This window comes from Zonotrichia leucophrys, chromosome 19, assembly GCF_028769735.1.
Source record: "Zonotrichia leucophrys gambelii isolate GWCS_2022_RI chromosome 19, RI_Zleu_2.0, whole genome shotgun sequence".
Classification (NCBI taxonomy): domain Eukaryota; kingdom Metazoa; phylum Chordata; class Aves; order Passeriformes; family Passerellidae; genus Zonotrichia; species Zonotrichia leucophrys.
Window position 1 is genome coordinate 5,934,982 of NC_088188.1, and position 274,973 is coordinate 6,209,954.

At 47.7% G+C, this 274,973-nt stretch overlaps 19 protein-coding genes and 3 non-coding genes across 35 annotated transcripts in view; 14 read left to right on the top strand and 8 right to left on the bottom strand.

The window, feature by feature from the left end:
- Positions 1 to 2,861: 2,861 nt before the first annotated feature.
- Positions 2,862 to 30,673, bottom strand: TMEM132E (transmembrane protein 132E). 2 transcript variants are annotated; one of them, XM_064729393.1, is made up of 11 exons: positions 30,647 to 30,673; positions 30,456 to 30,509; positions 28,192 to 28,246; positions 16,142 to 17,027; positions 14,731 to 14,871; positions 11,394 to 11,586; positions 10,948 to 11,091; positions 6,759 to 6,964; positions 5,878 to 6,157; positions 5,609 to 5,800; positions 2,862 to 4,959 (listed from the first exon to the last, which is right to left on the bottom strand). In XM_064729393.1, the coding sequence occupies exons 3-11, from the start codon at positions 28,244 to 28,246 to the stop codon at positions 3,931 to 3,933; spliced, it is 3,126 nt and encodes a 1,041-aa protein (XP_064585463.1). In that variant the 5' UTR covers positions 30,456 to 30,509; positions 30,647 to 30,673; the 3' UTR covers positions 2,862 to 3,930. The 2 variants fall into 2 exon arrangements, with proteins under 2 accessions (XP_064585463.1, XP_064585462.1); XM_064729392.1 differs by lacking the exons at positions 30,456 to 30,509; positions 30,647 to 30,673 and having other exon boundaries at positions 28,192 to 28,292.
- A 10,655-nt stretch (positions 30,674 to 41,328) lies between these two features.
- LOC135455992 (uncharacterized) lies at positions 41,329 to 43,497 on the top strand. Its single transcript, XM_064729572.1, has 3 exons — positions 41,329 to 41,340; positions 43,036 to 43,196; positions 43,389 to 43,497. Exons 1-3 carry the CDS (start codon positions 41,329 to 41,331, stop codon positions 43,495 to 43,497), a joined length of 282 nt encoding a protein of 93 aa, XP_064585642.1.
- Positions 43,498 to 49,938: 6,441 nt separating this feature from the next.
- Positions 49,939 to 50,933, top strand: LOC135455609 (C-C motif chemokine 4-like). The gene is made up of 3 exons (XM_064728955.1): positions 49,939 to 50,016; positions 50,583 to 50,697; positions 50,828 to 50,933. Exons 1-3 carry the CDS (start codon positions 49,944 to 49,946, stop codon positions 50,931 to 50,933), a joined length of 294 nt encoding a protein of 97 aa, XP_064585025.1. The 5' UTR covers positions 49,939 to 49,943.
- A 1,357-nt stretch (positions 50,934 to 52,290) lies between these two features.
- LOC135455661 (C-C motif chemokine 7-like) lies at positions 52,291 to 54,092 on the top strand. The gene is made up of 3 exons (XM_064729041.1): positions 52,291 to 52,424; positions 53,055 to 53,172; positions 53,868 to 54,092. Exons 1-3 carry the CDS (start codon positions 52,355 to 52,357, stop codon positions 53,965 to 53,967), a joined length of 288 nt encoding a protein of 95 aa, XP_064585111.1. The 5' UTR covers positions 52,291 to 52,354; the 3' UTR covers positions 53,968 to 54,092.
- A 5,861-nt stretch (positions 54,093 to 59,953) lies between these two features.
- On the top strand, positions 59,954 to 60,960 carry LOC135455993 (C-C motif chemokine 13-like). The gene is made up of 3 exons (XM_064729573.1): positions 59,954 to 60,082; positions 60,271 to 60,402; positions 60,705 to 60,960. The coding sequence occupies exons 1-3, from the start codon at positions 60,010 to 60,012 to the stop codon at positions 60,824 to 60,826; spliced, it is 327 nt and encodes a 108-aa protein (XP_064585643.1). The 5' UTR covers positions 59,954 to 60,009; the 3' UTR covers positions 60,827 to 60,960.
- Positions 60,961 to 69,552: 8,592 nt separating this feature from the next.
- Positions 69,553 to 92,537, bottom strand: LOC135455740 (merlin-like). 8 transcript variants are annotated; one of them, XM_064729189.1, is made up of 19 exons: positions 92,523 to 92,537; positions 88,592 to 88,815; positions 87,272 to 87,389; positions 85,558 to 85,683; positions 85,082 to 85,204; positions 82,946 to 83,029; positions 82,496 to 82,564; positions 80,998 to 81,080; positions 80,254 to 80,329; positions 79,706 to 79,843; positions 77,996 to 78,070; positions 77,556 to 77,669; positions 76,206 to 76,328; positions 75,119 to 75,336; positions 74,144 to 74,246; positions 73,403 to 73,530; positions 72,739 to 72,889; positions 71,528 to 71,737; positions 69,553 to 70,594 (listed from the first exon to the last, which is right to left on the bottom strand). In XM_064729189.1, the coding sequence occupies exons 2-19, from the start codon at positions 88,597 to 88,599 to the stop codon at positions 70,559 to 70,561; spliced, it is 1,983 nt and encodes a 660-aa protein (XP_064585259.1). In that variant the 5' UTR covers positions 88,600 to 88,815; positions 92,523 to 92,537; the 3' UTR covers positions 69,553 to 70,558. The 8 variants fall into 8 exon arrangements, with proteins under 8 accessions (XP_064585259.1, XP_064585257.1, XP_064585258.1 ...); XM_064729187.1 differs by lacking the exon at positions 92,523 to 92,537 and adding an exon at positions 91,497 to 91,720; XM_064729188.1 differs by lacking the exon at positions 92,523 to 92,537 and adding an exon at positions 90,682 to 90,900.
- Positions 92,538 to 93,342: 805 nt separating this feature from the next.
- Positions 93,343 to 96,523, top strand: MRPS17 (mitochondrial ribosomal protein S17). Of its 2 annotated transcripts, none has more exons than XM_064729194.1 (3): positions 93,343 to 93,431; positions 94,651 to 94,797; positions 95,775 to 96,523. In XM_064729194.1, the coding sequence occupies exons 2-3, from the start codon at positions 94,675 to 94,677 to the stop codon at positions 96,063 to 96,065; spliced, it is 414 nt and encodes a 137-aa protein (XP_064585264.1). In that variant the 5' UTR covers positions 93,343 to 93,431; positions 94,651 to 94,674; the 3' UTR covers positions 96,066 to 96,523. The 2 variants fall into 2 exon arrangements, with proteins under 2 accessions (XP_064585264.1, XP_064585265.1); XM_064729195.1 differs by lacking the exon at positions 93,343 to 93,431 and adding an exon at positions 93,628 to 94,061.
- Positions 96,524 to 98,943: 2,420 nt separating this feature from the next.
- On the top strand, positions 98,944 to 114,298 carry NIPSNAP2 (nipsnap homolog 2). The gene is made up of 10 exons (XM_064729234.1): positions 98,944 to 99,067; positions 103,655 to 103,794; positions 104,424 to 104,469; positions 107,054 to 107,148; positions 108,952 to 109,022; positions 109,340 to 109,480; positions 109,862 to 109,893; positions 111,589 to 111,683; positions 112,476 to 112,559; positions 113,250 to 114,298. The coding sequence occupies exons 1-10, from the start codon at positions 98,982 to 98,984 to the stop codon at positions 113,312 to 113,314; spliced, it is 855 nt and encodes a 284-aa protein (XP_064585304.1). The 5' UTR covers positions 98,944 to 98,981; the 3' UTR covers positions 113,315 to 114,298.
- Positions 114,299 to 119,099: 4,801 nt separating this feature from the next.
- On the bottom strand, positions 119,100 to 130,368 carry PSPH (phosphoserine phosphatase). The gene is made up of 6 exons (XM_064729176.1): positions 130,104 to 130,368; positions 124,470 to 124,628; positions 122,421 to 122,555; positions 120,849 to 120,994; positions 120,015 to 120,163; positions 119,100 to 119,286 (listed from the first exon to the last, which is right to left on the bottom strand). The coding sequence occupies exons 2-6, from the start codon at positions 124,607 to 124,609 to the stop codon at positions 119,176 to 119,178; spliced, it is 681 nt and encodes a 226-aa protein (XP_064585246.1). The 5' UTR covers positions 124,610 to 124,628; positions 130,104 to 130,368; the 3' UTR covers positions 119,100 to 119,175.
- A 4,265-nt stretch (positions 130,369 to 134,633) lies between these two features.
- On the top strand, positions 134,634 to 140,903 carry CCT6A (chaperonin containing TCP1 subunit 6A). The gene is made up of 14 exons (XM_064729327.1): positions 134,634 to 134,814; positions 135,094 to 135,157; positions 135,495 to 135,629; positions 136,181 to 136,354; positions 136,500 to 136,603; positions 137,272 to 137,382; positions 137,866 to 138,025; positions 138,215 to 138,297; positions 138,628 to 138,724; positions 138,983 to 139,130; positions 139,746 to 139,879; positions 139,993 to 140,095; positions 140,368 to 140,440; positions 140,597 to 140,903. Exons 1-14 carry the CDS (start codon positions 134,681 to 134,683, stop codon positions 140,667 to 140,669), a joined length of 1,593 nt encoding a protein of 530 aa, XP_064585397.1. The 5' UTR covers positions 134,634 to 134,680; the 3' UTR covers positions 140,670 to 140,903.
- LOC135456021 (small nucleolar RNA SNORA22) lies at positions 135,927 to 136,057 on the top strand. The gene has a single exon (XR_010442451.1). It is a non-coding gene; the product is annotated as a small nucleolar RNA SNORA22 (small nucleolar RNA).
- LOC135456019 (small nucleolar RNA SNORA15) lies at positions 137,032 to 137,166 on the top strand. The gene has a single exon (XR_010442450.1). It is a non-coding gene; the product is annotated as a small nucleolar RNA SNORA15 (small nucleolar RNA).
- A 970-nt stretch (positions 140,904 to 141,873) lies between the features above and the next one.
- Positions 141,874 to 147,939, top strand: SUMF2 (sulfatase modifying factor 2). Its single transcript, XM_064729121.1, has 9 exons — positions 141,874 to 142,029; positions 142,294 to 142,444; positions 143,350 to 143,464; positions 143,895 to 143,939; positions 144,790 to 144,940; positions 145,763 to 145,818; positions 146,720 to 146,804; positions 147,224 to 147,383; positions 147,716 to 147,939. Exons 1-9 carry the CDS (start codon positions 141,975 to 141,977, stop codon positions 147,819 to 147,821), a joined length of 924 nt encoding a protein of 307 aa, XP_064585191.1. The 5' UTR covers positions 141,874 to 141,974; the 3' UTR covers positions 147,822 to 147,939.
- A 707-nt stretch (positions 147,940 to 148,646) lies between these two features.
- PHKG1 (phosphorylase kinase catalytic subunit gamma 1) lies at positions 148,647 to 157,888 on the bottom strand. The gene is made up of 10 exons (XM_064729120.1): positions 157,659 to 157,888; positions 155,987 to 156,121; positions 155,530 to 155,705; positions 154,608 to 154,662; positions 153,924 to 153,989; positions 153,612 to 153,775; positions 153,001 to 153,091; positions 150,379 to 150,532; positions 150,168 to 150,293; positions 148,647 to 148,955 (listed from the first exon to the last, which is right to left on the bottom strand). The coding sequence occupies exons 2-10, from the start codon at positions 156,067 to 156,069 to the stop codon at positions 148,704 to 148,706; spliced, it is 1,167 nt and encodes a 388-aa protein (XP_064585190.1). The 5' UTR covers positions 156,070 to 156,121; positions 157,659 to 157,888; the 3' UTR covers positions 148,647 to 148,703.
- Positions 157,889 to 158,867: 979 nt separating this feature from the next.
- CHCHD2 (coiled-coil-helix-coiled-coil-helix domain containing 2) lies at positions 158,868 to 161,381 on the bottom strand. The gene is made up of 4 exons (XM_064729509.1): positions 161,216 to 161,381; positions 160,415 to 160,661; positions 159,702 to 159,846; positions 158,868 to 159,191 (listed from the first exon to the last, which is right to left on the bottom strand). Exons 1-4 carry the CDS (start codon positions 161,263 to 161,265, stop codon positions 159,181 to 159,183), a joined length of 453 nt encoding a protein of 150 aa, XP_064585579.1. The 5' UTR covers positions 161,266 to 161,381; the 3' UTR covers positions 158,868 to 159,180.
- A 3,730-nt stretch (positions 161,382 to 165,111) lies between these two features.
- Positions 165,112 to 179,909, top strand: VKORC1L1 (vitamin K epoxide reductase complex subunit 1 like 1). The gene is made up of 3 exons (XM_064729038.1): positions 165,112 to 165,338; positions 177,858 to 177,967; positions 179,542 to 179,909. The coding sequence occupies exons 1-3, from the start codon at positions 165,145 to 165,147 to the stop codon at positions 179,766 to 179,768; spliced, it is 531 nt and encodes a 176-aa protein (XP_064585108.1). The 5' UTR covers positions 165,112 to 165,144; the 3' UTR covers positions 179,769 to 179,909.
- A 5,597-nt stretch (positions 179,910 to 185,506) lies between these two features.
- On the bottom strand, positions 185,507 to 197,256 carry GUSB (glucuronidase beta). Its single transcript, XM_064729037.1, has 12 exons — positions 197,012 to 197,256; positions 195,320 to 195,508; positions 193,912 to 194,093; positions 193,356 to 193,498; positions 193,007 to 193,194; positions 191,951 to 192,103; positions 191,341 to 191,519; positions 190,535 to 190,681; positions 188,977 to 189,061; positions 187,341 to 187,517; positions 186,825 to 186,960; positions 185,507 to 185,788 (listed from the first exon to the last, which is right to left on the bottom strand). Exons 1-12 carry the CDS (start codon positions 197,246 to 197,248, stop codon positions 185,631 to 185,633), a joined length of 1,974 nt encoding a protein of 657 aa, XP_064585107.1. The 5' UTR covers positions 197,249 to 197,256; the 3' UTR covers positions 185,507 to 185,630.
- Positions 197,257 to 198,104: 848 nt separating this feature from the next.
- On the bottom strand, positions 198,105 to 206,477 carry LOC135455875 (argininosuccinate lyase-like). The gene is made up of 17 exons (XM_064729415.1): positions 206,316 to 206,477; positions 205,814 to 205,989; positions 203,947 to 204,141; positions 203,765 to 203,848; positions 203,406 to 203,462; positions 202,772 to 202,869; positions 202,138 to 202,215; positions 201,427 to 201,504; positions 200,986 to 201,038; positions 200,701 to 200,763; positions 200,417 to 200,531; positions 199,717 to 199,801; positions 199,503 to 199,562; positions 199,285 to 199,368; positions 198,970 to 199,050; positions 198,771 to 198,877; positions 198,105 to 198,344 (listed from the first exon to the last, which is right to left on the bottom strand). The coding sequence occupies exons 2-17, from the start codon at positions 205,826 to 205,828 to the stop codon at positions 198,194 to 198,196; spliced, it is 1,404 nt and encodes a 467-aa protein (XP_064585485.1). The 5' UTR covers positions 205,829 to 205,989; positions 206,316 to 206,477; the 3' UTR covers positions 198,105 to 198,193.
- Positions 206,478 to 208,231: 1,754 nt separating this feature from the next.
- On the bottom strand, positions 208,232 to 216,231 carry LOC135455889 (argininosuccinate lyase). The gene is made up of 17 exons (XM_064729428.1): positions 216,173 to 216,231; positions 215,379 to 215,441; positions 213,980 to 214,174; positions 213,307 to 213,390; positions 212,948 to 213,004; positions 212,616 to 212,713; positions 211,941 to 212,018; positions 211,656 to 211,733; positions 211,460 to 211,512; positions 211,072 to 211,134; positions 210,794 to 210,908; positions 210,086 to 210,170; positions 209,878 to 209,937; positions 209,576 to 209,659; positions 209,297 to 209,377; positions 208,850 to 208,956; positions 208,232 to 208,472 (listed from the first exon to the last, which is right to left on the bottom strand). The coding sequence occupies exons 2-17, from the start codon at positions 215,388 to 215,390 to the stop codon at positions 208,322 to 208,324; spliced, it is 1,401 nt and encodes a 466-aa protein (XP_064585498.1). The 5' UTR covers positions 215,391 to 215,441; positions 216,173 to 216,231; the 3' UTR covers positions 208,232 to 208,321.
- A 5,704-nt stretch (positions 216,232 to 221,935) lies between these two features.
- TRNAG-GCC (transfer RNA glycine (anticodon GCC)) lies at positions 221,936 to 222,006 on the top strand. Its single transcript has one exon. It is a non-coding gene; the product is annotated as a tRNA-Gly (tRNA).
- A 47-nt stretch (positions 222,007 to 222,053) lies between these two features.
- CRCP (CGRP receptor component) lies at positions 222,054 to 255,783 on the top strand. Of its 2 annotated transcripts, none has more exons than XM_064729471.1 (6): positions 222,054 to 222,215; positions 225,131 to 225,167; positions 227,046 to 227,144; positions 229,261 to 229,355; positions 244,750 to 244,807; positions 254,845 to 255,783. In XM_064729471.1, the coding sequence occupies exons 1-6, from the start codon at positions 222,208 to 222,210 to the stop codon at positions 254,986 to 254,988; spliced, it is 441 nt and encodes a 146-aa protein (XP_064585541.1). In that variant the 5' UTR covers positions 222,054 to 222,207; the 3' UTR covers positions 254,989 to 255,783. The 2 variants fall into 2 exon arrangements, with proteins under 2 accessions (XP_064585541.1, XP_064585542.1); XM_064729472.1 differs by having other exon boundaries at positions 222,061 to 222,309; positions 254,845 to 255,087.
- A 13,677-nt stretch (positions 255,784 to 269,460) lies between these two features.
- The window catches only part of TPST1 (tyrosylprotein sulfotransferase 1), a 29,290-nt gene continuing 23,777 nt past the window's right edge, over positions 269,461 to 274,973 (top strand). For 3 of the 4 annotated variants that reach the window (XM_064729452.1, XM_064729453.1, XM_064729455.1), the window contains exon 1: positions 269,461 to 269,683. The gene's annotated coding sequence lies outside the window, so the exon portion shown is untranslated. Of the gene's footprint in view, positions 269,684 to 270,240; positions 270,259 to 274,973 lie in introns of those variants that run through there. The other variant, XM_064729454.1, reaches the window with a different exon arrangement.

The following is a 274,973-nucleotide window of genomic DNA, read 5'->3' on the forward strand; positions in this document are numbered from 1 at the left end:
ACAGCCTCGAGCCCCCAGAAATAACAGCGCAATTAGCAAAGTAATTAAATCGCAAATCCTGCCCCGCTAATGTCAACAGCGGGGAGGGGGGACAGAGACCTTGATTAAACTCGCCCTGGACAGTCAGGGATGGCTTTTCTGATCCCGGGAAATGAATCTGCCTGGCTGTGGGGAATATCCCTCCATCCCCTGGGATATGGGGCAGCTCGGGATGCAGCATCTCCTCCTGCCCCACAAATTTTGGGGTCCCCATTCCTGGACAAATCCCACACGGCTGGGAGTGGCTGGAGGCATCCCAAGAGGGGGAATTGTCGCAGACATCTTTTTGTGAAAATCTTATTCTTTAGGATTTTTTCCCTTCTGAGAAGCTGAGGCCTCAGAAACAAAACGTAAACAATGGTTATCTGCTGCTGTGGAATGCAACAGGCGGATTTTTGATTGGGCCATCTTGAATGTTTACAATTAATGGCCAACCACAGAGCAGATGGCTTGGACTCTCTGTCCGAGCCACAGATCTTTGTTATTCATTCTTCTCTATTCTTAGCTGGCCTTCTGAGGAAACCTTTCCTTCCATTCTTTTGAGTATAGTTATAATGTAATATATATATCATAAAATAATAAATCAAGCCTTCTGAACATGGAGTCAACATTCCCTCGTCCAAGAACCCTCGTGACCACTGTCACAGGGAATTGGGGAAAAAAGGCTCTGAGTGAGGCTGGAGGGTGAGGAAATGATGGAGGGAAAGGGAGGGGGCTGAGCTCAGCACAGGATAATCCCCATTTTTCACTCTGCTTTGATCCCTCCTCTCTCTGAGCCCGGAGACATCGATGCTCTGTGGGGTTTGTGGGGTTTTGTGAGGGTTTAAGGGATTTGTAAGGCACGGCTGGGGGCACAAGAACCCCATAGGGAGCAGGGGGACATCAGGGTGCAGGTCCCCAGCTCTGCCTGCTGCTCCTCACAGGTGGCTCCTGCAGCATCACAAGGCCAAATTAAAATGCAAATATGTCCCTGCCTGCTGGGAACAGATAGTGAACCACCGAGCAGGGAAAAGGCAGCAGGAATAAACACAGGGAGCACTCAGAGAGCTGCTCTTTCATTATTTTACACGGGTTTTTTCTTTCGATGGCACCTGGCTGTTTGGTGAGGGATTATTTAATGGGGTCTGGGGCGGTCAGAGGGGAAGGTGCTGCATTTGGGGTTGCACAGGTGGGTTTGGGGCTTGTCCCTGTGGGTGCCACCAGCCCCAAGCTGCAGCCTCCATCTCCCCATCTCCAACAGCACTCTGGGGTCTTTTTTTTTTATCAATAATTATGTCCCAGCTGGATCATTCCTATGGAAAAAATATAAATTGGCAGTGGTAGGAGTGAAGAGGACCATCAGAGCCTTCAGAGAATTCCCATTTTCCTGGAGTTTGTCCCTGGGTATTTTGCATTTGCTGACGGACTTCCAGAGCATCAGGACTTTTGAAAAATTGGTGGGGAGCTGCTTTGCTGATATTCTGAATTCCCAGGATGGGTGAGACTCAGGGGAATTTGTATTTAGGGGTGTCTGTAAGTGCACCCCTGCCCCTGAGCAAAGCCTTTCTATATTATACAGCATTTATAGATATATATAAATATATATATATAGACATTAGAGATTCATATATATGTATGAAGCCTAAATACATCCATATGTATGAATTATAAATATCTGCATCTAAAGGTACCAATAAATAGATGGAGCCACACAGAAGGGTTTGCTCTCTTCACCCTGAGCAGGAGCAAACACAAAACCCTGAGCAGGGATTTTTCCCTGGTTCCTCACCCAGGAATGATTCCCAGGGATGCTGGGAATGGCCTGGGGGAGGTGCCAGGGGGTGCAGGGATGCTGCAGGGACACAAAATGGGGGTACAAACACCGTGGGGCTGTGGGCGCTGGATTCCCAGTGCTAGGCTGGATCCATCAGCTGGGATGGGAAGTGACGGGCTGGAAAACCTCTGCTGGTGCTTGGTGTCAGACCTTGGGCTTGGCTACAGCTGGGAGAGCAGCCAGGAGAGGTGGGAGAGCCTGGCAGTGGGGACAGCCCCTGCCAAGCTCCCTGATTCCCACAGCTCTGTCCCTGCTGTCCCCATCGTCTCCCACCTCCACATGGACCAGAGTCAGGCACTGCCAGCTCTTATTACAGCTACAAAATTTTATTCCATCCTTTTCTGACCTTCCCCCCCACTTTGTAAATTTTTTTCCCCCCACAAATATTCATTTATGTTAATTCAGCCAGGAGGTTTGGTGGTTGCAGGCAGGGGAGGCAGCTGTGTTAATTTTCCTGCTCAGAGCCACAATCAGCTCTGTGGCTGGTTCAGACAAAAACCAACTCCCTGCATGCCCTGCCTGCACTCTGAGCACGTCTCAACTCCCTTGTATTTATATTTATATGTACATATTTGTGTATAGAAAAACAGCATAGAGCTCTCAGGTAAATTTTAAGGCCACCCAGGGGAGAAACTTTCATAGACCCAAAATTGATAAACTCCTTAAAGAGGCTTTTGAGACACCACACACCACCCCAGACCACGGCTTACCTGCCAGGGAAACTGAGGCACAGGATGAGCTCTGTGCCCATCCAGGAAGAGGAGAGGATTTTGGAGGGGAAACCCTCCAAACCACAAAATGCTCAGTCAAAGCTGAGCCATCCCTCAGCAGACCCCAAAAGCCACCCCCAAACCCACCCCAGGCACCACAGCAGAGACAGGGCCCATGACAGTGCTGCCACTTTTGCTTTTTGTTTCATTTTTTTCCTTTTCTGGTCTTTTATTTAAGAAAAAAAAAAAAAGAAAAAAAAGGAAAAAAAAAAAAAAAAAAAAAAAGAGACACAGTGGTGGGTAACTTTCGATCCAGAAATAATCCGCTGCCAACTTCCACCAGGTGATGCTGGGGGGGGTCCCTGTCCCCACATGCTCGGTGCCCATGGGGACAATTGCACAGCCCAGGGGGGTACCCTGGATGCTCCACACTGGGCTGGGAGATGGGGTGGCCCTGGGCTGGGTGAGCCAGAGGGGCTGGGAGGTGCCACCAGCACGGAGGGGACCAGGAGGCATCGGGTTATGGCAGTCAGAAGGCACCACACAGGCTGAGCCTGGCCCCTGGGCTGGCACTGGGGGAGCTGGGCTGGCCCTGGCACACACAGGCCAGGTCCCATTGAGGGTGTCCCCACACCACATTCCCATCCCAGAGCCACATTCCAGCACTGGGAGCGGCCACAAAGCAGTGGCTGCCCCTGGAGGCCCCAGCAGGGCTGTGGGGTGGAGGGGTCCCAGCACTGGGACAGAGGGACAGGCAGGGTGGGCAGCAAATGGCCCCACTGGCCACCCCCAAACTGCCCAAGCAGCCAGGGAGCAGGGCACAGCAGGAATTTGGGGCTGTGGTGGGGACAGCAGTGCCCTGGACCTGTGGTCATTGTGCCCCCCACTCCTGCCTCCCCAAGCATCACCCAGAGTGGGCCAACACCCCAAAAACCATGGGGTGACCCAGCCCTCACCTCCAAAATTGTGCAACTGAGCGCAGCAAAGGCTGGAGGAGGCCCTTGGGGAGCCCTCACCCACCACCTCCCTGCTGGGCTCCGGGGGGAATTCGGGATCTCTCCCTTCTCCCAGCCCTTCCCAGCAGGACTCCCAGCCTCCCCCTGCACACCCTGAGCTGTGACCCCATCCCCTGTGGGCAGCTGGGGGGCCACGCTGTGCTGCTGCTCCCCTGGGACACCCGCTGAGGAAAACTGAAACAAGGCCCCGCCAGAGGCGCCTTTGGAGGGGGTGAGGACGTGAGATGTGCGGAAGAAGGAGCCAAACATGGGTGCCCGGCCCCGGGGAAGTGTGGTGGCGGCGTGGCACGGCGTGGTGTGGCGTGGCACAGCGTGGCAGCCCCTCCCTCCCGCCCCTGCTGCTGCCCCTGCGTTAAGCGATCTCCTTGATCCTGCGGATGTAGTTGTGGAGCTCCTCGGGGTCCTGCAGCCCCATGTCCTGGCACACCCACTCCAAGTCCTCCTCGTCGGCGATGGGGATGGAGTTGTAGGCCAGCTCGTCCGAGGGCATGGTGGCGAAGGTGGTGAACTTGACCCGCTTCCGTTTGGAGGTGGGCGAGTTGAGCGGGTCCTCGCTCTGGTCCCGCGTGGAGCCCCCCGAGGAGCCGTCCCCGCGCCCGTGCACCTGGCTCTGCACGCTGGTCTGCGAGCTCCCGCTGCTGTGGTGGTCCCCGTGGCAGCAGGTCTGCACGTTCTCCAGCGGGTTCCCCGGGCTCTCGGGCTGCGGGGAGAGGTCATTGTGAGCCCTCAAGGGCTGCCCGTTGCCCAGGAAGACCCAGTGGTGGGAATGGTCCATGTTGGTCTGGCCTTCCGGCGGGATGCGCTTGTGCCGGTACTTCAGCACAAAGACGATGCAGTTGATGAGGAAGACCAAGATGGCCAGGCAGAAGACGCCCAGCAGGGCGTACATGCCGATCTCCAGGTCCGTCAGCCCCCGCGTCACCTGCACGAAGCCGGTGGGGATGGTGGGGAAGTCCTCGGTGGGGTGGGACGCGCTGGACATCCGGCTGTCCTGGCTCGGCTCCGCCTTCCTGTCCACCTCTGCCCGCAGGGTGGTGCTGGCCCCGGCCTCCCCCAGCCCCGGCCTGCTGGACACGTGGTCATAGTCGTAGGTGGGGTCCTCCTCGGAGCCAAAGTGGACACGGACAGTGGCCAAGGCCGTGGAGAGGACGCTCTTGCGCTTGGTCTTCTGGCAGCTCTCGCAGATGACCAGCTCGGCCCGCAGCAGCTCCCCCGCGCCCTCGCTCTCGGCCACCACCAAGGGGAACGCCCGGTCCTGGGTCACCGACACCACCTTCTCATCCAGGCTGCTCACCACCAGGTTGTAGTCCTTGGGGTCGTACAGGGACAGGGGCGCCGTGGTGCCGTCGCTGTAGGAAATCCACAGGCTCAGCAGCGCTTCCTGCGGGACCAACACACGCACCGGTTGCCCAGCAGGAGGCCAGTCCCACCCCTTTGTCCATTCCCCATCCACCCTTTATCCCTCCACAACCCATCTTGTTCCAACCATTCCCTGGTTTTTCTCCTCAGCCTATTCTTCTCTCCATGTTCCCCATGCTTGCCCAGGCTCAACCCAAATCCCAGGTGTGGCTCCCAGAGCTGAGCCAGGAGCTGTACAGGATTCCATCCCTCCCCATTGCCCAGCAGGAGGCCAGTCCCACCTGCACCCCTTGCTCATCCTCCATCCACTTCTGCATCCAACCCACCCTTTATCCCTCCATAATCCACCTTGTTCCTGGTTTTTCTCCTCAGCCTATTCTTCTCTCCACATTTCCCATGCTTGCCCAGGCTCAACCCAAATCCCAGGTGCGTCCTGTACCAGCTCCTGACCTGGGCCAGGAGCTGGACAGGATTCCATCCCCCTTTGTCCCCACAGTTGTGTCCTGTCTCCAGGCTTGGATCACAGGTCTCTGTGAAGGTTTCTGGGGTGTTTTGGGGCCACCACAGTGTCATGAGGACAGTGGGTGCTGTGAGGGCTAGAGTGTGGGCAGGATTTGGGAGGAGGCTGCACCCCATGTTCCCCCTTAACCTGGATGCACCCCTGGCCTCACCTGCTTGAAGAAGCTCAGAGTTTGCTGCACGGACGTGCGGGCGATGATGGTGTGGCTGTTGCCAGGGCTGGGGTGGAGGGACAGCGAGAGGCTGGAGACCACCTGGGCCTTCAGGTCCGTGATGCTGACCTTCTCCTCCGCCACTGTCACCAGTGTCTCACCCAGCACCGCCTCCACCAGCGGGGACACCACCTGCAGGGGACGAGGTTCCTGTCACCCCCTACCAGCCCAGCCAGGTTGGAAGAAGGGGAAAAGGTGGCCAGGGGTACCTTGAAGAGGGTGGTCCCTGGCTCCCGCCCGGCCAGTGTGGAGCTGTCCACCATGTGGGCCACCCTTGGGTCATCCACGCGCATGAAGTCGCTGACCAGGTCAGTGACCTCCACCAGCCAGTCCGGCCCCAGCATGGTGACCACCTGGCCCGTGCCCTCGGCCGCCGTGGTGTGGAACTGGGTGAAGACCTGCAGCGTGGAGTGCTGGTACTGCAGGGCACAGCCCCGGCTCTGCTTCCGCTCATCCTCATCCTCCTCGTGCTCGCTGTCCCGCACCGACCTGCGGGACAGATGGACGATGGATGGATGGATGGATGGATGGATGGATGGATGGATGGATGGATGAACAGGGCAGTGAGTGGGCAGTGCTGCCCAGCTCCCCACACCATGGCTCCTCAGCCTCCCCTCAGGAAAGGTGGCCAATCAAGGAAAAAACAAGATGTCACCAAAAATGGTGGCTCCTGCCAACAGATGCCTGTTGACCATGAGGGATTCCAGGGATTTAGCAGGACGTGGTAACAGCAGGGTCACCAGCATCTCTGCCCACTCAACAAATGAGAAGACAAGGTATCTCTGCTTGGGATGGACACCTGGATGTCTCCAGACCTCAAAAAAGGGACTTGGGAGCTTGGCTGTTCCCAGTTTCATCTAGGGAACTTTTGACCACTGCCAAGGAGGGACGTTCTCCACCAGCCTCACTGTGAAATTTATTCCTTCCCCATAACCTGTGTCCATGACCTCTCCCCATTCCACCAAAGACCCCTGAGACACCTCCTTCCCCATCACCTTTAACAACTCCTCATGAAGTAGCTGAGCAAGACAATTAACCCATGACCACCACCTCCACTTTGCCTTCTCCAGGCTGGCTCCTCAGCACCCACCTCCTGTCCGGCAGGATGGGCACCCTCCAGCCCTTGACCTGGCTCAGCCGTGCGTCCGAGAGCTCGATGTGCAGGGGCAGTTTGGGCACCCACACCGTCATCTCCAGCGGGGCCGACAGGTGCTCGTAGGTGAAGGTGACCCGGGCGCTCATGGAGCCCCGCGACTCCTTCCCGCTGACGAAGACGTAGTCGCAGCTGCTGGAAACCTGTGGGACAAAAGAGAGGGTGGGAATGGTCCTGTAGGCACGGCAGAGATCATGGCAGGAAGAGCAGAATGTCACCTGGCATGAATCCAGTTCATGCCCCTGGAGCAGGGATGCTCCCTCCTCCTAGAGATCCTACTCAGAGGGAGATGCACACCTCATGTCCACCCTTCAAAATGTCCCTTGACCCAGGTCCTCCTGGGGCACAGATCCACAGATTCCTGTGGTGACCACCTGGCAAAGTGTGCCCCAACCCACATCCTCCTGAGGCACAGATCCACTTCCCCTGTCCACCATGCAAAGGTGGATCCACAGATCTGTGTCCACCTTGACATAGGTCCTCCAGTCAGCCCTGACTCTCTCTCACCTCACCAAGAACCTCCACTTGGTGCCTCAGTTTCTCTTTGGCCTCCACGCTGAATTGTCCCTGAGCTAGAGGCACCCAAGGGTGCTTCACAGAGGTTGCAAATTGCTCAACCTGGAAATTTGCCCCAAAATCTCTTCTAGAAGAGGCAGCAAGCACAGACCCCTCTCATTCCTGTTCCCGACAGTGCCTTGTTCCTGTCCCTCCTGCTCACCCCATAGCAAGATTCCTGTGGTCTGAATGAATCCCCTTGTTCCTTTTCTCGCTCTTCCTTTTTTAATTCCCACTTTTTCAAATGCCATTCATTAAATTTGCTATAAAACAAACCCATCCTGCAGGGGGTCACTCATTACTGCCCACCTGAGCCAGTTAAGGAGCTCAGGGGACACCAGGCCAGCATCTCCTGGGGTTTGAGCTCAGCTCACCAGCCAACAGCTCCTTCCCAGCCAGAGTGACAGAAGACAACCTGAAGGGGACTCCAACCTCCCATCTGCAGCAGCCCCATGGCCCAACCCCGATCCCCTGTCAGGAATTGCATCTGATTTGTTGGATACTGGGGAAGAACAGAACCCCTTTGCTCAGCCAGCAGCACTGAGCACCTCAACAGCACAGAAGAGCTGATTTCCAGCAGCTGGGAATCCCTGGATTCTCTGGTGGCTGATAAAGGGCCGAGGCCAGGCTGCAGGTGGCTGACAGTGGTGGTGACAGCATCCCTATTTCCCAGCCTGTTCCAGGAGCATCTCTGGGCAACCAGTGCAGGAACCTTGCTTTTCTGAGCCCACAGCAGGGTTTGACTTCTACAACAGCTCCAGGAGCTCAATGCACAGTGTCCACAGTCCCCTGGGGCTGGTGGAGGAGCAGAGCCCTGGATCTGAGTTCCTGGGGACATCCCTGAGCCCAGGAGGGAAGGGTGATGCAGGAGGGTTTGTTCCTTGTCTTCCTATCAGAGGTACCAGCTCAGCAAGTCTGACAAGACAATCTCATCCGTGGCGAGGCAGCGCCTGAATAAAGATGAGCTCCCAGGTGAACCCTGCAGCAGAGGATCTCTGGATATTGTGCCATTTATCACAATAAACACGATGGGCTCTGCTTGCGTTGCCTCGGCTAATAAACCCCCCGGCACCTCCTTCTGGGCACCACTTGCTCTGCAGCCACGAGGGGCTTGAAACTATGACAACAAAAGGTCCCTGCACACCAGGCCTGTCCCGAAGATGGAGTGAGTGCAGATTAGCTTGGAAATGAAGCTTGTTCAGGGAAACTTCCCGGATTTACGGCGAGCTGTCAGGAACACAGAGGCTGAGGGCTGCCTGGGCTCCCAGCCAAACACCACTGCCTCCACTGCTGTGGCCAGGAGTTCCCAGCTTGGCACGGGGACAGGCCTGGGATCAAGGGGACACACATGTTCTCCAAGGCCCCCAGGAGTGGGGAGAGCCAGCACGGTCCTGGTGGTGGCTGTGGGTGAGCAGGGTCCCTGAGGATTGGTCCCGTTGAGCTCCTGGGGGGTTCTCCAGGGGATGTGGGGTGTGAGGTTCTCAGAAGGGTCACACACAGGTGAGGTTGAGCATCTCCCGCTCCCTGTGTGACTCTCCACAGCCCACAAGGTCACCACCCATTTTAAAAATAGGGGGTGATTTCCACACTACCCTGAGCAGTGATGTCCTCCTGTACACCTTTGTCACCACAGAAGGGGATGAGCATGACAACTCCCACTCATTCTCTCCCACCACCTCCTTCAGAGCCACGTCCACACCGATCCCAGGACAAATCCCACGTTACACAAGAGAGCAACCACCAGGGAGCCACCCCAGAGCGGGGAGAGGCAGCTCCCCAGCCCGCCCTCACGTTAAATTATTTACAGTAACAGATAGCACATCCCACTCCGTGAGCTGTGATTTATGGAGCAGGTTTAGAGCCCTGACACCGCAATCATACTCCCCGATCTCAGCAGGTAACTGAGAGCTCCCTCGGAAATGAAGCTCCAACACAAACACCAAATAACTCAGCAAGAAATGGCACAGGGCTCCGAGCAGGACGAGAGCCGGGGCCGGAGGGCTGCTCCCTGCATCATTCATCCCAGCTCCTGGGCATGTGCCTGCTCCCCCCAGGGCTGGGGACAGAGTGCCAATAGATTTATGAGCAGAAAGGCAGCACATTAAACAGTTTAAGTGTCTTGGAGTCCATCCTGAAGTGTATTATTGCTCCAGTGTTTTATCACGCTGGGGAGGACCGGGCTCCATAAATTAGAGCCGGTCCTGTAAATCCCACGGGTGTGAGTTTTAGTCAAGAACTTGGGTAAGCACTTTGGGGCACTGGATGTCCCCCATGGAGAGCAAATGCCAGCAGGGACAGAGCTCTGCCATCACCCCTGTGGCAAAGAGGACAAGGGGCTACAGCCCCCTGGAGAATCCAGACGCCTTCCCTGCCTCTGCCCAGCCCAGCAGAACATGGAAAGGGAGAGCTGGGTGCATCCAGACCCCTTCCCTGAGAATCCAGACCCCTTCCCTGCCTCTGCCCAGCCCAGCAGAACATGGAAAGGGAGAGCTGGCTGGGTGCATGCAGGGAGAGGGGTGGGAGGTGTTCAGGAGAAGGGAATGATGTCTGGGGGCGGATGGATGGATGGAAATGGTGGCAGAGTGACACGGGCAAGTGGGCAGATGGATTTATTCAGGGATGGAAAAATGTATATGGATGAACAGGGCTGGTGATGGAAAATTGGAGGGTACGAGGATCAGGGGCTGCCTCAGGGCAGGGGCAGGGAGACTTTGGCATTGGCCTCATCAGCACCTCTCCCACCTGGATCTTCCCCCTCAGCTCCCCTTTTCCCTCCATCATTCCCATTTCACCAGTCCCCTGATCCCATCAGGACATCAATGTCACTCAAGGCCTGAGTGCCAGTGCTGATGGGAGCATGCAGCCCACAGTGACAATATTTCCCCTTATCAGCACCAAGTGTTGCGATAACCCACAGTTACTGCTGCTGCCAGTGTGGGAGCATCCCATGGCCTCTCTGGGGACAGTGACAAAATGTCTTGTCCTTCTCCCAACAGACCCCAGGGAGAAGCTTGCACAGACTTGTCACAGACATCTTTTATGAAAAATCTTTTCTTTAGGATTTTTCCTCTTGAGAAGCTGGGAGGCCTCAGGAACAAAATGTAAACATTGATTATCTGTTGCTGTGAAATGCAACAGGTGGATCTTTGATTGGCCCATGTTGGTTGTTTCTAATTAATGGCCAATCACAGCCCAGCTGGCTTGGACAGAGAGTCCGAGACACAAGCCTTTGTTATCATTCTTCGCTATTCTATTCTTAGCCAGCCTTCTGATGAAATCCTTTCTTCTATTCTTATAGTATAGTTTTAATGTAATACATATCATAAAATAATAAATCAAGCCTTCTGAAACATGGAGTCAGATCCTCATCTCTTCATTCCACCTACGACCCCTGTGAACACCATCACACAGACTGGAGCCACCAAGGGGCTGACACTTGGTTTGGGTGGTGTTGTGAGCCACATCAGCTCAGTCACCAGCCCCAGCCCAGGGTGCTGTGGGGGCCAGCACTCCTGCAAGAACCCCAGCCACTCATGAGGGTCACAAGACCCCCCCCATTCCTCACACCCACCTTGATAATGTCCTCGTTGTTGGACTTGCACTCCACCATGGCCGAGACATCCACGATGGCGCCGCTGAGCTCGATGGCAATGACCTTCACGGGAATGGCCACCGTGCGCCCCGTCAGGATGGCTGTGTTGATGATCTCCGTGTCCTGGGGGCGGCATGGGGAGGGCACCATCGTGTTAGAGGGCAGAGGAGGAGCTGGGTGGGAGTGGGAGGGATGGGGGATGGATGGATGGATGGATGGATGGATGGATGGATGGATGGATGGATGGATGGATGGATGGAGGGATGGATGATGAATGGATGGATGGACGGATGGATGGACATACAGATGGATGGATGGATGGATGGACATACAAATGGATGGATGCTATAGGGCAGGTGGTCCATCCCTCAGGGGGTGCCAACCCCTCAAAAGCAGGTAACGACAGAGGGCAGGAACCTGCTCACCATGGCCAGGGGCACGATGGCCCTGATGTCCCTCTGGATGACCGTCAGCTCCGTGACCACCTTCTCCAGGTCGGGCGGGGGGTTGCGGCCCCGGTAGTCGATGTGCCACATGATGCGGCGCGTCACCGACTGGCTCGTGAAGTTCTCCATCTCGAAATCCAGCTGCATGATCTCAGATGAGGAGTCCCCATCCCTGGGCAGGGACAGGAGGAGGGGACACGGTGAGGTGGCTGTCCCAGGTCCCACAGACGCCCTGGGATAAGCACCAGGCCATCAGAGTCCCCAGCAGGCATCCTTGGTGTCCCCAGGCTGCCAAGGGGAACTGGCAGTGGGTGCCACCCAAACCCAGCAGCCCTGACACCACCTCTGCAGAGGCTGCTCCAATGGGATCCTGCAGATTCCCATGGGAATCTCCCCAGTGGGAGAGAGAAATGTTTATCACCACCTTCCCCAGCAGGACAAAAAAGCCTCATCAGCTCTGCCAGGGCTGCTGGGTGACATCACAAGGTGGACAGGGGGTGGCTGCAGGTGCTGGCCTTGTCTCCCTGACTCCATCTTCCCAGCAGTGTGGATGGATTTACTGCTCCTGCCTGGACACTCAGGTCAGATCCCACACCCAGAGCACTCAGGAATGACAAATGAGTGCCAACACATGAGCTCGGCCCAAGCTGGTGACTTTACAGGCCTTTCCAAGGGGATTCCACAGGGAAACTGAGTCATGGGAGAGTTCCAAGCCCTGACAGCAGGTGGGACAGCACTGAGCGGGGACATGGGACAGGGCTGTCCCCAGCCTGTGAGGGAGGATGGGCAGGGGGCAGGGGAGAACAGCCCAGGACCATCAGCTCAGCAAACACACACAAATTAATGTCAGGGCTGAGGACAGCAGGACATGGAGCTAAAGGACAGGGCGTCCCCAGGGCAGGACATCATGGCTTGGACACAACCTCACAGCCACAGCAAGAATTATTCCTACACCCCATCCCTACAACCAAACCTCCCCAGACTTGATCCTGCCCTCCCAGCTCTGCAAATCCTTGGAGTAACACAGGGTTCAGCCCTACCCCAAGTCAAACTTCACTGCTCCCCAAAAGCTGAACACCCCCAGAGGAAATACCAGAAACCACAGCACTGGTAAAAGCCCCCCAGAACCAGCAAGGAGGGGAGGAAAAGTGAAATTCCAGTGGGAGGGAAGCCAGGACTGGCTCCAGTTTCATCTCAGTGCAGCAGCAATTGAGAAGGTCCCATCGATCTGGGGATGCAGGGCACAGCTGGGTTTCTCTCTGATCAATATCTAATGAGTGACAGGGAGCAGGGAGAGAGGAGAGCAAGAAGCTGGAGCTGCTCCAGGCCACGGCAAGCCCTGATCCCTTCTCCCTCATCCCACAGCAGCTGTGATGGGCTCTGCAGTGGAGCTGATCCACAGGGGCTGCTGGGGTCTTGCTCTGCCCTAAGGCAGCTCTGGGCTTCAAGAGGAATCACTAAAGGGCACAAGGTTTAAAAAGAAGATTTGGCTGCTCTTCCAAAGCCAAGGGGGAAGAGGCAGGTCCAAAGGCAAAGCAGAGCCAGAGGTGGTGTGGCAATGGGACTCCTTGCTGTGGGGTGCCCTGAGGTGTCCCAGAAATGCTGCCAGGCCCCACCACCATCCCCTGCTCAGAACAGGCAGGAGCCAGGCTGCCAGCATTGGGGGAACAATTGAGGATGCAACTCCAGGGGTGTAAAACACCCCAAACTGGCCATTCTGACCCCAAAAATCAGGATGCACAGCCCCTCCCTGCACAGCCAGCACTGCCAAAAGCCCCCAGGGCTCCAGTGAAGCAACTCCTCTGTTTGCACAGCCTGGAGGGCAACACGGCTTGGAGTCATTCATCCTCTCCATTCCGTTAATATTTGATGGAGTTGTTTGTCTAAAAGGTGATTGTAATCACTTTAAATTCCTCCCCCGTCTCTAACCTTTGCAGGCTGATTGGAAGCAGTGCTGGCAGCGGGAGAGGGGGAAGGGGGACAGGATCCTGCTGCTGGCAGCTCTGCTCTCTGTGCTGTGGGGTGGCCGTGCAAGGCACAGGAGGCTGGTGGCCCTGGGGACACTCCAGGATCAGCCATGAGGCCAAGGCTGATTTACCTGCCTATGGTTAGGGTTACACCTAGAGTTTAGGGTTTTTAAATCAGAAAGCCCAGAGCTCCAGGCACACTGCAGCTGCCAAAGGCATCACTAAAAAAGGATCACAAAACTGCCACAACATTGGCTGCCTCCATGGCTTTTTCCTTGGAACCAGCCCTGGCCCAGGGCTTCTTTTACTGCCTGAGGTTAGGGTTAGGATTACACCAAGGTTTAGGGCTATGCCTAGGATTAGGGTTTTGAAACCACAAAGCCCAGAGCTCCAGGCACACTGCAGCTGCAAAAGCCATCCCAAGGAGAACTCAAAATTGCCACAGCATCCCTTCCTCTACAGCTTTTTCCTTGGAGACAGCCTTAGCTGGTGTTGATTTTTTGGGTGCATTTTGGAAGCAGCGGGATGGAGAAGGAAATTCTGCTCTACTGGTAAGAAATTGGTTCTGCAGGGCTTTGGAGGTCACACCAGGGCAGGCAGAGCTGAGGAGATCTTTTTCCAAGAGATTGGCCCCAGATTTGCTCAGTTTTTGGGTGGAGGACAGAGATGTGGGCAGATTTCCATGGCAGAGGACAGGAATGGCTTGAGCACATTCCATTGCTTTAACCCATCTCCTGGAGACCCTTGTGTCCCTTTCTCCAAGGCACAGTGACAGAGACATTTCTGTTGTTTTCCAGCACTTCAGAATCTTTCCTGCTGCTGTTTTTGACCCCACGCCATGCCCTGCCAGTTTCACATCTCCCCTTCAGGCTGAGAACCCTCTGAGGTCTCCGCTTGGCTTTGTTGTTCCTTTCTCCTTCAGATCATTCTCAATTCCATCTCCAGGGCTCTCCTCAGCTGCTCTTTCCCAGCATCTCAGGAATGTGTGAGCAGGGCAGAACTGCCTGTCTCAGGTGCTGACTGGGATCCTGCTCTCCATCCAACGCTCATCCATCATTTTAGAGCTCAGATGGGACCTTGCCTTTCTCCCCTTCCTTCCCAGAGGAGACACCAGGATAGACATCAAAGAGTTGCTGCTTTTCACAGCATTAAAACCTAATAAAAAAAATTAAAATTCTTCCACCCCAGACTAAGGAATCTCCATAGCTTCACTACTCAGCCGTGAAACCTTCAGTTTAAATCCTCAGTTTCCCTTGTGAGCACTCAGGTAGCACTGCAGCCACCCAGGGAGAACTGCTCCAGACCCAATCCCAGCACTGCCCTGGCATTCCGAGAGGAGCACCCCTTACCTGGGCCCGGCCCCATCCACCCTGGACACGTCCACGGTGGCAGTGGAGTGTTTGCCACCCGTCAGCAGCTCCGAGCTCACCAGCCACTGCCCGCTCCTGGACTTGGTGCTGAGCAGGTTCACACCTTTCTTGGCCTTCACCCTGCAGAGAGTAAGTCAGGGATGGATCCTCACCCTCAGGCACTCCTGGATCCCCTGCCATAGCACAGGTGGAGTTTTTCCCCTGATCCCTTCAGGCTGTGGGAAGCATTACCCAGGCTGGCAGCAAGGGCCCATTCCAGCTCCTCTTTCATGGCATTTTGGAGCCATGAAAGTACCCCTGGCACTGGGCACCCCGGGGGTGAAGGACAGGGGAGCCTGAAGCACCACATCCCCCATTCCAGGGGCTCCCTGCTGGTCCAAAGGCCACAGGGACACTCGCAAGTGCCCTTTGAAGAGGTGCGGCCCAGGGCGTGTGTCCCCATCTTTAGGGACACACAGTGATGTGGGTCCCCCCTGCACACCTGCCCACACTGGGGTTCTCAGCACCTCCTGCCCACCACCCCATTCTGCTCCCACCTGGTTCTGGGGCAGGAGGAGGGGATATGGGGGACCTCCCTCACTCCACAGCATCCCCAAGGCCGTACCACACCTTGTCCCCAAAATGGCTGGGAATAAACCCAGAGCTGCTGGCAGGATCCCAGTGCAACTGGGAGCACTGGGAGAGCAAAGGCAGCAGTGCACAGTGGCAGTGCAGAGATGTCCTACATGGACAGCCTTCTCCTGCAGGAAGCTCCCACTGCAAAGCCACATTCCACTGCATTCAGAGGCCTGTGCTGCATTCAGAGGCCTGTGGGCCAGGAATAAAGCTGTGGATCGAAACCCTCCAGCAGAACTCGACTCCTTTCCTTCACCTCATCTTGAAGCCTCTCCATCAGAGGTAAACCTGAGCTCCTGCATGCCTGGAATTGTCCCAAGTGCCCAGCTGCAGCATCCAGCCAGCCAAAGGTGTCTCTGGGGTGAAACCACCACAGCTGCCCCCTTTGGTCAAGCAGTAAGGGCCAGACGAGCCCCAGGCATGTTCCATCTGGCTATATTGGTATTTAATTCCAATATATTGGCGCCCAACATAGGGTAGCTCGATCCTGGGGGATGGATCAGTCAGGGAAGAGACTCCTGAGGTGGCACTCTCACTTTTGCTGCAATATCCAGCCAGCCAAAGGTGTCTCTAAAGTGAGACCACCACAGATCCACCTTTGGTCAAGCAGCAAGGGCCAGACGAGCCCAGGCATGTCCCATCTGGCTATATTGGTATTTAATTCAAATAATTCCAGATATTCCAGACCCAGCCTCCAGCAGATTCTACAAACACCACACCCTCCCACAGCTGCTTTTCCTTGTCAAAAGCAGTGGGGACAGCCCCAGGGCCTCACCTGAGGGTGAAGTGCTCCACCGTGGAGTTGGACATCAGGTAGAGGAGGATGCTCAGCACCTCCCCGGGTTTCAGGGGCTTGTCGGGCAGGCGGATGAAGACGTTCCCGTCCAGGTGATGCTCCTGCAGGGCGGGCCCTGGCGGGGGCTGCAGGAGGCTGACGCTGCCGATGCGCAGCAACGGGTGCTGCGTGGGACCCTCGGTGCGGGCACCCCCAACCCCGCGGCGAGCATCCCCCAGGCACTGCCCGGCGCCGTCGGGGGCGTGCAGGGTGTAGTACAGCTCTGCCTGCTGGCTCTCCCCCTCCAGGCTCTCGGCGCTCTTCCTCCTGCCCAGCGGCACGGCCGAGGGGCCGAACCAGGCGTGGGGCAGCTCGGCCTGCACCAGGCACATGGCCAGGCTGCCCCGCAGCCGGCACGAGCTCTTGAGCTCGCGGGCGTCGCGGAAGGCGTGGAGCCGCACGCACGGCAGCCGGTCCGTCACGTCAAAGTCGTCCCAGTCACGACCAGCCACATAAAAGAGCACTTGGACCACGGGCTGGCTGGCCACCAGCCGGGGCTGCACGATGAAGGCGCGCACCTTCCAGTTGACGGTGAGGCGGTCGGGCACCTCCAGGGTGCTGGAGGGCTGCAGGTGCTCCTTGGGCAGCACCAGGCCCGTGCTGAAGGGCCCCAGGGTGACGTTGAGGACGGGCAGCTCCTTGGTCTGGAAGACGACGAAAGGCTCGGAGCGCTGCAGAGGGGCGCTGCCGTTGCCCGCAGGGCTGGCTCCCAGCTCCTTGAGGAAGAAGGCCAGGCGGGTGTTGGACAGGCGGTAGCTGACGGGCAGCAGGATGGCGCCAGGGGGCTCGGCGGGCTCGGGGCTGGGGGCTGGGCCCTTGGCGTGGGCTGCAGAAGGGAGGGAGAGTTCAGGTTAGCATGGGCATCCCCTCTGGAACAGCTCCTGGGCAGGGAATGCTGAGCCAGGCAAGAGCAGAGCAAGGAGGAGTTGGAGTTTCAGCCCTCCAAACCACTGAGAAGGGCAGCAAGAGCCTGGCTGGGTTTCTGTGCCACAAACCAAAAATGCAGAAGATCCCAGGAGCTCAAGCAGAGCCAAAGCCACCCTCATGGGATGGGGTGTCCAGGGTGTGCTGAAGCCACATCCAGCCTCAGGTGGGGAGCCCAAAGCATTGTCATCTCATCTCCCATGCCTTCTCAGTGATTTCTCACAGGCATCTCCTCACAGCACTGACTCCTTCTTCTTCACAGCCCAGCCAACAAACTCCAGCTCTCTCCTCACCCAGCTAACCCACTCTTTTTAGCACTCATCCTCATGGGACATGGCTGGTCTGTTAAGGGCAGGCCTGTTCCTAATCTTTGGTGATTAGTACAACTCCTGCAACTCCTCAGGAATGAGATTACCTTCTGCACGATCTTTATTTTCTTACATTCTATCCCCCCACACTGAAGCACTGGTCACCCACCCCAGCACTGCCTGAACCAGCACAAACCCTTCCACAGAAACAAGACTGGCTTCATCCCAGCTCCATCCCTGCTTCCCAAGGCATGGATGCTGAGTTTCTCCAGAGGCTCATGACCAAAAGTTACACCCAGTTTAACTTTTGGCTGGCAGATCCCACCACGTATTTATTATTACCATCAAGGCTTTCCTTCTGCTTCCAGCTCCTAGATCACCCAGAGAAGGTGGTTAAATCAGCCCTCAGACCTGCTCTGTCCCCACAGCTGCCGTAAGGGTGGTGTCACAGCCAGTCTGTCATCTGCCACCCATCCAGGGATGTCACCCACATTCTACTGTCCCCATATGATAAACCTGTCCCAGCCCAAATTATTCCAGACCTGGTGGAAAGGTGATTCAGGTGATGTTGGTGCCTCTTTGTGCAAACCCCAGCAGCGCCCAGGACCCTTCAAAACTCCCCTTTTGTCCTTCATTTTGATCAATTTTGCCTTAAAAAAGAATAACTCCAGGGCTTGCAGAGCAGGGAACCCCTGCCAGCCAAGGGGCAGAGCTGCCCGAGCCCCTCGGAAGGATCCAATTACAGCACTGCAAGCAGAGGGAAAACCCACAGAAATCTTCCTGGGAAAAGCGTTGTGCTGGCAGCTGCGGGAGCCTGGAAGACATCTCAAGGTCTTTGCCTTCTCCAGCGGCTGCCAGGAATTCCCAGGAGGGCTGGATCCCCCCCGCTCCCCTCAGCCCCCGTTCCCAGCACTGATTGCAGCCGCTCCCAAGCGGCTCCCGAGCGGCGGAGCCCAAATTACCGGTGTCAAACCACGGCGAGGAAAGGTGTGGATGTGACGGCTCCTCTCCCAGCAATCACTCAGTCCCCCTTCCCCACTGGGGCTTTGCAGCGTGCCAGGACCCGGAGGAATTTTCCAGCCCTAAAATGTGGCCCCAGCCGCTTTCCTTGGGGCTCAAGGGATGCAGGAACCCCCGGCCCAGCCGCTTTCCTGGGGCTCAAGGGATGCAGGAACCCCCGGCCCAGCCACTTTCCTGGAGGCTCAAGGGATGCAGGAACCCCCGGCCCAGCCAATTTCCTCGGGTTCCAGGGATGCAGGATGTTCCAGGAACCCCCGGCCCAGCCAGGGAGGTCTCTGCTGCGGGGCACAGGGAAGTTAAGCAGCTTAGAAGGTTCATAAAAGGATTAGCACTGGACAGGGGACAGGCAGGATCTGCATCCCGGGATGGAAGGTGTCCCAGAGCCAGGCAGAGAATTCCCCAGGGCTGTGGGAATGATGGGGATGTGCTGCCTCAGCTCCAGCCCCTGCCACCCCAATCCTGCTTGCTCTGCCTGTTTTCCCATGTCCCAGAGAGCCAGGAACTGCAGGAGAGGCGCTAAACCCTGGAATGCACCCATGGGTGCCCCTCTGCTCAGTGACACCAGCACTGCTCCAGAACCAGCAGCTTTCTGCCCTCGTGGTTCATGGAAGTTGTGTTCTGCTGTGAAAGGTGAAGGTTTGCATCCTCCTGCCATCCTCAACCAGTGGAAAAGGCGATTTTTTTCCAAGGCATGAGATTATTTGAGGAAAAGGATCCGGCAGCTGGAGCGACGTGAATTGGACCCACTTGGGTGCAAGGAAAGGGCTTTGCTCAACCCACACTGAAACAGCATCAGATTTCAGCCCTCCAAAACCTCCAGGGTTTGCAGCAGCATCAGGACATTTCACAGGGAAAACCCACCCAAAACCCACCCAAAACCCACCCAACTCAATGCCCAGCACAGCCCCAAGCAAATCCAGCCTTGAGGTGCTGCAGAATTTCTGGTGTCACAGGAGAAGCTCTGTGCCACCCTGGTGAGCACCTGCAGTGAGGGGCACCCTGTGTCACCCACCCTCTGTCACAGGGTTTGGGTGCCATTTATCCCCTCCAGCACCCAGCTCCTCCCTCCGTGGGGATTCTCTGCTGGATAATCAGGGTTGGGTGCAGCAGGACAAGGAAAGCACCTCCCAAACTCATTTTGGTGCCACAATGGGGACAGGCAGGGTGGCCCTGTCACCAAGCCCTGCCAGCTGGGGCAGGGACAGGGACGGGGACAGGGCCAGGCTGCAGATTAATGGCATGGCCATGATTAGTCGAGCGCCGGCGGATTGGCGGCACCCAGGGAAGTGATTTCCTCCCCAGACAAAATGCATTTAAATGATGCTCTAATCTGCAGCCGGGAGGGGACGGGAGCGGCGCTTCCCTTCCCTGGCCCTAAACTGATCCCGACAGGAGCGGGTCTAACCCAGGCTGGAATTGCAGCAAGAGAGACGGAGAAGGGAGGCAGGAGGTGCGTGGGGGAAAGGGGGAATAGGGATAAATAAAACAGGAGGGAGAATAAAGGGATGGAGGTCAAAAGTGGCTGGACAGCAAGAGAATGGCTCCAGGATAAGGAAAAGGAAAAAGGAAAGGAAAAGGGGAAAAAAAGAAAAAAGGGGGAAAAAAAGGAAAAAGGAAAAAAAAGGAAAAGGGAAAAAAAAAGGAAAAGGGGGAAAAAGGAAAAAAGAAAAACGGAAAAAAGGAAAACGGAAAAAAGGAAAATGGAAAAAAGGAAAAAACGGGGGAAAAAGGAAAAAACGGGGGAAAAAGGAAAAAAAAAAAAGAAAAAAAGGAAAAAGGAAAAGACCCAATAAATAAGGGTGCCTGGAAGGAGACAGGAAGGATGGACAGACAGCACAGCTCAGGAGACTGCAGTCCCCACACCGCTGTCCCCTGCCCTATTTCCCTGTCACCCCCGGGAGGGGAGGCGGCCTCAGGTCCCGCTCTGGCCGGCTCTGGGGGACAGAAGGGTTAAGCCCTGCCGGCTGGCTCTGCCCTGCAGCCCCGCTGCCGCCGTGGTGAGCGGGATTTGCAGCACCTGACCTGCATTCCGGGTTTATTGGGCCGGCACTGAGGGGCCCATCTGGCCCTTCCACCCCGGCACGGGCAGCCAGAGCAGAGCTCTCCATCCGTGCCTGGCACATCCCCGCTGCCCCGGGGGCTCCCCGGGCTGAGCAGCCACCCCCAGCCCCGCAGTGGGACAGGGCAGGACTCCCCTGTGTCCCTCGGGAAGCTGGGGGGACCTGCCCAGATGTAAACACACACTGGTGACCCCTTTGTGGAGCCCCACATCTGCCCCGCCAGATGTGCCCCAGCCACGGGGCCAGATGTGCCGAGCTGCTCTGCCCGCCCGGGAGGGCACCTGGGGACAGGGGCAGCGCCCTCCTGCCCTGCCTGAAATCCCAGAGCTGGAAAAAACAGCCCCAAAACCCCTGCACATCCTCCCAGCATCAGGGTGCTCTGTGAAAATCAATTCATTCTCGTGTTCTGCCAGTCCTGGGGGAGAGCTCAGAGCAAACCCAAACTCCTGCAGGGGATGGGAGGTGACAGCACCACTGAGGTGGCAAAGCCCCCCCAGCAGCACCTAAAGCTTGGGCTTTTAGGGAAAATCCAAGATGACATCATCATCATCTTCATCATCATCTCCACTCCTGATGCAGGGGATGCTGGGCTCGGCCAGCCTGGTGGAGAGGAGGATGGACAGAGGATGGAGCCACCAGCTCCTCAATCACCTTCCTCTCCTGCCTTGAATCCCCAGAAAACAGAGCACAGGCAGAGCCTCTCCATCCTGCTGCCTCCATCGCTGCTCCCACCTGCTCTCCTGAGGCTGAAGACCCTCCTCCTCCTCCTCCTCCTCCTGTTCCCCAGCAGCTTAGCCCAGCCCAGCTGTCGGCCCCTGGGATCACTGCAGCCACGCTCCAGGGGGGAATCTTGATCCTGGCTTATCCCCTGGGCCACAGCGGGGGCTCCCGGGGCTATATCCCCACTTATGGGGGGAAAGCACACAGGGAAAGCCCTGGAGAGGAGGGAGGGGAGGTTTGAGGTCAGCCCAGAGGGGTTCAAAGCTCTCTGGACGTTAATGGGTGGCACTGTGGGCTCGGAGGATCGATGCATGAACGCAGCTCCAGGGAATGTGGGACTCCAGCCCCAGCTCTCACAGCTCCTGCCAGGCTCCCGTGGTGTCCCAGCTGGGAACAAGGCAGGAGAGCTGTCCCTAAAGCAGTGGCTTGAGCTGCCATAGTGACAAAGCCACCCCAAATGCCCAGGGAGGGATGGAGGGGGTGTCACTGTCCCTGCCAGAGAGCTCCACCCCAGCTCCTGTGGAGGGGTTTTGGTGCCCACCAGTGCTCCTCATCCCCAGCTCCAGTGCCATTCCAGGGTGACAAGGTGACAATTTTAGCCCTGAGCAGGGTGATGATGGCAGAACACTCCCAGAGGAGTCAGTGGGGTGATGGATCCCCCCCAAAACCCCAAGAAGCAGGAGCCCCCAAAGAGGACATCCAGCCTGGCTATTCCCCACGGAACAACTCTCACTTCCCTTTGCTTCCGCCCCATTCCCCTGAGGATCCTGTGGATCCCAGGCCCAGCCCCAAAATCTGCTGGTTCAGGCTTTGCCACCCCATCCATCAGGACCAAGCACAAAGGCAGCAGCCCCAAATATCTGGGATGTGCCACATCTGGAGCTCCCACAGCTGGAGGTGGTCCCAGGGAAGGGTCAGGCTCAGACATCTCCCTGCCTCTCCTGGGAATCCCTTCCCTCCTCATCCCACAGCAGAGACCCAGCCAACCTGCACTCCCACCCCAGTGGGGTCAGCGCCTCCAAACACCCTAAAAACCAAGAAAAAGGGAGAAAAGAATCATTCAAACCTCCACCAAAACTCAGCCAGCCCCAGCATGTGCCCCTCTCCACTCCACAGTCCCAGGGTACAAAAAGAAAAGAGCCAGGAATTAAATACAAACCAAAAGCAGAAAATACAGAGAGACCCCTCATGGAAACCTCCAAAACATCCCCTGCAGGCAGAGCCTTGGAAATTGGTTTTGGTGACATAAATGACAACAAGCTCCCCCTTCCCTCTTGATGCATCCAGAGCCTCCATCTCCAGTCCCAGCTAATTGGAACTCAATTAAGTGAATAATTGTTACAAATGTGGAATCACCTTCCCCTGGCACACAGCGTGGGAAGAGCAGGACGCAGGGATGCTCCTGGAGCTGTCCAGGAGCCGTGGCAGGGATGAGCTGGGAATTTCCATGGCTCTGAGAGGCCAAACTGCTTCCCAAAATCAGCCTGGGGTAGGAATTGAGTGGGAACTGGATGGGATGTGGAGTTCTGGGATTGGAATCCTGGTGTTGGAGCCTGGGAGCATCAAGAGTGGATTCTCTAACACAGGGCTGTGCCTGGTGGGCTTTTCTGGTAGATCCCTGAGAATTCTCCCTCTCCCAAAAGTCCAACCTGGCTTTTCCATCAGCAGGAGCAATAAAATCCAGTAACACTGATGGGACATATCCTGGGATATTTTGGGGGAAAGAAGCAGCATGGAGCAAAAGGGAACCATTCCAGCAGTGCTTCCCCCAGGAAATTAATAAAAGGGAATAAACAAAACAGGGGAAGAGAAAAAACCAACAGACCAGAGACCTAAAGGAATAAATAAATATGGCCTAAATGGGATGTGCCGTGCAGAGGCGCAGCCTGCCATAAATTCCTGGAGCCAGCAAGGCTTTTACACAGCAGCTACTTTAGAGCAATTTCCACAAATCACGCAAGGGACAGGCTGGGGGACAGGGAGGAGAAGGCCTTTCCAGAGGAGGGAGAAAAAAAAAAAAAAAAAGAAGAAATTAATTAAAAAGAGGGGATAAAAAAAGAACAGGGAAGTTTATGGCTGATTATGAATGTCCAGAAAGGAATGGGAGGGGAGATACCCAGGGATAAACGGGGCAGCCTTGAAGGTTCTGTGGGGCTGCTGGGCTGGGGGAGCCCCACAGTGGGAGCAGCCCAGGTGGCTTCTCCTAAAAACCACCCTGGGGAGGCAGAAATGGGGATCAGGGACAGGGACAGCAGCTCTCAAGGGACAAACCCCAATGTGGGGACGGAGGCAATGCAGGGACACCCCCAAGGCCACGTGTCCTGCTTGGATAACCTCATCCCCTCTCCATCCCTTGCCAGCAGGGCCAGGAGAAGGAACATCCCCCCCAGCACCCTCTGAGCACTGAATTTGTCCCCAAGCTGCCTCCCCAGCACTCCAGGCTGTGCCCACAACACCTTCCAGAAGGATTCCAGCTCATTCCTTTCCCTCTGGCGTCATGTGGTGGAGCCGGATTCGATTCCAGAGGATTTCCCAAGGGAAATCCAGCCCCAGATCTCAGGTTTGGGGTCCAACATCAGCCCCAGACCCCCAAAAGCAGGGGTGGGAAGTGGTAGGAGCTCAAACACAGCTGGAATTCCTCCCCTTTCCCTGGCTCCAGGAGCGGAGCTGATCCCGCAGCCGCGCCGGCAGCAGCAGGGATTGCAATTCCAACCTGATTTATCCTCCAGAGCAAAACCACAGCTTCTCCTTAAAGGAAAAAAAAAAATAAATGAAAAATTAATTCATTCTCATGTTTTGCCAGTCCTGGGGAAGAGCTCAGAGCAAACCCAAACTCCTGCAGGGGATGGGAGGTGACAGCACCACGTGAGGTGGCAAAGCCACCCCAGCAGCACCTGCTTGGGCTTTTAGGGAAAATCCAGGATGAGAAATATTATCCAGGTGGTGGGAAAATGCCCAGCAGAAGGTGACAGCGGCTTCACCAGAAGATTGAATTATCCTTGGTGGTGGTGTCCTCCAAAGGTGAGGGGGGACGAGGGACATGGGACAGGCCAGGAGCAGCAACAGGTCAGGGAGCAGCTCAAGGCAAAGGGAGAGGCACATCCTGACGAACAACCTCTGCTGGTGGCACAGGTGACAGCCCAGAAATGCCCCAGCCCAGCTGGGCCACCCCCAAACGCGGCTGAAGAATTCCCAAATTCCAATTAGGGGAGCTCCATCCTCCTTTTCCCTGGGGAATAGCAGCAGGACTGCCTCACTCCACCCCACTGAACCATTCCCCCTTCTGCCACCACAACTCCCAGGGGACATCTCATACCCTGGTGTCCCCAACCCCATCCCAGCCTGTCCCACTTCCCTGCCTGCCTGCCCGGGGGGCTGCTCGTTAGCAGAGCCACGTATTTAATAATAAAAGCTTCTGATTAGATTAGCAAGAGTGACCTTTTCCAGATGGATGGGACGCTCCTGCGGTGGCAGTGACAGGCGCCACGCGGGAGGGGACACCCAGCAGCTCGCACACACCCAACATTATTTTGGCCAGGCAATGCAGGAGCCAAAAAAATCAAAGTTGTGCTGTCTAAGCAGCCCTTTGCTCACCCACCATCCCCCAGGGTGATGCCACTTCCCCTGACTCCCTCCACAACAGGCTCTGGGGCTGGGATGTGCTGATGGAACACTGGGGATGCTCTGCAGGATCCTCAGTTTTCCCCTTTTTTTGTGTTTTTTAGGGTGCAGAGGAGCTGGGAGAGGGATCTCAGCAGCTGGAGTGGTTTAAATAGTAGCACTTAAAAAAGAAAATCTCAAGGAAATAGCCTTGAGATGAAACAGATTCTCAAGGAATAGGTTTCCAAAAATTCCTGAGCAATCCCCAGCCAGGGGGTGCTGCCACCCCATCCCCTGCCTCAGTTTCCCCCAAAAGGATAGGTCTGGTTGAGGACCAAACCCTGTGGCTGGTGCTTCCCAAAATCATTGTTCAATTATCTCCCTCAGCCTTTTCCCTTCCCTCAAAAACACCAAGAGGGCAAAAGGGGGAGAAGAAAAGAATTTCCCAGGGGGGAAATTCAACTTCATACCCCTAAATCCCAGCATTGGGCTGGGATTTCAGGTACTGGGGTTTGGGGGAGCTGGAGCGGGTTTTGGGGTCACACAGGGGCACTCCAGAGCCAAAATCCAAAAGGAACATCCCTGCACATCCCCCTTTTCTGTGGCACCAAGGTAAAACTTGTGCCAGGTTAACCCAGCTCTGAGGCCAGGTCTGCCCCCTTTATCCATATACCAAAAATCCCATTGCCCTTCCCTGCTCCTGGGAATGCTCATCCCAAAAGCCATCCTGGGGGGCTGCAAACCCCGGGAGGGGTTCCCGGGGCTCATTCCCGGTGTTCCCCGAGCAGAGGCGGGTGTAGATTCCCGGTTCCAAGTTATGGCACATCTCCACCTGCTGGTGTGAAAACCCCGGAGCTGGAGCTGCTCACAGGGATGGGCATGGGGCTTGTTTGGGGTGTGTTCCCCGCTGGGTTTGGGGTGTCCGGGATGGAGATCCTGGCAGGGATGGAGCCCTGGAGCAGCATCCTGCTCCTCCAGGATCCCACTGGTCTGGGATGGGATACATAGGATGGGATGGGAGATCCAGCACACAGGACCCCAAATCTGCCCAGAATGCTGGCACAGGATCACCCAGCAGAGTCTCCAGCTCGTTTGGGAGCAGGGAAACTGAGGCACAATCATCCATGAACCCTGGAGCACCATCCTGCTCCTCCAGGATCCCACTGGTCTGGAGTATGGAGGCAGTCAGGGATGGGATGGGATGGGGAATCCCACAGGACCCCAAACCTGCCCGGAATGGTGGCACAGGATCACTCCAGCAGAGTCTCCAGCTCGTTTGGGAGCAGGGAAACTGAGGCACGCTGCAGGGAGCTGAGGGAAGAGGCAGAGTCCAGGTTCAACCCTACAGACAGCTGAAATCACCCCACAAACCCACCAATCCCCCCGTGCTGCAGCCCAACAGGTCCCAGCACAACTGCACCGAGCACACACCACCAGCATCCATGCCCCACATGTCCGTCTGTCCATCCTGGGGCCATCCCACCCCACAAATGCCCAAAAAAAACCCAAAAATCCCAATTTCTGTGAGCAGCTGATCTGGGGCCTCAGCCAAGCAGCTCCGTGCAGCGAGGCTGGCACAGAGGGCTGCTCTTAAATAAAAAACAAGGGGAAAAGGGAAAAAGGGATGAAATTCTGCAAGCAGGAGAGGCAGGCACTGCTTCACCACGAGCTGACCCCAATGCCAGCCCGAGCCTTTTGGAAGGAGCTCTGGAGAGTCAGGAGCTCTCCGTGGCTTTTTCCTCCTCTCTCCGAGACCTTTATTTGTCCACGAAAGGCCAGAGAGGGCAGCTGAGCGTCCTGGAAGGGGAATAAAAACTCCTGGCAGAGGTTTCCCTTCCCGTGGGCACAGCCCTGGCACAGGCCACCCTCACCCTGCTCACGGTGGCACCGGGGACACATCCCCAGGGATGGGGACACAGCCCCAGGGATGGGGACATGGAGCCCCCAGCCCAGGGGACACATCCAGGCCTGACCCTGAGGGTTTGTGGGGTCCCAGCAGCAATGGGGGATCAGAAATACCCAGGAGGGGATGGGGAGCAGGGGGCACATCCAGCCCCTGCAGCAGAGGCCGTTCCCCATGGATCACATTCCCACAGCCCAGCCAGACAGCTGGATCTGCTCCAGGGCAATGGGGCAGGGGGGGATCCTGCTTCCCTCCCCAGGCTGGTGCTCCCAATGAGCTGTGCCAGCAAAGCCTGCCCAGGGAGCACCCCAAGAACAGTGTGGGGTGGGAACAGGGAGCTCTGCCCCCCCCGAGGATGGATGCTACAGAAAGTTGTGGCTCCACAGCCTGGAGCATCCCTGCTGCTCCACTGGGCTCTGAATTTCCAGGCTGGAAAACCCCTTCCAGCCCCCATCAATGCTCCCAGTATCCCCCCTCCTCATTATTTCACCCCTCCTCAAGCTCCTACAGGACCCTCAGGTGCTGCAGATGCCAGGAGAGCCCACAAAGTGCCTCGGCCGTGGGTTGTTGGTGTGACACAGAGCCAGGCACGGTCCAGGGATCCCTGCAGCTCCTGGAGGGGTCACTCGAGCTGGGCAGAGTCCCCAGGACACCCCGAACCCCAGGCCAGAGCCTGGTGCCCCCCCAGACTGCAAACAGCCCCCACTTTCTGCTTGGCCGGGCTGGGAAAAGCATCTGCGGCTGGGGCTCGATTTTAAATGGAAAGCATCCACAAAAACCATTCCTGGAAGCCAGCCCTGTGTCCCTGGGGCTGTGTGACCCCTCGCTGGCCCATCACAGCCCCCAGCAGCAGGTGCTGTCACCAGGACAGGCCGGGATGTCACCGCAGCGCTCGGGATGCGATCGGAGCCAGGGGCTGCAGGGCCCCCAAACCCACGGGTGGGAAAAGGAGAGAAGGGGGGGATGCCAGGGGCTGCGCCCCCACCCCAAAACGCTGCGAACCCAGGCAGAGCCTGCCCAGCAACTCAGCACAGAGCGGGGAAGTGTCTGGGTGGGGGTCTGGGGGATCAGCGAGTGGATAATAGCGGATAAACCCCTGATCCTGCCGCTAAAGCAGCTCTGCATTAAGGAGACAAGACTCGGGGAGGGAACGGGGGGGGTCAGGGGACACCCCCTCGGCTGGCGTGTCCCCCTGCCACCCTGCTGGCAGCCCAGGCTCAGCCCAGCCCGCTCACAAGCACAAGCTGTCATTTTATTAAGCCAGGAATAAACTCTATAATCTTCACCCATTCGGCTTTGGGGGGGCACGGGGAGGGGGTGGCCGTGGGAGGGGGGACACGGAGGGACACGGAGGTGTCCCGGGGGGGGGGGGGCAGATGGTGCAAAGCCCCGTATTGCAGGCACGGATAAAATAGAGATGTATTTGTAAATATTGCCCCCCCTGCCAGCACTTACCGGGGAGCAGCAGGGAGCACAGGCAGCAGAGCAGCGCGGCCGGTCCGGGCAGCATCTTCTCCAGAGAGGCCATTGCAAGGTGGGGGACAGCCAGAAAAAGCAGTGGGGGGGAGAAAAAAAAAAAAAAACAAAAAAAAAAACCGAGGCACCCCAGCGGCGAAAAAAAAAAATTTAAAAATATAATAATAGTAATAAAAGGAATCCAAACCAAGCACCGAAAAAAAAAAACCCGCAGAAATCCCCCTTAAATCCAACCACGTGCGAGCCGGGAGCAGCAGCCAATTCCACGGCGGAATTTTGGGGAGGGGTGGGGGGGAAGGAACCGGGTCAGGTTAGGGGGGGCTCGGCTTTGGGCCCCCCCCAGCTCAGCGAGCAGAGCGCCCCATCTCCGGCCCCCCACCCCTCCCCAGCCCTGCACCCCAAAGCTGCCGCAACCCCCCCCCCCCAGCGCCTGCAGGGCGGCCGGGGGAGCGCCCAGCCCGGCGGGGGAGGGTCCCCCTCCTCTTCCTCCTCCTCTTCCTCCTCGGGAGCCGCGGAGCACGTGGAACCCCCCCCTTTTCCCGGAGGGTAAAAGCAGAGCCCCGATGTGCCGATGGAGGAGGATGATGATGCTGCAGGGTGCGGGTCGCCAGCACACAGCACCCCCCCCCAAACCCTGCACGAGAAGGAAAATCAGAATTCCAAGCGCTGCTCTTCCAAAAGGGAAAAAAAAAAAAAAAATTATAATTGAGAAAAAAAAAATTAAAAAAAAAATAAAAGGCAGAATTAACGCGCTGTCCCCAAGGAAAAAGATAAACAGGCGGAAAAAAAAAAATCAGCCAGAAAACCAAGAAAACAAGAAGAACGTAACGCGAAAACCACAACCCAGAGCCGGGTGAATAATTAATCCCAGGCAGATGCGATTAATCGGCGGCAGGAGCAGCTCGGCGGCGGAGTCCCCGCATCCCAAGGCAAAGTTTGGGGGGCTCGGGGGTGGGGGGACACCCCGGGCTCAGCGCTGGCAGCGGGGGGACCCCGCCAGGAGCGCTCCAAAGAGGGGGTCCCCCGCGGTGAAGGCGGGGTGTCCCCCCCGCTGCAGGCAGGGGGAGGCAGGCAGGGGGTGCCGGGGGCTCGGGAGGTTCAGGGGGGCTCTGCCGGGGCCCCCCCAGCCTGTGCCGGGCCGGGCTGGGCGCTCCGGTGCCCGCTCGCCCGGCCCGAGCCGCATCGGGCTCCGCTGGGTGCCAGCGAGCGGCAGGGGGAGGCGCCTTCCTCCTCCTCCTCCTCCTCCTCCTCTTCCACTCCCTCCTCCTCCTCCTCCTCCTCCCTCTCCCCTGCCCTGCTCCGGCGTGGTGAAATTTGGGGGGTTCCGAGCCCTCCTGGGTAAGGGGAGTGCAGGGAGGAGCAGCCGCGTTTGGCCAACCTGGCGGTCCCTGTGCCACACCTGCAATGTGTACCCTGCAGATTGTCCCCCCTGTGCCACACCTGCAGATTGTCCCCTCCCTGCCACACCTGCAGCATGTACAGGGGGACAATCAAGGTGTGTTCTCCATGCCACACCTGCAGATTGTTCCCTCAGTGCCACACCTGCAGATTGTCCCCTCTGTGCCACACCTGCACCGTGTCCTCCCCTATGCCACACCTACACATTGTCCCCCCCCGTGCCACACCTGCGCATTGTCCCCTCTGTGTCACACGTGCAGATTTTCTCCCCTGTGCCACACCTGCACCGTGTCCCCCCCGTGCCACACCTGTGTGTCCTCCCCTATGCCACACCTGCACATTGTCCCCTCTGTGCCACCCCGGGGATCAGCCCTGTCACCCCCTCCTGGCTGTGCACACAGGCTGGGGGTATTGGGGACCCCCTGTGCCCCCCTGGTACCCTCCACACCTGGGCACATCCTGGGATTGTCTCCTGTAGGGCCTGGAGATGCTCCCAGCATGGCTGGGGAGGGATTCCCCTATCCTTATTCCCTTATCCCAGCTTGCTGGAGCCATGGGAGAGTTGGGTTTTTGGGAATGCCACACTCCCCTCAACTTCCCAACAGGAATGTGAGAGCATTTTGGGGTCTGAACCCCATTCCCACCAGGGCTGGCTGCGTTTTCCTGCCCACACCAAGGCCGGGTGCCTCCCCTCTCCCTGCTCTGCTTCCCTCCATTCCCTCCCATCTCCCTTTCCCAGGAAAGCTCGGCCAGCACGTTCCTCCTGGCAGGCTCGCTCAGCGGTGGAAGTGCACAAGACATCTCCATTAACGCCCAAATAATTCACGGCAATTAATGGGACTGACCTTGAGCGGTGACAGGAGCTGAGGATGCCCCCGGGAAGAGGCAGCCCCGCAGTGCTGAGGAAGATGAGGATGATGAGGATGGATCCCCCCCCGAGGGTCCCCAGCACCTTTGGGTGCTGCTGGGAGAGCTTTGGGAACAACACCAGGGTGAGGAGGAGGAGGAAGATGGGATGTTCCTCAATCCCCACCACCTGGAATCCTGCAGGAATTGTTTTGGAGCGGCCTCACCACCTCCCAGGCTTGTTTCCATAAAAATCCCATAATTTATAAACCAATCTCCCAATTGCTTCGGGAGGGGAGGGCTGACTCCCGAGCTGAGCACCACCCAGCCCTTGATCTCCTGCCCACCCTGCCCAGGTGGGACAAATTCTCAATTTCCCCACTCCAGAACGAGCCCTGGCAAACCGGGGATGGTGCCGTGTCCTTCCCCGCCTCGGGATGCTTTTCCCGCTGATGGATGAGGCTTTTAAAGAGGAATGTTTGGGTGCAATCCCTCCCGCGTTCCCGCCGTGCCTCTGGCAGGTTCTTGGCAGCACCGCTGGGAGATTTTTTTTTTTATTTTTTTTTCCAGCCGTTCCAGAAAGGAGTATTTTTACCCCAGCTGGATTTTATTTATGACTCCAGCATTGGAGGGGGCTGGAGTGGGCTGGGATCTCTCCCGAGTGAGGAGCAAAGCCAGGGGGAGATGCCAGAGATAAATCCCCTTATTTCAGCAGGAGCTGAGGCGGGGAAGGGCAAAACGTAACTCCAGAACAATTTCACACGTGTCCTTGTGGTGACCCACCTGAAAAGCTCCTGGATGGATTTTCCAAGGAATTATCCCAAAAAAAATCCCACTGAGGGATGTCCAGGTCTGGACAAATTCCCAAATGGTGATTCCCAAATGGTGATTCCCAAATGGTGTCCTTGTGGGGACCCACCAGAGCAACTTCTGGATGGCTTTTCCAAGGAATTATCCCAAAAAAAATTCAAACACAGAGGGATGTCCAGGCAGGATTGGGTTTGGACAAATTCCCAAATGGTGATTCCCAAATGGTGAAAAACTTCCGGATGGATTTTCCAAGGAGTTATCCCAAAAAAGCCACGGGGGGATGTCCAGGCATGATTTGGTCTGGACAAATTCCCAAATGGCGATTCCCAAATCGTGATTCCCAAATCGTGATTCCCAAATCCCCGCCAGGCCAGCAGCTCCATCCCACTCCCCCCATGGGCTCCACTCCCCAAAACCCCACTGTCACCCCATTGATGGTCACGGAGCAGGGTGGGACGGGCTGCAGGCGCTTCCCACGTGGATAAATCCCAATCCCACGGAGGATTCGGTGCCAGCTCGGGCAGGGAGCAGCGCCGGCCTCTCCATCCCGGCAATAATCCCCGGCCGGCGTTTCACCTGCCCTAATCCCACTAATCGCTGGGATAACAGGACGCTAATCACCCTAATCCCTGTGGGAGCCGCGCTGGAGGTGTCGCTGCTGCCAGGGGACCTCCGGGGGTGGCATCGGGAGGGAGACACGTCCCCATTCCTGGGGAAACTGAGGCACGGCCTCTCTCTCTCCAGCTCTGCTGTTTGCAAGGCTTTGCTGGGATGAATCCATGGAGAGCAAGGAGAGCTCCTGGTGTGCGAACCACTCCTCTGGATGCATGAAAACACATCCCAAAAACTATTTTTGGGAGGTTTTTCCAAAAAAAGCCAAGAGTCAGCGCTGAGCTTCACACTTGGAGTTGTTCTTTTTCACCCCCAGGACCCTCAAAGGAGATAAATCCCTCATAAACCAGAAAGAATTAATCCAAACCAGCCCTGGGGATGTGTCAGGTGAGTGAAAGCCTCACTCCAAGCCTCTGCTTTTCCCATTATTTTCCAATAATGCACGCAGGGAAATTCCTTGGTGGTGGCAGGAGCATCCCAGCCCTGCCCCAGAGCTGAATCCTGAGTGGCTGATCCTAAAACATGATTAAAAATACATCTCAATTCCCACCCTTCCAGAAATCCATTTGTATCCTCAGCCCTCCCTTCTATAGTTCTGATAATGACAGAAATAGAGGAATCCCGTAATTGCCATAAATTCATTTTATGTGATTATTTCTAAGGAGATGGAGGGGGGTGGGCGGAAAAGCCTTTTATTGGAATTAATTGTCCAGCTGGATTAATGATTTATTCCGTGGATCCATGGCTCTGTCACTGGTCCCAGAGGCCACCCCAAGGTTCTCCATCCTCCCAGAAAAAAATGGGTGGAAAAAGCAAAAAAAAAAGGGCTGAAATACTTCAATACTTCACTCCTGAGCACATCCCAGCAAATTGCTCTGACTTTTGGGTGCCCCAAAGAGTGCAAAGGCACATTAGGTATTGAATGCAATATTTATAATATTAAAATGAATATTTTAATAGCCCCATAAAAGGAGCGGAAGGAAGAAGCAAAGCAGTGGCGCCAAAGCCGCTCCTTCCTGCGAGATAAAAATGTTTCATTTCACTTTTACTGCTCGGCTCCATCCCTGCCTCCACTTTTATATTCTATTAAAATATTAATTTCGGGGTAGAACGGAGGGATTTAATATTTCAGCTGATTTAAAAAGTCAATATTATCAAAGTTGGGGGTTGGGGAGGGGGTCTCAGAGGAGAACATCTCAATAGACCAGCAGTGACATTATTTCCCTTTTCCTTCCAAAATTTTGTTTATCCCATGGGGAAACTTCTCCATTTCTACTTTTACGTCTATTTTTGAGAGGAAAAAACACCAAGGATGGGTTCCCCAATCTTTCAATCGCCGTTTTGTGTGCATCCTGTGAAATCCCTGATGGAAACAGAGCATCCCAACATCCTCCAAACCCAGGGAATTGATGAGCACCCCCTTCCTCCAGCACCGGGGAATCAAAGCACCTAATTACAGCAGCTCATTAGGAGGGTTGGTTATCTTGGCAGCCACAGAGGCCAACAAGAGACTTTCTTCTCTTGGCTGTTTGTTTTGGGGTTAAAATAAAAAAAAAAAAATTAAAATGTAAAGGTTTGGAGTTGGATTTAAGAACTGGATGAGTTTAAAAGCAGCTCCTCTGAAATCAGGGCTGGGCTGGCCATGGGAATTTGGGGTTGGGACCAGAACATCACTTTATCCTCATTTTGGAAGGGCTGAGGGGATTTATGGCATGGTGAGGACCAGCACCTCATTTTATCCTCATTTTGGAGGGGCTGAGGGGGGAATTTGCAGCACAGTGAGGACCAGCCCACCATTTTGTTTGGATCAGTTCGCTCCATCCCACAGCCTGGTTTGGTTTTTTAGGGTGCCTTGGGAACAATTTGCTCCATCCCAAATCCTGACACATTTTTTGGGGTCCCTTGGCATCAGTTTCCTCCGTCCCACAGCCTGATTCGTTTTTTGGGGTACCCTGAGATCAGTTTGCTCCATCCCACATCCTGATTTAGTTTTTGGGATGCCTTGGGATCAATTTTTTCTATCCCACAGCCTGATTTGATTTTTGGGGTGCCTTGAGATGAGGTTGCTCCATCCCACAGCCTGATTTGGGTTTTGGGGGTACCCTGGGACCAGTTTGATCCTGGCCATGGGGTGGTGGCAGCTCAGACGCCCCACCACCCCCATGAGTGCCCCTTGTGTCCCCAGCCGGGCACTCTGCTGCACCCCAAACCCACCCAAACACCCCCAAAAACCCCAAACCCACCCAAGCACCTCCAAAACCTCAAACACCTCCAAACCCCCAACCCTCCAAAGCCCCAAACCCCCCAAGCACCCCCAAACCCACCCAAGCACCTCCAAAACCTCAAACCCACCCAAGAACCTCCAAACCCCAAACCCCCCCAAGCACCTCCAACACCTCAAACCCACCCAAACACCTCCAAAACCCCCCAAGCACCCCAAAAACCCCAAACCCACCCAAGCACCCCCAAACCCCCCCAAGCATCTCCAAAACCCCAAACCCACCCAAATACCCCCAAAACTCCAAACCCACCCAAGTACCTTCAAACCGTCCCAAACACCTCCAAACCCCCAAACCCCCCCAAACACCCCCAAACCCACCCAAGCATCTCCAAAACCCCAAACCCACCCAAGTACCTTCAAACCCTCCCAAACACCTCCAAACCCCCAAACCCACCCAAACACTTCCAAAACCCCAAACACCCCCAAAACCCCAAACCCACACAAACACCCCCAAAACCCCAGCCCCCCTCAAGCACCTCCAAACCCCCAAACACCTCCAAAACCCCAAACCCCCTCAAGCACCCCAAACCCCAACACCAGCAGCAGGAGGGGGGTTCCCATTCTCCCTCCTTGCCTCCATTGGGGTATTTTAACCCCAACCCTTCCCCAGGGGAATCTCCCCGAGCAAGGAAGGACCAAACCCATCCCAAATCCCCAAATCCTGCCCATCCCGGAGCTCCCGGTGCCCTCCAGGCTCGGGGAAGCGGAGCCAGCCTGGCTCTGATCCCGGAGCTCCCTCCCGGCTGCCGTGTCCGGCGGGATAACGATGGAGCAGCTGCAGAACCAGCTGGGTCAGCCTAATGGGCATCCCATAATGGCCAGGGGGATGCGGGATCCCAGCTGGAACAGGAACAGGATCCAGGAAAATCCGTCCCTGGCTGCCATTAGCAATCCCAGCTGGGATTGGGGCTGCTCCCATCCCGCCTGGACCCCCCTGGAAAGAGCATTTAGGAACATGAATTTTTCAGGAGCTCGTTTAGCATCTTCCCAGCTGGTTCTGGGCAAAAAGGATTAACCCCTTGGGGTGGGGATGGAGGGGGCACATCCCCTGTGTGAACGGGGCCGCTGGGATTTGGAGGATGGAAAAAGCAGAATTAGGAGCAGGGGATGGGTTTGGCTCCTTGATTTCCTCTCCTGCACCAGGGAATGGCAGCAGGAATTGGGTATCACCCAAAATATCCCCGAAACAAGAAGGGAAAACCCTTCAGGAGAGGCAAAACCTGCCGGGAAATCCGTGCAGAGGGATTTGCAAACGCGGACCCGACGGGAAGGAGCCACCGGCAGGACTGGGAGGCGTCGGGGAAAATTGCATTTGAAGCACAGCCAGTGCTGGAGTCTGGAATAATTATAGCAGCAGGGTCAAAAGAGCCTCCTGCAACATCGTTTTTTGGGTTTTTTTTTTTTTCCCTGCTCAATAGGCAGCAGCTGTTTAAAATAAAATTTAAAAAGCCCCCAAAAATCCACACAAGGGAAGGGTGGAGAACAGCCAGGAGAGAGGGAGGATTCTCCAGTGGGATAATGGCTGGGCTGTCTTTGGGGAAAGAATCAGCATTTTCTGGCCAGCTCTGCTGTTGAAGGTTTCTAGCAATGATTTCTCTCGGGTTTTTCAGCAAAACTCCCCCTGCCCTCGGTGGTGTCTGGCCAAAAGTGATTCAGGGTTTGGCTACAGGTGGGCACAGCTCAATTAAAGCCCCCAGGGCCTCCGGGGAGCGTCTGATCGATCCTTTCCATCGACCTGATAATGGGGCTGGCTGTGGGGAGGGATTTGCTGATGTTTCCAACCCTTTCAGACCCTCTGGGAGCAGAGGGAGCAGCTGCTGGGTTATCCCATCCTTCCTCAGCCTCATCTTCCTCCCATGGAGCTGGGAGTGCAGAGTCCCCCTATCTGCATTCTGGGATTAGGGTTTGTAAAATCCAACAGCCTTGGAGGGCTCTGCAAAAGGACTGAGGTGCTGTCCTGGGTGTCCTTTGTCACCTCCTTTCACTCAAAAAAAAAATTTGAAGCCAAACACCCTGGGGTTTTTGACCAAAATCCCTCAAATTCAAAGCCAAACCCCCTGGAATGGCCGAACCATCAGATCCCGGAGCATCTGCCCGGTGGGGGATGGCAGAGAAGAGCCTGGATCCACACAGGGAGCAATTCCTGGCAGGAATATTGAATTTCACAACTGATGGATGGGAGTTTTACCAGCAGCTTTTGATAGCAAGAGATTTTGGTAATATCCCAGCTTTATTGCTGGGAAAAATGTGAGGATTCCAAGTGGCTTTTAGGGTCCTTAAAAACTTTTTTTTAGTCACTTCTCCCTTTTCCCATTGCTGCTGCTTCATGCAGGGATGCTGAAGGATCTGGGAAAAGGATGGGAAGGTGGAGAATCCCAGTAAAACCAGTGGGCATGCACTGGTGAGGATTTGTGGGCACAGGTTTGGGATGGGATGGATTAGGATGGATTGGGATGGGCTCATCCCACTGGGGCAGCTGCTGCAAGCACCAGGGATTATCCTGAGGAAAATCCCTGAATTCCCTTTCCTCAGGACAGAATTCCTGGTTCTGTGCCTGACAGGGGATATTTATTCCTCTTTTGGGAATAAAATAGGGAAAATTCCTGAGGGATCCTCAGCTCCTCCTCATCCTGGTGATGGAGGGAGGGAAGAAGATGGAGAGTGGGGAAATGGCCAAAATACTCGGGGAAAGGGTTGGAAAATCCAGGAGAAGGCTTGGAAAAGGGTTGGAAAATCCAGGAGAGGGCTGTGGAAATTGAGGACTGAGGGGTGGCAGCTCCTCCGTGACTGCAGCTGAATTCTGGCCCTGGCTTTGGGCAAAGACACGAAAGAAAATCCCCCTCTGGGACTGCGGGCTGGGATGCTGTGGATCACCAAAATGGGGTTGTTTTCCTGCTTTTTGGCCAAAGCTGCTGGATTTGACCTTGAACCGGTGTCTGGTTCCCTCCTGCCAGCCCTGAACTGCTGGGTTTCCAGCAAAGTGAAATCAGGAGCTGGGTGGGAGCTGCTCCTGCCCAGCCCTGGCTGGCCCCCCAAACACCCCAAATGACCTCAGGGTGCCTGCCAGCCTTCAGGGGGGCTTGCAGGTGAATTTTGGGGGGCTCCCAGCAGCAGTGAAAGGGGAGGGGAAGCAAACAGCCCCTCCCAGCCCCGAATCTCCCAATTAACGCTCCTAATTCCCCGTTTGCAGCCCAATGATGGTGCTGATGGAATCAAGGATGCCTCCGGAGGCTCCCTGCCCCACGGGCCGAGCCTGACTCCACCACAGCGGCGTCACACGGGGGATATTGAATTATTTCCCTGCCTTTTTCTGGGAATTGCCAGTTAAGGCTCTCAGGCAGGGCTCACTCCCAGCTCCTAATCTCATTCACCTGCCATTTACCCCAGGAGCAGAGCACGAGGCAGCCCTGCCTTCCCAGCACGCACAGATATGGGGGAGCGCGTTGCTAATTAGGGGGAATAATCAATGTTTATCAATGGGATGGCATTGCTTAGCAGAGGGAATAATCAATGTTTACCAGGGGTGCTGAAAATTGCAGAGCAGGGCAATTCCAGGTGTGTGGAGTTGGGGTGCAGCAAAGGGAAAAATGGGTCCTAGCACTCCAAAATTCCTCAAGAAAGGAAATGGAAAAGCAAAAACTAGTATTGTGCATGTGGATTAATCATATTAATAAAAAACCAAAATTAATAAAAAAGCAAAATAATTACCAAGTTATTTAAATTTTAAAAATATATTATAAATAGAATAGAAAAATATTATATTATATTATATTATATTATATTATATTATATTATATTATATTATATTATATTATATTATATTATATTATATTATATTATATTATATTATATTATATTATATTATATTATATTATATTATATTATATTATATTATATTATATATCATTTTTAAATTATTTTAATTTTTAAATTAAAATAATTCCCTAAGCATCCAAAACTCCAGCCTGGCACCTGGGAGTCTCCAGAGAATGTTCTCCCAATCCCCAGGATTTCTGGGCCCTAAAACCAGATTTGAGGACACCAAAAGCATCAAACTTGGCCCAGTTGTTCATGAAATAAAGAAAGAGGAAATCTGACAAGTTTGGGTTTCACACTGGCAGAGAGAGAAGCTTTGTCCTGAAATCCCTTCTCCACTTCCAAGTTGCCTTCAGGGATGCTGGAAATGCCCTGAAATCCAAGCAGCCCCCCTCAAATCCCTTCCTTCAGCCCTCAAAGTTATCATTTAATTAAATACAACCCAAAATGCTTTGATTAGGGCCCAAGACTGATATGCCTCTTTTTTCAAACCTATTAAAAAATTAAAAACCCCAAAAGCCATGGGGGTGGAAGTTCCCATCAGTTTTCGGCAGAACAGGGACAAAGCAGCACCAGGAATGGATGTGGTGCCACAGAGGCAGATGGAGCAGAGCTCTGGATGAGAAAATCCTCTTTACCCCACCTATACTTTGCTAAATTTTGATTATTTTTTGGCTGTAAAGTTTTTTAAAACCCTGTTTTTTAGCACCTTCCCAGAGGGCTGCATCTCCCTACCAAAAATAGGGAGGCTGCTGACACCCACTCCACGACTCCTCCCGTCCTCAGCTCCACATTTTTTTGTGCTATTGATATGATTTTTTTTTTCTTTCTCCTGGCTCATTTCAAGCCTGAGCTCCCCAGACTCCGGCTGACATCTGTTAATATCCCGAAACCCGAGCCCCAAGGCTCTGAAACCACGACTGCTGCTATTTCCAGGCCATGCTGGGATCAGGAGGGGTTTTCCCCACCCTGGGCTCTCTGTCAGCCCCAGGCCATCCAGGACATCAACCCGCTGAGTTTTCCACTGGATTTGCTCTCCAGGGACAGCCCAAGCTCCAGAGAAAGCAGAGAAGCTGCTGGGAGAGGGTGAAACCAAAAATTGTCCCCAATAGCAGGGACAGAGGTGAGAGGAATAGCGGATTTGTCTTTACAAACAAGCTGTGGGTCTGCTGGTAGATAAAAGCAGCACTGGGAGAGAAAAGAAACAGTGGGGATAATTTCAGTGATTGATGAATGGAAAAAGATATTTGCTTTTGCAAATAAACTTTAGGTTTGCTGATAAAAGAAATTAGACATTGAGAGATGAAAGAAACAATGGGGAAGAAAAACCCCTAAATTCAGTAAAAATTAAAAATTAAAAGGGAGGGTTATACATTAGAAAGAAATCTTTGGTATCAGGTGTTCTTGGAAGTTTGAACCTCTCAAGTACCTCAGCCAGTGGGGAAAGAGAGAAGGGAAATGTGGTTGGGAAATTGGGATAAAAAGGGGAGGCTGCATCCTCCAAAAATTGGAGAGATCCCAGGGGAATGCCCCATGGCCTCTCCCTTTATTGGAATAAAGTAAAAGGACTCCTCTGTCCCCTTTTTGGACATAAATCTCTGGTGTTTGTGGATTAATTTTCCTAACAGAGGGGACCAGCAGACCCCAGGAAAGACAAAGCACATCCCACCATGCCCAGCCACCTTCCAGCCTCGCCTCCTCATCCTGCTAACTCCAATGAGAGAAAACTCCATCTGAGGAGAAGAGAAAAACAATAATTTAATTTTTTTTTAATTTTTTTTTGTGCATATTGAGTGTGCCGCGCTCTCCGCCCGAGCCCAGCCTCTGTTTTACTGTACTAATGACTTTTTACACTCCAGGTAAAATCAGAACAAGACGAGGAGGCTTTTCGAAAGCTCGTTCTGACAAATTCCTCACTGTAATTACTGGAGCAGAAAGAACTCATCAGCAGAACACGCCGTTGCTCGGGGCGCTAAAAGTCTCGAGTGGTGGTGAATGGCCCAGATCTGGGAGCGGGGCAGGGCTCAGCAGGTCCTGCACGCCCAGCCCCGCTCCCCTCCCGACCCAGGAGAGATTTTATACCCCAGTGATCCCGAGAAATGCCCGTCCCCCCGGGGCACGGCGGGGAATGGGCTGGGTTTGGTGTTAAAGGAGATTTGGGGATGGCTGGATTCACTGTGAAGGGTGAGGGTCCCCCCCAGGATCGTTGCCGCTGCTCAGCCAGCTCTGCGTGCTGTGGTGGAGGGGAAAAAATAAATCAATTTCCATCAAAATCAAAATGAAATCCATGGAAAGCAGGAGTGGGGAATAAAGCCCAGCTTGGGCTGGTGGCAGTGGTTTCAGCAGCCAGCTGAATATCCCTTGGAACATCCTTGGAACATCCCTTGGAACATCCTTGGAATATCCTTGGAATATTCCTTGGAACCTCCCTTGGGATATCCCTTGCAAGATCCCTTGCAACATCCTTTGCAACATCCCTTAGAACACCCAGTGGAACATCCCTTGGAACATCCCTTGGAATATCCTAGGAATATGCCTCGGGACATCCTTGGAATATCCCTTGGAACATCCTTGAAATATCCCATGGAATATCCCTTGCATCATCCCTTGGAATATCCCTTGGAACATCCCTTGGAACATCCCTTGGAACACCCTTGGAATATCCCTCAGAACATCCCTTGGAACATCCTTGGAATATCCCTTGGAACACCCTTGAAATATCCCATGGAATATCCCTTGGAATATCCCTTGGAACATCCCTTGGAGATATCCCTGAGCATCCCTTGGTAACATTATCTTGGAATATCCCTTGGAACATCCTTTGCAATATCCCTTGGAATATTCCTTGGAACATCCCTGGAAGAAGAAAGAGTCAGTGCACTGAGGAGCTGCCCACAAGGAACACCAAGAAGGTTTGGAACTTTTGTGATAAGGAGACAACAGTGTGGAACCCCTGCAATCAGACGACAACATCCACCATCCCTCATGTCCTGGCCGCAGCACAGGGAAAACCCATCCCGGCTTGGCTCTCACTGCCCTCTCCAGCCCCTCCAGCCAAGGCAGCTCCCAAAGAGGGAAATCCCATTAAAAAATGGGCTCTAAATCCAGGCTGAGCGGGTGAGAGATGGGAACCCCTCCGGCTCTCAGACACTGGCATGGGGACAGGCCGGCACCTCCCTGTCCCCATGGCTGTGGCCGAGACCTGGAGGGGTCCCTGGGCACCGGGGCAAGAAGGAGATTTGAAGCCCAAAAAGGGACAAACATGGACCTGGATAGATCCAGAGCAAGATGGATCCAGAGCTGGGTGAACCCAGGATGGACCTGGATAGATTCAGAGCATGGAGGAATCCACGATGGACCTGGATGTATCCAGAGCAGGATGGATCCATGATGAACCTGGATGGATCCAGAGCACAATGGATCCAGAGCTGGGTGAACCCAGGATGGACCTGGATGGATCCATGATGGACCTGGACAGATCCAGAGCAGGATGGACCCAGGATGGACCTGAATGGATCCATGGGCCTAGATGGATCCAGAGCAGGATGGATCCATGGAACTGGATGGATCCATGATGGACCTGGACAGATCCAGAGCAGGAGGGACCCAGATGGACCAGGATGGATCCAGAGCAGAATCCATGGACCTGGATGGATCCATGATGGACCAGGAAGAATCCAAGATTGACCTGGATGGATCCAGGGCATGGATGGACCCAGGACGGACCTGTATGGATCCAGAGCATGGATGAATCCATGAACCTGGATGGATCTAGAGCAGGATGAACCTAGGATGGACCTGGATGGATCCAGAGGATGGATAGATCCATGCTAGACCTCGATGGATCTAGAGCAAGAGGAGAAGTCACCTCCAGCTCACCCCCACCGAGGCCAGCCCCACAGAGCGTCCCAAACTGAGCACCTCCAGCAGCACCACGATCCCACAAAGCTTTCCCTGCCCCCTGGAAAAGCTGGAGCTTGGATCCTGCCCCAGCCTCTGCACTCTCCAGCTGCGTTTGCTGCCCTCAGCAGCCAATCCATTGATGGGCAGTGATGCTTTTTTGGGTCCTGACTCTCCAAAAAGACTTTTAGCTGTTTCCTTGGCTGGCTGGTTTGGATTTACAACACCCAGGTCAAGAGTTCTCTCTGAGTGAGGCTTGGAAAACAAAACCTTCCCTTTTAGGGGCACTCTATCCCTTTCTTTGGGGTCCCTGCACCCCGATTTTGGCACAGAGTGTGACCCCAAGAGTCCCCCAGCACCCCGAGAGCGGGTCTGGAGCAAACAGGGAGAATGGATCCCTCTGCTCTTAATCTCCCTCTATCTGCTCATTAAATATTGATGGTAGTTAAATATTCATAGAACATTTGGCTCGGAGTTTTTATCTGTCTTCAGGCGGACGTGGGGTCTTTGATGTGTTATTTTCCTGGTCACACAAGGTCCCAGAAGCCTCCAGACTTGTCAACACTCTTTTGAGGGAGTTTTCCCCCCCCTTTTTGCCACGTGTTGCTGGGAGAGGGTTTGGGCTCTTTCATCCCCAGCTTCTTTTCCCTTTTTATCCTCTTTCCTCCTGGATCTCTCCCCAGATGATTCCCGTGGTTCTGGAGGTGTCTGGGAGCCTCCAAAGGGGAGGTTGAGCATCACCCGCTGTTCTAGGAACCTCTCCATCAGCAGGGAGAGGCCCCAGTGGGTCCCCACGGGTACATCCGGACCATGGGGTGCTGCACCCCGATTTAGGAACCCCAATGAGCACCGTGACCCGGCCAGGCCGTGCGGAGAACAGCACCGAGAGCCGTTCGTGGGGCAGCACTGACATCTTGTGCCAGACGCCGGGAAAACAGCATCCAGGGATGGCTGGATGGATTCAGGAGCTCCAGCGCCGCTGCTGCTGCTGCGCCCCAAACCCTGCCCGTGCCCAGCCGGGGCTGGCACCGCACCCAGGTCAGGGCTGGGCTGCTGCCATGAACGCCCTGAGGGGACAAAAATGACAGAGGGACACAGGGCTCACCCAGCCCTGCACAGCTGGTGCTCATCCCCTTCATCATCCCCTTCATCATCCCCAGCCTCATTCCCAGCTTCATCCCCATCTTCATCCCCATCTATCTTCATCCCCATCATTCCCATCTTCATCTCCATCTTCCTCTTCATCCTCTTCATCATCCCCATCTTCATCTCCATCATCATCCCCAGCTTCATCCCCTTCATCATCTCCATCTTCACCCCTGTCTTCATCCCCTTCATCATCCCCATCTTTATCCCCACCTTCGTGCTCTTCATCATCTTCATCCCCATCTTCATCCTCTTCAACATCCCCATCTTCATCCTCATTTTCATCCCCTTCATCATCTCCATCTTCATCCCCATTATCATTCCCATAATCTCCATCTTCATCCCTATCTTCATCCCCATCATGCCCATCTTCATCACCATCATACCCATCATCATCCCCATCTTCTCCATATCCTTCATCCCTTTCATCATCCCCATCATTATCCCCATCTTCACCCTCATTTTCAACCCCATAATCCCCTTCATCATCTCCATCTTCACCCCTTCATCATCCCCATCATCATCCCCATCATTTCCATCTTCATCCCCTTCATCATCTCCATCTTCACCCTCATCTTCATCCCCATCATCCCCATCTTCATCCCCTTCATCATCCCCTTCACCATCTCCATCATCATCCCCATCATCCCCATCTTCATCCCCATCTTCACCCCCACCATCTCCCTCATCCCCTTTGAGCTGTCCCATTCCAACCCTTCCCACCTGGAATGTTCCCTGCAGCAAACTCCTGGGGACATCAGGAAGGTCCTTCCCCACTCCCAGCCCAGGAGGTATTTCTGGAAGGATTTCGGGGGAATTTCCAGCCCGGGGGAAGGGGAGTCCCCACCGGGGCTCCACCCACCCCACCCCACCTGCTCGGAGCGATGCCAGGGGAAGATTCTCAAGGAAAACACCCCGGGGTGGGCCTGGAGGAAATGAATTCATCTCCCTCGGGGTGTCTTTTCCTCCCTGGTCAGGCGGTGGCAGAAAATACGTGTGAAAAAGGTCACCGAGGCCACAAAGGCAGATCGGAGCTGCTGATAGCTGGGAAAGCACCGCGGGGAGCCGGGGCCAGCTCGGGTGGGCTGACACTGAATTCCCCAAACCCTGGTGGTGCTGATCCCCCTGACCCATCCCCTGCATCCCATGGGCACTGCCCAGCCCTGGGGCTGGAGCCTGGAGAAAACCCAGAGAGCTGCCAGTGTGGATTGTTGGGATTTGTTTTGATCCCAGCACCTGGATGTGGAGGATTTTATGAGCATCTTCCTTGCTGGTTTGGGATTTATCCTTCTTTTTCTTGTTTTGCGCCTTTCAGGTTGCTGGGAAATCATGAGGAGAGTGGACTCAACTGTAGAATGGGGTGCAGGAATCTTTTCAGAATTGGTGTGTGCAGCAATCAGGAATTGTGGGAATCATGAGGATAGTGGACAGATCAGGAACTGGGATGCAGATCAGGAATTGGGGTGCAGATCAGGAATGGGGGTGCAGATCAGGAATAGGGGTACAGATCAGGAATGGGGGTTCAGACCAGGAAAGGAGCTGCAGATCAGGAGTCAGAGGAGGCTTTGGGTTTATCTGAGTTCTGAACTCCGGGTTTTCAAAGGCCAGGGCTGCTCAGCCCGAGCAGCCCAGCCCTGATGGCAATCTCAGGCAGAGGAGTTGGGTGTGAAATCAGCGTTGGAGGAGCCGGGGCCGTCCCTGCGGGGGCAGCCAGGATGCCGGGGCCAAAGGACACGGGAAATGAGTCAGCGAGCACCCGGAGAGGTGCGGGGAACGGGGAGAGTTCAGCTCGGGACAGCCGAGAGAGGGTGGAATGGCCAGGGACAAGGGGAGAACCCCAAAACCCCTTCCATGTGCCCAGGGATGAGGGGACAGCCCCAAAACCCCTGTCCTGTGCCCAGGGACAATGGGACAACCACCAAACCCCTCTCCTGTGCCCAGGGATAAGGGGACGACCACAAACCCCCATTTTGTGCCCAGGAATGAGGGAACAACCCTAAAACCCCTTCCCTGTGCCCAGGGACAATGGGACAACCACAAAACCCCTCTCCTGTGCCCAGGGACAATGGGACAACCACCAAACCCCTCTCCTGCACCCAGAGATAAGGGGGCAAATGTCAAATCCCTTCCCTGTGCCCAGGGACAACGAGATAGCCCCAAAACCCCCGTCCTGTGCCCAGGGACAATGGGACAACCCCAAAAACCCCTGCCCAGTGCTCAGGGACGAGGGGTCAACCCCAAAACCCCTTCCCTGTGTCCAGGGACAAGGGGACAACAACCAAACCCCTTCCCTCAGGAGATGGGGACAGAGTTTGTCATCCCAAATGGGAACTTTTCACCTCTCTGAGGTCCCCACCACTGTTTTGGGCTCAAACCCCTTCCCTTTGGGGCTGCTCTCCCTCTAGGCCAGCGGGATGTGGGGACACAGCTCCAAAATCAAGAGAGGAGCCCAAACCCCCAGAGATTCACACCAAAGCCGCACAATGCCATGTTTTTCACGGTGTTTCCACTTCCCACAGGTGGGAACATCACTCCCAACCTTTTCCTGAGCCTGAATTAGGGAGGTGAGGGTGACATGGGCCGGTCCAAGCCTGGACCAGCTTCTCCTTCCAGCAACACCTGTGGCATGCTCAGCATTCCTCCCACAGCATCAACATGTCTGAAATTGGATTTAGCTGTGATTTTCCTGGTGAAATCTCCCCTGGAAAAGGATGGCAGCACTCATTCCATCTCAATCCCATAGGAGGAAGGAGTCTCAGGCCAGCTGGGTGCCAGGCAATGCCTTGGACAAAAAAATACCCCAAAACATCTCCACTTTCTGCTTTCTGGGAGCAGAATCCAGCTGGGCTCTGCAGGGATGTGGGTGGTGTGAAAAATGCATGTATTTTATGATTGGCTTTTCGCAAATATTAAAATTAATATTATATGTGTTGTTTTAGAAAGTAATGCTGTATTAATTATCTTAAGTACTGTGTTAAATATGGTTTTAGGTTATAAAAATTGTTAAAATAGAAACTATGCTATGTAGGATGCTTTTTATAAAGAAAGGATTCGCTGCGAGATATCAACCACAGGACACCTAAATCTTTCAGAGAAAATGAATTTATTGCTCTTTTATCAGAAGAAATGAACTTCTTCCCACCTCAAAGGTGCTGTTAGGATTTGGAGGAAGAAGTTGATGATGACCAGACAGAATCCTGTATTTGAATGGAATTTATGCATTATGTATGAAGTGCATGAATATGCAACAGGCTGTTGCTTTTAAGGGTTAATCCTCTGTTAACGTGGGTCCGTTTTCGGGCTCGTGCTGTACTTGTTGTCTCATATTTGTCCTAATTCAAATTGTCAAAATTATTATTACTCTAATTGTATTACTATTTTTATAACCATTTTATTACTATTAAACTTTCAAAATTTTAAAAACAAATGACTGGCGTTTTTAACAAGTGGACAAAGGGGACACCTATTTTTGGGGACATTTTTTTGGTGACAGAAACCATCTCTGCAGCAGCTGGGGAAGTCCTGCGTGGCTGGGGCCGGACAAGGACTTTTAAAAAAGGAAATAGCACGAAGGGGGTGTGAATTCAGCGGTTACCTCAGCGTGAGATGGAAAAGCTGACCCGACCACGCTTGAAAAGGGAGAAGAAGAAATCAAAAAGAGAGAGAAGAAGAAATCAAACAATTCCTTGTTAGAAACAGCCCTGACCTGACAAAGCAGCTCTGCTCCCTTTGGCTGCCCCAGCTGCAGCAGCTGCCCCGGGGGTTATTGATCAGCTGAGAGGGAAATAAAGCATCGATAAAGCATCAGGGTGCAAAAGCAGCTCTGCCCTGGGGGGAGCGACATTCCCGGGCTGTCCCGGGTTGTCCCGGGCTCTCCCTTTGTGTCCCAGTCTCACACCCAGAGCTAGGAGTGCAAAAACAGAGCCCCCAAGAAACCATATTGTTTTGTTTTTTTCTTTAATTTTTTCTAAGCCTTCTGATGTTTTTTTGTACTTTGTAACGAACTTTTTTACGCACTGTACTTAAATAGCTTATTGTTTTGTATTTTTTTATGGAGGAAGAAAAATGTAATAATAATTTAATATAAATTTTAATAATATTAAAATTTTATAATAGTTTTAATAAGCTGTTAATTTATTTAGTGCCATTGGAGAGGTAGCACTGTCATGTCCTAATCCACTGTCACTTTTGGAAATCTGTAAATATTAAAGTTAGAAATTAAACTTTCTTCTTTTTTACTTTAGAGAGCTGCGTGTCGATGTTTTATTTTGTGTCCTATAGCAACAGAAACAGGGGAATAAAGGGAGGAAAAAGATGTTTTCCAGCCCAGATAATCTGTGGGATCAGAGGACTTTTGGGGCCACCCCAGAGCAGAGATTCTGCCCATGTCCCTGCCCTTCTCTGCATCAAATACCGATGAGCTGGGAATGTCATTCCCGGCCTTCTTTGCCTGCTGCATTCGGAATTTTACTTTGGAATCATCAAAAGGGGTTTTCCCAGGCCAATAAACCCTGTCTGTTCCCCTTCCTTTTGTTTTCCAGGGAACATTTTCTACCCTTAGAGGGCCTGTTTGCCCCAGCTGCAGCAGGAGCTCTGCGGTGCGTGGGGGTAGGAAAAGGGATGAGGGGAAAGATGGATCCAGTCGGGGAAAGGCGAGCCAAGGGCTGGGCCAGAGCAGAGCCAGAGACGTCTCTGCTCTCCCAGGAGAGATGAATTGGGAATTTGGGCGATGACAAAAGGTGCTCAGCTCTGCCAGACAAAGACAAACCCCAATTATCTGCTCCCACCACCCTTGGGGTGTCCCCTGGCACCTCACTGTCATCCCAAAAAAACTGAGGCTGATTTCTGGGAAGTGGCTTTGGAGAAGAGTGAATTCCCATTCCTGTCGCAGACATCTTTTATGAAAAATCCTTTCCTTAGGATTTTTCCTCCAGAGAAGCTCAGAGGCCTCAGGAAAAAAATGTCAGCATTGATTGTCTGCTGCTGTGGAATGCAACAGGTGCAGCTGTGATTGGTCTCATGTGGCTGTTTCTAATTAATGGCCAATCACAGCCCAGCTGGCTTGGACAGAGAGCCTGAGCCACAGACCTTTGTTATCATTCTTTCTTTTTCTATTCTTAGCCAGCCTTCTAATGAAAACCTTTCTTCTATTCTTTTAGTATAGTTTTAATGTAATATGTATCATAAAATAATAAATCAAGCCTTCTGAAACATGGAGTCGGATCCTCGTCTCTTCCCTCATCCTCTCACCCCTGTGAGATCCTCCTGGTCTGGAAGTTGAAGCAGCACTTGTCTGGCATGGCTGGAGCTCCTGGAGGGGCAGCACAAGCCTGGCTCAGCCTGGAGACCCCCAGCCCCTCCTCACCCTCCTGCCATGGCAGTGGCAGCTCTTTGGGGGGATCCCCATGTGCTCTGCGCATGAAGCAAACCTGACCCCACAGCCCTGGGTTCTGTCCTCATTTTCCATCCCTGAGTTCTGTCCCCATCTCCAGCCCTAGGTTCTATCCCTGTTCCTCTCATCCCTGGGTTCTGTCCCTGTCCCCCATCCCTGGGTTCTGTCCCCATTCCCCATTCCTGGTTTCTGTCCCCATTTCCCATCCCAGGGTTCTGTCCCCCCAGCCCAGGGTTCTGTCCCCATCCCCGGGTCCTGTCCCCATCCCCATCCCTGGGTTCTGTCCCCATCCCTGGGTTCTGTCCTTGTCCCCATCCCCGGGTCCTGTCCCCATCCCCAGCCCCTGGGCTGGGGGCAATGCTCACTCTGAGCCAGGCTGTGCCAGCACAGCGTGCAGAACCTCACACATTCCCCTTCCAGGAGCAGCACCCCAAGGCAGACCAGGACACAGTCTCAAGCTGCATGAAGGGAAATATAGGTTGGATATTAGGAAGAAGTTCATTACAGAAAGAGTGATAAAGTTCTGGAATGGCTGCCCAGGGAGGTGGTGGAGTCCCCATCCCTGGGGGTGTTTAACAAAGCCTGGATGTGGCACTGGGTGCCAGGGTTTAGCTGAGGGGTTTGGGTTGAGTTTAACTCGATCTTTAAGGTCTCCTCCAGCCTGGTGGATCTGTGGTTCTGTGCAGGGCTGTGTCCCCATCACCCCAGGATCTCTCAGCGTTCCCAGCACAGCCTCCGCCTCTCCCGCTGCTCCCCTTCCTGCGCCAGCTGCAGGCAGCTGGGAAGCGCCCTGGGATCTGCAGGGCTGGGGGGAGAAGGGGCTTTTCTGACAGCTGCAGCCAGGCCAAATCCACCAGGGATTCCCTCTCTGGCCTCTCTTTCCCAGCCCAGCACGGCCAAGAACATGAGCTGCTGCTTTGGCACCGAGAGCGGGGAAGTGCAGCCACCTGCCCGTCCTCCCCCTGGGCCCCAAACACCCCCAAAAATGCACAGAGGGGTTTGTGTGCCTGATGCAACCAGGCAGAAGCTGTTTCTCTATGATTTGTGGTTTCTCTATGGCTGTTTATTTTGTGGTGGAGGAGCAGAGGGATTTTTGGCTGGTGGTCCCAAGGGCCAGGGTACAAAACTGCAGGGCAGGGGGAGGACAGGCACCATGGGAGACCCTGCCTGTCCCTTGAGCCATCCAAAGGACATCCCCAAACCCTCTCAGCTCCCCTCCACGAGGCCTGGACACAGCCTGCCCAGGGGCTCAGGGTGCAGAGCCAAGCTTTGGGAACAGCCTGTCCGTCAGCCCCAGCACTCAGGACTGGAGCTCAGGAAAAATCCCAAGCACATCAGTGCCAGAAGCACGGCCTGGGAGCACATTCTTCCTTTCCCAGGGCTGGGGAGGGGATGAGGGGATGAAGTATCACTTTCCCTCTGTGCTTTGGGACGTGGCAGGGGCCAGGCCCTCCCCCATGGATCCCCCATAAAAGCAGCCGGGGCAGGCTGGCCCCAGCACAGGCGGCTCAGCCACTGCCACAGCCCGGCATGGGGACAGCATCCAGGGTGCTCTGTGCCCTCCTCATCCTCTGCACGCTGTGCTGGCACAGCCTGGCTCAGAGTGAGCATTGCCCCCAGCCCAGGGGCTGGGGATGGGGACAGAGACAGAACCCAGGGATGGGGATGGGGACAGAGACAGAACCCAGGGATGGGATGGGACAGAACCCAGGGATGGGGACAGAACCCAGGGATGGGGGACAGAACCTGGGGATGGGGACAGGGACAGAACTCAGGGAAGGGGGAACAGGGACAGAATCCAGGGATGGGGACAGGACCCAGGGATGGGGATGGGACAGAAACCCAGGGATGGGGACAGAACACTGGGCTGGGGGACAGAACCTGGATGGAATGGGACAGAAACCAGGAATGGGGAATGGGGACAGAACCCAGGGATGGGGGACAGGGACAGAACCCAGGGATGAGAGGAACAGGGATAGAACCTAGGGCTGGAGATGGGGACAGAACCCAGGGATGGGAAATGGGGACAGAGCCCAGGGCTGTGGGGTCAGGTTTGCTTCATGCGCAGAGCACATGGGGATCCCCCCAAAGAGCTGCCACTGCCATGGCAGGAGGGTGAGGAGGGCCTGGGGGTCTCCAGGCTGAGCCAGGCTTGTGCTGCCCCCCCAGGAGCTCCAGCCATGCCAGACAAGTGCTGCTTCAACTTCCAGACCAGGAGGATCAAGAGGGACAACGTGGTGGCCTGCTACCCCACCAGCCCCGAGTGCCCGCACCAGGCTGTGATGTGAGTACCCCAAACCCACCCTGCACCCTGCCCACCCCTGCCCTGCTCTTCTGGGTCCATCCTGACCCCCTGAGCCCCTCAGGAGCTCAGGGTTGGGGTCCCCACTGACCCCAGCCCCTCTGTGCCCCAGCTTCAGGGTGAGGAACGGGAAGGAGATCTGCACGCAGGCCAGCAGGCCGTGGGTCAAGAGGTACCAGCAGAGCTTCCAAGTCAGCTCCTTCTCCATCCCCAGCTAGGGGGGTGGCTGGGGACGACCCTGTGGGGGACACCACGCCGGCAGAGGGGACATTTCTGGATGGAGCAGCTCACGAGGGACATCCTCCCCACCACCATGACCCTCACCGCAGGAGGAGGCCTTTTCCAGCCTCTTCCAGCCTTTTCCAGCCCACCAGGATGGAGAGTCCAGACCCTCTGTGGTCCATGGAGAGGCTGCAGCAGTCTGGGGGTGAAGGGAGAGCAGCTCCTCTGTTGTGTTTTGTCGACTCTGACCAGAATTAAACGCGATTCCCACGTGCAAACATCTGTGTGTGCGAGTCTCTGGGGCCTGGGCAGGTCCTGCTGCCGCCTTTCCTGCCCAGGTGTTGGGACCAGCAAGGAGCCAGGAGCAGCTGGAGCCTCAGCCAGGTCTCCGTGAGGGTGTCCAGGGGGGAATGGGGCCAAACCAAACCCAGGAGGAACCAGAGGGACAGCATGGCCGGGCGGAGGGGGCCTCCTGTGCTCCTCATCCACCGTCCCAATTAACAGCCCAAATTCCCTCAGAGGGGGATCTCAGGCAGCCCAAAACGCCAGGAATGCCACCAGGAAATGTGATGGGTGCTGTGACAGTGGCAGAGCCACCCAGCAATGGGTGATGGATGTGACTGTATTCACAGGGGTCTGAGGATGAGGGAAGAGATGAGGATCTGACTCCATATTTCAGAAGGCTTGATTTATTATTTTATGATATATATTATACTAAAACTATATAAAAAAATGGAATAAAGGATTTCCTCAGAAGGTGAGCTAAGAATAGAAAAAGAAAGAATGATAACAAAGGCTTGTGGCTCAGGCTCTCTGTCCAAGCTAGTTCACTTTGATTGGCCATTAATTAGAAACAACCACATGAGACCAATCACAGATGCACCTGTTGCATTCCACAGCAGCAGATAATCAATGTTTACATTTTGTTCCTGAGGCCTCTCAGCTTCTCAGGAGGAAAAATCCTAAGGAAAGGATTTTTCATAAAAGATGTCTGTGACAGATGGAGAAACAACCCCGGCCACCACACCAGAGCAAGCAGAGGCCCCAGAGCCAATGGCAAGGAGTGGTTTTTGCACAGGAACTCACAAGGGTGAGCATCATCCTGTGCTCTTTGCTGGTGGCCACAACCCGACCCAAAATAGACTCCCAGCCCAGCATCACCAGCCTCTCCCACACCTCTCAGCAGCCCTGGGCTGTCACGGTGGCCAAAGTGGCTGCCAGGAGGAATTTCCCCTCCCCACTCGCCCCTCATGGAGAGATCCCAGCGGTTCTTTCCACGGGGACGGTCCAGAGCTGTCATGGAAAGCCTGGCAGGGGTTGGTATAAATCACCCAGGGCTGCATGCAGGAGGGCAGAAAGCTCCTGGCGGGCTGAGCAGAACCAGAGCTGCTGGTGCTGACAGAACCTCGGGGTGGACATGAGGATCTCCCTGGCCCTGCTCGTCCTGCTGCTGGCAGCTGCCTGGACTGGAAGCCAGGGCATGTCCTGTAAGTAGCAGCAGGGAGATTTTCCCTTCTGAGATTTCGCTCTGATGGGGTTTGGGGCTGGGGAAGGGGAGGAGAGCTCAGCTCCTGATGGGGTTGTGGGGTTTTGGGGTTGTGGGGGCATCACAGCTGCCTGAGCATGGGGATGACCTGGATTTGTTCAAAATCCAGGTAAAATTGGAGTAAAAATGGGTTAAAAATGGAGCAAAAATGGAGTAAAAATGGGGTTGGTTCAGCCCCAGAGTCCCAGCTGAGGAGCTCTAAGGGCAGGGTGCTCACACCCTGGGGCAGAGCATCACCCCTGGGGCGGCAAGATGCTCCAGCTGCCTGAGCATGGGGGTGGGCTGGATTTGTTCAAAATCCAGGTTAAAATGGGGTAAAAATTGACTAAAAATAGGGGAAAAATGGAATAAAAATGGAGTAAAAATGGAGTAAAAATGGAGTAAGAATGGGGTTGGTTCAGCCCCAGAGTCCCAGCTGGGGAGCTCTAAGGGCAGGGTGCTCACACCCTGGGGCAGAGCATCACCCCTGGGGCTGCAAGATGCTCCCTTTGTGGGATGAGGGAGCAGGAGCAGAGCCCACACCCCTCATGGCAGGACAGGGAGAGCACTGAACCCTCCCTCCTGCTCTCAGTCCGCAGCCTCAGAGCCAAGTGCTGCTCCAAGGAAATGTTCTACCACCGGAAAATCCCAGAGTCCAGGATCTTGGGCTACCTGGAAACAGCCTCCACCTGCACCCACAGGGCTGTCTTGTGAGTAACCCCAGCCCCCAGCCAGCCTTCCTCCCCTCCAGCCCATCCTCACCTCGCTCACCCTCCTTCCCCACCAATCCCCATTGTTGGGGACTCCCCAAAACGAGTCCCTTGTGTGACAGAGGTCACAGGATGAGGGAAGAGATGTAGATCTGACTCTATGTTTTAGAAGGCTTGATTTGTTATTTTATGATATATATTACATTATAACTACACATAAAAAAGAATAGAATGAAAAGTTTCATCTCAGAAGGTGAGCTAAGAATAGAAAGGAATGAAAAACAAAGGTTTGTGGCTCGGACAGAGAGAGAGAGCCAGCTCTGCCGTGAGTGGTCACTAATTCCAAACATTTACACGAGACCAATCACAGATCCACCTGTTGCATTCCATAGCAGCAGAAAACCATTGTTTACACTTTGTCCCTGAGGCCTCTCAGCTTCTCAGAAGGGAAAAAAATCTCAAGAAAGGATTTTCATAAAAAGATGTTTGTGACCCCCTTGCACAAGGTGCTGCGGGTCGGGCTGTCCTCACCTGGCTCTGCACACTCACCTCCCTCCCTGCTTGACCCAAACAGCCCCAAATGGCCCCATTTGTGCTGCCAGCAGGCCAAGAGTCAGCCCTGGCAGGGAAAAGGGGGACAGGATGCTGCAGGAACCCCCAGACTGACTCCCAGGACATTCTTTTTCCTCCCCAAGTGTGAAGCTGCTGAAAGGGATGGTGTGTGTGGACCCAGACAAGAAATGGTTCCAGGAGTACCTGAGGAAGCAGAAGAATCCAAACAGCACCTCCACGTGAAGCTGCCTTCCCCAAACCTCTATTTAATTGTACCCCATAGTTCTCTGTGTGTGTGTTTTTGTGTCATTAATTTACAGAGCTGGCTCTGTCCCCTTCCCCTGAACTCAATAAACCCTCTTGTAAATAAACCTGCAGCTGGAGTGAGACGTCAATGCTGGGCAGAAAATGGATCATATCCAGGCTCAATTTTCCCAGGAATAGTCCAGGAAACCCAAAGGGCCCAGCTCCCCTAGCCCTGCCCAGCTGTGGGGTTTAAGGATGCCCATGGGATGAGGATAAATGTGAGGAAAATTCCCTTTGGGGTGTTTGAGGGTGTTTAGGGGTTGGCTCAGTCCCTGGGGAGCAGCACTGGTGACAGCCCCAGCTCTGGGTGTCACTGCCCTCCCCAGCTTGTCACCAAACAGGGCACTGTCCCAGCCATGGGCAGGCAGTTTCTGCAGAAAAACGCTGCATTGTTCACTTTCCTGTTAGTTTGTGACTCACTTGAATCATCTTTTTGATGAGCTAGGACATGCCTCACTCTTAAAGATACCTTTATACACATTGCCAGATTTGTTGCCATTTATCTGCCCCATTTAGGGCATTTTTTGTATAAATCAATGGCCAATTTTGTACAATCAATGGCCAATGGACAATTATTCTGCCACAATGCCCACAGGACTACATCACCTGGAATTGGTCTGGAATTAGAAGGAATAGGACTAGGACTGTGTAACTGCAATTCTCATTTTTTGCAGAGAAAATGAGAGTTAACCAGACTTTTCTAGTTGCTCTTTGGTGGTGGAAATCCCAGGATCCAGCAGAATATTTGGGATGTGTGAAGGACAGGGCAGGAATTGGTTCTCTAAACCATAGAAGCATTAAAGAAAAGACCTTTAAGGTCAAGTCCAAGCACTAACCCAGCACCAAACCACATCCCCATGGGTGACACATCTTTGGAACACCCCCAGGGGTGGGGATCCCACCCACCCAAACGCCACATTCAGCCCGAGAACGTGACTCAGAGCTGGAGCCCACGCAGAGGTGCCAGATGATGAAGAACGGAACCCCTTGGAGATGAAAGATTGCCAAGGATGGGGCTGAGGGCACAGCTCGGTGTCCCTGTGCCTCTGGTGCTGCTGGGTGGCAGCAGGGTGGCAAACAGGACAGCTCAGGTTTAGCTTTTATATTTTTTATACTTTCCAGACTCTGTGCTGCTTTAGTGTGTAGTTCTGAGATTCATATCAGGGGATGGTGAGCTCTGTGCACAGAGCAGGGAGACAAAACAATTCCTTCTGTAGCTGGGGACCAAGGACAAATGATCCAGATCTCAGGCCCAAGAGCATAAATAATGCTCTTAAATAGTGGTCATTATAATGTAATGTAATGTAATGTAATGTAATGTAATATAATGTAATGTAATATAATATAATATAATATAGTAATGTAATGTAATGTAATGTAATGTAATTTTAATTAATGTAATGTAATGTAATTATGGCAATATAAACTAATTATATTAACACGATATATAATAAATATATTATATAATATAATATATTATAATTAATATATATAATATAATATAATATAATATATATTATATTATATTATATTATATTATATTATATTATATTATATTATATTATAATTATGCTATACTAAGACTATAATAAAGAATAGAGAAAGGATCCAGACAGAAGGCTAAAAGATAATAATGAAAAACTCGTGACTCTTCCAGAGTCCTGACACAGCTGGCTGTGATTGATTATTAAGTAAAAACAATTCACATGAAACCAATGAAACAATGACCAGTTGGATAAACAATCTCCAACCACATTCCAAAGCAGCAAAACACAGGAGAAGCAAATGAGAAGCAAAATTTCCTTTTTCTCTGAGGCTTCCCAGGAGAAGAATCCTGGGCAAGGGGATTTTTCAGAAAACATGAATGTGACAGGGGTCTTCCCACAGTATCCTCAGGGAGGGAAGGAACATTTGGAAATGTGAGCTACAAATCCATCAGCTGTAGGAGCTGTGCTTTGAAAGCAGAGCTATTCCCAGAAAAGCCCCACAGAGCAGGGTCAGGGCCAGCTCATGCGGCTGCCCCGTGCTCTCCCCGGAACCCCGAGCCACAGGAGCCCTTTGCAGCATTTTTATCAATGAGTGTCACTTCCAGGGGGATGTTGCATAAGCCCTGCGGCTTCCTCTGCCCTTGCACGGGATCGGGGTGCTGGCTGTGACTTTCATTTCTTCCTGCTGTGGGTTCCTGCCCTGGGGAAGGCAGAGGTTGCTTTGATCCCTTTGGTGCTCCCCAGAGCATCCCCCTGCCTCAGGGCCAGCAGCTGGACTTGATGATCCTTGTAGATCCCTTCTGCCGTCGACATCTTTTCACTAAAAATCCTTTCTTGGGATTTTTTTCCCTTCTGAGAAGCCTCAGAAACAAAATGCAAGCAATGGTTATCTGCTGCTGTGGAATGCATCAGGTGGATTTTTGATTGGCCCATCTTGGATGTTTATAATTAATGGCCAATCAAGGCCAAGCTATCTCAGAATTTGAGAGAGCTGCCTTTTGTTATCATTCCTTTAGATTCTATTCTTAGCTGGCCTTCTGAAAGGAAACCTTTCCTTCTATTCTTTTTAGTCAGTTATAATGTAATATATATATCATAAAATAATAAATCAAGCCTTCTGAACATGGAGTCAACATTCTCATCTCTTCCCTCACCTGAAGACCGCTGTGACCACTGTCACACCCTTCCAGCTCAAGAATATTCTGTGATTCTCCTCTTATCCCTTGTTTCTGGGATAAGAGCCCTAAGGGAGAGGTTCCTCACCCTGGGACAGAGTGAATTTGGGGTCTGCTCTGGCCCCACAGCTCCCCCTTGTCCTGCCCTCAGTCAGGGATGGTCCCTCTGCACATCCCAGGGGGTGAGGGGATCTCAGACCTAATTCTCTCATTTTCTTTGGGATACTCACGCAAGGCAGTGCCAAAATCATCAGATTTTGTGAGACCAGTGCTACATTTGCTCTCCCACCCAATGTGAGTTTGTCTGGTGGTGAGGTGGCCACAGCCTGGATCAGGAGCAATTTATGGGAATCTTTGTAGCCCTTTTGTTTTGGCTGCACCTGCCTCAACTGCCTCTTCCTTCCTTGCTTATTCCTTATTTATTATTCCTTATTTATTTTTTTTCTCTTTATTATTTGCCTCTTCCGTCCTTGTTTATTCCTTATTTATTATTTGTTCTTTTTTCTCTTTTCTCTCTTGGGTGCACAAAATTCTGGTGGCATTGAGATCTCAACCATAATCAAACAAGCCAAAACAGAATTGGCATCTTTGGCCCTTTACTCCCCCCATTAACTAATGGGCTTTTTCTTTCTTTAATTTTTCAAATTTGCATTTGCAAAGCTGAAGTTTCTCTTTCCCTGTGTTTCCTCCCCTCCAGATTCTTGTTCCTCTGTTGTCACCTGCTCACAGAGATCTTCCACGGCAAGAGAAATAAAACCACAAGTCATTGCTTTACTCTCCCTTTACATCAGTTCCTGATATCTAATTCCTTAAACAGAATTAAACACCAACTTCCTACTCATGCTGAGCTGCACTTTTGTGCAATTCTCTGTAATATCCTCGATTCCAGTCACAATGGAAAGTATTTCATCAGCATCCAGTAAGAAGTCCCATCCGGCCCTCAGCTGAATGGAGAACTGAAAGCTTGGCCAGTCACTTCTTCAGCAAAGAGGAAATTTTTTTTTTTGCTTTTTCCATCAGAAATAATCTATTAATTGTGAGATTTTCTGTGGTTCCTGCCGGATGAGAATTCATCCTGTGGAAACTGCAGTGCCCACAGAGCCCTGATCTCAGTTTCCAGGTTTTTCTGGCTGTGGGATATTTATTCCTCACCATGCTCCTGGTGTTTGTTGGTCCCCAGTGCTGCTCTCTTGTCCATCCTGCCCCTTTTCCCTCCATTTGGGCACCCAAGCTGAGCTCAGTTCATCCCTGGCTCCAGAAAAAATCTCATCCAGGCTTTGGATAGCTCAGGATCTCATTCCTGTGGTGGACCCAGACAGCAATTCTTGGTTTCCTTCCTCCTGTCAGTCCCTCTCCCACTTCTCCCCGATGCACAAACCCAGCTGGCCCTGGTGAGGCAGGAGAGGTGCCAGAATTCCAGAGTGGCTGGAGAGCTGTGGGGAAATCCCTGTGGATTTACAGGCAGAGAGGGTCATGAAAACACAAAAAACTTCCACTGGCTTGCCCTGAATTTGGGACTTCTCTGCACACAGAAGGTGCTTTGAGCTCTGGAGAAACCTCTTGGTGTCTTTGCAATCAGCAGGGCAGAAAAACAGAATAAATTCATGCAGATCTGCATTACTCTGGGGAATTGAGCCCCTTCTTTTTGCCTTTGTGCATCCAGGGACACATGACAAGCAGGAGCCTTTACAGCAGGTGAATTTTCCAAGCCTTCCTTCAACCACCACAAATGGTTATTGGCAAACCCAAAGGATTTATTAATTTATTTATTCATTTGTAGCTCCACGCACAGAGTGGCTGAAAGAGAAAGAGCTGAAAATTGGGAGTGGGAGAAAGAGCTGGAACAGCTGGAACAGCTGGACCTGTTCTTCCACCACCTCAAGGCCAGATCAGCTCCTCCTGAGCAGCTCCAGGAGATGATTTGCAGCCATTCCCTGTCCTGCTGACACCAGGCAGGACCTGATGGCTGGGGAAAGTTTTTCTGGACAAGAACAGGCATTGCCATGGCTCAGCATTTTGGGCACTTGGACTTTTCCCTTGAATCAGTCAGGAATTAGTCATAGCCCAGGCAAGGTCAGCAGCAAGGCCAGGGGAAGCTGGGCTTTGCATGGTAACTGCAAACTCTCTGTGGCAGCATCAAGAAAAGGCTGGAAAAGGCAAAAAAAATGGAGGAAGAAGTGATTTTGGCAGCTCACTTTGTTTGGGTGTGCAGCAGAGGGGGGTGTTTGGGGAATTACCCTCTGGAATTGCAAACGCTGCCCTTTTTCAGTCACTCTGCAGTTTCCTGGAGGTTTTATCTGTAACGAGCTGATCCCAGTGGGTACCAGCAGGATCCTCTCCTCCCTCAATGCTGTGTCCTGCCATGGGAGTCTCTCCTTTTTGGGACTAAATCAGGAGAGATTAAATTGGATTAAATTCTGCTTGGGAAGAAGTGGTCAAGCAGTTACTGCAAAAACTTCAGCCTTGAAAGGCTGCAGCAAAACTGAAACTCTTCAGTGTAAATTCAGTCAGAGGAAAGGGAGGAGAGGGTCAGCTGCAACCAAAAATGAAACCCTTAGAGAGGTGTAAATCCAGCCAGGGGACAAGGAGGGTGGAAGGGTTGGCTGCAGCCAAAAGTTAAACCCTTATAGAAGTATAAATTCAGCCAGGGGACAGGGAGGGTGGCAGGGTGAGCTGCTGGCCTGGAGCAGGGCACCAGAGTCCAGGCCCTGCACCTGCAGGGACTCCATGTCTCTGCAGCCTTTCCAGTAAGGAAATTGCTCTTTTGACCAACCACCAGCAAAAAGGGACAAACGTGAGGCCCACAGTGACTTCTAGCTCGACACAACCTCATTCCCTCATGATTTTCCCTGTCCAAGCAGGAGTTGTGTTATCAGTGGGGATGAATATGCGTGCAGTGGTTGTGGGCCTCGCTGTGGATCCCCGTGGTGGAGCAGGGTGAAAAGTGGCAAACCCAGGGAGAATTTGGCATCTTTCTCCTTGCAGGGCTTTTCTGCCAGCACCCCCAGAGCTGCTGCAGAGCCCTGACACAGTTTGGGAGCACCAGGCCCCCAAGGAGCACCTCGGAAGCTGCAGCCTCGTGGCCGGCGCTTCCCCTTCTGCGGTTTCGTTGCCTTTTCCAGCTCAGCAAAAATTAATGATCCCAACATAATTTTTAGGCACAATTTCCTAGTATGATGTCCTCACTTTCCTTCTGTGAAACCCTGCGCCCGCCCCTGGGATGGGGATAAAAGGGGAGCACGGCCCCAGGGCCACAGACAGAGTCCTGCAGCCTCCTCAGCTCCAGCTCCAGCTCCTCTCTCAGAGCCCACAGCACCATGAAGGTCCTGGCAGCCACCCTGGCCACTCTGCTGCTCCTGGCCACCTGCTCCCCAGCTGAAGGTCACCTTGGTGAGTGCCAGCCCTGGCAGGGTGGCTCTGGGGAGGGTTTGGGGGGTCTGTGTCACATTGAGGGATGCAGGTTTGGAGATGGGGGTTGGCTGGAGGGGTTTCTGCCAGGGGATGTGGAAATCCCTGGAGGGGGCAGAGGCCGTGCTGGGCTCTCACCAGAGCCATGTGTGTGTCCCCTGCCCTCACAGATGGTGTCCCCACCAAGTGCTGCTTCACCTACCAGATGAGGCCCATCCTCCCTCAGCCGCCGCCTTGGTTTACCCAGGTCCGGTGGTGCGTGCTGACACACGGTGAGCTGCCCTGCAGTGCCAGACACCGGGGTTGATGTGAGACAGCTCAGGCACCAGGGTGTAGTGAGAACCAGGGGTGCCAGGGACCTGGGGAACACATGGGGTGAGACAGGGGGACCTGGGGACACACCGGGGTGTGATGTGAGTGCCCAGCACTGCCAGAGGTGCCAGGGCTCACAATGGGTGTGATGTGAGCACCCAGCACTGCCAGGGGTGCCAGGGGACACAATGGGAGTGATGTGAGCACCCAGCAGTGCCAGGGGTGCCAGGGGACACACATGGGACACTCGGGGTGCTGCTGCTGGCACTCAGACCCCGCTGCCCCAGCCCAGCAGCTCAAGGCAGGTTTTGTCCTGGCAGTGTGGTCACCCTGAGGAAGAAGGAGCTGTGTGCAGATCCAAAGGAAAAATGGGTGCAGAATCTCCAGAAGCACTTCCAGAACGCAAAAAACTGAGCCTTCCCTGCTGACAGCCAGAATCCCAACCCTGCACAGCCTCCAGACTCGGGCACAACAGAGAGGATTTGACCCCCAGCCTTCTTCAGAGGAGAAAATTATTTTATTTAACTTATTTAAGTTAAACTAAATATTGTTTTTCTAAGCATTATTTTTAAAATAATTTCTAAAAATTATTTAAACTATGTCAGAATAATACACTAAAATAAAGAACATTTCAATCATATCCACGTGTCTGTTAATGAGGGGTCAGTTTTGATGCCTCCTTGCACCAAGGTGGGAGAAGGGACCATGGGGACCCCTGGGTTTGCTGTTGCCAGCTCTGGTGCCACCCAGTTTGTCCCCACAGGTGACAGCTGTCTCACCTGGGGCTGCCAGTGGTGGCTCTTGTTTGGGGAATGTTCTGGAAGCACCTGTGGTGCCACAGGAGAGCTGGGGTATGATTTTCTATGGGATGGAAAATCAGCTTGGATCACCTGGCCTGGCTCTGCCCCCTTTACAGCAGCTCCTGAGTCCTTGATGAAGGAAAACACCACTTAGGAACAGCTAAAACATCAACATTATTCTCATTTGCTGAATCCAACAGCAAATAGCTGAAAAAATAATAATAAAATTGAGCTGCAGATCCATTGTCCCACACCACTGGTAACAGGACACAGGACATGGGGACAGCAGACCCAAATTTCTGTGCCACCCAATTCTTCATCTACAGGCACATTGAAAAAATGGAAACTATTTTTGTGTGAACTTATTATCCTGACATATTTGAAATACCACACCTAATAGCTGCCTTTTGTAAGTTCAGAGGTATTTGTGCTGAAGGAAATGCAGTAGATTTCACTCATCTGGGCTCCAGGAAGACACTTGAATTAAGGCCAGATAGTAAATTATGAGCAAAGGCAGAGGAGATGTGACTGGCATGTGAAAAGTAAATTTGGTCAAGAGCTGCCTGAAAGGGGCATGGTAATTGCTTCAGCTGGAAGGGGCTGTGTCACACTCACAGGGGCTTACCCACACAGTTCCTTGAGTTTCTGCCTCAAAAAATATCCTGCTTGACATTTGCATTAATGACCTTGGCACACAAAGCAGGAGAAGGCAGGGAAATGTGCTGATGAGGCAAAACGAGATGGGATCATCAATCTGGAGCAGGCCAGGACATCACACACAGAGGGATTCCAACGACCTTGAGGGGTGGAGGAGGATCCAAGGCAGCAGTGCAGAGCAGGATCCTGCTGTGGGAACGGGGATAACAGGAATAGGAACTCCAGTTTGGGAATTGGGAGTGGCTGGGGCAGGGAAAAGCCTTTGGCACACAGCACAGGACTGATGTTACCATGAAAAAAGCTAAATGCAAAAGGTTTGGGTTGAAAAATGAAGGACTGGTCCATGTGAAGGTTGGAAGGAGGTGCTGCTGGTGTGAGGCCAGGCTGGAAATCAAGAGAGGGAACCAGGTTTGCACAGGGATGCTGTAAGGGTCTCATGCAGGTTTCTGAGCCAAGATAAAAACCAAGCACTGCTCCCATGGACACCACTCCCACTGATGGCTCAGGTTTAGCTTTTATATTTTCACATTCTGTGCTGCTTTAGTGTGTGGGTCTGGGTTCATATTATGGAATGGTGAGCTCTGTGCACAGAGCAGGGAGACAAAACAATTCCTGCTCCAGCTGGGCACCAAGGACAAATGATCCAAATCTCAGCCCAGGAGCACAAACAGCATGGGCTGAGAGAGAAAAATAAGCAGGGTGGGACTGCCTGGGCTAAAGCTGGAATGGGACAATGGACTGCAAGGTGCAAATGGAGCAGAACTGATCCAAGGGAGAGACCTTGTGAGCAAGTTGTGCATTTTGGGACCATTTTGGTTCATCTTGGGCTCATTTTGTGACCATTTTGGTTCATTTTGGGTTCATTTTGTGACCATTTTCGTTCATCTTGCTTTCACCTTGGGATCATTTTGAGTCCATCTTGGGTGCAGCCCTGGCTGGGCTCTTGTGCTGCCCAAGGTGGATCCATTCAGGAGATCCTTTTAATAAATCCCTGCTTTATTCTTTAGCTCTGTCTGGTCTCTGTCCTAGCTCAGCCTTCTCAGGGCATCACCACCAGCACATTGCACAGCCATCCTGCAGCTGAGATTCCTTCCCAGGGGAGCTGCCCTGTCTTCACAAGGGCCCATTCCCACAACTGCCTTTCAGAGCCCAAGGTGTCCCTCAAAGCAGCATTGCTGTGGAATCCAATGTTCTCCAAGGCTATCCAAGCACCTGGAGCAGCAGAATAGCAGCATTTCTGCCCAATTTCCTCCAGAATGTCCTTTTTGGACACTCCCACCTCCAACACCCCTGGTTCTGTGCCCTGAAGGAGCAGAGCTGAGGCAGCCTGGGTGCAGACACCCCCATTTCCTAAGCTCACCCCTTGCTGCTCCTCAGGGCTGGATTGATTTTGCGTTCCAACCTTTCACTCTCCACATTCCCTGTGTGTGCCGTCCCAGCTCACTGTCCTTGGGATGTGTCACAATCTCTGCAGTACTTCAGGACATCAAATCTCCTCTGGGATCATCGGGGTTTCTGTTTCTTTATTTCTCTCCTTTTGGTTTCCTCCACATCCTCATCTCTGACCAAATCCCTCAGAGCTTCCTGGGCCACCTCACTGCTGAGCTGAAAGATTTTTATAGCACTATTTGAAATTTTCAGGCTTTTTCTGTCGACTTCCTCTTTCTCTGGAATTTCTGTTTCGAATTAACTGGGACAGGACTAATCCTGGGCTCTGCTTGGATCCCTTTCCTTTTCAACCACAGGATGTGGGACTGAGTCACATTTTAGGGAGAATTACTTCTATCCCCCCTGATCTGTGAATCCCAGCACCCACAGCATCCCTCCACTCCCAAATGCCAGCCAAGCCTGTCACTCTGGACACTCTCTTGTCGCAGACATCTTTTATGAAAAATCCTTTCCTTAGGATTTTTCCTCCTGAGAAGCTCAGAGGCCTCAGGAACAAAATGTAAACATTGATTATCTGCTGCTGTGGAATGCAACAGGTGCATCTGTGATTGGTCTCATGTGGGGGTTGTTTCTAATTAATGGCCAATCACAGTCAGCTGGCTGGGACAGAGAGCCTGAGCCACAGACCTTTGTTATCATTCTTTCTTTTTCTATTCTTAGCTAGCCTTCTAATGAAATCCTTCTATTCTTTTAGTACAGTTTTAATGTAATATATATCATAAAATAATAAATCAAGCCTTCTGAAACATGGAGTCAGATCCTCGTCTCTTCCCTCATCCTCAGACCCCTGTGAACACCATCACACCCTCCTGAATTTTCCTTCTGTGACTTCCCCAGCTGTGAAACCTTTTCTTTGCTTTTACTCCAAGCCAGGAGTAATGGCACCCATCAGCCCTTTCCCATCCTTTTCAGAGCCACTTTTTTCCTGCAGCCTCCATGCCTGGACCCTGCTGGGTGTAATTCAGCATGACAAAGCCTCTTCCTCCTCCCAGAGAGGCATCACTCCCGATTCAAAGTGCTTTTTGGTGTGAAATCTGCTTTTTACCCTGGGCTCAATGCCTCAGAGCAGCCCCAGGGTGGGCTCCCCTGTGTGCCTCCAAAAAGCTGACCCTGCTACCCCCAAAAATGCCTTGCAGGAAGGTGGGGAAGAGCCAGAGAGTGCAAAGACCAGAAATAACAAAACACAGCCAGGTTTTGCATCTGGGCCTGCCTTTTGCCCATAGAGCTGAGTGAAAAAAGGTGATTTTGGAAGCAAGGACTCAGCACAGCAGGACTGTGAGTCACCAAGGGCAGCAGGCTGGGAGCTCAGGTGACAATGACAAAGGACAGGTGCCAGCCTGCAGCTCCATGCACAGCCCTGAGGTTGGGGCACAAGTGGCAGGGATGCTCTGGGAAGGACCCAGCAAACACCTTGGGGCACAGGAACCAGCAGAATTTGGTGGCTCAAAGGGCACAAGGACGACACAGGGATGTCTGCAAAGGGAAAGAGGAAGGAATTTGCTCTGGCTGTGATTCTGCAAGAGGCAAGATGTGAACTCATCCTGCTGCTGGGAAGTGGCTCCAGAGCAGCAGCACGGGCAGGAAAGGGTCAGGATGAGTCAGGGCTCAGCCACATCTCTGATGGTGCCCAAATTCCAGGGCCAGGTCAGCCCTGGATCATCCAGGAGGTGAAAATAAATTGGTTTTTGAGAGATAAGTCCCAGCAGACGATGTGCTTGCTGTCTCCAAGGATTGAACATTTGCTGCCCTCACAGCTTGGGGGCACAGTTCCCTGTGACCGTGTTCACAGGGGGCTCAGCTGGAGGGAAGAGATGAGGATCTGACTCCATGTTTCACAAGGCTTGATTTATTATTTTATTATATATATTACATTAAAACTATACTATAAGAATAGAAGAAAAGGTTTCATTAGAAGGCTGGCTAAGAATAGAATAGCAAAGAATGATAAAGCTTCTGTCTTGGACAGAGAGTCCGAGCCTGCTGGACTGTGATTGGCCATTAATTACAAACAAACCAACATGGGCCAATCACAGATGCACCTGTTGCATTCCACAGCAGCAGATAATCAATGTTTACATTTTGTTCCTGAGGCCTCTGAGCTTCTCAGGAGGAAAAATCCAAAGGAAAGGATTTTTTATGAAAGATGTCTGTGACAGTTCCCCATCCCCGGGCTTCTGAGGGAAGGGAGAGGCCCTTGGGGTTACAGCACGTGGTTTTTCAGAGAAGCAGAGCAAGCAGGGCTGAGGAAACACAACTTCCACTCGCTGTGTCACTCTAGGAACAGACTTCCCCTCTCCCCAGGTGATCTCCCAGCACCTCCTCACTGCTGCAGGAATTTTTCTCCCATTATTTTTTTGCTATTTGAGACCAGAATATCGTGTCCTTTCCAGCAGGAAAACAAAGGATGGAATTGTTCAGTGACCCCTGTGGCCCATTCTCAGGCCTCTCTCACCCTCCTTGCACTGCACACCACAATTCTTCCACGCTCTGCCAATTTAACAAATCCACGCTTGTTTCAAGCAGCATTAATAAAAATATCACATAGCAGCAGAGCTGTGGCAGCCAGGGGTGAAACCCACCCAGGCCATTTCCACAGGCTGACAATGACAATGAGGTGTCAGAAGCATTAGGGGATTTATTTTTTTGCAATTTGGGGAAGCTGCACAGCACCGAGCTGCTCCTGCAATAATCCCTTCCCAGAGCACAGCACTCGCAGATTTTGAATCCCTGTCAAAAATGACGTCAGGTTAAACTCCAGGAGAAGAACGGGAGCCTGCTGGTGTGGGAACACAGATTCCCAAGGATTTCCCAGGCAGCTCTTCCAGCAGAGCAGCATTGCAGCACCATCTGCTGCCTGCTGCTCCCCAGCTCCTCAGAGGCAGCTGAGAAATGCTCACTCACCCCTCAGGGTGACAAACCCTGCAGTCACCGATGAGAAAGTGGATCTGTGTTCTCTTCTTGGGGGAAATCAGGGCTCAGGCTCCTCAGAGCTCCCTCAGTCTCAGATCTTGTGGTCAGTGCTGCAGGTGAGTGTGAGCAGCACCAACTCACAGAGTTTTAATTGCTGCAAATATTTACTCAGGGTTTCAGCAAATCAACACCCTGCTGGCACTTCTGTTTGCAGCTGCCTCCCTGTGAGGGCACAGCACACCTGACTCCACGTGTGGCTGGGCATTGCTCAAGCTGATCCCAGCTCCTCCTGACACATATGAAAGGTTCACATGAGATTCCAGCTCCTCCTGGCCCATCTAAAAGGTTCACAGGAGGTCTCAGCTCCCCCTCACTCATCTGAAAGGCTCACAGCAAATTCCAGATCCTCCTGACACATCTAAAAGGCTCACAGCAGTTCCCAGCTCCTCTTTCTCCATCTAAAAAGCTCACAGCAGATCCCAGCTCCTCCTGACCCATCTGAAAGGTTCACATGAGATTCCAGCTCCTCCTGGCCCATCTGAAAGGTTCACATGAGATTCCAGCTCCTCCTGGCCCATCTGAAAGGTTCACATGAGATTCCAGCTCCTCCTGGCCCATCTAAAAGGCTCACAGAAGTTCCCAGCTCCCCTTTCTCCACCTAAAAAGCTCATAGGAGATCCCAGCTCCTCCTGGCATCTGAAAGGTTCACAGCAGATCCCAGCTCCTTTTTCTCCATCTAAAAGGTTCACAGAAGATTCCAGCTCCTCTTTATCCATCTAAAAGGCTCACAGCAGATCCCAGCTCCTCCTGACCCATCTAAAAGGTTCACAGGAGGTCTCAGCTCCCCCTCACTCATCTGAAAGGCTCACAGCAGTTCCCAGCTCCCCTTTCTTCATTTGAAAGGCTCACAGCAGTTCCCAGCTCCTCTTTCTCCATCTAAAAATCTCACAGCAGATCCCAGCTCCTCCTGACCCATCTGAAAGGTTCACAGCAAATTCCAGCTCCTCCTGGCCCATCTAAAAGGCTCACAGCAGATTCCAGCTCCTCCTGAGATGTCTAAAAGGCTCACACAAGTTCCCAGCTCCCCTTTCTCCACCTAAAAAGCTCATAGGAGATCCCAGCTTCTCCTTGCCCATCTAAAAGCTTCACAGCAGATCCCAGCTCCTTTTTCCCCATCTAAAAGGTTCACAGAAGATTCCAGCTCCTCTTTATCCATCTAAAAGGCTCAGAGCAGTTCCCAGCTCCTCCTGACCCATCTAAAAGGTTCACAGGAGGTCTCAGCTCCCCCTCACTCATCTGAAAGGCTCACAGCAAATTCCAGATCCTCCTGACTCATCTAAAAGGCTCACAGCAGATCCCAGCTCCCCTTTCTCCACCTAAAAAGTTCACAGCAGATCCCAGCTCCTCCTGACCCATCTGAAAGGCTCACAGCAGATCCCAGCTCCTCTTTCTCCATCTAAAAGGCTCACAGCAGATCCCAGCTCCTCCTGACCCATCTGAAAGGTTCACAGCAAATTCCAGCTCCTCCTGACATCTAAAAGGCTCACAGCAGATCTCAGCTACTCCTGACACATCTAAAAGGCTCACAGGAGATCCCAGCTCCTCTTTATCCATCTAAAAGGCTCAGAGCAGTTCCCAGCTCCTCCTTGCCCATCTAAAAGGCTCCTGACCCATCTGAAAGGCTCACAGCAAATTCCAGATCCTCTTGACACATCTAAAAAGGCTCACAGCAGTTCCCACCTCCCCTTTCTTCACCTGAAAGGCTCACAGAAGATACCACGTCCTCTTTCTCCACCCAAAAGGTTCACAGCACAACCCAGCTCCTCCTGACCCATCTGAAAGGCTCACAGAAGATTCCAGCTCCCCATTCTCCATCTAAAAGGCTCACAGCACATCCCAGCTCCTCCTTCTCCATCTAAAAGGTTCGAGAAGATTCCAGCTCCTCTTATCCATCTAAAAGGCTCAGGCAGTTCCAGCTCTCCTTGCCCATCTAAAAGGCTCACAGGAGATCCCAGCTCCTCTTTATCCATCTAAAAGGCTCACACAAGATTCCAGCTCCCCATTCTCCATCTAAAAGGCTCACAGCAGATCCCAGCTCCTCCTGGCCCACCTCAGAGCCCAAACACCCATCCCAGCCTGCAGGAGGGCGGTGCTGCACAGCAGCAATGCCCAGCAAGGCCACAGCAGGCTGAGAACAGCATGTGAAGGCAGGGTTTGTATTTGAGCTGGCAGGAGTGTGACCTTGCCCTTTTCTTCACTGGGATTTACAGGACTAAGTCCAAAGAAATAAATCACACATGGAGCAGGTCTCCTCCTCTGGGCCACAGCTCAGACCCAAGAGCAGAAGGAAGAATGAGCACGTGTGGAAGATGAGGCACAAGCTGCCTTGGTGTGGCAAAGCACATGCCAGAAAAAAGAGGGAACAGGAAAAGAAGAACAGGGGAATCCCAGTATTTCTCCTCACCCTCAAATCCGAGAATGCCACACTCAAAGCTGCTGCAGCATTTCCTGGCTAATACAAGAGATAGTTCACTGTCCCAAATCCTGGCCTGTCGCAGACATCTTTTTATGAAAATCATTTTCTTGGGATTTTTCTTCCTGAGAAGCTGGGAGGCCTCAGGAACAAAATGTAAACAATGATTATCTGCTGCTGTGGAATGCAACAGGTGCATCTGTGATTGGCCCATCTTAGATGTTTATAATTAATGGCCAATCCCAGCCCAGTTACCTTGGACTCTCTGTCTGAGACACAAACCTTTATTATTCATTCCTTTCTATTCTTAGCTTAGCTAGCCTTCTGAAATGAAACTTTTCTTTCTATTCTTTTTAGTATAGTTTTAGTGTAATGTATATCATAAAATATTAAATCAAGCCTTCTGAACATGGAGTCAACATTCTCGTCTCTTCCCTCACCTGAAAACCCCTGTGAACACCACCACACTGGCCCATGCCCCCTCCCCAGCCTTGGGACCATGACAGCATCTGCCTCATCATTCTGGCATTTCTGACAGCTTCGCACACCAGGTTTCTGCAGACAGCTCAGCAATTGCGTGTACCAGCCAATATTCTGCAAACATCTCGTGCCAGACTGAGCTGGCACAGAACGGACACAGCCCAAGGCAGCCAGGCAAGGCAGGGCAGCCCTGCAGAGCACTCCTGGCCCTCCACAGGCAGCTGCCATCCCCCTGTGTGCTCAGCCTGCTGCAGATGTGTACAGAGCAGATCTGGGTGTTTGTTCTCCAAAGCTGCCTTGTTAATGCTGGAGGAATATTGACACAGCGCTCCCTTCCAAGCAAGTGGAAATTGAAGCTTTTTGTTGAACCCTGGTTTATTCTTTAATCTCAGCTTTTAGAACAAGACATTTAACAACATTACCGTTCATTTTTAAGTCACACGTCACAAGTTCAGCTGGGCTCCTGCTTCAGCTGCAGTTGAATGTTGTCTGCTTCCCCAGAAGTCCTCAGAGTGAAGATTTATGGAGAAGCAGACACTTAAACACACACAAAGCCAGAAAATGCAAGTGGGCTTTACTAATGAGGCAGGCACTTTGCTGCATGCACCTCTCTCCACCAGAAACAAGTCCCACTCTAGCAGACACCAACAGCATCTTTTGTCCTTGTCTAATTTGGGAGCTGTGCTGCACACAAGTGGGAAGGCAGTTAATGTATGCACAGTTTGCTCGAGCAGAAAATGCTTGATCTGGTCAGGGACTGGAAGAACAGAAGCTCTGCATTCCAAACAAAGGATTCCCCCAGGAATGGGAGGTACTTGAAGATGTCCACTTGTGCATCTGGAATTAAAAGCTGAGATTTCTCACAGAGAAATGCAAATCAATTAAGTGAACCAAGAAATGTTTGGGGAGGAGAAGGAAAATACTTGGCAGGCAAACATTGAAACGTTAAGCAGCTCTGTGGGAGTCATGTCCCAGGGACTGGACCAAAACCATAATTAGTCTGTTGTGGAGATAAACACCAAGCCTGTGTTCTGTTTTCTCATCCCAAACACCTCCTGGGCACTTGCTGCCTCACATCCTTCCTCCAGCAGCAAAGCTGAAGCACCTGGGGGAGGAAGGGCTTTAGCAAAGTGTGAAGAGTCCTTTCCAAAGTGCACAGGCAATAAACAACATTTCCTCTGGCTTTGCACTGCTCCCAGCCACACTGGGGGCACCTGTGGCATTCCCAGCTGATGGCACCTGCCTGGGAGCTGGATGGCAGCTCTGGATCCACAGTGCCTTGTCCCTCACAGCTGGCAGCAGCCAGAGCTGCCCAAGTGTCCCCACAGAGGCAAAAAGGCCACCAGTCCCACCAGGCTGGCAAGGAAATGAGGGGCTTCAAATGTAGATCACATCTGAGTCATGCTGCTGAACCTGCAGGCAAATCAAAGAGGGAGAATTAGTGTTGGCTGAAAGTAATTCCCTTTGCTCTGGGTCTTCCTCTCCTCCCACTCTGGAGCCTTTTGCAAGATGCTCTGCAATAGTTTTTTCTTCCTTCTTTAAACAAATGTGCCTCACCCCTGAGTTTAATCTTAAAAGTTGTTTCTGTTGCTGCTCCCTCAGCTGCTGCTGCACTCAGCTGTGTCCTTTAACTCTAAACACACCAACCCTGAAGGAGGTATTGAATGTTATATTCAGGAGCTTTTAATTGATCCTAAACCCCTCCAGTTTTGTTCAGCTAAACCACAACAAATCCATCAGGCTTTCCCCATTGCCAACACCTTGCCCAATTAGCATTGCCCACAGACAGCTGATTTCCTTCCCACTGCTCCAGAGCACATTTCCTTCCAGCTCTTCCTCATTCCCCAGCCCAGTGACATTTCAAAGCAGGTTGTTTTCTCCTGCCACCCAGCTCATTGCTCTTCATGCCTCTTTGACAGGGAGCACATGGAAGAGAACTGAGCTGTTGGGAGCCTGGGGATTTATTGGTCTCTCCCTCCCTGCCTTTTAAAAGCAGCAGACAGGCACAGTATGTTTTAAGCTCTCTATACCTGGGAGCACATTTCTCATTTCCAAGTCTGGCTGGTACAAATAAAATTTAACACAGATCCTCCTACTGTGTACAGACATCTCTGCTTCATTTACCAAGGCTTACAGCTTTGCACTCCAGCTTAGATCAGAAGTGAGAAAAAACAGGCGGCCTCGAGTTATAAACATTCCCAAATGATGTGCCAGCACCAGGGGCTCCAAAATCCTGCAAAATCCTTGTCAGCTGTGGGGCTGGGACAGAGCAGGACAAACCAGCCACCCTTGCTGAACTCCCAACTTTTAGGCAACATTTAGGAATTTATTTATGAATCTGATTACCTTTATGATCTGTTTTCTGGTTCCTGTGCCCACACTGTTGGCAGCCAGGGAATTGGCTTGGGAAGATGACTTTTCCACTGGCACCATGTGCTGAATTTTGTTGGTGCAGGGCCAGCTGCTTGCAGTGTTTAACAAGTAAGCAGGGAAAGGTCTTTGAAGATTTACATCCACTGCATCTCCAGTTTCCAAGGTTTTCATCCATGATGGGGCCTTTAAAAGAACAGAGCACATGGAAATTTAATGCCCTCTCTATATCAACACTCATCAAGCCAAAAAGAACATCAGATGAGTAGTCAGAAAATAAAGACCATCTTTCCTCATCATTTTTCAAGCCTCCCTTCTGTCTCTAAAAAACCATTGACTCAGAGCCATTTTTGCTACATGAGGAACAACCTGCAGACAAAGCCAGCCCTATTCCTGCCCTGCTGCAGGAAGAAGCCAAAGAGTTTATTTAAATAAAAAGCAACTTATGACAAAAATCTGGGTCTAGTTCCTCATTGCCTTCAAAAAAAAAAAAAATACACCAAGGCTTTTATGACTTTCAGCAACCACAAAGCACATGAATGAGAATGTGAAGCAAACTGTAAGAAACCACATTTAAATGTGTTAGTCACAACAATTTCATTTGCTCCAAGACCTTAAACCCTGATTGTGATTTCATAATCATAAAATGATTATTTTTTGCTGATGCTCCTGGTATTCAGTGCAGAAAAAAAGGCCCTAAGATTTTGTTTTGACATTAATTTTTCTCTAAAAGTGTTCATGATTCTAATATTTTATCACCAAGGGTAGTGAAGCTTGGACTGGAATAGAGCAGCTCCCTTTGGCACACCCACACTGTTCCATTTTGGGGTTCATGCTGGAGACAGGGACAGGGATTTGGGGTTCTTACACTTCCCAAGGAGTGATCCAAGGAGCCCAGGACTTCATTCCAGTGAAGACCTTAAACCAAGACCTTAAACCCTGATTGTGATTTCATAATCATAAAATGATTATTTTTTGCTGATGCTCCTGGTATTCAGTGCAGAAAAAAAAGGCCCTAAGATTTTGTTTTGACATTAATTTTTCTCTAAAAGTGTTCATGATTCTAATATTTTATCACCAAGGGTAGTGAAGCTTGGACTGGAATAGAGCAGCTCCCTCTGGCACACCCACACTGTTCCATTTTGGGGTTCATGCTGGAGACAGGGACAGGGATTTGGGGTTCTTACACTTCCCAAGGAGCGATCCAAGGAGCCCAGGACTTCATTCCAGTGACTGTAAAGCCCAGCCTGTTTTTCCTCCAGCTTCAGAGCATGAATTTCAGATTTCAGTTCTTTCAGCCGATCTTCGAATTTCCTGCTGTTTTCTAAGTAGTCCAGCCTGAGCCCACACATTGGAGGCAAAAGGTTTAGGGTGGCATAATTCAATCAAGAACAGGTGTTTGTGGAAGGAGGAGAGTTGGTTTTTGTTTCCTTTTATGTTTTATAAGTAAAATGAACTCTGGCAATGCCAGCCTAGCTCCCCTGACCTTGTCACAAGTTCAATTCCTTCCTTTTTGCTTCCCAACTTTGCACCAAGCATTTCCTCCCAGACTTAGGGATGGCTGATGGATCAGCCCTCAGCAATTCCACCCTTTAGCACTAGAGGGAAACTTCTACATGCTGTTAGTTCAGCAAGGTGCTTTGTCCCTCCCCAAGACAGAAGGTTCTGGATTTATTTATGGCTTGATGCCACCAAAAAACCCTTCCTCTGTGTGAAAAGCCAGCGTGACACAGACATCAGCTCAGTAAAAGGCCTCCAGCCACATGCACATCCCAAATTATTTTTAAATTATCTGATTTCCAAAGGTTTCATTGCCTTTCTCATCCATTTGCACCACAGGCATGCTGATACCTCTCTCTCTCTATCTCAAAGGAGAGTCTCTTGAGGTCGATGTCCTTCAAATCCAGCTTGATGGAGCCTTTGTCAAAGTTGGCATCTCTGCTGTCACCTGGGGAGTACTGGGGGTACTTGGCCATGTGCTGGAAGAGGCAACACAAGCACTGTCAGTCAGATCTGATGGATTTGGGATTTCTCCCCTCAGTTTTTCAAGAGTGCCACGTTGAGCTATTTTCTGAGACACAAGGATGTTCCTGCAGCCCTTCCCTTGCACCCAGCTGAAGTCTACAACCCACAGATCCAAGAGCAGAGATTTATTATCCTGGCTGCAGTGCTTCTGTTTCAGCAGAGAATGGAAGCCCAGCCTCAGCAGGGCTGGAGCAGAAGAGGGAGTTGGGGCACAGACCTTCAGCAGTGCCTTCCTGCAGGGGACAACTTCACCTGCTTTGCCTGAACACAGATGGACGTGCCGGGATGACACAGCTGGCTCAGCACAACCCTGTCCACAAAAACTGAAGGCAAGACAGTCTCTGCTCCCCAAGTGCATCACCAGTTCTGGTTTTAACTCTTGCCTTGCCTTTCTTACCACCCCGAACAAACCCAGCTCCCACCCTTGCTAAGCTGCCTTTTCCACACCAGTTTGTCCCCCAGCTGGATGCAGCCATGCCACTACTCAGCTTGATGAGGGCTATAAAAATGCCATCAACACCTGACTATCCCTGAGGATGAAGTGGTGCCCAGTGGAGCAGAACTTACAGGATAATTAAGCCTGGTTATGTCTGAGAGCTTCTGCTTGGCTTTGCGTTCGGCCTCGCGGGCCTCGTGCAGGTCTTGCTTCAGGTGCTCTGCTTCCTTGGCTCTGCAAGAGAAACATCCTGAGGGCAATTCTGATGGTTTCCAACCAACACAGGATTTCAGGGCTCACTACCTCCCAGAGAAGTCCATTACTGTGTTATCTTTACACCAAGGCACTCATGGGAGGATGCTCCTGACTGGGCACAGCAGGACAGACACACCCCTGCACAGAGTGGCTGAATTACCATGATTTTCCTACTCCTAATTTCCATGGGTTCACTTAAAACCTGCTGATACAGATTCTCTCCAGGCCATCAGATCCTCCCTGAGGTGGGCAGAGGTTGCTCTTTATTTTGGCAAGCTTCCTAAAACAAGTAGGAGGATTTCTTAACAACAGGGTTAAAAATCCTCTGTCAACACTGGCCTGCTCTGCACGTTCAGGGAACATGCAAACACTCAGAGTTGTTTATATTCCAGGAGTTTACCTGGCTTTACACTTCCTAAAGATCTGAAAGGGAAACAAGAGACCATTCACTTGGTACTAATGAATGAAAACAGCCTCATATCTCACAGGGTATAAGGGGTAAATTTAGATAGGTAGCCAGTGCTTATTTGATAACACTGAATAGGAAGATGCTTCAGCATTCTGGATCTTTCTTGCTAAATATTCTCTTTCCTGCTAAACATCTTTTTCCTGCTAAACATTCTTGCCAAACATTCTCTTTCTTGCCAAACAAGCTTTGCATCCGATCCTCTGTAAACTTGCCCTGCAATACAACAACAGCATCCAGGTGGAACACACACAGCCCAAGGAGGCTCAGTCCCTCTCAAGTGTCACTTCAGGAGTAATTCCCCTCTCCTGGGCTGGGCTCCGGGGCAAGCAGCACTCCCTGCAGCCCAGCCGGGAGCGCACAGAGCCGGGGAAGCAAACCCCACCTCCTGTCCGACTCCTTCACCAGCTTCACGGCGATCAGCTCCGCCTCCCGCATCTTCTGCTCCATCAGCCGCTTCTCCTCCTTGCTCTTCAGGGCTGTGATCTCCAGCCTCTGGCGCTCCTGCTCGGCCTCTGCAGCGTTCTGGGCCAGCAGCTTGGCCTCTTCCTCTGCAATCTGGGCTTTCTCAGCCAGCAGCTCTGCTGCTTCCTGGGATCGCAGCTGGGGAGAAAGAATTTTTCTTAATTTTTTCTTCTTATCTAGAACCTCCAAAATCACCCCTGCAGGCAGAAGACATCTTTTACCAAGTGAGAATTTTTCTTAATTTTTTCTTCTTATCTAGAACCTCCAAAATCACCCCTGCAGGCAGAAGACATCTTTTACCAAGTGAGAATTTTTCTTAATTTTTTCTTCTTATCTAGAACCTCCAAAATCACCCCTGCAGGCAGAAGACATCTTTTACCAAGTGAGAATTTTTCTTAATTTTTTCTTCTTATCTAGAACCTCCAAAATCACCCCTGCAGGCGGAAGACATCTTTTACCAAGTGAGAATTTTTCTTAATTTTTTCTTCTTATCTAGAACCTCCAAAATCACCCCTGCAGGCAGAAGACATCTTTTACCAAGTGAGAATTTTTCTTAATTTTTTCTTCTTATCTAGAACCTCCAAAATCACCCCTGCAGGCAGAAGACATCTTTTACCAAGTGATAAAATATTGTTTCTTAAATAAAAACCAGACAATTTAAGGGTCTGATGTTCCTCCTCTGCTCCAGAATTTCCTGTGTCTCACCACGACAAAGCAAGGAGAAAAATCTTAGAGCTGGACAAAGCTGAAGCCAGCCCCTTCAGCTGCTTCTTTCTCCCAATTTCAGCTCCAAGATTGTTTCCTTTCCCCTCCTCTTAGCCTGAAGAGAGCAGGGTGAGCCAAATGGAGGGAATGGATCAGATCAGGCTTTTCCCAGGGATTCCTGCATGCCCTTTCCACGATCAGAAACTCTCCAGCCTTGTCTGAGCTACAATTCCTGCTGTCAAAAAAAAAAAAAAAATCCTACTTCCAAACCAAAAAACCCCATCAAGCACAAGAATATTCACCAGAGCCTCGTTGGCCTGCCTGGCTTCATCTTCCAGCTGGAAAAGGCGCCTCTCCAGCTCCTCTTTGGCTCTCTCAGCTTCTTCCCTGAGCTGCTTCTCCCTGGCCAGCCTCTGGTTCTCCATCTGGAAGCAGGAGAGCAATAGTTGGTGGAATGTTGTATTTTCAGGGACCACCGAGGAAAGGAGGAATGATGAATCTGACGCCATGTTCTCAGAGGCTAAATTATTATTATATTATATTATATTATATTATATTATATTATATTATATTATATTATATTATATTATACTATATTATATTATACTATATTATACTATATTATACTATATTATATTATATTATACTATATTATATTATACTATATTATACTATACTATATTATACTATACTATATTATACTATATTATATTGAAAGGATATTTATAGCAGGTTAAGATAATAATGAAAACTTGTGACTCCTCCTAGAGTCCTGACACAGCTTGACAGCGATTGATCATTAAGTTAAAACAATTCACATGAAACCAATGGAACAAACACCTGTTGGTAAACAATTTGTTATTTGCTATTTTAGGATTATGATTAGTTATATTATTTATTATTGTTTTTATTTAATTTTATATTATTATTTAGTACATTATTTATAATGTAATTTATTCTTAGTATTTGTATTGTATTATATTATATAATGTTCTATTATACAAAAGAATACAGGAAGGATACTGACAGAAGGCTAAAAGATACTAATGAAAACTTGTGACTCCTTCCAGAATCCCAACACAGCCTGACAGTGATTGATCATTAAGTTAAAATAATTGATATTAAACCAATTGACATAAAACAACCACCTGTTGGTAAACAATGTCCAAACACATTCTTAAAGCAGCAAAACACAGGAAAAGCAAATCAGATAATTATTGTTTTCATTTTTCTCTGAGGCTTCTCAGCTTCCCAGGAGAAATCTTGGGCAAAGGGATTTTTCAGAAAATGTGATGGTAACAGTGGGATTGCAGCAGGATCTCACCTGGGCCTGAGTGAAATGCCCCAAATGGAGAAGGGGCTGCTCTCCAGCTCAGCAGAGATGCTGAAGCTGCCTGAACTTTGCAGCACTGAGCTCCCCAGCCAGGCACTCCTGGTTGTTTCAGTGCTGGGAGAGCCCTTGGATTGATCTGGTTTGATCCCAAATCTTTGGGATCCCCTCCCACACAAACACCTCTGATCCCCTCAGACGCCAGCGCTGTTCCCACATTCAATCCTGCTGCACTTCCTCACCTCCCACACACACACTGATGGAACACAGAGCTGCAATAATAATCACTGTCTTCAGCAACAGAGGAGCAGGAAAATTCTACCTTTTTTCTAGCTTTTTCTTCCCTGGCTTGTGCTTTCATTTGCTGGATCTCTATGGAGTCCACTTTTCTCCTCCTCATAAATAGGTCGTGGTTTCCAATGCACAACTGGAAAATCTGGATGGGAAAGGCAAAGCAAATGGGGTTTGGATGGATCTGTGCCCCTGCCAGAGGGACAAAAGGCCCACACTGGCCTAACAGCACAATTCTGACTGCAGCACAAGTGCTGGCAGCTCCAAGAAATCAGCACCCAGAGCAGGCTCACAGCCAGACACACAGTTCAGGTAAATTTGTAACAGGACAGAGATTCCTCCTGTCCCACATCCCCCTCTGATCCCATTTCCCTGAATTACACAGGCTGAGATCCCAAGATCACCGTTTTGTTCACAAACAACATTTCTCAGTCAGTATCACCAGGCTCAACTTTAAAGCAGTTCACTCACCAGTTTGTTCACTTTGAGCTGAGAGGAGAAGAACTTGAAGACTTCTGCTTTTTTGTCAAGGGGTTTAATAGTTAACTACACAGGCAAAAGGAGAAAAAATAAAAAGAAAGGAAGCACAGTGAGGAAGGAAAGAAGTTTAAAACTATTAAAACCAATGCAAACTTGAGCTCATCTCCACTTCTCTCTGTGATTTAGCAGTGATTTATGCCACAAAGAGGGGCAGAGTGATGTAAAAGTGGTTTTGCTCACAGAATTAAGCTGTGTTGGAGAATAAACACCCAGGCCCAGCCCAGTGCCAGTGTGGATGGGGATTTTCCTGCTGCCACCTGTGCACTGTCCCCAGAGCTCTGGAACTCATGGTGATCAGGAGGACAGGACACAGCAGCAATCCCCAGAAGCAACTCCTAGAGCCTGGCCTTAAAGCCAGGGAAATGTCAAACCTCTCAGAGCAGCAACAATTGAAGGGATAAACAAACGTGTCAGGGGCCTAAGGGCTTGTTCTTCAGAGCAGCAGGGCAAAGTCTGGAGACTTCCTCACTTTTTCAGCCCCAAGCTGTTCCCAGAGGCCAGGCAGGGTTTTCCTGCTGCCAGCTCAGTGCTTCACTCCATTCCTTGTGCTCTGTTTGGCTACAGAACAAAATATGGCCCTTTTTATTTTATTATTTTTAAGGCCCTGTCTTCTGTTCCTCACAGGTTCCCTGGCATTTAATTCCTCTAATTCATTTACAAGGTAATTCCTGTGTAATTCCAGAGCATCTGAGTCACCAGGATCATGTCCTGGAGCTCCTTTCACCCTCTAGGTAATGACTGGCTGCCTTTTGAGGAGCAAGGCTGTGATGTGTCACTGAATAAAGTGAACCTTAAACACAAAATTTCCCCCCAACAGGGAGTTAAAGCAGTTTATTCACACATCTCAGGGGCAGTTTGATGATATCAGAGACCAGAACTGTTCTGGAGGCAGCAAACCTGCAGTCCCCTCTGATTTAATAGATATGAATTCAAAATCTCATCTCAATTTTAGATCCCAGTTTCTGTGGGCTGTTTGCCAAAAGCCCCACAGAAAATGGAACAGGCTGTGCTGTCCTTTGGCTGACAAATTCCAGGTATTCCAGCACCACTGCAGTTTCCCTGGGTTTGTTTTTTTTCTGATTATAGCCTTCCATACAGCTCATGATTTGGACTGAGAATAAATTTCCCTTTCTAGAAGCAAAAGCTGAGCTGCACAGTGAAATTGCAGTGCTGGGGAGTGAAATCATGTCCCAGCAAACTGGCAGAAGTGAGGCAGAAAACCATTAATACCTCCCTGCATGTCTCCTCTTGCCACTGGGCTCCAAAGCTCAGCTGCAAGGACTTCTGTGTGTGCAAGCAGCATTTCGGTTTTTATGGCTCGTGGAATTCCTGCTGGGATAACTGAGGAAGGCAGGCACGGTGGCATTCATAATATCTGTCTTTTTCAGAGATCAACACATTTGTTTTGCAAAGGCCAAGCAGCAGGGAAGGAGCCAGAACAGAGGCAGAGCTCAGGGAACCGAGGTTCAGAGCTCATCTGCAAGGCAGGGCTGTTATTTTTAGTTTTTGTAACAAAGCTCCCCAGGATTTTCCCCTTCTCCCCCAAAATTATTTCAACAGAGGAAGCTTTCAGCCTGTTCCAAGAATCCCAGTCCACACCCATGCCCGTGGAAAAAGAATAATACATCAAAGCCATCATACCTCTTTCTCACTACAGGAAATGTTTCTGATAGAGCTCCACTCAAAGGATTTATTGGGGGAGAACCTGTTATTAATGCTGTAGATATGAATACCTTTGGCATCAACTCCAAGCAGGAGATCTGTGTGGTTTTTGTTTTGCTAAAAAACAAGAGAGATGAGTAAATGGCATTTTTGGTGACATTAAACAACCACAGACAAGAAACACCTCTTTTAATATATTGATATTTGCCTGTATTTAGGCAATTGGTATTTATATAAAATATCATGAGTGCTGTCATTGGAAGTATAAAACTCAGTCCTCTAGGCTGCTTATAGCAGCTCAAACTATTTCTCCTTCCTATTCCCTACCTGGAGTTACTCAAAACTTTTGTCAGGTTGTAAAATATTCATCTTAACTGTTTTATTCACCTGCTTATTTAGCAGGCAAGAAAAACCAAGCCAGAACACAACCAGAAGTCAGGAGTCCCAGTTCCAAACTCCCTGGAGGACTTGAAAAGGACAGCACCATTATCTGCAGCCAGTAAAAACTGCTAAAATAAGGCACTTACAGCAATTGGGAAATAATTGACACCATACATTTCCAAGTCTTGGGCAATTTTCAGATAGTTCATCTCAGCTTCATCCCTGGAGAATAAAGCCATGATTATGAAATGCCTTTCCAGCCCTTCTCTCCTGGCTGACTCTCCATTTCCCACTCAGAAAAGAACAGGCAATCTGACCCTTTGTACAAACTTAGTTTTGCCATCTTGCTCTCAATAATAGAAAAAAAAAAGATAATAAAAACAGCATCTGGACAGGATAAAGAATAAAATAAAGAATAATAAGGAATAAAAGTTGCAACTGTTTCAAAAGATGACTCATGGATAGTGTAATCTTCATTAAAATTCATTAAAAGTCTTATCCTTGTGTTAGTTTTGCCACTCCATGTCTTGGAAAACCATCCTTCCATTGTTTTCCATGAATATATTTCTTTCAGGAAATAAGAGTTCATTGAGAGATGGGTATTGGACAGAGCTTTTGGCCAAGGCCAAAGAAGAGTGAGAATCTCTTCACCCATTTTTCTTCTCCCTTCAAAGTAAATCAGTAAATCTTGAGGAAAATATTCAACAAAAATAATGCTAAGAAGCCTCCAGAACAGAAAGAAACAGAACCCAAATATTAGGGAAAGCTGCCTCTGGGTGCTAACAGATCTTATTTATTGTTTAATTGGATTTCCAGACAGACTGAATTACACTGAGAACAACAAATCCCACAAATAAAGAAATTTTCCAAGAAATGCAAAGGTTTCCTACCTGGCAATACCCCTGTGCTCTGCATACCAAGCAGTGATTTTCTCTTCCCACATCTCTGCTGTCAGCTGGTACTGCCTGAGCACCTGCAGGACAAGGAGGGAGCTGGGATCCCTGGGAAAATCCAAATTCCAGCTCTGCCTCTCCCAAGCAAAGTGAATGCAGAGGTGCAGCTCACAGCTTGGGCATTTTGCAGAGTTTTTCATGAATTTAACATTAATTCATGTTTTTAAATTAATCCCCAGCAATAGCTGCACTGCAAAAAGGAGATGGAAAAGTTTTGCACTGCAAAAGAGGAGAATTCAAAGATTTTGCACTGCAAAAAGGAGATTCAAATATTTTGCACTGCAAAAAGAAGAGATTCAAATATTTTGCACTGCAAAAAGAAGAGATTCAAATATTTTGCACTGCAAAAAGAAGAGATTCAAATAGTTTGCACTGCAAAAAGGAGATTCAAATATTTTGGACTGCCAAAAAGAGATTTAAAAATTTTGCACTGCAAAAGAGGAGATTCAATTTTTCATGAAAAGAAATTAAATATTTTGCAATGCTAAAAAGGAGATGAAAATTTTGCACTGCAAAAAGGAGAGATTCAAAGATTTTGCACTGCAAAAAGGAAGATTCAAATATTCTCAATGTAAAAAGGAGATTTAAATATTTTGCACTGCAAAGAGAAGAGATTCAAATATTTTGCACTGCAAAAGAGGAGATTCAAATAGTTTGCACTGCAAAAAGGAGATTCAAATATTTTGGACTGCCAAAAAGAGATTTAAAAAGTTTGCACTGCAAAAGAGGAGATTCAAATATTTTATACTGCAAAAAGGAGATTCAAATATTTTGCACTGCAAAAGGGAGATTCAAATAGTTTGCACTGTAAAAAGGAGATTAAAATATTTTGCACTGTAAAAAAGGAAATTCAAATATTTTGCACTGCAAAAAGGAAATTCAAATATTTTATACTGCAAAAGAGGAGATTCAAATATTTTGCACTGCAAAAGAGGAGATTCAAATATTTTATACTGCAAAAAGGAGATTCAAATATTTTGCACTGCAAAAAAGAGATTCAAATATTTTGCACTGCAAAGGAGGAGATTCAAATATTTTATACTGCAAAAGAGGAGATTCAAATATTTTGCACTGCAAAAAGAAGAGATTCAAACATTTTGCACTGCAAAAGAGGAGATTCAAACATTTTGCACTGCAAAAGAGGAGATTCAAATATTTTGCACTGCAAAAGGAATTCAAATATTTAACTGCTAAAAAGGAGATTCAAATATTTGCACTGTAAAGAAGAGATTCAAATATTTTGACTGCAAAAAGAGATTAAAATTTTGACTGCCCAAAAAGAGATTTAAAATTTTTACTGCAAAAAGGAGATTCAAATATTTTGCACTGCAAAAAGGAGATTCAAATATTTTATACTGCAAAAGAAGATATTCAAATATTTTGCACTGCAAAAGAGGAGATTCAAAGATTTGGTTTTTATGAAATTAAGGCTCACCCTTTTGGGCAGCAGCTCATCATGGGCTAGAAAGCCTGGCTCGTGGAAATTTGGGTCGTAGTCACCATACTGTCCCAAAAAAAGAAAAGTTATTTCAGTTTGTTAGAGGCAGAATGCTGAGGGAGTTGTTCCTTGCATAGTTTGAAGTGAAAGCTTAATGCAGATTTTATTTTGGCTCCCCTGCACACATCCCCTCATCTGAGCAGGCCATGGAAGATCCTTCCAGAGAGATTACACTAAAACGTTAGGACCAAATAAATCCCTTAAATTGCAGAAGCATAGAACAAAAATCCTTGTAGTGGCATTTAATATTTTGGGATTTTTTTCTAGTTGTGCTGTATCTTCCAGGATGACCAATTTTACCCTGCTGTGTTTTACACACCACCACGTACATGTGTTGGTTAAACCATAAAAAAAGTCAATTAAAAAAGAGATTTTCTATGCACAAACCTTGGCCTGAACAGCATAAGAAGCCAGCAGAACTGTAGCTTCTGGTGAGCAATAGATTTCCTCATCCAGGATCTGCTTCTTCACCTAAACCAACAGAAAAAGGGAACAAGTTCAAAGTCAGGACTTAAATCAGGCTTGAAATGAAAGCAGACATGCCCAGACCAGAACTTGGCACCAAATATCACCTTTAGGAGTTAATAACAGCAACAAGAAATTGGCACTCAGGAACACAGGAAGCCTTTAGTTAGCATTGCATTTAATGAGACCAAAAAATGCCAGTCAGCTCTCTGCACACACTAACACAAGCAGTCCTATAAAATAAAATCCTATAAAACATCAATTTTATTGTCTGCGCTTCATTTCTTTTAACAATCCTTCTTTTTTCCTGCCTTTGGAAAAGTCAGCTTTGCATCACATCAGCCATCAGATTTTAGGTTGGGAGGGAGCTCTGGAGGTCAGGTCCAAGCAGAGCAGACTCAGGGCTGTGCAGCTGCCATAGAAAATCCACAAGAATTTGGATTTTCTGCAGCTTTCCAGAATGAGAGAATAAAGGAGATCCTCAAAAGAGCAGCTGAATAATAAAGCACTTCATTTATTCATTTTCAACGGTCTAAGCACAATCAGACAATGCTAAAGAGTCTTTCAACATTCTTTTCATTTTAATAACCTGTGGTGCCACCAGGAGCAGAGGTGTTACAGTTTGTAAGGTGTTGTTTGATTTTAAATCAGTTGTGCAATTTCTGTTTGAAAACCTAAAGAGGGAAGGGGAAATTAATCTCCCCAAATCCTCCTCTCAGGTGTATTTAGCTTAGGAACAAGCACAAGAAAACAAAATTTTGCATAGCTCACAGTCTTCAACATTTCCAAATGGAAAAATGTCTTGAGCTAGCACAAGTTCTGCTTACAAACACACCTCTGTAGGTGCTGGGAACTGAAATGAGCCACCAAGAAAGTTTTTTTGCTTTCAAATTCAATCCCTGGTGAGCACAATCTGTGAGGCTGAGTTACAGTGCAGGGAACATTCTTTCTAAGCTGTTAAAATGGAAAAGAATGGAAAGATTTTTCTTCCAATTTGGAAAGCTCCAGCTTTCACTCTCCAGAGTGCAAATCATGCTCCAGAATTCAGAACAATGTGGATAAATCCCCCATAAGTGTCTGGCTTGTTTTGTTTGTTTGGGGTTTTTTTTCTGATCAGTTTTTACAAGGACTTTTTGCTGAACTTCATGAAGAAGCAATGAATTACCTCATCTTTAAGCAGACAATATTTAGCTTTAGTCATTGACATTTATTCAGGCATTTATGCCACATTAATTTGCAAAGGTCTGAAGAGTCAGGAGAGCTGAAATCTTCAGGCATCCAGATGTCTGAACATGTTTTTCCTATTAGCATCCAGGTGTGAGCTGAAGTTCTTACACTCAGGAAACTTTGCAAGTTCCAATTTGTTTCAGCCTTGTTTTCCTACTTTGGAATGAGAAGAATTTGCTAATTGCGTATCTGCTAGTTAAGGCAGGTTCAAGCAGAAAAGCAAAAAAAAAAAAAGTGGAAAAATCAGGATTAAAAGAGTTCTGCTGTCCTCATTCCTTTCCAAAATTAGCTGAAGAAATAAATTGCCAAGTTTCAGAATGTCTATCAAATTCCATGATCTTTTATCCCTACAATCCAAAATGAAGGTTTAGGGAATTCCATCTTTTATCCCTACAATCCAAAATGAAATTTTGGGGAATCCTTGTTTTCTAGAGGTTTTGCTCTCCAGCACAAAATTTCTCTGAAAGCTCACAGTTCTTCCAGCAGTTCCAGCTTTGGAAGGAATTTTTAAATTCCAGCTTTGCATGGAATTTTAATGTTTTTAACACATATTAAAGAGCAAAACAAGCCTGGAATATTCAGGTTTGGAATTATCCCCCAACCTGCTGGGTGTTGTCACAAAAACCTGCAGAAAATGAAACATTCAGCTTACCTGGACACAAACCCACAGCAGGCAGGAGAAAAGTTTGTATTTCATAAAAATAATGTCTGCAAAGTTCTTGATACAGCTGAAGCAAGCAAAATTATCCCGAGCTGCCAACAAGATCAAAGACAATGCAAAAGGACTGGGGGAAATACAGAAGGAATTCATGGTTCAAAACTTTTCCTGACCTGAAGGAAGAATAAATGCTGGGTAATTTCCTGTAAGAGTTCCTCTTCTACCTTCTCTGGGTAGAATTTAGCCAAAAAATGAAAGCTAATGGGATCTTCTTTGGGGATTTCTTGATCTAAAACCTGTTTACAGATAAAATAAAATGAAATCAGCAGCAAAAAGGATACATGAGTGTCTTAATATTCCCAAGGAAAATCAGAAAGCAGCCAATAATCCATTTAAAGCCCTCCCATATTTTAGAGGGCAGGGTAATTCTGAGCTTTAATCTAACAGCAATCAGTGGTGATTAGTGTGGGATGCTGCAGGTCAAATGGGATAGAAGCAATCAGAGCAAATAATCCTATTTTCACCTTAAAGAAAGCCACCATGTCAAATTCTGAGTTGTCATGGAACCCATCCCTTCGGCTCCCACGCTCCAGAAAGTCAATATTTATAGAAGTAAATTATTAATTGCCACCCATGTTGTCTCCTGTACCTTTTTGTCCATCTTTAACCAGGTGCACATTCCTTTAATTGTGTACTGCAAGCCAAAGAACCAGGTCTCCCTTAAACCAAGGGCTCGGCACACCAGGTCAAACAAATCCTTTCCCTTCCACTTCATCTGAGAGAGAGAGAGAGAAAAATCAAGAAAAACATGTATATCCTGAATTAATTTGCTCCATTTGAGCCTTTTCTCCTATGAAATCTTATTTTATCTTTAGGTTTTAATGAAATATTCTTGCTGCTGTGTCAGAGTTGCTGTGTTCCCCCTCCTCTCCCTCTCCAGACACATCCAGAGAGCAGCTGGAGTCATTTCCCCACCAAGCACTGGAGGGAATGAGGATTGTGTTATTGATTTCCCTGGGATGTGGCAAGTCTTTATTAATATTTGTCCAAAATTTTCACTCAATGCTTTACACAAATTGGAGAGACTGAGAGAAAGCCAGGGGAAATCAAATCAGGGCACGGGGTAGGAATGCTGAACAATGAGAACAGATCCACCTTTCCCACCCCTCAGGGATTTCAGTGGCACCAGGCCAAGCCTTTATCCTGCTCTGATTGAAATGTTCAATATTTCTTCTTCTTCAATATTTTCATTTCAATTTAGCAGCCACAGAGAGCAAACTTTGATTCCAAGGTCCCAAATTCACACAAGTCTGATGCCTTGTTCCCTTCACCAAAGGGGCTGCTCCTCTGTTCCACCACAGTTCAGAAAGATGATTTTAGATAATTGCTAAAACTAAAAAATTAATGGCAAAAAAAAAGGGAACTTTTAGGCAGTATTGGAGTGGAAAGCTGGAAATTATCCCAGCAAAAGAGCAGGGTCTGGGGAGAAAGCAGAGGTAGCAAAGGAAGGAACACACTATTTGTTAACAAGGACTCTGAGCTCTAAATCAGATTTTCCAAATCCTTAATTTTCACAATCCTGCCTGCAAGTACTGCAGAGCAGTAAGTCATCCAAGATTAATCTATCCTGTTTCTGAAGGACCTAATAAATTACATTAAATGGCTCACAGAGCAGTCAGGTCTCACTAAAACTGCCAATCCCACTGGAACTGAGTTTTCTAACTCCCCAAAACACCTCTGTGCCTTGTTTTGCTTTTGCTGGATGATTAGGAATTAATTAATCAGGGACAGTTCTGTCCCTTCAATAGTACAGCCCAATTTATTTAGCAATTGATCATTTATTTTTTTCCCCAGCCATGATTTCCCTAATTAATTTATCAGCCATAATTAATAGAACTGCCAGCTTTTTCATCAATCCTTTTTTCTCTTCTGCCCAGAGATCCAAACACCCATTGCAGGTAAAGAACTGGAGTTTATAAATGGAAAATTGCTCAACAAAAGTACCAGCTTATAAATTATTTTATCAACATTTTAGCACCAGCTCTGACCAGTTTAATCTAAGCTGGAAGTGTCTTAAAGAGTTGTGTCAGTTCCAAAAAAAAAAAAGAGAAAATTTTATGGAGAAATAGGAATCCTTGCAAACAATTGGAATGAAGAAAGCAGTTTTAGTATTAATTTAGCTGTGTCAGTCAAATGGATTTCATGCAAACAACTTTAATTCTGAAGAGTTAAAAGAAGAACACAGCTGAGATTAAATAATCCATTATTTATAAAAATAACATCAGATTTAAAACCATCCACGAGCTGATAATCTGAATTTTTTCCAATCTCTTGCTAACACAAAGGGCACTCCCCACTCTCACCTCACAGCTGAACTCCATCTCAGCATCCACTGTTATAATTCTGACTTTAAAAGTCTTTGGTTGTTTCTTCTTCAGGCCTCTGATGGACATATTTTTCAGCTGATGAGGGCAGCCACACCTGAAATTAAACATTGGAAATTCAGCAGCATTTTCTTGGTTGGATTCCAAACCAGGATGAGTCCAAACATGCAGAATAAATTCACCGTTAGAGATGCATTTTTTGTGGCTAATAAGGATGTTGAAAGAAAAACCTTTTAAATTAGTTTGCTGCTTAAAGGAAGTTGCTCAGAAAAAATGTTATTGCTGTCTTTTCTCACATTTTGGCTATCATAAATAAAATTCTCTTTCTCTGCAGCATCTCCACTCTGTAGAACACCAGAAAATGCAGCTAAACTTTATTCTATCAAATCCAGCACAATCCTTTCCCATCAGTTATGGCTCCTTCAGCAACTAAACTATTGGATTTCTTTCTAACATGAGGTTTTAACTCCCTCAAATTATACAAATGCCAAGAATTTATGCAATGAAATTCAGCTGAATTTACCACATTCCCACGTGCTACTCACTCACAATGATAAAAGGTTTTTAGAACAAGAATTTTCCCAGTGAAGTTCTCGTGAAATTAACTTAATTTTGCAGAAGCTGACAGAAAATCCCATCAGAAATCTTCTATTCTAAATGTAATCACCTCCATGCCACCCAAAAAGTTGAGGAGATGCTGCTTCCACAGGCACAAGAGCCTTGTGGAAAGCAAATATTGAAAGCTGGAGTTAAATGAAGGTGTGAATCTGCTCCAGGCAGTTCCCAGGCATTTCTTTCTGAGCACAGGAAATCAGCCTGTAAAGGTTTTTGCTTCTTTTTACTTTATAAAATTAACAGGTCAGTCTTGCATAATGTAGTGAGAATCTGTGAACTGCACAGGGCAAGAGACTGAGGCATTCCTGGTTTCCTGCAACACAAAACCATTACAGTGTGGCAGAATTCCAAACTCCCCTTGAGGAATTCCAAAATAAAGCTCTAGCTGAAACTGAAAATTTCCATTTGCCTGCACCTTCCAGGATTTCATAAAATATTTTGGTTTGTTTTTTTTTTTTTTCTAACAGCTCTAAATTGGCTTGAAATGTATTGGTTTTTCCACTTACTTTGTTTGTGCCACCCTCCCACAAATTTTGAGGGGTTAAATAGGAGGGGAAATAGATATGGAAGTGTTTTTTTGAGGTGAAATAGATTTGGAAGTGTTTTTTTGAGGTGAAACAGGTATGGAATATTTTCTTTAGAGATTACAGGGAAGCTGAGGCAGGGAATAGATAAAATAGTCACCAAATCATAGGGATATCAGAGGCAGAGCTGAGAACAAGTGATGGAGACAACTCAGAGTGGGGAAGAGGAGCTCAGGAGGAATTTCATCCTCCTGACACCACTGGGGAGTCTCTCTCTGGCTCTGGTGGAGCTTCTCTGAAGTCTTGTTTGGGTTTGGGGCACCACTTCTGGAGCTGGGAAGACAACTGGAGTCCAAAGGAGAGGTCCCAGGGCTAGAAAATCATCTGTGGGGAGATGAAAGCAAGGTTAGAACAGAGAAAGGGGGAGCGGCTGCTCTTCAGGACAAGGAATAATGGGGTTCATGGAGTTGCAGACTGAGGAAAATTCGAGAATAATCAGGATATTATGGTGCTGGAAAAGCACAGGGAGGCATTTTTGTTTCAGAACTCCCCCCCAAAAACAATGTGACAGCATTGTCCTGCAGACTGGAGGCACCCAAACCCTCAAAGGACTTCTGCCATGAGAGGCCACACTACCCAAAACCAGTGAAATGCACAATAAATAAAGAACAGCACACCCAGAGCCCAAATCCCATCACCCCCAGGGCACCTTTCTCCTCAGGGATTATATTTTAGAGTGAAAACCAAATTTTCCTCTATAATTTAGGCAGCTCAGTGCAGAGCTCAGGTCTTTTCTACTTAGCACAGCAAAGAATTTTCAATTAAGGAAAAATATTGAAAACCCCCAAAATTACCACAGCAATATTGACATGCATCATGTGAGGGCATCCAAACCAGCAGTAAATTACCACAGACATCTTTTGATCTCTAATCTGCAAAATTAAATTTTAACCTCTTGCATTCCAAAGATCTTTTCCATCAGTTTTTGTTCAAAACTGTAAATAATTGTACCATACAGCATTGATAGCCTGAGAACTACAGACTTCTACACAAAAATGGAAATAGATTTATTCGTTTCTAGAAGAAACATCAATGCTTGAAAACTAAGGAGAAAAAAGCTTCATAATTCATTTTTAATATGTAACCTGAAACAGCCAGCTGAGTTAAAAAGGAACTTGGAGTTAAGGCCAGTACAGAACATTCTCAGAGTTTCATATGGAAAAGTCTGAACAGATAAAATTGAACAGCTGGAGAAAAATGTACTCATTTTCTCAAAATATGAGAAAAATACCAGAGCTTTTCATTTGGACTTTGAAGTTATTTCTTTTTTTCTTATATAACCAGGTTGAAACGACAATATAATTTGTTCAACATTTCCAATAGCATTTTTTTTTGTTCTTTCCAGAATTTTTATTCCATGGAAAAGTACATTCTGACTCACAGCAAAAAGACATTTTTGAATATCAAATTTTCCCCAGAAAAAGTAAACTGCATTTTAATCAATAGCACTGGTAAAGAAATTGGAAAGGGTTTTCACACTGAATTGCTGAAATGAATGTCAGATCCTGACAACAGAAGCAAGAGCACTTAGCAGACAAGATTTTAGAGAAATAACTTTTTCAAGTAAGAGAAGTCTTGCTGAAAAAAAAAAAAAAAGACAAGGAAAAAAAGAAAAATAAGAAGGGTTTGCAATTTTTTTGTGTAAATGTAAAAGCAATTCCTTCTAACAAGAGGGAATCAAGTGCTCCAAGGCTCCTGACACCCAGCTCCAGTGATTTACTCCTGCAGGTGCCACAGGGAATCCAGAAGGAGCAAAATGTGATGGATCAGAGCATGAATGCAAAGCAGGGCAGGGTGATGAAAGATTCCTGCCCAGCCAGAATCTGATGGGAACAGAGAGTTCAGGAGCTGGGAATGGCAACAAGCACAGGGAGATGAGTGATAAAAGCTTGGTGTGCTGAGGGGAACAGCAAGGCAGGGATGGGGAATAAAATGAGAAGGAACAAATGAGCCCAAAGCCTCTGTGGGTGCCCAAGATGAAAGGAGGGACATCCGGCAGCTCTGGGGCTGAGTGTTCTCCCTGCTGGAGAACGAGAAAGCGGCAGCAAAGCGCGGGGGAAGAGCAGGAAGAACTGGCCAGGTCGGTGTCCCAGCACTTTGATCCACGCGGGGAGGCACCCACAGAGCGCTCAGCACCCACCCACGGGCAGCCACGGAGGGAAAGGGGGAACCAGCACCACACACACTCACCGGGCTCCACAAATCCACCAGAACTCGGCGCCTTGCAGGCAAAAACCTGCTGCCCGAGGGTGAGAGTGAAATTTATGCTCAGTGAGTTTTGGGGGCAATTTGTGCTCAAGGTGAATGGATGGGTTTTGTAGGGCTCTCCAAACCTTCCCTTCAGGTGGCACTGGCTCTCAGGGACAGTCATGACCATCCATCACCCCTGGGGCAGCCACACTGGGGTGAAAAATCATGTTTTCACACACACACACACACAAAACCCAGCAGCACTTTTAAGGTGAGAACTCAGGTGCAGAGAGGCAAAGAATTAATGGTGATCAAGACCCCTCTTACACCTTCACAATGAATCAGCCTTGAAAGGATCAGCATGGTCCTTACAAACACAAAACCTTCGGGACAGCACCGAGGATTCAAGAAACAAGGCTTGGGAATGACTTAAGAGCCACCAGCAGAAGATGCTTGAAGCACCCCACTGCAAAAATCACATTAGCTGCAGCTTGAGAGAGTGTCAGCGCTGAAATATTTACTGCGACTCCGAGTGGCGAATTCCCCTGACTCATTACGTTTCTCCCGGTTCCTGAATTTCCATACTCCGGCTCGGGAATGAATGCAAAGGATTTGAATGCAGACAACACAGGCGAGAGAGCGTCGTGGGCTCCGTGCTGCTGTTGACTCACGCTCCTGCCTCTGCTCCCTGCCCGAGGAGCGATTTCAGCAAAGAATTCATTGTTTTAAAATGGGTCAGCAAGATAAAGGGGTTTTTTTTTACCCCTCACTCTTAAAAGAAGTTATCTAAAGTCACCAGTTGGAGCAAGACTTACCTCACAGATGCTTTTTTTGAATGATGATAAGAAAGGGGAAAAAAAAAATCCCTTTTAATCCAAAAACTCCGTATTTTCCCCGCAGACATCAATATGCAGCCCTCACAAGTTTTGCCACTGAGAATAAAATCCAAGAACAACTTTTCTACTTGATCCCCTTCCCTTTGTTTCCATGATCTGCAGCATGTTAGCGCCCTCTGAAAAATCAAAGGATTGCTTTCCCAGGTGATAGGAACTCTTTAACCATTTCCTGCCCGCACCAGGGCTCCTCCCCACTTCCCTGCTCTGTAATTCAACCAACCAGGCACTAAAAGAAGAGAAACCCACGAGTTTTGGCTTGGATAGCTGTAAAAATGGATAATGAATTTCTGAATAATTCTTTGGATGGTATCTAATCAAATTATTTCAATGGTGTTTCCTGTTCTGCCCATATCAACCACCTTAAGAAGGGAAACTGCCTGGAGTTGTGCAGCTAATTAAATGTAATTCCCTACCTGTCCTCTTCCTGCCGTGAGTGATGATGGGACACCCACAGCAAAAAGAGAACAAGGCTCTAAACTGGGCAGCAGCCAAAATATCAGCAGAAAGGGGTAAGTGAGCATATTTAAATAAAATTTTAAAAAGGGATGGTCTCAGCTTGAAGTCACATGAAAGACCAGGAGCGTGTTACCTCAAAGTCCAATAATTTTGCCATTATTCAGTTTCTAAGTAGTGTGGGGTTTTTTTGCTAACAGAAACTGAAATATCTTCCAGGTGATGGATAGCAAGGACAGGCCAGCTCTCACTCCATATCTGCTATAATTATTCCAGATTTTTATGGAATACCTTTAAGATTTGTCTCACGTCCATCACTTATCAGCAGGGGGAAGAGTACAGCGCTTGCTGATGTGCAGAAACCTCGAAGAGGCTGCACTGAGAGTCAGCTCCATCCCCAAAATTCCATGTAAAGGATCCCCCAGCACCCACAGCCTGCATTTGTTTGGAAGAGAAGGATCAGGGAAGAACCTCATCACTCCCCAGAATTACCTGAGGGGAGGTTGTGGTGAGGTAGGGTCACTCTCTTCTACTGCAGTAAGACAAGAAAAAACAGCTCTAAACTGAGATCGGAGATTCAGATTAGATATTAGGAAAAATGTTTTCACTGTTTGGGTGGTCAGGCACAGGAATAGGTTGACATGGTGGGGTTACCATCCCTGGAAATATCTGGATTGTGGTGGGTGGTGCAGTTTGGGGTTATGGTGGCAGTGATGGATGCAGAGCTGGACTCAACAATCAAAGAATCAGAATATTCCGAATTAGAAGGGACCCATCGGGAACATCAAATCTGACTCCTGACAGGTCACAAAATGCTCCAGGAATCCCACCACATATCAGCGTCCTTGAGCCCTGTCAGGTTTGGTGCCATCACCACTGCACAAAGGAGCCTGTTCCAATGCTCCACCACACTCTGGGTAAAACTTTCCCTGATATCCAACATAAACCTCTTCTGATTCACTTCTAGCCGTTTCTTTGAGCCCTGTCACGCATGAGACAGAAAGGATCAGAACCTGCTTCACCTCTTCCCACCATGAGAATATTGAGGGCCACAATGAGGTGTGACCTCATTTTCATCTTCTCCAAACTAAACAGATGAAGTGACCTCAGCCACTTCTCTTAAGGCTCCCCTCCACCATCCTTAAAGGATTTTTAAAGAGCTCTTAGGGATCGTTTCCAATTTTAACCAATCTCTGCAAAACCAACACCAGCACTCGCACCACCCTCACCGCTTCTGAGGGGGAGGCCGCCGCCTGCGCCTTTAAATACCCCCGTAAGCCCCGCCCCCTCAGGCCCCGCCCAGGCCCCGCCCCTTCCCGCCGCGCGGCGCTTCCGTGCTCGGCGCCGCCCGTTCCGGGCCCGTCTCTTTAAGGCCCCCGAGGCGCGGCGGCGGCAGCGGCGGTGAGAGGGGACGGGGCTGCTCGGGGTTCGCCCCCGCTTCTGTGGGTTCCCCCCGTGCTGTAACTGCGCTATGGGTGCTGTGTGACCCGCCCGGCTGAGCCCCGCTGCCTGCGCGGCCCTGCTGGCACGGAGGGGCCGGGGCAGGGCCTGGTGCGGAGCGCTGTGGGGAGATGCGGCGGGGGGGGCTCAGGGCTCCGTCTCTTCAATTTCTTCTTTTTTCCCTGCCTGATGGTGCTCCGTGGGTGTTCCCGTGCTGCACACGCCTGGCTGCGTGGGGTGTTTAGCCGTGGGGTACAGGAGGGCCTCTCATGCTGGTTCCTTGCAGCCCTGAGCGCCCACAGCTGAGCCCGGCGTGAGAAAAGCAGCCCCCGAGTGTTTTCTGAAATGTTTCATCCTCTCTCTGTGTCCCTAAACTCTGCTTTTGATGTGTTGGGACATCAAAGCGAGCGTCTCACAAATTGGGGGGCATGGAGAGTTCACAGGTGTTGGTTGTGCTTAACCAATCTGAGTGGGAGAGAAAATGGTCATTAATCTCCATTAGTTTTAATATTGATTCAAGGCTTCTGGTGGCTTTTCCCCTGATTCTTGCAAGAGTGGTACAGAAAGCTCTCCCTAATTAAACCAAATAAGGTAATGGAATAGAATTTACTTGCAGGAAAGAGCTCAAAAGCAAACACATGTAGTATGGATCAGACAGCTCTTTGATGTGTCATTTATGGCTTGGGAAGCTCATTACCTTCCTGAGGTTCCATCAGCTCTGCTGATAATGAGAGGCACAGAAGCAAATGGCTTTGAACAAAAGCTGTAGGCTGCTCCCTTGTTTGGGTGCACTCTGTCTTGATGAACAGGTTTCCAGCCCAAACAGCTGCTGGAGCTTGTGTAATTCGTTATTAAATGAGTAATTTCCACAGCTACACTTTTCTCTATTGTGTTTGTGACAATTGGGATGATTCATTTTTGTGGGGTAAGGTCTCCTCCTCGTGCTGTTCTGTCCAGTTTTGCTGCTGTCGTGAAGGAACTTTTACTGATAACAAGGACATAATGACATCCCTTTTGTATTGTCAAAAATGCAGTAATAAATGGAGTTTTAACCTGTTCTTCCAACAAAATGACCTAATGAAACTGTTACTCCTAAATAAGGAAATTCTTGGTATAGATCATAAAGCATTTATGTTTTTTTACTTTGTTACAATAACGCATCTGCTTTCCTTGCTGCCAGGCACTGCATGACCATAACTGCACAATGTCTGTCCCACGTGGAGCTGTCCATGCAAAATGGATAGTGGGGAAAGTAATTGGGACCAAAATGCAGAAAACTGCCAAAGTGAGAGTGACAAGGCTCGTGCTGGATCCTTACTTGCTAAAGGTAACACCAATGAACAGCCTCTCCTGCCTGCTGGGTTTTGTATTTTGTGCAATGTTCTGCTGATTCAACTCTTAAAAGTTTTGATGACTCTTTACAAATCAACCTCCTTAAGGATCTGGCTGTGGGGATGACTGCAGAGGATGAAAAGCAGTGAGTGGTGAGGACTTACAAATTACCTGCTAAATGTATTTCTTTGAAGTGCCTTGTTAATGCACTTCATTTGATCTTTTTGGGAAGGTAAGCTTTTGTTGTTTCACACTTAGATTGAATTTTTCATGTCGATGTGGAGCATGCTTTGGAGACTTGACAGTTTATTACTCACTTTTACAATAAATTTTATAGCTGTTTTTTCTGTATGTGTAATTGTAACATTACTGTGATCTTGGATATAGTCCTTATGGATGCTCTTCAAACAAGAAGGTTAAAAATTGTATTTTCTCCATTTTAAATAGGGAAACAGTGGTACATATAGGTAGAATAAATTGCTTTTGATGACCAAAAAGTTAAGGATAGAGTCAGGATTGAAAAATGGGTCTTGTGGAACCCATTTCAATATTTTATCCAGTAGAAGAACCTTTATTTATTTCTTAACCTAATTTATTTCTTAAAGGATTCTGAATTCTGTTGTTATTATTAAAAAAAAATATTTTTATGTGGAAAAAAAAATCAAGAAAACTCTCACATAAAAAACATCAAAATGCAGATTTCAGAGCTTTTTCTTCCCCATCTCCTTTCCTCCAGGCTCAGTTGGCAATCCTGGCAAGAGATTGGGAAGGGCAGTGCTGTGCTGTCTGTGGAGAACCTGTAGAGTGCACAGTTGCATTTCTCCTCATGATCCAAACTGAATCTCACTTTAAAACATACATGGAACTTTAGAGAAATTTATTTGATAATAATTATATATTTACCCATTGCATAATTTGAAATATAATACCAAGGTTTCTTTTCTTTTTTTTTTATTTTTGTTCCTTTTACAGTTCTTTAACAAAAGAAAAACCTATTTTGCCCATGACCCACTGCAGCAGTGTGTTGTTGGAGACATTGTTCTTCTGAAAGCTCTGCCTGAGAGAAGGAGCAAACACGTGAAACACGAACTGGCTGAAATTGTGTTCAAGGTTGGCAATGTCATAGATCCCATCACAGGAAAGCCCTGTGCAGGAACCAGATTCCTGGAAAACCTGTCAGATTCAGAAAATCTCACCGAGGCAGATACCACCTATCTAAGTGAGAAACTTCAGGAACTTAAAGTTTGTTCAACAGACAAATAGTGGGGGAAATCTTTTAAGCAGAGGGCTTCCAGCTTTTGTGTCTCTCTGTCAGGGATGTTTGAGGCCCTGCTGTGATAATATGTTAAATGTTTCAGTGAAATTTGTAGTCAAAATAAATAGTACATGTAGTTGCTTATGCAAAGAGATGTTGCAGATTGATGGGCACCTGGAGCTTTGAATGAAAATGCAGAGAAAAATGCAAGTTTGGTGTTCACACTTCATTTTGTTGCTGTAGTTTTGCCCCAGTGACAGTTCCCAGAGGCAGCTGCCCTCCTGGAATGGCCTCTCTGTGTTCAGACAAGACTACAACTGTGTGATGTTTCATTTTGGTGGGAGCCAAAATTATATCATTATATTATTTGGTTGTTCTGTATTTCAGGCAGTCTTTTGTGGTTTGTAGGGTTACTGGAGGTGATGCTATTAAAGCTTTTGAAAGGAAGTGTAGAATTTTAAAACCAGCTGCATGCTTGTGTCCTTATTTCCTCTTCCAGTGCCTTCTGCCTCCCAAACTCTAACAAAACCTCAGCCCTTTGCCTTTATAGTGGCAGAGAGGTGAGAATCAAAGCTTTGTGCAGCAGAGTGTGGGTGGCTCTGTCCCTGTCCAGAGGCAGGATTTCATTCTGGGAGAGCTGCATCTCTCTGAGCTGATGAGAATACAAATCCTAAAAGTAATTAAATTTATTCTCACCAGAAAAACTAATTAAAATAGCTAGAGAGGCTGGTTTGCTGCATGTGGGGCTAAAGGCCAGAGCAGTTAGTGATGAAAGATGATTTTATCCTGGTGCAGCTCTGGGGATCTCATGTCCTCTCCTCCAGGGCATGCAGCAAGCTGAGAGCCTGCAGCTGTTGCAGCAGCCTCAAGTTTCTGACTTTGGGTCTAAAAGGGCATCTGCTTCAAAATTTGTACGTGTGGGAGGGGACAGTGGCATAGGAGAGCTGTGAGAAACCCTTGCCAAAGAAAATGTCTGTTGGTCTTTAGGATCAGAAGCAAAACAAGGTGTATCAGACCTAAAATCTCCTCTGACCCAAAATATCTTACTTGAAGCAACTGAGTAGCTTCCAGTTGTGTTCTCTGCTGTTGTCAGATTATTAAAGATCATTTGCCCTTTAACTTCCTGCACAAAATCAGTTCTGGCTGCCTAAAAAGCCTGACTGAACTCAGCTAATTATTTGGGACAGCAAAAATTCAAAACTTGAAGTTCCTTTAGTGCTTCAAAGCAAAAAATGCTGCTCTTTGAATGTTCATGTGGATGTCAAGAAGCTTTCACTGAAATGTCTCTGTGTAAAATTTTATGGGCACTCTGAGGTTGAGGAAGTGCCTTAAACATGTGGCTGTAGGGTTTTTTCTTGTTGTTTGTGGCACAGGTTTAGGTTTATGTAAATTCCTCAGGAACTGGAGCTGGCTGAGCAAAGGAAAGAAAAAACCTGAGCTCTGATTCCTGCCCAGGTGAATGCAAAGTGTGAAACTTCATCCAAGCAGAGATTGGGAGAACTTGGATACGGGGTAGAGTTTGGCCCTGGGCTGTAGGAAATGCACTCAAGTTGTATCCAAGCAGAACTTGACCCTTAATATATGGGATATAAATATTCTCATACTACATAATTATAAAAAATAGATTTCCTGTTTGCTTAATAGATTGTATCTACATCTAATTAGGGGAGTGAATATTTTCTTGTCTTGTAATTCCCCTTGAGTAGCTGTGAAAATGCCATATTTTTTTTCTACATGATTGATTCATCACAGAAGGTTATAATTTTTCCAGTGTAGGCTCTGGGAGGGTTGCTCAAGAACTTGTCACACTGTCAGATCAAAATGTGACTAAAACCAAATTACATATCAGACTGTGTTATTTAATAGAGTGATGGCAATTGTAGGTTAAATTGTTTTAAAGTACGAAGATTGTGCTTTTGTGATGTTAAAGCACATCATATGTGTTATCTTCTGGATTAGTCTGAGAATGCTGATAGAAAATCATAAAATGGGAAGGGAAAGTTTATAGGGCCAAGATAGAATCATTATAGGTGTTATGTGGAATGATAAGGATTAGTCACTGACTGCTTTCTGTGTTTATTGGCTTGTTGCTTTTAGAACTGCCCTTTAATTATTACCCTAATTATCACTTTATCCTCAATTTGAAGTGATTTAAGGATTCGATGCCAGCACACACCTCCTCCTCAGCCAAAATTTCTCTGAGTACAGCAGAGCAGCGTGAGGAAAACCCTTCAGCTGCCAGCGAGTGAAAAATGTACTGGGAGAGCAACAACCTGGGGCTGGGGGTCCCTAAATTCAGCTGGGTCCCCTAAAACCAGGGCTGGGATCCCCCTAAATCTGACTGGGGGCCCCAAACTGGGGCTGGAGTCTTTTAAAACTGGGGCTTGGGGGTCTTGCTCAATCCAAGTGGGTCCCTCCCCAAACTGGAGCTTGGGTACCCCTAAACCAGGCTGGGGATCCTCCAAAACTGTGGCTGGAGCCCCCCAAAATGCGGCTAGATTCCCCCAAATCAGGCTAAATTTGACAGTCTTCCCAAAATGGGGCTGGGGTTCCCCTGTGTCTGGCTAGGTGTTCCTAAACCGGGGCAGGGTCCTCCTAAATCCGACTTGGTCCCCCCAAACCGAGGCTAAGGAACCCGAAACTAGAGTTGAGTCCTCTATATTTGAGTAGCGGTCCCCAAAGCTGGGCAGGATCCCCCAAAACCCGACTTAGGACCCCAAAACTAGAGCTGGGTCCCCTATATGTGAGTAGCGGTCCCCAAAGCTGAGCAGGGTCCCCCCAAACCGAGCCCTGAGGGCTCCGCCACAGCTGAGGGGCCGTGAGGGGGGTCCCGGGGCCGGCGGGGCCGCGCATGCGCAGGCGGCGCTGCCCGCCAGGGGGCGTGGCCGCAGCCCCCGGCCCAGGAGGGAGGCGGCGGGAGCAAGATGGCGGCGCGAGTGCTGCTGCGGGGGAGCCTGGCGGGAGCGCCCGCCGTGCCGCGCCTGCAGCCCGGCGCCGGGCTGACCCTCAGGTGAGCCCTGAGGGGGCGAGGCGGGCGGGACGGGGCCGCCCGGGGGAAGCCGCACGCGGAGCCGGCGCCGCCCGAGCCACCCGGAGCCCCGCCGCGCACAGCGTCCCCTTGCCTGGCTGGAAATGGCGCCCCGCTGGCGGGGCAGCGGCCGGGCCTGGGGCGGGGAGTGCGAGGAGGCGCCGGGGTGTCCCTCAAGGTCACGGGCCGCAAGGCCGGCCCCTTCCTTCCCTCCTCCCAGTCCGCCCCTGGCTGGGAGTGTGGCTGTGGCCGGGCCGGTGCCCGGGCTCGGGGGGCAGCGAGAGCCGTTCCCGCACCGCCGCCTCAGCCCTGCATGGACACCCCCGCATGGCACACACGGAACCGGGCACCCCGCGGCTCTCGGGGCGCCCTCCACACGTGCAATGCCGGCATTTCAATACCTGGATGCTCGCTGGCCCTCCGGGATCCCAACTCCTCCGAGCAACAGGGTGCACAGCCCGAAATCTGCGTTCCCCCGGGGCTGGGCTGCCTGGCTGCGCATCCCGACATATTCCTGCCACTCGTGGGATCCCCTTGGGAGTCACGGCTGATTTTTCCGTGTCCCCAGGGAGCTGGGATCTGCACGCCGGTACCAGGGCACACAGAGAGGCACATCCCGCAAGTTTTGGGGTGTAAGATTGGCATTTCTGTATGCAGGGGTGACACACATACACACAGAGTGGAGGAAGCAGGCACAGGGTGATGGAAACACGGGAATTCCCAAGCTGCGATGGATCTACACAGTTTTTCCTCCCTTCCTTTAAACAGGGAAAGCTGCTGCTTCAACCTCAGAAAAACTAAAAGCATCCCTGCGGGCAGCTGTTCAGGGAATGTGTTGTGAGGTTTTACCTGCATGTTTTGGGGTTATTTTAGTTTCAAATAAACTTTGTTTAGACCACAGATCAAAACCTGTCAAAGATAGACAAGTTGTTTTTCTTACTCTTCCAGGCAGATTTGATTTACTACAAAATCTAAATATTGACCTGGTGTGTCCCACCCAGGTTGTATTTTATGCTAAAGCAGGAGCTAAGTGTAAAGAAGTTATTTCCTTTACATTTTTAATCTAATCTAAGCAAGTATTCAATGTTAGCCTTTGTGTTCAGAGCCCAATCTTTGGAGCAAGAAAGCAAAGCCCACAGTTAATATTTGCAGCTTGAGAACTTGCTGCCAAAGACAAGCTGATGCTCACAGCTGTTGGAAAACCTGAATTCAGTTCCTGTTCCTCCAGAGCTAATTTTGGGTACAGATTGCTCAAAAAACTGAACCAATGATCAGTCCAGGGCTTCTTGGTTCAGTGATATTTTAGGATATGGATTAAAAATCAGCCCCTTGAATCTCAGTTTGGGTGCAGTGAGCATCTGCTTTAATAAACTCAGCCTGTTATCTTAGTTCTGTGTGAGGCGTATATTTAGTTGTGATTTGTTAATCAGTGCTCATGAGGAGCTTTACAGCTGCTGGGGAGAAGATTTTCCATAAAAGTAAAGTATTACTCATGTCATTGTTTTGAAAATTAACCAGACCTCCAATTTTAGGTGCAGTTGAACATTCAAATCATGAGATTCTCCTGATAGCACAGAAATTTGCTTTTTTTATCCCTGTAGCTCCAGCTTACTCCTGCTGCTGGTGAAGTTCACAAAAAGCATCAGGATTATTTCTCTTCAAAGTTTGCTGCAAACAATAATCCTTGTAGATGAATTTTCTAAATATGACTTTGCTAACTTTGTTGAATAAAGGAGAGGGAATGGTTTAAAATGAGAATTTACAGGTCTGAGTATTGCAGGAGTGGGCTTGACTTCTGCCTTCTGGAACCAGCGAGGGCTTCATTTGAGGGAGCTTTTTAAAACAAAATTGAATTTCTTGAGTTTCTGAGGTGGGATTCACCCCTGTGCTCAGAGAAAGCTCCACTCCAGCAGCAGCCTTATCATGGAATGCCCTTCAAATAAATGCCTGCCCTCAGGAATATCTGCTTGGCTTCCAGCACAGCCACATGTCCGTGTGTGTGTGCCCAGAGCAAGGGAGGCACCGTTTTCAATAAGCACACCAAGATTTAGACATTATTTCTTCCTGCTGAAGGTCATCCCAGCTGTGCTTGTTGTTTCTCTGCTGGGAAATACTTTCCCTCTCCTCCATCCTGCTCCCCATGGGCAGAACCAGGTCATTATGTTCTTTTCTGACACTGGGATTAAAAGGTGGATTGTTGTTAAAAACTGCTTTTGTGTAACGCAGGTGTGTCCAGGGGGATGTTTTCCCAAAGGAAATTGAGATTTTATTTCCCTTGTATTTATTTTTCCTAGTAGAAAGCTTTGGGCTGGAGGTCCAGCTGTCTTCTGGATCCCCAGATCTGTAATTAAGGGTGAAAAGTTGATATCTGAGGCAGGAAAAGGCTGAGATTTCCAGCTTAGAAGTAAATATATATGGTAAATATAAATACCACATTTAATATTTTAGTATTTCAAGAGAAGCTTGTGACAGAATTAATTTTCTTCACTGTGGCTACTATGAGTCTGTCAAAAAAAAGGCAAATTGAAGGAAAAGAAAGAAGCAAAACCATTTTAACTTCTCAGACATTGTAGAGGATCAGTGAAATGCATCAGATTCCTTGTCCTGCTCATCTGGAAAAGAGGAATAATTCTTTGAACATATCACTTAGAAAGCACAGTTATCTCTTGGTCTGTGTGCTCTGATGTAAAGGGAGGTGTCATTATTCTGAAAGTGTATTGGAGAAGCTGAATAAAGATTAGATAAGAAAAGAGAGTGAAAATCTTGTGTTTTGAGGCAAGGAAATGTGGATGCTGTGCAGAGAGCCTGGCTCTGTGTCCCTAAATGTTGCTGGAATCTGGAATTGAAATATTTCCTGGCTGGTTGTTTCCTACCACTCATCTTCTCTCCCAAATTAGTCTTTCATGCTATTTTTCCTCTTGAAAGACATTTCCCTTTCCCTTTTGTAGAGCTGTCTTTAAGCAGCACAGGAACATATGGCAGTTCCTTTCCCTTTTACACTCTGCACTTTTCCTTCTGCACCTTTTTTGCTCTTTTTCACTCCTGACTGTTTACACCAGGCCAGACCCAGCCCTGGGCAAAGGCAGTGGCTTAAAAAGAGGAGAAACAGCAGCAGAAGCAGACATTACACAGGGAATAACCATGGATAATGTGCATTGTGGGAATGGATTTGTAAAGAATTTTTAAAGTTTGATATAAGTTGATTATAAGATATAATTTATAGACATTAATTGTTACAGGGTCAATGTTAATACCTTGTGTACTTCACACAGCAAATGATGAACAAAGCCATCAAAGAAGGTTTTTTTCTGTTGTAGAGAGAGGGGGAAATGTGGGAAATGGATTTGGAGAGAATTCTCAGAGCCTGGCAGAAGGCTCACACAGTGAGTGCATCTGTGTGCAAACCTTGGGATAAGAAATGCTGACTGAGAAATGCCATAAAACAGAACAGACATTGTTGAGAGAGAAACAGAACTAGAAACAAGTTTTAAAGGATGGCCTTGCAAATCAAACTGGATATTTTTGAAAAATAGAGCTATGAAAGATGCACTGTAGTGGGGCCCATGAGAGGTAATTTTAGATTATTGGCTTTAAGGCATTTACAGCATTGTGTGGCTAAAGCTGATAGGCCAAGCAATTTTTAATGTAATAATAATTTTATAATACTTATATGTAATTATAATTATAATGTAATTAAGCTTATAATGTATTGTGATTTAAAATATTTAGCTTCTGATTGTGGTAGTGTGAATTATAACATATTATAGCATAATATTATAATATATTAATTATACATTTAATATAGTTAATTATAACATCATATTATAATATCTGTCTCACCCTCCACGTGGTACAGAAAATAGAAAAAAAGTTTTAAAAACATCTCTGGGTCAAAAAAGAGCATAATCCCACAGTGGATAACTATGGGGTGACGATCTCTGTGAAATGATCATCTCTAATGTCTAGTGAAATAATATAATTATGTCCACTTATATTATATTATATTATATTATGTTATGTTGTTATGTTACGTTACGTTACGTTACGTTACGTTACGTTACGTTACATTATATTATATTATATTATATTATATTATATTATATTATATTACTGCGATATAATTAATACATTATTGTATTATTAATTGGTTATATAATGATAAAATATTGATAATTATAATAAATTCTATGTTTATATTTTATTATATTATTATATTGTTGTATGTAGTATACTAATTTTATATGGTGAGAAAAGAATGGAATGGAATGGAATGGAATGGAATGGAATGGAATGGAATGGAATGGAATGGAATAGAATAGAATAGAATAGAATAGAATAGAATAGAATAGAATAGAATAGAATAGAATAGAATAGAATAGAATAGATGTAGTGAAATGATCAGTCTCAGTGGGATGAGCCACCTTTGCCGTGCTGGTGGAGCCTGGCAGGGCTGTTTCAGCAGTGTGTGAGCGTCCCCTGTGCCATCACAGTTTGTGGCTGTGCTGTGGTCACTCCCATGCAGTCCCTGAATGCCCTGCCTGTGCTCAGGGCTGTGCTTGTTCCCTGCAGGGCTCTGGGCTCCTCGGCCCGCAGTGCCCGTGAGGAGAGCTGGCTGAAATCCCTCTTTGTGCGCAAGGTGGACCCCAGGAAAGACGCCCACTCCAACCTCCTGGCCAAAAGGGAGACCAGCAGCCTGTACAAACTGCAGTGTGAGTGATGGCTCTGTGCTCCTGTCCCTGTCCCTGTCCCTGCCTGTACAAACTGCAGTGTGAGTGATGGCTCTGTGCTCCTGTCCCTGCCTGCACAAACTGCAGTGTGAGTGATGGCTCTGTGCTCCTGTCCCTGTCTGTACAAACTGCAGTGTGAGTGATGGCTCTGTGCTCCTGTCCCTGCCTGTACAAACTGCAGTGTGAGTGATGGCTCTGTGCTCCTGTCCCTGTCCCTGCCTGCACAAACTGCAGTGTGAGTGATGGCTCTGTGCTCCTGTCCCTGTCCCTGTCCCTGTCCCTGTCCCTGTCCCTGCCTGCACAAACTGCAGTGTGAGTGATGGCTCTGTGCTCCCAACATCACTCCTGTCCCTGTCCCTGTCCCTGTCCCTGTCCCTGTCTGCACAAACTGCAGTGTGAGTGATGGCTCTGTGCTCCCAACATCATTCCTGTCCCTGTCCCTGTCCCTGTCCCTGCCTGCACAAACTGCAGTGAGTGATGGCTCTGTGCTCCTGTCCCTGTCCCTGTCCCTGTCCCTGCCTGTACAAACTGCAGTGTGAGTGATGGCTCTGTACCCCCAGCACCACTCCCCTGTCCCTGCCTGTCTCATGGCTCTCTTGTTGTTGTTGCAGTTCACAATGTCAAACCTGAATGTCTAGAGGCCTACAACAAGCTCTGGTAAGTGTGTGAGTTCTCTTTTCACCTTTTGGCCATGTTGATTTGCCAGATATTGTAGTTATCTAGAGGGGAAGTGACAAAAATTCTGCTTTTTTAGGATTTGGTATTCAATAGATCCTATGAAAGAGCCAAAAGTCCTGCACTCAGTTCAGCCCACCTCTCTCTTGGCATTGCCATTTCCTGAGCTGTAGTTGAGGATGATTCCTGTCTCTCCCCCTTCCCTGAGTGGTCCTAAAGTTCTGATCCCTGCAGGGAGGGCTGGAATGTGGCATTCCCACTGCAGCTGCCAGGCTGAGGATGGGTTTTATGTGCACACTGGAAGGAAAGAGAGATCACTGCTAAATAAAACTACACCAGTGTCAAACTCAGATGTTAAAACCCAGGGGTTGATTTCCTCTCAGCTCATTCAGATCCCTCTGCACAAATCCTGCAGCTGAGCTCCAAGTGTTACCCTTGGATGAGGTTTGTGCTTTGGGGTGATTCCCTCCAGAGGGAGCAGTGCTGGGACAGCTTTCCCAAACAGCCACATCTTTAGGAATTACTCACATTTTGCTTTAAGAATAAAACTGCAGAACTATGACTCCTTTTCTGCCTCCACAATCCCCCCTCTGGAGCCCTGAAAGAGCTGTGTGTTAACTTTGGGGCTGAGCCTGGCAGCCAGCAGTGCTTTGCTCACTGCCAATACAAACATTCTCAGCAGAATGACAATAATGACAATAATGACACCTTCCTGCATCCAGCTCTGAGGTGTGAGCACAGCAGCTGGGAGGAAATCCCAGCTCCCAGTTCATCCCTCACCTCTGTGTTAGTCTGGATAACCCAGAACTGTTCTCCCTGCTGTAGAAGCATAAAAAGCCACTAGAATAACATTCAATCAAGGTATTTTTAGCTTTTTTTCTTTGTTTAAAAAATAGCTACACACTAAAGGACAATTAGCATTCAGCCAGCTTGCTGTTTAAAAGCTGAATATAAACATGTCCAATGATGCAAGCCAGGGAATCTTCTCTGCAGAATTTCATGAGCTGCCTGAATGTTGAGTGAGAGCAGAGATTTCTGTTTGCAAGGAAAGAGACAAACAGCAAAGAAAGAAACTGCTGACAGCAGTCAGATCAAATATCTGTGGTTGGATTGATTCTTTCCAAAGCAAATTGAAGCATTTCAGGCAAGGAGACAACTTGAATAAAGTAATAAACAAAATTAAGCCTCTCTGAACTTCCCTCCTGCCTCTTCCTAAAGAAAGAAAGAAAAGAACAGGTTAATTCTGTATCATATCAAAATGAGGATTAGTCATCATCATCATCAGGTATTCATAAATAATGTAATGAAGGCAATTACAAGATTATTTCATGAATCACTGTGATTTAGGAGCTGAAAAATTAGGGACAGGTTTTTTTAAAAAATGTTCTGTGGGCATTTTTTTCTCTAATTTTCAACAATATATGGTAGAATTATGCAATATTTTCCCATTCCTCTTCAAAGCTGCCTTTCCAGGATCTCATTCTGCTTTGCAAAAAATGAACTATCCTTGAGAATATCCTTGGAGAGTCATTTTATCATATTATTTACACTGGCTAGTGAGAAAATGTCGAGGTACAAATTGGTAATGAGATTTGCTCAAGGTTGTCTGGAAAGTCAGTGGCAAAATCCAGAGGAAAACTCATCCCTAATGACTCCCACCCAGCCCAGCCTAGTTTTTATTCCTTGATACTGTGCAGAGACTCTGCCTGTGAGCCAGACTGAGGAGGAAGGGTAATTATTGAGGGAAAAATAGCAAAAAGGCAGAGTTCAACCAGACTAATTGACTTATTCATCAAGGCACAGTGCAGGGAAAGCTGTCTTGACTGAGCCAGCAATCAGCAAAACTTCATTTCCTCATGCTAATATGGGCCACTGCTGAAGTTTGAAAGAGTGATAGAAATCCTGGGAAAAATCAGACAGAAATTTGGAGTTGGGGGTATTTTTAAGATTGTCCCACTGTTCATTAGTGGGTGAGTTGCCTCAAAGTAAGAATGAAATCAGAAATCAATACTGTGAGCTGCAGCCACTATTTCAGTTATCAGATTATTTTTATCCATTCAGCTCAGCAGCTGTAACTGGTTTAGAAGAGTGTGCTTTCATATTTCTGAGTTCTTTGGCCTTGAGGGGAGCTTTTCCTCAAGCAAAGAAAAGCTTTTCCTCAAACAAATAAAAGTTTTTCCTCAAACAAATCACCCATGCAGGCTGAGTGTTCACTGAGAAATCCTAATATTTGTTTTCCTGATGTGTTGGATATCCTTTTAGACAGACATAATTGTTTAGATACACCTAATTGACTGCATCCAGAAATGCAGTAAGTGTTATATATTATAAAAATGTTATAGATCTTTGTTATAAATTTCTAAAAAATGGTAACACTCACCTTAATTCTCCTTGGGGGTGCAGCCACCTTCCCCCTGCATTACAGAATTTGCTATTTCAGCTTTTTTCCTCTGCCAAATAAACCTTGTGAATGTTCCTAGCATGATGCTGTGTTAAACATTTTTTTACCTCTGGCCTCCCTGAAGGCAATGCAACCCAGTGTGTCTGTGTGTTCCTTGTTTTCAAGTCAAGAGGTGCTGCCAAAGATTCATGAAGAAAAACACTACCCTTGTGCTCTGGTGGGGACTTGGAACACGTGGTACGGAGAGCAGGATCAGGCTGGTAGGAGATAGCAGTACAATGTACACCCGTGTGCTTGGCAGGTTTTCTTCTTTTGAATAAAGTAATCACCTCCCCTGTGTGCACTGAGGGGCTTTGTGCATCACTGCTTGCTTTTTGTGCTGGTTGGACAGCAGAGCATTCATCCCTTCAGTTTTGTCTCGTTGTTGGTGTGTTTTCATGTTTTCCAGGTTGGTAAAATGAAGATGTTTTGGGGATATATTTGTAAAATACACAAATATTTAAGGGTGACTCTTGCAAAGGCAAAGTTTGTCCCTCTTTGGGCACTATAAAAGCTTTGCTCAGCCTTTTCAGGCTGTATGATAATAAATTTCAAATCATTCCAACCTATCTGCATTGTAAACATCACATTAAACTTCACTGAGGGAAAGTAAAAATCTTTCTGTTCGTGTTCATACAAGGGTACTGCCTAACTATGAAAACAAACTGGAGCTAGACATGGCTGAGGAGCTGCTACAGAGGTAACTCCAAAGAGCCCAGTGCAGAGAGAAAACCTGAAAAATGCCCTGGGAATTGGAAGGAATGGGAAGCCCCAGATCCAAACCCATAGAGGTTCTGTGAGAGCCTCAGTGCTGGGGCTTCCTGATTCAAAAATCAACTCCTGCACACAGCAATTCTCCCTGCAGTGCCAGCATATTGCAATATTGACCCTGAACAAATGCAGGGAATCCACAGCAGATGAACCAAACAATGTCTGAGAGCAACCCTGGGAGCTGAAGGGGAGTTGGGGAATGGGGACAATTGGAATGGGAATTCCTCAGGCAAATCCCAGTGGCTGCTTTTGGAACAGCTGAACTCAGGCTGGGTCTGTCACTGCATCCCCAGCCTGCCCTGGAAATGTTCTTGCAGCACTGGGATAAAGCAGATTGTGGGGTTGGAATTGTTTGCATGTTGTTTACACTGTTTAGTGAGAAAATATCAACATAATGAGAAAATGAACAATAATAATGAATTATCAGTGATCAGTGCTGGGTTAATATCAGGTGGAGCCATCAAATCTGCCCTGGGGGTGAGGCAGCAGGAGCAGGAGCAGAAATCTGCTCTCCATCAGCCTCCTTTGCTCTCTTAGAAAATGCAAAGAGCTGCTTAACAGCACAGAAAATAGGCTTTATTTTTCTGTGAGGTGAAATTATTGCCTTTCTATACTAAATGCCTGTAAATACATCTTTCTGTGATTTATTAAATGGCTTTATTCTGATTTATTAAAGAGGGAATGCTTTGAAAAAAAATTAGATACAACTATAGATACTGGGATTGTTTTTAGAGGGGAAATCCCAGCAAATATTCAGCTTTCTTCTGCTTTTATTCATGTTGAGCTCAGAAATAACATTTGCATCGTTTTTCATGTCCTACAGAAAGTGTCTTGCTTGTGTGCTGGAGTAATTTACTGAACTGAAAATCTGCCCCTCTGCTGCTCTTAGATGAAATTGGTACAAAGCAATTTTTGGAACTAAGTCATCCTCTTCAGCTGAATCTTAATTTCAATAACAGTCATGACAAGTCTTCACATCTTACTAGCACGGCAACAAAAAGTCCTTTCAGAAATTCCTCTGTTACCCTCAGAGTGAATTGTAAAATTTTCCAAGAGAAAACCCCTTTCAAAAAGCAGATGATTCCATTATCCCTAAAATAATCCAATGTGATTTTCATTAATGAAAATCTATTTTCAAACCTGCTGCTTGGTTTCTATTTTTGTGTAATTTTGTAGTGTGCAGAGCATTTTATAGTGTGATTTTTCCATGATTTACACTGGTCTGAAAAAAACTGAAATTTTCTCTGTTGCAGTTCATTTGTGGAGATATGAGGGAGGTTACCCAGCTCTCAATGAGGTCATGAGCAAACTTCGTCAAAATAAGGTAAAAAATGCTGATTTTGTTACTCAGAGCAAATTAAAAAATGCAGATTTAGATACCAAAGTGTCTCCTCCCTTCCTGTCCAAGCCCAGAAAGCTCTTGGAGAAAGGATTTATTCTTTATTCTTATTATAAATATTTCATTCCTGATTATTTCCCCTATAAATCCTTGGAATTCTCAGATTCACCAGAGACAATTCAGATTCCTTTCAGGATTTCACTATCCCACAACCCTGACAGCATTAAAAAAAAAAAAACAATTTAAGGCAGATGTGGTGTCCTGCTGTTTGTTGTTGCAGAATTTGCCCCGTTGTTTTTTAGGAATTCACAGAATTCCGGAAGGAGAGGGGTAACATGCTCCTGTCCCGCAAGAACCAGCTCCTGCTGGAGTTCAGCTTCTGGAATGAACCAGTTCCCAGAGATGGCCCCAATATTTATGAACTGAGGTCCTACCAACTCAGAGTAAGTCCAGATTTTATTTATTTCTGATTTTTTTTTTTCAGTTTTGTGCTGTTCTAAAACCTTTGGGAGGTTTTTATGGCAAGCAGAGCTTATCAGAAAAATCAGATTTTTTATCTGGGGTGGTTTCTGAGTCAGGGCTGGTGTCAGTGTGGGGTCTGAGGTGAAGGCAGGCTCCAACAAGATCCTGATCTGAAACCCTGTGCTTTGCTCCAGAGATGACTAAGAGTGGTAAACAGAGCAATTAAAGATTATTGAAATATTCTTATCACTCCCAGGAAGGGATTGTGTTAATACAGGGTGGTTTCCATACAGAAATGGTGTGAAAATTGTATAAAATTTTGTTTTAAACTCTAGTTTTAACAGTGGGTTTTGTTTTTGCAGCCTGGAACAATGATTGAATGGGGCAATTACTGGTAAGTGTTAATTAATTAAGGTAAGTGTTGCCTGGGATGCTCTTGGTGGGAAAAAGGAGGTGCCAGGGTGGCACCAAAGCCACCAAACCCCAGTGCAGGGCCCTGCTCAGACAGTCCTGTGACCTTCTGAGAGAAAAAAAAAATCAATTTTGTGCACAAAAACCCCTCTGTGGTTTGGCTTTGCTTCCCAAAACCCTTTCAGTTTGCTGCAAAAACCTGGAATTTCAGCAGAAAGCTGCTTGGGAAGGGTGGCACTTTGGGAGCCTTGGTTCATCCTTCCCAAAGCACTTCCAGCTGAAATCTTGGCTCTTCCAAAGTCAAGTTATTTATTGAAAAGCTGCTGAGCAGCACATTTGTGTTTTAATATATGGGTTAGAAGGATTTGAGACAGTTTTCTATTGATTATCTGCTTGTGGGTTTGTCTTATTTATAACCTGTGTAAGCTTATTTCAATTTACACTCACATTTATAACCTGTGTAAGCTTATTTCAATTTACACTCACATTTATAACCAGTGTAAGCTTATTTCAATTTACACTCACATTTTTAACCAGTGTAAGCTTATTTCAATTTACATTCCCTGTTCTAGTTGGTTGATAGTTAAACAATTTGAAATATTTTCAATTATTTGGACAAAAGTGAGGATTTAGATCTTCAGACCTGTCATTAATATAATTTTTTTCAATTACAGTCATTTGAACAAATTGAATTTGGAATTTTGTTTATAAAATAGGTACAACTCTACTGGTAGAAAATCTGTTTTATAACATACAACAAGAGAAATATTTATCTTAATTTATGCAAAGATCTGCATGAATAAAAAGCTGTGGAAAATCTGTGGAAAAATTAATGTGGCAAAGCTGACATGACTAAAACTTTGAGATTTAGTAATAAAACCTTCTATAAAAGTTAACTATAAAGGTTAACTGCTGGGTTTAACTGTCCCAGCAATTCTCTATATCCTGAATTTGGTTGAAAAAATGATTAATACAAAATCTAGTGAAATGTGGCCTCCAATTTTAATGCATCCTAAAAAGACACAGAAGTAAATCTTAATTACTTAGTGCTGAAAACGAGCATGCTGAAGTGCACAGCAAAATCAGTTTAACATTCCAGCTTCCCTTCCAGTCTGTTTTTTCCCATTTTCCAATGGTTTTTCCCCATTTTACCTGATGTTCTAAAAATTATCTTTATCCTGACTTTGGTTGAAAAATGATTAATACAAAATTTAGTGAAAATGTAGCCTCCAATTTTAATGCATTCTAAAAAGACACAGAAGTAAATCTTAATTACTTAGTGCTGAAAACGAGCATGCTGCAGCTTTTTTCTCAGTTTTCATTGCTGAAATGCACAGCAAATGCAGTTTAACATTCCAGCTTCCCTTCCAGTCTGGTTTTTCCCATTTTCCAATGGTTTTTCCCCATTTTACCTGATGTTCTAAAAATTATCTTTATCCTGACTTTGGTTGAAAAATTATTAATACAAAATTTAGTGAAAATGTAACCTCCAATTTTAATTTTACTTAGTGCTAAAAAACTAGCATGCTGCAGCTTTTTTCTCACTTTTAATTGCTGAAATGCACAGCAAAATCAGTTTAACATTCCAGCTTCCCTTCCAGTCTGTTTTTTCCCATTTTTCCGTGTTTTTTCCCCATTTTCCCTGATTTTTCCCCATTTTCTCTTTGCTCCCCTGCAGGGCCCGTGCCATTCGGTTCAGACAGGACAGCAATGAAGCAGTTGGGGGATTTTTCTCCCAGATTGGGCAGCTCTACATGGTCCATCACCTCTGGGGTAAATTCCTTTTTCTGCTTTCTTCTCCCACTCAGCCAACCCAATCACTTTGCCCAGGAGTTTAGTTTTACAAAAGTTTTACAAATAGTTTTACAAAAGGCAAAGGAAATGTCTTAAAAGTTGGGGTTTAATTTTTTTTTTAATTTCCCATTTTTAAATTTTTTTAATTTGCTGATTTTTAAATATTTTTTTGTGTAGATAAATTTATTCTTCACCAAACAAGAAATGAATATTTCCTGGTTTATTCTGTTTTTCCCCCAGTTTCTGCTGTTCCTTTCTCATTTGGAGCTCAGGGTTTGCTCTCAGTCCCACAGCCATGACCCTGCTGTCCCAGCTCATGCTGAAATCAGGTTTTTTTTTACATTTTCATTTCAAACCTCACATTCCCCACACCAGCAAGGAAAATCAGGCATTTATTTCCATTCCTGCATGGAGGTGTTTTGCCTCTCTCTGTACATTCATATTCATAAACACCTCAGGATTGGTTCAGCTTGAAAAACAATTATTTGTTAGAAATAATTCAGGTTTTTTTTCATATCCCAACAATCCAGAATTTTAGATTTCAGCCATCTGGCAGCCCTCATGTGGAGCTGTGCCCCTGCTTTATCTTACCTGTGCCCAGGCATTTTCTGTCTTCCCCAGCTCCTCCTTTTTGAGCTTTTCCTTCTGCCAGAGAACTCCTCTGATTTTTTTCCTTCCTGCTTTTCCTCCTAATTCCTCCTTGGAATTCTTTTAAGGAATCTCTTCCTGTTCAGGAAGGAAAGAAATCACTTTTTTTGCTTGTTTTCCCAGCTTACAAAGACCTGCAAACCAGGGAAGATATAAGGAATGCAGCGTGGCATAAACCTGGCTGGGATGAGCTGGTTTATTACACAGGTAACCCATTAACTTCTCTGGAATGCTGGGGGCAGACTTTGGGCTTTGTGCCACCCTCAGCACATCCCACTGGCTGGAAAAGTTTTGTATCTCAGGGGGAAATTTGTTTCTGTGTCAGTTTTTAGTCTGTGAAGGAGCAGAGGGAATTGCACTGAGCTGTAAAGTGAATTTTGCAGCTGGTTGTACATGGAAAAGTTGCCCAAGTGGTAAAAAATTGCTGCATTCATAGTGAATTTTTATAGCAGCATTTCTGTGGAATGTGGGAGAAGAGATTTCTGTAAATGCTTGTCCAAAGATTTAAGGAGCCAGGAGTGAAATTTACCTTGATATTAAATGATTGCTTCTGATATTTAATGAAATACAGGAGCCTTGTTAAATGCATTGCTGGGAAAAGGGAATTTAGACTTTGGAACAAAGAGCCAGGAGATCTTTGAGATCAAAGAAAGCTGTCACAGCAGAACTCCCAGAATGTGCCAGGATGTCAGATTTGGGCTCCACAGGGCACATTTCAATAAAGTTACACCACAAAAATGCAGGATCACTTCCATTTTGGTGGAAAAAATGGAAATACTTGTCTTCAAATGAGCAGAGAGATGATATTAAAATCATTTTTTCCCATGCTAGAGGGATGATTACTGAATGTGCTGAACTTTTGTGAGTGAAATTCAAACCTCTGTCCATTTTTTTCAGTGCCCCTTATTCAGGAGATGGAGTCCAGAATCATGATACCCTTGAAGATTTCTCCACTTCAGTAAAGTCACTGATTTTCTTGTGCCTACATAGATGAAGTGACAAGTATTTGTCTTAATTTATGGTATACACTGTATATCATAGTCTGAAATATAAAAGTACTGTATTGAGCTTATAAAAGAGACCTCTTTTCTTCAGAACCCACCACCTTCTGCTCTTAGGGGGAAAAATAAAACACAACAAGAAGACTGTGATTAAAAGGTTGGTGAATTGGAAAGAAGTGCAGATGTGTGGTTCAGGTCCCCAGGGAATGTGTGACCTGCAGGAATTGGCATCTCCTGCCCCACAGGCAGTGCCCAGAGCTCAGGAGCATTTAATGCACACAGCAAACGTGGCAGAGAAATGAGAGAAAGCTCTGGAGAAATGAGAATTTCATTTCGAGTTGTGAAAGCAGCAGCTCTGGGGGTGCTGTGAAATCACCCCTGGCTGGTGGAGCAGGGCTGAAAGGAGCAAATCTGCATTTCCAGGCATTGATTTGGGACAATGCTCTGTGGCAGGGCAGGGGTTGGGACAGCAGGGTCTGTGAGCACACATCCCTGTGCAGCCCCCTGGAATGGATCCCAGGCAGGGTGAGCCCCATTCCCCCACAGACACTGCCTGAACACCCTGCAGGGAATCCCAAAGCATTTCCCTCCCCAAAAACAGCTCCAAACTCTGGGAAAAAGGGGTTGAATTTAATAAGCAGAGCTGGTTCAGCCCCACAGCGGGGCTGGGTTGGTGTGTGAAGCTGGGCTTGGCATTTCTGTGTCCCATGGTGTCCAGTTCTGTTTTGGTTTCACTTTTAGGCTAGAATGTATCCACACTTTTTGGTGTCTGCAACGATGTGAGCATCCTGTAAGTGACAATAATATTCTCTCTCTCTCTCTCAAGTGGCTCCAAGAATCAGTGTAACATACTGAATGTACAAATCAGTTCTGAATGTCCAGTTTGTACATTTCAAGAAGTTTTCAGGAAGAACATATCAGTCAATAAAAACCTTTTAATTTTCACTTTTTGCTGGTATCTATGTATTGCACCACTTGTGTTTTCTCTCCTCTTGCAGTGTTTAGTATGGAAAATTGAGAATATTTCAGCTTCATTAACCAATATCACTTCTCTGGGTTGGGGACAGCATTTCCAATTTTCTGCTCTCTTTCTCCAAAGTGAATTTACAATTTCTCCATCACATCCCATTCTGCTGAGTGTTCTGTGAAGATAAATACAAACCACTTTTCCTTTGGATTTTTCTCCACAAATGACGCTTCATTTTTCAGGTGTGGTTTCTTTCCTACTTGCACTGGTGCCTCCCCTTGAGTTTCCCCTTGAACAAAGTCAATATTTGATCTGGTTCTTGTCTGGTTTTACATTTTCCTCCTGTTGCCAAGAGATGATGGGGTTTTACTGAGGCACATTCTGTGCTGGATCAGCTTGAAGTTGCTCAGTGGGCCAAGGAAATCATTGGAGCTGTTCCTCCTTGTAAATCAGCCCTGAGCACTGATATCCCCTGGGGATACCATTTTATCTGATTTTGGGGCTGTTCTTCAGCTGCAGAAGGAAAAAAGGGATGCCAATATCACCTTCCAGTCCTTTTATCTCTCCCAGATTTCTTTTCCCTGGAGATTTGTCCTTGTAACTCCCACCCAGCAAACTCAGCCAGAAACAAACACCAAAAAATTTTTGGAGCCACAGGATTTTTGTGGTCTGATGCACTCCGTGTTTTTTACCTTCACCAGGAATTCAGTGCTGCCTGGCACAGCTCTTGTTGTCCAAAGAGCACAAAGTTTTGCCTGGGTAAGGAACCAGAGGAGTCACTGTGGGGTGAGATCACAGAGTGCAGGGCCCTCACCCACGGCCAGGATCTGAATTCCCCCTGGAATTCTGAATTCCCCAGCCCTGATGTGTTATGGATGAGCCTCCCCTCATTCTGAGCTTCCTGCTCTGCTCTGGCTGCCCTCAGGGACAGAAAAAACTGATAAAACTGATAAAACTGATAAAATTCCTTGTTTTACCTGCAGCTAAAGCAGTTTCTGCTATTTTCCTTACAGATAACAGTGTTAGCTGCAATGGAAATGGGCAGTGCCAATCTTTCCTTGGCTTCCCTTCACCTGAGCTGGGTTTTCCCTGGTTCTGGAACTCTGTTGGGATTTTCCCTCTTGATTCCATGGCTGAGTTCAAGTTTTGGAGCTGTTCTTTCAGATGAGGGATAACCTTTCCTTTCCTGCCCGATTCAGCTGTTGGTTGTGTTTCATCAAATCCTGCATGTTCCCCTAGAAAACAATGGAAGGACAAGTTGGAAATACAGATATTTTCTGGTAAATGAAGGAAAATCTCTCTCTGTTGTCTTGGTTTCAGTAGGTGAGCAATCCCTGAGCATTTCTCACAGAACAACCCCTCAGCATCTCTCACAGCACAGCTGCTGCAGTCCAGAGCTGAAATCACTTCCCAAAGGTTGAAAAGTGGGGACAGTGCTTGGAAAAGCGTCTGGCAAATCTCATTCCACTGCAATGACACAATTAAAACTCAGGTTTAATTGTCCTGGAGAAGGCTGCAGACTGTCCCTCGTACAAATACATGGTTTAAATCGATTCTGCCTCATTAAATAATCACATTAAAAAACCTTTTTTGTAAAGGGTGATGGTCAAAAGACCCATGTGGAGCCCAGCTCCTCCCTGTGTCCCTGTGCTGCTCCCCAGACTTTGCCCCTCTGTGCTGGGACGTGTCCAGGCAAATCTGTGACACTGGAACTTTGCCTCCCCCTGCTCTATTCCTGCTGGGAATTTTCCACTATTTCACAGACCAAACAGCTGAGCCTCTCCTGAGCTCAGCAGAGCTCCTGCTGCCTCCCGGGCTAGAGGTCAGCATCCAGTGGAAGGGGAAGGGGCGTTTGGGTGTTTTTTCCAAGGCAGTGTGACCCAAAGAGCTGTTGTGAAATCCCTGGCACTGCCCCGCGTTTCCATAGAGCCCCGAGTGGCAGCAGCTCCTGCTGTGAATGTTAAACTTCATTTGCAGGGCTCTGTCTGAGCCTGAGCCGTGCCCCAGTGCCCTGCAGCTGATCAGCTCCACGGCAGATTTATTTCCTTTTTATTTCCTTCTTTATTTGCTGGTTTTAATTCCATAAAAAACAGCAAATAAACTCCTTCACTTCCTGACTGTGGGATTTGCACAGGGGAAAAGTGGGAGCAGAAACTCCTCAGCTGTGCCCTGCTGGTGCAGCCCTGGCTGAACAGAGGCAGGATTGTCCTGGGGCTGCCCTGGGAGCTGGCTGGGATTTCCCTCAGGGAGGATTTCTGTGGGATCTCAGCACCTCAGGACTGAGGTGCAGTCACCGAGAGCACCCTTGGGGGGCTCGGGAGTCCTGGAATGTTCCAGAAGTGTCTGGTGGCTGCACTTTGATCCTACACAGGAGACGACACCTGTATGAGGATAGGAGGGTTTCACCGGGGTGAATGGTGAAGGGATTGGTTAGTTAGAGAGTGAAACACAGGGTTTAGGATTTCTGTACAGGGGGGTTTAGAGAAGTAAGATGGAGGAATTGGGGCGTGTCCTGTCCTTCTTCTTCTTCTTCTTCTCCTCCATCTTCTGTGGTGATGGTGGCACTTTGGGATTGGTCATTACTAAAAGTGCACCGGACAATAAGAATAAAAAGGATTGGGGAAAAATGATAAATATTGTACACGCAACTTTGGGTATAAAGATAGGTGACCGCCCGGAGGGAGGGGAGTGTGCTCATGGCTGGCTGCTGAGCAGAGCTCTGTCGGGCCGAGAGAAAATCTTTTAGATAAACAATTAATAAACATAAAGACCGAAAGAAGAACTGAAGCCTCTTCTCATCCTTTGAAACGCGGCTGCCCCAAGGCCACCCCGGGCCTTTCCAGGCCCTTCAAACAGCCGAAAACCGGACAGATTTCCATCCTCAACACTCCCAGAGGTTGTGGGGAGCACTGCCGGCATTGTCTGCTGGTTTCTGTGGGGTTTGCTGAAGCCTCTGCAGATTCTTTGGGCTCTTACATCTCTGCCTTGCTCCAAAAACCATCCCAAGTTTGGTTCTGGATTTGTTTTCTTTTAACCCTTCAATTTCTCTGCTATTTAAATGCTGTTGTAACTTCAAACCAAAAAGATTTTTCAGCCTCTCTGAGAGCTGCAGCCCTCACTGTGGGCTGTGGTGACTCCTCTGTCCCCATCTCCTCACAGAATGAACAGAACCAGGGCTTGCTTTAATTGCTGCTGCTGCTTTAATGATTGGACAGCACCTGTCTCGTGGTTTAATCATCAAAAATTAAAGAAATTCAGTGCTAATTGTGAAAAGAAGTTATTATTATGAGACAACGTGAAATTTTGGAGGGTAGGGACATCACTTGTTTCTGTTTCTGCAATTTGTGGTGGGGTGAAAGAGAATTGCCACACTTCAGTTTCTGGAAAAATGCTGGGGCTCTTTGTAAGCACTTAGAAATAAAAACCTCAGCAATATAAGTTCATTAAAATTCTTAAATGTTCAATATAATCTGTCATATTTACATTTTCTAGCATATAATGTTCCATATTAAATATGTCAATTTCACTTTCCTCACAATATTAAATGTTTCAATATTAAATCATGTCATATTTACCCATCTTTCTCCTGTGTGAGGTGGGGATGGAAGGAAGGGGCAGGTGTGATGGATTTTAACATTGCTAAAGCTTTTCACATCCTCACAGGTGAGATTCTTACAAGTCAGGGAAATGAAAATCCCACAATGTGAAAAACACACTCAGGAGAGTTGTCAGCATTTACCAGCTGTGTTCTCCTGGATCAGACACTGAATAAACTCCTTAAAAAACCAGAATCCATCAGCTGGAGCTCAGAGGGGTTTTTAGAACAGGTCAGGCTTAACTCTGGCAGAGTTTGGGGTGGTTAATCCACACTGGAGGCAGAGGAAGGGAATGAAGTCTCCCAGAATTTCCTTTAAACGTTGATGAATTCACTCCCATCCCATTACAGCTGCTGGGGATGAGCTGGAAATTAATAAAACATTCCACAAACACTGGGACCACTTCCCAAAATCAGCAATTTGGACTTTGATTGGAATATTTTGATGAAGAATGGGAACCACTCTGTCCCTCACCTGAAAATATTTCTTGGCCAGGGATGAACATTGGATCTCAGATTTCCCTGCAGCTCCTGCCCCAGACAGGTTGAGTAACTGATGTTGAGTAACAGATGACACCACAGGTGCTCTGTGGCCATAATTTTAATGCAATCAGAGATATTTGGGGATGTTTTCCACCTGTTCACTGCTTACCTGCAGCTGGGATTCTGTGCAGTGAAAGGTAATGGCCAAACTGCAGCCTGAATTACATTATTAATATTATCATCATCATAATCATTATTATTATTATTGTTGTTGTTGGTTAGGCAAAGTTATTGTTTGTGGCAGTAAAAGGTACTGCAGCCTGAAATAATAATAATAATACTAATAATAATAATAATAATAATAATAATAATAATAATAATAATACTGTTATTATTCTTGATTAGGCAAAGTTCTTGTTTGCGACCTTGTTCTTTTTTTGTAACCCAAAATAAATAGAGACATTACTGATGAAACAACAGATGCCCAATATTGACCAAGAGATAATCTCTTCAGGTATTTTTAACTTTTTATTTTCTATGTTTAGTCTTCCCTTGGAAGTAAATAATTTATTTCTTCCAATTATTAAAAATATTCCCCATTTTCATTCCAACCCATTTGAGTAGCATGGTGCCATTTGCCACATGAACCACAGTGGAAGATCCCCAACCCCCAGAATCATTAAAAAACTCCAGGCCACAAGTTTGCAAACAAATAAATGTTTAATGGCATTGTATAATGGATTTACAGGTGTTAAATAGATTATTTTACAGGAGGATTTATCGCTCTTCCAGCTCCTTTAGCAGTTCATCAAAGTGGGTGATGTACCACTTGGCTTTCTCCTTCACTTGCTTTCTGACCACATTGCCTCCAAATCCAATGAAGCAATCCTGGAGAAACACAAGGAATGGGCACATGGCTTATTGCATGAAGGAGCAATTAAATTTTTCTCAGTAATTAAATTTGCTTTTAAGATAGGATTTTAAAATCTCTACCATGTTTTCCTTTGCGTGTTCATTTTTCAGATTTATTAACGATTCATTCTGCAGCATTTTGGTTATTGGGGTTTTCCTCAGTGCCTTGTAGCTTCCAGATTGTTCAGATTTTACTGAGATTTTACTGAGAATCTGATGTAAATGTGATGCAATTCCATTCAAGAGCAGGTAAACATTGGCTCATGCATGAGCATCCCACAATTACCCCTCTCCTGTTTGTCTTACCTCTGTTTGCCTCATCTCAGAGATACCAAAAGCAAACTTTAACCCTGTCCTCAATCATTAACCAGAGCAATCATCATTTCTACATCTCACAGAACCCCCTGCAGTGAAAGTGCAGGGTTTAAAATTTCCACTGCAGCTTTTTTTTTTCTTTTTTTCTTGTTTTTTTTTTGCCTTGAGGTGGGAAGCATTAAACAAATCCTGAGCACTTTTGGGGTATTGGGGGAGTTTTGTGTGGGGAAAGGAGCTGAAGGAGAGGTGGAATTCAAATCTTTCCCTAGTACATGAGCATTTATAAAGTTATCTTTCTGGTCATTTGTTAATTAAAGAATCCAAACCTCACTCTTCTTTTTGCCCCAAGGATTTGCTCAGAAGGAATTCAGGATTTCTGTGATACTCACTCCAGGAGGGCAGGCTTCCATGTCTGTAGCTCCATCTCCAATCATAACCACTTTCTTGAAATGGAACTGTTCTTTCAGATGAGTGATAACCTTTCCTTTCCCCCCTGATTCAGCTGTTGGTTGTGTTTCATCAAATCCTGCATATTCTCCTGGAAAACAATGGAGGGACAAGTTGGAAATACAGATATTTTCCATATATACATATATTTACCATATTTTCTGGTAAATGAAGGAAAAATTCTGTGGTCTTGATTTCAGTGCATGCAGCCCTGTAAAACTCACAGCACAGCATCCCAAATCAGCAAGTTTAAGGCTGAGATTTTACCCAGGTGTTTCAAAGAAAAACAGAGACATTTTCAGGGAAAACCAGTGTGGGCAGTGCTACCAATCCATTCCCAGCCACTCTGGTGGGAACATCCCAGAGCAGCACCCAGGATGATGCAGAGTGTAGGAAACCCTGAGTAAGAACAACCTGAGTACCTACAACTGCTGGGACAGAGCTTCAAACCCAGAGCAGCTGCAGGGCCCAAAGCCCCTGAAAGGCAGGGCTGGGAGAGCACCTCAGGTCATGGACTCTTTAACTTGGAGGAGAGGAGAAAATGAAACTCTGCTCTCAGCAGCTGCACACAGTTTTACCTTTGGCACAGCTTGCAATTAAAAAGTAACTCCAGCTCTGTTCTTTACACTGAGCACGCCCTGAGCTGGTTTTTGGTAAGGTTTTGTAATTTTCCTCCATGGATTGGTAACAGGACAGTGCCTGCAGGCCAATATCTGAGAGCTGGAGCAGCAAAGTGCCATTGATCAGCAGAGGGAGGATTTGGAGGGGGCTCTCACCGTTGAAGTAGAATTTGAGCCTGTTGGCAAAGACGTTTGCTGTGGGGATGTTCAGCTGCAGGGCCACGTGTTCCACAATGCTCTGAAAGCCCCCCGAGACCAGGAACACCTGAACCCCTCGTTGGTGGAGTCTGCTCACCAGCTCCCTGCGGACAGACAGGCAAAGGTGAAATAAACCCTCCCAGAGGCAGGCTTTGTGCTATTCCAGCTTAGTTTGGGGTGTTTGTGCTATTCCAGCTGAGTTTGGGCTGTGCTGCCCAAAGCTTTTCCCTCTCTGTCTGTGTCTGGCAAGAGCTGCACAAAACCATCACTTCACTCCTCAAAAACAAACACTGCCCAAAACTGTTTTCTTTCCACCTTCACATTAATTCCCTTGAACAAGTGAGAGCAGATCCAGTTCAATTTTTTTTTTTTTCTCATCTGGAATGCAGCAAAAAGCAGGGGGTGAGAGGAAACCACTGCTCCAAAATGCTAAGTGGGCTGAAAAGTGCAAAATGCAAATGTTTTCTAGCTCAGAGTTGGTTCACCAGATGCTGGACATTGATGCCATCTTTAGAAGAAGGCACCAGCTACAGAAAAGGAATCAAAACAAGAAGTTTGTGACTCCAGTAATGCCAGCAGGACTTGAAGGCAGTGCAGAGTTTTGGGATTTGGCTCTGGAGGCAGAAGATCAGCCTGCAGCAAGGGGAAGGGGTGGCAGGACCAGCAGAAACAATAAAGACTGAAAAGCAAAGCAGAGCCTTAAAGCAGGACACAGAAAAGGAGGAAGAAAGGGAAGGAATGAAAAGGAGGAAGAAAGGGAAAGGAATGAAAAGGAAAATCACATGATCCTGAGGAAACAATGTTCTCTTTGTAGCTACCTCTAGCTGTCTTCTACAGAAAAAAAGATACAATACAAGCACAGGATCATCAAAAACTCTTTTTATATGCTGAAAATATTTCAGACTTGAAGCTATGGTCAGATTTTGTAGTAAAGGAATTCTTTGCAATGCATAGAAACAATTTGAATAGGGGGAAAAAATCCACAGAGCTTTTCAGCTTAAATAGTTAATGTTCATTCCAAACCTCAGGATGAATGAATACACATATTTATGTGTGTTAGACATGTTTATGTGTGTTTAATTTTAATGTTTTTAGGGACTTCAGAATGGGGCCCTAAGCAATGGATCCCCCAAACTGCACTGAGCAGAGAGAGGTAACAGAGTTGCAGAATAGACCAAATTTAGGGAGGTATTAAATCTCCTCCCAGTCCCATCACCCATGAAAGACCAGAGGTTGAACAGATTCTTTTCCATGCCCATTTAATCCTCCAGCCAGGATCTGAGCTTGGCAGCCAAGGTGCCAGTTAATATCTAAGAATCTTTTCTTTTTCCATGGATGTTTAACCACCAGCCATGGAGCCAGGCTCCTGATCCAAGCTCTGCACACACCCAGCACGGAGATGGGGCAGGAAAGGCAACACCAACCAGCTCTGTGGCCTTACAGCACCACTAATGACACAGAATTTGCTTTATTTATTCCATCTGCTTCCTGAACACTTTAAAAAAAAAATAAAAATTCAATTCTTCTTACCTTATTCCTGGAGTTAGCTGAGGTGGGTTGTCAGATATTAATTTCTGCACTTGTTCATAGGAGGGCCTGATGAGACCTAACCGTGCTGTGAGAGCTGCCTTGAATGTCACAGTGCCACCCATGGCTCTGCGGGTCCTGGGGGACAGACAGACACCAAATCAGGGACCCTTCACCAGCTGGGGCTGCTCCCAACAGCACAGCAATGATGAGGAGTGGCAGGGAGCCAGGATATCCTGAACCCCAAAGACTGGTGGCCAGGAGAGCTCCATGCATGGGGCAACCAGTGGAGCAAAGAAAATTTGCTCCATTCCCTCTGTGATGCCAGACTGGGATCACATTCCTGAGCTGAATCCAACAGAGCTTTTCCTAAAAGCTTCAGCTTGTGCTGTTTCCCAGCCTCAGCCATGGGTTGGGAGTGCTGTCCCCTCTCCTCCACCTCATGGTAAGGTTTTCAGGCTTTGGTAGTGCTTAGCCAAGTTTAATGATGAGGGCTGCTCTTAGTCTATCAAAATTACTACTAGAGATTTAATTCAAAATTACCAATAGAGATTTAATTCAAAATTACCACTAGAGATTTAATTCAAAATTACCAATAGAGATTTAATTCAAAATTACCACTAGAGATTTAATTCAAAATTACCAATAGAGATTTAATTCAAAATTACCAATAGAGATTTAATTCAAAATTACCAATAGAGATTTAATTCCAGAATAGTTTTGTTGGGCAGCCTCACAATTACCAAACCAAGTCACCTCATCCTTATTACCCTATCCTCATCCACTTATTACCCCATCTTCATCCACTTATTACCCATTTATTACTCCATCCTCATACACTTATTACCTGCTTATTACCCAATCTTCATCATCACTTATTACCCCATTCTCATGCACTTATTACCCCCACCCCTTTACAAACTGTACCCATCTACAACAGAACCAAATGACTGCAAAGGACAAATCCATGCTCACAGACCAATCCGTGCTCACAGCTCCATCACCCCTGGCTCATTCTGCCTGCCTGGCCCTGTGTGAGCTCCCCAGCCATGGCTCATTCTGCCTGACCTGTGTGAGTTCTCCAGCCTTACTCACATCTCTGCCACGGCTCACTCTGCTTTCCAGACCTGTGTGAGCTCCCCAGCCCCACTCACATCTCTGCTATGGCTCACTGTCCCTGTCTGGCCCTGTGTGAGCTCCCCAGCCATGGCTCACTGTGCCTGACCTGTGTGAGCTCCCCAGCCCCACTCACATCTCTGCCACGGCTCACTCTGCTTTCCTGACCTGTGTGAGCTCCCCAGCCTTACTCACATCTCTGCCACGGCTCACTCTGCTTTCCAGACCTGTGTGAGCTCCCCAGCCCCACTCACATCTCTGCCATGGCTCACTCTGCTTTCCTGACCTGTGTGAGCTCCCCAGCCATGGCTCACTGTGCCTGGCCCTGTGTGAGCTCCCCAGCCCCACTCACATCTCTGCCATGGCTCACTCTGCTTTCCTGACCTGTGTGAGCTCCCCAGCCCCACTCACATCTCTGCCATGGCTCACTGTCCCTGTCTGGCCCTGTGTGAGCTCCCCAGCCATGGCTCACTGTGCCTGGCCCTGTGTGAGCTCCCCAGCCCCACTCACATCTCTGCCATGGCTCACTGTCCCTGTCTGGCCCTGTGTGAGCTCCCCAGCCATGGCTCACTGTGCCTGACCTGTGTGAGCTCCCCAGCCTTACATCTCTACCATGGCTCACTGTGCCTGGCCCTGTGTGAGCTCCCCAGCCTCACTCACATCTCTGCCATGGCTCACTGTCCCTGTCTGGCCCTGTGTGAGCTCCCCAGCCATGGCTCACTGTGCCTGGCCCTGTTTGAGCTCCCCAGCCTCACTCACATCTCTGCCATGGCTCACTCTGCTTTCCCGACCTGTGTGAGCTCCCCAGCCCCACTCACATCTCTGCCATGGCTCACTCTGCTTTCCCGACCTGTGTGAACTCCCCAGCCCCACTCACATCTCTGCCATGGCTCACTCTGCTTTCCAGACCTGTGTGAGCTCCCCAGCCCCACTCACATCTCTGCCACGGCGTCCCCGACCCCGCAGAACTTGGCCAGCTCGTCGATGCCCTCCTCCCTGATGACGGTGCTGTCCACGTCGAAGCACACGGCGTCGGCGCTGCGGAAGATCTCCTTCAGCTCCATCAGGGATGCCATCCTTTTGGGAGCCTTCTTACTGTGAGGGGACAAGATGAAATCTTTCTCTGAGTGGGAGTAGTGCACTGTTTCCTGAGCCATTGGTGCTGCTGCTCTGGCGCGGGCGAGAAGGGCCGAGCGCAGGCGGCTCAGGGCTTTTATCCCTGAGGGGGGAATGGTGGTGGAGGTGCCCCAGCTGCTGATTTGCTCCTGCTGTTGCTGCCTACTGATGGTCACCTCGTGCTCCAGGTGGGCCGTGGAGCCCTGGGCTGCTGCTGATTTGTTGCCTGCTGCCTCAGCCCCTCCGTGGGTTCAAGGTTGCAATCCTTGGCACTGCCTGAGGCACCAGGCTGCCAGGAGCTCTGTGGGGTTGCAGGGCTCTGGTTCAGATCAGGGGGACCTTGGTTTCTCATCTCTCACAGCAGTTGCTGCAGGACACCCAGGCCCTAAGGACTGATTACAAACTACCCTAAACCTATCAATGAGTGGTTATCCCTAAATCAGGAAGGTTTAGATCCTGTCCTACACCCTCATTAATAATAAAAGATTGGACCATTAACATTGGGGTTAGCCTTTTATAAACCCATCAAACCCTTGGCCCTTGAGAACTTCTCTCAACCATCAAGACATCACTGTGACCGTGCTGACAGGGCTCTGAGGGTGAGGGAGGAGATGAGGATCTGACTCCATGGTTCACAAGGCTGATTTATTATTTTATGATATATATTACATTAAAACTATACTAAAAGAATAGAAGGAAAGGTTTCATCAGAAGGCTAGCTAAGAATAGAAAAAGAAAGAATGATAACAAAGCTTCTGTCTCTGACAGAGTCTGAGCCAGCTGACTGTGATTGGCCATTAATTAGAAACAACCACGTGAGACCAATCACAGATGCACCTGTTGCATTCCACAGCAGCAGATAATCAATGTTTACATTTTGTTCCTGAGGCCTCTGAGCTTCTCAGGAGGAAAAATCCTAAGGAAAGTATTTTCCGTAAAAGATGTCTATTACACATTACATTTTCCATAATAGTCCCTGACAAATAATTTTAATCCCTTTCCATAATAGTCCCATTTTCTACCCCTTTTGATGACAAAAGTTTCTTTTCTACTCTTTTAGATCTGCCCACTTCAATATGTTGAGCACTTCTGCAGATCAGAAGCTTAAGGATTTAAATCTCTTCTTACTCATCCCTACTCACCTTGTGCTCTCATAGGGGAATTAATTCAGTGTGGATTTTACTGTTCACTAATCTATAATTTAGACACAAACAACACCTGCCTATTTATGTCACTTCTCAGATTTTTGCAGAAGTTTTTGTTTCTTCCAATCTCTCAGACATCTCTCAGGACATGTCTTGTATGATTGATCTGGGCTGCAGGTTCTTTTCTGGGACAGGGGAAAAACACCATCAAACAGCACATTCTTAAGAATTATGGGTGTCTTTATAACATTTCATCTTTTGTTTTCCTCTCACTAATGGTCAAAGCAGGAACAGAACCTTTGGGTTTATTCCCAGGACGCGATGAATGTTGGGATACACAAAAAAGCTTTATGAAAAATTCCCATCATCACTACAAATGTAGAGCACACATTTCTCTTATCTGCTCTTTGCATGGAATAAAAGAGAAGGCTCCAATCTGTTGTTGGGAGGTGGAAATCTGTGTGAAGGAACCACCCAGCCTGAGTGGTGGAACCTGCTGTGAACAGCCAGGAGCTGTGTCTGCCTGACAGATGTCAATGAGCAAGGGACAATGAGTGACACGAGAGGCTCAGACAGGACATTTGTGGGGTTTGTTCTGCTGCCTTTGAGGGGTTGGTGGCATAGAGGAGATATCCCAGAAAAAGGCTTTTACAGAGCCACTCTGAACTGCAGTTTGGCACAACCCTGCCCTTGGTGCACACCACAAAACCCCAGTCCAGCTTTAGCACCATGACTAAAGGATTATTGGCTGCAAACCATGACGAGTTTTATCTTTTTCTCCAAAGACTGCACCGGACACGTAAGAAAAAATCGTTATCATGAGTAACTGATAGCTATATAATAGTCATAATAGTTATATAATAGTCATAATTAGTTAAATGAGTTATCAGCCATCAGCACAGCACGTGAAAGAAAAGTGGCCATCAGAACTTCATGGACATCAGAACTTCATATAAAATAGTTATATAATAGTCCTAATTAGTTAAATGAGTTATCAGCACAGCATATAGAAGGAAAGTGGCCATCAGAACTTCATGGACATCAGAACTTTGTGGACATGAGAACTTTGGGGACATCAGAACTTTGTGGACGTCAGAACTTCGTGGACATCAGAACTTTGTGGACATCAGAACTTCGTGGACATCAGAACTTTGGGGACATCAGAACTTTGTGGACATCAGAACTTCGTGGACATCAGAACTTTGGGGACATCAGAACTTCGTGGACATCAGAACTTCGTGGACATCAGAACTTCGTGGACATCAGAACTTCGTGGGCATCAGAACCTCCCTCTGGCAGCACCCAGCTCTGAGGTGAGGCCTGGTGGCCAGAGGCCAGCTCTGAGGTCAGCCTTGGCACTGCCTGGGCAGGTGCCACGTGAATTGCACGTTTGTTTTAGCCTTGACTTGCCCTGGGCTGCAGAGCTGTGCTTGTGTTTGCAGTGAAAGCTCCCAGATTTCCAGGCAGCAGGGCCGTGTTCCAGGGCAGCTGTGACATTGGCGTCACCAACGTGTGTCCCAGCAGCCACCCTGCTGATGCAAAGCCACCATTGCCACACCTGTGAGGCAATGGCACCGTGTGGGGACATGTCACTGTCACATTCTCTGAAAAATCCCTTCGCCAGGATTGCTTCTCCTGGGGAGCTGAGAAGCCTCAGAGAAAAATGAAAACAATCATTATCTGATTTGCTTCTCCTGTGTTGGCTGCTTTGGAATGTGGTTTGGAGATTGTTTACCAACAGGTTCATGTTTGATTGGTTCCATGTGAATTGTTTTGTTTACCAACAGGTGCAATGTTTGATTGGTTTCATGTGAATTGTTTTTACTTAATGACCAATCACAGCCAGCTGTGTCAGACTCTCTGAGTCACGAGTTTTTATTATCATTCTTGTTAAGCCTTCTGTCTGTATCCTTTCTGTATTCTTTACTATAATAATATAATATGATAAAATAATAAATCAGCCTTCTGAGAACATGGAGTCACATTCATCTCTTCCCTCATCCCGGGGACCTCACAAAGACCACAGGGACACTGCTCTGTGACGTGATTGCTCAGTGACAAGCTGTAATTTTGGTCTGGATGCAAGGCTTTGATCTGCCCCAGAAAAAGGTTATCTCTCCACAGGTGTGCTGGGAGTGATGAAATGTTCACTTTTCCTTCTCTCTGATATCCACATTTCCCATGCTCCTTTCCCTGACAATGATGGCATGAAAGCTGTGCTGGACTTTGCACTTTGATGGACAAATAAAGAAGAATTATTGTGGAGTCATAGTTGGAATTAACCCTGTCCTCTCTTTATTCCTATTTGAAAATAGTTTCAAACTATGGTTTATGCTGTCTAAAAATGACAAAGTGGAAGGGAAGAATTGCAAAAATCATCAGTAGCACATCTGAATCAAAAAGCAAAAAGAATCAAAGTTGTGTAAAACCCTTCCATGGACAAATCTCAGCTGCAGTCAGGGAAAAGCAATTTTGTATTCCAGAGTGGTCCAGGCCTGTGTAAGTGGCAGAGATTAATTATTCTAAATACAGAGCATCTGATTGCTTAAAAGTGTAAGTGTTTTAATGAGATGGGAAGAAAAATGAAATTCCCACAAATAATGGGTTCTGTTTCCACAGGAAAAACACTGATAGGGAATCTCTGATCTTCCTGCCACTGAATTTCAGGTAGGTAATCAATTCCTAGCCTGAAAAACATCCAAGCAGCAAACATTTCAAGAGGTCTGATATAAAATACCACGGGGAAAAGCTGGAAAGAAGAATATGGGGAAGAGAAGAACACTGGGCAAAGAAGTGACTAAGGAAGACAAAAGAGTGAGAGAGAAAGAGGTAGGGTGAAACTTGAGATAAAGATGGAGAAAAAAGAAAATTATAAGGGAAAAGGGGAATTCCCATGAGATCTCCTTGCCTCCAGACTATGAAATGTTTCATTGGGCTGTTAAAAAAAAAATAAAGATATTTTCACAATAAATAATTCTCTTTCATAATAGACAGGGTGGAGTCACAAACAGAGGAATTATGTAAGAGCACATGGGAAAGGAAAACAACTGAAATCCTCTCTGTTTGCTGTCCCTTCAAAGAAGGGCACTTGCCTCATGGGGAAAAACTGCCCCATCCTCTGTATCCATAGGTAATGTGGAAATGCAAATGGGAGCAGTGCTCAGAACTGCAGGTGTTCTGGGGCTGCAAGGTTCTGATGAGATCTCAAACCCCTCAATGTGACTAAACCTCCCTTGTTGTCATATTTCAGCTTTCACAAGTGCTGCCACTTTGCATGATGATCACATTTATTGCCGTTAAAAATGAAGATTAAGTGAATCTTAATGAAATATTACCCAGCACTCTGGAATATCCTTGTTTGCAAACAATTTCTGATTCACTTCCCCATTTAACATTGAACATTAACAGAAGTTCAACCACATTAAACTGTTTATTTTGCCTTGAAGGGAAACTGCTGCTCAGAGCAAAGGATTTGGAGAAAATAGTTCTTGAAAGTTTTTTTCAGGCCCTTTTCCTCCTACAGCTTCTAAGAACATTCCCAGGAGTGTTTCCATGGTATGAGTTGAAACAAACCACTTAATCCTCATTGTTTCCAGTCCTGTGTCTGTAAAATGGGAATAATACAGCGGCAAAGCTTTTCTGTGCTGAGCTTTCATCCTCAGAATTAGCAACGTCTTGAAAGCTTTAGAGGAAAGCTGATACATTTAAGCAGATTAGTTATATTTAAGCAAATTGTGTTTGTGTTTTATATAAGTTTTAGAAGTTCAACCCTTCCACACATAACTTTCTGTGGTTTGCAGGGTGAGAATAGGAAAACTCAGTCCTTAATCTCCTGGGTTTTCTTCATTTTTTTAGGTCTTTGTTAAACTTCCTGGGTTTTCTATTTCATGTTAGGTTTTGCTTTAACCTCCTGCTCGGTTTGTAAAGGCAGTGGCACAAAGCTGCCTGCGAGTCAAGAGATGAGCTGCTCGCAGCTCCGCACGATTCTCTGCACAGCAGTGCCTCACAGCGAACTCATTCCAACACCTCGCGAAAAGCAGGTGAAAAAGGGCAGAAGGAACCTGTTGGATGTTGACATCCACCTCCCAACTCTCCAATCCCCTCTCGCCCCTGCTGCCAAAACGCCGCTGCTCCCCCCGTGCCCGATTGCATCATTCATTCACGCTGCTGTTATAAACCAGCCGGGCAGCACAAGGCACAAGATCCTCCTCGTTTTCCCTGCTGGAAAAACCCCCCTTGTGTTATGGAGCTGCGAGCCAAACTCCAACCCCTTCCGAGCTGCGAGAAAAGCGCGATCCCGGTGACTTACAGGATACAGAAGGGAAGCGGCCGTGGCTGCTGCTGCCGCCGGGAGGCTCCGGGCTGCGCCTGGCAGGGAGGGATCAGCTGAGCCCTCAGCGGCACAAACCCCGCGCACGGGCTGCGCTGGACGACAGCCGCATTTTGCCGCTCGGCCCCTGATAAAGCGCTGAGTCAGGCGGCCCGGGGGGTTTGTTTGAGGTGCTCGCACACATGGGAGCAGAGCAGGGCAAGCTGTTCGCTGCCAGCGAGGGCGGCAGAGGTGTGACCGCCCCGGGCCAGGGGAGGAGCCGGGCCAGGCCGGGCAGGGAGCGGCGGGCGCGGGGGCTCGCTCGGCCCTCACGGGCTGCTCCGGGCAGCGGCAATCGGGAACTTCTCCTGGCTGAAATCAGATTTCAGGAGAAGATCTCCTGTTTTCGGGAGAGAAGGGAGGATTTGTGAGCTGGGATCACAGAATGACCGGGTTGGAAGAGACCTTCAAGATCATTGAGTCCAACCCAGCCTCAACGCCTCAGCTACACCCTGGCACCCCGTGCCACATCCAGGCTTTGTTAAACACCCCCAGAGATGGGGACTCCACCACCTCCTCAGTCCCAAAATTCCCAGAATTCACAGAATGACCAGGTTGGAAGAAACCTTCAAGATCATCGAGTCCAACTCAGCCCAAACCCCTCAACTAAACCCTGGCACCCAGTGCCACATCCAGGCTTTGTTAAGGGATGGTGACTCCACCACCTCCCCAGTCCCAGAATTTCCAGAATTCACAGAATGACCAGGTTGGAAGAGACCTTTAAAATCGAGTCCACCCCAGCCCCAACCCCTCAGCTAAACCCTGGCACCCTGTGCCACATCCAGGCTTTGTTAAACACACCCAGGGATGGGGACTCCACCACCTCCCTGGGCAGCCATTTCAGAACTTTATCACTCTTTCTGTAGAAAACTTTTTCCTAACATCCAGCCTATATTTCTCTTGGCACAGATTAAGGCTGTGTCCTCTGGTTCTCAGTGCTGCCTGGAAAAAGAGCCCAACCCCACCTGACTACAGCCACCTTTCAGGGATTTAAAATTCCAATATCTCCTCTTGGCTTGAGCTGTTAGTGCATCCCTGAGTGAAGTTACCCACACAAATCCCATCCAAAGCTGGCAAAAGCTCAGCAGCAAAGGGGAAAGGCCTGGGAAAAGGCTCAGTGTTGTTCCCCAAAAGCTGTGGAAAAATTGCCAAAGCTGCCCATGCTTTTGTTTTGGCATCCCACGGAAGAGCTTCCCTTGCTCACTGCTGTGGCTTGGACAATGGGACAGTGCCAGGCCAGGAGTTGTTTGGTTCAAGGTCAAGAAAAGCTGATTTAGCTGATTTAGCTGCTTTTGTCCACTTGTGCCAGGAGTCCCGTGACCGCTGCCCGTCTGTTCTGCACCGCTGGGTGCTCCAGTCATGCTCTGTGCACGACCTCTTCTGCCATCCTGGCAGCGTCACCCCTCAAAATTCCATTTATTAATTAAATCCCATCACCTTTTGTGCCCCTCCTCCCTTTATGCTTTTTCAGAATTTCTCAGTACATGACAGGATCATCTCTCAGGAGCTTCTTGAGTCAGGAGAAGATGGGACCAAGCCCCTGTGCTGCCAAACTGGTGCCGGGGATCAGCAGCCCAGTGCTGTTTGTCAGCTTTATCGTGGCAGGACAGGATGTTGTTCAAAGCAGATTTAGAAATCATTTCTGTGAATAAGGTTAAAGGAAAACCCATCTTGATAAAGATGAAAGAAAATGGCTTTTACTGAGAATCTCAGAGGGGTTTTTGCCAAGATAAGCAGTGCCTGGCTTGACTAAGAGAATTGCTGCTGAATATTTCATGAAGGATATTTCCTTTATTTGGCTTAGTTTAATGGACATGTTGGCTTTAATTTAGTTAAATATTTTGATTTTAACCTGGTGTAATCCATTGAATTCATAGGGCAATTTAAGTCTGGTAAGCATTTGCCCTTTATTTTCATTACACACAAAAAACAAATAGAACAATTCTACAGCCAAGGCTGAAAAAAAAAGGGAAAAAAGCTTGTCTTGATGGCTGAAAAATGCTGCAAAATGGGATTTTATTGTGGAGATGCTCATGAGAAATGTTACGATAACACAAAATAACTATCCTGAGGAATGTGAGCCAGCAAGGAAACACAGAGAGCTCTGCCTGAGAGCTGTAGGAGGATGCTCAGGAAAATACAAACACAGCACCCAGCTCTGGTATGTCACTACAGAACCTCTCCATTTTTACAAAAAAAAACCAGCAGAAACCACCTGCATGGAGGATTAGGATGTCTTCGAAAGCAGCTTTTCCCTTCCCATCCCCTCTGGTCCTAAAAATAAAAAATCTCAAAACGAAATTTTCTCTTTATTTTCCAGCAGAAATAATTCCTCTCACAAACCTGAACCTGGCCCACATCACTGCTAGCCCCAAAAATGTTTTAGGATGGGCAATTCCTGCCTTTCCATAGGCATCAGCAAGGGAAACATGAAAGTTAACAAGCCTGGGATGGGTTTGACAAGGCTGCCCTCTGCTGAGAACAGCCCTGAGAGGAACAGGCAAAATAACAAACCAGAGAAGCAAGAGCTAGAAAATATTTGATCTGGGCGTTCCAGAATCCAGGGCAGAGCTGGGGATCCGGGTGTTTTAACTGGACATTGCATCTCAGATATTTGCACAGCAGCCTTGCGCCAGGTTTGGTGGTTTGTTTTGTTATGGTTTCAGCATCCCAGTGAAGTGCAGACAACATTTGAACAGAGTTCCAGAGCTAATATTGAAATGACAACTGTGATTCCCTGCATTTTGCAATGTTTAATATTTATTTCTAATGATTGCAACCACAGAGGAGAAAGCCCAGCCACTCCACTGGAGCCGGCGTCAAAATATTTCACAAGACACTCCTCAACAATAGGGCTCCAAACTTGTAGGATGTCCAAACATCACCTAACACATTAAAAAAACCAGAATCCCAAGGAAATCAGCAGCTGTCCCTTCCAGAGAGACAGACAGGCCCCATGTGGGAGTCCTCCTCTTGTGCACAACGTGGCATTTTGCCCAGAAACCTGAGATCCTCACCCAAAGCAGGTGCCACAGCCTGCAGCCAAACCCAGCCAGGCTGCCCTGACACCTGACACTGACATTTCCCATCAAGCTCCCCCAAAAGTCCTGTGCAGCAAAACTGGACCCAGGAGCAGGCTCTGACTTTACTCCTGGAGGTGCTGTGGAAATACATTCAGCTCATTGCACTGCTGGAGCAATCTAGGGCTGCTGCAAAAAGTGGGATGGAGAGGGAAGGATTTTATAGGTTTGGTTGCAAGGGAACTTAAAGAGCATCTTGTTTCAGCCCCCCGCCATGGGCAGGAACACTTTCCACTATCCCAGGCTGCTCCAAGCCCTGTCCAACCTTGCCTTGGACACTTCCAGCTTCTCTGGGCATCTTCATACCTGGTGGGAGAGGGCTGGGGAAGGGTCTCTGCCTTCCCTGCACCAAATTCTGACTAAATCCTGGCCTCAGGGCCATTGTGCCTGTGGTCTGCAGCCTCTCGAGCAGCCGGGCTGCAGAGCACAGGGAACTGCCTGGGGATTATTGTGGGGCCTCATGCAACACCTGGAATCAGAAGAGGTTGTGTCACACCCAGTGTTGCCGTGTGGGTGTTGGAGGGGACAAGCCCAGACGGAGCAATTTGGGATTCAAGCCTGGTGCAATCGGTGCCCGCAGGGTGTGAGGGACCATGGCGGGAGCTCCTTCTTCAGCTCCTCTCCAGGGAAACTCACTTGTCCTTCCATTTCAGAGTCCAAATAAACAAATATTGTATTATCTCCAGTAGTGAGCCCTGACAGGCCGCTTAGGGAAACGTTTCAACACCTACAAAGGCTGTCTTGGCAATAATATTTCTGGTTTTATTTTACACAGAAACCTCTGCGGGGACCATCCCCATCCTTAGAACCCCCGGGAGGGATTCAGTCCAGGAAAGCCCCGGGCAGAAGGTGTGCAACTGGGGGCTATGGAAGCCCCAGTGCCCACACATCAGCTTGTGTGTTATGAGAAAATGAGTTTTTATTAACCTCAATCCCGAATTTAACCAAGAACCATTGATTATTAATCCACGCCACTTAACTATTAATTTTATCGGTCTAATGTGAAATCATCGGGTTTAATTATTTATTCTGACAGTTCTGCGGAGTTGCTGAGGGTGTCCGTGACATGAGAGGGCGGATTAAGCGCCGACCATCCCCGCCCGTTCAGACAGCCCCACACCAACCCCGCGCTCCCCTCACAACCATCTCTGAGGGCGGTGCCGCGCCCGCGCCTCAGAGGCACGGGGGGCGGGACTAAGTGGAGCGACAGGCACCGCAGCCAATGAGAGCGTGGCTAGCGCGCCAACGAACCAATGAGAATCGGGACGCCTTGGCGGCGGGAGCAGCCGGGATGAACGACAGGCCTATTAACCAATAGAAACGCGGCACCGAGCCGGTGGGCCAATGGGTGAGCCCAGAGTGTTCTAGAAGGGGCGGGCAGGAGGCAGGACCGCGGTGCCCCGCCCCGCCCGGCGCGGCCCAGAGCGGAGCGCAGTCATGGCGGTGAAGGCGCTCAACCCCAAGGCCGAGGTGGCCCGTGCCCAGGCCGCGCTGGCCGTCAACATCAGCGCGGCCCGCGGGCTGCAGGACGTGCTGAGGACCAACCTGGGCCCCAAGGGCACCATGAAGATGTGAGGGAGCCCCCGCCCTTCTCGCCGCGGGTGGGGTTGGGGGGGAGCACGGCCTGAGGGGAGCGTGAGGGGAAGCAGCGGGGCCGGGAGGGGAACAAAGGCGGAGGCGGGAGGGGTCCGTGGCTCAGGGATGGAGGGATGAGAAGGAGCGGGTGGCCCCGCACGTGTTTTGAGGCCGGGGTGGGATGGATGAATGGATGGGGAAGGAGCGGGGCGGGCCCGCGGCCTCACACGTGTGCTGGAGCCGGGGCTCTGCTCACCCTCCCGTGCCGCCCGCAGGCTCGTGTCGGGCTCCGGAGACATCAAGCTGACCAAAGATGGCAACGTGCTGCTGCAGGAAATGGTGAGCTGGGGCTGCTCCGAGCAGGGGGTTTAGGGAGGGACGAGCGCCTTTGGGTGAGGGGGAATCGCGTCCCCCCTGCCCCAGCGACCCGTATCTATTGAAGCAAAATGCGCCTTCGGAGGAGGGTGAAGAAATAAGTGCAGGTTAACGCAATATTGAAAAGAGAATAATGTTAAAAATATAAACGGCACCATGAGAATGAGTAAAATAATCAGCCAAAGGAGTAGCAAACCAATTAGGTTAAACCATTAAAACATCACCTTCAGTTCTTTCTTAGCTGATCTCGGATTTTCGTTTGCTGTATCACTTAACTGCTCATCTTCTTATTTTTGTCTAGCAAATCCAACACCCCACGGCCTCCTTGATAGCAAAAGTAGCAACAGCACAAGATGACATCACTGGAGATGGCACCACCTCGAATGTCCTCATCATTGGAGAGCTCCTGAAGCAGGCAGATCTTTACATTTCTGAGGTGTGTATGCAGTGTTTCATCGGTGGGCAAGTTAAAACCTTCAGTGGGCTGTTTTTGTTAAATGTTTAACAGGAGTGGAACATAAATACGTTGTTCTGCTTAAAGTTAGAAGTTGTAAAAAGGGAGAAAAGCTAGAGGGGGGGACTCAAACCCTGTTCAAAATCAAACCCACTTTTTGTGGATACTGTAGCTTTTAAGGTTTTGGGTGATACCTGCTGTTACTTTGTTTTGTGTGAGTCAAAGCACTTCTGGAGTGTTTGACAGGAGCTCCTCCCTGAGGGCAGGTAAACGTGGATATTGCACAGCGAACACCCAAGTGTGCTTTGTAGTTCCCTTGGTTTCAGTCTGTGCTAAATTAATCTGTGCTTTTCCTCTGCATTGGAAGGATTTCCATTCCTTTTACATGTATTCAGAAGGACAGAACACATGGCCTCAGCAGCATATTCCCTGTGCTTTGCCATTCCTTGGAATGTTGAAACCACAGGTTCTGTTTGTGCAAAAAGAACTATTTTATCTTCCATTGTCCAATGATCTCTCTTCCTTTGCCTTAGGGTTTGCACCCTAGAATAGTAGCAGAAGGATTTGAGATTGCCAAGGAAAAAGCACTTGAGGTTTTGGATCAGGTCAAAGTGTCCAAGGAGATGGACAGGGAGACCCTCATCGATGTTGCCAGGACATCCCTCAGGACTAAAGTGCACGCTGAGCTTGCTGACATCCTGACAGAGGTGAGTGTCCCTGTCACTCTGCCTCTGTGGGTGAAGAGAGCCAGCTGTGGAAGTGCTTTAATTATAATCTGAAGTGGGAAAGGTGTGAAGTGAACTTTGGAAGACTGATGGTGATTTTGGGATGTTTCCCTCCCCTGTGCTGCAGGCTGTGGTAGATTCTGTCCTGACAGTCAGAAAACCAGGGGAGCCCATTGACCTGTACATGGTGGAAATCATGGAGATGAAGCACAAATCAGAGACAGACACCACGTAAGTCTGGAGGATCCTTGGGCTTCAATTTAATGGGACCCTGAGCTTTGAGGAGCCTGGGAGGTTTTGGTTTCTTTTTAGGGTGTCCTAAAGCTACCACTGCAAGAGTTGAAATACAAATTTCAGCCATAAATATCTTTATGAGGGAGAGGTTACAATGATCTGCTCTTCCAAACTGAGACAGTGAGTCAAGTCTGGCTTAAATCTGTCTTTAACTTGGCAGAAGTTTCTCCCTCACTGAATTGATTCCTTAATGAAATTACCAAATAGCAAAGAGCAACACTGGCTTAACAATGTTGGATAAATACTCTTTTTTCTTAGTGTCTGATGATGCTTTAGGTTGGCATCTGTTAATCACAAAGCAGCATTTGATAAATGGAAACTGGGTTGTGGATTGGATATTCCACAGGATTTCCCTTTCCCTCAGTGCATGGATGAATTCTGCCCTAGCTTTCCTCATAGCTGGTGCAGTCAGACACCATGCCAGAGCAAATTCCTTTTTCCCACTGTGCCTGGTGTGCTTTTTGATGGGATGAGCATGCCCTTGGGAGGGGAACACATCACCCAGCAGTGCCCAGGCAGTTTGGGCTGCAGCAGTTCCACTCTCACACTCCATGGAATCTTGTGTTTGTGTCCATGGACACCCAGAGGGGTTTTTAACCTTGCAGGCTGATCAGGGGGCTGGTGCTGGATCATGGAGCTCGCCACCCTGACATGAAGAAAAGAGTGGAAGATGCTTTTATTCTTACCTGCAATGTGTCTCTGGAGTATGAGAAAACGTGAGTACCCAGCACATGCTCCTGTCTTCAGGACTTTTATTTAAAATGTGCTTAAATATCAACCAAAACTGTGAAGGGGGAAGGTGATTCCCCTTCTGCAGCCCTTTGGGGAAAGGTGGTGGGTGAACAAATCTCTGTGAGAGGCAGAGCTGCACAGTGGATTTTATTTTGTTGTGTGATCACAGAAAGGTTGAAAGCCCTTCCTTTCTTGGCCACAATTTGATATTGTAGAACAAACACATTAATACACTTCAAAAAATAAGGCAGACACTTGAAACTGAGAGAACTCTGGAGTGGAAAAGCTTTGAATTAGGGAGCAGAACATCAGTGTGGGTTGGAGGGACTGGTTTGTTCTGGGTTGATTTCTTTAGAATGTTACTGAAGAAACATTCATTATGCTCATTCCTTATGCTCCAGTTTATTTCTACAGCAGAGAGGAAATTTTCTCACTGCATTTTTGTGGGGTTTTTTTTTCCCCTTCAGGGAGGTGAGCTCTGGATTCTTCTACAAAAGTGCTGAGGAGAGGGAGAAGTTGGTGAAAGCAGAAAGAAAGTTCATTGAAGACAGAGTCAACAAAATCATAGAGTTGAAAAGAAAAGTCTGTGGCGACTCAGACAAAGGATTTGTTGTCATCAACCAGAAGGTGAGATGAAGAGAATAACTAAGCATTATTTGAAATGCCAGAATTAGCTAAATTTAGCCTGATAGTTCTGAATATAATGTAGAGTTCCTACTTGAGATCTTCTTTGAGCCTTGAGGAAGAATCAGTGTCAGAGAGAGAGGAGGTGTTTTTAGCTTTGTCCTTATGCTGATGGTCCTTTTCTGTTTGCAGGGAATTGACCCATTTTCCTTGGATGCCCTTGCCAAAGAAGGAATTGTTGCTTTGAGGAGAGCTAAAAGGAGGAACATGGAAAGGTCAGTTTTGGGGAGAGGAGAGGATACAATAATCTGCTCCTCCAAACTGAGACAGTCAGTCAAGTCTGGCTTAAATCCATCTTTAAAGGCTTGACTAAAAATTCCACTTCAATCTGTGCAGCTCTTCTGGTGTAACTCAGGGCAGTTTGAGCTCTCAGGGTGCTTTAAATGCAGACACTTACAGAGGAGCCTTAATTCTACAAGTCAGTTTTTTAAAGAGCTCTTCCATGAACAAAACCAAACTGCAAGCCTAGGATCTGCATGCTGAAATAGTGCAGTGATTTTGGGTTTTATTGAACATAAAGCTGAGTTCTGCCTGTTCTCTGTCAGACTGACCCTGGCCTGTGGTGGCACTGCCATGAACTCTGTGGAGGATCTCACTCCTGACTGCCTGGGACATGCAGGGCTGGTCTATGAGTACACCCTGGTGAGTGACCCAGTGTTGGAAGGGTAAAGCTGGAGTAATGAAATAAAACACTTAAAATCCACTTGGATGTGAACATCTGCCTGGATGTTTGCTCCTGTCATAGGCTGAGAAAACAGAAATAAAGTTCTGCTGCTTCTCATCACTTCTTGAAGTGCTGTCAGTGCAGAACCCAGCCTGAAAGCATCCAGGTTACTAATTTGTGTACACAAATTGCTGAAGCAAGTGGCTGACAGGCAAACGTGGTGCTGTTTTCCCCAGGGGGAGGAGAAGTACACCTTCATTGAGAAGTGTGAGAACCCCCGCTCGGTGACCCTGCTCATCAGGGGCCCCAACAAGCACACGCTGACCCAGATCAAGGATGCAGTGAGGGATGGGCTGCGGGCTGTGAAAAATGCCATTGAGGATGGTGAGTGCCCTCCCTGTTCATCATCATAAAGGTGTGTAAAAACTCATCCCAAAATTGGGAATTATGTATCAGCTCCCTTGGTTCCTGCTCCAGTTCAAGCCTGAGCTCAGGATTTCATAGTTCTGTGGTTGATTATTCACCTGTTCAGGTATTACAGTGACCTTAAGGGTCACTGTGGTGAGAGAAGGACGAGAATCTTGTTTCTTGATCAGAAGGCTGGATTTATTGATATAAGATATACAATACATTATAACTATACTAAAAAGAATAAAGAGAGAGCTTGCAGAGGCTGCTAAGCTAAGAATAGAATAGAAGGAATGCATAACAAAGTTCTGTGTTCAAGGAATCTCTCCTGAGCTGCTCCTGTGATTGGCCCTTAGCTGGAAACATGGAAGATGAGCCAATCACAGGATCACCTGCCACATCTCACAACAGCCGATAACAATTGTTTACATTCTTCTTCTGGGGCCCTTTGCTTCCCAGAAGATGGACAAATCCCAAAGAAAGGATTTCTGTGAAGAAATATGTGACATCCAGGTGCAGGGTATGGAGGGAAGAGATCAAACTGCACTAAAAATGAGCAGTTTAAATGAAACAGGTGCTGTTCCCTTGCAGGATGTGTGGTGCCAGGAGCAGGGGCACTGGAGGTGGCAGTGGCCAATGCTCTTGTGAAACACAAACCCAACGTGAAAGGAAGAGCCCAGCTTGGAGTTCAGGCTTTTGCTGATGCTCTGCTCATCATTCCTAAGGTAAAAGGAGTTCTGGGTGATCAATTAACTTTAAAGCACACACAGACTCTGCTTTTTCTGCTGGAGGGCTCTGTAATCAGCAAAATTAAACCAATCGCTGTGTTCTGTGCCAGGTGCTTGCTCAGAACTCGGGCTATGATCCCCAGGAGACGCTGGTGAAGGTGCAGGCAGAGCACATGGAGTCAGGGCAGCTCACTGGGGTTGATCTCAACACTGGTAAGTTCTCCCTCAGCCACAGGCTGGTGCTCCAGTAAGAACCTGGCTCAGCTCTGAAGCACAAAGGGCTCTGAGTGCAGACAGATTTATCTTTATTGATAAAAAGCTGCACGGAAGCCTTGGCAGTCAGGCTGCTGTAGTTCAGTGTGTGCTGATTTGAGGTTTTTAGAGGATAAGGCACACTGTTGGATACAGTGAGAGATATCAGATGTCAGCCAGCAAAAAGTCTCTGTGTGAACTGGTTTTTTAAAGGCTCTTCACTTGTGTTGCAGGGGAGCCCATGGTGGCTGCAGCAGCTGGAATCTGGGATAATTACAATGTCAAAAAGCAGCTGCTTCATTCATGGTAAGGCTGGCAGGATTTCACTTGTAACATTACTCTGTGTGTGTTCAGGTGATGTAAAACTGGGGATCCCATGTACAGCAAGATGTCTTGAAACACAAAAATGAAGCTGAGTTTGGCAATTGTAACAATATTTCTTTGCTGTTTCCCTGTTTCCAGCACGGTGATTGCCAGCAACATTCTCCTGGTGGATGAAATCATGAGGGCTGGGATGTCCTCCCTGAAGGGCTGAGCTGGAGCTGCTCCCTGTGGAATTTCTCCAGGGAATCCAGCCCAGGGCCCTGTCCTGGCTGTGGTGGAGTCACTCTGCCATGAGGGGCAGCCCCCTTGGTACCACGGCCACCCAAAATCTCAGCAACTTAATCAAAGATTTGGCTCTAAAAAGGAGTTATTTATTTTTGATTTCACTGAACTGTGTGGCTGCAGTTGCTTTCCATTTTTACCCAATAAACTGTTCTGTTCTGTGCTTTGGGTGTCTGTTCTTTAAACCTCCTGAGTCCTACTCTTGGCAATTTTGTGAAATTACCACTCAAGACTTCAGTGAAATTACTGCTGCTGTGGGAGCAGGGTGGGATCAGATCTGGAATTTGTTCAGTAAATTTTAAAAACTGGATTAAGGCAATCACATAATAGTTTTGTACTTGCTTATGAATAAAACTGAGTTCACTGCAGAATGGCTTGTGGGGGGTGGTGAAGAACCTGTTTTAAGGGTTGGATTTTTAATAGTGATGCTTCTGCATTATTTATGGATAATCAGTGCCAGAGCAGGTCTGGGCAGAGCTTCCAGTGGGTTCGTGGCAGGGGAAGAGCCTCCTGCCCTCTGGAATGATTTTCCCTAAAACCAGCGGTGCTTTGTGTTAAGAGGAATCTCCTTCTTCTGTCAAACCTTACAAAAACCCCTCAACCACCCAAAAAAGCCTCTTTTGTGTGGCTCCGGTGCCCGGTACTTTCAGCCCCGTGTGCAGCCGCGGAGGGACAGAAATCCCCGTTGTTTTTCTCAGAGTTCCCTAGAGCTAACACTGAGAAACCCACAACTCAAGCAGCATTTCACAGTCTCTCAACTAAGTGGAAAGAACATTTCCATTCTCCAACACACAGCATCTTCGAAAGAGAAAAAGATTACTGTGAAATTATTGTAACTATAATAAGACACCAAATACTCTCACATTGTAAAAACAGCCCACTCTCCACCCTGCTTGCCTGCTCACATTACTTTTCTGAACCTGACTGTTATAAATCCAAATAAAGTCATTTGTTTGTCCAAGTCGTACTTCAGCTTGCAATCCTTTTTTCTAGCCTGGAGTGGTGCACACAGCCCCTCTAAAGCACACTCACCTCTTTAACACCCTGCCTGCTCTTGTTGTGTGCCAGCCACTACATGTTGGATGCTCCTTGCTGTCCCAATTCAACCAGTATCAAGTCAAAACTGGAAGTCAGTTGTTCAGATTCCCCGTTCCTACAGCCCCGATGCCCCGGAAGCGCTTCCCGAGCCCGCAGCGCCTCCGGGTCGGGCCCGCGGCTCCTCCGCGGCTCCGGGATGGGAGCGGCGGGGCTGGTGCTGCTGTGCTGCGGGGTGCTGGGGGCTCAGCGCGGTGAGAGCCCCGACATCCCCCCTGGCACCCCTAAAATCCCCCCTCGTACCCCCCAAATCCTCCCCTGGTATCCCCAAGATCCTCCCCTGGCTCCCCCCTCCTGCTGCTGCCCCAGCCGGGGATCGCTCCCCTCCCGACAATGGGGTTTTAAATGCGGACATCCATCGCTGTCACCCCTTCCAGCACACGCAGGGACCTCCCGTCGCTATCCGCGCCCGACCAGTGTTTAAAAATGAAATTTGTACTGAATTTGTGCCTTTTCAGCGCTCGCAGAGGATGGGAGCATGGTGCAGCTGCCCGGGGGCACCTTCCAGATGGGGTCCCTGCAGAGGAGCGGCGAGGAGGAGCCCGCCAGGGAGGTGACAGTGAAGCCCTTTGCCCTGGACAAACACCCGGTGACAAACAGGGACTTCAGGTGAGCTCGGGTGGCTGCGGGGAGGGCAGGGCCAGCTGTGTGCCAGCTGTGTGCCAGCTGTTCCGGGGCTGCTTCCTGGCGTCTGAAAGCAAATACTTGGGTGCTCATTGGAAAAAATGTGTCTGTCAATAGGAAATCAATGTCACAGGTGCAAGCTGAACCATCGTGGTGGTGTAGCTTGCAAACACACTTTTATTTCCTTTTTTTTGTCCTTTTTCCCCTTCTCTTTCCTCTTTTTTTTCTTCTCTTTTTCATCTCCTGCTCTTCCTTTTTTTCTCCTCCTCCTCTCTTCTTTTTTTCTTCTCCTCCTCCTCCTGTCCTTCTCCTCTCCCTATTCTTTCTCTTCTTCTCTCTCCACTCTTCTCTTCTCTTCTCTTCTTCTCTTCTTCTCTTCTCTCTCTCTTCTCTTCTCTTCTCTTCTCTTCTCTCTCTTCTCTTTTCTTCTCTTCTCTTCCCTTCCCTTCCTTCCCTTCCTTCCTTCCTTCTTCCTTCCTTCCTTCCCTCCTTCCCTTCCCTTCCTTCTTCCTTCCTTCCTTCCCTTCCTTCCTCTCATCTCCATCTCCATCTCCATCTCCATCTCCATCTCCATCTCCATCTCTTCTTCTCCTTTTCCACCAACAGCAGCCACAGCTTTTATTGGCTTTTAAGGGATTTTTTCTCTCCACAATTACAGAAACCTGAGTGCAGGCTGACTTTACCTGCACAGGTGACATAAAAACTAACAAATCTGTGGAAAGATGCTCACTGGACTGTTTTTATCTGTTAAATCTAAATTAAACCATCTGGAGCTGGGGGGGGGCCTGTAAGTTTTGTACATTTTGCCTTGCTCTGAACTCGTTGCATGAACAGATTTGTGAGGCAGAGCTTGAAGAACTCTTACCCAGAGCATGTTGTGTTTATGCCAGGGAGTTTGTTAGAGAAAAGAAATACAAAACAGAAGCAGAAGCATTTGGCTGGAGCTTTGTCTTTGAGGATTTCGTATCTGAAGAGCTGAAAAAAAAAGTCACCCAAAAACTGGAGGTAAATGTGAATCCTATGACGAGTTTGGTGTTGCTTTTCCACTGAGGAGCAGCTGCCTCTTTGCAGAGCCTGCTGCTCTCAGAGGTTTTGCTTTAATCTGAGGTTGTTTTGCTTTTGAACCTCAGCAGGATTGAGCTGGGTTGATTTATGTGCTCCTCTATTTCCATGCTCTGTGAGCTGTCAGTCTGGGCTCCAGGGAGCTGGGAGGAAGTAAAATGTGTTTCAAAGTACTTCAATAATCCAACTTAAATATAGAAAAACTGAACAGCATGAGCCTCTTGATCTGTTTTCACTTTTAAAAGCCTCTGCTCTGTGGGAAAGCAGCATCCAAATGTCTGTGATAACCCAGCTCAATTTCCTGACTAACACACCCTGCTGTGGGACGGTGTCACCAGTTCACCTTTAATCCTGGTGTCATTTCTTTCCCCAGTCAGCCCCGTGGTGGCTGCCCATCGAGAAGGCTTTTTGGAGACAGGTGAGTAAAATCCTGGTGTGGGTAAAATCCTGGTGTGGTAAAATCTTGATGTAATAAAATCCTGGTGTGGTAAAATCCTGGTGTAGTAAGGTGATTTCCTTTCTGCAGCCCTTTTGTAAAGGTAAAATCCTGGTGTAATAAAATCCTGGTATGGTAAAATCATGGTGTGATAAAATCCTGCTGTAATAAAATCCTTGTGTGGTAAAATCCAGGTGTGGTAAAATCTTAGTGTGATAAAATCCTGGTATGGTAAAATCCTGGTGTAGTAAAATCTGGATGTAGTAAAATCCTGCTGTGGTAAAATCAGGGTGTGATAAAATCCTGGTATGAGTAAAATCCTGATGTGATAAAACCCTGATGTGATAAAATCCTGGTATGAGTAAAATCCTGTTGTGGTAAAATCCTGATGTGATACAATTCTGGTGTGTTAAAATCCTGGTGTGTTAAAATCTTGGTGTGGTAAAATCCTGGTGTGATAAAGTCCTGGTGTGGTAAAATCCTGGTGTGATACAATTCTGGTGTGATAAAATCCTGGTGTGATAAAATCCTGGTGTGGTAAAATCCTGATGTGATAGAATTCTGGTGTGGTAAAATCTTGGTGTGATAAAATCCTGGTGTGGTAAAATCCTGGTGTGATAAAATCCTGGTGTGTTAAAATCCTGGTGTGATACAATTCTGGTGTGATGACTCCTCTCTATGCTGGGAGCTCGTGTGTGTTGTGTGTGCTGAACCTTATTGACAAAAAATAAGTGAAAAACCATTTTCCATCCTTTCATCTCTTCCCACCCCTCATTCCCTTTGTAATGAAAACTGCATAAAATTCATTCCAATGTGCTTCAATCCCTGGCAGCCCTCAGGCCCTGGCTCCAGCATCAAGGACAGGCTGGATTACCCCGTGCTGCACGTGAGCTGGAACGATGCTCAGGCCTTCTGTGCCTGGCAGGGGAAGCGGCTCCCGTCGGAGGAGGAGTGGGAGTTTGCTGCCAGGGGAGGCCTGCAGCGTACGTAGCACAAGCTCTGAGCTCTTCCCAAAGCAGGCATGGAGTGCTCGTGGTTCCACCAGATCCAACCCTGTAGTAAACCCCTCAGGTTTAGCCAGGGCCCCTTGGAGAATAGAATGCTGACACAGCAGCAAAGAAGTTTCCTGTCTCCAGGGACATCCGCCTTGTACCTTATCCCTATAGCCATGGAAGGCAATATTGTGTTAAACCCTACTATTGGTCACTTATGGTCACTCTGACACCTTTGCCATTGGTCAGGATTGGATCCAGGCCAAGGGTATAACAGTAGCACACTGTACCCCTGCTAACTGGGAAGAAGAAGAGCTGAGACCCTTCCTGGACCCTACAATAAAGCCATACTCGTGGAACAGCCAGCGTCTTCTGCTTCTCCTCTCTCTGCCGTCTGCTGGAGCCTTAGGCCAAGGGAAAAGCTACCTAGCAAGCAAAGCTGAAATCACAAGAGCTGCCTGATCACTAAGAGCTGAATATTCCCTGCTTGCTAGGGGCTGACCCGCGGCCTTGGTCTGAGAGCGAGCTGGCTTCTAGCACCCAGTCCCCTTGGGGACTGAGCTCTGGAGCTGTAACAGCTTGCATAGGATAAGACCAAGCAAGGCTCATTTACAACCCTCCCTCCAGGGATGTTCCCAGATGTTGATTTGAAGGGGGTTTGAACCACTTCTTTTGGCCTGAGAGGGTGGTAATATTAATAATTCATAAAATAAATTAATAAAACTTCAGTAGCTCAAGGTGAGTAGAAAAGGAGAATCCTGAAAGCCTGGCTGGAGTGACCACGGTTAACAAGTGTCTTTTCCTCCCTGGCAGAAAGGATGTACCCCTGGGGAAACAAGTTCCAGGCAAACCGTACAAACCTGTGGCAGGTAAGGTCCTAAAAATCATCCCATCCATGGAGGGGTAAAAATCATCCCATCCATGCTGGGCTAAAAATCATCCCATCCATGGTGGGGTAAAAATCATCCCATCCATGCTGGGCTAAAAATCATCCCCTCCATGCTGGGCTAAAAATCATCCCATCCATGGTGGGGTAAAAATCATCCCATCTAAGCTGGGCTAAAAATCATCCCATCCATGCTGGGCTAAAAATCATCCCACCCGTGCTGGGCTAAAAATCATCCTATCTATGCTGGGGTAAAAATCATCCCATCTATGCTGGGCTAAAAATCATCCCATCCATGGTGGGGTAAAAATCATCCCATCCATGGAGGGGTAAAAATCATCCCATCCATGCTGGGCTAAAAATGATCCCACCCATGCTGGGTTAAAAATCATCCCATCCATGGTGGGCTAAAAATCATTCCATCTGTGCTGGGCTAGAAATCATCCCATCCATGGTGGGCTAAAACTCATCCCACCCATGATGGGCTAAAAATCATCCCATCCATGGTGGGGTAAAAATCATCCCATCCATGCTGGGTTAAAAATTATCCTGTCCATGCTGGGCTGTCCTCAGGGGGGGTGCCACTGAGTGAGGGTGTCCTGGGAAACACTGAAACAGCTTCTGAGGGGCTGTAAAATACCCTCAGAGGGAGCAGGCTCAGCCCATCCTCTCTGGGAAAGCAGAATTTTACTGCTTCCAAAAATTCACAAATTTGTTTGAAGAGGAAACTTGGGACAACTTCAGGTGGTTGATCTCTCTTGACCAGCATAAATGGCCAGCAGAGAGTTATTTGCCTGCTTGGAGTGTGGCACAGCCCTGTGAGGAGCAGGGTTTGGGGTTTTTCTGGGGTGGTTCTTTGCTGGGAGTGATCTCTGTTCCCCCAGGGTGATTTCCCTCGGGGGGACACGGCTGAGGACGGCTTCCACGGCGCCTCCCCGGTGACAGCCTTCCCTGCCCAGAACAGCTACGGTACACAGCACCCTCACCCTGCTCTGGGGACGGCAGCTGCTCCCTCAATTAGTGCTAATTATCAAATCCTGCAGCTGGGCAGAGTTTAGATGTGTGGGGTCTGGAGTAGAGGGAAAGCATCGATGGTTGGGGCTGGAGTTGGCTGAGATGCACCTGCTGCACTTCAGGCACCAAACCAGCTCCTTTTAATTAAAACTGGGTTGTTTTGCAGCTCAGTGGGGTGTAACAAAAATTCCAAGGACATTTTCTGACTGCCATGTCCTCGTGCACTGTTTGAAATACAGTGAGGAATTTCTTCAGCCTCACCGTTAAACCACGCTCTTGAACGATCCTTTGAACGTTGTTCCCCCTCCCATACACCAAATTTACATTTCTTGTATACCTGATTCTGTTCTAATTCTGACACAAAACCATCTCAGGGCTCTATGACCTGCTGGGAAACACCTGGGAATGGACAGCATCAGAATTCCCAGCTCCAGGAAGGGCACCCAGGGCTCAGAAGATGCAGGTGCTGAGAGGGGCCTCGTGGATTGACACTGCAGATGGCTCTGCCAACCACAGAGCTCGTGTCACCACCAGGTACGTCTGGCCCAAGGATTTCCTCTGGGTTGGTTTTATTTTAAAAGATGTTTGTTTGTTCCTACATGATTTTTTTGAGAAGCAGTTGGCAGAGCACACTAGAAATATGGCTAAAACCACTCCTGCTATAAATCCATTCCTAAAGGCTTCTTAAATCATGTTTTCCAGCAGGTATTAATAACTAAATGCTTTTCCCTAAGTTATTCAGGGGAATTGGAAGATGTTTTCAGGCTGTTCTAGCAGGTCACATTAGGGTTGTGAGTGTTGTAACATATTGTGGATATGTGTAATGAGGAAGGATCCCTGATTTTGGGTCTCTCTTTCCCTGTGAGGATGGGGAACACGCCAGACTCTGCCTCTGACAACCTCAGCTTCCGCTGCGCTGCCGACATCCCTCCTGTGCCAGCCTGGAAAAGCCAGAGCAAAGCTGAGCTCTGAGGGCTCCCTGGGAACACCTGAGGCATTTTCTCCTGTGGAGATGAACAGGAACCCCCAGCTGTCACTTCCATGAAACCCCAATTGTTTCTAAAATTAAAAAATAATTTCAACCTTTTCAGTGCTGGCATGTCTGGGTGGGAGCAGTGATTGGGAAGGCAGGAAGGGGGGGTTGTCTTTAGTGTCCTTTTGGTGTGGGAGATGCTCCAGCTCTCCTGTTGTTGTCCATGTAAAGCAGAGAGATGCATGTGTGGGATGGGCCAGAGCTGCTCTGACCTCCAGCCCCAGTGAGGAGACACCCAGAGCCCCCTGTGCCCATCAGGGTGGGGCTGCCAGGGGGAAAGTGATGGGGGCACATCCCTGGAAGGGGGAGTCATAATCAGTCCCCATTCCCTTGGGAAGTCCCAGCTTTGGAGCAGTGCTGAGCCTTCCCAGAAGCAAAACAAGGCACCTTCATTGGCATTTGACAAAATGCTGTGTGTGACAGATGTGTGTGACAAACCAGTGCCCCACGTCTCCCACGAGTTATAGCAAGCACAAACTCTCTGAGCTCTGCACCAAACTGTCCAGGAGCCTTGACCACAAGGGTAGGCAAGAACACTGCTCAGGGATCCACCTCAAACTGTCCCAAAACAGGCACTGCAGGTGCCTGAGGGCTGAGCCTTCCCCATGGGGAGCTGCAGCTGGTTCTGGCTCTGTTAAATGTGGCTTTTCCAAACCATTCCTCCAGTGAGACACACCGCAGGAGCAACTTATTTCCTGGGTTTGTATTTGCATCAGTCGTGAGCCAAGTGAAAAAAAAACTTAAAAACCCCAGAAATCACCATGTTGTTTTCCAAGATTTTACTCGCCTTACAGTGAGCCAAACCAGGGGCTGGGCAGGGATCAGAAGAGCCCCTCCTCGGTGGCCAGGGTGAGCAGGATGGCCTTGCAGGTGTTCTCAAAGAGGGCAGCTCTGTTCTGGGCCTCCCCCTTCTTCACCCAGTGGCGGTAGGTGCGGAAGGCGCAGGCGTCGATGAGCTTGCGGACGGGCTTGAGGGCGTAGGGGTCCCTGACCACCAACTCCCTGGTCACTGACTTCACCTGCCTGTACTGGTAGTAAATCCTCACCGAGGCCAGCACGGTCAGGCAGATCACCTGGGGCACAGGGAACAGCCTGGCAGTCAGGGGAATCCTCCCAGAACAGCCTGGCAGTCAGGGGAATCCTCCCAGAACAGCCTGGGATTCAGGGGAATCCTCCTAGAGCAGCCTGGGATTCAGGGGAATCCTCCCAGAACAGCCTGGCAGTCAGGGGAATCCTCCCAGAACAGCCTGGGATTCAGGGGAATCCTCCTAGAGCAGCCTGGCAGTCAGGGGAATCCTCCTAGAGCAGCCTGGGATTCAGGGGAATCCTCCCAGAGCAGCCTGGGATTCAGGGGAATCCTCCCAGAACAGCCTGGGATTCAGGGGAATCCTCCCAGAACAGCCTGGGATTCAGGGGAATCCTCCCAGAGCAGCCTGGCAGTCAGGGGAATCCTCCCAGAGCAGCCTGGGATTCAGGGGAATCCTCCCAGAACAGCCTGGGATTCAGGGGAATCCTCCCAGAACAGCCTAGGACTCAAGGGAATTCCCACAACAGCCTGGCATTCAGGGAAATTCTCCCACAGCAGCCTGGGATTTTTGGGAATTCTCCCACAACAGCCTGGGATTCAATGGAATTCCCTCAATGGAGTGGTCCCAGTGCATCACCCCATGTGGAGGAGTCAGGAGGGAGCTCAGTGCCTGGCACAGTTTAGTTTCTGCAAGGTTGGCAAAGGGCAGGAGTTCATTCCAGGGAATCACAGCATGGTTTGAGTTAAAAGGGAATTTAAAGCCCATTTCACTCCCTGCCATGGGCAGGGATGTCTTTGCCTATCCCAGGTTGCTCCAAGCCCTGTCCAGCCTGGCCTTGGACACTTCCAGGGATGGGGCAGCCACAGCTTCTCTGGGAAACCTCTGCCAGGGCCTCAGCACTCTCACAGCCAAGAATTTCTCCCCACTATCCCATCTGACCCTGCCCTCTGGAAGCCATTCCCCCTTGCCCTGTCTCTCCATCCTTTGTCCAAAGTCCCTCTCCAGCTCTCTTGGAAGCAATGGAAGGGGCTCTAAGGTCTCCCTATGGCTTCTCTTCTCCTGGCTGAACTCTCCAGCTCTTTCAGTGATTTTTTTTTTTGGAGGTGAGAGGCAGTTTCTCCCTTCTCCCTTAACTCCCTCCTGTGAGGGAGTGCTTGGTCTGCACCCAGGTTGCCACATCCTCCCAAAACCCATCCCCATCAGCCTTCCCCAACCCATCCCAGTGCCGGCTCCTGCAGCTCCCAGCCCCATCCCCACCTTGAATTTGCGGAAGGGGCTGAAGTGCCGGACCTCCTCCACGTCGTACTGCTGGAAGAAGGGGTGTGCCAGCGCCTCGCCCGCCGTGTACCGCTGCCGCGGGTCCACCACCAGGAACCGCGAGATCTGCAGGGGGAGCCGCTCGCTCTGAGCTATCCCAGGGCTCTGCAACGCCCCCTCCACTCCGGGTTTTCCCAGCCCGAGCACCTACCAAGTCCTTGACGGTGTCAGAGCGGTCATCCCACTCCGGGGAGCCGAACTGGTAATCGCCGTTCATGATCATGCGCAGCATCAGCATCTGCTTGCGGTGCCAGAAGGGCGGCGAGCCGGCCAGCAGGGTGTACATGATCACCCCGGTGCTCCACCTGTGGGCAGCAGGGTGTACCTGATCACCCCTGTGCTCCATTTGTGGGCAGCAGGGTGTACATGATCACCCCTGTGCTCCATTTGTGGGCAGCAGGGTGTACCTGATCACCCCGTGGGCAGCAGGGTGTACATGATCACCCCGTGGGCAGCAGGGTGTACCTGATCACCCCTGTGCTCCACCTGTGGGCAGCAGGGTGTGCATGATCACCCCGTGGGCAGCAGGGTGTGCATGATCACCCCTGTGCTCCACCTGTGGGCAGCAGGGTGTACCTGATCACCCCTGTGCTCCATTTGTTGGCAGCAGGGTGTACATGATCACCCTCATGCTCCACCTGTGGGCAGCAGGGTGTACCTGATCACCCCTGTGCTCCATTTGTTGCCAGCAGGGTGTGCATGATCACCCCGGTGCTCCACCTGTGTGCAGCAGGGTGTACACAATCACCCCGGTGCTCCACCTGTGGGCAGCAGGGTGTACCTGATCACCCTCATGCTCCACCTGTGGGCAGCAGGGTGTACCTGATCACCCCGTGGGCAGCAGGGTGTACATGATCACCCCTGTGCTCCACCTGTGGGCAGCAGGGTGTACATGATCACCCCGTGGGCAGCAGGGTGTACACAATCACCCCTGTGCTCCATTTGTTGGCAGCAGGGTGTACCCGATCACCCTCATGCTCCACCTGTGGGCAGCAGGGTGTATATGATCACCCCTGTGCTCCACCTGTGGGCAGCAGGGTGTACATGATCACCCCCATGCTCCACCTGTGGGCAGCAGGGTGTACCTGATCACCCTGTGGGCAGCAGGGTGTACATGATCACCCTTGTGCTCCATTTGTCGGCAGCAGGGTGTACCTGATCACCCTCATGCTCCAGCTGTGGGCAGCAGGGTGTACACAATCATCCCATGCTCCACCTGTGGGCAGCAGGGTGTGCATGATCACCCCGTGGGCAGCAGGGTGTACATGATCACCCTCATGCTCCACCTGTGGGCAGCAGGGTGTACATGATCACTCTCATGCTCCACCTGTGGGCAGCAGGGTGTGCATGATCACCCCTGTGCTCCATTTGTGGGCAGCAGGGTGTACATGATCACCCCCGTGCTCCACCTGTGGGCAGCAGGGTGTACATGATCACCCCCGTGCTCCACCTGTGGGCAGCAGGGTGTACATGATCACCCCGTGGGCAGCAGGGTGTACACAATCATCCCCGTGCTCCACCTGTGGGCAGCAGGGTGTACATGATCACCCCTGTGCTCCATTTGTGGGCAGCAGGGTGTACATGATCACCCTCATGCTCCACCTGTGGGCAGCAGGGTGTACATGATCATCCCATGCTCCACCTGTGGGCAGCAGGGTGTACATGATCATCCCATGCTCCACCTGTGGGCAGCAGGGTGTACCTGATCACCCCGTGGGCAGCAGGGTGTACCTGATCACCCTCATGCTCCACCTGTGGGCAGCAGGGTGTACCTGATCACCCTCATGCTCCAGCTGTGGGCAGCAGGGTGTACATGATCACCCCGTGGGCAGCAGGGTGTACATGATCACTCTCATGCTCCATTTGTGGGCAGCAGGGTGTACACAATCACCCCTGTGCTCCACCTGTGGGCAGCAGGGTGTACACAATCATCCCCGTGCTCCACCTGTGGGCAGCAGGGTGTACATGATCACCCTCATGCTCCACCTGTGGGCAGCAGGGTGTGCATGATCACCCCGTGGGCAGCAGGGTGTACCTGATCACCCCTGTTGTCCATTTGTGGGCAGCCCACACAGAGCCTCCAGCACCCCTGTGCCAACCCCCGGGCACCCAGCTGGCTCTGCACCCCAGGGGAAAACCAGCAGGGAAACTGGAAACACCTGGAAACAACTGGAAAACCAGCAGGGAGCTGCCCTGTGTGTGCCTGGGGAGGGAGGCTGAGCTGAGCTGGTGGGGAATTGTTCCCTGGATGCTGCAGGAGGATGCCTTGAGATGGAGTATTTGGCACTTACAGAGTTTTTTAGGGAAGGGAGTGGGAATTGGTGATGGCAGCCAGGCTGGGTGCCCTGGGGCACAGCTCAGGTGTTGTGGCTCAGGCTGGAGAGGGGATGAAATGCCCTGGTTGTGTCACATCTCTGAGCACTGCAGCCTGAAGCCACCAGAGCTGGTGGCAAAGTCCCTGCAGAGCTCTGGTGAGCTGCCTGAGCTGGCTGCTCTCCCAGGGGCTGCACAAGGTGTTTAAAACCCCCACGTCTTGGAGCTCAGCCTAAGCTGACTTCCATGAACAGAGAGTTTTGTTTTCCCTCTCACAATGGGGCAAAGTGGGGAGATGGGTTTGCCCCCAGGCTGGTGCTCCCCCTACTCTGTGCCAGAACACCCTGGTGACCCAGACAGCCCCTCACAGCCACCAATATTGGCTTTTGGTGCATCATTTCATTCTTTCCAAACACTCAAACACCACGTGTGTGTGTTTAGGGAACAGCTTCTCACTCACATATCCACCTCCTTCCCGTAGCCTTGGTGCTCATCATCCATGGAGCACTGCAGGATCTCGGGGGCCAGGTAGCCAGGAGTGCCACAGATCTCTGTGGGGACAGGGACACAGGGCACAGCATGAACCCAGGTGCCATTGCCACCCACCTCCAGGCAGCCCACGGTGGCATCTGTGCAGGGATGGTGCTCACAGGGAGGAATGGCGACCTGTGTGTATCTCACTGGTGACTTTTTGATGAATTATTGTGGCTAAAAAGTGAGGGAAAAAATTATATGGATGCTTGTGGAAGGGGATTCCTGTTGTTGGGTATGTGGCTCTTTGTATGTAGGAATTGGGGGAAACAATGGGGCAGTAAGAGGATGAAGTAATGGGGATCAACTGGAGGAAAAAAAGAAGTGGAATGGATTAGGATGGTTTTCCTAAAGAGCAGCAACTTTTTCATGGCAAGGAGAGAGGTGTGGAGGCTGTGTGCAGGCAGAACTTGTGTGTGAGCACAGCAAAAGCAGCCAAACAGCACCAATTTGCACCTCCAGGTGAGACTGGTGACAAGGAGAGAGTGGGGCTGGAAAAACTCACCAGCCCAGCATCCCCCCAGCTCACCAGCCCCCTACCTTTGAGCTTCTCATTCTCATTCAGCTGGCAGGAGAAGCCAAAATCTGTCAGCTTGATGTTCATGTCATCATCCAGCAGGATGTTCTCCGGCTTCAGGTCGCGGTGGACGATGTTGATGGAGTGCAGGTACTGGATCACTTCCAGCAGCGCTCGCATGATCTTCCTGGGGATGGGGACAGCTCACTCCCTGTCCCAAACACCCACTGGCACCACCATCCCAGGGGAGGGGACAGGGACACAGCCCAGGGTGCTGGGCTCTCCCCTCTAACCACACTCTGCTCTTGCAAGGTGATTTTCACACCTGGCCTTACCTGGTTTCTTTCTCGCTCAAGGTGACTTTCTCAGTGAGGTAGTCAAAGAGCTCCCCTCTCTTCATCCTGCGTGAGGGAGGGGACACAGAGTCAGGCAGAGGCTGAGCTGCAACAGCAAACCAGCCCTGAGTCCCTGGGGAGGATCAGTCAGGGGTCTGTGCCCCTTAACAGCTCAAAATAACTTTCATAACAAGGGGTAAAAGTGCCTTTATATATTTCAGTAAAATATCAGGCAGAAGGAGAAGAAGCTGTGCCAGGTTTTGGATAGAAACACAATTGTTAAGGCTGAAAAGGACCTTTAAGATCACCAAGTCCAGCCATCAAAGATGGGGCAGGGATGGGGCTCTCCCAGTGCCATCCCACTCCTCTGACATGCACTGCACTGTCCTGGCATTGGGAATTGTGACTTTGCAGACACCCTGGTCCCACTGAGCATATAAATAACCCTCAGGGATGCCTGACAGCTCCCACCAAAGGTTACAGGGAAACCCGAGCAGTGCTGAGCCGCTGACAGAGGGAAAACAGTGCTGGCAACAGAGCTGCAATGAGCTTGCAGTAATTTGGGCTTGATTCTACCTTCAGGGCTGCTTGTCCCTCCACTTTTGCCATTTTTGGGCCATAAAAAGCTGGGAGCAATCTGCAGAGAGGGAGTGGGCCCAGGGTGCTGAGCCAGCTGGTACTTACAGGTCAAACACCAAGAAGAAGAAGGTGCTGGATTCATAGCTGTCCTTCAGCTGGACTGTAATAAAGCACAGGGGCTGTGAGCACAGTGTGAGTCCATCAATGGACTAAAAATATGATTAAACTGCTAATTGAGTTAATGAGGAGCTGATCTTTACAAGTGTTGTGCTTGGGAGACAACATGGGGGGCACTGCTGGGGTCTGTGTGTGTGGAGGGAGAGCAAACACTGCTCTGAGCAGGTGCCTGGCATTTCACCCCAAAAATCCTTCCTGGGGAACAAAGAGGGCAGAAATTGCTAATTGAGTTTATGAGGAGCTGATCTTCACAAGTGTTGTGCTTGGGAGACAATATGGGAGGCACTGCTGGGGGTGTGTGGAGGGAGAGACAACTACGCTCTGAGCAGCTACCTGGCATCATCCAGGGATTTCACCCCAAAAACCCTTCCTGGGGACTGGTTTTGGGGTCCCCTCTGCCCTGAGGAACACACAGGGCAGAAATTGCTAATTGAGTTAATGAGGAGCTGATCTTTACAAGTGTTATGTTTGGGAGACAACATGGGGGGCACTGCTGGGGGCTGTGTGTGAAGGGAGCACAAACAGTGCTCTGAGCAGGTGCCTGGCATTTCACCCCAAAAATCCTTCCTGGGGATTGGTTTTGGGGTCCCCTCTGCCCTGAGGAACACACAGGGCAGAAATTGCTAATTGAGTTAATGAGGAGCTGATGTTTACAAGTGTTATGCTTGGGAGACAATATGGGGGCACTGATAGGGTCTGTGTGTGAAGGGAGAGCAAACAACGCTCTGAGCAGGTGCCTGGCATTTCACCCCAAAAATCCTTCCTGGGGATTGGTTTTGGAGTCCCCTCTGCCCTGAGGAACACAGGGGGCAGAAATTACCCTTGAGGGGATGCTCAAGGCCTGACTTACTGACGTTGGGGTGGCCCGAGACCTTGCGGAGGATGTCGATCTCCTTGGTGGTGGCTTCGCGCAGCTCCTGCACCTCCTTGGGGGAGATGTTCCCCGCCGTGATGTCGATGATCTTCACGGCATATTCCTGCCTCGTGGTCTTGTGGATGCACCTCCGGACCACGCTGCTCACCCCCCTGCCAGGGACAACAGGGACAAAGTGGGGGTTCCATCCCTGCCTGCCCAGCCACCGGCACCTGGGCTGGCTGGGATTTTCATGCACCAGCGGGTCTCGCTCTGTCACCCTGTCTCGGTGGGACAGAAGGGTTTGAGCTGATGGAAAGTGCTGTTCCATGCTATTTTTAGCCCCATGCTGCTGTGGGCCCTGTTTGTATCAGATTCCCAGGGAACACTGTTCCTATGTGGCACTGGGGGACGTGAAACCAAAACAAGCCGCTCGCCAAAAATAAAGCTTTACCTGCCCAAAACCTCCTTTGGCTCATATTTTTCATAAAACTCCTTGGATGAGTTCCAGTCTGGTAGATCTTCTTCCTTGGTCATCTCTGGCTCCTGTCAGGGCAGCACTCTGGGCTTGTCTGAGGGCAGAAAGGAGCTGCAAGAAAAAAAGAGCCAGGATGGGCACACACTGCTCCCAGAGCTGGGATCATCAATCCCTTATGGAAGAAAAAACATTGAGGAGGAAGGAAGAGAAGGAAGATCCTGGACCAACCAAAGGGGGTGTTTTGCTGCTTGGAAAAGCCAAGCTTTGCCCTTGGCATGCTGCAGAGATCCCACTGGGAACAGGAGAAACCCCACTGGATTCCCTCATAGCCTGGCTGGGGCAGAGGCTTTGGGAAATGCTGCAGCACCCCAAAACCTCATCCCCTCCCTGTGCCCAGCTCACAGCAGCAGCCTCCAGAAACCACCCCACAACAACACCACCCCAAGTGGAAGCTGGAATCTGCCCCTGTTGTTTTTCTCTTTCTTTTCCTTATTATTTTTAAGCAGTAGAGGGGCTGGGTGGGTCAGGGTGCAGGTGGGGACAGAGGGACTGGGGACAGTGGGAGCTGAGCCAGCCCGAGGACAGCAGCTCAAAGAGCTCCCTCAGCCACTCCTGTGCAGCTGCCAGCAGCCTCCTCAACTCCTGAAAGGCTCTTGTCCCATTTCTTTCCCTATTTCAGGCTTGGAAGGATTTTTATACAGCTTGTTTCTGCGCCCATACACGGAGTCCAGGCAGTTAGGATGGAAAGCAGTTCTTTACAAGCCTGGGCAGCAAAATTGTCCCTTTGGGGTGACAGTTTGTTGCTGGGGAGGGGACAGAGGTGGGCAGGAGATCCCCAGCTCTGTGAGTTTCCCTTTGCCCTCCTCTCAATAGCTCTGCCAGGGCACTGGCAGCTCTAAATACATTTAAATCTCATTAGCAATGTGTTATCTGTCCTGACCTGGTTTTAAGGACCAAAGTGTGTTTTGGGTGACTGGCTGCTGCTGCCAGGGATGTCTAACAGGGGCTGGAGCATTTCTAAACCACCATGAGCTTAACTCACAAAATTTTAGTTGTTGGAAATACTGTGAGTAATGCCAAACCAAGCTGAAAACACAAAGGAAAGGCAGGACCAGGAAGTAGGGAAAATAAAATATCTCGGGGGACGGGGTTAACCAAAATCGGATTATTTTTGAAAATCCAGGTCCTGGGGGTTGGTGTTGTGGGGAAGGGCTGGGGAGCATCCACGGAGCACTGCGGGGGGAAGCCTGGAATCTGTGTGCTGAACCCGGGAATTTGTTTAAAATACCCTGGAATTATAAAAGCAGCAGGTGCAGGCTCTAATGGGACACTCGGTACATCAGCAGAGTGCAAGGGGGGTTGTGAGGGGATTTTCTGCCAGGAGAAACGCTGAGGGTGAGGCGCTGGGCATCGCCCCCCGCCCGCAGCCGGGAGGATCTCTAAGCACAACAAAGATATTCAAATATCAGTTGGAATAAACCCACAAAGCTCAAGAAAAAGCAAGCTTTCATGCCGGCAGGGGAACGCGGCCCCTCTCCCTCAGCCCCGACCCTCTGGCGCTGACCCGGAGCCAAAGAACGCTGAGCACGGGAGATTCCCGGGGCAGGACCCCCCTCACAACCCTCCCTCAGCGCCGCCCGCTCCTCACCTCGCTGAGGGCAGCGCCGGGCCGGGCCCGGGCCTGGGAGCCGCCGGGAGCCGAGCGCTCAGGGCCGGCCGCCGCCGCCCGGCCCCGGAGAAAGCGCAGCGCGACTTGGCAGCGGCGGGAGCCGGGCGGGCATGGCCGGGCAACGGGCAAGGGGGGGCCGGGGGCCGCCCCGGAGCTGCTGCGGAGCTTCCCCGGTTTAACCCTTCCGCCGCCGAGCACGGCCGGCTCCGGCTCCTCCTCCCCGGGGGCGTTGCTGAGCGGCCGCCGGGAGCTGCGGCTGCCCCGGGCACGGGGAGGCTCGGCCCGGGAGCGAAGAGCGGGGAATGGGAACGGCGGGAGGGAGCTCGGAGAGCAGCCGGACCCAGCCTGAGCACCGAGCCGCTCTGTGCTCAGCCAGAGCCAGGTCCGGGGCCTCTTGGACACCTCCACAATTTCTCCGGGAAACTGTTCCAATGCCTGACCACCCGAACAGTATTTTTTTTTTCCTCCTAATATCTAACCGAATATCCCCTGTATCAACCTAAGGCCATTTCCTCTTGTCACAGATTAGCCCAAACCACCCACTGGTTTTATTTCAGTTTCATCAGGACGGTGAAACATCCCAGAAATGAGATGGGAGCTTGATCAGCACACAAAAGCTGTTCCTATCAGTTCTGTCCTCATCCCCACTGTGTGAGGTGACTCCTCTCCCTTCTGAGCACTGATTTAAGCTTTTCACTTTCAGAACTGCAAGTGACCATGAAGTGCTTTAGGAACAGGCAGAACATCCAACAGTGTAACAGGGAAAACAGGTAATGCTAGGGAAAGTATTTTTAACAGGAACTGTACTTTTAAGAGGAGGGTTATTCCCCACCACAGTTCCTGGTGGGAGCACAACTTATCCAGGCTTTTCCAGTGATGCCCAGAAGGGTGTTTACTTTATCAGCCCCAAGGATTTGAGCAAGGTGTGATGTGGCAGCTCACTCCAATGGGAAAATGAGGGCTTGCACTTTGCATCAGTAAATACTTTTAAAATAATTATTATTTTCATGTAGCTGCCATGGCTTTGTAACTTGCCTGAGCCAGGCAGGGGGGAAAAGCCACAGGCCCTTCCTCTCATGGTTCAGCCATATTACAGCACAAAAAGAAACACCTGCAGAACACCCTGCCAAAATCAATTCTCACCTCCTCACCCTTCTACTCCAGCACTCAAACTCAACCAAAGCAAGATACTTCTAGAGAGAGAAGTTTATTTATAGACATTACATACGTTCAACACAACAATCAGCAAAACCAGTAAAACCCACGTTAGCTCATTCTGCTTAATTATTCACTCTTCCATTTTGTGCTAAATTAAATTGCGGCTGTGTAGTTGGATCACATCAGAGGCAGCTATGGCAGGAGTCAAGCCACAGAGATGACAGTGTGAATATATGAACTAACAAGATACCAGGCAGCTTTAAACTTTATTACTGAAGCTTTTTGTTTTTCCTTCATAGGTCAGTTCTTGCACGATGATGTTCAGCAGCCGCCTTGCACAGGCTTAGGACAAACCTGAAAGGGAAGGAGTTAATGTCAGTGAGTTTGGATCCCTGAATGGAAGGATAAACAGTTTTCTCAGTGAGTTCTGGACTCCTGAATGGAAGGGTAAGGAGGTATCTCAGTAAATTTTGGATTCCTGGATGGAAGGTGTTTTCCCTGCCACAGGTCAGATTTGTCAGGGTGTTCCATTTGCTGGGATATGCTGAGCTGCAGACATCAGCACTAGTGCACAGCTGCCTCCTTCCTCCTGGGACAGGATGGTTTTGTTATCCTCAGAGCTCTGCTAATGCCCCAAATGTGCTGCTGCCACTTTTCCAGTCATTTTCAATCCAAGCATCAGGAATTCACCCCTCTCCACCCCACAGGACCCAAACACAAAGCCCAACAGAACAGCAGCTGCTTTACCAGACTTCAGAGCACCTCCATCACTCCCCAGCTGCATCAAAGCCCCAGGACATCATTCCCATGATATTTTTACTGATTATCCCATTTAAGAGCTGCCTGCCAGCTCTGTGTACTTACCATTGGAAATCCTGCACTGCTTGAGCACCTCACTGAAGCCCTCACACAGCTTGAGGTCGGTCTGCTTCTGGGCACACTCCAGGAATTGTTTCATCTCATACTGGCAAGGACCTTGCTGCTGGGCAGCCTGAGCACCCTGGGGCTCCTGAAACACCAAATGGCTCCATAAGGACCCTTCCAACAAAGCCAAAGCATCCCCAGACTGCTTGCTGAGGGTTCTTCCCTGCATTTCAGTCAAAACCTTCCTTTTCTTAATGGAAAACAAGTGAAGGGCTAAAGTACAAAACAATTTTCCAGCAGAGGAATGCCACATTCAGAGCAGTTTTTTAAATTACAAACACTTGAGTGGTTTTGATACATTTGAGTAACTCTGGATGGCACCTGAGCAAAGGCCTCCCCAGCAAGGAGAGTCCTGGGACAGACCTGGAACATGGAAGTCCTGCCTGAATCAGAGGAATACAGCAGAAAATAACACCAACACCTTGCCACACATCCCTCTCCATCCCTCTGAACTCTTTTTAAGATGACTCATGGTGAGTTACCTTGGAGATTCAGTCTGTAGTTATACTCTATATATATATAGTTTTATATATAGATAGATCATATAAAGACTGTAAGCACCCCAGCTGTGACTCATGTGGTGTTTAAGGCTCCAGTAACTCCCTCAGCACAGAGCTGAGCTGCCATCAGTGTCCAGCCGTGCTTCCCCTCACCTGGTAAGTGACATCAGGCCTGGCAGCTTCAGAGCTGCCCCCTCCACTAAATCCTCCGGTGATGGCATGGCCGATGGTGTGTCCCACAGCCGAGCCCACGGCCACCCCGGCCGCAGTTGAGGCCATCTGGGCCATCAGCCCCGGCTGCTTCGGGGCCGGGGACGCCACGGCTGAAGGCGGAGCTGCTGCGGGGACAGAGGCCCGAGGAGCCGGAGCTGGAGACGGGACTCTCCTCGGGGGTGCCCGGCTGCGGGGACACAAAGAGAAACATCACTCCTTCATCATCATCATCATCATCGTGATCCCAAACCATGCCGGGCAGAGGCCACACGGCTGCAGGGTCTGGAGCCCGCTGCTCCTCCTGTGAGGCACGGAATGTCCCCAGCTGGAAGGGACACACAGTGTCACAGAGCGTGCTGCACAGGAGGCCCCAAGGATCACGCTGGGATTACACACAGCCCTGTTACACACTGAAGGAATGAACTCGCTGTTCTGGTAAGCGTCTTATGCAAGGCAGGGTCAGAGTTACAGGCTTCTTTCTGCTCACACGGCTGTTTTGGGGAAAAATACAACACGACCCAAAAGCGGTTGATCACCACGGTGCTGGTGTCCTGTCCCTGCGGCCGAGCAGACCCATTTCCATCCCCCAACCCCGCTCCGCTAACCCACGGCCAGCCCAACTCAAACCACCCGGGCGCTGCCACCACCCCGGCGCGTCACCCGCCCCCACAATGGCGGCCAGGCCCCTACGGCCTGCGCGGGGGACAGGGGAGAAGGAGAGGGGGCCCCGGCCGCCCTCACCTGGCGGGGGGCGGCACGCGGGACGTGCGGCTGCGGCTGCCCCTGGGCATGGCGGCGGGAGGCGGAGGGAGCCCCGGGCGGCGCGGAGGGAAGCGGAGGGAGCCCCGAGCGGCACGGCCTGGTCTGACAGCGGCACGCCGCCTCTGAAGGTCACCGCGGGCTGCGTCACTTCCGGGACGGCGCGCGCGGGGCGGGGCTGAACGGAGGTCACGCCCCCTCCGCCCGCCTGAGGCGCCGAGCGGGAGCGGCCGCGATGGCGGCGCTGGGAGTAAATAAATGAACATCTAAAGTGCGGTTAAACCCGAGCTTAGTGTCCGTTCGTAATAATAAACGTCTAAATAGCGATAGACTTGCGTCTGCCGGACCTTCAGCCACAATAAGCACCTAAATTGTGATAAATACGCGCGTGCAGGATCCTCGGTCACAATAAACACTTAAAGCGCATTAAGCCCGTCTTTGTAGGATCCTCGGTCATAATAAACACCTAAATAGGGTTAAACCCTCGTCTTTGTGGGTCTTTCAGGCACAATAAACACCTAAATAGAGATACATTCGCTCTTGTAGGATCCTGAGTCACAATAAACACCTAAATCTGTGAGGGACCATCAGTCGCAGTAAACTAAATCTGTGAGGGACAGTCGATGACAATAAACACCTAAATCTGTGAGGGATAGTCGGTCACAATAATAAACTCCTAAATCTGTGAGGGACAATCGGTCACAATAAACACCTATAGCACAATAAACCTACACCCATGCCACCTTCAGGCATAATAAACACCTAAAGCAAGATAAACCCGCACCCGTGGCACCTTGAGACACAATAAGCACCTAAATTGCCATGGAAAGAGTTCCAGCCTTCAGGGAATCGTTCTCTGAGGAAAAGGAGCCTCAAAAACCTCTCAGAATTCAGCCCTTTGGTGGAGTTACAGATTTGATTTTATTTCTATGGATTCATGGGATCCTCTGGAGCAAAAGGAGATCCCATCGATCCATAGAAACATCTACAAGGGGATGATCCTGGATTCTTTTTGGTGATGCCCAGCAACAGGATGAGGAGGAATAAACTAAAACACAACAAGTTTCACCTCAATATGAGAAAGAATTTTCTTATGTTGGGGTGGCAGAACTCTGAACCTGCAGTTTTCCTCTCTGGAGACATTCCAACCCCACCTGGATGTGTTCCTGTGTCACCTGCTCCAGGTGACCCTGCCTTCAATGTTCTCCCAACCATTCTGTGATTCTGTGATTTTCACCCCAAAAGAGAAGCCAGGGTCCCTCCTGCCCCCTCATCCCCACCCTTGGGCTGAGTCTCCTTGCTTTAGAGACACTGTCTACTTGGAGAAATTGATTTTTAAATTAATTTATTAATTATTGTGTTAATGAAGCTGTTTCTACACCCAGCAGCAATGATAAGGGATACCACAGTCAACAGTTATGATAATTTATGATAAAAAATTACTTGTTGGCAGTTTCTTCACTTAAAAAGGAGGTGAAAGACCAGACATTTCAACATCTTTTACATCAGAGGATGTAACTGTTGCCTGATGAAAGAAGTGCTAACATTGGGAGTTTATAGAGCAGGAGTACAGCTCAGAAAAGCAGTTGCTGACGAGAAAATTACCAGGAGATAAATATAAATGATAAACCAGGCTCAAAACAGGGACATCTGCAGAAGCTCAGACCACTGGTGTTGCTGCAGGACAGCTTCTCCTCCCTGCCTCTTGGCCTCTCTCCATCTCTGAGAGCAATAATTGAGCAATAATTTTGCTTTTCTAGAGTTCAAGCAACTCGTTTCTTAATGAGTGGTTTTCTCAATGCTCTTTAATTAATAATTCTCAATTTTCACTCTTTTTTTTTTTTGCTAGCAGAGCGGTTCTTGACGCTTGAAGTCATTTGGTGACCGCGTCCCTCTTGGGTTTGTTTTGTTTTGCAGAACAATGAGGGCAGGATGGCACTGCAGGCGGGATGAATGCTGCCATTGTGCTTTGTCCTGCTGCTTTCCTTGGGAAAACTCCAGAGCTCCCTTTTGTACCGGCTCACCCTCGCATCTGCTGATGCCCACAGCTCACAAGGATTCGGGGAAGGGCACAAGAACCAGTGGTGGCCATCCCAAAAAATCAGCAAAAATTGTTGTGGTGATGTTCACAGCGACCAAAGATTGTTTATTTTCAGCTGTTTCCTGTAAACCACAGGGATTAAATGGTTCTTTAACCACCAGCCAGGTGCTGACGCTTCTTTTGACAGAAAGGTGTGAAAAACGCCAATCACTTGTTTTCAAAATTTTAAAAGTTTAATAGTAATAAAATGGTTATAAAAATAGTAATATAATTAGAGTAATAATAATTTGGACGATTTGAATTAGGACAATATGAGACAATAAAAACAAAGAGTTACGGATGTCCGGGTACCTTTTCTGGGCAGCACAAGCCTGAAAAAGGACCCATGTTAACAAAGGAGTAACCATTAAAAACAACAGCCTGTTGCATATTCATACACATGATGCATAAATTCCATTCAAATACAGAATTCTGTCTGGTTGTGGTCAACTTCTTCCTCTGAATTCTAGCAGCACGTTTGAGGTGGGAAGGAGTTTGTTTCTTCTGATAAGAGGGCAATAAATTCTTTTTCTCTGAAAGATTTAGGTGTCCTGTGGTTGATATCTCGCTGCAAGTACTTTCTTTAAAAAAAAGTATCCTGCATAGCATAGTTTCTATTTTAACATTTTTTATAACCTAAAACTATATTTAACACACTACTTAAGAGAATTAATACAGCATTACTTTCTAACACCTCACATATAATATTCGTTTTAATATTTGCGAAAAGCCAGTCATAAAATATGCATTTTTCACAAAGATGTGAAAGAAACAAGATCCAGGCCTGATTTCGGGTTGTGTCCATCTGATTGTGACCCAACGTGGCAGAATGGGGTCCCAGATGTGGGAAATAAGTGATGAAATCCCATTGCTCAAGTGCGGCGCTGAGCGAGCCCTGGGGGAACCATCAGCAGCTGCTCCTGAGCCAAGTGGAGCTCAAGGCTGTGGTGTGAAAATAAAACTTTTAATAAAGATTCCTTCTATTGTCTGTCCAAATGACACATCCCAGACAATCTCATGGTGAGTTTGGGAGTGTACCAGGCACTCTGCACACCAGATGGGCTCTGGGCAGGATGTGGGAGTTTGGCACATTCTTCCCAAAATCACCAAAAAACCCCTGGAGAGCAGGGTTGAGGCTCACATCGCCTGAGCTGCGTGAAGTGACACATCATCCCTGAGGGTCAGCTCAGCCGGGGAGACTTTTTCGCATTTATTGGAACTGCCTGGTTTCCCCTGCGTCCCAGATCGGAGGGAAAAAACGTGAGGAAAAACCCATTTTCCTTTTGGAAAAGCCCATTTCCCTTTTGGAAAGCCCATTTTCCTTTTGGAAATGCCCATTTTCCTTTTGGAAATGCCCATTTTCCTGCTGGAAAAGCCCATTTTCCTGTTGGAAAAGCCCATTTCCCTTTTGGAAAGCCCATTTTCCTTTTGGAAATGCCCATTTTCCTTTTGGAAATGCCCATTTTCCTTTTGTAAAGCCCGTTTTCCTGCTGGAAATGCCCAGTTTTCTCTCTGGGTTCCGGGGGGCGGGCGCGGCGCTGTGAGGGGACCCTGCCGGGCTCGCGGCGGCCGCCAGGGGGCGCCGTGCCACGCCCCCCCCACCCCCGCCCAGGCCTGACGTGACGTCGTCGCGAGGCGCCACGTCCGGCGCGAGCGGCGAGGGGGCGTGGCCAGCGCGGGGGGAATGGGGAGGGGGCTGTGGCGCGCCCGCCCGCCCGACCAATGAGGGGCGCGCGCGCGTGCGCGGCTGGCCAATGAGAATCGCGCGCGTGCGCGGGGCGGGGCCGCGCCGGGCGCGCGTCGCGGGCTGAGGCGGAGGGACGGGGCCAAGATGGCGGCGCCCGTCCTGCTGCGGGTGTCGGTGCCGCGCTGGGAGCGGGTGGCGCGGTCCGCCGTGTGCGCCGCCGGCATCCTGCTGTCCCTGTACGCCTGCCACCTGGAGCGCGAGAAGGGCCGCGACAGCCACTACCAGGCCCTGTGCGACCTCAGCGAGCGGGTGCGCTGCTCCGCCGCCATCACCTCCAGGTGAGGCGCGGGTGGGAGCCGCCGCCGCCCCCGCGGGGGGAAGGGGCTGAGGGCTGCGGCAGCGCTGGGGACGGGTCCCGGAGCGCTGCCTCCGGTGCCTCGGGGCGTGCTGGGGGCCGGGCCGGTGCTCAGAGGGGCTGCGGGCCGGGCGGGGGCACGGAGGGGCCGGGGCAGGCGGGGACGGGGCAGCGCTCCCGGTGCGGGGCAGCCCCGGGGCTGGGGGGCCGCTGTGGGAACGGGGATTTTCGGGATCGCTACGGCCGCAGGGTGAGGCACCCGCAATTGCTGTGTTGTAATCAGTGGCAATTAGGTGGAGTGGCAGGCGTTTCAGTGGTAAAAGCTGAGCATAGTGCAGTGCTATGTGTGTGAGCAGTGGTAAGGACAACACAAACAAGTGCGATTGCGGGGGGCTCGCTTTGTTAGCGTTAATTGCAGTATCTGTGTTGCGTTCTCACTGGGACGAATCCTGGCAGCACAGGAGATGCTTTGGTGATCCAGAGGAAGTGCTTCATTCAAGGGAAGCTCGGATGCCTCTGCAGCACAAGCCCAGTCCAAATCCTGACTTATTTTGCAGATGTCCAGCCAGTTCAGCTGTTGTTTTCTAAAGGCCAAGGGCTCTTATTTCTGTCAGGAGAGTCATTGTATAAATGTCGTTCTTAAGGAAATCTATGTATTAAATCCTTCCTCTTTATTTTAATGACAATTTTGTTATTATTGTGTTAGTGCCTTCAGTTGAATGAATACTTGAGATTTCCTTTTTCCCCTCTTAGTGTAACCTGTGCAAAAGCTGTCACAGTTTTTTAGAGGTACTTGCTGTATCATCATAACAAGCCAGTTTGAGGGAGTATTCTCATCCTCTGTCAAGCTGGGAGCTGTGAAATTATTGAGGCAAAATATCCAGGGAGCTCTTTTTCCTAAATCCTCTTCTGTGGTGACAGAAGTGAGATTGTGTGACAGAGATCTGTATCTCTGGCCACCTGATATTGTGATTGAGAAAAGCCTTTAACTCTGCTTTTCTGTCTGCCTCAGGTCATGTTCAGTTTGTGAAGGTGCTTGTTCCTATCTCTGCTTGGGAAGTGGCCTGAAATGAGAAGTTTGGCTCTAACTAGGGAGAAAACTTCAATAAACTCACCAGATAAATTCAAATAATAAAAATTAAATTATGATTAGGCTGCTGAGTCTCATCAGGCATTTAACTTTGCTCACAGATACAAGGGTAAAAAGAGAATAAGAGAAATTCAAGCATTTAGTAATAGATAAAGGGGTAAAAAGAGAAAACAGAGACTGGAGCCTGTTCTTGTATAGAATTGGTCCCCCAACATCTTTTTGTTGTTGCAGCAAGTGCTCTCTTGTGACAGGGAATGGGATGTCACAGTTTTGATGGGTGTTTACTGAACACTTGGCAGAAGGAAATTACCTAAAGATATAATTGGAATTATTTCTAATTATGGAACCGAGCTCAGTAATTACAGCGTTCATTAGCAATGCTGCAGCTGACACGTTGAGTAAGACCTGGGAATCCTTGGCTGGAGGAATTGTGGATGAGAATGTGAGGAGTTGGGGATGAAATGCTCTCAGATCTGCCAGCAGTTGCTAGGAGAACCATGCCTGGAGTGAAGCACTGCAAATGCCAGGAGAGCTCGTGATCGTGTGAGCAGGTGGTGAAAGGAGTTTGTGCAAAAGGAACGTGCAAGTTCTGCTCACTCCAACCATATTTGGAGAAGAATTTGCTTTCCAGGCTGTGCAGGACACAGAGGGGGAGTTCTGCTTTAAAAGTAATGCAGGAGGGCAAGGCATTAAAGTTGGAAAGAAATTAATCTTATTTTCCACATTCCCACAGCTCCCATCCTCTGTTCTCTGTCAGTGTTCCTTGCTCCCACATCACCAAAGTTTCTCAGGAACTTCATTTCTAAAAGGAACTTTTAACCACATCTTAGATTTCACTGGGGTTGTAGAGTTTCAGTTTTGTGTTCCAGCTTTTTCACAGGTAGTTCAGATTTAACTCTACGTATCTTTTCTCATTGAGCTGTTACACTGTCAGTCCAAAATTAATTGATTCGTTTCAATTGTGTTCCACCTTTTTCTCAGGTAATTCAGATTTAACTTCCACATTCTCATTGAGCTGTTACACTGACAGAATTTAATGGATTAGCTAATTATTAGAGCTAACTCTGCAGAGTTAACTGGGTGAGAAACTTCTGTTCCAACTTTGGCATTTAGATGTTTCCTTGGGTTATGTGACTTTTTATCCAAGCTGGAATTGCTGATGGAACTTGGAATGTTACAATCTTCACATCTTGAGTTTTGACTCCAAGAGTGAACTGAACTTTAAAAAGCACTAAATGCTGTTAGGATTCATTTAAAATGCATAGAATAATTAGAATAAATTACTTTATTCCTTCCTGAGCTGACTTTTTCTGGTATTTTGGGCGGAGTTTTTTTCACCAGCTGTTGGTATTTCCAAGTCTTGCTTTTAAGCCAGATCTGGCATTGGCACAAGAGCAAGAGCAGAAATGTAAAGAGTGCCAGCATGCAGAGGGAGGAGCACAGAAAATCTCCTATCACAGCCTGACTCATGCAGAAGGTTATGTTGGAGAGATCCCTGCCCAGTATCCCTTACCCAAAACATGAATGGTCAGCATATTTCAAATTTTTATCAAGGGGAAAGTTCAGGAAATAGTTTAAAAATAAAATTTGCTAAGGAGTGGCTGATAATGGCAGGTATTAGGGCAATACCTCCCTAATTGCTGTAGTTATTTTAAATTAATTGCTGTCTGATAGTTGAGAATTATTAAGGGTCAAGAATGACTTATTTATAAACTAGATAATAGTTTTCCACTGAAAAATATTTTTGGTCTTGCTGTATTTTCACAGTGGGAATTAAAGTAATAAAACCCATTTCAAGTCCTACAGGTCATGCTCCAGCTTGAAATAAAATGTGACCTTTAAGTGGTAATGCAGAGACTCAGAGCCTTTGGCTTTGCTCTTTTCCATGCCCTGAGAGATTTTGGGATCTGCTAATCCATTTTTCCTTTGTTCCTCGATGAATTGGAGGATAAATGAGAGGTTTTGAATGACTTTAGCAGCCTGGCATGCATTAATGAATGCTGTGAGAGCCTCAAGACAGCAGCACAGACGAGCAAAGGGCACCTGGGTATCTTTAGCAATATTTGCAGCTGCGTCACTGAAGGGGTTTGGCAATAGTCAATATTGATCTTTGCCTGATTGCTGAAGGAGTTCTAGAGTGAAAATAGCATTTTGAGAAGCTGCATGTCATTGGTATTTCAGGAATTCCCTGTTCTGTTCGTGGGCAGAGTTTTGGATTGGTGTCTTGTGTTTGAGGCACTTGGGAAAGTTGTGGGAAATTCTGATGTGACAGAATGGTTTGGGCTGGAAGGGACCTTCAAGGTCATCTTGTCCCAGCCCCTGCCATGGGTGGGGACACTTTCCTCTATAATAAAATTGCACATCCACCTTGTGTTTCCTGTGGATGCACCAAAATATTCACCTGCAAATGCCTGTTACATGTGGGGTGTGCTGTGGGCAGCTCTGAAAGGGTGCCCTGTGACAGGTGTAGTGTTATTTTATAGTTCTGCCACATCCATAAATCACTTTAAACATCGAATTTACACCCTGTGTTCTGTTTGTGCTGCTGTAGAGCTGCTCCTCTGCAGATGGGTGGGAATTGCAGGTGAAACTGCCCCGTGCTGGTTTCTCAGCAGAGCACACCTTGCAGGGATCAAAGTGACAAAAACAGCCCCAATGTCCAAGGAAATGGGACATGGAGAAAACTCCCTGAGCTGATATTCTGTCCTGAGGCACCTCCTGTAAACTTCTTGTCTGTCAAGTTTGCTTAATTCCATTTAAAGAACATTATCTAGCAGTTATTCATATTTATAGCAATCAATTCCTGATATCCCAGGAGTTATTTTCCTTGCTGCACCTGCAAGCAAATATCCAGATGTGTTTGAGGTTTTCAGCTGCAAGTGTTAGTGAGTGCTGTAAGGTGTTAGGATAAGAAAAAGGGATTTTGGATTAGTGGGTTTGCTGTCTGAGGGAAGCTTGGAAAATCTCTGGTTTGGAGTTGGGCAGGGAGAAATAGGAGAAGCCAAATTCAGTGTAGTGTTATTGTATGGTTCTGCCACATCCATAAATCACTTTAAACACCGAATTTACACCCTGTGTTCTGTTTGTGCTGCTGTAGAGCTGCTCCTCTGCAGATGGGTGGGAATTGCAGGTGGAACTGCCCCGTGCTGGTTTCTCAGCAGAGCACACCTTGCTAGAGCTGCCCTGGTGCATCTTTACAGGGATCAAAGGGACAGAAACAACCCCAATGTCGAAGGAAATGGGACATGGAGAAAACTCCCTGAGCTGATGTTTAAACAGGTTCTGTTGTGGGTCACTCCTATAAACTTCTTGTGTATCAAGTTTGCTTAATTCCAATTAAAGAACATTATCTAGCAGTTATTCATATTTATAGCAATCAATTCCTGATATCCCAGGAGTTATTTTCCTTGCTGCACCTGCAAGCAAATATCCAGATGTGTTTGAGGTTTTCAGCTGCAAGTGTTAGTGAGTGCTGTAAGGTGTTAGGATAAGAAAAAGGGATTTTGGTTTCACTGGGTTTGCTGTCTGAGGGAAGCTTGGAAAATCTCTGGTTTGGAGTTGGGCAGGGAGAAATAGGAGAAGCCAAATTCAGTGTAGTGTTATTGTATGGTTCTGCCACATCCATAAATCACTTTAAACACCGAATTTACACCCTGTGTTCTGTTTGTGCTGCTGTAGAGCTGCTCCTCTGCAGATGGGTGGGAATTGCAGGTGGAACTGCCCCGTGCTGGTTTCTCAGCAGAGCACACCTTGCAGGGATCAAAGTGACAAAAACAGCCCCAATGTCCAAGGAAATGGGACATGGAGAAAACTCCCCATGCTGATATTCTTTCCTGAGGCAAGTCCTGTAAACTTCTTGTCTATCAAGTTTGCTTAATTCCAATTAAAGAACATCATCTAGCAGTTATTCATATTTATAGCAATAAATTCCTGATATCCCAGGAGGTTTTTCCTTGCTGCACCTACAAGCAAATATCCAGATATTTTTGAGGTCTTCAGCTGCAAGTGTTAGTGAGTGCTGTAAGGTGTCAGGATAAGAAAAAGGGATTCTGGATTCACTGGGTTTGCTGTCTGAGGGAAGCTTGGAAAATCTCTGGTTTGGAATTGGGCAGGGAGAAATTGGAGAAGCCAAATTCAGTGTAGTGTTATTGTATGGTTTCTGCCACATCCATAAATCACTTTAAACACCGAATTTACACCCTGTGTTCTGTTTGTGCTGCTGTAGAGCTGCTCCTCTGCAGATGGGTGGGAATTGCAGGTGAAACTGCCCCGTGCTGGTTTCTCAGCAGAGCACACCTTGCTAGAGCTGCCCTGGTGCATCTTTACAGGGATCAAAGTGACAAAAACAGCCCCAATGTCCAAGGAAATGGGACATGGAGAAAACTCCCCAAGCTGATATTCTGTCCTGAGGCAACTCCTGTAAACTTCTTGTGTATCAAGTTTGCTTAATTCCAATTAAAGAACATTATCTAGCAGTTATTCATATTTATAGCAATCAATTCCTGATATCCCAGGAGTTATTTTCCTTGCTGCACCTGCAAGCAAATATCCAGATGTGTTTGAGGTTTTCAGCTGCAAGTGTTAGTGAGTGCTGTAAGGTGTTAGGATAAGAAAAAGGGATTTTGGATTAGTGGGTTTGCTGTCTGAGGGAAGCTTGGAAAATCTCTGGTTTGGAATTGGGCAGGGAGAAATAGGAGAAGCCAAATTCAGTGCAGTGTAGTGTTATTGTATGGTTCTGCCACATCCATAAATCGCTTTAAACACCGAATTTACACCCTGTGTTCTGTTTGTGCTGCTGTAGAGCTGCTCCTCTGCAGATGGGTGGGAATTGCAGGTGAAACTGCCCCGTGCTGGTTTCTCAGCAGAGCACACCTTGCTAGAGCTGCCCTGGTGCATCTTTACAGGGATCAAAGGGACAGAAACAACCCCAATGTCCGAGGAAATGGGGCATGGAGAAAACTCCTTGAGCTGATATTCTGTCCTGAGGCAACTCCTGTAAACTTCTTGTGTATCAAGTTTGCTTAATTCCAATTAAAGAACATTATCTAGCAGTTATTCATATTTATAGCAATCAATTCCTGATATCCCACGAGTTATTTTCCAGTGCTCACACAAACATGTTAATTTTTGCTTTCCATAAATATATAATTTCCAGCTTGATTGGAATTTCTAATAGGGCTAGGAATTATTCTGCTGGGTGCACAGTAAATTTAACAAAGTGCTTATAATTCAAACTTGGGCTTCATTTATGGTAGCTTAATAGAAAAGATTATTAAGGAAGGAATAGAAGGAATCTGTGCTGTTGGTTTATATCTTGGATAGCCAGAGCTTCTGTAAAGGCTGCTATAAAATAATTATATTTAATAATTATCCACTGTCTGCTTAATATTTTGCTGATCTAGACACTGAGAGTTTTTACAGACTCTATCTGAAGCAGAGCTGGAGGATATATAGAAGAAAACCTCATTTGGTTATGCTAAATGCTGCTAATAGATTTAAACATGAAATTAAGTGTATCAACATTTTTGAGCACTCCTGGCAAGTTTACCAATGGGAATTTTTAATCTTCTTTTTTGTGGCTTCTAATTGAAGGCTTTTACTTAATTTATTAAGACTGTTAAGAGTGGCCTTGAAGCCATGAATTAGATTTAATCCAAAATCCTGTGGTGAAGCTGGAAAGAAGTTGCAACCAAAGTTTCTTAACCTGCTGCAGATCCTTTGACTTTTCTATGAGCTTTTCACTGAGGGCAGGGGGTGAGCTCTGCTCCCCTCTCAGAACTTTCATTCTGGACCAGGAATTATCTCAGAATTCCAGTGGTGCTTAAGGAAATGTGCACATCACTTATCAGTTTTTGGTTTTGATAAAATTTGATTTATTGTTTCCTCTAGGTTACAGAGGGGTAAGGGGTGCTTGCTGTTGATAACAAAATAATGCTCATGGGATGAGAAATAATCCTGAAATGAGAGGAAGCAACTACTGCTTAAGTAATTACTACTACTACCCAAAACCACCCAAATTTGAATTCTTTCCTTGCAGTTTGAGTACAGAATCTTTGTTCTTGTTTGCCCTTTTGCACCAAACCCAACAACAGAGAGAATTGTGTTGGCAAAGCTGCTGCACAAATGCAGATTTGGGATCAGAGAAGCCTTTGAATAATCTGGTCCCCTGAGGGATTTGGTTGCATTTCCAAGCAGTCCTTGGGGACACTGGAATGAAACCTGGGAATTTTGTCCTTTTTTCAAGGCATGCTGGAGCTGTCACTGAATCCAGTGGGGTTCTTTCCATGGTAAATGGAAATCCAGGGCTTGGTTCAGTTCTGGGCATAAAAACCAGGGGGTTTCCAGGTGAAATCCAGGGGATGGGGTTCTGCTCATCACCAGGGCTGGTGGTTGAGGTCAGAAATGCTCAGAAAACATCTGGGACACCCAGGAAGCCTCAGGGGAGGCTGCCAGGGGTTGGTGCAGGTGAAACCCCAGTTCAGGAGTTCCAGCTGATCCTTAGGTGTAACCATGACGTGTTATGGAAAATCCTTTCCTTAGGATTTTTACTCCTGAGAAGCTGAGAGGCCTCAGGAACCAAATGTAAACATTGATTATCTGCTGCTGTGGAATGCAACAGGTGCATCTTGATTGGCTCATGTGGTTGTTTCTAATTAATGGCCAATCACAGTCAGCTGGCTCGGACTCTCTGGGACACAAACCTTTGTTATCATTCTTTCTTTTTCTATTCTTAGCCAGCCTTGTGATGAAATCCTTTCTTCTATTATTTTAGTATAGTTTTAATGTAATATATATCATAAAATAATAAATCAGCCTTGTGAACCATGGAGTCAGATCCTCATCTCCTCCCTCACCCTCAGAGCCCTGTCAGCACGGTCACAGTGATGTCTTGATGGTTGAGAGAAGTTCTCAAGGGCCAAGGGTTTGATGGGTTTATAAAAGGCTAACCCCAATGTTAATGGTCCAGTCTTTTATTATTAATGAGGGTGTAGGACAGGATCTGAACCTTCCTGATTTAGGGACAACCACTCATTGATAGGTTTAGGGTAGTTTGTAATCAATCCTTAGGGCCTGGGTGTCCTGCAGGAGCTGCTGTGAGAGATGAGAAACCAAGGTCCCCTGAGCTGAACCAGAGCCCTCATCCTCAGACCCCTGTGAGCACCATCACACTTAAGGACAGTGGAGGCCAAGGAAGGATCATAATTGGGAATTATCTCTGATAAAATTGTTCAGAACATCTGCAGGCAGCTGTGAGAGCTGGGGTGGCTGCAGAAACACCCCAGCATTTCCTACAGGGGGACCCTGCTCCAACTCCTGGCTGAACAAACCCTTTCTGCTTGCTTTGTTTGACTTGGTGGGTTTGGCAGCAATGGAATTCTGCTGCTTTTGGAGCCGGTGCTGACAGCTCAGAACTTGTAACTTGTTCAACTGGAAGGGTGTTTGCTTGCCCTCTAAAATGTTTGAGATGCTGGTGGACTAAATGAGGTTCTTGTGTTCCCTTTTAGCATTTTCTGTGCTAAATTATGTTAAAATGTTTCAAGTGTGTCCTGTTTTGGAACACAGAGGATGTTCATAATTGTGCAAAAGAGATTGAAATGATTTTAGTGATGTAAAAGTGTCAGATTTTATTGGAGGTACATCACTTGTGAAGCACAGTGACTTCAATTCTTTTTATCTTCCTGTTAAGAAGTAACAATTGCACACAAATACTGCTTCAAACTTCTGAAAATGCAACATTGCTGAGCTTTGTGAAGGACCTCAAACCAAAAGGGGCATTGTGTAGAGGGTGGGTAATAAAATTTCTAAACCTCCTTTTGATAAAAGAGGACAGAAAATCACTGCAATGTTCAATTGTAGATGTTGGGAAAGGAGATGAATCATTTAATTTTCAATTTCTTGAATCACTTTTTAACATTTTAAAGAACATTGAGAGTGGTACATGCAGATAGGGAGGGAAACTGAGTTACAAAGATATCTTAAAGGTTTGTTCCTTGTAATTAGCTGAGATTGCTTTTGATTTTTAATAGCAGTGAAACTGGGGTGTGGTGAGAGTGGGTTTGGCCCCTGAGTGTGTCAGAGCTCTGAGTCACCTGGGGTGACAGTGACCTGGATCTGCTGCTCCTCGGGGATGGAGCCACCAGGCAGAGGCAGGACAGGCAGCAGAAATCAGGCTCTGCTTTCATCCTGCTCTGCAGGCAGCTCTGTACATCCTGCAGCTCATTGTGTTTACATTCTGTACCAAAAAATAATCATGCAAATGATAACACTTCTTCTAAATTACATTTTTTTTTGTAAAATGCAGGTTACATTAAATACTTCTGACTTTTTTTTTTTTTGCTTATCTTGCTATTAGGACTTTCTTCTTTGCCATATTTTTTTAGACTTTGAAGTTTTCATCACTCAGGCAATTCACACCTGAGTCTGGTGTGAAAATGAACACTCTCTGCTCAGTTCTCATCCTTCCTCCACTTGCTGGCAGAAGTTCCTGGTTCATTGTGAGTTTTACAATGTTCATAAAATCAGGAGACAATTTAGACTTTTCAGCAGGGAAATGAGATGGGAATGGGAATATACAAAATAAATCTATAAAGTCTAAATACTTTGCTTTTCATTTGATGCAGAACACTTGCTCCCACTCCAACCCTTATAAGGCTGGGAAAAGTGTTGTGTGCTAAAGCCCAGGCTGCTGAGCTGGCTCCAAGTGTGTGCAGTAAGATGTGAGATTAGACCTGAAATTCAATCCTTGGTGTCCTCAAAGCTGCTACAAGGCCAACAAGACACTTCATGAACTCCTGCATGTGGAAAAAGCTTTCCCTGTGCTCTGACCTTGCAGCTCTGCACAGATCAGTGCAGGGCTCTGACTCTGGCCAGGGCTGGGACTCGTTATCCCTCCTCTGGCAACATTTGATTATTCTGCAGAGCAGCTGCAGGGTCAGGGTCTGTAAAATGCCATTTCTGATATTACAAGTCCTGTAAAATGCCATTTCTGATATTTCTAAGTTCTGTAAAATGCCTTCTCTGATATTTCAAGTCCCATAAAATGCCATTTCTGACATTTCAAGTCCTGTAAAATGCCATTTCTGATATTTGAAGCTGCTCTCAGATCTCAGGATGTGAGAGCACTCAGGTAGGGCTGGATTCAGCATCCTGCCCTTGGTTGGAGTTAGGCTGATGCTGAACCTTTGCCTGCTTCAGGTTGTGCAAGAAAACCTGAATGTGTTCAAATCATTTTAATGTCACCCTGACATGAATTCTCAACAATGAACTGAACTTGGGCATGGCAGGCTGAAGCATCTATAAATGTAATAAAATAATAAATATAGAAAAATAAATAAACTATTAAATATAAAAAGTAGTAGTTTTATATACTACACTATGTAGCATATACTAAACTACATATATATACTATACTATGTAGTTTTAGTAGTATATACTACTAAAGTATATATACTAAACTATTTTATATACTACTATGATAATTTCTTAAATGTGTTTGTGTGGCTCTTTAATTCAGCCTTTGGAATTTGGACACCACAAGACAATTGTTACATGTGCTGTGACTATCAGGAAAGCTAAAAAAATTAACATTTCTCACTTAAAATCCAGATAACATTTGAGCTGTGGAGGGAAATCTCACCATAACTGAGATTTTTTTGTAATTCTTTGTAATTTCCACAGCCCCAGAGCTGCCCTGGGGTGAGAGCAGAGAGAGCCAGGCAGTTCTGCTGCTTTTCCTGGCAGCTCTGGGATGCTGAGGCTCTGTCCTCTGGAAAAGCATTCTGTGCTGCCTTGAAGCTTAATATTGGCACAAAAGTTTCACTTGTAAAAGATTTGAGACCAAACTAACTGAAATTGTTTAATTTTTGACTGTACAGTAAATCTGCTTTCTAAGAACTGGGACCTGCTGGGTTTCTTGGGGAGAAGAGCACAAGAGTATTAATAGTAAATTCAGACTTAGGCTGCAATTAAAATAATGAGATTTGCACAGATGGCTGTGAGACTAGAAAGTCTTAAATTATCCTTATAGTGGTGCCTCTTTCTGTGAGAAAAATGTGATGTGGGGTGAGTGACAGCAGCACCATTCCTACCTGAGCTGTGTTAGCAGGGCCATTGCCTCTGGGACAGGAAATTCCTAAAACTGCACTTTCCTTGGAGTTCCTGCTGCTGCAGGATGAGGATTGGCACTTTTTTACCTTGCTAATGTGAAGCAAACCTTTCATTTGTTTGCTTGGCTTGATGCTCCAAAAATCTGCTGGCAGATATCCCAGTGTGCTCCTGTGAGTTAAATTACCTGGGAGTAACAAAATAACTTCATATTTTCAAGTGACACTAATAAATAGGGTTCTCACTTTGCTTTTTACAAATAATGGCATGATCTGCCTTAGGGCATGGAATTAATGGTTTCTGGCACAAACACAATTGCTAATTTAATCTTTGCTCCTCCTTTTGTAGGGCTTGTGCTGCTTTCTGCCTCAGCACTGAAAGGTGAAAGTCACTTTGTGGGGATTTCAGGAGCTGGTTCAAAGTGTCCCACTGTGCAAGAGCTCCCACAAACGAGGGCTGGGGATCTTGTGACGGTGCCATGCTCAGCTCGTGTGCTTGACAGATTTGGGTTCCTCCTGAGGTGCAGATTTATGGCCTGATTCTTCTCCTGCTCTGATGCAGACAAAGGGAGTGGAACAAATCCTTGCCTCAGCTTTGTAGTGACCTTGTGTCCAATTGACTGTGGTGCAGGCTCACAGACATCTCTTCATGAAAATCCTTTCCTTAGGATTTTTCCTCCTGAGAAGCTGAGAGACCTCAGGAACAAAATGTAAACATTGATTATCTGCTGCTGTGGAATGCAACAGGTGCATCTGGGATTGGTCTCGTGTTTGTTTGTAATTAATGGCCAATCACAGTCAGCTGGCTCGGACTCTCTGAGCCACAAACCTTTGTTATTCATTCCTTTCTGTTCTTAACCAGCCTTCTGAGAGGAAACCTTCTCCTCTGTTCTTTTAGTATAGTTTTAATATAATATATATCATCAAATAATAAATCAGCCTTCTGAAACATGGAGTCAGATCCTCATCTCTTCCCTCACCCTCAGACCCCTGTGAACACCTCACAGTGCAGAGCTGCTAAAGCTGCCACTGGGGGAAGGAAATGTTTGTGTGACAAAACAGCTCCAAACTCCTTGGGAAGCAGAGCTGGTGTTCAGTGAATTTCCCTCAGCAGTTCCTGGTGTGTCAAACAACTTCAATAAATCTGTGCCCAGTGCTCCCCCTGTTGCTGCTTGGTTTTCCAGGAGAGCACCACATAAATCATGTCAGAATTTGTGTTCTTTTCTTTCCCCAGGAGCCCTGAAGTGGAAATGCTGCAGGAAAGCAGGAGGTGGGCAAATCAGAGTTAATTCATTTCCCTGTTTTACAGATGGGGTCGAGGATTCGGTCTCTTGGGTTCCATCTTTGGAAAGGACAGTGCAATAAATCAGTCCAACAGTGTTTTTGGCCTGGTGTTTTATATACTACAAATGCTACTTGGTAAGTATTCATTCACTTCAGAGCCTGCAAGCAGGGCTGTGGGGATGGAGGAGGAGAGCAATATCCATTGCACAATCTGCAGGAAACCAGATAAATGCTTCTGATTTTATATCTTGGGGGTTTTTTTTAGCAGCACTCTAATGATACATCTGTCCAAAGGGCTTAAAACCCAACTGATAACAAGAGTAATTGCATTTCCTCCTGATATGCTATTAATAATCCAAGTGTGAAGACAGTTTCTGTGCTGGTATTTTCACTCCAGTAAATTTGGCATTGGATTGCATGGTGGAAAAGAGAGGGAATAAAAATGGAATGGGCAAGTTTTGGAGGAGTAATGGAGAGAGCAGGCAAAAAAAGTGCATGAAATATAATTTTATATATTTCTTAGTAACTCTGTGGTTTGCTACAAAGCTGTTAATCCTGACAGAAATAACCTGACCACGAATTTTCCTATAACTCAGGAATATGAGGATGGTTAATCCTACACACACTCCTTATCCTAGGGCTGTCAGACAGAGCCTTAGATACTCCTCTCCAAATACCCAGCTGGCATTTTAACCAGAATTTTGTGTAACTCTTGCTGAGGGGCTGAGTTTGAATTCAGTTTTGCTCCTCTCCAATACCCAGGTGTTATTTTAACCAGAATTTTGTGTAACTCTTGCTGAGTGACTGAGCTTGAATTGAGTTTTGCTCCTCTCCAAATACCCAGCTGTTATTTTAACCAGAATTTTGTGTAACTGTTGCTGAGGGGCTGAGTTTGAATTGAGTTTTGCTCCTCTCCAAATGCCCAGGTGTTATTTTAACCAGAATTTTGTGTAACTCTTGCTGAGTTTGAATTCAGTTTTGCTCCTCTCCAAATGCCCAGGTGTTATTTTAACCAGAATTTTGTGTAATTCTTGCTGAGGGGCTGAGTTTGAATTCAGTTTTGCTCCTCTCCAAATACCCAGGTGTTATTTTAACCAGAATTTTGTGGAACTGTTGCTGAGTGGCTCAGTTTGAATTGAGTTTTGCTCCTCTCCAATACCCAGGTGGCATTTTAATCAAAATTTTGTGGAACTCTTGCTGAGTTTGAATTCAGTTTTGCTCCTCTCCAAATACCCAGGTGTTATTTTAACCAGAATTTTGTGTAACTCTTGCTGAGTGGCTGAGTTTGAATTCAGTTTTGCTCCTCTCCAATACCCAGGTGTTATTTTAACCAGAAGCTGAGTGGCTCAGTTTGAATTGAGTTTTGCTCCTCTCCAATACCCAGGTGTTATTTTAACCAGAATTTTGTGTAACTTGCTGAGTGACTGAGTTTGAATTCAGTTTTGCTCCTCTCCAATACCCAGGTGGCATTTTAACCAAAATTTTGTGTAACTCTTGCTGAGTTTGAATTCAGTTTTGCTCCTCTCCAATACCCAGGTGTTATTTTAACCAGAAGCTGAGTGGCTGAGCTTGAATTGAGTTTTGCTCCTCTCCAATACCCAGCTGTTATTTTAACCAGAATTTTGTGTGACTCTTCCTGAGGGGCTGAGCTTGAATTGAGCTTTGCTCTGTGTGGAGAGGGGTGAGTAACTTTGTCTCTCTCGTTGCAGGTATGACAGCAAGTGCAGTAGCAGCTCTGATCCTCATGACATCCTCCATAGTGTCTGTAGTAGGGTCCCTGTACTTGGCATACATCCTGTACTTCGTGCTGAAGGAATTTTGCATTGTCTGCGTGCTCACATATTTGCTGAACTTCATTCTCTTTATCATCAACTACAAACGACTAGTTTATTTGAACGAGGCCTGGAAGAGGCAACTCCAACCCAAACAGGAATAACCCCTGCTGGAACTTTTGACTGACAGTCTGAAGACCCAACTTCCATTAAGTTTATTTTGCAGTAATTTTTTTATTCTCCATATCAGACACTTTTTGCCCCCCTCTTTCCCCCCCCCCCCCCACCACGAGAATCATAATGGAAATTTTGAATGATAAATTTCAAGGGGCCCCAGATAATTTCTCTGTGCTAATCTTCAGTTTCAATGTGGTTGTGAAAGAAAGCTCTATAACAATCAAAGACAAGCTTTAACTTTACTTTGAAGGAGTTTTAGCCACAGCAAAACCTAGACTCTCTCTCTTCCCCCTCCACTTGTGAAGTGGGTAACACTTGCTATAAAATATCCTGTATATAAATTCAGGTATAACAAGATGTGATCATGACATGAAATATTCTAGACTAGCATCACCATATTTAATGTTGCCATGTTTACAGTAAGTGTATTTTTTTTTCTTTTTTTCTTTTTCTTTTTTTTTTTTTTTTTTTTAGCTGATGGACTTAGATTTGACTAGGACTTATACTGTAAATAAAATTAGAACTCTTGGTTTCATCCCTGGAGAACTCACTGTCCCATGGGTTTGGTTAGGAGCTGTCAGAGGGTTCAGCTCAGAGTCGACTGACACGATGGAAGAAGTGACCTCTAAAGAACATGGAGTTGCTGCTCTCACAAGAATGATGCTTGGGGTTGGTTCCATTTTTTCTTTTCTTTTTTTTTCTTCCTTTTTTTTTTTTTTTTTTGTCTCCAGTAACAAAAATGGAATTAAAGCTGAAACCTGAAGTATGTTGATTAAACGACAACCTCATTAATTTCTGTACAGAACAAAAATAGCTTCATGTGGTCAATGAAAAGCTGAATTGCAGATTGGGGGTTGGATGAAGTGTTCTTTGAAAGGACTCCATTTCCAAGCAGAGCTGTTCCATTTGAAGCTGTGCTCAGCCAGCCAGTGTTACTGATGTTTGATGTTCTGTGAATGCTGCAGTATAGAATTGCAATTTGCAGTGGAAACCACTGAGTGAGCAGGATAACCAAGCAGTGCACTGAAAAAGCAGTTCCTTAATTGATCTTGGTCAGGATCTTTGCTTTGTGCTATATTGGGAAATGAACTTTAGGCCTGACACACACACACAGAGATCTCTTGGAAGGGCAACCTGTTTAATGGGATAAGTAAGTCAATGTGCTCCTGAAAATGAAATGTGATATAGTGCTATCATTGCTCTTTCTAAGAACTAATTGGGGAAAAAAAAATATTAAACTGCAGATTTAAACAAAGGAACAAAATTGTACACATTGTTTCTGCACTCAGTATTCTAAGGCTGAATGTTAAAAGTGCCTTCTGTCTTCAAATCTTAAACCAAATACTTTGTGTTGAACTTGGCAGGCAGAAGTGTCCTTGCTTTAAAAATGAACAAACAAAATTCTCAGCAAACTTGCTGGGGATAGAAGAGTATTAAGAGATCTGGTTTTAGTTTTTAGACTGAGAAGTGGTAGCAGTATTGTTTTCAGTTTAATTTAAAAGGTTGATGTGATTTGGAAAAGTGAAATATTTGTGTTTCAGACTGTGTGACAGCAAAATGTGTGGGTTCAGCTACTTTCTGTAATTGGTGCTGTGCTGCTTTTTGCCCTTGTCAGTTCGAAATATGAACAATTCCAACTGCATACCCATTTATTTAAAGAATAATTTAACTCCTTTTAGCATTTCCATTCTCAAACACGAATGTCAGAGAGACACTTCCATTGTAAGTGATTTTAAACACTAAGGATAAACTTGACTGTGAAACAAGCAGTGTTTCCATAGAGCAAAACAAGGTTGGAGATCAAATTCACAAAATTAATATTGAAATTACTACTGAAGTAATTCTGGTTTGCACCAAGGGTGGAGGTGGAAACTGCTTTTCTGTACAGAGTTGTGTGGTGTGAGTAACATCTGTTGCATGTAACACTAAATGACTTGTCCCTCGTCTGACAGTTTTAGCCAACAATCCATTAAATGAGTTTTGTATTGACCAGAGTATAGTTAAAGCTTGTCTTGATGTTTAGTTGTGTCTCTCAAATGCCTTCCACTTTGATATTGAGGGGAGTGAATGATGTTGAATTGGTCCCTCAAGGCTTGGCCCTGTTCTCTCCCAAGCCCTGAGGCAGTAGCAGTGTTTAATGTGTTGTATAGATTTTATTTCAGTGCATTCCTGTGATCTACACTAAAGATCTTTTTTTCATCCAAGGAAGAGGTGAACATGTGCTGCCTCCAAGTTGCTCCTGTCTCAGAGCAAGCAGCCATGGAGACAAGTCTAATCCATGAGTACTTGGTCCAATTCTGGGAAAAAAAAAGAGGAAAAAAAAGCTCCATCAGCTGAAAGTATTGGTGTTGACTTAACTTCACTGTGTCTTGTGCTTGTTTGTGTGGGCATAGTCTGTTGATTCAGTTTGTTTAGTAAAAATGTTTAGGGCCAGATTTTCAGCAGTCCTTGTTCGTGTGCACATAGGGAGCAAATGGAGCTGGAGTTTGGGCTCTGGGAGAATTTGCAGCCACACTTTTTGTGCACAGCTTTGCAAATCTGATCCTTAATTGTGAACTCTCTTGTCTTGTGTGCTTCCCTTGCAGTTCCTTTTTACTGGAAGTGATTTGCTAGAAATGGGCCCTGATTTCTTCTCGTTCTCTCTCGTGCTTCAGAAATGCAGTTGGCCTGAATAAAGGGCAGAATTATCTTAGCAGGAGAAATTTGGACCTTTCTGCTTCCAGTTCTTTTGACTCTTTCCTTGCTGCTCCCAATGATAGAAACAGCATTTTCCTTCCAGTAAAATGGGTTGTGATTGAAATCAGGAGTGCAGCTGTGCCTCCCTGCCTGCCCCAGCCAAAATGTGGTGGCAAATGTGTGCTTGGTACTGATTTTATCCTTCCAAATCCAAAGGCAAATCCTAAAATTTCTCCAGGATGCAGGAGTCTGGGTAAAGGCAGGTAAATGATATTTGGGCTGGCAAGGGACAGGGGTTACAGAGATCCTTGTTGTGGTTTCAGCACTCAGGAGAGTGGAAGGGATAAAATTCACAGTACCCAAACAGAGGTTCTGAATCTGGGCTCTTCCTGCCCCTCTTTGGCTCTCTCAGAATCCCAAAATTCCTTTAGGATCATGGAATATTCTGAGTTGGAAATTTCACAGTGAGGGGCAGATTGGAAAGGCAACAAGACCTCATCCCAACCCTGCTTAGGAATTAACCATTCCTGAAATCCTCTTACTGTAAGGTACTTGCTACTCTTTAAGGCCAGGGAGGAAATGAATATTCCTGGACATTTCTCCCAGTGAAGCATTTGTGACCCTGAGGCCGATGGAACATTGCTGAGCACCTTTGGGCTCTGCAGTGACAGCAGATCCCTGCTGAGGAGGTTTCTGGATGCTGGGGTTGCCATTTTAGTGCTGCTGTGGTCTCAGGAGGTTGTGAGGTGCTCCAGGCAGTTCTGCTCCTCCTTTATGTGGGCTGAGATCAGAGCTTGGCTTTAAATGCTGTTTAAACTGGTCCAGAAAAGATCTGAAGTATTCTGTTACCACAAAACTGTGTTAAGCATGGCCTAAATATTATTAGGTGTTTGTTCTGTATAGTCTGTTCCATCAACTATTTATTCCCAGTGCTTTCAAATCCAACACCCATTTAAAAAGGAGTCATTGGGCAGATGTTTCTTTTCTCAAAATAGGCTGAGAGATTCTCTACTGGAGGTTTAGGATTCAATTTTGCTAACAGGTAAAAAAACCATGTAAATATGTACGAATTCTATTTGTTGCACATAACTTTTTTTGGTATAAAAAAAATAGAAAAAAAAACCCAACAAAAATAAATGTAGAAATTACCTGTGGATGTCTTGCTGCAATCATTCTTATGCTGCATTCATGCAGTCCAAACATAAGAGCTTGAATGAACCCAACCAGAGGCCTTTTTGGACTCAGTCTGAGCCTTAGAAACTGTTTTTAATGTCAGTACTGTAATTCTGTTTCTAGAAATTGTACCAAGTCGTGTGGTTTTCCCCAAGACCTTGTGTGTGTTTAGCTGTAGAAGGGTTAAAGCACTTGATTCTCCCCAGATCCCATTTTCCCAGTAGAATTCCTGCAGCTTTGTGTCTGCCTGAGCATTGTGTGTAAAGGCTGAGCAGCGTTGACTTGAGGCTTTCAATGTTTACAGTTCTTTAAGCAAAAAAAAGAAACAAAAAAAAAAAAAAGCCCAAACCTTGTGGTTTTTATCACTTTCTGCTTTATTGGGGCTGCTCAAAGCTGGTCCCACAGACCACAAAATCCCTGGAAAAAGTGTTGGGAGTGTCCCTGGAATCGGGGAGGGGTTTGCTGAGAACAAGCAGGAATTAACCCTCAGATGTGTGCTCAGATTTTGGGGGGGCTGAGCTGAGCCCTGCTTTGTAAGGAGTGACAAATGTCAAATCCTCATCTGTGTTTTGGTCAGGTCTGTTGAAATTGAAGAAAATGAGTTTTTAAAGGATGATGAAGTTGAAATGACTTTCAAACTCTGCTAGCTGGCAGTACCATGGTGTGGTTGAACAAATGTCTTTTTATTGTGCATAGAGTTTTATATTCTGGGGGTTTAGTTCTAGAGAAAATCTAGGCCTAGCACGGTGTGAGGAATGCTGTAGTGTTGTTTCTTTTCCCTTAAAAACACAAGAAAAATTGTTGTGGAGTCTGCAGTGAACATCTGTGTCCTCATTGTGCTGGGGCAGGGTGGGAAGTGCTCTTGGTTCCTCGTGTACCCCCTCTGAAGGGAACAGAATTTGGCCAGCACACGAGAGAAAAGCAAATATTTCCTTTATAGGGTCAGATTTGGTCACTCCTCTGAGGCACTGACACAGAGGCACCAGTTTCACCCAGAATCTGTGAATTCCAATAATCAAACTCCAGATTGGAACTTCCCAAATGCTTTGGGCAGCCTCTGCTTTTGTTGTTCTGCTCCTTGTCCTGCTGCTTTTGGGACAGTGCTGGGGAGTTTGATTAACTTAAAACTCAGATTAAATATTCTGAGTTTTGCTGAGTGCTGGTGTGATCCATGCCAGGCTAAAGCCTAAAGGGACAGCACTGCAGCAGCACAGGGATTTATTTACACCTGGCCCTGCCCCTGAGGTTTGGAACAGAATTTCCCTCTGGGCTGCTCTTCCTGTGGTGATACTGAATATGAAGGAAGCCCTCGCACATGGCAGTGGCATTGTTGGGCACAGTTTGTGTCTGACAGTGGCAGTTTTGGTACTGTAAAATAAATAGATTTCAAGTTGAGTTGAGGTGGTCCCTCCCTGTGTAACATTCCACCTTGCTGCTGGAACAGGAATTCCAAGCTCTCTGTTGGATGTGCTGGGTGCCTCACACCCTCCTGCTGCTGGGAATGCTCAGGATTTCTCACACATCCATCCTGCCAGGCCAGAGCAGCTGCACAAACTGTGCTCCTCTGCAGGCCTGTGGGCAGTTTGCTGTGATCTCAGTAGTGTTAACTCTTAGGGGAGTTGAACTGGAAAACCTCATTTGCTTTAGAGGGATGTGGTGTTCATTTAGAATAACTTAGGTTTTGTTTTTAAGTTCAGCATTGAGTTGTATCATGTAATATTTGTAATTTTTTTTTGCCATAAACAGATACCTCAGTCAGGATTTCTTAACTTCAGCTCCTGGAAAGTGAATATTTGTTTTCCTGCCTGGAAACAAGAAGCCTCCAGACTTGGCTGAGCAGAGGAAACAAAAGTTTCTGATCTGCTTTGCATCACAGTAACTACTTCAGGTGGACTAGAAATCGCACTGGACTTGCAAGACTTGAATCAGGCATAGAACTTATTTAAACAGAGATTTAATAACGAGTTCAGCATCATCCCCAGCCACTAAACCCTTTGTTTTCATTTTAGGAAGAGGGAATGTGATGATGTTGCAGGAGGAAGACAGCTTGACTCGTTTGCAATCCTCCAGTACCTGTCCCTAAGGACAAAGGCGGCGGCTTTGGGCTGGCGCTGCCGGGTGAAGATTCCCTTCTTGTTACCCAGAACTCGGGTGGTGCCTGCAGAGAAGTTACAAACCACAGAAATTTATACAGAATGTACAAACCAGGCTCTGCAGTGAGCTGGTACAGTGTAGGGATAAATCAGGCCACGTGGAAGGGACCTCTGCACTTTGTTTGCACAGTCAGGGAGCCGTGGATGGGACAGGGCAATGCAGCTGCTGGGCTGGGACATCACTGGGTGTGCCCAGGGATCAGGGTTCTCACTGCTGGAGATTGGCTCCACCTTCAGACTGCATGGAGGAAACGGTGGTGACTGCTCACTGTCCTGTGTGCTGTCTGGATCCTTTCTGCCTGTTTTAGTTTTTACAGGAAATTAGAGAAAAGGACTGCAACAGGTTGAGAGCCTGGAACTGCATCTGTGTCTGACCTTGTCTACATTTTCTGAGTCCTTTTTGATGCTGCTTTTCTGGGCACTGCCACCACTGAGCTCTCCAATGCCTGTCCTGGTGCTCTGCAGGGTATTTTAGTGCTGTTCTCCCTCTCCCTGACTGCTCACCACCCCAAGCCACTGCAGGTGGCATAAGCAGAACAGGTTCATTGTTAGATCTGAGTTGTGATTGTTTCATTGCTGTGAATTAGGGAATTTCCCTTCCTTTGTGACTGCACTTATCTGTTAATAATGGATGGAGTGGCATGGTGAGCCAGCTGTGTGCCAGTGTGGCATCTGCTCCTCTGCTGCTGAACCTCCACCAAGTAAATTGTGATTATTTCAGGTGCTCTGTTCCCAGGGTGACACTGGAAGCAAGAGAGATGTCCCTGACAGCTGCCTGAAGCTCTGAATTGAGGGTGGCCAAAACCAGGAGCAGCTGGGTCCTCACAAGTTTCCCCTGTGCACTGTCCCATGCTCCTGGGAGCATCTGTGCAATTCAGCACAGGCAGGACCTTCTCTCTTGGCTCTGGGCATGCTGGATTTTGTGACAAAACCTGGTGAACAGAGAGCCTTTTGTCCCACCCTTCAGCACAGTGTTGGTGTGGCACAACCACTAAACTCCCAGGGATGATGGAGAGGTTTAGGATATAAATAAAATCTCACCTTGATTGGTCATGAAATCAGCAAAATTCCAGATGAGCTCCCCAACCACGTACTCCTTCCTCTTCTTGTCCAGCACAGAGTGGTACTCCCTGAGCATGGCCTGCTGGTACTCCTCACTGAACATCATGGGGGGGTCCTGCAGCCAGGAGAGAGCTCAGGGCACAAACAATCCCACCCAGGACCCTCCTGCCCACAGCTCTGGGGCTGCCTCTGCTGCTGTGACCATCAGCAAACACACAGCTCCCAGGGGCAATGCTCCTGGTGTGCCATCCCCTGCATGGGACAGCACCAGGAACCTCCCTTCTCCAGGGTCTGCTTTCATTTCAGCATTTTTAGCACTTCAAGGACAGATTTTGGAGTCCTCTGTAGCAGACAGAGTGAGTGGCAGAGCTCTCTGGTTTTGGTGGAGCAGGATCCCAATCCTGGAGCCTTTTGGGCACAGCCAGGCCCAGGGGTGCCAGCCTCTCCCAGTGCCCATTTTCTGCCTCTAAGAGCTGTTTCCACCACAACACTCACACTGTGCAGCCCAGGCACTGAGTCTGCTCCATATTCACTCTGGATAATGGGTTTTTGGTAGGTTTTGTACCAGTTCTCAAACTGGGCTGTGAGTTGCAGTGGGATCACCTCCAGGTGCCCTGGGTCATGGTACCAGGAGAAGTAGCTGTTCACACAAATCACATCCACGTAGGGAGCCTGCAAAAAACAAGGTGAGAGTGTTCTTCAACCTTCTCTTGTAAATCTAAATCCTCCTTTGGGTTCAATTAATGGAATCCAGGTTTATTACACATAGAATTCATTGTTTCCCCCATCACTCAGGCTCTCCAGATATAATAATCTCTTTCCCAGAAAAAAAAGGATAAATTTAATAAGCTAACAGCATTAATTTGGCATTTTTCTTACAGATTAGGAAGTCACAGCAAAGAGTTAGACAAGATCAACACGTTTCATTCTCAGGTTTGTTAGAAGTTTTTTTGTTTCCAAGATGTCTCTGGCTTGCTGGTACATTTAGATGTACTTTTTCTTTTTGAGTATTGGAATGTGATTATCAAGTGAGTGGTCAAATATTTTGACTAGCAACTAAATTTTGTGCATCAATGGTGCAATACTAAGACTAAAGCATTCTGCAAGTTATTTGCCATTTCTACCACATGGACAGTGTGATAAAAGGGCACAAAGCCCCCTCAAAATAAAGTGATGTTGTATGTAACTTGTTCAATGTTCTCTTAACATGTTTTGTAATAAAAGAAAAAAAAAAGTTCTAATATCACATCAGTGTATGAGAGATCTGTTCTCTGGGTGTGTTTGCCTGAGCTCCTCCAGTTGGGCAGAGTGGGAATGGGATATCAAAAGCAGATTCCTGCTGGGCTCCCTCAAATTTAAAACCATCAGAGGTTTGGGTTTTTTTCTGGGGTGGGGAGGGAAAACCTCAGAGTTGCAGCCATTCCTGCTAATTAGAGGATATTTGAGAAGAAATCCAAAGTGTAACCTGGACCAGGGATGTGTGGCAGCACCAACTCACCTGCTAGAGGTGATTATTGTACAAGGATCTACCCTGGAAACAAATACAGGTGTTAAAAATCCTTGGTCCATGCTATGAAAGGCCCCAAAATCCAAGGAAAGTGCATTTTGATTATTTATCCAGCTCCAGGGCTTTAATTGTGGAGCTGGAGGAGCTTTTAGATTATTCAACACAAAGAGACATCTGCCAAAGAAGATCTAGAGCAGTTGAAAGCAGGAATTAAAGCAAAGCTTCCTTCCTTTAGACTTCCACAAGGGTTGTGAGCATTTTAAAGAGGTTTAAGCTTTGGCTTAATTGCAAGTGCAAATCCTGAGCATTAGTAAACAGAATCAATGGCATAGCAAAGCATGACAATATTAATGGAATCCAGGGCCATAATCCTGCACACAAAGAATTGTTCTCTCTTACAGATTTTTTTTTTTTTTTTTAGCTGAGCTATAACTATAGGATAAGGTGATTTCTACTAGAAACAAAAATGTAATTTTTTTAGCCTTTCCCTGCTAAATATCTCCAGTAAATTTAGACAGGAATGGGGGGAAAGGAATATAAAACAAGTGACAAGAGAAGGAAATTTAATGTATGAATTAAAAAAAAAAGAAAGAAAGAAAAAGCTAGAAAATAAAGCAAACTTACACCACGATCAAGAGCGTAATTAGCATCTGTCACAAAGGTGACGGGTCTGGAGGGGTCGAGGGCTTTAGTGTGAGCTATCACTGTCCTGTGTGCAAACAGTAAAGCAAGAGTTCAACAACAGCATGGAGCAGCACAGCCCCCTCTCCCCTCTGTGTCCCTCCACCCCCCAGACTGAGCTGCTCTGGATTTGAGGGAAATAAAGAGAATATCTGTCACCAAGGGCCACCTGAGAAGGAGCAGAGTGAAGCACACCAAGCACAGGCACTGGGTGTGCACAGCTCAGGAGTGGATGTAGTAAACCTCGGGTTTAGCAGGGCCCCTTGGAGACAGAATGCGACACAGCGGCAAGAAGTTTCCTGTCTCCAGGGACATCCGCCTGTACTTATCCCTATAGCCATGGAAGCATATTGTGTTAAACCTACATTGGTCACTTATGGTCACTCTAACACCTTGCCATTGTCAGGATTGGATCCAGGCCAAGGGTATAACAGTAGCACACTGTACCCTATACTCGGAGAAGAGAGCTGAGACCTTCACGGACCTGCAATAAACCCATACTCGTGGAACAGCAGTCTTGCTTTCCTCTCTCTACATCTGTGGACCCTTAGGCAAGGAAAAGCTACTAGCAAGCAAAGCTGAATCACAGAGCTGCTTAATCACAAGAGCTGAATATCCTGCTTGCTAGGGCTGACCCGCAGCTTGGTCTGAGAGCGGCGGGCTTCTGGCACCAGTCCTTGGGGATGAGTCTGGAGCTGTACAGCTTGCATAGGATAAGACCAGCAAGGCATTAGTGAGGACAGTTGAGTTTGAGGACAAAACTGTAAAAAGGGCAATGGGAAGTCTCTGAACAACTCCTGGGTTGTGTTCCTGAGGCCCTGTGCCACAGCTGGATGTTTCTGAGGAAACCCTGAGTGAGGGAGATGGGGCAGAACGGGAGAGTCGAGCTCTGCTGCTGGCCTGGCATTGCAGGAGGGCGGTGGAACAGCCTGAAGGATCAAACTTGACAGTTCTCTCTTGATGCACCTCAGCTCCAGGGACACTCTGCTGCCCATTACAGCAGCCTCTGGGCCATCCAAAGCTTAAATCTCTTTAGAAACAAACCAAGGGGGCTGCAGGGACTCAAAGCAGTGCCTTTGAAGTGGGGAGCCACAGGACAAATAAGCAGCCCTGACTGCAGAACCTTGTGTTCACAGAGAAAGGCCAGTTATTTTACAGCTTTGCTGGAAATCTCAAAGGATTCAGCAATCACCTTCCAGTGCTAACAAGGAACATTCCATTCTCACCAGGTCTGGTTTTACTCAACCCTCAGCTCGAGAAGAGATGCTCAAACCAAGTGGACTCCTGGGAATTTTGTGCAGTCTTGGTGGCTCTGAACCAACACGTTGGAACAGTTCTGAGCATCAGTTCCACACATGCAGCAGTTCCATTTTAGTTTGCATCCACAGGTTCAGCTCCAGTGCTCCCAAAAAATGCCAACCCTCCCTTTGCTACCTCTCTGTGCCATCCCAAAGGAAGAAGAGGCATCACCTGCCACGAGATGAGGAGCAGAGGCACTCACTTGAAGTAGTGAGCAGCTGGGGGCAGCTCTGAGGCCGGCTCGTTGGCCACCGACCACATGACCACGGAGGGCCTGTTCTTATCCCTGCGCACCAGCTCCTCCATCACTGCCAGGTGGTGCTGCAGGGACCTGTTCCCAAAGCTCTCCCTGCAAAACAGAAGGAGGTGAGGGTGTGAAATGCATCCATTTCCCTGGGAAAATCCAGAAAACTCAGCACAGCAGAGCTGAGGATGGCTGTCACTACAGGACACAACACAAGCACACACTGCTGCTCTCCAGGTGAAGAAGAAAAGGGAAGATTATTTTCTGACCCCAACATTTATAGTTTTCCAAAAGTGACAGTGGATTGGAGGGTGACAGTGCCACCTCTCCAATGACACTGGACAGACCAACAGTCCATCAAATTTCTTCTCCTCCATAAAGGAACGCAAAACAAGGAGTGATTTACAGAAAGCGTGTGAGAAAATTCACTACAAAAATGTCAAATCAGAAAGCTTAAAAAATCTTAAAAAATGAAAGTGACAGATGGCTTCTGCCCTGTTTCCCCAAAGTTCACTGCACAGTTCAGGGCCATGGTTTGGGCTCATTAACGGAGCCCTGTGGCAAAATGTGGCAAAGTGCCCTCATCATGAGGCATTGCCCAACACCATGAGGCACCACGGTGGCGCAACGGGACATTTCCACACAGAGCAAAGTACTCCCACTATCAGCACTGAGCACAGCAGTGTAACAGCAGTAAAGGGACCCTTGGGAGCAGCTGGGAGGGGAGCAGAGGGGCGAGGGCAGGGTGGGCTGGCAGCTCTTACGGCAGTTTGATGCCCACCCCCGGGCTCTCGTCGATGACGGCGATGCCGTAGGCGTCACACAGGTCCATGATCTCCTCGGCGTACGGGTAGTGGCTGGTGCGGAACGAGTTGGCGCCCAGCCAGCGCAGCAGGTTGAAATCCTTCACAATCAGGGGCCAGTCCAGGCCTTTGCCACGGATCTGGGGAGAAAAGAGCAACCAGCCCTTGTGAACAGAGCTCCCCTGCTTGATCCGGGGGTGGGGAACCCAACAGCTGCTGCCACAGTCAGAGGGGTTTGGTTGGAGGGGACCTTAAAGCTTTTATCATTCCACCCCTGCCATGGTTGCTCCAAGCCCTGTCCAACTGGGGCAGCCACAGCTTCTCTGTGCAACCTGTGCCGGGACCTCACATCAGACTGTCTGTCAGCACGTCTGGCTGACAGCTGGGACATGCTTCAGTGTCTCCAGCAGCACATCCATGTGCCCTGAGGGATGGCAGGACCAGACACGGTGTGGGTGTCCCCTTAGTGCTCAGCCTGGGAGGAGGGTGTGAGAGGAGAGGGCAGGGGAGGCAGCACAGGTGCCACGTGGGCAGCAATGTGAGCTGAGGTGGCCCTGGGTGTCACACTCACATCTGCATCCTCGTGCTTGTTGACCCCGTGGAAGTAGAAGGGGCGGCCGTTGATGAGGAACTGGCTGCTGGTGACGTGCACGGTGCGGATGCCCACGGGCAGCGTGTACACGTCCTCCAGCAGGGCCCCGTCCAGCTGGGCCTGCATCCTCACCTGTGTGGGAGGCAGGAACAGGAGGGACCCTCACAGGGATGCCCAGGGCTCCCTCCCCTGTGTGGGAGGGAGATTCTGGCCCCACATCCCCTCCCAGCCCTCAGCACACAGCCTGCTCCTCACTGCTGCTGGGGGGCAGCTGGGTCTGACTGAACAAAAATACAAATGGAAGCTGAAGGATAAAGAATGAGCCCCTGGATGACCCTTTTTGTTCATCCCAAAATCTTCAGTGTCTTTTCCCCATGCCATCCCCACAGACCATTTCTATGCCCTGATGCCAAGGCAATGACTGCCACATCACCTGCTCCCAGGTGTGACCCTGATTTCCTGGAAACTCAGAGCAGCTCATCCTCCCTGATTTCTGCACCTGAACATCAGAGCAGCTCATCCTCCCTCATTTCTGCACCTGAACATCACAGCAGCTCATCCTCCCTGATTTCTGCACCTGAGCATCACAGCAGCTCATCCTCCCTCATTTCTGCACCTGAACACCAGAGCAGCTCATCCTCCCTCATTTCTGCACCTGAACATCACAGCAGCTCATCCTCCCTCATTCCTGCACCTGAACACCAGAGCAGCTCATCCTCCCTCATTTCTGCACCTGAACATCAGAGCAGCTCATCCTCCCTCATTTCTGCACCTGAGCATCACCACTGCCCTTAACCCCCACAGGATGTCCCAGGCTCCAGTTGTTAACTCCTCATCTCCCCAGAGGGGATGGATGGACCCTCAATCAGCAGCTCAGAGCACACTCCAGAAATGCCCTTCTCCCTCCCAACCCCTTCAGAAGCTGCCAAAGCTTGATTTGATTAGTGCTTAATTAGCAGAGCCACTTTGGTCACACACACAGGCAGTGCCTTAACCCCATTAACCACACCCAGAGAGGAGGAAATGCCACGTTACCTCCAAGGAGTACAGGTACCCAGGGTTCTCGTGCATCAGGTAAGGCCACCAGAGGTTGGGGTTGAGGACTTTGAGCTCTCCCTCTGGGCCATCACCTGTGGCCACCACCTTCCCCTCCTGGTCACGCAAACTCAGGGACAAGGAACTGTCAGTGCTGCCAGCCACTGACACCTGGTACTGCACCCTGGCTGGCTCAGAGGAAACACAAAACAATCAGAGCCTGCAGGAGACAGCTCAGCCTTGTTTCCTCCACTAGGAAACAAATTCAATCAGACCAGAGCAGGATGTTCTTTCTCCCTGCTGCCCTTGGCACCTCCATGTGGAGGCTGAGGGAGCTCAGTGCACCTACCCAGACTGTCTGATGAGATGGTTGTCACAGTGATGTCGTCGATGTAGGCAGCAGGAGTGGTGTACAGCACAACGGGGCGGTGGATCCCAGCATAATTAAAGAAATCAAACTTGGTGTTCTGCACAAAATAGTTCTTGGGGTACCTGGGTGAGCAAGACAGGAGCAAGGCTGCATTACACTTCACCAGACAGCTGAAGGCAGTGCAAAATAATCATGTAAAATATCTGTATGACAGGCTGGACCTGTCTGTCAGCTGCTACACTGAAGGATTCTGCAGTTAACAAAAGTTAAAAAAGATCTTCATCCTTCAGGAGAGCTGGTACTTGCAGCTCCCAGCTGAATCCAAGCTTCTCAATCCTGCCCTGGATTCAGCTTGGCAAATCACCCAATCTGGGCACAAACCAGATGCAATAACTCACTGCTGATTCCTCACAGCTCCACTGACAAATCCACCATAAACACAACCCCACAGAGGGACTTCTGAACCAGCACCTGAACAAACTCCCCCTATCCCACCCCTGGGATGATCCCAGCAGTACAACAGCCCAGCACTCACCTGGATTTGTCAGCCATGTACTGGATGGAGCCTGGGGGCAGCGTGTGGGGGCTCAGGGTGTTGTTGAGGGCCACAGTGATGCGGCACAGGGAGCCCGGGCTGCCCTGCACCACGCTGCTGATGTCAGCCTCAAAGGGCAGGTGCCCCCCTTCGTGCTCCACCACCTGCACCCCGTTCACCCACTGCAAGGAAAGACACAAAAAAAATGAGTTATTGGGATTTTGGGGTCAGCAGAGCACGGGGAAGGGAAGCCCAGTTAGGAGGAACAACTGGGCTCTTGATCCTCAAAGGATCTTTGTGGGATCAACCTTGACCTTTGAGGGATTCCCTTTGCTGGGAGCTGTGTCTGGGTCACATCAAGTGTCACTGAGGGACACGGTGTCACAGACATGTCTTATGAAAAATCCTTTCCTTAGGATTTTTCCTTCTGAGAAGCTCAGAGGCCTCAGGAACAAAATGTAAACATTGATTATCTGCTGCTGTGGAATGCAACAGGTGCATCTGTGATTGGCTCATGTGGTTGTTTCTAATTAATGGCCAATCACAGTCAGCTGTCCAGACTGTCTCAGTCAGTCACAAGATTTTGTTATCATTCCTTTTCTATTCTTTGCTAGCCTTCTGATGAAATCCTTTCTTCTATTCTTTTAGTACAGTTTTAATATAATATATGAAATATAATTTAATATTACTTAATATATTACATTAATAAATTTAATATAATTTAATATATATAATAATATATAGAAAAACTATACCAATAGTTTTAATTTATATTATTATATATATTAAATATATGTTATATAAATATATGCTATATTTTTATATAATATATAAAAATTATATATTTATATATATTTATATATTATAAATATATTATTCTATATATATAAATATAAGAAATATATTTATATTATATAATAAATAATTTATATTTATATATAAATATATTTTATATAAATATAAAAATATTTTAAAATAAATATATTCTGAAAATGGAGACATATATTTCATATTTCCATCCTAAATATGAAACCATTTCTGAAACATGGGACAACATTAATCGAATTTTTCATCCAACCCTGAAACTCATGAAACACAAGTGATGGGGCAGATCCATTAATCAGGAAATTTTTAATTACCAACCCCAAAACTGCAGATGGGATTGGTAACTAAATTAATGGGGCAGATCCATCAATCAGGAAACGTTTAATTACCAACCCCAAAACTGCAGGATCAGAGAAACTGGAATTCATTCTCGCTTGGGGAAAACCAGGCACGAGCTCAGCAGGGGATGCCAAACAGAAGCAGGGATGGATTTGCTGAACAAACCATGAAACTGCCTTTAGTCCAGCCTGATTTAGGAAGCAATAACTGTCCCCAATTTAGGGCCGATGCCCGAGGCACGTACCACGATGCTGTAGTAGTGGGCGCTGCCGAAGCGCAGCACCACCCTGGGGGCGGGCTGGCCCTGCAGCCAGCGCAGGGGCAGCAGCACCTCCTTCTCGTACCACACCCAGCCGATGTAATTCTCCAGGCTGGGGTCCTGCGTGATGTCGTTGAAGCTGGCAGGCACCGGCATGTCGATCACAGGCCCGCTCTGGCAGGAATTGCATGGGAAAAGAAGGAACAGAGAGGTTAAAAAGAGGAATTTTACTACTGGAGGTGTCCCCTTCCAGTGACAGCCCTGCAGTGCCTTTGCCAAGGGGAAATACTTGGGAAAAGGTGTTTAAAAACTGCTGAGATCTCTCACAGCTCCTATACAAGCCCTGATTAGCACCAGGCACAGGAACCTCCCTGTTCCTACAGGAAACAGCTGCTCCTTTCTTTTCCCCTCCTGCTGTACAATGAAATGTTTTCATTAATGGCCCTGGCAAAACCCAAACCCAGGTTGTTGTTTCAGTGCAAATTTTTCCTGCACAGCTCCAGAGCAATGTGGGGGTTGTGGTGCTGTTTGTCAGCTAAGAGCTGTAGTAAATGTGTAACAAAATAATAGATATTTTGGGCAGTTATGGGTATTTTGGGATATTTTTCTCTCCATGGAGACTGTTTGGGATCAACCCAGCCTTTCTCACTGCATGAAACAACAGAGATTCCTTGGGATTACAACAGAATCCATTCAGTTGCTTATTCCAACACGAAGATTAGAGAGAGGCAGTGTTACAATACATTGAATATTGAGGAATCCAGATGCTGTCGACAAATAGAGCTGTTCATTTTCAGCACTTTCTGCACTCAGGACGTTGCACAAAGGAGTTCTGCAGCTTCTCCTTTCCTGAGGAAGCCTCAGGAAATGGAATGAGGAAGGTCTGGGCACCCAGGGTGGGCATCATGTGCGTGGCTGACTCAGCACTGGCACTGCAGAGAGCCCAGTGCCCTCATCAGAAAATCCTAGTGGGAAAATCCTTGGGTGGGCAAGAGGATTTTCTATATCTGATGCAGGAAAACCCTTGTCTGTGTTGGCCAGAACCTGTGAGTCCTTCAGGGAGATTCTCTGAGCTCTAAAACAGGTTGAGTGCACTCATCTAAGCCTCTCTTTGAAGGGACACAGCTCAGGATTCCTCTCCTCTGCAAAGCTTCCAGCAGCACAGTGCCCTTCAGCTCTTCTCTCCTTCCACAATCCAGCCACAAAACCGGCCAAAAGGCTAAAACCAGAAATAATGAACGACTTATCCATTTTATGCATAAAATCCCTGACTCCTTTCTGTCAGGCAATGCAGTTATTTCCAAGCACACCTCAGTCACACCAAAACTTTTCTACCAGCACTCTGAAACTTCGGAATAAACAATTCCCATGCCCTTCCAGGCACATTTTGTGCTGATTCTGTGCTGCTGGAAGCTCAGCGCTGTGCAAGGCTCCTGGAGGTGAATGGGGCTCATTCAAAGGGTGTTTGCCTTCGGAGCAGCACCGGGGGCATCATTAGGGGCTGCTAATTAGGAAATGCCTCAAAAACAGAGCAGGGTCAGCACCGTGAGGAGAACGGCAGCCCGGTGGGGAAGAAGGCATGGAAAGAGGAAAAGAGGAAGAAAGAAGAGGAGCCCCTGCAGCGGGCCGGAGCCCGGTTCTGAGGGGAAGGGCAGCGCCCGCCCCGCTCCCCGCTACCTGCCGGAGCGGCCGCCGGTACCAGCGCTGCGCGAACCCGGCGTCCCTGCCCGGAGACAGATCGGCGCGGAAGCTCCAGAGGCCGCCGAGCTCCCTGCGCTCGCGGGAGGGGGTGTCCCGGGGCTGCAGCATCCCGGCGGGACCGGCCGCCAGCCCCGGGAGGAACAGCAGCAGCACCGGCAGCATGGGCAGCGTGCACGGACCGGCCGTGCCGCCGCCTGCGCCCGTCTGCGCCATCTTGGCTGTGGGCGGGACCCGCTGACGGAGGGGCGGGGCTGAGGGAGAGGGGCGGGGCCTTGGCTGAGGGGCTCCCGATCCCCGTCGCGATCTTGATCCCTATCGCGATCCCTGTCACGATCCCGCTCCCTGTCACGGTCCCAGTCATGGTCCCGGTCCCGCCCCAGCGCGATAAGCGACTGCAGAGCTCGACAGGGACCGGGTCCTGTCCCATTCTCGCCTCAGGACAAAGCCACGGGTGTCCTGGCGTAAAGGCGCCTCCAGGAACTTTCAGGCTCTGTCCTGGATCGCTGGATTTCATCGAGAGGCGAGTGCTCCCCTGCTGTCCCCTCCCCTCCTTCTTATTTATTACTTAGGGTTTTAAATGTATTCATCACCTACTTTTACTTATTTATTAATTTGCTTACTTATTTACACTATTTATTTATTTATTTATTTGTTACAGAATCACTTAGGTTGGAAAAGGCCTCTGAGGTCACCAAGTCCAACAAGTGACCAAACAGCCCCTGCCTCAGGGCACTGAGGGCCACATAAACTCTTCCCTTAAACACCTCCGGGGATGGTGATTCCACCTCCCTGCACAACCCGTTCTGATGTTTGGTCACCCTTTCTGGGAAGAATTCCTCCTGATGTCCAACCTAAACCTCCCCTTAAGCGCAGCTTAGGTTTAATATTGTTGCTTGCATACTCTTAGTTATTTCTTTAATGCCTGCTTGCTTACTTCTATTTCTATTCAGAGTCACTTTTTAAAGTGTGAAGGTTAAAAGTTATAGGAAATGGCAAAAGGAGCACTGGTGGCTTCATGGGGAGAAAAGGGAGGGTGAAATCTTGAAGAAGCAAGACATAAGAGCAGGATTTCAGTGAACTACAGACACCCCAGTGTTTATTAACTCCAGACCAGTGGCACAGGCACTCTGCTGCAGGCACGGGATCTCTCCCCACACTCTAAGCCTGCTCCTTGAGCCTCTTGAGCAGCTCCCGCAGCTGCTCCACCTGGGCGGAGACGCTGCTCTTGGCGGTGCCGCCCGCGGCCGTGTACTGCTCCACGCTGCTCAGCACGCTGAACACCTGCGCCACGTCGCTGCCAAACAGGGGGCTGGGGGCACAGGGGGGCTCTCAGGGGCTGCTCCCCGTGCCCAGAGCCTGGGCAGAGGCTGAGGGAGTGAGCACGGAGCCTTTTCCCCAAGGAAAACGCTCCTGAGCTGCTGCTGCCTGACACCAGCTCACCAAGGAACTCCAGAGCCAAACCCCTCTGGGGGCTTCCTGCTCAGGGCAGAGGTGTCTCCCAGCCCCTCCCAAGAGCTCCTGCCCATGCCCATGCCCATTCCTCCCTCCTGGAGTTGTCCCCCTCCAGTGTTTCAGCCCCAGCAGGAGCAGCTGGGATATTCAGGACACCTCAGCTGGGATATTCAGGGATACCCTGTCACCTCAGAAATGTTGAGGTGCTGCCCAGCCCAGGCACTTTGGGGAAGGCAGATCAGGGAGGCTGAGCCCAGGGAAGGGAAATAACACAGGTACAAACCTGATGTTCTGCAGCTCCTCCAGGCTGAGATTGTTGATGGTGATGCCTTTGGTCTCAGCCAGCTGGACGGCCTTGCCAGAGGCCACGTGGGCTTGTCTGAAGGGCATCTGCAGGGGGAAGGGGACAGAGCAGAGGGGACTCAGCTCAGTTCCTCTGCATCCAAAGAAATCCCAGCTCCAGCTCTCCCTCTGGCACTTACTCCCTTCCGAACCAGGTACAGAGCCAGGTCCGTAGCCAACATCTCCGGGCTCAGCGCCCTCTCCATGCTCTCCTTGTTGATCTGCAGGAGGAGGATCCCAGGGACACGTTACCATCTGCTCCTCCTTGGGCCATGTTAGTGGCAGGGTGAGGGGAATTCATCTGGAGCTCTGAAAGAATGCTCTGAGCAGCGGGCAGAGGGACCAAAATGAGCAGTGTGGGTGAGGCACTGAAGAGGAACAATCTGGAGTTGTGTTACTCACACAATATGCACCATGATAATGTTGAATAGTGAGAGGATGAGAAGAATCCTTACCTGGAGGGTGGAAATCACTCCAGTGGCAACCTGGAGCACAGCATTCAGGGTGTCTACAACATCAAAGACGGCCTCCTTGTCCTCCTGTGGTGGAACAGGGATGGAAATGGCTCTGAGCCAGCCTGGTGCAGCCCAAAACCCCCCAGGCTGAGCAGCCCAGCTCTGCTGACTCCTCCAGCCGGCAGGGGAGATGCTGTGGAGAGGAACAAGGGCTCTACCTGCAGGTCCTTGTTGTAGGTGCTCGGGAGTCCTTTGAGGACCATCAGAATTGCAGCCAACTGCAGAGGGAACAGGAGAGGCTGGGAGTGAGCACAGAGCAAAGCACAGCCCCAGAACCCACAGCTCTTTACAAAGAAAAGGCAAAGAAAAAGGAGATTGTCCAGCCCCAACAGGAGCAGCTTCCTCTCCCTCCTCCTCCTCTTTGGGGCTCACCCGGCCGAACACTCGCCCGGCTTTGCTGCGGATCAGCTCCAGACTGTCGGGGTTCTTCTTCTGAGGCATCAGGCTGCTGCCAGTGCTGGGAGGGACAGGAGTGCACTGGTGAGCAAAACCCTCATCCATACACACTCATCATGACCAAGCTAGCCCTACAAAAGCAACATGCAGGACCCTCTTCACTGTACTCCTGTTTAGGGTGTAGGAAATCAGTGAACTGACTGAGTTCTCTTTGATTTTGCACCTTGTCTGGAGCTCCCACACTGTCCCACCTCTCACAGAGAAACTTAAAAGGAGGCTCCCCCTCCAGGGTCATATCAGCAGGTCAGACTAAGTGTTAGTGTGACTTCATGGAGGGAGGGCTGTGGCTGTGCCACCCTGCAGACAAGGAGTCTGTTGGGATTGCAAACCCAGCCAGGCAAGAAAGGGCTCTGGCAGCATTCCCAGCACAGGAGGAAGTTCTCTCTGCCAGCAGGTCCTGGACAGGAGTTGGGCTGAACACAGACTTGATTTGAGTTACCAGAATGACAAATAAGTGCCCATTGCTGAGGAATATTCACCCTGGGGCTGCCTTTGTGCCAGGCTCTTGGTGCTGGGTCAGCCTCGTGCACAGACAGAGCCCAAGCACTGCCTCACCCAGCGTGGGCAGCTCAGGAGAGGCTGAGGGAGGAGCTCCCTGCCCAGAGCTGAGACCCACCTGTAGGCATCAGAGAGGGTCAGGAAGCCAAACTCGCTGGTGCTGTAGATGATGAGATCCTCGGCCATCTTGCTCAGGTGGATCATCAGCAGGGTGGCAGCAGAGAGGAATTCCACTGCAGGGAAGGCAGGAGATCAGGAGGGGAAAAGGTGCTTGGACAACCCAGAGATCTCTAATTGGGGCTTTACTTCCTAATAATGGATTTCAGTCCCTTATTAAGGAAGGGAACAGGAAAGGTGTCAGGAGCTGCCTCCCCCCGTGCTGGAAGCTTTGGCTGTGCTTACCCACAAAGTCCCTCTCGCTGACGGCATCCATGCTGTTCAGGCTGATGGAAGCAAAGTCCAGCTCTGCAAGGAAGGGGATGGACACAGGAGCTCACACTGGCCCTGGCAGGAGCCTGAATGCCCCACAGGAGGTGACTTTTTATCTATTCATTACCCTCCACCCCCTTGTTCAAGTGCTGCAACACATCCAAAATAACATTAGGACAATGTTCTGATGCTTCCCAAAATCCCAGCTATTATGAGTAGTCATTTTTTATTATTTTTTATTAAAAGGATGACATTTACCACTGCACAGCAGCTCTCTGTCAATTCCCAGGGCATTTCCAGCCAGAGCTCCACTGCCAGGGGAGAAAGAACCAGAAGTCACCCATGATATCCAAACTGATACCTGACCAAAACTGAGCTCTAGTGATGACACCTCTGAAGGTTTCCCTCCCCAGTTCACTTTGATTTCACAGTGTTGTCTGAGGCTCATCAAACCCTGAACTCTGGACTAAACCAGATTTCCCCCCCAAACAGGAAGATTTTCTTAATTGAAGCCTTGTAATCCTTGATTTTCAAGAAACAGAAAGATATTTCTATGTTGAGAGTCTTTGCAGAGGCAAACTGGGCTGCAGTGTCTATGGAATAGAAACCCCAATGGCTCAGGGGATGGACAGATCTGCCTCTTGTCTTTATCTCAGAGCAAAGTGATGGCTGAGGATCACAATAAAAAATAAACTTTACCTTCCCAAAGGCAAGACATTGATCCTCCTCTTCACCTCTCCCAGGCGCTCAGAATCACGGGTCAGAGCAACAGCATGGCTGGGGAAGGACAAGAGAGATGAAGCTGGAAAATGGAAATGAGATATCCCACTCCAGGAGATGAGAATGGCCAAAGGATGGAGAACAGGAGTTGTCCAATCCATGTTTGGATTCCCAGCTGGTCAGAGCCACACAGGGAGTTCCTGTTCCAGTTTGCAGGGCTCCCTCTGGTCTGATGTCGCAGACATTTTTTCATAGAAATCCTTTCTTTCACATTTGTCCATCTTCTGGGAAGCAGAGCCCCAGAAGAAGAATGTAAACAATTGTTATCAGCTGCTGTGAAATGTAGCAGGTGCCCCTGTGATTGGCTCATCTTCCATGTTTCCAATTGGGGGCCAATCACAGAAGCAGCTCAGGGACACCTTCCCTGGAGACAGAACTTTGTTATTCTTCTTTCTATTCTATTCTTAGCTTAGCAGCTCTCTGCAACTTCTCTTTGTATTCTTTTTAGTATAGTTATAATGTATTATATATCTTCTATCAATAAATCCAGCCTTCTGATCAAGAAACAAGATTCTCGTCCTTCTCTCACCACAGTGACCGTCTAAGGTCACTGCAATAGTCTGTCACCAGCCCTGGGTGTCCCCTCAGCAGAGCAGGGCCCCGAGGGTGGGGAGGCTGGGAGGGGCTCACCTGAGCAGGAACTGGCTCCATCGGATGGGCTGAGCTTTCTGCAGGTGGGTGTAGCCAGGCAGGATCACATCGATTTCTCTGGGAGGGGAAGGACAGAGAGGTGAGCAGCAGGGACAGGGACAGGTCTGGTGTCGCAGACATTTCTTCATAGAAATCCTTTCTTTGAGATTTCTCCTTCTTCTGAGAAGCAAAGGGCCCCAGAGGAAGAATGTAAACAATTGTTATCAGCTGTTGTGAAATGTAGCAGGTGTCCCTGTGATTGGCTCATCTTCCTTGTGTACCATTAAAGGGCAATCACAAGAGCAGCTCAAAAACAGATTCCCTGGGCAAAGAACTTTGTTATTCATTCTTTCTATTCTATTCTTAGCATAGCTGCTCTCTGCAACCTCTCTTCTTATTCTTTTTAGTATAGTTATAATGTATTATATATCTTATATGAATAAATCAGCCTTCTGATCAAGGAACAAGATTCTCGTCCTTCTCTCACCACAGTGACCGTCTCAAGTCGCTGTAATAGTCTGGAACTCCCTGCACAGGACACCCTGCAGCTGCACAGTCACACAGCAAGCCTAGGACTGTCCTGCCCCAAAAAGGCCAAAGTTATGGAAAACAGGGAGTGAGGGAAAGGACTCACATGGCAGCACGTTCCACCAGGGTCTCAGTGAGCCTCAGGAGGTGCGTGGAGATGATGGAAAGGGAATTCCTCATGAACAGCTTCAGGTCAGTCACAACCTGTGGGGGATTGGCCACAGCCAGGCCAAGCACAACAGGACAGATTTAGTGACCAAATATTGCTCAGCAGAGCCCCCTGGCACCGTTATCCCTTCCTGGTGCTGTGTGAGGGGAAGGGAAATCTTCCTGTGGGATGCATCCCTGGTCACTGATTTGTGAAAGCTGCTGTTGCTTTCCATGGACAGAACCAAAATCTCTGATTTTCAGTGGACTTTGAAATAGAAAATTCCCAACCAACACAAGTTGATCATCCTGCTCCTGAAAGATGTGTGCACCCAGCCAGCAGAGTCAGGGGTCCTGGAGGTTTTCAGAGATGTCAGTGGAATTTTGTGGCATTTTGCGAGCAGGATGCAGCCCTGCAGATCCCTCTCCCCTGGGTGGATGAGTCACTGCAGCATCATTAGTTTAAAGCCATCTTTAATTTAAAGGGAATACAGGCTGGAGTGTGTCAGGGATGAGAGAGATGCCATAAAAATATTCAATTCAAGAACTGAGGTGGAGGAATACAAAAGGAGAAGAAAAGATTCTGTCCATACCTGATCATTCCTGCTTCTGCCAGTGTGCAGCTTCCCAGCTACGTCTCCAATCAGCTCCTGAGGACGAGAGCAGGGTTTCTGTCAGCATCTCTGTGCTCTGAACAGGACAGTGCACAGGAGCACATCTCCCTGCCTGCAAGGGACTCAGCTCCAGGGTCCTGTGAGGAGCCATGGGATGTGCTCTGGGGAAGGGCAGCTTTGGGTTCTGGCCTTGTACAGCCCCAAAAGGGGCTTGGAGACCTTGGCTGTGCCCCGGGGGTTCAGTGCCTGCAGCTCTGAAGGGATTTCCCAGAGGGACAGAGGGACAAGCCCTGAATGTCAGGCAGAGGGTGAGGAAGAAGAGGCTGGAGGAGCCAAACCTTCAGCCTGCGCTCGTTGGCAGTGTGGATGTCCTCATCAGTCTGGATCACAGCAAACACTCCCTTGGACCATTCCTCAGAGATCTGCAAACAGCACAAACACCAGTCAGCCACAGGAGTTATTAAATCCAGGGAGGCTCCTCTCATTCATTCACCTGACAGTTTCTGAAGGAAATAAATACCTTTTCCAGGCCAGCCAGGATCTTCTCCAGCTCAGCTTTAGACAGGATTCCAGCCTTCTCCAAGGCTTTGGCATAAGCCATGCTGCCCTGGATGTCCACCTCAGCCAGCCTCTGGTCATAGCTGATGGAGGCATTGAGCATCTCCATGATGGGATCTGTGCTTCCACTGAATCTTCCACCCCAAAGCTTATTGCCCTGAGAGAGAAAATAGCCAATTAAAGAGGCCTATTGACTGCAGATAAATCCTGTGCAGTAAACAACATCCTGTGGTCCATTTATCTGATACAGAGCCCATGCTCAGCTCCTTCAGTGTGACAGCACTGACCAGAAAGTCCTCTGGGTTTCAGGACCTCTGGAAGTGGTTGAAGATCTGGAGAACACATCACTGTCAGTGTTATTTACCCCTGAGCTCCAAGGTCTGGCCCAGAAACCCTCCAAGATATTTTACTCTGCTGGGAGTCCTTGAAATTGGTATCAGGGAAAGATGCAAGACCAGCACAGATTTCTGTTTTGAGGCCTTTGAGGTAAAGGGAGGGAAAACTAAGCAGTCAGTAGGATTAGAATGAAATTAATATCCTCTAAATCCTTTTGGTGCTGTTTATCTAACAGATTCTTCTTTGATTGACAAAGAACTGTGTTTCAGCACTGAAATAAAAGTGGAGTTTTCCCATCCAAGCCAGGATTCCTGTGGTGACCTCAGGCCCTGGAATGTGTCACCCACCTCAGGCAGTGCCCAAAGGCTGTGCAGGGTTCCAGCTGTGCCCCAGCAGGGTGTGTGGGGTGTGTGGGGTGTGTGTTGTGTGGGAGCTTCTCCAGCAGTGATTCAGAGCCTGCCTGGCCTCACCTGAGCTGTGTCAGCTCAGAGGATTTTTTTTCTTGCCCAGGTAAGACAACCCAAGAAGTTTTAATTCTGCCAGGCTTGCACTGAAGTGGGTAAGAATTTTACTTGGGCAGAGACAATTTATCCAAGATTTCAAAAGCAACTTTCCAGTGCTACCAGGCACAAAAAGGAATTGGAGGACACCTGAAGGAAGGGACTAAATACAGCAGCATTGCAGAGTGGATAATTACTAATCTACTTGATTTTTTTGAACACCACTGGCAAGTTTCTTCTCATGCTGGTCACTATAACTACCATGGACAGCAAGGAGCTGGCAGGATAGCTGGAAGCTGATCCGTGCCAGGGCTTTACCAGCCAGGCAAAACACTTAAAATGTTTTCCCTGGTGACTGTTTCCATGTCCCTGTGCCTGAAAGGACAACGGGAGAGAGCCTGCAGAGGTGAAGTGTAGCCATGTGTAAAAGGCAGCTTTGTTAGAAAGCTGAGGGAAGGCAGAGAGGGAATCAGAATTGAAAAAGAAGTGTTAGAGCTCCTCAACACTCAATTTGGTGCACCCAGGAGCAAAGTGAATGCTAAATTAGAGGCTGTTCCAGAGGCTCAGCACTTCACTGGGGATCAGGAGTATCCAGGTATTTAAAGCTTCCCATCAAAGCAGGGAGTGTGTCAGCAGAAACATTGCAATGTACACATTTACAAAGCTGAAAGGTTCATTTTGGGCATCTCCAGGACTCTGGAGCAGTGGCTGTGCAGCCTGGCAATGACAAACACTGCCTGGAACGTGGAGCAGCGATGTGGAGAGCAGAAAGAGAACTCGCCAGGATGCCGGGTCAGTCTGGGCAGGGAAGGAAACTGAAAACGCAGCTTTTGTGCCGAGCAGTGTTTGTTTACACGAGCTGCTGGGAAGTGCCTGAGCCCCGGGCACAAGGATCGGCCTTTGCCAGGAGACAGAGGCAAGAACGCGGCGGGCCCGGGACGGCTCCGCTCGGCTGAGCACCCCCGACACCCCCGGGAAGCAAAGTTCGCTCACCTCGGCTGCTGCCATCGCGGCCGGGCCGGGGCACTGCGGGCCGGGGACACTGCGGGGCGGCTCCGGGCACGGTCCCGGTCCCGGGCCTGGTCACAGTCACGATCCCGATCGCAGATCCACTCCTGGTTCCGATCCCAGCTCCAATCCCGGTCCCCGTCCCAGCTCCGGTCCCGATCCTGGTCACAGTCACAATCCCAGATTCGGTCCTGATGCCAACTCCGGTCCTTTCCGATCGCAGCTCCAATCCGATTCCGGTCCCGATCCCGGTCCCAAAACCATCTCCGGTTCCGATCCCAGCTCTGTCCCGATCCCGATCCCAGCTCCACTCCCGGTCCCAGCTCCAATCTCGGTACCGATCCCAGCTGGATTCCTGGTCTCGATCCCAGCCCTGGTACCGATCCACGCGGTCCACCCTGACCGCGATCCCTGATCCGATCCCAGCCCACGGTAACCCGTATCCCAGCTGGATTCCTTCTGATCCCGTCGGTCCCAGCCCTGGTACCGATCCCAGCTGCCAATCCCGGTCCCGCTGTCCACCAGCTGCAATCCCGGTCCCGGTCCCCGTCCCGGTCCCAGCTGGATTCCTGGTCCCGATCCCAGTCCTGGTCCCTGTCCCGGTCCCAGCTCCACTCCCGCCGCGCTCCCGGCGCTCCCGCAGCTGGTCCCGCCCGCCGGGGCGGGGAGTCCCCGGGCCAGCCCCGCTCCCGGTCCTGCTGTGCAGGGCGCGGCTTGTCCCGGTGCCTCACAGCACGCTCAGGAGCGGCATCCCCGCTTTCCTGTCCCCTGGCGGGGTTTGGTGTTCTTTAACCAGCCCCTGTGTCGTAATTCAGCTGGGAAGGAGCCTAATCCAGGTGCTCGGGTCCTTGTCTGGAGCAGCAGGACACTGCCGGTGACACCCGGCTGCCTCTGGTGGCCCCACAAGGTCCTTTCCCAGCTGCTTTTCCCGTGTAGTGCCCTCAGTACCCATCCGGAACAAGGCTCACACTCTCTATGTAGCCACCAATTAATTCACTGCTTCTCAAACATTTCCACCCATTAATTATTTCTTTTTCAGACTTGCAGGCTTGAGGATGCACACACCATCACACTGTCTACACTGAGAAAAACTCCTTGAACAGTTTTGTTGCCAGGTTCCTTCTTCTTCTACAGTCTCTCACTTTTAATGTTTCTTTTTTTCATGTTCATCCTTTATGGATGCCCACACTGCAGCTTGGACAGGAGGTTGCTGAGGGTTTGGAAGGATGGTGAGCACGAGATTTACATCCAGAACTACCCAGCTGATTATCAGCCTGAGTGAATTCCTGGCTCAAGCCTGGAATGAGCAGGGGTTGAGACCAAAACCCAAATCCCAATGAGTCAGAGGAGGGTGATGGTGAAAATCTGAAGACACCATGGACCACACTCTGTGATGTCTGTGGAGCTCCACAGGCCCCTGCAATCTGAAATATTTCACAATTTTAAGAAAAGGGTGGATGGATGGGAAGTACCAGTAACTGTAAACTACTTAATTAGGTAAGAGACTGAAATGTGGTAGTCTGCTGCTTCCCCTTTCCTTTCATGAGAGACAATGCCAGACTTTTGCTGCTGGGAACAGGAGAAAATCTGTTCTGCTGAGGATCTGAAGAGAAGGAACCAGAAGATACAAACAGGAAAAATAAGGGGAGTGGCATGGATCAAGAAAGTTTATAGGAGGAAAAAGAATTGTGAGGGGGAAGTTTCTGTTCTTCTGACTCTGCAGGTGTTGAGCACTGGTGTTACCTGTGGCTTTCTTGTTCCCTTAGCGTGGCAGCTGAGAGTGCAAAAGTGATTTCCTGGCCAGGTGAGCAGTGTGGAGAGTGAGACATGGGCCAAGACAGGAGCACAGCAGGGAGGAAGGGAGCAAACACAAAGGAGGTTTGTGGAAAGGTAATTGAAATGTGGTGTTTAAATGCCAAGTGAATGGATTTGTTTTAAGGCAGAATAAGGAGAGATTGAGTGGTGAGGGGTTGGTAAAAGGGAATTTTGCTGTTGCTGATCCTTCTTCTATGTGTTAAAAGCACAAATGCTCCAAAGGTGCAAGCACTCTGTGTCTCCTGGGGTACTCTGGCTGCAGATTTAGCTGCTGCCAGTTTGTCCTGTCTGTGCTGCAGCCCCTGCCCCAAACTTGGTGAGGCAACACCTTTGTTATTTCTGTTCCCTGTGTGTTCCAGCCCTGCAGCTCTGAGTCAACAACGCTCTGCTGCCTCAGCATGGGGACAAGGGGCTGAGCAAAACTCCAGCCTTGCAAGGCTGGGGTGGGAAAGGAATTTTGCTGAGCAAAAAGGGACAATCCCCATCTGCCAGCCTCCCCTGCAGGAAGGGAGGAGAGCCCACACCCTTCCAAACCCGGGCTGAGCCCAGCCCACCCTCACCCCGAAAAACCAAGACACGAGAGCAGGATTTCAGTGAACTACAGACACCCCAGTGTTTATTAACTCCAGACCAGTGGCACAGGCACTCTGCTGCAGGCACGGGATCTCTCCCCACACTCTAAGCCTGCTCCTTGAGCCTCTTGAGCAGCTCCCGCAGCTGCTCCACCTGGGCGGAGACGCTGCTCTTGGCGGTGCCGCCCGCGGCCGTGTACTGCTCCACGCTGCTCAGCACGCTGAACACCTGCGCCACGTCGCTGCCAAACAGGGGGCTGGGGGCACAGGGGGGCTCTCAGGGGCTGCTCCCCGTGCCCAGAGCCCGTGCAGAGGCTGAGGGAGTGAGCACGGAGCCTTTTCCCCAAGGAAAACGTTCCTGAGCTGCTGCTGGCTGATACCAGCTCACCAAGGAACTCCAGAGCCAAACCCCTCTGGGGGCTTCCTGCTCAGGGCAGAGGTGTCTCCCAGCCCCTCCCAAGAGCTCCTGCCCCTGCCCATGCCCATTCCTCCCTGCTGGAGTTGTCCCCCTCCAGTGTTTCAGCCTGGGACATTCAGGACAGGAGGATGTTGATGTGCTGCCCAACCCAGGCACTTTGGGGAAGGCAGATCAGGGAGGCTGAGCCCAAGGAAGGGAAATAACAGAGGCACAAACCTGATGCTCTTCAGGTCCTCCAGGCTGAGATTGTTGATGGTGAGGCCCTTGGTCTCGGCGAGGTGGACGGCCTTGCCAGCAGCAATGTGGGCTTGTCTGAAGGGCATCTGCAGGGGCAAGCAGAGGTGGCACTCAGTGCCCAGGCAGCTGGGCTGCTTTTCCACGAGGAAAATGGATGTGCTACTTTCTCAGCTGGCCTGTTTTCCCTTAGGGCAATGCAAGCTGAATCTGGCAGTGCTGGGGTGGAAGAGGGGAGGATTTAGGAATAAATTATGATCAAGTAATTTGGGTGTAAATGACTCTGAAGTCCCCCAGGTAGCACTGCTTGAGATGCATGTGAAGGATGTGTTTTCAGCTCTCGTGGTTGTTGACTGCTCATCCCAGCTCCTCACTGAGCAGTTCTGCATCCACAGAACTCCCAGCTCCAGCTCTCCCTCTGGCACTTACTCCTTTGTGAACCAAGTAGAGAGCCAGGTCAGATGACAGGATCTCAGGGCTCAGTGCCTTCTCCATGTTCTCCTTGTTGATCTGCAGAAAGGAGGGGCAGAGGGAGATGTTATCTACCATCAGCTCATCCTTGGGACACATTAGCTCTAAGAGGGACCAAAATGAGCAGTGTGGGTGAGGCACTGAAGAATTTTCACTTTAGGACCAGTCTGGAGCCCTGTCCCCTGTGTTACTCACACAATGTGCTCCATGTTCAATACTTAAAAGATGAAGCTTTACCTGGAGGGTGGAAATCACTCCAGTGGCAACCTGGAGCACAGCATTCAGGGTGTCAATGACATCAAAGACAGCCTCCTTGTCCTCCTGTGGTGGAACAGGGATGGAAATGGCTCTGAGCCAGCCTGGTGCAGCCCAACAGGCAGAGCAGGGATGTGATCCCAGAGGCACTCAGGGGGTCACCTGCAGCATCCCCTCCCTCAGCCCCTTCACCAGCACACAGAAATGGAGTGCTGGGACAGCTCAAGGGCAGGGCATGATGTGTCTGCTCAGAGAGATGCTGTGGAGAGGAACAAGGGCTCTACCTGCAGGTCCTTGTTGTAGGTGCTCGGGAGTCCTTTGAGGACCATCAGAATTGCAGCCAACTGCAGAGGGAACAGGAGAGGCTGGGAGTGAGCACAGAGCAAAGCACAGCCCCAGAACCCACAGCTCTTTACAAAGGCAAGAAGAAGGAGATTGCTCAGCCCCAACAGGAGCAGCTTCCTCTCCCTCCTCCTCCTCTTTGGGGCTCACCCGGCCGAACACTCGCCCGGCTTTGCTGCGGATCAGCTCCAGACTGTCGGGGTTCTTCTTCTGAGGCATCAGGCTGCTGCCAGAGCTGCAGGGAAGGTGTGGGGAGTGCACTGGTGAGCAAAACCCTCAGGCTGAAATCCCTGTTCCTGCCCTCTGAAAGGAACCTCTAAATCCCCTTTCCTTGTACTTCAGTCAAGGGTGTAGGAAATCAGTGAACTGAGGGTGCTGAGCTTCTCATGTTTCCCACAGCAAAGCCTTTGGTTTGCACCTTGACTGGAGCTCCCACACTGTCCCACCTCTGACAGAGAAAGGAGGGGGCTCCCCCTCCAAGCCACTGCAAAGGTGGTGTCAGCAAGCCAGGCTAAGTGATCTCAGGGAGGGAGGGCTGTGGCTGTGCCACCCTGCAGACAAGGAGTCTGTTGGGATTGCAAACCCAGCCAGGCAAGAAAGGGCTCTGGCAGCATTCCCAGCACAGGAGGAAGTTCTCTCTGCCAGCAGGTCCTGGACAGGAGTTGCTGGTGAATGCAAACTTGGTTAAGTTACCAGAATGACAAATAAGTGCCCATTGCTGAGGAATATTCACCCTGGGGCTGCCTTTGTGCCAGGCTCTTGGTGCTGGGTCAGCCTCGTGCACAGACAGAGCCCAAGCACTGCCTCACCCAGCATGGGCAGCTCAGGAGAATCCCTCACCAGAGACCAAACACCTACCAGTAGGTATCAGAGAGGGTCAGGAAGCCAAACTCGCTGGTGCTGTAGATGATGAGATCCTCGGCCATCTTGCTCAGGTGGATCATCAGCAGGGTGGCAGCAGAGAGGAATTCCACTGCAGGGAAGGCAGGAGATCAGGAGGGGAAAAGGTGCTTGGACAAGCCAGAGATCTCTAATTGGGGCTTTACTTCCTACATTTCAGTCCCTTATTAAGGAAAGGAGCTGGAAAGGTGTCAGGAGCTGCCTCCCCCCGTGCTGGAAGCTTTGGCTGTGCTTACCCACAAAGTCCCTCTCGCTGACGGCATCCATGCTGTTCAGGCTGATGGAAGCAAAGTCCAGCTCTGCAAGGAAGGGGATGGACACAGGAGCTCACACTGGCCCTGGCAGGAGCCTGAATGCCCCAGGCTGCCCCACAGGAGGTGACTGTGAGCCCTGGAGCAGTTCCAGCAACACAAACACATTTAGTGGGGTTTTGTTATGATCCCAGACAGGCAGAGTGCAGCAGGGGCTGCTCTTCCTCCCACCTCCCTGGCACTGCCTGTCTCTGCAGCACAAATCCTGGCAAATGAAAGGCTCTGGCTCCAGGATGGGGCACTGTGGTGCCATTCCCTCCCTCCCAGCTGTGCCAGGCACTCCCATGCCCCTCAGGCCCAGGATGACATTTACCACTGCGCAGCAGCTCTCTGTCGATTTCCAGGGGGTTTCCAGCCAGGGCTCCACTGCAAGGGGAGAAAGAACCAGAAATCAAGCAATTCTCCTTTCCTATCCATGCAAAGCTGAGCTCTGGGAAGCAGGGAAGGCACCCCTGAAGTCTTTGCAGAGCAAAGCAAGGCCAAATGATCACACAAACAGTAGATCTTACCTTCCCAAAGGCAAGACATTGATCCTCTTTTTTATCTCTCCCAGGCGCTCAGAGTCACGGGTCAGAGCAACAGCATGGCTGGGGAAGGACAGGGGGGAGAGAGCACGTGAGGCAGGGAATGGCTCTGTCCTCTCCAGCCATCATCCCGCCATGCCTGGAGCCTGGGATCCCCCTCATGAGGAGCCTGGACAGAGCCAGGGGACACAGGGAGCTCCTGTTCCAGCCTGCAGAGCTCCCTCTGGGTTGTCAGCAGCCCTCAGGGTGGGGAGGGTGGGAGGAGCTCACCTGAGCAGGAACTGGCTCCATCGGATGGGCTGAGCTTTCTGCAGGTGGGTGTAGCCAGGCAGGATCACATCGATTTCTCTGGGAGGGGAAGGACAGAGAGGTGAGCAGCAGGGACAGGGACACAGCAGAGCTCCTGGCAAGGTCACAAACTGAGCATCTTTAGCCTGTGTTGTGCTTTAGCTGCTCCTTCAAACCAGGCATACTGGGTTTAGGTATTCCATAATGGTTAATCCACCCTGGGCCTCCTGGAAAGTTGCCTGGAGCAGCAACTCCTCTGGGCAAGGATTCCCCAGCCCACCCCAGGTCTGGAGTGTGAGGAGCAGAGCCAGACAGGGAGCTAACACAGCTGAGCTTTTTCTCCTACAGAATCCTTTTTTCCACTCCTTCAGATGGGTTTGGTGCCTTGCAAAATCTTGTGTGGAGCTCCCACCTCAACTCCTTTGCCAGGCATGAAGGAAAGTTTCTCTGAGGGATGAGGAAAGTTTCTGTGAGGTGAACTCTAGAGAAAATGGGGCTGCTGTGTCCCCTGGGCTACCCCAACGTGCCTGGCTGGAACTCCCTGCACAGGACACCCTGCTGCTGCCCAGTGGGGTCAGACAAAGGACAAACCAAAGAGTCTCCTGCCCCCAAAAAAGCCAAAGTTATGGAAAACAGGGACTGAGGGAAAGGACTCACATGGCAGCACGTTCCACCAGGGTCTTAATGAGCTGCAGGAGGTGTGTGGAGATGATGGAGAGGGAATTCTTCATTAACAGCTTCAGGTCAGTCACAACCTGTGGGGGATTGGCCACAGAGAATGTCACAAATGCAGTGACAGCAAGGCAAACCCCTCCTTGTCCTGTGTGATGGCAATGTGTGTCTTCTTCTCATCATTTGGTTGTATTTCTGTGGTCATGTCAGCATTTCTGGCTCTCCAAGAAGATTTCTGGAGGTCACTCTGGGCTGAGCTCTCCTGAAGTGAGGTAGAGGAGGAATACAAAAGGAGAAACAAAATAATCTGTCCATACCTGATCATTCCTGCTTCTGCCAGTGTGCAGCTTCCCAGCTACGTCTCCAATCAGCTCCTGAGGACAAGAGCAGGGTTTCTGTCAGCATCTCTGTGCTCTGAACAGGACAATGCACAGGAGCACATCTCCCTGCCTGCAAGGGACTCAGCTCCAGGGTCCTGTGAGGAGCCATGGGATGTGCTCTGGGGAAGGGCAGCTTTGGGTTCTGGCCTTGTACAGCCCCAAAAGGGGCTTGGAGACCTTGGCTGTGCCCGGGGGGCTCAGTGCCTGCAGCTCTGAAGGGATTTCCCAGAGGGACAGAGGGACAAGCCCTGAATGTCAGGCAGAGGGTGAGGAAGAAGAGGCTGGAGGGGCCAAACCTTCAGCCTGCGCTCGTTGGCAGTGTGGATGTCCTCATCAGTCTGGATCACAGCAAACACTCCCTTGGACCATTCCTCAGAGATCTGCAAACAGCACAAACACCACAGTTACCCTGGGGCTGTGAGTGTCCCCAGCAAATCCCAGCTCCTGGCATTCCCAGAAGTCTCATGCAAACTCTGGCATTCAGGCTGCTCACTGCATTCTGATATTCCACACTGTTGGTGGGATTCAGCTCTCTATCCATGATAACCCTGCAGTGTTATGAAGGATTTAAGCATTGCAAGGAAAAATTGAGCCTAAATATCAGTGATTTCTTTAGCATCATCCACAAAGCTTTTCCTATAGAACATTGCACAGACTCACCATTGTCCAGGGTGGGGAGCAACACCAATGGATATTTTATAAAAGCAATTCTCTGCTGCCTCCTCTTCCCCCCTACACCTGCTATGCTTTGCCTCCTGCCAAGCTGGGCAGCCAGACTCAAAATTCCACGTGCCAGCAGGAAAAGGATGTAAGGATGTTCTTACTTCCCACTGAAATGATTTCCTAGTGCCTGCTCAGTCTGAAGAGCACACGAGGACATTTAAAAGCATTCTTTAATACAGCAAGATGCTGTCAGGTAAGGAAAGATTCATTCCAGCACACATGAGAGGTTGTGAAGTGAAGAAATACCTTTTCCAGACCACTCAGGATCTTCTCCAGCTCAGTCTTGGACAGGATTCCAGCCTTCTCCAAGGCTTTGGCATAAGCCATGCTGCCCTGGATGTCCACCTCAGACAGTCTCTGATCAACAGTAATGGAAGCGCTGAGCATCTCCATGATGGGATCTGTGCTCCCCACAAACCTTCCTGCCATCATTTTGTCCCCCTGCAAGAAATGAAGGGAAGAGACACAGATTTATGGATATACCCCCTAAAAATCTCTTCATGTCATCCTTATCAGAGTAAAACTGAGGAGCATCTCAGCAATGGTTGTATTCAGTCTACACCAGCAAACCCCTGGACTCAGAGCATGTCACCCTCACTAGAATTTATCCCTTGAGGTTACAGGTATGGCTTGGGGATCCTCCAAGATATTTGAATTCTGCAGGATTCTCTGAAAATAAACATCGGGGTGTGGGGTGCAAGACCAGCACGGAACTGTCTTTTAAGGCAGCTGCTGATCTCTGAACCTTTGATGGACTTCGACAAAAAAAAAAATTAAAAGGTAAAGGAGTCAGGGATATAGTGAAAACTGTTCTCTGATCCTTGAAATACTACAAAAATCCCACTCTTTTAGGGAGACTGGAAGGAAATATTCAGCTGGCAAGGAGCTGTGGGCCAGCACGAGCCACACGCTCTAAGCCACCCCTGTAACTACAAAGTGTCTGCAGTCACCGTTTGAAGCAGCTCCAGCGCCCACGACGTTGTCGTGTAAAATGAGGATAAAACCCGCAAAGGAGCAGCTTGCAGAAAGGGAGTCCTGGGTGCCTTTCAGTGTTCCAAATGTTCCAATGAGATGCAAAGGGAAGAGAAAACCCCAAAGCAGCCCCGGAAGGGCTGGGCGGGTGCGCGGCGCCAGGCGGGCAGCGGAGCTACCATGGACAGCGGGCAGGGAGCGGCAGCAGCGGCTCCTTTCCCCAGGGATTGGCGCAGGGAAGGGCAGGAGGGAGCCTGGGGGGGCAGGATGAGGGCTCGGAGTGCCGGAGCTCTGAGTTTGTCCGCAGGAGGGAAATGGGGGGAAAAACCAAAGTTTGGCAGCTCCTGGCTGGAGCCGCCGTGATGGGCAGAGGGGACAGGGGGTGAATGGTGCTGCTGGAGGGAAGGGCTGGGGTGGGATGAGGTGTCCAGGAGCATCTTCACTGCCGGGATCAGAGCTGGGACTGTGGGCTATTGCAGCACAGACCTTCCCTGTGCCCCTCTCCATTGAAAACCCGTGAAAACCACTCTGAGAATCATGAAGGTTGGAAAAGACCTCCAAGATCAGCGAGTCCAACACTGCCAGGCCCACCCCTAACCCACACGGACACCTTTCCTGAACCCTCCCAGGGATGCTGATCCCGCCCGTTTCAAACGGAGCAAATCCCCCTCACCTCGGCTGCCATTTCGGACGACGTTTTGCTCGTTTGTGCAGCGATCCTGGCACTTGGTGCAACCTGCGGGACAGCGAGGAGATGCTCAGCTGCCGCCGTGTGCGCTCCCGGTTCCCCGGACACTCCTGCCTCCCCGTTAGCACACTCCCGGTCCTTCTGGCATCACTCCTGCCTCCGTTCCGGCATCACTTCGTGCCGCTCCGTCCTGACTCATCCCTGTGCTCCCGGTTCCCTGAGCATCACTCCCAGTGCGCTCCCGGTTCCCTGAGCATCACTCCCCGTGTGCTCCCGGTTCTCCGGGCATCACTTCGTGCCCCGCTCCCGGTTCCTCGGGCACCGCTCCCTGAGTGCTCACTGTTCCCTGAGCATCACTCCCGGTGCGCTCCCGGTTCTCCAGGCTCACTCCCTGTCCCGCTCCCGGTTCCTCGGACCTCACTCCCTGCTCCTGCTGCCCGGTTCCCTGAGCATCACTCCCGGTGCGCTCCCGGTTCCCTGAGCATCACTCCCTGCCCCGCTCCCGGTGCGCCCCCAATTTTCTGGGCACTGCTCCGGGTGCACTCCCAAGTCCCCGGGCATCGCTCCCTGCCCCGCTCCCGGTGCGCTCCCAATTCCCCGAGCATCGCTCCAGGTGCGCTCCCGTCTCGAGCATCGCCTCCGCTCCCGGCGCTCCAATTCCGGCCTCCAGGTGCGCTCCCGGTTCTCTGAGCATCGCTCCCTGCCCCGCTCCCGGTTCCCCGGGGCACGGCTCCCTGCCCCGCTCCCGGTGCGCTCCCGGTTCCCCGGGCACCGCTCACCTGCTCCGCACGCAGCCCCGGCCGCTCTGTGGCTCGCTGCTCCCCGGCCCCGCTGCCCCGCTTTTACAGCCCTCGCCTCGGGGCCGGCGGCTCGGCCCGCCCCGCCTGGGCGGGGTGTGCCCGGGGCCGGCCCCGCTCGGGTCCCCCCCGTGTCCCCCGTGTCCCTTCCCACCCCTGCGCTGCTCGGGCACAGGGGGTGCTTTGGACAGCGAGGCTTGGGAGGGATGCTCGAGTGGTGCTTCTCAGCCGGTGTGGCTGCTGAGCTTGGACAGGTCAGGAACAGCCTTGGAATGCTTCGCTGGGAATGGCGAATCTCGCTGTGTCACACCCCTCTAACGAGCAATCTTTAATATAAACAGAACCGATCCAGTGCTCTGTGCCTATGGACACCCAGCAAACACAAAAAATAGATGGGAGCACTTGTTGTTTCCCATCTCTGCATGGATGAAAGTGCTCACCCCACCTGGAAAGATGCTGCAGCCCCAGATTTGGGGCTCCCCTGCTGTCCCCAGGTTGTGGGGTCACCTGAGAGCCTCGGGCAGTGGCTGTGGGGCTTGGAGTTGTACTTGTGGCAATAACCTCTGTATTAAACCCATCACACCCTGAATTCAATTCCTGAATATCATGGAATGAAGTGACTGATGGAAAGCACAAGGGATCTTTCAGAGCAGCAAAGCTGGGGCTCAGCACGAATTTCTCATTAACTCCTCAGAGCATTTTCTGCAGCCCCTCCACAGAAAGCTGAGTATTTGCTGCTGTCTCCAAGTGAGCTCCTGCAGTGCAATATTTTTCCATGCACATTGTCCAAACCTTTCATAGAGCTCATGAACATATTCCAGCTTTCTCATCCACGTTTTTGTTGGATTTTCCTCCCTTAAACCTTCCTACTGCTCTCTCAGTTCTACAACTTATCCCCTTTTCCTTTTTCCACTGGGAAACTGAAACAGTTCTCAATTCTTTTACATTCCTGTTTCCTCTTGTGAAATCCCTCATTTTTACCACCTTTCTTGTCTTCTCCACCTTTTCCAAGTATCCTTGTCCTCACTGTGGGCTTTGTCAGGAGATTGCCAATGTGTTGTGAAAACATTCAGCCCTGTGTTTATAACTAGAGTGAGTGGGTGTAAATAAGATTTTGCTAGCCTGTGTCTGATATTACATGTGACAGGGGATATTCCATCCACATGGGATCTGTCAGCAGTGCCTCTGTGGATTTAACAAACTTCCCAGGGATTAGCTGGCCTGGAGTGCTCTGCTCAGCTCCTGCCCCAGTGTGTGTCTAGGAAATTATGAATTCACTCTTTATTTTTAGCTCAAACAGGCAATAATTATATTTTCTCTATCATAATCAATGTAGGATGTAGATTAATATTTTTATCATGAGAGTGGAAGTAAACCAAAATACAAGCAGAATTCCTCAACTTAAAAATGAACATTGAAGAAATAGGATTTCTTAAGGAAGCTTGGAGCTGGAGAGTTGAACTTTTTTTGAGGGGAAAACAGTAAAACAGCAATGCAAAATATACTTTCTAATGCAAACTGAAGTGCATTCTCATTACTGTCCTCTCCATTTGTTCTGGTTTGGAAACAGAACAAATCCATCATTTCATCCATCCAAATTTCCCATCATTGTGTGATTTATTTGAACCAGAAAGATTAACTTCAAAATCCTCATCCCACAGTTAATACTGGGGAAGTTCTGAAGGAAAAGTCTCCCACTTATTTTCCTTTCTGGCACAGGGGATGGCAAATCATTCCCAATATTTTCCCTTTTTGAGGTGAAAAGAAGTACTGGAGAGTAAATTGCCAATTCTGCAGCACAGAGAAATTTAATTAAATATATTTGAATGTTCTCAAAGATCTGAACTTTATTTGTATTTCTGTAATCAGTCTTTCTCTAGTATTCTTTGCTGGAAGAGTGCAATGCTGAGGGAATGCAGCTCCAGAGGAGCTTTGGTGGTTCCAGAACTCCAATTTTCACAACAGGACTGTGAAGGAAAAATTCAGATATTCTCAAATATCTGAACTTTATTTGTACTTCTGTAATCAATCAGTCTCTCTCTACTATTTCTCTTTTTTGCTGGGAGAGTGCAATGCAGAGGGAGTGCAGCTCCAAAGGAGCTTTGGTGGCTCTGGAACTCCAATTTTCACCACAGAAACACGAAGGAAAAATTCAGATATTCTCAAATATCTGAACTTTTACCTCAAATATTATCTCAAACATTGTTTTCACCACAGAAACACGAAGGAAAAATTCAGATATTCTCAAATATCTGAACTTTTACCTCAAATATTATCTCAAATATCTCAAATATTGTACTTCTGTAATCAATCAGTCTCTATTTCCCTTTTTTGCTGGGAGAGTGCAATGCTGAGGGAGTGCAGCTCCAAAGGAGCTTTGGTGGCTCTGGAACTCCAATTTTCACCACAGGACTGTGAAGTAAAAGTTCAGATATTCTCAAATATCTGAACTTTTATCTCAAATATTATCTCAAACATTGTTTTCACAACAGAAATACAAAGAAAAAGTTCAGATATTCTCAAATATCTGAACTTTTACCTCAAATATTATCTCAAATATTGTACTTCTGTAATCAATCAGCCTCTATTTCACTTTTTTGCTGGGAGAGTGCAATGCTGAGGGAGTGCAGCTCCAAAGGAGCTTTGGTGGTTCCGGAACTCCAATTTTCACCACAGGACAGTGAAGGAAAAGGATGGCAGAAACATCTACAGTGCACCTTCTGTTAAAAACATCTTTTTTTAGCTGTCTTTTTGCTTTGGAGAAAGAAAACATCTCCATGAGCTGAACATGCACCATCAGCTCGGCTGACACAGAGCCCTGCTGACATATTTTTGTTCCAAAAAACCCCAACTTTGCTTTTTAACTAATTTTTAAACGTAAAAGACCAAAAAAAAAAAAAAAAGAAAAAAAAATAGCCACCATAGGATGCTGAGGGGGAAATGCTGAACACAGTAAACATCTTTCATGACAAAGAACACAAATACCCTGCAGATCTGCTGTCAACAGCAAGTGCTGGGCCCCCTGCTTTCAATAGTTAACAGAGGCCCCTCTCTCCCCAAGCAACAATCACAGCGTTAAAATGTTGACATGCTAAGCACATTTGGAAAAACCCATGTCTGCATTCCCCATGGATGGGGCAGCATCACTGTCTGCCACCTACAGAGCAGCACTTCAGGCCCAAGCGACCTCCTCACCTCGTGGCTTCTCTCCTGATATTCCCTTTCAGATGGAGCTGAGCCACATTTGGGTTCCTTCTGCACTGGGAAAGGTTTAGGAAATCTCTATCAGGGGAGAAAAAGGTGTTGGGAATAAAAAAAGAGAAGTGTTTGTGTTGCGGTCCTTCATCCCCAGCTGAGTCTTTGCGGTGCGTTGAAAAATGTCGGGAAGGTGGAATTTTGAGGAGAAGGTGGGAAATGACTTGTCAGGAAAGGGAAATTTTGGGGAAGGGGTGAAAAATGTGTCAGGAAAGTGAAATTTTGGGGAAAGAGTGGAAAAAAATGTGCCAGGGAATTGAAATTTTGGGGAAAGGGTGGAAAAATGTGTCAGGAAAGTGAAATTTTGGGGAAAGGGTGGAAAAAATGTGTCAGGAAAGTAAAATTTTGGGGAAAAGGTGGGAAAAATGTGTCAGGAAAGTGAAATTTTTCACAAAGGATAGATAATATGTGTCAGGAAGGTAAAATTTTGCAGAGAGGGTGGGAAAACATGTCAGGAAAGTGAAATTTTGGTGAAAGGGTAGAAAAAATGTGTTGGGAAGGCAAAGTTTTGGGGAAGGGGTGGAAAAAACGTGTCAGGAAAGTGAAATTTTGGGGAAAGGGTGGAAAAATGTGTCAGGAAAGTGAAATTTTGGGGAAAGGGTGGAAAAATGTGTCAGGAAAGTGAAATTTTGGGGAAAGGGTGGAAAAATGCGTCAGGAAAGTAAAATTTTGAGAAAAAGGTGGAAAAAAACATGTCAGGAAAGGGAAATTTTAGGGAAAGAATAGAAGAAATGTGTCAGGGGAGGGAAATTTGGGGGAAATGGTGGAAAAAAATGTGCCAGGAAAGTGAAATTTTAGGAGAAGGATGGAAAAATGTGTCAGGAAGGTGAAATTTTGGGGAAGAGGTGGAAAAATGTGTCAGGAAAGTGAAATTTTGGGGAAAGGGTGGAAAAAATGTGTCAAGAAAGTGAAATTTTGGGGAAGAGGTGGAAAAAAAATGTGCGGGAATTGAAATTTTGGGGAAGGGTGGAAAAATGTGTCAGGAAAGTGAAATTTTGGGGAAAGGGTGGAAAAATGTGCCAGGAAAGTGAAATTTTAGGAGAAGGATGGAAAAATGTGTCAGGAAAGTGAAATTTTGGTGAGATGGTAGAAAAAATGTGGCATGAAAGTGAAATTTTGGTGAAATGGTAGAAAAAATGTGTTGGGAAGGCAAAGTTTTGGGGAAGGGGTGGAAAAATGTGCCAGGAAGTTGTAATTTTGAGAAAAAGGTGGAAAGTACATGTCAGGAAAGGGAAATTTTATGGAAAGAATAGAAGAAATGTGTCAGGGGAGGGAAATTTTGGGAAAATGGTGGAAAAAAATGTCAGGAAAGTAAAATTTTGGGGAAAAGGTGGGAAAAATGTGTCAAGAAAGTGAAATTTTGGGGAAGGGATGGGAAAAACATGTCAGAAAAGTGAAATTTTGGGGAAAGGGTGGAAATAAATGTAATAATTTAACTTTTGGCCAATTGACAAGGCCAGTTCATCCTGCCATGAAAAAGGGGCAGCATCCATCACATCCTGTGCTCTTGAGTCACACCCGCAGCTCGCAGAGCTCTCTCCTGCCTCATTTTATTCCACAATAAATTATTCTGAGGTATAAATAAATTTCTATCTGTGTGCGATGGGTGCACATGCCCCACCAAAAATTTTTTAGGAGTTTTCAAATTAAAAGGGTTGAAAAGCCTTTGCAGTTGGCTTTTCAATTTTGCCTGGTACTTCTATGTCTGGTGATGGAAGTTTCTGGAAAACTGGGAGATGTTCCTTGCCCACTGTCCTGGCACTGGAGACTGTTCCTAAAGCAGTTTGCTCTGAATTTGTTTAGAATTTGCAACACCCCAAGGAGAAGAAAAGGTTTAATTTTGTCTGGTTTGGTCAGGGAGAAAACAGTGGCTGGTGGGTTTTGTGCTGGAATTGAAAGGCAAAGATTGTGGGCACAAAGATTGTGGGACACATTCAGTTCCCCAAATCCCTAAAAGAATCTTAAATCCCAGCTGCAAGCAAGCAAATCCATCTGTGTGACACTCCTTAGGGAGTTAGAGTTGCTGTGTCTGCATATGAAATTTTCCCTGAGAGATAATATCAAAATGAAGGAATTAATATTTCCCTGGCCAGGTAATTTTCCTTGCTGTTGCCATTAGGATTTTTAGCTGTTTGCACCCATTGAAGTTTCACTGGTTTTACTAAGGGTGAAAAGAGCAGTTGGAAAATTTGATAGCACATGGTTTAGATGGGAAAGAATCACGGTGACAGCTGGGGGAGACCCGGTGAGGATGAATTTGATGTATGTGTGCTTTAAAAGACAACAGGAGTATTACACAACTACCTCAGCCCTGCAGCACTCCGTACGTGGTTAAAGATTTGATTTGAAAGTACTTTCGCGATGCTGTTTTGCCTTTGTCACAGTTAACAGCGGCTAATTGCCAATCTGGGTGATTTCGGAGAAAAATTAAACCATTTTCTGTCTGATATACGGACAAAAGGCGCGGTGAGAGCAACGTCTTCATCACTGGCATTGGTGGTTCAGTGGTAGAATTCTCGCCTGCCACGCGGGAGGCCCGGGTTCGATTCCCGGCCAATGCAGTCGACTTTTTTCCGCCTCACTTTTTTTTTTTTTTTCAAGTTCCTTCTTTCTCCTTCCTTTTCCGCTTCCGTCGCGGCCGCCAAATCCTCCTTCAGCTCCACCGGGTCTCGGCCCGCTGCTCCCCCGCCGTGCCCCGCCGGGCCGCGGCTGCCCGGGGATAGCGGGAGGATCCTCGAGGAGGCCGCGCCGGGGAGGACAAGATGGAGGTGTAAGGAAGGGCCTGAGGGGGGAGCACAGGGCACGGCCGGGCCTCGGAGCCGCCCTGCCGTCACCACAGCGGGGCTGCGGGGCATCTCAGCGGGGTTTGTGTGGGGAAAATCTCTATGGGGTGTGTGGGTGTTTCTCTGTGGGCGTGGGGTGTGTGTGGGCACATCTGAATGTGGTGTGGGGCAGGGGGGCACATCCGCGTCGGTCTGTGCGTGAGGGGTGTGACAGTGCAATGAATCCGTGAGGTTACAATAAATCCGTGAGGGTACAATAAATCCGTGAGGGTACAATAAATCCATGAGGGGTTTATTGCACCCAGCAGTGAGTTCTGCTCAATGTCAGAAGGGTTTATTTTATGAAAATTCCTGTCAGATAGGGTGTTGGGGTGAAAGGCAGCGTGGCTCGGCCTGCATCTCACTCTTGTCCCCTCCTGTCCCCTCTGCCCTGTGAGAGGCAAAATGGGAATTTTTCATTATTCCTGTGAGCTTTGTGTAGGAGCTGGAAATGCTGGGGAAGGAAAAAACCTGAGGAGTTTGTGCCAGCATTGCAAACACAATAAGAGAGGCAGAATTTTGGCTGGTGGCTCTTTCAGGCCTTCTTACCGTGTGTTTTGGGCACAAAACAATAAGATTTTACCTGTTTTGAAGCTTCAAATCTCACGAGTTCTGTGGAGCTGGTTAAATTTCTAGTTTTCATTTAATTTTAATGTCTCTAATGGGTGAGGGCACTCCTGGGATGTATCCCTCAAAGTCACTGAGCTCCTGCAGCCCTGTAATCCAGGGATGCTTCATTATCATTAAATCTTCTCTACTATGAGCATGAAAATCAGAAGTTGATAAAAAATATTATACATTTGCTGAAGTACAGGTTTGTATGACAGTCTTAATATGAATAGCAGCCTGCAGAGAAATGAGCTGTTCTGGTTGTTGTACACTGAGAAAAATTCTTTTGATAGCATTAATACAAAAATCTGTGATGCTTCTTACACATCCACTGAGTTTTTATTAATCTACTTTTGCCTCCTGCCTGATTTGGAAGGGAAACTTTGCAACTCAACTCTCCAAGTTCTTACAGTGGATTTTTCTTATCAGAATTATTCTGTATTTCTTACCAGAATTATCTGTTGTTAGAGAAAAGATCTCTCAGAAAACTGTGTGGTTTAAATATATAACAAATGTGAAGCAGCAGACTTAAAAATATGAAGTGTCAGTGATATTTGTAAATGTGTGATGCCCTGTACTAAGATATTTTTTATATATGCAGCCCTACTCAAGAGTGTTTTGGTTTAGACTAAAATTTGGGCAAATATGAGCTATTTAAAGACTCTACAAAGTGTTTCTATTTTTGGTGTTACCATGAAAGTTTTTACCTTTCTGCTTAAGTCTTAATCACATAAAAATTAAGCAAAGTGTTGAGCTGACTGCTTAAAAATACACATTAGAATCCATTATTGAGAATTCCTTGTTTCCTGACTGTAAAATTGGTAGCTGTGAGTCAGGACTGAAGGAAATTTTATTTCTATTGTGAAAGTTGATCAATTTATAATTCTGATATTTCAGAGCTGTTGAAGATTTGAGACTGCCTCGTTGGCAGAAGTGCAAAACAAAGGTTTTTTCTTGAATGGCAAAGCGGATTGGAATGAAAAAGGAAAGAAGGAAAGGAATTATCTTAAATAATTTCATTCTCAACCGCAGCATGGCCGAGTGTTGGTTTCAGCCCCTTTCAGCCGAGGAATTCCACCCGTAATTGTCCCTATAGAATGTCTTTGATCCGCGGGGATTTCTGTAGGGCCCCGCTGAATGCAAACATTCTGAAGACTCGCATTTCCCTCCCAACAAAAGCTACATATGGTTTGGGAAACATGAATGAAAAACTAATGCGTGCCTGAGCTCACTTGCTGAAGTTTCACTCGGGTCAGCGAAATGGAAGTTGAAGTTCATCTCAGCGTATTTTCGAAGGTCCTTTTCATTTAAAAACAATGCTAGAACCTGTGGAAGTTTGTGGATGCATTTACCATGTGAAAGTGATGAACGTGACAGTTCTATTCAGGCCGTTCTCGGTGCTTAACATCACATTGTACCTTTTTTGTTGGTTTTTTTTATTTGCTTTTTCCTAAGCTGCTGCGCAGACCTGAGAAAAGCTTTTTTTTTTCCTTTTGTATGGAAACTTTCTGTTGTTGTGGCTGCTGACTGCTCAGCAGAATGTGTTGTTCAGGGAATAGAGGATGTTCTGGGGCGGGTTTTCTCCCTTTTTATACTTTAAATGTATAAATTTACAATATCCAGGAGGAATTAAAGGCATGCTCTGCAGTCACCCTGCCAGCCTTGGATAAGGATTCTTAATGGGGACTGAGGAAATGGAAAATGGGAAACTCAGCCTTAATATAGGAACAGGCACATAAAGATGGGGAGAATAAATAAAGAGGAAATGCAATAAATTGGTTTTTTTTTCATTCAGTACAACACATAAAAATTAAACCCTGTTTATGTCTATACACACACAGGTGTCCATGGTGCTAAAATACTCAGGGTGCTCCTGACTGATAAAGACAATAGTGCTTGTAATCTGAATTCTTTTTCCCATCAGTGTTTATTTAAATAAAATCTGAGGCGTTTTTTTCCTAAGAAGCAAAGCAATTTGGTTTGAGTGAGCAAAATAGGGTGACTGAGTGAAAGGAGTGTGTTGTACAAGTGTGTTATGATTTATGGGGCAAACTGTGCAAAATATCCTCAATATTTATTCACTATTTTACTGACAGCATGGAAAATATTTCCCAGAGATGGCAACTGTAGAATCACCAAAATAAGATGTCTTGGGGTTCTTTTTAAAGTTCTTTTAGTGCCTGTGAGTGTGCAAAGAAAAGCTTCAAACAGTTCCATTTGGATAATAATGAACTGTTTTCATTTTTCCCTTTAGAAAAGATGCAAATGCTGCATTGCTGAGTAACTTTGAGGTGAGTTTGTCTTCATTCTGCTTTTAAAGCAGCAATTCCAGGCTGTCATCAGTGCCTTGTGTAATCTTTGGAAGCTGAAACCTGGCAGTGGCAACCAGGAAAACCTGCAGGGGATTTCCTCTTCCTTGCATTTGGTTTGGTTTAAAAAAAAAAAACAAAACAAGAAAAAAAATCTTCTTTTTAAAGAAGATTGGGAAATGGTTTTGCTAGTAATGGGTGCTCTAGTATTGTTTGTTTGGTCCTGAGATTATTCTGAAGTATTTTCCTCTCTCATTTTAAGGGGAGTAGAAAGAAATGTTTCATTTACCTGGTTTAATTTAAGCCAGGTAATGGAAATATTTTGGTTTGCTGATTAATTTAATTTTTGGAGCAGTTTTAATAACTGTGTTATTGTATTGCTGAAGCTGCTTTTTGTTGCAGCTGTTCCATTCTGTTCTGGAATGGATCTGGAGGTGTTTCATGCTGCAAACAGCAGAGCAGCTCTGGTGAGTGGTGTTGAGGCATCTGGGCAGAACTCTGCTGAATTTCCTCTGAGAAACAGGAGACCCTGTCACCCAGCTGGTGTTCAATGTCTGCCTGTTAAAATCATGTCCAAAAAAAAAAACAAATATGATTTTTAAAAGGATTGATTCCCTCCAGCTGCTGATCCCTTTCCATTTGCTCCTCTCCCCAGTGGCTCTTGCACTGCAGAGCCAGCGCTGTGTAAATCCAGGGCTGTTTCACACACCAGGTTCCACCCTGTGCATCCCTGGGAGCTTCTTGGCCTTTTGTGCTCCCAGAGCTCCCAGCCTGGGTTTGATTTCAGCACTGCCAGGTTCCTTTTCCTGATTGTGTTCATGTTTCTCCCTGTCTGGGAATGTTTGGTGTCTTATTTCTCTGGAATGGTCAGTTTGGAATTCTCCAGGCTGGATCTTGAGTGAAGCCAGCTAAAAATGAGGGGGTGAACAGTGAGAAGGGCTCTGGTGATTGGCTCTGGTGTGGGATCTCAGCACCTCAGCACTGAGGTGTCACCGAGACCACCCTTGGGGGGCTCGGGAGTCCTGGAATGTTCCAGAAGTGTCTGGTGGCTGGACTTTGATCCTACACAGGAGACGACACCTGTATGAGGATAGGAGGGTTTCACCGGGGTGAATGGTGAAGGGATTGGTTAATTAGAGAGTGAAACACAGGGTTTAGGATTTCTGTACAGGGGGGTTTAGAGAAGTAAGATGGAGGAATTGGGGCGTGTCCTGTCCTTCTTCTTCTTCTTCTCCATCTTCTGTGGTGATGGTGGCACTTTGGGATTGGTCATTACTAAAAGTGCACTGGGCAATAAGGGTGAAAGGTATTGGGGAAAAATGATAAATATTGTACACGTAACTATGGGTATAAAGATAGGGGAGTGTGCTCATGGCTGGCTGCTGAGCAGAGCTCTGTCGGGCCGAGAGAAAATCTTTTAGATAAACAATTAATAAACACCGAGACCGAGAAAAGAACTGAAGCCTCTTCTGCTCCTTTGGAACGCGGCTGCCCCAAGGCCACCCCGGGCCTTTCCAGGCCATCCAAACAGCCAAAAACCGGACACTCTGGATATACTGCAAAACCTGGAGCAAAACACCTGAAAAAGTTCCATTCATCTCCTTAAAATAATCACAGCTTTAAAAAAAAATATTTACATCCTTATTCACTCTGGGGCCAAAACATTTCTCATTCCAGCTGTTGGTCCATCCACCAGAACAACCTCACAATTTTGTTGTTTGTCTGGTAGGAATTTCCTGTTCATTTATGATTTCCTGCTGGAATATTTGTAGGTAAAATGCTCTCAGATGCTCTAAACCTTTTTATTTTTATTTTTTTTATTTTTTATTTTTATTTTTATTTTTTTATTTTTATTTTTAGGTGTACCAGTTACTCACTGATCTCAAGCAGCAGCGTAAGGAGAGTGGCAAAACCAAGCAGAGCTCTGGGCAGCAGAACCTGAACACAATCATGTATGAGGTGAGCAGCACTGGGAAAATCCATTTGCACTTGGCTCAAGCTGCAATAATTCAATAATTCAATAATTCAAGCTGCAATGCTGTGTATTGATAATTTGGTATCAAATTTCCCCCGATTCAAACCATAATAAAATGTTTTATCTGCACTTTTCTGTGGTTGTAGGGTAACTGTGCTGTCAGGGCAGAGTTAGGCAGTTGCTGTTCTTAAAATCTAGAAAAGAATTTCAATATTTCAAACCCCCTGGTTTTCAGCTGTTTAATTTTGTTAGGATTTTTTTTAATTCTAAAAATCCCATCTTTTTAAGACACAGAGCAGAGCTTGCTATCATCTGATGAATTTGTGATATCACCTAATGTGGTAATTAAGATGATGATTTCAAAGCTGAGGCACAGATTACATGGCATTTTTTAATTAACAGAACTAAATCAATCATTCCCAGCCAAAACAGATCATCTAAATTGGCTTTTGATCCAAAGAAAAGCCAAACCCCCCATACAGATAACATCACTTAGATGCCAGGTGAGGAATAAACACTTCATCCCTTGCTGGGAAGGAATTTTAACATTTCTTTTAATACAAATCTTAACAATACAAATCCAAATTTATTTGAAATAAATGAGCAACTTCCCAGAGCTGCAGAATTGCAGGGGCAGCAGTGGCTGGCAGGCAGCTGAAAGCTCTTTGCCTTTGCTTGCATGAGTAATTCTGTTGAGCCCTGAACCCTCTGGTGTGGATAAGATCTGGCCCAGGCTTTGGTTTTGTTTCAGTTCTGCCTTTGTTTGAAAAAGGTACAGAGGTTGTAATTCCTGAGCCTTGTGTTCAACAAAATAGGGGCTTACCAAAAATGGGAATTAAATCTTCATGGAGCCTGCCAGTCTCTTCCTGCACCTCTGGGAAACAGCTGAGGGAGATCCTGTGAGTAAATTTGGTCAGGATGCACCTGAAATCTTGAATTGTTTTGTTATTTTATGGGTTAAATACCTCTAGGGTGCTTGGTGTCAATTCTGGGTGGATTTTCTATGTTTGAGTGAAAGAAAAGCAGAATTTGATTTTATAGGGTTGTCTTTGGATTTCCTCACAAGCTCCCTGCAGATTTGGATCCATTGGCACTGAAGTAACTCCATAAAATAAGTTTTGTTTTTCTGTATTTTTGGCTTTCTCATTGATTTGAAGTTGCCAAAAAAAAGATGAACCTGGAAGAGAAATTACTCCTGTGAGATAATTAATTTACATGACAATATAATAATTTAATTTCAGTCACTGGTGGTGAATAACAGCTTCATTTTATCTGGAAAGATCAGACAAGGCTTAAAGAAATTAATAATAAATTATAATTATTTCCAACTCTTCATTTTGGGGTTTAATTCAAGCAACAATAAACATTTAGGAAGACTTAAAGTCACTTCCAGTGAAAGGTCAGCTATGAACTGCAATTTTTGTGGGGTTTTTTATCAACAAATTGGGTTTTTTACTTAATTCAGATTACTTGGTGTAATGTAATTCTTTTATCCACCTGCTCAATGTTGTTGTTGTAAATAAAGCAAATAAATGGAACCTTTGCTGTCAAAGTTAAGGTTGGTAGGTGTTACATGGAAAAAACTGATCCAAGTTTAATTGTCTCAATTAATTTTGAATAGCAAAATCCCTTGTAGATTTCATAACAAGCCTCTTAATCTGCTTCTATCAACTTAAAATTGCCAAAAATGCAGGTAAAGGCTAAAAACAAGGATAGATTGGAGATCTTAAAGAGAGATTTCTGGGCTGGCAGAATATTCCTGGCACTGAGCACATGAAAACTTGGGTTTAGGGTGAATTCAGCTTTTCCTGTGTGCTTTTAAAGACAGAATCCAAACAAGGAGCAAACCAAGCAAATGTCTCACAAACACAAGAGGGATTTTTTAGCAGGCAGAGTTAAAACTCAGCCCTTTCCTGTATTCCTCAACTTGCAGTTTTGTGCTTTGAACAGCTCAGATAAAGTTGATTTCCAAACCTGAATTGGTTGTCCAGTTTTTCTTGAGACTTTTCAGAGTACTTGTTCAATAAACAACTGGTGGAATGAGTAATTGGTAATGAGAGATGTATTAAATAATCCATATTTTCTTTCTGTCCCTTGCAGACACTGAAGTACATCTCAAAAACGCCCTGCAGGTACCAGAGCCCTGAGACTGTCAGGGAGTTCCTGGCAGCAATGAAAGACCACAAATTAACCAAGTAAGTGGGGCTGTGCTTTGAGCAGCAGTGAAAGCTCAATCAGTGCTGACAAACTGATCCTGTGGGCAGTGGGATGATCTGAGTCATGGATTTGAAGGATTTTATGTCATTTAAATGCTCAGCCAAACATATTTTCCTTCACTGGTGGGTATTTCCATCTTTATGTGCTGTTAGTGCAGGATCTCTGAGATCTGCATTTCAGTGTGGGATCTCAGCAGCTCAGCACTGAGGTGTCACCGAGAGCACCCTTGGGGGGCTCGGGAGTCCTGGAATGTTCCAGAAGTGTCTGGTGGCTGGACTTTGATCCTACAAAGGAGACGACACCTGTATGAGGACAGGAGGGTTTCACCGGGGTGAATGGTGAAGGGATTGGTTAATTAGAGAGTGAGACACAGGGTTTAGGATTTCTGTACAGGGGGGTTTAGAGAAGTAAGATGGAGGAATTGGGGCGTGTCCTGTCCTTCTTCTTCTTCTTCTCCTCCATCTTCTGTGGTGATGGTGGCACTTTGGGATTGGTCGTTACTAAAAGTGCACCGGGCAATAAGGGTGAAAGGTATTGGGGAAAAATGATAAATATTGTACACGTAACTTTGGGTATAAAGATAGGTGACCGCCCGGAGGGCAGCACAGTGTGCTCATGGCTGGCTGCTGAGCAGAGCTCTGTCGGGCCGAGAGAAAATCTTTTAGATAAACAATTAATAAACACCGAGACCGAGAAAAGAACTGAAGCCTCTTCTGCTCCTTTGGAACGCGGCTGCCCCAAGGCCACCCCGGGCCTTTCCAGGCCACCCAAACAGCCGAAAATCGGACATTTCAGTTCTTTAAATATTGTATCAACCACCCCCTGTCCTCCCCAGCAGTTTCCTGTGGAGCTGAACACCCAGGTGTTATTTTTGGGAAAGAAAAAGATTTCCTTTGCACTTCCAAGACTCCAAGGGCTTTTTTCCCCTCTGTGAGTGCTTGTCTTGAGGCACACAATCCTCCTGGAGCTCTGCAGAGTGGGACTGAAGCCTGATGGAAATAAAATGGAATCAGCTGGCCATTGTTTGGAGAGCTCTGATCACTCCTGACTTGTAAAGCAGAATAACCCCAATATTTAATGCTTCTAAATGACTCCTCCTTCACTTAGAGGAGGAGTTTTTCAGACACTGAGTGTGTTTGTAGTCCCAAGGAGTTCATCCCCTGGGAAAAAGGCTTTTCCCTCATTTGGCTGTGCCACAGAATGCACACTGAGGGCCCTGCAGGGAGGTTTTTAGGCTGTGCAGAGCAGATTGGCAGCTTTTTGTTGGGCTTTCAGTGCCCCCTCTCTACAGCCAGGCACATCCAGCAGCTCTGCTGCTCCTTGGGAATCCTGCCCTGCAACTGTGCTTGGAGAACTGAGCTTTCTTTGCCAGCTCAGGAAATCAGTGTTTAACCCTCATTTTATCCAGCAGGATACTCATTGATGTATCCTCATTATTTTCTGGAGGTTTTGAAGCATGGAGTAAAGAAAATAGTCTGCAATAAAAATACCAGAGGTGTAAAAGGTGGTAATATTGCACTGAGAGGTCTTAAAATTGGCAGCAAACATTTCCTGAGTAGTAGTGAGCATCCTTCCCTTCTGGTAAAAGTGTAACCCAGCCCTTTCTGAAGAGAAAGAACCTTTGCTGGCACTGCAGGGCAGCAGTTTAGGAAGAACCAGCAGAGTAGGATTTTTCAGAGTAAAACAAACTGAATAATATTGGTGTAAAACTCCCATTAAAAATCAAAGTGTTTATTCATATTTAAAGCTCATTTCTAAACTTTTTCAGGTAGAATTTGACCAGGACCTGAGGGTTAACTCTTGGTGTTATCACTTTAGGTTTGCTTCACTGCAACTGCTCCCCTTGATGGGATCTCCTAGAGTGAAATATTAAACAATTTAAATTATGACAGAGAAACTTCCAGCTACAGATTCTGTGTCCCACAGTGCTGAGCACTTTTGTAGAAGCTCTACCCAAATATTCACCTTCCCACAGCTGCTTGTTCAGTGAGCTGGGAAGGTTGGGACAGTTCCAAGCTTTAAATGAGCTTTTGGACTGTTCCATTTTTTGTGGATGCTCTGAGGAGCCTTTGGGGCTGGGGATCATCCTGTGTGTCCTTTCCCTGAAGCAAAAGAATTATTCCCAGATAATTCCTTGTGCATGGTGGCAGCAGGATGAGAGTGAAGAGCCAGCCAGTGGTGTAGGTGACAAATTCACATTTGTTTTGTGAGCATCCTGTACAACTTTTATCTGGTAAAGAGTTTCCCAACTCTGTGCTTTGCAGAATAAAACTCAGAATTGTTTTGTGTGGCACTTTTTGTTTTCTGATCTTTTCCATGCAGCATTTGAAGCCAGAAATGTCAGGCAACCCCTTCACCCCAAAGCACAGAGGGCACAAGGGGTGCAATTTCTCTTTAGGGCATTTTATGTTAAACCTCTTAAAGCAGTGATTTCTCCCAGGCACTTTGGAGCTGCCTTTGGTTCCTACCCAAGGTCATTTCAACACTGCTCCTCTTGTTAAATTAAATAAAAAGGCTTTGATGGTTTCCATCCTGTGGGATGCAGGTGGTGCTGAGGGATTTCATCCCAGCTGTGTGCAGAGAGGAAAGATTTGCAGTGTTTGCTCTGCCAGGACCTTGCTTGTGTGATCCCTGCAATGACCTTTCCTCCCACCAGCAGTAATGAGCTCCAGACTCCCTTTGCTGCTTCCTTTCTGGGTAAGGCCCCCCAAAATGTGCTCTCTGAGCTGCTCAGACCCTGGCTGTGCTGCTAACAGCTCTCTGCAGTGGCTGATTAGATTTAATTTGTGTTAATTGGGGTCTGTCCTCACACAATTCACTCTGGTTAAAGGGGCAGCAGCGCCCCCTCACCCCAAACTGCTTCCCTGCCCTTTGCATTCCTGCCGTGACTCCACCTCTAATCAGAGGGGAAACAATTAAGCAGCGTGTTTATGCTGTTAATTAGGCTTAGCCCATTTCCTTACAGCAGAATCCCGGGATTTGCAGCCCTGCCTGGGCTGTGCCATTCCCTGCCATTGCTGCCCTCAGCACTAGGCTGTGCTCGTGCATGGGAGGAGACAGCAGCAGCTGAGGAACAGCCTGGAATCCAGGAAATTCTTATTTTTCCTTCCACAGCCCTGCAGGATGTCAGGCTGCACGTGATGTCTGTGCTCCTGTGAGAGAATTGGTAACATAATTCTGGCAAATTCTGAAAATCGTCTCAAATCCTTCTGTTACCGCTGATTTTTGCCACTCAAAAAATCAAGTTAGCACACTACCATCCATTTTCTAATGGATTTGTCTCTTTAGTGTTACAGACACAAAAAAAAACCCCTTCCTAAAAGGCAGATTTTAAAAAAATCAATTTTAAAGATTTTTAAAACATCAGTGTGTGCAAACAAGTATTCCAGAGTCATTTCAGAAAGCTGCCTTGTTAAATGGAGCAAATTCAAAGCCAGATATTTCCCTGACACAGTTAAGGTGTGGTAAACCAGTTTTTCCCATAGTTTTTAATCATTACTTTGCTAAAATTCAAACTGTAGAACTGAGATATTTTTAAAACTACAGCTCTGAACCCACAGAATGAATTTTATTATTACCTTGTTGAGGCCTCAGGCTTTGGCTGAAGCTCCAGTTCAGTGAGCCATGTTGTACTTGGAAATAGAATTTGCCACTAGCAGCTCATTTTCCAGTCTTAGTGCTGGAATGGCTTCATATTTGTAACTTAGAGTGAATTGCATTGCATGAAAAGAACATTTATTAAACTGGAGTTCTGTAATTATGGTTCAATGAAAACTGGCTCTGCTTGTGCTGCTTCCTGCCACTGATATCCTATCTTGTGTCTAATTTTGGGATAACCAAATTTCCAATCACTGCATATTTTTATTATTTTAAAAGAACTGGTCAGGAACATTGCCCTTTTTGTTTTTAAATCAACACAGCTGAGGAAGTGTTGAGCTGAAAATCTTCACTCCTTCTAGAAAATATTTTCCCTCATGACTGCCAAAAGCTACAACAGATACAAACCTCTGCAATAGGAAAGGCTGAAGGATTTGCTTTGTAATTTTTGTGTCCTCCAGAGCTTTCAAAATGAATATTCAGCAGCAAGTCAGCATTGGGCTCATTGAACAACAGCATCATTTAAGAGATTTTGAGATTATTCTCAGCTTTTCCAATGGGAATCCTTGTGGAGATTCACAGCACCCACTGGGGCTGTGATTTCCCATTTTGGGGGAATCCTCCCTCAGCCAGACCCAGACTCAGGCACTGAAAGCTGCCATGGGTGATTGAGGAGCATGGGATTTATATTTCCAGCAGGAATCAAAGCCCTGCTTGTGTGTCCAGCTGTTCCTTCATGGTTTTCCCAGTAACCCTCAGCCATCCCTTCCTCAGGATAAATTTGCTGCTGCTCAGGCACAGATGTTTGAAGGGTTTTTTTAGCTCTCTGTGCTGGATCTTGGCACTCTGCTCTCCTTACCCAGACCTCTTGCTGGAAAAACGCTCTGGGAGTTCAGCAGATTAAAAAAGAGCAATACCAACACACACAGAGGAGATTTTGGTTAAAATATAAACTGCAAAAGTTTGCTTAGTGCTGACAGAAAATGGTGCATTTTGTGTGAATTTCCACAAGAGCATGCAAGTGTGGTGGAGTTTGCAGGGGTCTGAGGATGAGGGAAGAGACGAGGATCTGACTCCATGTTTCAGAAGGCTTGATTTATTATTTTATGATATATATTATATTAAAACTATACTAAAAGAATAGAAGAAAGGATTTCATCAGAAGGCTGGCTAAAACTAGAAAAATAGTTATAACAAAGGCTTGTGACTGACAGACAGTCTGGACAGCTGGACTGTGATTGACCATTAATTAGAAACAACCAACATGGACCAATCAAAGATTTACTTGTTGCATTTTACAGCAGCAGATAATCATTGTTGACATTCTGGTTTTGAGGCTTCTCAGGATAAAAAATCTTAAGGAAAGGATTTTTCATAAAACATGTCTGTGACATGCAAGTATTTGTGTTATTTTTTAGAATGGATGGATCAGTGTAGGATTGTGCTGTCTGTTCTGTGATCTTGAACATGACCCAGAGGTGGGTTTTGTCCTGTAGAAATATTTTTTTAGGATTTTTAGGTTAGAACTCAACATTTTCACCTCCTCCAGCACTCTCCCCTCACACAGACCTCAGATCCCTTTTCCTCCCTATAATTGCACAGGTTCTTGTCCCCTGCAGCCTGAGCTTTGTGTGTGCCCCCAAACCCATTCCAGAGCATTTTTCCATCCTGGACAAGCTGCTCCTGGCTGCAGGATGTGGGATTTCTCAGCAGGAATTGCCCCATTGGGATTTCTCAGCAGGAATTGCCATTGGGATTTCTCAGCAGGAATTGCCCCATTGGGATTTCTCAGCAGGAATTGCCATTGGGATTTCTCAGCAGGAATTGCCCCATTGGGATTTCTCAGCAGGAATTGCCATTGGGATTTCTCAGCAGGAATTGCCATTGGGATTTCATCAGGAATTGCCCCATTGGGATTTCTCAGCAGGGATTGCCATTGGGATTTCTCAGCAGGAATTGCCATTGGGATTTCTCAGCAGGAATTGCCCCATTGGGATTTCTCAGCAGGAATTCCCATTGGGATTTCTCAGCAGGAATTGCCCCATTGGGATTTCTCAGCAGGAATTGCCATTGGGATTTCCCAGCAGGAATTGCCCCATTGGGATTTCTCAGCAGGAATTGCCATTGGGATTTCTCAGCAGGGATTGCCCCATTGGGATTTCTCAGCAGGAATTGCCATTGGGATTTCTCAGCAGGAATTGCCCCATTGGGATTTCTCAGCAGGAATTGCCATTGGGATTTCAGCAGGAATTGCCCCATTGGGATTTCTCAGCAGGAATTGCCATTGGGATTTCATCAGGAATTGCCCCATTGGGATTTCTCAGCAGGGATTGCCATTGGGATTTCTCAGCAGGAATTGCCCCATTGGGATTTCTCAGCAGGGATTGCCATTGGGATTTCTCAGCAGGGATTGCCCCATTGGGATTTCTCAGCAGGAATTGCCCCATTGGGATTTCTCAGCAGGAATTGCCCCATTGGGATTTCCCAGCAGGAATTGCCATGGTGGGATTTCATCAGGAATTGCCCCATTGGGATTTCTCATCAGAAATTGCCCCAGTGGGATTTCTCAGCAGGGATTGCCATTGGGGGATTTCTCAGCAGGAATTGCCATTGGGATTTCTCAGCAGGAATTGCCCCATTGGGATTTCTCAGCAGGGATTGCCCCATTGGGATTTCTCAGCAGGAATTGCCCCATTGGGATTTCCCAGCAGGAATTGCCATTGGGATTTCATCAGGAATTGCCCCATTGGGATTTCTCAGCAGGAATTGCCCCATTGGGATTTCTCAGCAGGAATTGCCCCATTGGGATTTCTCAGCAGGGATTGCCCCATTGGGATTTCAGCAGGAATTGCCATTGGGATTTCCCAGCAGGAATTGCCATTGGGATTTCATCAGGAATTGCCCCATTGGGATTTCTCAGCAGGAATTGCCATTGGGATTTCTCAGCAGGAATTGCCATTGGGATTTCATCAGGAATTGCCCCATTGGGATTTCTCAGCAGGAATTGCCATTGGGATTTCTCAGCAGGAATTGCCCCATTGGGATTTCAGCAGGAATTGCCATTGGGATTTCTCAGCAGGAATTGCCATTGGGATTTCATCAGGAATTGCCCCATTGGGATTTCTCAGCAGGGATTGCCATTGGGATTTCAGCAGGAATTACCAGTGGGATTTCTCAGCAGGAATTGCCCCATTGGGATTTCATCAGGAATTGCCCCATTGGGATTTCATCAGGAATTGCCCCATTGGGATTTCTCAGCAGGGATTGCCCCATTGGGATTTCTCAGCAGGAATTGCCATTGGGATTTCTCAGCAGGAATTGCCCCATTGGGATTTCTCAGCAGGAATTGCCCCATTGGGATTTCTCAGCAGGGATTGTCCCATTGGGATTTCTCAGCAGGAATTGCCATTGGGATTTCCCAGCAGGAATTGCCATTGGGATTTCTCAGCAGGAATTGCCATTGGGATTTCCCAGCAGGGATTGCCATTGGGATTTCAGCAGGAATTGCCATTGGGATTTCTCAGCAGGAATTGCCCCATTGGGATTTCATCAGGAATTGCCCCATTGGGATTTCAGTAGGAATTGCCCCATTGGGATTTCTCAGCAGGAATTGCCCCATTGGGATTTCTCAGCAGGAATTGCCATTGGGATTTCTCAGCAGGAATTGCCCCATTGGGATTTCTCAGCAGGAATTGCCCCATTGGGATTTCTCAGCAGGAATTGCCATTGGGATTTCTCAGCAGGAATTGCCCCATTGGGATTTCTCAGCAGGAATTGCCATTGGGATTTCTCAGCAGGAATTGCCCCATTGGGATTTCTGAGTAGGAATTGCCCCATTGGGATTTCTCAGCAGGAATTGCCATTGGGATTTCTCAGCAGGAATTGCCATTGGGATTTCTCAGCAGGAATTGCCATTGGGATTTCTCAGCAGGAATTGCCATTGGGATTTCTCAGCAGGCAGGTCCTGCAGCATGGCCCATTAACTCTGATTAGTGGGATTTTGCTTTTATGTGAGAAAATTGCTTTCTCTGTCACTCATCTTTTGTATGGATTTGAATTTGAGTGAGCAGCTCTCATGTTCCAAACTGGTGCTGAAATCCAGTTAGGGCAGGGAAAATGCAGATGCTGAAGTTTGGGGGCAATGAGGCTGAAAATGTTCTCCACCTTCTGTTTGGATGAGTGGAACATTTTCCCTTTTATTTAACAAGCACCAGCGTGCCCTGAGTGCTGTAGGAAGTGTAAAGATGAATTCATGGGAGCTGAAAAAAGTTAATTTTACTTTTTAGATTTAATGGAGCATGAACTAAATTCAAGCTTAGCTCTGTGCCCAAGCCAAACACTGCAATCAGGGCTGATCCTAATGCATGGTTGCTTTACTTAAAACTAATCTCTGATGAAATTGTGGTTATTCAGGTTTTAATTTTTGTGTGTGTGCTGTCAGGAAATTCCAGGTACACAGAGAGCCTGGTCCCAGCAGTCAGTTTGTGGGATCAGGAAATTCCAGGTACACAACCTGACCCCAGCATTCAGATTTTGGGATCAGACCCAGAGCTTCATCCCAGCAGTCAGATTTTGGGATCAGGAAATTCCAGGTACACAGACCTGGTCCCAGCAGTCATTTTTGGGATCACAGAGCCTGATCCCTAGCAGTTAATTTTTGGGATCAGAATTCGTAACAGAGACTGTCCAGCAGTCAGTCTGTGGTCAGAAACATCAGTACACATCTGACCCACTTCAGTTTTTGGGAGCAGACCAATCCATGATCCGCAGTCAATATTTGGGATCAGAATTCCAGTACAAGAGACTGGTCCAGCAGTCAGATTTTGTATCAGCTGTCCCTGCATAATTTTTGGATCAGGAATTCCATGTACACAACTGACCGATTCAGTTTATTGGATCGACCGACTGATCCCAGCAGTCAGATTTGGATCAGACAGAGCTATCCTGCAGTTAGTTTTGGGATCAGGAAATTCCAGGTACACAGAGAGCCTGGTCCCAGCATTCAGTTTTTTGGGATCAGACCCAGAGCTTCATCCCAGCAGTCAGATTTTGGGATCAGACCCAGAGCCTGATCCCTGCAGTTAATTTTTGGGATCAGGAAATTCCAGGTACACAACCTGACCCCAGCATTCAGTTTTTTGGGATCAGAGCTTCATCCCAGCAGTCAATTTTTGGGCTCAATATTAAAAAGTTGCAGTGGGTACTGAGCTCCCACTCAAACCTCTGCCTTCTGCTGAGGGCTGAGCAATCCAGTTTCCTCTAAAATGCATTTTAGAGACATTTTGGGAGTGTTTGTATCATTGCTTCCCTCATAATTACACATTACCATGCCTAAAGATCCTTGTGTCGGGGTGTTAATTAGTGCCTGTGCTGCACAAGCAGTTCCAGATGAAATATGGCATTTTTTGTGCAGCTTTTGGGGCTTTTTTTGCTCCCTGCTGCTTGTTCCTTTGTGTTGTTCTGCATCATTTTCCAGTAGGGAGCTTTGCTGATCAAAACCAGCCATGAAATCCTTCAGCTGCCACATCTGAATGTGTTAATCACTGTCAGTTCTCTCTCATTCTTCTGTTCACATTTACAAAAACTGCAAATCCCCTGAAATGATGCTTTTAGGAATCTGTTTGGCCTGAGTGTAAAATTTCTGTCTATCCCTAATGAGTTGGAGTGCTCATGAGCAAAATCTCTTGGAGAGGTGACCTTTTTTTGTTGTGCCCTCTGTTTCTGCAGGAAACACCAGCAGTTGCACTAATTGATTGTTTTAGTCACCATGTGTAATTGGTGTTAATTTATTTCTGCTTGCTGCTGCTGTGCCAGTAATCTTCCTGTGATAAACACAACCCCACCTGCTTGGAAAAGCTCTGGAAAAATCAGGTTTGCATTCTTCAGCTCAGCCATAAAATGGCTTTTGCCATTTGATCCTCTTTATTTAGCTCTGGGGTTTATATTTCAAGGGTATTACTTTGAAAAGAAGAGGATGAGGAAATTTGTTTAATAAAAATCAGATAATGTGCTTTGTGTGGAGCTGGAGGATTGGGGTGTGCTTTGCTGCAAAAGAGAAGAAAGAGTTGTTTGAGAAGGCTCTGAAGTGTCGTGTGAGAGAAACCTGGGTAAAATATGAATTCAGCACAGGCTGTCCTTGTGAGTAGGGCTGGGGGAGGAGGAGGAGGAGGAAGAAGAAAAGGAAGAAGAAGAGGAAGAAGAGGAAGAGAGGAAGAGAGAGGAAGAAGGAAGAAGAAGAGAGGAGGGAAAAGAAGAGGAAGAAGAGGAAGAGGAGGAGGAAGAAGAGGAGGAAGAGGAAGAGAAGGAGGAAGAAGAAAAAGAAGAAGAAGAGGAGGAGGAAGAAGAAGAGGAAGAGGAGGAAGAGAAGGAAGAAGAAGAGGGAGAGGAGGAAGAAGAAGAGGAAGAAGAAGAAGAGGAGGAAGAGGAAGAAGAGGAGGAAGAGGAGGAAGAAGAAAAGGAAGAAGAAAAAGAGGAGGAAGAGGAAGAAGAAGAAGAAGAGGAAGAAGAAGAAGAAGAGGAAGAGGAGGAAGAGGAAGAGGAGGAAGAAGAAAAGGAAGAAGAGGAAGAAAGAGAAGAAGAGGAAGAGAAGAAGAGAGGAAGAGAAGAAGAAGAAGAGAGGAGAAGAGAGGAAGGAAGAAGAGGAAGAGGAGGAAGAAGAAGAAGAAGAGGAGGAAGAGGAAGAGGAGGAAGAAGGAAAGGAAGAGAAGGAAGAAGAAGAGGAGGAAGAGGAAGAAGAGGAAGAGGAGGAGGGAGGTTTTTACAGGGAGGAGCTGTTGGAAACCTCTGGAAATGAAGCACCAACATTTCCTTGGCCAGAGAGCAAAGCAAAGAGCCCCAAAAGCACCAACTCTGCCTCCATCAGGCACCAAAGCAGGGAATTCCCAGCTCTGGAGGAAAAAATCTTCCAAAACTCCAGCTGAATTTGCCAGATTTTTATAGAATAAAATGATTATTTAATATTTTTTTCCCCAGCTCTGCATGGCAGCGCTGCCTTCAGCTTTGCTTTTACACAAGTGAGTTTTCTCTCTCATTGATTCCTTAAATCACCTGCTTTCCATGTCAAGGATTTGAGTGCTCATCTCCTGCCATTCTTGGGTTTTATTCCTGATTTTTTATGACTCTGGTAGATGGCAGCAGTTGTAAACACCTCATCTGTGTGCCTGGAAAAATCCAGCCTTGCTCTCCATGGCCTCGTGTTGGAAACACCAAATTACCACGGCAAAACAAAGGAGGTGGATTCCCTGCTTCCCATCACCAGTGGAAACAATATTTTATTTCTCCAAAAAGCAAAGCAAATTAATAATAAATAAATAAATATTAGGTTTTCCCGGAGCTTTCTGTTAGGGTTTGTTAATATGTCACAAATGCTGGATTGAAAATTCACAAGCTTTTTCTTCTGAAGCTGAAAGTGATGATGGAAATGGAAATTTTAGCTGGATCATCCAGCAGCCAGTGGCAAAAAATCAAATCAAATTATATCTCTGAGGTATCTCCAGACACACAGAAATTGGTGGTTGTAAACATGGAGGGATTTGTGTTCTCTTAAAAGCTGTGAGGTTTCCTTCTAAAATCCCTCAGGGGAAAACCCTCCAGAATCAGATTAAATATGCTTTAAACCATCCAGAATCAGTGTAAATATACTTTATTTAAACCTTTCAGAATCAGTTTAAATATGCTTTATTTTAAACCCTCCAGAATCAGTCTAAATATGCTTTAAACCCTCCAGAATCAGTTTAAATATGCTTTAAACCCTCCAGAACCAGATTAAGTATGCTTTAAACTCTCCAGAATCAGTTTAAATATGTTTTATTTAAACCCTTCAGAATCAGTTTAAAAATGCTTTATTTAAACCCTCCAGAATCAGTTAAAATATGCTTTAAACCCTCCAAAATCCATTTAAATATGCTTTAAAATGCCTTATAATAAAAAGTCAGGGATGTTCAGCTCACCATGAGAATGGTTCAGTTTTATTTAATGCTGAAGATGAAACATCATCTTTTTTAAGGAACAAATTTCACCACGTTTTTCTCTCTGAATGGAAAAGCAGATTTTCATTTTGTGCTTTTTAAAAATGTATTTCTACCTTGGAGAAGGTAATAAATGCCAAGATTTAGATTTTTCCAATTTGTAGTTCCCTGCTAGAACTTTGTATTTGCAATGAGCTAAAAGAAAAAAAAATCAAATTGCTGCTGTTTGATGGGATTGTAACTCTTGAAGTATGAAAATTGTTCTTGTGGTTGTGTGTTCATGGCAGAAGTTTTGGGTGTCGGCTGAGTTGTTTAACATTTCTGCAGCCTTTAACAAAGCAGCAGTTAATTAATAATTATTAATTAATGCTTGCACAGTAATGATCTCAGGGTCTCTGCTTGCCACCTTGGGCCAACAGCAGCGGGGCTGAACACAGGAAAATCCCCAAATTATTCAAATATCCAAATTATGGCCCTTCAGCCACGCTGCAGAGCCGGGCAGGAAATTCAGGTCCACAGAAATGTCCCATTGCTGGCAGTGACATTTCATCCCTGAGTTATTGGCAGTAAAATATGGTATTTGCACCACTGAGGGCACCCTCCAACCCCAGTAATGTGCATTTTCCTTATTGTGCTTTTCACCCTCAAACCCCAAATAATGTGCATTTTCCTTATTGTGCTTTTCATCCTCAAATCCCCAGTAATGTGCATTTTCCTGGGAAAGGGGAAGGGGAAGGGAAGGGGAAGGGGAAGGGGAAGGGGAAGGGGAAGGGGAAGGGAAGGGAAGGGAAGGGAAGGGAAGGGGAAGGGAAGGAAGGAAGGGAAGGGAAGGAAGGGAAGGGAAGGGAAGGGAAGGGAAGGGAAGGGAAGGGAAGGGAAGGGAAGGGAAGGGAAGGGAAGGGAAGGGAAGGGAAGGGAAGGGAAGGGAAGGGAAGGGAAGGGAAGGAAAGGAAAGGAAAGGAAAGGAAAGGAAAGGAAAGGAAAGGAAAGGAAAGGGAAAGGAAAAGGAAAAAGGGAAGGAAAGGAAAAAGGGAAGGAAAAAGGAAAGGGAAGGGAAGGGGACCAGGACACCAGATGGTTCTTCCCAGGTCCAGTTCATTGAAGAAAACATCAAACATTAATCCAGCAAATAATAAGCTGGATTAATATTCTGTAATTTACACCGTCCATTTGCCACACCTCAACATCAGCTCCTCCCCATTCCTTAGGGGTTACATCTCTCTTTTCTCATTTCTCTTTCACTGTTTGTTATCATACTACAGCTAGGCCCAAGGACACGCCATCTCACAGGTGCAAGATTTAGAATTAACCATGGCTTTGTACTTTTCCAGTCTCTAGTCAGCTAAATTCCCATCATTTCCTTACTGTGTTTTTCACCCTCAAACCCCAAATAATGTGCATTTTCCTCATTGTGCTTTTCACCCTCAAACCCCAATAATGTGCATTTTCCTCATTGTGTTTTCACCCTCAAACCCCAGTAATGTGCATTTTCCTCATTGTGTTTTCACCCTCAAACCCCAAATAATGTGCATTTTCCTCATTGTGTTTTCACCCTCAAACCCCAGTAATGTGCATTTTCCTCACTGTGTTTTCACCCTCAAACCCCAATAATGTGCATTTTCCTCACTGTGCTTTTCATGCTCAAACCCCAGTAATGTGCATTTTCCTCACTGTGTTTTCACCCTCAAACCCCCAATAATGTGCATTTTCCTCACTGTGCTGTTCATCCTCAAATCCCCAATAATGTGCATTTTCCTCACTGTGTTTTCATCCTCAAACCCCAGTAATGTGCATTTTCCTCATTGTGCTTTTCACCCTCAAACCCCCAATAATGTGCATTTTCCTCATTGTTGTTTTCACCCTCAAACCCCAGTAATGTGCATTTTCCTCACTGTGCTGTTCACCCTCAAACCCCAGTAATGTGCATTTTCCTTGGAAAGGGAAAGGAAAGGAAAAAGGAAAGGGAAGGAGACCAGGGCACCAGATGGTTCATCACAGGTCCATTCATTGAAGAAAACATCAAACACTTATCCAGCAAATAAAAGGCTTATGAATATTCTGTAATTTACACCGTCCATTGGCCACACCTCAACATCAGCTCCTCCCCATTCCTTAGGGGTTACATCTCTCTTTTCTCATTTCTCTTTCACTATTTGTTGTCATACTACAGCTAAGCTCATACTACACGCCATCTCACAGGTGCAAGGCTTAGAATTAACCATGGCTTTGTACTTTTCCAGTCTCTAGTCAGCTAAATTCCCAACATTTCCTCATTGTGCTTTTCACCCTCAAACCCCAGTAATGTGCATTTCCCTCACTGGGCTGTTTATCCTCAAACCCCAGTAATGTGCATTTTCCTTGGAAGGGAAAGGGAAAGGGAAAGGGAAGGGGAAAGGAAGGAAAAGGAAAAGGAAAAGGAAAAGGAAAAGCAAAAAGGGAAGGGAAGGAAGGAAGGGAAGGGAAGGAAGGGAAGGGAAGGGAAGGGAAGGGAAGGGAAGGGAAGGGAAGGGAAGGGAAGGGAAGGGAAGGGAAGGGAAGGGAAGGGAAGGGAAGGGAAGGGAAGGGAAGGGAAGGGAAGGGAAGGGAAGAGGGAAGGGGAAGGGGAAGGGAAGAAGGGGACCAGGACACCAGATGGTTCTTCCCAGGTCCAGTTCATTGAAGAAAACATCAAACACTTATCCAGCAAATAATAAGCTTATGAATATTCTGTAATTTACACCATCCATTGGCCACATCAGCTCCTCCCCATTCCTTAGGGGTTACATCTCTCTTTTCTCATTTCTCTTTCACTGTTTGTTATCATACTACAGCTAGGCCCAAGGACACGCCATCTCACAGGTGCAAGATTTAGAATTAACCATGGCTTTGTACTTTTCCAGTCTCTAGTCAGCTAAATTCCCATCATTTCTTCATTGTGCTTTTCACCCTCAAACCCCCAATAATGTGCATTTTCCTCACTGTGTTTTCACCCTCAAACCCCAGTAATGTGCATTTTCCTCACTGTGTTTTTCACCCTCAAACCCCAAATAATGTGCATTTTCCTCATTGTGCTTTTCACCCTCAAATCCCCAATAATGTGCATTTTCCTCACTGTGCTTTTTACCCTCAAACCCCAGTAATGTGCATTTTCCTCATTGTGCTTTTCACCCTCAAACCTCAGTAATGTGCATTTCCCTCACTGGGCTGTTTATCCTCAAACCCCAGTAATGTGCATTTTCCTCATTGTGCTTTTCACCCTCAAACCCCAGTAATGTGCATTTTCCTCATTGTGCTGTTCACCCTCAAACCCCAAATAATGTGCATTTTCCTCTCAGTGCTTTTCATCCTCAAACCCTAAATAATGTGCATTTTCCTCATTGTGTTTTCACCCTCAAACCCCCAGTAATGTGCATTTTCCTCACTGTGTTTTTACCCTCAAACCCCAGTAATGTGCATTTTCCTCATTGTGCTTTTCACCCTCAAACCCCAATAATGTGCATTTTCCTCACTGTGCTTTTCACCCTCACACCCCAGTAATGTGCATTTCCTTCCCCGTGCTGTTCATCCTCAAACCCCAAATAATGTGCTTTTCCTTCCCTGTGCTTTTCATCCTCAAACCCCAGTAATGTGCATTTTCCTCACTGTGCTTTTCACCCTCAAACCCTAAATAATGTGCATTTTCCTCATTGTGCTTTTCACCCTCAAACCCTAAATAATGTGCATTTTCCTCATTGTGCTTTTCACCCTCAAACCCCAATAATGTGCATTTTCCTCATTGTGTTTTCACCCTCAAATCCCCAATAATGTGCATTTTCTTCCCTGTTTCCAGGGCAGAGAAGCTGCAGCTGCTCAACCACAGGCCTGTGAGTGCAGTGGAGATCCAGCTGGTGAGTGGCCGTGCCTGGGCCTGTCCAAGCCTGAACCTTGCAGAGAATTCAGTATTTGCTTCCTCTTGGGCCTGGCATTGAATGGATCCCTTCATTTTATGCACATTTTACATCCACGGCTTCAAATCCACTCAGCTTCCCCTCACACCAGTTATCCTCCTCTCTTTGTTCCATTTAAAATGCCCAATGCAGTAATTAAATGTGATTTATCAAAGTATTGCAAATAAGAATATATTTAGTATTTTTGCTGTGCAACTCTGTGATGGAATAGTTGATTTTTTTTACATCTTCCCTGTTTTAAATACTTTATTTTTTACATCTTCCCTATTTTAAATACTTTATTTTTTTACATCTTCCCTGTTCTAAATCCACTCAGCTTCCTCTCAGATTCTCCACCTCTCTTTGTTCCATTTAAAATGCCCAATGCAGTCAATAAAGGTGATTTAGGAAAGTATTGTAAATAAGAATATATTTAATATCTTCTGCTGTGCAACTCTGTGATGGAATAGTTGATTTTTTACATCTTCCTTATTTTAAATACTTTATTTTTTTGCATCTTCCCTGCTTCAAATCCACTCAGCTTCCTCTCAGATTCTCCACCTCTCTTTGTTCCATTTAAAATGCCCAATGCAGTCATTAAATGGGATTTATCAAAGTATTGCAAATAAGAATATATTTAGTATTTTTGCTGTACAGCTCTGTGATGGAATAGTTGATTTTTTACATCTTCCTTATTTTAAATACTTTATTTTTTTGCATCTTCCCTGCTTCAAATCCACTCAGCTTCCTCTCAGATTCTCCACCTCTCTTTGTTCCATTTAAAATGCCCACTGCAGTCATTAAATGTGATTTATCAAAGTATTGCAAATAGGAATATATTTTGTATTTTTGCTGTTCCGCTCTGTGATGGAATCCTTGATTTTTTTACATCTTCCCTATTCTAAATACTTTATTTTTTTTACATCTTCCTGTTTTAAATACTTTATTTTTTTACATCTTCCCTGCTTCAAATCCACTCAGCACCCTCTCAGACAGATCCTCCACCTCTCTTTGTTCCATTTAAAATGCCCAATGTAGTTATTAAATGTGATTTATCAAAGTATTGCAAATAAGAATATATTTAGTATTTTTGCTGTGCAGCTCTGTGATGGAATAGTTGACTTTTTTACATCTTCCCTGTTTTAAATACTTTATTTTTTACATCTTCCCTATTTTAAATACTTTATTTTTTTGCATCTTCCCTGCTTCAAATCCACTCAGCTTCCCCTCAGACCAATTCTCCACCTCTCTTTGTTTCATTTAAAATGCCCAATGTAGTTATTAAATGTGATTTATCAAAGTATTGTAAATAAGAATATATTTAATATTGTGCAGCTCTGTGATGGAGTACTTTATGTTTTACATCTTCCCTATTCTAAATACTTTATTTTTTTACATCTTCCCTGCTTCAAATCCACTCAGCTTCCTCTCAGAGCCCTCTCAGACCAATTCTCCACCTCTCTTTTTTTAATTTAAAATGCCCATTGTAGTCATCAAAGGTGACTTCTAAAAGTATTTTAAATAAGAATATATTTTATATTTTTTGCTGTGCAGCTCTGTGATGGAATAGTTGACTTTTTTACATCTTCCCTATTCTAAATACTTTATTTTTTTACATCTTCCCTGCTTCAAATCCACTCAGCTTCCTCTCAGACAGATCCTCCACCTCTCTTTGTTCCATTTAAAATGCCCAATGCAGTTATTAAAGGTGATTTATCAAAGTATTGTAAATAAGAATATATTTAATATCTTCTGCTGTGCAGCTCTGTGATGGAATACTTGATTTTTTTACATCTTCCCTGTTTTAAATACTTTATTTTTTACATCTTCCCTATTTTAAATACTTTATTTTTTTACATCTTCCCTGCTTCAAATCCACTCAGCTTCCTCTCAGATTCTCCACCTCTCTTTGTTCCATTTAAAATGCCCAATGCAGTCATTAAATGGGATTTATCAAAGTATTGCAAATAAGAATATATTTAATATTGTGCAGCTCTGTGATGGAGTACTTTATTTTTTTCCATCTTCCCTATTCTAAATATTTTATTTTTTTACATCTTCCCTGCTTCAAATCCACTCAGCACCCTCTCAGACCAATTCTCCACCTCGCTTTTTTTAATTTAAAATGCCCAATGCAGTCAATAAAGGTGATTTAGGAAAGTATTGTAAATAAGAATATATTTAATATCTTCTGCTGTGCAACTCTGTGATGGAATAGTTGATTTTTTTTACATCTTCCCTGTTTTAAATACTTTATTTTTTTGCATCTTCCCTGCTTCAAATCCACTCAGCTTCCTCTCAGACCAATTCTCCACCTCTTTTTTTTTAATTTAAAATGCCCATTGTAGTCATCAAAGGTGACTTCTAAAAGTATTTTAAATAAGAATATATTTTATATTTTTTGCTGTGCAGCTCTCTGATGGAATACTTGATTTTTTTACATCTTCCCTGTTTTAAATGGTTTTTTGCTACACTAAAATCAGAAATTCTAAAAAGAAATGAGCAGTAATGCAGGATGAGAAATGGGTATAAACTTTCTGATGGAAAGCAGCCATTGTGGCTGTGCCTTCCCCTCTGTCCTACTTTCATTGTTATCCTGCCTACACAGAAAATATTATACAAAAATAATATATAAATATACATATAGGTATATATATTTTTATATATATTTACTATTCATTCTATTTATATACAATAATATGTATTGTATATTATTATGTGTGTAATATATATAATATTAATATATAATAGATATTATATCTATTTAAAGAAATATATAGTATTAAATATAAAATATTGTACATAAATATTTATATATTTATATATTGAAATATATATTATATATTATTGTATGTATAATATAATATATATAATATTAATATATAATAGATATAATATATAATATAGATATTACATATATTTAAAGAAATATATAACATTAAATATTTATATAAATATTTATATATTTTTATTGAAATATATTATTGTATGTATTTATATATAATATTAATATATAATAGATATAATACATATTATATATATTTAAAGAAATATATTAAATATAAACCATTTTATATAAATATTTATATATTTATATAATAGATTTTAAAATATAAAATATTAACTATAATATATTATATTAAATACATATTTAAATATATATTTATATAAAGAAATATATTAAATATAAACTCTTTTATATAAATATTTATATTTATATATTGAAATATATATTATATATTATTGTACGTATAATATATATAAAATATTAATATATAATAGATATTATATATATTTAAAGAAATATAGTAATTATAATCTAATTTTATAAAGATTTATATATTTATATAATATATTTTAAAATATAAAATGTTAACGATAATATATAATATTAAATATATATTTAAATAAATATTTATATATTTAAAGAAATATATTAAATATAAACTAATTATATAAATATTTATATATTTATATAATAGATTTTTAAATATAAGATATTAACTATAATATATTATATTAAATATATATTTATATATAAATATATAAAATAAAGTTCTCTCAGAATGGAAAAGCAGATTTTGACTTTTAAAAATGTATTTCTACCTTGGAGAATTTCATACTTACAGGCTGGCACGTTGTCTTTTATACTGGAAAAGATTCTGGAAAATGAAAGCTCTTAGGGGGGTTTAAACAGTTTATTTTCTCAACCACGTGTTTTGCCTTGCCTTTGGTTAATTATCTCTGAGGGACATTAATTCAATCATTCACTCTTTTATTTGATTTCTGTTTTTAATGTCTTTTTTGCTGTTGATGTGGTGCTGAGCAGTTTCAAATCCCTGCTCAAATAACAGTGATTTTCTCATCAGACACCTCCCTGCCCCGCTGGAGGTAAATGATTGCTTTGGAAATGATCAGAGCCCCTATTTCCTTTATTTAAATAATATTTATAATAATTTAATAACAATAATTTATAATAATTTAATAATAATAATTTATAATAATTTATAATAATATTTTTAAATCATCCTTTCACTGATTATTTAAAAATCTAATTCTCAGCTTATTATTCCAATGAACAAGAGCTTTTAACCCCCAGGTTGTTCTTTGATGCTGAGGTTTGTGGATCAAATGCTGAGAGAATTTCTCAGTTCCTTCAGGACTTTTTGGGGTTCTTCAGTGTGGCTTTATTTATTCTTCTTTCTTGATTTATTGTTATGGCTCAGGAGATTAAACCAAATAAACATCAGCACTGAAAGCAGCACAGGGAGGAGGATGAAGTCTCTTAAATTCTGTTTTTATTTGGGAAAGCACAAAAGATAGGTATGGTTTGAATTAAGGATGTTGGTCCTTGTTTCACTGAGTAAAAAAAGGAATTTAGACAGTCCTGAGTGATTTTGTGCTTCCATTTGTCTGTGACATTTATTTACACCTTAATTTATTGATAAACACTTTAATCCCTGGGATTATCTTAATGGGCTGGCTGTGAATTTCTGAGAATTCAGTTGGAGCTGCAGGGGGACCATGCTGCTTTTTCTTTGAGCTGGGAGAATTTTACACCACTTAATTTATAAAGTTTTCCTCTTTGATTAGATGTAGAGCATTGTGGAAACTAAATGGGAGCATTGCTGATGTTATGAATATATTGCGATGAAAATTGAGTATCAAACTGCTCTAATTTGGGTGAAATAGAGATGATGGGTGAGTCCTGAGGTGAGTGAATAATCCCATTTTCACAGGTAGCACACTCTGGGTGTGGTGATGAATGACATTGATGTGCTGCAGCAAATTCTCTTTTCATGCAGAAATTACATTTCTGTCACACTCCCCACTTCTGCTCCTCACCCAAATCTGCAGATATTGAGGCCAGCAGCACTTTGGTCAGAAACACCCCAAACTTGGGACAGAAATACCCCAAACTTTGGTCAGAAATACCCCAAACTTTGGTCAGAAATACCCCAAACTTTGGTCAGAAACACCTCAAATTTTGGTCATAAATGCCCCAAATGTGGGTCAGAAACACCCCAAGCTTTGGTCAGAAATAGCCCAGTTTGGGTCAGAAATACCCCAAACTTTGGTCAGAAATACCCCAAACTTTGATCAGAAACACCCCAATCTTTGGTCAGAAACACCCCAAACTTGGGTCAGAAATACCCCAAACTTTGGTCAGAAACACCCCAAACTTTGGTCAGAAATACCCCAAACTTTGATCAGAAACACCCCAAACTTTGATCAGAAATACCCCAATCTTTGATCAGAAACACCCCAAACTTTGGTCAGAAACACCTCAAACTTTGGTCAGAAACACCCCAAACTTTGGTCAGAAATGCCCCAAACTTTGGTCAGAAGCACCCCAATCTTTGATCAGAAATACCCCAAACTTTGATCAGAAACACCCCAAACTTTGGTCAGAAACACCCCAATCTTTGGTCAGAAACACCCCAATCTTTGATCAGAAATACCCCAATCTTTGATCAGAAACACCCCAAACTTTGATCAGAAACACCCCAAACTTTGGTCAGAAACACCCCAAACTTTGGTCAGAAATACCCCAAATTCAGGTCAGAAACACTCCAACTTTGGGTCAGAAACACCCCAATCTTTGATCAGAAACACCCCAGACTTTGGTCAGAAATGCCCCAAACTTGGGTCAGAAATACCCCAATCTTTGATCAGAAACACCCCAAACTTTAGCCAGAAATACCCCAGACTTTGATCAGAAACACCCCAAACTTTGTTCAGAATCACCCCAAACTTTTCCCATGGCACCCTCTGAGAGGGGCGCTGTTCCCATTAGGGCTGGCTGGCGCTGCCAACATCAACATCTGAGCTCATCCCCTCCCTCCCCACATTTGCATTTTTGTTTTCTTTACTCTAAACTTTGCATTCCTGGCTGCTTATGGGCTCAGTCTGGCTCTGGAGCAGCTTCAGCCAGTGCAGGGTTTTTGGCTGGACATTTCCTCCAGGATTGGGGAAATTGCTGCTGGAAAAGGAGGCACCTGAACCCATTTGGGGTTTTTTTTGCCTCTTGAGCTGCTTTTTACATCTCATTTCTCTCCTCAGCGCCGTATTTCTTGGTGCTCTCAGCATCAGAGGTGTTTTGTCTTGCAGCTGTAAATCTGAAGGCTGAGAGCATCTGCTGAATGTGGGATGAGTGACCTCCTGTTCCCCTGAGATCTGGTTTCCTTTAACAATTTCCTTTGCCTCTTTATCTACATGCTGTCTGGGCTTAATTTTTGAATTTTTCCTTTTGGCTCATTGTTTTGCTGCTTCCTCACTGCTGATGTTGTCATAAATCGTCTCAGGCTGGTTTTTTCACTTCCTGAAAGAGTGGAAAAAAATTTATTTTCACAGTTTGTGCTTTTGAGCCTTTGAAATCTCAAATAATATCACAACAAAATAAGGCTGAAATACCAATTTGACTAAGAAGCTGTCTGTCCATCCTGTTAAGTGTTGATTTGTGTCTGTGGGTGATTCCTGAGAGCTGCTGGAGAGGCCCCAAAAGGTGAATTTTGCTGCAGGAATTGAAGAAATTCCCACTTCCCTCTGGATGTGTCAGCAGGAGGGCCTTTTTTGTGGTTGTCACCAGCTCTATGCCTTCAAATTCTACACCTTCCATCTTGAGAGCAGTTTTGATTTACTTAGTGCACCATGACATCTTCAATCTGAAATGAGATTATGGAGAGATTTCTTTCTTTGTATTTTTGAATTTTCTTCAATAGTTTGCTAGCACCAAATAATTTCCCAGAGAATCGCTTTTATTTGTTGTTATTACTTTCCTGGTAACAGCAAGATATGATGTGTTTAATGTATCTTTGGACAAATTAAATCATCATTACTTGATTTAATGGCAGAGGTAGAAACTCCTTACCTTAGATACATTTCTCGTCCCATTGTTTCAGGTTTAGTTATTAGTCTTTATATAAGACTAATTTGACTAAGAAGACTAATTTGACTGAGAAGCTGTCTGTCCATCCTGTTAAGTGTTGATTTGTGTCTGTGGGTGATTCCTGAGAGCTGCTGGAGAGGCCCCAAAAGGTGAATTTTGCTGCAGGAATTGAAGAAATTCCCACTTCCCTCTGGATGTGTCAGCAGGAGGGAATTTAGGAGCTCCATCCCCTCCTCAGTGCAGGGTCTGGCATCTCTAGAACAACATTTTAATGAGATCACTTAGAGCACCAGAGCATCTGAAAGAGCAGAGATGGTTTTGTTTCATCAGCTTGGTGCTCAGCTGGGATTTCTGGGGCTGCAGAGCAACCCCAGAGCTGCTGTGTCTGTGCCTGCCTCGTGCTGGGCCACAGAATCACATCCCAGGGCTTGCTCCTGCTGGGACTGGGGCATTCCTCATCTGGAGTCACCGGGGAGCAGGGAAGAAAGCAGGATTAGAATTCACATGTTCTGCCTAAAGTCAGGAGTTGGTAAGAGCTGATCAGAAATCCCTGCAGGAATTGAAGGAATTCCCACTTCCCTCTGGATGTGTCAGCAGAAGGGAATTTGGGAGCTCCATCCCCTGTTTTTGTTTGAGTTTTGGTGTCATCTGAGCAAGCACCTAAAGGAGAAAGTGGAGGGAAAAACAGGGAGAGGAGATACAGATACAGATAAAATTAAAATGGGAAGAGAGTTGGACTTTATGGATGCAATAAATCAAACCTGAACAAGGCCAAGTGCTGTTTTCTGAGGGATGGTGACAAATCTGGGAGACCTTGGCTCAGTGATCCTGCCTGGAGTGATCCAGGTGCCCAAAGCTCCTGGGCTGGTTCTTTGTGCAGCTCCTGCTCCCACAGCACCTACCCCACCTTGGGATGGAGTGTAACAGAAATGAAATGAATAACCCCAATTCCAGAAAAGAATAACCCCTTAATCCAGTCTGAAAGGCGGGCTGAGCATCCTCTGTGAGATTGAGCAGCAGAGCTCATTGCATGTCCGGTTTTGGCTGTTTGGATGGCCTGGAAAGGCCCGGGGTGGCCTTGGGGCAGCCGCGTTTCAAAGGAGCAGAAGAGGCTTCAGTTCTTTTCTCGGTCTCGGTGTTTATTAATTGTTTATCTAAAAGATTTTCTCTCGGCCCGACAGAGCTCTGCTCAGCAGCCAGCCATGAGCACACTCCCCTCCCTCCGGGCGGTCACCTATCTTTATACCCATTGTTACGTGTACAATATTTATCATTTTTCCCCAATACCTTTCACCCTTATTGCCCGGTGCACTTTTAGTAATGACCAATCCCAAAGTGCCACCATCACCACAGAAGATGGAGGAGAAGAAGAAGAAGAAGAAGGACAGGACACGCCCCAATTCCTCCATCTTACTTCTCTAAACCCCCCTGTACAGAAATCCTAAACCCTGTGTCTCACTCTCTAATTAACCAATCCCTTCACCATTCACCCCGGTGAAACCCTCCTGTCCTCATACAGGTGTCGTCTCCTGTGTAGGATCAAAGTCCAGCCACCAGACACTTCTGGAACATTCCAGGACTCCCGAGCCCCCCAAGGGTGCTCTCGGTGACTGCACCTCAGTCCTGAGGTGCTGAGATCCCACAATTGCAGAGGAGGGATTTGTCAGCAGCACTGGCACCAAGGCGTGGTGGAGCAGAACTGATCATGGAATCCCAATCCCAGAATAGTTTGGGCTGGGAGAGATCTAAAGAACATTTAGTTCCAGGGATATCTTCTACTTCCACCTTTCCTGGAGTGGTGCTGATGCTCCAAGGTGAGCTGAGATGATTCCCTGGGGGAATTGCTGGCAGGATTCAGCCCCAGGGGCTCTCCCAGGCAGGGCAGGAGGATGTGAGGGAGTGTGAGCACAGGGAGTGCAGAGCAGCAGCTGCTGGGGAGCAGAGCCAGGGCTGCTGTTCAAGCCTGAGTCCTACAGTAGTTGTTGAGCCTGGAAAGCCACTCCACAGGGATTCCATCCTTTGATGGGGGTAGTCCCCAGAAAGTCATTAACAAATGGAAATTCAGCGTCTGCCTTTTGCTGAGGAGCGGATTCTCTGTGTGTGTGCAGATCTGGGGATGATCCTGATGAAAGATGATCAGATTGTTTTTCTTCAGAGTCCTCTGCACAAAAATGAGTTGAAGTCCCACTCTGCTTTTCAGAAGGCATCTGAAGAGCTGGCAGTTTGCAGCTAGAGCTGATTAAACCTGCATTGACTTGGAACATCATTACTGTAAATCACTGCTCTTCAAAGGCCATTCTCAAGGACTTGCTGTAAAAAAAAGACAACTCAAACCCCACAATCCTAATTGGTTTCATTTGTGTTTGAAGAGTTCTTCTGACTTGCTTTTCCAGTCCTCTGACAAGCTTTTTTCCCTTTTAACAGCTGCCTATAAATTAGGGCAGTTGTTTTACTGGTAGCAGTGATGGAAAAGCTGCCACAGCTCCACAGTGGGAGTGGGTCCCTCATTAATCTCCTGGAATCATGGAGTTGAGTCATGACAGTGCTTTTGATGTTGCTCAGAGCTTTAAATGTCTTTATATCCAGGAGTCTCCCAATCCAAGCAAATTCCAGTGGGGTACAGCTGCTGTAGGATGAGGTGGTTTCTTTTATGGGCTGATTATTTCCTGCAGGTACTGCATGAGATGCCAAGGTCCAGGGAATTCCTCTCAGGATATCCCATGAAAACACAGAAATTTGGGAGAAAGGTCAGGAAAGTGAGGTTGCATCTGAGCTGAAGGAAAAGCCTGGCTCAGGACAAGGATGTGGAGGTTGAGGGAGGCTTTAGGGGAAGCCAGGCTGTTCCCAGGGTGGTGTTTGCCTTGCTGTAAGGAAATCAGGATCTCATTACACAGTGCCAATTGTCGTGCTGAACAATGGAGTTCTTTCTTTTCTCTTTTTTTTTTTTTTCAAAATATTCCAAGAGTCCTGCTTTGTAAAATGCTTTTCTGATGAGCTCAGGCTGTGTCTTGACAAAGTCTTCCCTGCTGAGCTGAGTCCTTCTCCCTGAGGGAGGAAGTGTGGATTTGATGATGCCAATGGGGGTTTTTTGGTTTTTTTTGCCCTGCAGATGGTGGAGGAAAGCGAGGAGAGGCTGACAGAGGAGCAGATCGAGTCCCTGCTGCAGACAGTCACCAACATCCTGCCAGGGGACCCTGAGGAGCAGCACAGGGACTCAGCAATGGCAGCAGAGCACAGAGGTGACCAGGCATAGCAGGCAGCACCTCCAGAAGAGAACCAGCTGCTGTTACTCTGGGCTTGACACCAGTTCAATCCTGTATTATAACTATAAAATAGATTCAGATTTTTGTGATTTGGAGGTGATGAGGGAGCCAATTGTTCACAAGGAAGCAGGGAAAAGGACACCATTGTTTGGGGGTTTTGTCATGAGCGGGGGTGGCAGTGCCAGGGTTTGCAGTGGAGCAGCCTCAGCAGTGCTGGGGCTCTGCATCTTTGGGGATTTTTCCTTTCCCCACAGAATCAGCACAGCAGAGCTGCAATGAGAATTTTCCTTTCAGCTTTGCAGTTCCCCAAGTGGCTTCCAGAGCAGTGCAAAGCCAATTTTGGGGCTGTTTGCACAGCAGGAGCTCCCAAATCTGGGCATCCTGGAATTGAGAGGATCTGTGCGAGGGCAACTCAAGGGTGTCTGAGAGTCCCTTCTAAATAAAAAAGATCCAGATTCAGCAAACTGCACTGAAACCTGGGAGCTGGGGGGGTTGGAGCTGTGAAATCAAAGCTGGGAGTGCCCAACCAGCAGAATATTGGGGTGTCTGTGCCTCTGAGCATTTATTGCAATATTCACACACACACAAGGCGCTCCTGAGATGGAGGAATAAATGAGGCAACACTGAGCTCTTCATCTGGTCTGGGAAAATGAGAGTCAGGCCTGGATGAAGCAGAATTTCCTGAGCTTTTTTGTGTGATGAAGGATTTCAGGATCAAGTATTTCATGTTGAAAGCCTTTGTGATTATAATAAATCATCTGTGTGTGAATATCCACACAAAGTCAGCCACTGGTTTAAATTGTGGTTGCAGACCATTCTTTTATAATTATTATGATGTACTGGAAATAGAAATAAAATTTTAAGTACATCCTGGGAGTTTTGTGACTTACAGACGAGATCAAATCACAATATCTGGCTTTTTTTCCCCCCTCAGCTCTGTCATGGGTTTATTTTGTGTTTTTATGCAGAGAATTTGTGCTTTCTGAGCTTCAGTTGTGCAGTGTATGAAAGGGACTGATAAATTCCACTGTCTGGGAGATTTGTCATATTTGTTTCCATGGTATTTAAGCTTCTTTGATGTTTGGAGAGGAAAGAAAATTATTGGAAAAATATATTTGTTGCCTTTTAAAAGATCATTTATCATTCATTAAATGCCTTCCAAGGCTGGACTGGGTTTGTTTGGGGTTGGAGGGGGAAAGTCCTTGATGGGTTTGTGATACCTCAATGTATATTTTTCTCTCCAAAAGGGAAAGAAAACGAGAGATAAGTGGATCATAGCATGGAAAGACACACAATTAATTTTAAAATTAACAATTTTATTCACAGCAGCCCCTGATTTTGTTTGACAGGCTGCAAGTGTTTACATTTTGATCTAAAATGAAGTTACTGAGATTTGTTCTGAACATATCAAAAGCAGCTGGAGCAGCCTGTAAATATCTGCAGCAGATGCCTGGAGCTGGGTGTTCCATCCTGGGCATTGATTTGTGGCTGGGCTGGGTTCCTGCCAGCAGCTGGTGCTGTGGGATGGTGCAGGGTGCAGAGCTCCTCACTGGCTGCTGCACTGAACCTTTCAGTGTATCAGTTCCAGATGTTAACAGCTGGTAGCCCTCTGTGACCCCATCCATGCCTTGGAAACAATAATTCCCCTAAAAATCCAACAACACTGGAAAGGCTCTGGGCTTGTGGCTTGTGCACTGCATCAAGAAATTGGTTTTAAAGCTGTAAATTCAGGTGAGGATTTGCTCTGAGCACAGGTTTGAGTTGTGTTGTTTGGTCTTTTCTGGGTCAGAGCCCCCAGATCAGGAATGATTTATGCAGATATCACCTTGCTGATGGGATTTCCCAGTGTCCTGAATATCACACAGAAGATCTGCCAGTCTCCCACATTGCTTTTTATTCCCTCAATTATCCCCTTAATTAACCACAGGAGATGGACCCTCCTCATCTTGGAGCAGAGAAGGTGGCACTGAGTGGCTCTGGGGGTGCAGGAAAGGTAAATGTGAGTTCTGAGAAGAAACTCAGCATTTCCTGGATATTTAAGAAATGGATATTACTTTCAATTTTCTCATTTCTTATCTCTCCCTCACTATTTTCCCCTGTTGTGTGTGTTTGGCTCTGCTCAGGGCTGAGAAAGGGGAACAGACTAAAAATGGAGCTGTAGCTCTCTCTTTACAGGCTTTTTAAGGATAAACTAATTAAGAAATTATACTTAAATATTTTTTTACATTTAATTTAGTAACTAATTACCCATGGCCTGCAATGCACATTTTTTTTATCTAATTACACAAAACTACCTAAACTCATGAAGAAGGTAAAGAAGAAGGACGAGTCTCTGGCCTAAAACTTCTATTTTATCAAACTATATATTTATATAATACTTCTATTGTATAGATTCTATTTTATATATTATATAATATATTTTGTGTATATTATATATAACATATAACATATATAATATTACATATGTAATATATAATATATAATATACAATATATTGTATATTATATAATGTATTATATATTCTATTACATATTGTATATTATATGTTATATATTATATATTACACTATATATTATGTATTATATGTATTATGCTTCTATATATTATGTGATACTTCTATCTTACCAAACTTTATATTATATTACTTTATATATATTTTTAATATATATATGATATATTTTTAAATATATATTACTATATTCTAAAACTTTAAGTTTTCTACCATGTGGTATTACACACTTCTATTCAAACTACACACTTATAATCCCAGTTCTATCATTTAATTTTGGAATTTAATTTTATTTAGATTTAATTTTTCTCCACAGCCTCAGTGTTCTCTTGGGGGGGTCAGTGCCTGTCAGCACAGAAAATCTAAAATCTAAAATCCTTTCAGGATGATCTTAACCACAGTTTTCTCTTGAATTTTTCTTCATTTGGTCAAAAATTACTCCACTGCCTTAAATTTGACCCTGTCCAGAACCATTCCCTTCCCCTGGCTGTGCTGGGCCCCTCCAGCTCAATCCACCCCAGCCCAAGCTGGGATTATTCTGGATCCTGCTCCTGGAGGGAAACAGGGGAAAACAAGGGAAAAACAGGGAAAAAATGGGAAAACAAGGGGGAAACAGGGAAAGAAACAGGGGGAAGCAAGGAAAAACAGGGGAAACCAGGGGGAAATTGAAAAAGAGGGGAAAACAGGGGAAAAACAGAGGGAAACAGGGAAAACCAGGGGAAAAATGGGAAAACAAGGGGGAAACAGGGAAAGAAACAGGGGGAAGCAAGTAAAAACAGGGGAAACCAGGGGGAAATTGAAAAAGAGGGGAAAACCAGGGAAAAACAGAGGGAAACAGGGAGAAACAGGGAAATGGAAAAAGAGGGGAAAACAGGGAAAAGCAGGGAGAAACAGGGGAACAATGGGGAAATGGGGTAACAGGAAAAAAACAGGGGAAAACAGGGGAAAAACAGGGAGAAACAGAGAAATGGAAAAAGAGGGGAAAACAGGGAAAAGCAAGGAGAAACAGGGGAAATGGGGTAACAGGGAAAAACAGGGGAAAACCAGGGAAAAGAGGGGGAAACAGGGAAATGGAAAAAGAGGGGAAACAGGGAAAAACAAGGAGAAACAGGGGAACAATGGGGAAATGGGGGTAACAGGATAAAACAGGGGAAAACCAGGGAAAAAACAGGGAGAAACAGGGAGAAACAGGGAAATGGAAAAAGAGAAGGAAAAACAGGGGAAAAGCAGGGAAGAAAAAGGGGAAACAGGGGAAATACAGGGGAACAGGATAAAAAGAGGGGAAAACAGGGAAAAGCAGGGAGAAACAGGGGAACAATGGGGAAATGGGGTAACAGGAAAAAAACAGGGGAAAACCAGGGAAAAAATGCACACACACAGAGATCTTTTTCTCTTTCCATGCACACACACACAGAGATTTTTCTGTGCTGCATTTTCTCTGATGAAACTTTTCCTTGCCTGTGCCAGCCCTGGGGTGGCAGCTGTGCCAGGGCAGTGTGCAGACAGCACGTTCTGCATCCCACACATTGCCTGCCTTGCTTGGCACCACGTCCACTGCCCTTTGCTGGGAGCTAAACTTGTGACACACTTTGGGTTTTGGCAGAGAGAACTCAGCAAAGGCTTTGTGCACCTCAGCCTGGCCACTTTCAGGCTTTTCCTATTTTTTTTTCTTTTATTGCTACCCATAACCAGAGTGGAATTTAACTCCTGGGGATGTGCTGGAGAATTTAAACATGGACTAGAGAGATTTTTGCCAGGTCTAAAAGAATCTCCCAAGTTTTTGTTGTGTGTGAAGGAGGGAGAGGAACCTGAGGGCTTTTATGGCCATCTGTGGGTCATTGTACAGGGCTGAGAGGGCTCTAAAACAATGCTGGTTTTTTATTAATTTGATGTTTTCAGTTTTCTGAGTGCCCCAGACCAGGACAGGGATGAGCAACACACGCTGAGCTCTGAAATGTCTGGGGTGGACAAAAGGCAGGTGAGATTTGGAGAAATGTGCAGAACAGGCACTTTGGGTGCTCTGCACCATCCCAGTCCCCATCTGAGTGCACTGGTGTCCTTGGTCCTGTGGGGAAAGTGGGACAGGATTCACCTTCCTGGCCTTGGCTGAGCCCTGAGCTCTGGAGCCCTTCCAGCCTCACCAGCTGCAGTGTCCAATCTCCATCCCCTCTGTCATCTGCTGGCTTTTTAATACCCTCCAAATTCATCTGCATTTTCCCTTTTGTGTGGTTCCTGCATCTCCTCACACAAAACCCTGGCTCAGGGGTGCAGCAGCCATGAGAGAGGAGGGAAAAGGAAGGACTGGAAACACCCACACAGAACCTGGTGGGATCCAGCTCTTCCTCCTGCAGGTTTGCTCTTCATCACCCCCTAAAAATGGGATCCAGCTCTTCCTCCCTGCAGGTTTGTTGTTCATCACCCCCTAAAATGGGATCCAGCTCTTCCTCCTGCAGGTTTGCTCTTCATCACCCTCCAAATGGATCCAGCTCTTCCTCCTGCAGGTTTGCTCTTCATCACCCTCCAAATGGGATCCAGCTCTTCCTCCTGCAGGTTTGCTCTTCATCACCCTCCAAATGGGATCCAGCTCTTCCTCCTGCAGGTTTGGTGTTCATCACCCCCTAAAAATGGGATCCAGCTCTTCCTCCTGCAGGTTTATTGTTCATCACCCCTTCCAGATGGGATCCAGCTCTTCCTCCTGCAGGTTTGCTCTTCATCACCTCCTTCCAAATGGGATCCAGCTCTTCCTCCTGCAGGTTTGCTCTTCATCACCCCCCAAATGGGATCCAGCTCTTCCTCCCTGCAGGTTTGCTCTTCATCACCCTCCAAATGGGATCCAGCTCTTCCTCCTGCAGGTTTGCTCTTCATCACCCCCTAAAAATGGGATCCAGCTCTTCCTCCTGCAGGTTTGCTCTTCATCACCCCCTCCAGATGGGATCCAGCTCTTCCTCCTGCAGGTTTGCTGTTCATCACCCTCCAGATGGGATCCAGCTCTTCCTCCCTGCAGGTTTGCTCTTCATCACCCCAAGAGCTGCTGCTTCCCCCTGCCCAGCTGGGTGAGCAGACTGGGGGATGAAAATGGGCTAATCCAGGCCAGTTTAAACCTCATCCCTTTCCTTCTTCAGCATCCTGCCTCCAGCCATGGGCTCAGCAGGAATTTGCCTCTTTCCCCTCCCCATGGGCTGCTCCAAGGGGGACAGGACCCCCTGGCCTGTGTCACCTCCTCAGGTGAGACTCAGCACAGGGAAGAGCAGCTCAAACCACTGGAAATGGCCCCAAATGCTCCTCATGCTCCCCAAAACCTGCTGGAGGGTTGCCAGGGGTCACCCATCCCTGTGCTGCCCTCTTGTCACCCTTGGAAGCCACCAGGTTTAGTGGGATGAGATGGGATCTGCAGCTTTTCACCCCAAACTCTGACTGACTCCAAACACTGCTTCTTCCTCTTGGGGTTTTGAGTTTTTCCTTCCTTTTCCCTGCTGAAATCTTCCCTCCAGTGCCAGCTGAGCTGGTTGGAGCAGGCCAGGAGCAAAGGCTCCAAGGAAAACCACAATATTTTGGTGAGGCAGGGAGAGTCAGAGGGAGCCTTTGGATTCAGCATTTTCTGCTGGGGCCTCAGCAGAGCCCAGGAGTTAATCATTCAAATATGTTTATGTGTAACTAATCTCTGCAGGACAATGAGCTGAGGAATTATTGAATGCAATTGAAATGGGGCAGAGTGGTTGCTGTAAAAAGGGTGTCCTGAGCCAATGGGAGCCAGCAGGCTCCTATAAAAGTGGGTGGGGAAGGAAAAGCAGCTGGTGGGAAGAGATCCCCAAAATCCCAAAGCATGTCCTGAGCTGCCTTTGCTTGGGCAGAGATCATCCTGAGCTGCTGGAAATGATCCTGAGCTGCTGGAAATCAGGCTGAGCCCTTCTCCAGCACCTCTGGGGTCAGTGGGAAGGGCTGGATCTGCCTGGAATCACCTGGTGGAGCCTCCAGAGATGAAATCCTGCAGTGCTGTGAGTTGAGGTTGGATTTTGGGGGAGATGCTTTTCCAAGAGCTGGGTGGGATCCATGGAAAAGCAGCTGGTGGGAAGAGATCCCCAAAATCCCAAAGTGTGTGCAGAGATCCTCCTGAGGTGCTGGAAATCAGGCTGAGCCCTTCTCCAGCACCTCTGGGGTCAGTGGGAAGGGCTGGATCTGCCTGGAATCACCTGGTGGAGCCTCAGAAGATGAAATCCAGCAGTGCTGTGAGTTTGGGTCAGATTTTGGGGAAAATTTGGATGCTCTGCCAGGAGCTGGGTGGGATCCATGGAAGGAGCAGCTTGTGGGAAGAGATCCCCAAAACCCAAAGTGTTTCCTGAGCTGCCTTTGCTTGGGCAGAGATCATCCTGAGCTGCTGGAAATCAGGCTGAGCCCTTCTCCAGCATCTGTGGGGTTGGTGGAAAAGGCTGGATCAATGACCTGGTGGAGCCTCAAAAGATGAAATCCTGCAGTGCTGTGAGTTGAGGTCGGATTTTGGGGGAGATTTGGATGCTCTGCCAGGAGCTGGGTGGGATCCATGGCAGTGGAAGCCCAGGCTGAGTTCTGGGAGCAGTGGGGTTCAGCAGCGTTGCCCTGTGGGGATCCCTGGAGCAGGAACCCCTGCCAGGGCCTTGCAGCAGGAGCAGGGAGGTGAGCAAAGGGATGGGAATGGACTGGAGTGGATTTAGGGATTAGATCAGCTGGGCTGACCCCAGTGAGCATCTCAGGGCCTGTCCTTCCCACCCATCCCTTGGCTCCCAGCCCTCCCAGCAGCTTCTGCCTCTGTCCCTGGTGGTGTTTGGATCCGGTGCCATTGGAGAGCTCAGCCCTGGCCGCAGCTGGCAGGAGAAAATTCCTGCTGGAGCTTTCTGCCAGCCTTCAAATCCCCCAAAGAGGTGTTAAGTGCAGCTATTTCCAGCTCCAGGGCACAGACATTTATTCCTCTCCATGCCACTGCCAATCCTTCGAAAAGCAGGAAATCCCAGCATCTCCAGGCATCCCATTCCTGCTGCTATTATTTTTTTTTTTAGTTTAATAATTTTTTTATCTGTCTCTTTTTGTGACTTTTCTGCCTTTTGTCCCAATTGAAGCCACAAACAGATGATTTACACCAACCCCCCCATGAAATCAGCCTTCAGCTCCCTTTTTTCTCCTTGCAAATCAGCAGATGGGTGTGAGGAGTTTTGGATGGGATCATCCCTGCCCCAGCCAGCTGCTCTCCCATCCAGAAAACCAAGAGCACAGCCTGTTTCCTGTTAAATCTTGCTGCTTGCATTGGTTTACATTGTTTGTCTGATGTTTTACAGCTTCCAAGCTGATGTTGCATTAAAGCTGGCTGGAATTGAGGCAAAAAATCAATTGCAGGCACTGGCAGGGTTCCCCAAATGCTTTCATGAGGGTTGATCCCATTTTCTCAGTCCCTGCAGGAGCAGTGTCCTGGCCCAGGCTCCAAAAGGTGCTTTTGGGACAATTTTGGAGTTTTGGGACAATTTTGGAATTTTAATTGGAGGAAGGGCTGTGCCTGTTCCTCCTCCAGCAGCTTTGGTGGCTCCTGAGTTTCTCTTGACCCTTGAGCTTTATTTTCAGTTTCTCTTCCTTGCTGTCCTGTTGAGGAGTGAGGGAGGCTGGGTGGGCACCAACCACAGGCTGGGACAGATTTATATTTATATTTATCACTATATTTATATTTATCACTATATTTATATTTATCACTATATTTGTGTTTATGTGAGTGTTTATAGAATTGTTTCTAAAATCCTGGAATAGATTGAGTTGAAAAGGATCTCCAAAGATCATTGAGTCCAACTCCCTGCTCTTCACCCCATGTGAGCAGGAGAATCCAGAATCCATGAACTCTGGGTTCCCTTCCCTGGGGAACCTCTTCCAGAGCATTTCATGTGGATATTTTTAATTTTTAAAATGCATTTTAGACAAAACAGGATGAGTCTCTGACTGAAGAATTCAGGTTTCATTCAGTTCCTTGCAGCTGGCACATCAAGCTGAGCCCTGCAGGAGGCAGGGAATGGTGAAAACACATCTGGAACCAGGAACCACAGTGGGATGGGATTTAAATCCTCCCTTGTCTCATCTTTAACAGGAAATTTGAATTTCCCTCCTAAGAACCTCACAGAAAAGGGCTGCACCATCCCATCAGCAGCATTAGTGACCAACCTTCAGAGTTTTGATCCTGTCTCTTTGGCAGGGTGGGTTTTCATTTTATTTTTTGGGTGTTTGTGAGCTGCTTTCACTTCCTTGTGCCATTTTCCAGGTGCAGATGAGATCGTTGCTTTTGAGCTCTTGATTAACAAGCTGATGGAGATTTATCTCATTAGGAGGGCAGTGTGCTAAAGCTTTACAAACTCAGATATTTATCTCATTATTAGGGCAGTGTGCTAAAGCTTTACAAACTCAGATATTTCTCTCATTATTAGGGCAGTGTGCTAAAGCTTTACAAACTCAGCTATGTTTCCAAAGCATGTGAAACTTTTCAAACCATTGATATTGCAACAAGAATTTAAAAATATGGAAGAAATAGAAATATAAATAAATAAATAAGAAATAAATAAGAAAAATAAATAAGAAATCCCTCTTCTCTTAAAGGGTCGACTGAGAGCATCACACATCACACAAAACCTTCAGCAGAGACTTTATAAAAACTCCAGCTTAGCCAGGCTCTGTAATACTGATTTAGGGATTTTTTAGGGTTTTTTTTTCCCTCAGGAAAGCCTAAGAAGGGGCAGGAATTAGGCCGTGGGTTATTGTGGGATGTCCCCGTGCCGGAGATGAGCTCTCCTCCCGCACACGTCCTCGTGCCACATCAGCAGCTGTCTGCAAGCCAGGCCTGGGGAGATGCCTATGGCTGGAAAAACAGCTCCTGCTGTATTTATTGGACTTCCTAGCAGCTGGAAAATCCCCAAAGATCTGCACCTCCAGGGGCTCCTGCAGCTGGGGGAAAAACTTTTCCTGTGAAATAAATCGGTGTGATGCCTAAAGTGCCTGTGATGAGGGAGCATGGAGATGTTCCTGCCCCCAGAATTGTTTCTCCAGACGTGTGGCAAGGTCAGTTCACAGCTGTCCCGTGCAGAAACCAGCAGGGATCAGGCAGACCTGGGGAATATGGAGCTGTTTATCAGAAAATAAATAGCTCAGCTGGTTTTTTGGGGGTTGGAGCAAAAATCACCTTGATCCTCTCTGAGCCACGAGCAGGTGAAAGGTTGTAAAAATGAAATTTGTGTTCTCCTGATTTGGATATCCTGTTTAAATCCTTCTGAAATGGTGCTGGAGCAGGAAGACCCTGCTTGGTGCTGGATCAGGATGAGTCCAAAGCCTGCAGGAGCCAGGGATCCCTGCCAGGCAATCCAGGGAAATCTGGAGGTGCAGCTGCACTCGGGTTTGCACAGGGGTGATGCAGAGCTGCAGTTTTGGGGGATCCCTGTGCTGGCAGCTGAAGGGTTTTGCTGGCAAACCCTGGGAATGGAATTTCTGCTCCCCCAGGGATTCCCTGGCTTGCTTTGGGTGGCTTTGGACAAACCTTGCCCTGCCAAGGGCACTGCAGGGAAAAGCAATAAAAATGAGTGTTCCTTTGGGGAAAGCTGAGCCAGACACCAAAATCCTTCCAAGTTAAGCTCTGTCCTGGCTGCCTGTGTGGCTGACAGGTCTGCTCTGCTCCTGAAATCATCTGGGTGAGGCTCCAGGCAGGATCTGGGTGCAGGAACATCTCATTCTCCTGAGGTGCAGCAAAATGTCATCAGCTTCGTGTCTTGTGGGTTTTCCCTGAACTCCAAGGCTTGTGGACACAGTTCTTGGATTTTCTCCTCCTTTGGGAATTTTAAGTTATTCCTGAATGTCCAGGTTGGGTTTTTTGGCTCAGTTCAGTGCTTGTGCACTGCTGGGGTCCATCTGTGGTGCTGGGTGCCAGCTGTGGGTAAATCCCATTCCCTGTCCCTGCTTCGGGGCTCTGGGATCCCCCCCAGCCCAGGGGCATCTCCTGTGGGCAGGGATCCTGCCCTGGCATCCCCCAGGGCACACTGAGGGCTGTGCTGTGCAATGATTGGCAGCTCCCTGTGGCAGGAAAGTGCCAATCCCATCATTTCCCCGTGGTTTTGTTCCCATCCATAAATGCCCAGGTGCCAGGGTGGGCTCAGCACATCCCTGAGCCAAGGGACAGGGAAGGATGCCCAGCACAGGGCACACAGGGCTTGGGATTTTGGAATTTCACCCAAAACCCAAATGAATTTCCACAGGACAAACTGAAATCCACCCCTGCTCCTTTGTGTGTGCTTTAGCACATCCTCCAAATCCCTCCCTTCAGTTCCAAACCTCTACAACAGAGCTAACAGGGATTTTTTTGAGTCCTTTGTTGAAGTGAGGGAGCGACCACCTTTGTTGATTTAGCATCTGACTCTACTTTATTCATTAATCTGGCACTTTTTATAACAGTGTTAATTCACTTCATGCATATTGCAAAATCTGAGCTCCTGATAGGCTGTAGAGAAAACTTCAGCTCTTCTTTTTGTTTACAATACCTGAAGTTAGTTTACTGAAACCAAGATCAGTGTTCCCACCATAACACGAAAGGTTCTCAAAACCTTCATATCTATTCCCAGACCGGCCGTCTGTTCCCAGTAGCAGCCAAGGACAGAACGGTCTGAGAATCTTGTTGTTTATATAAAAGGTGGCTGAGAACCTTAATTATCTACAGAATCAAGCCTGGGAAAAGCTGCTTTACAGCAGGCTTCTATATTTCCCTCAGCTGAATACCTTCATGGCCTCTTTCTTTAAGCCATGCTTGAACCAGGCTCTCCACAGTCCCTCACCCCTCCCTGCCTTTCCAAACTCCCTTTAGAGACCTCAGACATGAAAACCACAGGCACTGAACCTCCTCCAGCTGCTTCCCCATGGAGGAGAGATCAGAGATCCTTCTCATGTGAGACACACAATGGGGTCCTGCCATTGCTGCTGAGGGATTTGAGGGGAAAAAAATCATATTTAACAGTTCTGGTCAGAACAGCTCACCCTGCTCAGGGCTCCTGGAGTGAGCTGGCCAGAGCCAGGGGGGAAATTCTTTGCATTCTTGGGATTGGGAGGTGGAATTAAGGTAAAATACTCCTGGATGAGGGCCAGGCTATCTGCAGCAGCAAGCTGTTAAATCTCACACTGGACTTGAATTCTGGAATAATTTTGGAGTGGAGTTGGTGGCAGGAAGAGTGTTGGGTTGGGAGTCCAGGGAGGGGGAAAAAAGCCTCATTTTGGGCTGTGAATGAGCCAGACCCCAGCTAGCAGAGATCAGGACAGCAAACAAAATGTGTCCCTGATTCTGGTGCTGGGACACTCTGGGCTGGCCTGGATCCTGCAGTGCCCAGCTGGGCTCTGCCATGTGGGGGAAAAGTCTGGTGGGTGCCGTGGGTCACATCTGGAAATGAGATGGAGAAAAAAGCTTCATTTGAGCTCCTGGATAGCGCCAGAACTCAGGGATGCTCCTGCTTCCTCCTCCTGCCATCAGCAATCCCTGACACAGCTGGGGGGGAGAGGATGGGAACAGGCAGGAGCTGGGACAGTGATGGGGAAAATGGGGAAAAATAGGGGGAAACAGGAGGGAAACAGGGGAAAAATGGAAAAACAGGGGGAACCAGGGAAAAAACGGGAAAACAAAGGGGAAACAGGGAAAGAAACAGGGGGAAGCAGGGAAAAACAGGGGGAAATTGAAAAAGAGGGGAAAACAGGGATAAAGAGGGGAAAACAGAGGGAAATAGGGAGAAACAGGGAAATGGAAAAAGAGGGGAAAACAGGGATAAAGAGGGGGAAACAGAGGGAAACTGGGAGAAATAGGGAAATGGAAAGAAAGGAGAAAACAGGGAAAAGCAGGGAGAAACGGGGGGACAATGGGGAAATGGGGTAACAGGAAAAAATAGGGAAAAACCAGGGGAAAATGGGGAAACAGGGGAAAATAGGGGGACACAAGGAAAAATGGGCAAAATAGGGGGAAACCGGGGAAATGGGAAAACAAGGGCAAAACCGGGGGAAACGGAGACACAGGGAAAAAATAGAGGGAAAATGGGGAAACGGGAAAACAAGGAAAAAACAGGAGGAAGCAGGGAAGAAACAGGGGGAACCAAGGGGAAATAGGGCAAACCAGCCAGAGCCCAGAAACCCCAAACTGACCCCGCAGCCCCGTCCTGCTCCCCCTGGGCTCTTCCTTCATCCCTGCTGAGCCCAGGGGGAATTGGGGGGATCGTTCCCAACTTCTGGCACCAAATCAAATCCCCCCTTCCCTTCTGTTTGTGTTTGTGTGCACCCAGCCAGCTCTGGGTGCCAGATTTGTGCAGTATTTGCTCTGTGGCTGCTGGGTGAGCTTTGATTGAAGCAGAGCCCAGCGTGGGGCACTTGTGCAGCCTGGATTTCCAGCTGCTCCCTCCAGCAGCGCCGTTTTCCCCCTTTTCCCTCGTTTCCCCCCAGCCCGGAGGCACCGTTTGATTGGAAGGTTTTAAAAGGGACGATCTGTGTGAGTCACAGAGAAAGCCGTAAAAGAAAAGCCAATAAAGCCATCTGAAAAGTGCTGTTTAATGGATGGAGGCAAAGTTACTGGAAACAGGAGACAGATTGTTTCATCTGGAAATCGTTGCTTCAAATCCCTCTGCGTTTGGGAGCAAAGGACATTTATTGCTCATCAATAGCTGTCAGGGAAAAGAGATTTGAAAGGGATTTTGCCACCTTTGAAAGGAGTTGTGGGTTTTTCTGGGCTCCCAGCAGCTCTCTGAGGATATTTAAAAGGTTTTCAAGTGCTGGATACTCTGGAAGTTCAGGACTTACAGGGCAGAGCTTTTCAAAAAATGAAAATAATTGTCCCTGTCACGGATACAGGTATCTGCTTGCATGGCAAATATTGATTTTCTTAGCAAATAAAATGCACCTGATCTAATCCATATTCACCTCTAGAGAGAAGTGATTTTCCTCTTTCTCTGTGGCTTTTCCCAGACTGAATTTTGGGATGTTGAATATTTTTGGATGATTTTTCCCCCATCAGTTGGCAGGCAGCACCAATCTGGGGAATGTCCTGTGGGATTGTTCCCTTTGCTGTGACCCTGCATGTCTGCAGGCTGTTTGTCTGCATCCGGGTTTGTGTTTGTGGAGAAGAAATGTGTTTGCAGTTGGATTTAGCATTTGCAGATCGCTGTGTCAACCTTAGCAAGTCCAACCCAACGAGTTTTCCTGCTGGTGAGGAGCTGAAGCTGGATTTCCACAGGAGCACTGGGCATGAGGGGGCAGGGTGGCCTCAGGCCGAGCTTTGTCAGAGGTGAGTTCATCTGGAGATGTGAATTTCCTCGTAAAGCTGCACCTCCAGGGGCTGAGAGTCACCCTCGCTCCTTTCCTGGCTGCCTCACCCAGCTGTGGGTCACAGCTGGGGTTTGTGCCAGCAGCTGGCTCAGCCTCTGGCTCCTGCTCCAGATGTTTTCCCAGTTGCACACGTGGTGGACACGTGGCTGGCGCCTCCCTGTGCCGCAGAGCAGGTGTGTGACCCCAGGGGACACCTGAGCCCTCAGCGGGGCTGTCAGCACCGGAGTTTCTCTCCATTTACAGAACAGCTGGAGCTGGGCTGCGTTGGGAGGTTCCGGCTGTAAAGCCAAGCTCGGGGGCAGAACTCTGGCAGAGTTCTGTCCGTGTTTGTAACTCAAGGATAATTCTCGGTGAGCAAAGGGGGACGTGCGGGCCGGGCCGGGCCGCCAACATCTGCCTGGCACATCTGGCCAGACGCTGCCGCGCGTGCGGTCCCCGCTCCAGACGAGTGCGCGCCCCGCCCGCGGCCAGCTGTGCGCGCCAGATGTGCGAGAGGGGCGGGGTCACCGCGACGGCCACGCCTCCTATCGCTGCCAATCACCCGCGGCCACCCAATGACGGCCCGCGACACATCGAGGCCCGCGACCAATCAGGGCGTGGTTGTGATTTCCATGGCAGCCGCAGCCGCGCGGCTGAGGGAAGGCGGCGGCGCCGCGGCCGCTCCCGGAGCCGCTCCCGTTCCTCGTCCCGCGACCGGAGCCGCTCCCGCTCCCATCTCGCTCCTTGCCCACTGCGATGGTGCCCGAGCGGAGCCGCGGCGGCGGAGGGGCGGCCGTGCCGCTGCTGCGCGGCTCCAGCCGGGCGCGGGGGCGGTGGCAGCAGCAGCAGCAGCAGCAGCGCAGGTGAGGGGCGGCCGCGCCCGCCGCGCACCTGAGGCGAGCCCGGGGCGGTTCCGTGGCCGCCGCTCCGCTCCCCGCGCCCGCCGCGCTCCGCCCTGCCCCGCCCGCGGCCCGGCCGTGCTCGGGGCTGGGGGCCGCGGCCTGAGGCGGCCGCAGGAGCCGCTGGGTCCCCGGCGGGCCGGGCAGCCCCGGGGATGCGCGCAGGGCCGGGCCGGTGCTCGTTCCCCGCAGCCGGGGCATTGCCGAAGTTTCCCTGCGGGCGGGAGAAGTGCCGGCAGCGGCTCCCGGTGCCTTTGTTCGGTGCCGGGGAGGGCCCGGAGTGGCCGCGGTGGGCAGGGGGACACCGGGGCCGGGGCTGGAGCGCTGGGTCGGTACCTGCGGGCAGGTACGGAACGGGCTGGCTGGGAGAAGCCTAACGGGCTGCGGGGACACCTTCCCTTCCCTGGAGCCGCCTGTTCTATTCGGTTTGATCGGTTCAGTTTGATCGGTTCTCGGTTTGATCGTTTATAGCAGGAGTTGGAGCTGTCGCTTGGCTGGAGCTGGGTTTGGTGCCGCCGCTGCGATTTCCATTTGTTTTTGTGAGTGTGCCGTGCGGGTTTCTGTGGGTCTGGGTGGTTTTGCTGTTCCGGAGGAGTTTGAGTCTCTGCATTGCCTTGGTGTAGAACGGAGCGCTGAAATCCCTCTGAGGAGCACACAGAGAACTCATCTGCTCTCAGTGTGACATTTTCCCTCTCCTTTTCCCCTTTTTTCTTCTTTTATGTGTAACATTAGAGAGCTCAAAGCCTCTGTGTGTCGCCAGTGAAATTCCTTTTGTTGGATTGTTCTCCAGCAGGAACTGTAGAAATTAACAAACACTGTTTGTTTTTGCATAACCAGCAGCATGTTGGTAACTCTTTTTTAACCATTTTCTATGCAAATCCTGATAATTTGCTGTATATATTCTAGATGTAAGTAAAGCAGAATTGTTAAGGATATTTCCTTTCATTTGAAGCAGAACTTTTTAATTATGTGATTTTTAAAGTCAATTTAGAGGCCTTAAATATTGAAGAACCTAAAAATGTTGAATTTTGAGTGCTTGGGTAACAAAACTGAAATGCATAAGTATGAGCATATGGTTTTTTTACTCTGTATAATGTGGTTGTAATAGAAATAGTGAAATTATTGCACAGTTGTGTGTTGTATTCCCTGATATGGAAAGTTTCATGTAGGGATGCTGTAAGAGCTTAGGGGAGATGTTCCTCTGAGAAATAACTCTTCACTTTCTATGTGTGCATTGTTTTGAGGGTGATTCTTGAGAATTCCCAGTACCTGCTGCCTCTCCAGTATTTATTTTAAGAGAGAAAAAGTGAAAGGTGCAGGAAGAGGCAGGGAAGACACTGATAGAGTTGACATTGACTTTTTAAAGTCCCACCAGCATTTTCATTTCTCCTTCCCCAGCAGAGTGATGATGGATGGCAGCACTTTGGGATGTTTTTCCATTCAATTCAGCCACTGTAAAATGAATTTCCTTTGTAGTTTTGGGTGTAGTGGTCAGGCTGTGCATCAGAATCTTCTGTTTCTGTATTTTGGAGCATTTTGGCTGGGGAGGGGGTGTTGTTGTCATAACCCCAGAGAATCAGGGATTGAGCAGCTCCCTGAAGAGGAAAAGCAATCCTTGGAGCATGGTAGGAAAACATGAGGGGAAAGACAACTTTCCAATGGTGTGAACTCTTCCCCTACTTCTCTCTTTCTCCTGCACAAAAATCTCCTTTTTTATTGTTTTTTTGCTTTGAGGATGCCTGTGGAGCCTCATGCCCTGCTGACACAGAGCTGAGTGTGACCTTTCCTCCCAGAAGAGCTGAGCTCAAACTCTGGCCCTTTCCATTTTTCAACCAATGCTGAAATGTGTGAAAACATTCCTGCAGTGGGAGCTGTAAGGGGAAGTTGCTCAGTGCACTTGGAACAAATCAGGAACAAAATCAGGAACAAATCCCATTAAAAACCTCTCCCAAATCCCATAAAATCCAAGCTGTGCTCTTCCTAGAAGGAGCTCTGATGGTCAGAATCAGAGCCAGGAGTTGAGGCCATGCAAGCAGAGGACAAGTTAATCACTGAGAAATGCTATTTCTATATCTGGGGCTGTGTTTTATTTTGGGATGGGTGATGCCACTGGCACTGCCCTCTCAGCTGAGAAGGGAGCTGCTCCCTGTCCAGCCTCCACAGGGAAATCTGAGCTCTGGAACTCCACAGGATTCCTGGGAATGGAGCAGCTTTTATTCCTCTGCAGGGAATGTTTGAAACGCCAACAATCCCCAAACTAGCATGAGATACAAATGGAGAGCTTTGCCTCTTGACTAAGCTCAAAATTTTCAACGTTTTTTGGATGAACTTGAGGAAAAAGGTCCTGACCTGCTGCAGGAGGATGGATTGTGAGCAGGGGAAGGAAACAAAGCAGTGCAGTCAGATCTGCTGTGCTCACATCATCTGAGGCTGACTCACGGGCCTGACTTTTCTGGGCACAGAATTCACTCACACACAATTCTGCTTGGCTGCACTGTCTTGTGATGAAACTTGTAGATCCTAATTCTTTTTTTTATTATTTTTTTAGAGTTCCACATGAATTTTTCTGGGAATTCTTTCTTCTCCTGGCACTTGCAACTTGCTGCCAAAGGCCTCTCTGCCATTGTAGCCTTCTCCAACTTCCTCAGCTCCTGTTTTTGTGTTTGTTTGGGTGATTGTGGGGCTTGTGTTGGGATTTTTTTAAATAAAAGCTGCCTGTGTTTGTAAGGTGAGTGGCACTTTGCCCTCCTCAGATAAAAACCCCACAACATTTCAAAGCTCAGAGTTTGCTGATTGCCCTGCTGTGATTTTGAAACGCTGTCAATTGAATTCCTGTTAACAGCAGAGCAATAATAACTTTTATAACCCTTCAGGCTGACAGATGCTCTCCAGAGCCCTTACTCATGGGAAGGTGGGGTTTGTTTGCACAAGGGCAGCAACTTTCATATGTCATCCTCATCCCAAAGAGCTTTCCTTGGAAATGATGCACACAGGGGAGTTTGCTGGCTTGGAGAATAATTGAATTTTGTGAGCTGTTCCTGACTGCTCCTCTCTGGTTTTTATGGCAGTGCATGCTCCAGGTAAAAACCCAGCACAGAAGGTTGTAGGACACCTAAATCCTGATTCTTTATGGCCTTGCAGCCTTTGGCTGTCCGGTTTTCGGCTGTTTGGATGGCCTGGAAAGGCCCGGGGTGGCCTTGGGGCAGCCGCGTTTCAAAGGAGCAGAAGAGGCTTCAGTTCTTTTCTCGGTCTCGGTGTTTATTAATTGTTTATCTAAAAGATTTTCTCTCGGCCCGACAGAGCTCTGCTCAGCAGCCAGCCATGAGCACACTCCCCTCCCTCCGGGCGGTCACCTATCTTTATACCCAAAGTTACGTGTACAATATTTATCATTTTTCCCCAATACCTTTCACCCTTATTGCCCAGTGCACTTTTAGTAATGACCAATCCCAAAGTGCCACCATCACCACAGAAGATGGAGGAGAAGAAGAAGAAGAAGAAGGACAGGACACGCCCCAATTCCTCCATCTTACTTCTCTAAACCCCCCTGTACAGAAATCCTAAACCCTGTGTTTCACTCTCTAACTAACTCATCCCTTCACCATTCACCCCGGTGAAACCCTCCTGTCCTCATACAGGTGTCGTCTCCTGTGTAGGATCAAAGTCCAGCCACCAGACACTTCTGGAACATTCCAGGACTCCCGAGCCCCCCAAGGGTGCTCTCGGTGACACCTCAGTCCTGAGGTGCTGAGATCCCACATTTGGCAGCTTTGAACATCCCAAAGTTTGAGCTGATTGAATGAAGGTGTTTGTGGGTGATTGCTGTGGGGTTTTGGCACGTGGCTGGATTTTGGTGCTGGGGGTGAATCAATACTCACAGAAATTCAGGAAACCTCCTCAGAGTCTGGAATCCACAGCTGGAATTGTGCCCACAGGGAGTCATCACTTGCTTAAAATTAAATTAAAGATTTCAGCCTTCAGTCACCAGCTTTCCTCCAATACTGAGAGTTCTTCAGCTTTGTTGTTCATGTTTGGTTTATTTGATTTTGGTTGATCAGATATTCTAATATAAATCTTAAATTTGACCTTGATATGCTTTTCTCCAGTGATCACCTACCTGACTCCTGCATTTGGGAATGTTGGTGTGTCTTCAAGGAGCAGGTTTAGTTTGGAAGAGGAAGCTTTCTGTGGAGGATTTTGTTTTTCCTTCTTTAAATTAGTTTTGTGGCATTTACACAAACTGAGTAATGGCAAGGATTGGATGAAATGTAAATATTTGTAGGGTTTGTGTGCTCTGTGCTGAAATGCTGTTTCTTCTCTCCAGTGGGTGCTGTATCTAAACAATTTTAAAAGATTCTGTATTATTGAAGTAGAACAATTTCCCCTTCCATAATTTCAAGTTAGGTCTGCAGGCTGAATCTTTCAGAAGAGAAACTTTGATTTTTGGTGCTATGGAAATATGAACAGCATGATTTATTTTCCTTACTTTTTGAGCACTGTTCAAGTGACCTCCACTTAAATTTCTGGGAATTTGAGGGGTATTTTTTTAAAATGTTTTTTAATGTGATATTTAAGGTCCAGTTAAAGGAAAGAGAGGTTTGTGAGCAGAATGAAACTTTTCACAGAGGGTGAATTGGAGCTCCTCCCAATTAAAAGCATCTGTGATTCTGAGTGAGCTGTTTCAGCCCTGAACAGCCACAGCTTCCTTAAAATTCCAGTAGAGCACTGATTTCATTGGGATTTTGGGAAGAAGAGTACAAATTTAATTGGGATTTTGGGAAGAAGAGTCAGTTTTGGGAAGAAAAATCAGTTTTCAGCTCACCTGATCCAAAAACCCAAAGCAGGTGAGCTGCAGAACACAGGTAAATTACATTTAAATTAATGTATCTCTAATGTGCATGTAAATTAATGTATCTCTACATCAACTGTTAAAAATGGGAAAAATAAAGATACAGGTGGAGTCATCCAGCAGCAGAATAAAGATTTGTCTAAACCAATATTTGATATAATCTCTGATATTCCCTCTAAAACATGGAATGTTCTTAGTCCTTCTTGGAAATGGAATTCAACAGATTTTGAAACTATTTTCTATCAAAAAGTTTTGCTCAGACTCTTATGGATGTTTAGAAATCATCTATTGTTTTGTTTCTCATCTGTAGAAATGAAAATTACTTTTGAATAATGCAGTTTTCTGAAGCTGAACTGCAAAAGAAATGAGAAGAAGAAATGAGAAATTTATGAAATTCAGAAATTT

Excerpts from the sequence above, each read along its gene's own strand:
- TMEM132E (XM_064729392.1), bottom strand. The coding sequence starts at position 28,264 with ATGGCCTCTCTGGAGAAGATGCTGCCCGGACCGGCCGCGCTGCTCTGC. Across the intron at positions 6,965-10,947 it reads ACAACGAGGACATTATCAAG|GTTTCCAGCAGCTGCGACTA; the intron begins GTGGGTGTGAGG and ends TTTGTCCCACAG. Across the intron at positions 5,801-5,877 it reads CAGGGACCACCCTCTTCAAG|GTGGTGTCCCCGCTGGTGGA; the intron begins GTACCCCTGGCC and ends CGTCCCCTGCAG.
- LOC135455992 (XM_064729572.1), top strand. Across the intron at positions 43,197-43,388 it reads TCATCTCCATCTTCACCCCT|ATCTTCATCACCATCATACC; the intron begins GTCTTCATCCCC and ends CCCATCATGCCC.
- LOC135455609 (XM_064728955.1), top strand. The coding sequence starts at position 49,944 with ATGGGGACAGCATCCAGGGTGCTCTGTGCCCTCCTCATCCTCTGCACG. Across the intron at positions 50,017-50,582 it reads CTGGCACAGCCTGGCTCAGA|GAGCTCCAGCCATGCCAGAC; the intron begins GTGAGCATTGCC and ends CTGCCCCCCCAG. Across the intron at positions 50,698-50,827 it reads TGCCCGCACCAGGCTGTGAT|CTTCAGGGTGAGGAACGGGA; the intron begins GTGAGTACCCCA and ends TCTGTGCCCCAG.
- LOC135455661 (XM_064729041.1), top strand. The coding sequence starts at position 52,355 with ATGAGGATCTCCCTGGCCCTGCTCGTCCTGCTGCTGGCAGCTGCCTGG. Across the intron at positions 52,425-53,054 it reads TGGAAGCCAGGGCATGTCCT|TCCGCAGCCTCAGAGCCAAG; the intron begins GTAAGTAGCAGC and ends TCCTGCTCTCAG. Across the intron at positions 53,173-53,867 it reads TGCACCCACAGGGCTGTCTT|TGTGAAGCTGCTGAAAGGGA; the intron begins GTGAGTAACCCC and ends TTCCTCCCCAAG.
- LOC135455993 (XM_064729573.1), top strand. The coding sequence starts at position 60,010 with ATGAAGGTCCTGGCAGCCACCCTGGCCACTCTGCTGCTCCTGGCCACC. Across the intron at positions 60,083-60,270 it reads CCCAGCTGAAGGTCACCTTG|ATGGTGTCCCCACCAAGTGC; the intron begins GTGAGTGCCAGC and ends CTGCCCTCACAG. Across the intron at positions 60,403-60,704 it reads CTGCAGTGCCAGACACCGGG|CAGCTCAAGGCAGGTTTTGT; the intron begins GTTGATGTGAGA and ends GCCCCAGCCCAG.
- LOC135455740 (XM_064729186.1), bottom strand. The coding sequence starts at position 91,585 with ATGTCTGCGGGGAAAATACGGAGTTTTTGGATTAAAAGGGATTTTTTT. Across the intron at positions 87,390-91,496 it reads TCAAAAAAAGCATCTGTGAG|GTGTGGCTGCCCTCATCAGC; the intron begins GTAAGTCTTGCT and ends GTTTAATTTCAG. Across the intron at positions 72,890-73,402 it reads TTTGAGATAGAGAGAGAGAG|GCTGGACTACTTAGAAAACA; the intron begins GTATCAGCATGC and ends GTGTGGGCTCAG.
- MRPS17 (XM_064729194.1), top strand. The coding sequence starts at position 94,675 with ATGTCTGTCCCACGTGGAGCTGTCCATGCAAAATGGATAGTGGGGAAA. Across the intron at positions 94,798-95,774 it reads TGGATCCTTACTTGCTAAAG|TTCTTTAACAAAAGAAAAAC; the intron begins GTAACACCAATG and ends TTCCTTTTACAG.
- NIPSNAP2 (XM_064729234.1), top strand. The coding sequence starts at position 98,982 with ATGGCGGCGCGAGTGCTGCTGCGGGGGAGCCTGGCGGGAGCGCCCGCC. Across the intron at positions 99,068-103,654 it reads GGCGCCGGGCTGACCCTCAG|GGCTCTGGGCTCCTCGGCCC; the intron begins GTGAGCCCTGAG and ends TGTTCCCTGCAG. Across the intron at positions 103,795-104,423 it reads CAGCCTGTACAAACTGCAGT|TTCACAATGTCAAACCTGAA; the intron begins GTGAGTGATGGC and ends TTGTTGTTGCAG.
- PSPH (XM_064729176.1), bottom strand. The coding sequence starts at position 124,609 with ATGGCATCCCTGATGGAGCTGAAGGAGATCTTCCGCAGCGCCGACGCC. Across the intron at positions 122,556-124,469 it reads GGGGACGCCGTGGCAGAGAT|GACCCGCAGAGCCATGGGTG; the intron begins GTGAGTGGGGCT and ends TCTGTCCCCCAG. Across the intron at positions 119,287-120,014 it reads TGGAAGCCTGCCCTCCTGGA|GATTGCTTCATTGGATTTGG; the intron begins GTGAGTATCACA and ends GTGTTTCTCCAG.
- CCT6A (XM_064729327.1), top strand. The coding sequence starts at position 134,681 with ATGGCGGTGAAGGCGCTCAACCCCAAGGCCGAGGTGGCCCGTGCCCAG. Across the intron at positions 134,815-135,093 it reads CCCAAGGGCACCATGAAGAT|GCTCGTGTCGGGCTCCGGAG; the intron begins GTGAGGGAGCCC and ends TGCCGCCCGCAG. Across the intron at positions 137,383-137,865 it reads TCTCTGGAGTATGAGAAAAC|GGAGGTGAGCTCTGGATTCT; the intron begins GTGAGTACCCAG and ends TTTCCCCTTCAG.
- SUMF2 (XM_064729121.1), top strand. The coding sequence starts at position 141,975 with ATGGGAGCGGCGGGGCTGGTGCTGCTGTGCTGCGGGGTGCTGGGGGCT. Across the intron at positions 142,030-142,293 it reads GGTGCTGGGGGCTCAGCGCG|CGCTCGCAGAGGATGGGAGC; the intron begins GTGAGAGCCCCG and ends GTGCCTTTTCAG. Across the intron at positions 146,805-147,223 it reads CCCTGCCCAGAACAGCTACG|GGCTCTATGACCTGCTGGGA; the intron begins GTACACAGCACC and ends AAACCATCTCAG.
- PHKG1 (XM_064729120.1), bottom strand. The coding sequence starts at position 156,069 with ATGACCAAGGAAGAAGATCTACCAGACTGGAACTCATCCAAGGAGTTT. Across the intron at positions 154,663-155,529 it reads CTCGGGCCACCCCAACGTCA|TCCAGCTGAAGGACAGCTAT; the intron begins GTAAGTCAGGCC and ends GCTTTATTACAG. Across the intron at positions 148,956-150,167 it reads GCCCCTTCCGCAAATTCAAG|GTGATCTGCCTGACCGTGCT; the intron begins GTGGGGATGGGG and ends CCTGTGCCCCAG.
- CHCHD2 (XM_064729509.1), bottom strand. The coding sequence starts at position 161,265 with ATGCCCAGGGGCAGCCGCAGCCGCACGTCCCGCGTGCCGCCCCCCGCC. Across the intron at positions 160,662-161,215 it reads CGCGTGCCGCCCCCCGCCAG|CCGGGCACCCCCGAGGAGAG; the intron begins GTGAGGGCGGCC and ends GTGTCCCCGCAG. Across the intron at positions 159,847-160,414 it reads GGCCTGATGTCACTTACCAG|GAGCCCCAGGGTGCTCAGGC; the intron begins GTGAGGGGAAGC and ends TTGGTGTTTCAG.
- VKORC1L1 (XM_064729038.1), top strand. The coding sequence starts at position 165,145 with ATGGCGGCGCCCGTCCTGCTGCGGGTGTCGGTGCCGCGCTGGGAGCGG. Across the intron at positions 165,339-177,857 it reads TCCGCCGCCATCACCTCCAG|ATGGGGTCGAGGATTCGGTC; the intron begins GTGAGGCGCGGG and ends CCTGTTTTACAG. Across the intron at positions 177,968-179,541 it reads TATACTACAAATGCTACTTG|GTATGACAGCAAGTGCAGTA; the intron begins GTAAGTATTCAT and ends CTCTCGTTGCAG.
- GUSB (XM_064729037.1), bottom strand. The coding sequence starts at position 197,248 with ATGGCGCAGACGGGCGCAGGCGGCGGCACGGCCGGTCCGTGCACGCTG. Across the intron at positions 191,520-191,950 it reads ACAAGCACGAGGATGCAGAT|ATCCGTGGCAAAGGCCTGGA; the intron begins GTGAGTGTGACA and ends TTTTCTCCCCAG. Across the intron at positions 190,682-191,340 it reads GGGGTGGGCATCAAACTGCC|GGAGAGCTTTGGGAACAGGT; the intron begins GTAAGAGCTGCC and ends TCTGTTTTGCAG.
- LOC135455875 (XM_064729415.1), bottom strand. Across the intron at positions 200,532-200,700 it reads CAGCGAGAGGGACTTTGTGG|TGGAATTCCTCTCTGCTGCC; the intron begins GTAAGCACAGCC and ends CCTTCCCTGCAG. Across the intron at positions 198,345-198,770 it reads GAGGAGCTGCAGAACATCAG|CCCCCTGTTTGGCAGCGACG; the intron begins GTTTGTACCTGT and ends CTGTGCCCCCAG.
- LOC135455889 (XM_064729428.1), bottom strand. Across the intron at positions 213,005-213,306 it reads CCAACGAGCGCAGGCTGAAG|GAGCTGATTGGAGACGTAGC; the intron begins GTTTGGCCCCTC and ends TCTTGTCCTCAG. Across the intron at positions 211,135-211,459 it reads CAGAGAGCTGCTGCGCAGTG|AGCTGGACTTTGCTTCCATC; the intron begins GTAAATGTCATC and ends CCTTCCTTGCAG.
- CRCP (XM_064729471.1), top strand. Across the intron at positions 225,168-227,045 it reads CATTGCTGAGTAACTTTGAG|GTGTACCAGTTACTCACTGA; the intron begins GTGAGTTTGTCT and ends TTTTATTTTTAG. Across the intron at positions 227,145-229,260 it reads TGAACACAATCATGTATGAG|ACACTGAAGTACATCTCAAA; the intron begins GTGAGCAGCACT and ends TGTCCCTTGCAG.